Source organism: Natrix helvetica (assembly GCF_964273705.1).
Source record: "Natrix helvetica genome assembly, chromosome: 2".
NCBI lineage: Eukaryota > Metazoa > Chordata > Lepidosauria > Squamata > Natricidae > Natrix > Natrix helvetica.
Window position 1 is genome coordinate 157,559,227 of NC_138552.1, and position 287,149 is coordinate 157,846,375.

General features: G+C 40.1%; 3 protein-coding genes across 6 annotated transcripts; 2 read left to right on the plus strand and 1 right to left on the minus strand.

The window, feature by feature from the left end:
• Positions 1-22,244: 22,244 nt before the first annotated feature.
• On the plus strand, positions 22,245-217,965 carry DLGAP2 (DLG associated protein 2). The gene is made up of 13 exons (XM_081945749.1): positions 22,245-22,268; positions 81,142-81,207; positions 107,538-107,607; positions 115,066-116,138; positions 128,474-128,685; positions 144,728-144,875; positions 152,651-152,870; positions 182,049-182,398; positions 186,165-186,250; positions 187,770-188,185; positions 200,563-200,654; positions 207,629-207,781; positions 210,842-217,965. Exons 4-13 carry the CDS (start codon positions 115,137-115,139, stop codon positions 211,058-211,060), a joined length of 2,898 nt encoding a protein of 965 aa, XP_081801875.1. The 5' UTR covers positions 22,245-22,268; positions 81,142-81,207; positions 107,538-107,607; positions 115,066-115,136; the 3' UTR covers positions 211,061-217,965.
• A 27,717-nt stretch (positions 217,966-245,682) lies between these two features.
• Positions 245,683-246,819, minus strand: LOC309387404 (protein FAM200C-like; the record flags this gene model as incomplete). The annotated part of the gene is made up of 1 exon (XM_081943881.1): positions 245,683-246,819. The coding sequence occupies one exon, from the start codon at positions 246,817-246,819 to the stop codon at positions 245,683-245,685; it is 1,137 nt and encodes a 378-aa protein (XP_081800007.1).
• Positions 246,820-271,598: 24,779 nt separating this feature from the next.
• CLN8 (CLN8 transmembrane ER and ERGIC protein) lies at positions 271,599-284,186 on the plus strand. 4 transcript variants are annotated; one of them, XM_081943589.1, is made up of 4 exons: positions 271,599-271,802; positions 272,338-272,353; positions 275,141-275,790; positions 279,634-284,186. In XM_081943589.1, exons 3-4 carry the CDS (start codon positions 275,248-275,250, stop codon positions 279,955-279,957), a joined length of 867 nt encoding a protein of 288 aa, XP_081799715.1. In that variant the 5' UTR covers positions 271,599-271,802; positions 272,338-272,353; positions 275,141-275,247; the 3' UTR covers positions 279,958-284,186. The 4 variants fall into 4 exon arrangements, with proteins under 4 accessions (XP_081799715.1, XP_081799713.1, XP_081799716.1 ...); XM_081943587.1 differs by lacking the exon at positions 272,338-272,353; XM_081943590.1 differs by lacking the exons at positions 271,599-271,802; positions 272,338-272,353 and adding an exon at positions 272,020-272,252.
• Positions 284,187-287,149: the final 2,963 nt, after the last annotated feature.

Genomic DNA, 287,149 nt, shown 5'->3' on the forward strand with positions numbered 1-287,149 from the left:
TACTTCAGGCTACCTGATTATCCTACTGAAAAACAACAGCACTGTTTATTTGTTGTGTATCTGAATTTTAATCACCACAGTCAGAAAACCTCATCTCTTTGCTGCAATAGTGACTGCCTCAGTTTTTGCTGTGTAAATCTTTGTAGCCCTTGTATTTCAGAGAAACTAGTTTTAAGGCTGCATTGGCAGATGTTGCATCTTCCTGTGGAAGGTAAATCTTCCTGTGTTGGCAGAAGTATGGAGGTCTCAGAAGCTACTGGTGGTGCAATGGTTAGAGTGCAGTATTACAAGAGAGCTCTGCTCATAGCCTGGAGTTCGATCCTGATAGGGCTCAAGGTTGACTTAGCCTTCCCTCCTTCTGAGGTCAGTAAAATGAGGATCCAGACTGCTGCGGACAACATGCTGACATTACAAACCGGCCCAAAGTACTGTGGATAAGTATATAAATTTAAGTGCTATTGCTATTGCAGCTGCTTAGTAGATCTACACTAGCAATTATTTAACAAAATAATAGAAATAAACTAGGATGGGAAGACATAGGCACACATATGTTCTATCCTCATATCCCATCTCTGACTGCTTTTAAATATATTTCTGCATTTATTGCTGTAAACAAGATAAATAATGATGCTAAACATGGAGAACTGTACAGTCTACAAGGATTACAAGTACATTGGGTATAGGTTTGAATAGGTGCCTTCATATCCTACGTCTTTACACAAACACCTGCATGCAGCTAATCAAATATACATCTGTATTTTCTATATCCTAACTGTAGATATTTTCACAGGAAATAAAGCTGTCTAAATAATACACTTGGAACAAAATGTATTTTGGTTCAAACATTAGGTGAGGTAAACATTTTTTGTGTGACTTCTTTGGGTGAGGTAAACATTTTTTGTGTGCCTTCTTTGAATTACCTTCATTGTAGAATCCCCCCCCCCCCCAGTGGTTGCAGTTATTTGGCTACTATTTTTCTTAGTTTACCACAATTTAAACATTTCAAAGCCCTGTTTACTATTTACAGGACACTAGTATAAGCCAATTTGTAATTTCACTTATTAAATAGCAATTGAAAAATCTAATCCAAGAGAGAATCTATAGCAGAAAATTGAGGGTGGAAAAAAAGAGAAGAAACAGATGGATAGTTATTAATTAAATTGTGGATAATGATGGTAGGCATAAGGTGAGGATAATGAATTAAAAACATTAAAAAACGTAACATCATATGAAGAATAATAAGCATGCAGTATAGGATTAGTATTATCTGATTCAGTGTAGGAAGAAAAGACATCTTTGCATTTCTTACAAATAATGAGGAATAAAAAGAAAAGGTGTCATTTTCATTATATATTTGTTTCTGTTTTGTTTTGCTTTTCTTGGCTATTGTATTTTTATTTTTTACGACAGCACAATTTACGTTTAAATATAAGGACTGTTGAATGCAATTGGACTTAGTTATAGAAGAAAAATGAGATTTTGTACCAAGCAATCTTGTTCAAGATTGCACTGTAGAAGGAAGCCAGCAATGATTTTCCCATTGATTAAATGGTTTCTCATAACATCAGAGCCACCTAAAATAAAATAAAAATGTACAATCTCATGTAAGAGCATAGATATCTGAGAAATGAGTCTATGTCATAAAAATGTGACCTTTTAAAATGTATTAATTTTATATTTTCCCATTTTAGACTCTTTGGTTACCTAATGGGTAGGCTGGATGGTTTTCTAGTCAGCTGCCTTCTCAGCCCTGACTTGCTGGCCAGTGGAGATCATCATTTCTGATGCTAGTATAGAGACACTATATATTGTCTGTATGACTCAATCAGAGTTATGTTTAGCATGGGTTCCATATTACTTTTTTCTACAAATTTTGATTGAGATTATCTTAAAATAAGATATAAATGAAAATAAAGATAATAAAAAAACGGGGAAGGAAAAAGTGGGAATAAAGGTGTGGGATAAAGAGAAAATGGAAACAAAGAATTGACTTCCAACTTTTTTTCAGTGCAGTAAAATACAAAATAGAATTACAGCCTCAACTTTTTACTTTTACATATTTAGTAAATATCAGTCATTTCTATAACAGCAATCTAATCTAATCAACCAACCCCAAAGTTATAATTTCATTTTTTTTCCTGATTCAAGGCTAAAGTCTAGAAGTCGTTTCCAAATAGAAACAAAACTAGATATATTTGTTTCTCTGATTAAAACAGTTAATTCTGCCATCTCTTCTGGCTCCATCACTTTTTCCATCCATTCTTCCATTATGGGAATTGACATATCTTTCAGTGTAAAATTTCACTGCTTCATATTCTATGTTACTGTCAAAATCTCCCTTACTTGATTTTCCCTCACCCAAGAATAGATGTAGCATAAATTATGTGCAGATGAAGGGAAGGAATGCTGTGTTGGAGCTATTACTAAAACTGATTTCAACATAATTTTCTTCCAAGTAAAGAGAGAATTAACTAGACTGTAATCATTGCTTTCTACATTAGTAAAAGAAAAAATAAGTAAATGTTTGGGCAATAAGAATAGGCCCTTGTCATTCATGTAATAACGAGTGTGTCATCAATTTCAGTAACCATTATTTCCAAATGTAACTTATTCTTACCAATAAGAACTTAATTTAAAATATTTAAATATGAAAATACTAAGATTTGTAATATGTTGGGAAAAGCTAGTTCCCAAATTCTAAGGATAAATTGCTGTTTAGATAAATTAAGAAAACAAGTGAATTTCCTGACAAAGATATTCTTGCACAAGAAATGTTTTTATTTTTTGTGGAGATAACAGTAAAAACAATCTGTCAGTAGTTCACATAGTTGGAAATGGGAAAAACTAGAAAGTATGTTTCTATAGTTTCAAGTGATATTTATAACCTAAGCAAAATTTGTCTACAATCTTTGTATAAACTTCAAAAGATAGTTGAGGAAAGAATTTCTTCCTTTAATTTTCCCACCTACAGTAAGTGGCCATTCTTTTCAAAGAAAGAATTCTGTCGTTGACACAATTGTAAAATTGTCATTTATGAGTATGTATCAAAAGGCAAATCAACAATTGTGAGAGACAGAATTGTGTTTTCATCCATTAACCTGCTTTCTTGTGGGATTCTTGCCCATATGTCTAGGTTTTGAGTATCTCAAGTGGTTTTATACTCTCTAAATCCAAAGCAAAACTTAAAGCTTCCTCTTCAAATTCAGTGCTGTTGCTAAGGAACCAGCCTAGTCATGATCACATAACCTAGATGACAAAATCAATAAGGAAATTAGTCTTTAATATCGCTAGTTACATTTCTTCATGCATTAACAGCTATTTTGGTTAAGCCAAAACAGAACTAGCTGCAGCAGAAGCCATGCTGACACAATTCCCAAAATTGCTGGGTTGTTTTTTTTTTTAATATAGTTCGCTGTGAGAGCTGATATATATTTCTTTTCAAGCAAAAAAGTTATACAGTTTAAACAATAACAAAGTAGCTTGGCTGAAATAGCTTATGCCTCGGGATGTACTGGTTACACGAAGGCTGTTTGCTGTATGCTGAATTTATTTTATTTTAAGGCTTGTTTTTACAATGATACTATCTGAAGGCTGCACAGGCAATTTGTTAACACGCTGTGGCAATTGCTGGAATTAAAAACACAAACAGGATGTGCTGTCAAAAAATACGCAAGGAAAGAATTTTTTTTTTTTAAAAAAAATCACAGCATTGGCCCAGCACACAGCTTCTACTGGCATGAATCTCTGCAGAGGAACAAGGTATTAATCATACAAGGTAGCCCAAATTAGAAAACAAACTCTACAGGGAAAGTGTTAATATAGTAACAGGAGGTCTGCTTGTTTTTTTTTAAATTTATGCATTTATTTATGTATATTTATTTATGTATATCTATTCTTTTTTTATTAAAAAAAACTCAAGAGAGGGCATATCTAATACTTCTTCCTGTTCCTATCTTCCTCACATCAATAACCGTGCAAAATGGGTTGAATTGTGAGAGTGACTGGCCCAAAACCACCCAGCCTTAGCCTTTCATGATTAAGGTGCGTCTAGAACTCCCAGTCTCCTGGTTTCTAGCCTGGTACCTTAATCACTAGATCAGGTTTTCCCAAACTTGGCAACTTTAAGCCCTGCGGGACTTCATCTATGCTGGCTGGGGAATTCTGGGAGTTGAAGTCCACAAGTCTTAAAGTTGCCAAATTTGGAAATTTCCATTGACAAGATCAAACTGTTTTATCCCTTCTCCCCCAGTTATATAACCCAGGGACTTGTACAGATTCAATCTTTCGTATCTTACTACATCTAGTCCATGGTCTTGCCCTTGTTGTTGTTTTAGGCCATCTCTATAGGTCTGTGCAAAAATGGACAAGTGCCAAACTATGCATTCTGATTCAAACATTCCTGTTGTAAGAGCGGCAACTGGGTCATAATATCATAATGCACATTTGGATAACACTTGTGGATTCAGCAGCTAATTTGCTGATTGTCTTTCTTTGCTTCCAATTTAAAGAATAGTATCTTGGAAAGGAACAATGTAATACACCACTCTGTACTGGTAAATCTATTCAACTGCTACAAACATAAAGAAGAAAGAACACACTATGTGATGGAGGAACCTATTTAAAAAGGTCAATCTTGATATCGATTTTGAAAGAAATATTTTAATAGGCTCAAGAAAAGAACCAAGGTGGTAAAATGTATATAGTTTTTGTATTATTTGGTGACTATATGGGTCTGTCTGTCTGTCTATCTATCTATCTATCTATCTATCTATCTATCTATCTATCTATCTATCTATCTATCTATCTATCTATCTATCATCTATCTGTCTGTCTGTCTGTTTGTGTGTTGTATTTGTGCTGATAAATAAATAAAGAGAGACTAGTATAGATATATTTCAACCTATTTAGGTCTCATCAGCTAGCCATACCCTTACTGGGAATCGAACCAGGGCTGTATTGCATATTAGGCCGATGTAATTGCCACTAAGCCACAGGCTCTCTTTCTTATCAGCTAGGCCAGGGAAAAAGGTAACACAAATACATACATACCTGTATGTATGTATGTATGTATGTATGTATGTATGTATGTATGTGTGTTACAACCCCTGGTATGCCCAAATATGGGAGGAAGCTCACTAGTCCCTCTTTCTGTCCTTCGGCTCATCACAGAAAACCATCCAGGCAGAAAACCATATTTTTATTTTTAATGTTTATCAGCACAAATACAATACAACTGCTTTTATTGCAAGGCAGCATCTGAGAGAATTTATTTAATTTATTTTTTGGAAAGCATCTCTCCCCTCCTTTCCTTTCCTTTCCTTTCTAAGAAAACTAGAAACTTCCCTCACGCCTTCTGTGAGCTGAGTGACGGTTGTCTTAGTCTGTGGCTCTTCTTCCTGTCTCCTAAGGTCATTCCATACCACTATAAGGGCTCATATAAATTATTTGTTCCATCCCTAGTTCACATTCAGGTGAATTAGTTTTCTTGTGTGTCTTCCTACATTAACCTTGATACTATGAATATATTAAAATTAAAAATGATGAAAATGCCTGATATAATAGTAATTGTATCGGTACAGGTAGTCCTCAACTGACAGTAGTTCGTTTTGTGACCATTCAAAGTTACAACGACACTGACAAAAGTCACCATTTTTCACAGTTATGACCTTTGCAGCATCTCCGTGATTATGTGATAAAAATTCAGGTGCTTGGCAGCTGATTCATACTTACATTTATTTGTTTGTTTGTATCCCACCTTTATTGTTTTTTTTACAAATAACTGAAGACAGAGAACGTACCTAATACTCCTTCCTCCTCCTATTTTCCCCACAGCAACAACCCTGTGAGGTGATTTGGGCTTTGAGACAGAGTGACTGGTCACCCAGCTGGCTTTCATGCCTAAGGTGGGACTAGAACTCATGGTCTCCCACTTCTATTTGAGAGTTTTCATACTAAACTGCTTTTACACTATCACATGAAGAACAACTGTGATTTATTAAATATGTAAAGATAGTGATAAAAATAATTTAAGTGGTTTCTAAAATAAAAACCGTATATATATATATATATATATATATATATATATATATATATATATATATATATATATATATATATATATATATATATATATATATATATATATATATATATATATATATATAGGTTACCTTGTTTCATTTTTCAGCTTTTGTCTTCCTGTCTTCAACAAAATTCCACTTCTAATTTTGGAATTATAGAGCTTAATTCAATCAGCAGAGGAATGTACATTTTTATCTCATCTGAGTTTCTATTTCAGTCACAGAATTAATTAAAATGAGCAATCGGCAGTCTGTTTTAAAATAATTCACTAATTTTCTATTTTCCCAGTTAAAATTTGATGGCATCTGTAAAATCCATAATCTTTTCCTTCAAGCTGGACTGATGTTATTAGAAGGTACTGGATTTAGCAGAGATAACATCCTAAACGTCTGTAGTAGAAAACTAAGAAACAGAACACAAAATTAGTATCCCTCCCAATATATTCATCAACTTCTGCCTTTGGCAACACACTCTCAATCTCATTATCGTCATCTGCAATATGTGGAATCATACTTATAGAACAAGTTTTTATTCATTTGTTTAAAAAGTTTTGTACTTTTAAGACTGTTCACAGACAAATATCATAAAAATAATGTAAAACATAGAATAATTAACTATGTAGAACAGGGGTGTCAAACCCGATTTCATTGAGGGCCGCATCAGGGTTGTGTTTGATCTTGGGGGGCCTGGGGGGAGGCATGTCTAGGTGGGTGTGGTCAGGGTGGGCATGGGCAGCTCAATGTCAGTCATGTCTGGGGCACTATAGTGGCCGGGTGCCCCCCCCCCGGCTCCGTTTTCAGCTGGCACAGCCTCCTGTAGTGCTTTGCCAGTGAAAATGGATGTGTCCCCCCGAGCTCCGTTTTTGCTGGCAGAGGCACCACCGGCAGGTCTTTCGCTGTTTCCAAGGTGGCACCAGATCTAAGCACCCCATAGGCTGGATCCGGCCCGTGGGCCTTTAGTTTGACATCCCTGATCTAGTACAATGCTATAAGAATGAGAGTAACATAATGCTGGTGAAATGTATTGAATACTTGAAATCTCTGTATTTACTGTACTAATCTCTTTTCTTTCTCTTTCTTTCTTTTTCTTCTTTGTCTTTCTTTCGTCTCTCTTTTTTCTTTTCTTGCTTTCTCTAAAAATAAACATCACATGTCTTATGACAGTTTCCTGACAGTTAGAACAATTAATCAATGGAATACCTTGCCTCCAGAAGTTGCAAATGCTCTAACACTGGAAGTTTTTAAGAAGAGATTGGATAACCAATTGTCTGAAGTAGTGTAGGGTATCCTGCCTAAGCAGGGGGTTAGACTAGAAGACCTCCAATGTCCCTTCCAACTCTGTTATTCTATTCTATTCTTATCATCATCATTGGACAATGTGTTGAGTGGGCTACCATATGTTTTGGTCTTGGGAATAATGTAACATTTTTCAGTAAATATTTGTGTGAAGAGGTGGAAGAATGCTAATCAGATTTTCAGAGAATGCAAATTGGAATAGGAAAGCTGATACTCTAGAACAGGGGTGGCGAACACGCGGCTCGCGAGCCGCATGCGGCTCGCGGCCAAAATAAATGAGGCTCTTTGCCTCTTACCATTATTTAGTATACTGTGGCTCGGATCGCGCCCTAAACCCGGAAGTACGGTCGACGCTTGCCTGCGCTCCACCAGCTCTGAGCTGGTCGTCGCGTCGACCGTACTTCCGGGTTTATCTCAACAGCGCCCTCTGCTGTTGAGATAAACCAAAAAAATAATGCTTCAAAGTCTAGCACAGTTGCTGCAGGATTCCGGTGAGGTTCTAATGATTGCTCAAATTAATAATAATGGTTGCATATTGAAGCTCTGGGTTCAGGAGCAGCAGAGTTTTAAATAGGAGAAAACATTTAATTGAATTTCCATGGTTAGTATATTTCCCAAAATTCTACGAGTGTTTTTCTCACAGCCTGTAATTGTAATAGATATCAAAGATAATCCAAACTCATATATATATTATAATACATATATTAGGTTAAAGGAAGATAATATTAGGACCAGGCTTTACCCATGTATAGGTTGTACTCGATTTACAATCACAATCTCGTCACTGAGCAAAGCAGTCATTAAGCGAGATATGTGACTGCTTTGTTTAATGACTGCAAGTGTGGCATTCCTGGTTGTGGTCATCAAGTAATCTTGTAGGTTGTTAGGTGGACAGAGATTCCACTTATTTATGGATTTAAAAGTTATACAGCAGCTCTAATGGGTTTATAAAAATTTATAACAAAAAACACCTGACTGAGCATGTTATATTATGTGTTTAATATATTATTGTTAAAATTATATGCTTTTGGGTGAGTGTTTGTCTGTTTTGGCAGGTCACTGCGTGGTGTGGCTCTCTGACTCTCACAGTTTAAAATTTTGGCTCTTTTTGTCGAACTTGTTCGCCACCCCTGCTCTAGAACATAGAAACAACAATTATAGAATTGAATCAAAGTAACAGGTTAACATTTAAGAGAGTGAGTGTGTGAGTGTGTGAGTAAGTCTGCTCTTCACTTAGGAACAAAATAAATCAAATGAGGAAGTATAGGATGAGGAATATCTGGTTTAGAAATAATGTGTATGAAAGGGATCTTAAATTGCAGTTGTTCATAAGCTAAATGTGCGCTTGTGAGGAGGTCTACTATAGCTCTTCAGCCATGTTCTGTGTAGTTCCAGAATGCAGATCGTGCACAATGGATTCATGTTAAAGGAAAATGGATTCTGATTGAATTGAATGATAGAAAAAAATATCTCTTAATAGCAAGAGCCATTCAGGAGTGGAACCAATTACCCTGAAATGCAGTAGACTCCCTTTCACTATATGAGTTCTGGCAGAGATTGACAGCTATTCTGTTGGGGATGCACAGCCTCTGGTAACCTCCTTGAGTAAGGTTGGCTATTTTTCACTCTATGATGAAGAGATTTCTCTTCCTTAAAGATCATCTGACAACACAAGCCTAGAGCCATTCTTTCAGGGAAGGTGCCAGGTTTTGAATCTGAAGCTAAAAAGGGCTTAAGAACAGTGTGTGGGCATGCATGCCACACCTGTTTGCACCTCCTTAAATAACATTTATATTTTCTTCGGCTCACATAGTAACTGGGGTAATATCAGGAAAATAAACATTTTAATTTATCAGGACAGAGGTAGATTGCTGCTGGTTTGGTCATGGAATTCAGGCCTGGGTCACAGAACCAGCAGCGACCCAGGTCTGCCATGACCCCGACCGGTTCCCCTGCTTGGCCACTGCCATTTTGGACTTTAGTGACTGCATATGCACAGTTCACTATATATTGTTCTGTGCATGTGCACAGAACAATTTACATTGAACAGGGCGCGCACACACATACATTGTGCGCAGGTTGCGAACTGGCATTAATGCAGCAGCAACCCACCCCTGTATCAGGAGTATCCCACATGTTCTCCAAAATACTTTGTCTTATCCTAACAGCACTTTCTTAATTGAAATGTATATTTTTGTGTGTTGTAGCTACTGTGCAGTCCTAGGTTCTTTAAGGAGGCAATGACAATGTGGCATGGAGAACTATGTCCTCTTCAAACCATGTTTGCAGCATCAGATTTGAAGCACTGTATGTTCCTGTTTCATTTCCTACCTTCTGTTACTAGCTCAATATTGCCTCTTTTGATGTATGCTTTGGCCTTTGTTGTCTTTTTAGGAAGTTCTGGACAAAATATCCCTCCTAAGTGATATGAATTTCTTCTTTCAAAGTAGCTTAGATGCCCACCAGGCACCATTCATCATTACAGCAAAATTAAGAAGGACCAAAAATGATATGATATGGCCAATAGCATGTCGGTGCGATATTCAGCACCTGCTCACTATTGAGGATCTAAACCACAACTTTCCTTTATTCACCAAAAATACACTATTCAACTTCATATATGTCCTGTGTCACTCAACTAATCACATATGGGAAGAAAATTTACAGTCTTTACTGCTCTATTTTGTAAGATATATTTTCTTCAGTAAGATCACTTGTTAACTGCATCTGCTGTTTATTAATGAGAGAAGATATAAGTGCCCTTGTTGTTGACCTGACATGCTCTCTGATTCTTCCCATAGTAGCAGTATAGTAGCAGCAACCTTACATTTAGGGAAAATCTTACATTTCAAGATAAATTTGGAAATTATTTAACATTACTCATAATCAGACCATCATGTTCATCATCATCAGAGTTGGAAAGAACCTTGGAGATCTTCTAGTTCAACCCCCTGCTCAAGCAGGAGACCCTATATCATTTCAAACAAATGACTGTCCAGTCTCTTCTGGAAAGCCTCCATTGATGGAGTACCCACATCTTGCAAAAGCAAACATCACCTTCAGACATGTGGAATTGCTTTTGATGATGATTTTCCTCAAGCTCACAAAATACATGAGAGTGAGATATCCTCTTTCTTAGCTAAAGCCAAATGCATTTGGTTTTGTTTTTTTTCATCTTTCTCTCATTGCAATGTGGACGTTGGCCCCGTATTTCATACTTGTAATCTATTAAGGATATTTAATATGCTTATATATTTAGCATGTACCATATATAGAGTAAGTGTTCTTGTTTTTCTTTGCAATGTTCAAGCAACATAACTATTGCTGTTGTCTATAGTGTGAACCAGTGTCAGACCTGCCCTAGCCAGGTCCCTAGGAAAGAAAAACATTTGACTCCATTGGGCTGAGTGATAGACACTTCTACTAAGAATAATTAGTTGCAGTATAAGCAGGCTAGAACTAAAGCTTCCCATGCAGTTACAAGTTTTTCCCCTTTGTGAGTCCCCCCTCCCCTTCACCAGATTGTCAGTGTCCAATAGCATCCCAGTGCGATATTTTGGGAATCGCTTTGATGCTAGGCGCTCCTGGGCAGCTGGATGAAATGAAATGAAATGGCTGTGCATACTTTCCCAGGCTAGGTCTCCCTGGGCAGCTGGATTAAACTGGTTTTCACATGTCTGGTTTCTGGCAGTGCCAATCCCTCCCCCCTACTTCCTCCTACACTTCTTTCCCAAATGCCTCTGCAGGATGGAAACAGCTTAGCAGAGTGTACCAAGGATGGCAGAGCAGGCAGCCAGTTTGGTGTAGTAGAGATAGCAATGAGCTGGAAACAGAAATAGCATTTTTTAGAATTGTAGTCCTGGTTTAGGCATGAAGTTAGCTAGATGACATTGGACAGTCATTCTCTCCCTCTCAGCCTTAGGAAGAAATCAATGGCAAGCCACTTTTGAAAAATATTGCCAAGAAAACTTGTCAAATATTCAAGACTGACTCAAAGGCACAAATATAAATTGTCACTAATAATAGTAACTAAACATTTAATTTAAAAAATATGGACGTCTTGGCTGGAACAAAAGAAAGCAAGATTTTAGTAATTTATAAGGAAGATGTTTCCAAGAATAGTCATGCTTTGAAGCAAATTATCAAGGCAAGCAGTGAGATCCCTATCATTAGAAACTTTAAAAATGCAGTAGGTTAAACTGAGAAGAGAATAGATGTAATTGTGTTTAAATAAAAGCCCATTAGCTAACTACTGAAAGATAGCAATCATAAGTTATTCAGTGGAACATTCTTTATTTATTTATTTTATTTTATATTTTGTTGATTTTGTCAATTTATTTAACTGTACATTATCCAAATTCTAGTCTTCAAATGTAATGTTTAGACTTATAACTCACATTTAGAAGGATCATCAAACATAGGTTAAATAAAAGCAAAAAAATATATACTTACCAGATTGTAAACCAGAATAGTACTTAAAGAAAATCTATTTATTTAGCTCACTGGGACCTTACCTCTGATTTCATAGGCTTAAAGATATCTAACAAATCTAATGACAATACGGTGGTTTTAAAATCAAATGTGGGACTGGCCTATCTGTTTACCCTATAAAAGCTAAATTTATTTGTTTTTGCTTTTAATAAGTACTTCATATTCCCCTTTATATAAATAATGTTATTGAAGTTTATAACGAAAAAGATAAGAACTAATATAAATCAAAGAGTAAAAGTAAAGAAGAATCAATAAGTGCCAAAAAGAAAGAAAAAAGAAAGAAAAGAAAGAGGAATGAATATATAAAGACTTCTCCCTTCATAAGAATTATGTACAATTTTAGTAATTTATCACTTTCTCTTAAAATGTAATAAATTATATCTTCTTCTCATACCTCATCTCTTCAATAAAAAAATCTTTGAACCTTCATCATTCAGTCCTGGTCAGCAAAGTCTGTTACAGGTTACCAGAGATAGTGACATATCTGTTTTAGTCTTGAGCAACTAAACCATCTTAGGTTTAGGTTTAGGTTTATTGGACTTATATGCCGCCTTTCTCCCAAAGGACTCAGGGTGGCGTACAACATAAAGACACATATTACAAAAGTTAAAAGAAAAATAGAATATCCAAAAAACCCAATAGACATTTACAATAAGATTTAGAAATTAAATTAAAATTAACAATTAAAATTAAGAATTTATTTCATTCAGGTCAGGCCAAAATGTATCTTAACATTCCCTCTCTTTACTTTTAACAATCTGATCTTTAGTCCAATCAAATAAAGTCTTGGAACTTGATTTCTTATTCTTTTTTCTTTCTCCACAAAATTCTTCACAATATTAACATCTCTCTTTTATATGTATAAGAAAGTTATCCAAGCCACTCTTTTGATTTGGTAAAAAAAAATCATTGGATTTCATTTATATATTTATTGTAGCATCTCTTTCCACATCATTCCCATAACCAGTCATTTTTATATCTACTTTCAAATCAGAATCAGTCTCATCTGGTAAAGCTTGTTCTTTTTCCATATCATTTTCTAAACACAATTAGTAAATAATGGCAGACATTTTTCAAATTAATTTCTGAATCTAATGTTCTCAACTATCCTTTAGTGCTTCCATTGTTAAAATATGATGCGCCAATAAGTTGAAGTGTTCTTCTCCTTAAATTGTCATCTGGTTCCCTTTAGTATCCAGCCAATTACCATCTTATTTATTTACACAAACAACACACAGGCACTTCAATACAAGTAGTCCAGGGGTGGGCTTGAAAAATTGCAGCAACGGGTTCACTGCCCCATTGCTAGGTGGGCATGGCCTAGTCAGCCTCCTGCACCATAGTGGGGGAACAGGACATTTTTTCACCCTCTCCAGGCTCCGGGCTTTCCTCGAGCTTCAAGGAGTGTGAAAACTGCTTCCCCTGAACTCCGGAGGCCCCTGGAAGCCAGAAACAGGCGTGTTTCCTGACTTCCGGAACTTCTGGTAGGCCCGTTTTTCACCCTCTCTGAGCCTCTCCGCAGGTCCTGCATGGAGCTGCGTGGAGACTCCTGGGAGGGGCAGAATGGGTGTGGCCAGCCAGGGGTGGCATGTGGGGGTTCACCGAACTGGGCAGAATCCTAGCTAGAGGATCGCCCAAACCCGTCCAAACCCCCAGCAGCCCACCTCTGAAGAAGCCCTCAAGTTATGATTATTCATTCAGCAACTGTTTGAAGTTAAACAAGGGACTTACAACTGGTCCTCAGACTTTTGGCCATTTCAGTACCTGCACAGTTACGTGAACAAAATTCAAGTACTTGGCAACCAGCTTGCATTATGTGTACAGCATCCTGCGGTCATGTGATTTCCATTTGTGACTTTCCTTGCTGGCTTCCCACAAGCAAAGTCAATGGGGAAACCAGCAGGAAAGGTCTCAGTTCATTTGGGAAAGTCTTCCCCACCCCTCATTGCACACACCATACCCTTCTTTTCTCCTTTGCCCAAACTCATCCCATGACCTCCTTCACCAGCCTCCCTGCACTCACTCACACACACACACACACACACACACACACACACACACACCCTACACCCTCTTTCCCTGGTCTCCGTGGGCTTACAAACACCCCACATCCATTCTAATCCTGTATAGTGTTTACATCAGTGACCAGAAACACATATTAACCTTGTTTGTTTGTTCCTGCCAATTTGCATAGCTAAGGGGGGGAGGACAAGCTAGATTTGCATGAGATGATAATCAAAGTACTGATAGCTCCTCTTCTTCTTTCCTTGCCCATTTTATGAAGGTGACAGCCTTTTCTTAATGTTTGTCTCCAGAATCTTTCAAACAGCTGAACATGACAAATTCAATGTAACTATCACTGTATAGACTTATCATATTATTTCATTTTTATTTACTGAACTTGAAAAATAAACGGAATAACTCCAAAATTCTAACGGGAATGGTAACTAAAATAACGTAGTTAATTGCTTAGTGTGTAAAAACACCCATGATCTCCTATCTGTAGCAAAAAGCTTTAAGGAGCATGAGGTGGAATTGTGATGAAGAGGAGTGATTTTACTGCTGATTGGAATTTGGTTTGGGAATTATCTGGATAGCAAGAAGTGCTGTGGCTGCCTTCGCCAGGAAGTTTCCTTTAATGAATAATTCAGAAGCATTTCTGCAAGCTGTAAGCAACGATTTCAAAGCTTGTTTCCACATTCTGGAAGGAGTTATTTTGCTTAATGCTGGAAAATCCCTTCTTTATGGTTTCAGAACAGTTTTACTGCATGTCACTCCCCATACATTTCAGCAGTTCTATTCATGTGAGAAATTTATATTGGAGTTGGAAAGTTGTATGCATCAGTGCTGCTACAATTGATACTTTTCAACTCAACACTCTATTGAGTAACCCAGCTTATATAAGGTACGTTGCTATAGAAATATGAAGAACCATGAATTAGATATTACAAGAAAGATTAACAAGTTGGGGGGGGGGGAGTTGTCTTCAGGCTCAAGATTATTTCAAAATTGCATTTTCTTTATATATTTTTTCCTAATGTTCCAGAAAGTAATATAAAAAGGACATTTTTTTTTAATGAGGAAAAAGTTAAATAGCTATTTGTATTGACTTTTTAAAGAAACATTATGTAAAATAAGGTAGACAAGTTTCGGGATGAATCCAAAGATCAGCGAGAGCAGGACAATAATGGACTTCAAGGCGATCTTAGTCAGATGGACAAGAGAAAGAAATTCCGTCTTTTAATAACTATGTCAAACCTACTTTAAGGCTTATAGGGTAGTCCTTGGCTTACAATCATTTGTTCAGCAACCATTCAAAGTCACGACAGTGCTAAAAAATGGATTTATAACCCATGCTTAACATTATGGCTTTCGCAATGGCCTACCCCAGTCATGTGAACAAAATTGGGGCATTTAGCAACCCATCCATACTTATGGCTGTAGATCACTCCAACTCCCCTCCCCTATATACCCCAGTCTCTGCCCTTTTGGCCACCCTGAACTCCAAGATCCATGCTATCCTGTGCACCATCACCCAACTTACCTTTGCCATTTTCTTCCTCCTGCTGCTGCCAAGGCAAGGGCAATCTGTCTGCTGGGCTGGATTTTGGCTGCGGGTGGAAACAGCAAGAAATCCCCCCCCCAAAAAAAGCTGAAATCTGTCCCTAGGAGGCAGAATGCCAAAATGCCCCTTTGCAAAAAGATCATGGAGAAATCCTCCTCCTCTTTCTTTCTCTTCCTCCATTCTCCTCCTCCACCCCCATTCTCCTTCTTCCTCTATTGTTCTCCCTCCTTCATCATCATCCTCTTCCTCCATCACCCTCCTCCTCCTTCTTCCCCCTTTTCCTCCTCCCATCTTTCCTCCATGAGCTCAATGTGGCCCTTCAGTTTTATTTTTGAAACAACTATCCTGTTCTGAGCCAAAGTTACACATAGTTAAGATCAACTTGGACCTAGTTTCCCTGTTCTCGATGGACACTCCGACCACAGTGCCATTCACCATTCATATTTCATAAAATGAATTGTAAGGAGGCTGGACAGTATTGAGCCTGATGATGATCTTCTTAATTGAAAAACAGCCCTATAAAATGCAAAGCATTTGTTTAATAATAAATAGATTGCTCCTTCTTTTCTGGTTCTCAAGGGAGGCTGCTAGAATCCCTAAAGCAAACACTTGCTTTATAATCTCCCAGCTGAGGTTTCATTTTGTGGTTAACATTGGTAATTGCCTATATTGAAGTCTAGCTAGGAACTGCACCAAGCTGTACTTATCTTTATTTAAGGGGTAAAAGAACATTATTTCCAGGGCTTTCCCCGCATGGCATCAAATGATATCCTTTTTGAGTGTGTGAAAGGAAAAGAGGAAATAGCCTGATTTGTGTGTTCAATTTGCTTCACAGACTCTGCTGAGTAATCAGCTGAAGAGAATTTCAATGATGGTGGCCATCATTTTACACACACACACACCAACAAGTTAGATGTAGTATCAAGAGACAAATGCATGCGGGTGTTCACTTTAACTATGCATGCTTTAAAAACAAATTGATGCTACTTCATCTTGACACTCATTTTTGTACTACCCATTACATTAAGTCCTTAAGTGCTTCACCTCCATCATTGTTTATTCTCTCTTTGACTTAAGTGTCTGATTTTCATTTTTTAAAAAAATATTCAGCTCATTCTGATCATTTAAAGGCCACTGCTGTAGACCTGACTTAAACATAGCACTTTATGAAAAATGAACAAATTAACTGTATTAATTGGGCACGTATGTCTGGTATCTGACATATCTGACAAGTATTAATGCAGCACCATGGCCAAACTGTGGACTGACTCATTCAAACTGGTTTTGTTTTGTTTACTCGAGGCAAAGGAGCCAATTTATCAGCAAGGAAATTACAAAACCTGTTTATTCTGCACAGAAACAAAGACCTGTCCCGCGGACCCAAGTCAAAAATTGGGAGCCCCAATACACAAATTAGCATAGCTTTTATAAACTTCTATAGAACAAAAATGCATGATCCTTAACAAGCAATAGGCAACAAGCACTTCACACCCCTCCCAGTTTAGCATTACAGCCCCCTGTCCTTTCCTTGCTGGTTGATAAGATTGGCAGCTGAATATGCCAAACTTTCTAGCTAATTTATCTGCCACAAGAAAAAGGGACTTAGAATTGACTGCAGCCTGTTACAAATTATTCGATGATGACAATCTTGCATGATCCTCCCAGGAATGTACAGCCAGACCACGAGGCTCAACATGGAAACAAAAATGGAGTTTAGAAAAAAATGCAGTTCAAGCCAGCCACCCTAGTCCTGCCCATTTACTTAAAATGGTAGCCCAGATTAAATGCCCGGCGATGACAATCTTGGAAGCTTCTAAACATTATTAAAAACAAACTATTGGTGTTGCATTTATTGCACATAACAAATCAGTAATCTATTTTTCACTATATGTACAATATCTGTTTTGATAGGTATCTGTTTACAAAATTAGGACTTTCTTAGCTTTTTCAATGTAGGGTTTTTTAACAAGAGATTTCGGGGTCTGGTCATGACTTGACTTACCCATTTAATAAGGGACTATTCCATAAATGAGAGATAATTTTCTTGTATTCACAGAAATTTATCTTAGAAAGAGGAAGAAGAGTCCAGTAATTCACATTTCTACTCTTTCAGACTCTAAAAGCTTGCAGGCATAATAACTCATACGGTCTGACCATTCTTTCATTATATTAATGCCATAGTTGCTATTAGTTCCTGATACAATAATATGTAACTTGTCTACCCAGCAGAAATTTTCAGTCCTGCGGCCAGTCCTTTCATGGTTTGTTTTCATTAACCTTTTACATGTTTGAGTAGAGAGTTCACTCTTAGATATTACGAGGGAAAGGATTTTTTTCCCCCTGCAACAGCATTTATTTGAAATATCCATACAACACAACGTATCTCTTTTCTGCTTTCTAACTTGGAAAGCAGGTAGTAGTTATTTTTCAATTAGCCTGCCAGAATTTCCAGGTGCAAGAATAAGACAACACTTTCTTTCTATACAGACACCATATTTTCATATCTGTAAATTGTAGGCTACACATTTTAGAATGGTGAAATTTAAAGATAGCATATCTTAAGAATGTAGACAACAGCCATACTGCTAACCTCCTTTTAGTAGCAGCCACATCAATCAACCTCAAAGTTGTACCTAACTCCAGATAGCATTTGTAAGATACTATCTGGAAGACTTCCTGCTCTGAACTGCACATAATAAATATGCTTTTCAATATGAAGTTATCATAGGCGCCCACAGTCACCTCAGTGAGATGATTGGCCTATAAATTTAATAAATAATAAATAAATTGTAAGAAGAGTGTCAGACCACTGTTGCATGATTTACTCCTTCTGAGTTTGCAAATAAATTGGTGAGCTATTCAGTACTTCTCAATATGAGTAGCACAAAACACCATTTATGTAAATGACTGCCTTTTCCAGGATTTGCCATTTTTCTTGCTAAAGAACTCCTGTTTACTTGTTGTTGAGAACATTTATACTCTGACCTTCAAAAAAGCCTTTCTGAGAACAGTTCGCAAATGAAAACTAAAAATACAGTAATACAAAATATATTTCTGTGCAATTCCCAGGGTGCAAGTTGACAGCTGCCTTTGTGATTGTTAGCGCTGAGAAGTTAGTAATTTTATCCACATCTGATTATTGTACAAACAAGCAACAAATTGGTCTCTCAAGGCATAATTTAACATTTGACCAAATTGACAGTATTTTGACATCCTGAGTGCTGCAAACTATACTGTTGATTCTCCACTTCTCTTACTGATTCTGAAAGCATTGATGTAGTAGAATAAGAAATAAAGTGGAATATGTAGCATTTCCACTGTCCCTCAGCATTTTATAAATGTGTTCCATCTTTTTTTGGTGTTAATTAAAGTTTTCTGGAATTAAAATTGCACCTCCCCCTGCCTTCTTTGGTTCATTTACTAGCATCTAGAAAATAGTAGAGTGAATTTTTCCAACATCTAATTTTTTTAATGACTACAAGTATAAATATTTGTACAGCAACTGGAGTAGACAGAAGGCCCTTTGAAATGTTCCTAGCTTTAATTAATACATATGTATGGGACGCAATATGAAATGACATTTTCCAAGCAACATAAACAATTTTTATGTCCATATGTATGCAGGTTTGTGAGGAGGATTTGTGAGTTTTCCTTACAAAACCAACAATGAATGCACCTAAACTGTGGGCAACTTTTCTGGTCTTTTCCCAATCTTCTTTTAAAATTCAGATAACATCGAAAACAAAATCTCATCATGATTTGTATTGTGTGTGTGTGTGTGTGTGTGTGTGTGTGTGTGTGTGTGTGTGAATATGTGTGTATGTGTGTGTATTTGCCCTACAATTTTTCTCATGCAATTTATGATAAAAATTATCAATCACCATAGAATCATGTCTGAAATCAAGTGGTTAATTCTTTATACAGGATGTTCATGGTTTGATAGTTTTCTATATGTGACTTGCAAATGTAGATTTTTTTCAAGAAAGTAGTATTGTTTGGTTCTGACTTTTATAATATTAAGAACACTATTGATGCATAGTTAAGGCTCAGTAATGTTCTGTTTTTGTAGTATGAATTTAAATACATTCTGTTTGGTCATTAACATCCTCATTCAATATACAGTGATAGGTGTTTATGCTATATATATTTTCAATTAACTTGTAGAAGATTCAAAGTTTGTATCATATTAAATATTCCATTAGCTTGGGGTGCAGTAGCAGCAGTTGTTTTGTTATTAAAATGATTAAAATTCCTGATGTTTACATTAATAATCCACCATGAATTTTAAAACTAGAAATATTTTGAACTATTACTCATACCTCACTAATTAAGTTGTATAATTGGGGACATATAGGCAGTAGGACAATTCAGTTCAGTTGCTTCGTTATTATGTCAGAAAGGGTTACCTAACTGCCTGATTATTTTAAATTATTCTAATCATTTATGTCCAACGTGTCTATTAGTACATTTAAACATCTACATATTAAAATTTCCACATGTGCAAAAGAAGAAATAAAGATGGTTATTAGCAATTTGAAGCATCTGTCATTTCCAAAAGAAAAGCAAAGAAGACAAATATCTCTTTAATACAGAAGTAAAAAAAAATATTAAGTGATTTCCCCAGATGTCTGAAACAGAATTATGCAAAAATAGCTATCTTTATCTAGCTTATTATTCTAAATGGCATTATCAGTAGTGAGCTGTACATATTTTAAAATTATCCCACAATGTTTTGGCACAAAAAAGAACGTCTTCATCTTTTCTCTGCATTGGACTTCCTTAAAATCATTGCAATGGAAGTTATGGCTGCTGGATCAACTAGTAAACAGCACTATCCATAATAAGATCAGGAACCTTCCTGGCACCAAATGGAAATTAACTGTGCTTTTCCTATCACCGGACATCTGATGAGTTACAAGTGGGAGAAATGCTCTCTTACTCACTCTGTCAAAAATGCAGAGATCAGTTTGATCTCTTTCAAAAATGCATTATCAGGCTGTGGCATGACATCCAATCAGTTTGTGTGAATGTTACAATAAAGATAGAATTTCATGGTTTCTGCTTCTGATCTAGGCTGCCTTGAAGGGCTGGCATCAGATACAATACAATACAATACAATACAATACAATACAATACAATAATAGAGTTGGAAGGGACCTTGGAGGTCTTCTAGTCCAACCCACTGCCTAGGCAGGAAACCCTATACCGTTTCAGACAGATGGCTATCCAACATCTTCTTAAAGACTTCCAGTGTTGGGGCATTCACAACTTCTGGAGGCAAACTCTTCCACTGATATCTGCAGGGTTGAACTTTGGACCTCAGTTTAGATTGCATGCTCATACCTGCAACATTTTGCAAATATTTAAAGCAAGCTTGCCCGTACGTAGTGCAGGAGACGACCCTTCTGCACTTGCTTATCTCTCATAATTGATTTCAGAGAACTTCAATCAGTAGTTTAGCTGATCTTTCTTCTTTGCTGCCCAAACCTATTAAATAGCTGTCTAGAATATCCAGTCATGACTGTCAGCTCTGATCAAAAAGGTTAAACTTCCCACCCCTGTGAATCTCAGAATGCTCATTAATGTTCATCTTTTTGGGGGGGGCTTTTGATTGGGAAGGACATGAGATTCACTCTTCTCTCGTGTCTAGGTCTAACTTTAAACTGCTAGAATGAAGCCACCTTCTTAGCTTTGTCATTGGCCAAAAGTAAATCACTATCGGTACATGATCCTGGTAGTAGCCAACATACCAGCAGATGGGCCAGACTGGTGTGTCTCTCCACTTTCAGATAGCATTTTGTTATTCGCTAAGAGTCTCCAGTTGAGGAGAGTTAGGCACTCCAACTCTCAACCTAGTCAGGGTCCTCCAAGTAGTATAAGGGAGGTCAGATCCTTCAGCCATATCCTCCTTTAATGTTATTTCTTCCTCGATGGTCTCCTTCCTCTATCTTTTAATTCGATTTCATTCTTGTGTACTCTCAAGAATGAGATTCAATATATTTACAGGAATTTTAAAAAATGAGAATTACTGTGTAAATAGTATAATAAACCAAATAATAATTAATCCAAATTTAAAAATAACAGAGCCCACACGTCATGAGAGAACTTAGCAGGAGAAAGTAATGAACTAGTTCTACTCTACTAGAAACATTTGGTTAAGTTCTGGCCACAGTAAATCAGTACTGTCATGACCTTTCTATCTGGGTATTAAATCCTTGTGTTTCTCTAAAATGCAAAACATAAAGGGAGAATCTTTACAGCCTCTGAAATAAAACATTCATAGTTGATCATTTGACTGTAGCTTGTGGATTGTAGTTCATCCACATTTGGAGAGCCATAATTTCTTCATCCCCAAAGTAGATATAGTTTTATTCTACCTATAGACATTACACACTTATATACAATAAAGACAAATTTGCAAAGGAGCATCTTGTCATATTGAATCTGTTCTTGGGAAAAGTAGGGTTCAAACTCAGCTACTATCTAGACTTGTACAAATAATTATCAGATTGATTTCTTTATCAGTAACTTGGCAATATTGTGAACTATCTCAAATAAGTTTAGAACAACAAAAATTAATCAAGGATTATCATGTTTCTTTAAACCACTATGAAAGTTACATTCTAGAAAATATTTAACAAAAATCTAATTGCACTGTTTTGAAAAATAATGCTTCATTTTTTTTTCTGGATGTCTAGATAATTATCCAGTGATACAGTTAATGTTTTGTTACAGTGGAGGTGGAGGTTCAATTCAAAGTAATGCTAAAGATTTTATTTTGTTTTTTACTTCTTTAATTTCAGGTTTGGATTCTCTGACAGGGCATGCATTTGCAGGTAAAGTTACAGTTAGCCTGGAATTATGTTGTATTTATGTGGTATAACGTCCTGTTAAATGTATTTGTGTGTGAATGCAGGATTTCTTGTGTTAACGATCATATATTTTATATTGTCTATGAAGCATGTCTGAATAAATATTTTGAGCAAATAAATACTGACAAATTATCCCAAATCTTACAAAATGGAAATTGACATTTTTTACTACAAAAATTAAATTCTTACAATATAATTATTATAATATAATTTAATATTTGCATAGTGTCTAAAAGTATTTGCATTAAGACAAAAATCACACATATATTTTAAATCTAGGCCATTCTATAAGAAGCAGTACAATGTCAAATTATTTTTAAAAACCTAAAAACTTTCCAAATAGTTTGGTCATTTCACTGATTCTTGTTTTGTGTTTGCTTAAAAAGAGATCAACTTTCTTTAAAAAAAATGTTTCTATTTATTTGATTAGTATACCTATTGCTGTTTGTGATTATCTTGAGTTTGGTTTCAAACCAGATTAATAAAAGGGAAAAAATGAAACATTTGTTTTTATCTCCATCTACTTTTCTACAATATCTTCACATTAATCTGTATCTACTAGCTTTGAATTGTTATGGATAGCTAGTTATGAATAAAATAGCCCTAAATAATAAGTAGAGGACTACTTGTCAATCAATACCCCAAACCATCACTGCCGTCAAGGAATGTCCCAGGGAATGAAAGAACAGTCAAACACCAAAATAGGAAGAGAAGTAAGCTCATGAGCCCTAAACAATCAGGGATAAAGGTAAACAAGAAAGTGTTATTGTTCTGCCTTCACTGTACGTTACTCTGTATGCAGTTTGACATGCAGCTAAACCAGCGGTGGGATTCCAAATCCTTTCCTACGGGTTCTAGGAGAGAGCGCTTTGCATATGCCTGCAAACTTCACGCACGCGTGCAACACTCAAAGATCACCCTCGATGTCAGCGCTGGTGAGCTGAGCTGTTGATTACCTCAGCTGAGGCGCGGCAATCCGCTCTGCCGCACGAATCAGCTGAGCTAAATAACAAGGGAATATAGGACAGGGAATGGTGGGAAAGGGAGGTGGGGCCAACCAGAAGTGGTATTTGCCGGTTCTCTGAACTACTCAAAATTTCCACTACCAGTTCGCCAGAACCAGTCCAAACCGGCTGAATACCACCTCTGAGCTAAACCCACCTATCTTCCAATAAAACAGACCATGTGCGCTGATCTGGATACCTTATTAAAGGAACAGGGTGGGTAAAACTGGGAAAAATAGAATACATTCAATAAGAACCCAGATACAAAATAGGCAGTGTTGAGTTTCTGGTGAGCATAACAATTAACAAATACAGATAAATATAAATCTCACCGGCGATGCTGTGTGTATGGGACGTTGATTTTTGTCCTCAGATGAACATGTGCCACAGATTAGGCTGGATTCTTCCTGATGCTTCTGTTTCCTCCAAATCCCAAAGGAAGAGTCTGGCTTCATTTGGGATGCACTTGTTTTGGGAATGAGGGTTTTTGGATGGATGGCCCTTAAAGGGCCAGGTCAGCTTCCAAATAATGCAGATTGGTATTTGGCCCCGGCCACTAGAGGGGGCCAGAGAACAACAACAGTAGGTACATGAATTATATCTGGCAACATGACAGTTATGCATTTAGGAATTCAGAGTCTCATGGGAAAAAATATTTCAAATTCTTGTAAAAGAAAAATCCATTTGGATTTTGTATGCTACTTTAATGTTATACAGTAACTCCATGAAATTGGATTTTATAGCCCAGAGCAAATCCTTAAAGGAGATAATTTAAATTAAAACTTGTGGAAGTGGTCAGCTAGTTTCGCTTAGGGCAGAATATATTATTAATTGGATAACATGGGATTGAAGACAACTGATAACTTCATAAAAGTAAGGTAGAATGAATATATTTCCTAAAATAAATTTCAGGAATATATTTCCTGAATTTTTTTTATCATACCTGATTTAACATCCATAATATAAAATGAAAACTTTTTCCCCCTCTTAACCATCATTATTCATATGTGCAGTACATATACTATGGCGAAACCATCTTCTATCGTGTTAAAAGCTTGCAAATTGTTTAGAGGTTTTTTTTTAAGGGAAGTATTCCAGGTTCATGTACACCTTTCTCCATATTCCAAGCATAGTTGTTCTTGAGCATCCAAACAGGTCACATTAACACCATTTAAGTGATACGGGTTGCCCATGTGCTATCCATCTATTCAGGGGTGGTATTCACTTACCTTCTCCACCGGTTTGCAAATGTGAGCGTTCGCTCACTTCCTTCGCTCGCATGGGCCCCGTTCGCGCATGTACTCAGCCTTCCGCGCATGCGCTTTGCCTTTTAAAAAGTGCCTAAATGGGATGGCATAGAGCTGGGGCGGGCCCACCTGCGGTTTCCTCTACCAGTTCGGGTGAACCGGTCTGAATCAGCAGAATACCACCTCTGCATCTATTGTTTAACTGAAACACAGTTTGCAGCGTGTGAACATTCACGCTGAATTAAGTTTAATTAAAAATAGGTTCTGTTGTGGCCCAGCAGCGGCCAGCTGAGCTTTTGATGGACTCTTGACAGCTCAGACCATTATGGGACTGCTTTGGAGGATGAGGAAGACTCTGGAGGGTGTTTGGAGTCAGAACAGGAACTATAGAGGCCTGTTGACCACCAGGTGGAATCTGAGTCAGGGATCAGTGAGGAGGAACAGAGGGAGGTTGTCCCTGATGTGCGTATGCAAGAATTGATAGGAGAAAGGAACAGCTGTGGAGAAGACGTCATAGAAGGAAGTAAGGACAGCTGGCAAAGGGTGTGGCCCCTCCCAAAGAGTTTATAGGTGGAGCGACGGGAGGGGAATCTTTGCAGGAAACAACAGTCCATTATACGAGCCGTTGAGAAAGCATTCTGTAAGTTTAATCTTGGGTTCTTGAAGATAACTTTCTAGGCTCCTAGCCAAGGGGTGGCTTTATCTATGTAATTAGTCGTGGCAGACAGCCAAGCCTGTGTCTGCATATTCATTGGAATCATGGGACGGAACAGGTTCCAAACACTTCTGATATAAAGAAAAGAGCGAAGGACTGGAAAGTCCATTGTCTGCAGCAGTTCATTCATCACATTCATCAAAATGGTGATTTTATATGCTGTATAAACTAGGCCATTCTTTACAATCGATTCATTAAATAGCTGAATAATTTTCAGAAAGTATAGCTGTTAATATCTCTAACAGCAGTACTGTAACCTCTAGTAATATAATGATATAATACCATTTTTAAATCCTCAATATAAATTCATTTTAGGCGCTGCTTTGTTGTTTTGGTATCTTAAGCCAGAGATTTAGAAATGTGAACCACATTTAATAAGAGCTGGGTTTATAATGCACATGTAAACTAGAATCCTCTATTTTATTACTCTAAATATATTTACTAACTTTATTACGAAGGTATATTTTCAAATTATAATTTTTAATACATGTCATAAATTTTGTTCTTGGTTTTAAGAACTTTAAGAACTAAGAAACATGCTGGAACTATGGCACAGTTGCTGTAACAACCTACAAAGATAAATTAGATTTGCTAATTAATATGCTGTCTTTGATTTATGTCAGGCTATTCTGTCTATAAGGCACCTAACACAGCTAGCAATTAAAAACCATATTTTTCCCAAGCTTTGCAGAAGAAAAAAGAAAAGAAAAGGCACTGGTTTGTAAGAATGGAGTGATCATTTCAATCCTGCTAATGATAAGTCAAGGAAGCAGAGAATTGCAAAAAAAAAATCATTTGTGATTGAAAACCATTTGACTTTTAAAAGAGGTGGTGTCAAGGAGGATATATTATATTGCTGGACCCCCCCAATAAAAAAAGAACCGAAGTGGTGCAGTGGTTAGAGGGCAGTACTGCAGGCTACTTCAGCTGCCTGCTAGCTGCAGTTCAACAGTTCAAATCTCACCAGGCTCAAGGTTGACTCAGCCTTCCATCTTTCCAAGGTGGGTAAAATGGGGACCCAGATTGTTGGGGACCCAGAATATGCTGACTGTAAACCTCTTAGAGAGGGCTGTAAAAGCACTATGAAGCAGTATATAAGTCTAAGTGTGATTGCTAATTCAGAGCATATACAGTAGTTGGCAACAGGTTCTCTGTACTAGTTTAATAGCATCTTGAAATTAGCCTGGGAATAAATAACCAACTAATAATAGAAGCTAATGGTATATTATAGAAAGGCTATAGAAAGAGAGTGAAGATAATGATAGGGTGTATGCAACAATAGACAGCTGTTTCTTTTCAAAGAAGAAATGCAGTTGTCATCATAGCTGAGATTGACAGCAAGCTCTCATGGCCAGAGTCTTCTCATGTAAATCATAGATTTCACCTAAATTGAAAAAAAACTCAACATCTAGCAGACTCTCCTAGCGAAGAGGTGAACAATTCTATCACATTAGTTTATTGCAGCATTCTTTTCAAACATTCCTGTATCAGCAAAGTAGAGGAAGAAAAAGCATTAAAAGCCAATAAGTCTTAAATATGTATAGGATGATGGTGGTATTTTTATTCATCAAGGAGTAACACAGGGCAAAGAAATAACAGGGAAACATCTTTGACTATTAACTTGAGATCCATTATAATGTTCCCAGCAAGGTTTATTTTCCCCCCTAAATCCAGTTGATATATAAATCCAGTTGATCTAGTCCTCGCAAAAATGGTTTCATCTCTTTTGTTATTTTACCTACTGCACCAATTTTGCAGTTTATGCAAAATCTTTTCCACAAACTGATCTTGATCATTTGATCTCAATATTTTGTATTTTTTCCAATTCTTTTTCCTTGATTCTCCTGTCTCTACAGTAGGTATTGCTGCATGTACAAAAATTAACCTTCTTTTCAATTATCGTTATATGTAGTGATGATGAGGATTTATTGTAACAGTGGAATTTTCCAAGTACAAAACTGCTTCTTTGGAAAAGAGCTCATTTAATACTCTAAAACTCAGAGAATAGATGAACATTTTAGAAATATTATTAGAACACAGTTTGTTTTTCCTCCTGACCTAGACATAAAATTCTATATACTGTACTTGTTTCTCCTCAGAGCATTTTGAATACTTGCTTCTATCCATTGCATCTGTTTATTTATAAAATTTATAGGCCACCCATCTTATCTCAAGGTAGCTGGACAGCTTAGACTCACAAAAATAAAACTAAAGAAATTAAAAACATAAATGTTAATACACAATCCAAAACATTAAGGTGAATTAAAAGATGGAGAGGGAGGGAGCAGGATTGTTTGTTTTATTTGTTTTATTGGATTTATATGCCGCCCTTCTCCCAAAGGACTCAGGGCTGCGTACAGCATTAAAAAACACATATTACAAAAGTTAAAAGGAAATTAGAAATAACCCAAAAAACAAACCCAATTAATATAACACTAACATTTTAAAAAATTAGATAAAATTAACAGGCCAGGCCGGCTTGCTGGAAAAGCCAACTTTTTAGGGCGCGTCAGAAGGACCAGAGGTCAGGGATTATGCGAAGCTCCGGGGGCAACTCATTCCAGAGGGAAGGCACTCCCACAGAAAAGGCTCTCCCCCTGGGGGTCACTAGCTGACACTGTTTGGCCGACGGCATCCTGAGGAGGCCAACTCTGTGGGATCGCACTGGATGGTAGCAGGTGGTCTCGCAGGTACTCTGGGCCTAAGCCATGGAGCTCTTTAAAGGTCATAATTAGTACCTTGAATCGCACCCGAAAACAACCGGCAACCAGTGCAGGCCACCTAAAAGGGGTGTAACATGGGAGCACCTAGGTACCCCCATGATAACCCACGTGGCCACATTCTGGACCAGCTGAAGCCTCCGGGTGCTCTTCAAGGGCAGCCCCATGTAGAGAGCGTTGCAGTAGTCCAGGAGAGAAAGGACGAGGGCATGAGTGACTGTGCATAGAGCATCCCGATCCAAGAAGGGGCGCAACTGACGTACCAGGCGAACCTGGTAAAAGGCCCCCCTGGTCACGGCCGTCAGGTGATCTTCGAAACTAAACCGCGTGTCCAGGAGGACTCCCAGATTGCGGGCCCTCTCTGAGGGGGCTAAAATTTCTCCCCCTATCATCAAAGATGGAACAAGATGCACAAATCGGGATGATGGAAACCACAGCCACTCAGTCTTGGAGGGATTGAGCTTGAGCCTGTTCCTCCCCTCCAGGTCCGCACCACCTCCAGGCATTGGGACATCACGTCAAGGGTATTGTTTGGGTGGTTTGGGGTAGAGATGAAAAGTTGGGTATCATCAGCATATTGATGATACCGTACCCCAAAACCACGGATGATCTCGCCCAGCGGTTTCATATATATGTTGAACAGGAGGGGTGAGAGAACCGACCCCTGAGGCATCCCACAAGTGACACGCCTTGGGGTCGATCTCTGCCCTCCAGTCAACACGAACTGCGACCGATCCGACAGGTAGGAGGAGAACCACCGTTAAACGGTGCCCCCCACTCCCAACCCCCCAAGTTGTCGCAGTAGGATACCATGGTCGATGGTATCAAAAGCCGCCGAGAGGTCTAATAAGACCAGGACAGAGGAGCAGCCCCTGTCCCGGGCCCACCAGAGATCATCGATCAACGCGACCAATGCTGTCTCCGTGCTGTACCTGAGCATGAAACCTGACTGAAACAGATCCAGGTAGACAGCTTCATCCAGGTACTGAGGAAGCTGACGTGCTACCACACTCTCAACAACCTTTGCTACAAAGCGAAGGTTGGAGACTGGACGATAGTTGGCTAAAGAAGCTGGGTCCATGGATGGCTTCTTGAGGAGGGCCTCACCACCGCCTCCTTCAAGATGGTGGGAAAGAACCCCTCTCTCAATGAAGCGTTGGTAATCGCCTGGAGCCAGCCTCATGTCACCTCCCGGAAAGCCGAAACTAACCAAGAGGGACACGGGTACAGCACACAAGTGGCAGCACCGAGTCTCCCCATAATCCTGTCCATGCCCTCGGAGGTCACAGGGTCAAACTCATCCCAGATTGTCTCCACAAGATTCATCCCTGTTGACTAGCCGAAATCTACCCAGTCAGAGTCCAAGCCTGTCCAGATCTGAGCGATTTTATCCTGCAGATACTGAACAAATTCTTCAGCCCTACCCTGCCAGGGGTCTTTCCCAATTCCTTGGTTAAGTAATGAATGGGTCACCCTAAACAGGGCGGCTGGGCAGTTATCTGCGGATGCGATAAGAGCGGAAAAATGTTGCCGTTTTGCCGCTTTTATCGCCACTAAGTAGGATTTAATATGAATTCTTACTAGTGGATGTGTGAGGATTCATTTTTAATCGACTAGCCACCTCCACCCGCCAGCATGTGTGGGTTGGGCCAATCCCAGTGGAATGAGGCAATCTCTCTAGTAGCCCAGATCCATGCCATGAAGGGCTTTAAAGGTAGTTACTGATACCTTGAATTGTACCCAGAAAAAAGTTGGCAGCCAATGCAGCTTGCGGAGCAGTGCTACTACATGGGCCATTCTTGGGACTCTAGGAACTGCCCACACTGCCACGCTTCGCACCAGCTATAGCTTCCCAGTGCTCTTCAAGGGTAACCCCATGTAGACCATGTTGTAATAGTCCAATTATGAGATGATTAGGGTCTGAATGACTGAATACCGCAACAACTGATCCAAGAAAGACTGCAACTGGCACACAACCTGAAGTTGCGCAAAGGCTCTCCTACCTGTGACTGCCACCTGATCTTTGAGCAGGGGCCTTGAGTTCAGGAGAACTCCCAAGTTGTGAACTGGATCCATCTGGAGGAGTGCAACCCCATCCAGATTGAAAGATGGCAAAGTCCCAGATCTCAGTGTCCTTTGCACCCCAAACCATTTGGTCTTGCCAGGGTTCAGTCAAAGCCTGTTGTCCCCCATCCAGGCCCCGACAACCTCCAGGCACCACAGGATGGAAGCAACTGAATCACTTGGATCACCAGGAGTGGAAGTATAGAGTTGAGTATCGTCAGCATAATGCAGATACCTCAGCCCATCATGATGGAGGATCTCACCCAGCAGCTTCATATAGATGTTTAAAAAGAGTGAAGAGAGTACCAAGCCCTATGGCAGGCCACAAAAAAGCAGCCGAGTACTGGACCTCTCACTCCCAAAAATCATTGATTGGGACCAGCCATGGAGAAAGGACCTGAACTAGTGCACGATTGTGCCACCCAACCCCAGCCCTTGTAGCCACCTCAAAAGAATACCATGGTCGATGGTACTGAAAGCTGCTGAGAGGTCAAGGAGAGTGAGGACAGTTGAATTAGCCCCATCCGTCTCTTGCCAGAGATCATCAACAAGTATGACCAATGCCATTTCTAAATCCTGACTCGAAAGAGTCCAGTTAATTCATTTCACCCAGGACCCACTGAAGCTGCCAGGCTACCACCTTTTCCACAACCTTCCCTGACAAGAGGAAGTTGGAAACTGGATGAAAGTTGTCCAGGCAGGTGGGATCCAATAATGTTTTTTTTACAGATGGGGGGAGGGCAAACCAGGGTCTCCTTAAAAGCTCCTGGAAATGTCCCCTCCACCAGGGCACAAATATATCTTGTAAGATGTAGGATATTGCTAGCACATTACAAAGACCTTGATTTCACGTAGCCTATAGTTGTTACATTGCTTTTTTTAAAGATTTCAAACCATATGGCATCATTTCATAGTTATTATATTAATAAGGCATTACAGATGTGATAGATAATCTGTGAATTGTTTTTGATTACTTGCCTTTCTTCCTCTTCTTTGATTTGTGTACTAAAATACAGCTAATTGTTTTTTAGCCTTAGAAAAGTGATACTGGGCTCCTCTGCAGATCCTGGTAGCCGTGATCAGTCTGCCCTTCCTAGATCTTCCTTCTTCCTTTACTGTAGCATCAAGGTCATTGCTGCAACTGCTCAATTGATCTTCTGCCTTGTGTGTGTATGGATTTACCAAGCATGATACAATAGCTGCTATTGGAGAAGTCTGTCCGCATTAGGGAAAACCATTGGCTTCTTTTTCTGCACAGAAATTTGGCTTAATGAGGGGCCGCAGCTCTATTATGGGTCTGGGAATTAAGCGATCTCATAGCACATTAGAGCACCACTGACAGCAGAAGGCAATCATGCTCATGTACCATTTATTTTAGTGAAGGGATTCACTCAGCTGCAGTGATGCCTGGAGAATTGACTGGTTGTGAGCAGCCGCTTAGGTCTTAGTCATTACTGTTCCATGACTAGGTGATTCTTAAACAACTGTTCCACTGCTAGATGAGTTTTAAGTAACTATTCTACTACTAAGTGAGTCTTAAGCAACGGTTCCACTACTAGGTGATTTTTGGCAACTGTTCCACTACTAGATGAGTCTTAAGCAACGGTTCCACTACTAAGTGAGTCTTAAGCAATGGTTCCACTACTAGGTTATTCTTAGCAACTGTTCCACTACTAGGTGAGTTTTAAGCAACTATTCCACTACTAAGTGAGCCTTAAGCAACTGTTCCACTACTAGATGAGTTTTAAGCAACTGTTCCACTACTAGGTGATTCTTAGCAACTGTTCCACTACTAGGTGAGTCTTAAGCAACTGTTCCACTATTAGATGAGTTTTAAGCAATGGTTCCACTACTAAGTGATTCTTAGCAACTGTTCCACTACTAGATGAGTTTTAAGCAAGTATTCCACTACTAAGTGAGTCTTAAGGAACTGTTCCACTACTAGGTGATTCTTAGCAACTGTTCCACTACTAGGTGATTCTTAGCAACTATTCCACTAGTAAGTGAGCCTTAAGCAACTGTTCCACTACTAGGTGAGTTTTAAGCAACGGTTCCACTACTAGGTGATTCTTAGCAACTGTTCTACTACTAGGTGATTCTTGGGAACTGTTCCACTACTAGGTGATTCTTGGGAACTGTTCCACTATTAGGTGATTCTTAGCAACTGTTCCACTACTAGGTGAATTTTAAGTAACTGTTTCACTACTAAATGAGTTTTAAGAAACTAAGTAGGAGCCTGATCTCTAAATCAGCCACCAGTGAGGCAGTTACAATTATTCTTACTTAGAGCCATTGTTTCAAGGAATGATATTGTACTTGGATAGTACTAATTATAATCAATGCTATAATCTGACCATTTTAAAAACCAAAATGGTTTGGGCCGGGACCCCTGAAAGAATGCCTCCTTCTGAAAGATTGACAATGTTTGCTAAGTGAATTTAGGGAGGTCACCTCCAGTGTCAGCTGATTCTGACTTAGGATCAATACTTTTCTCTGGATTTCTGTGCATTTGTGAAATTCACTGGAGGAAATAAAAGTTATTTAAGAAAGCTTTCAAGTCATATCTCATTCAGTTGATCTACAATAACTTCATTGTCTAAAATAATTATCTCACCAAAATGATCCTTTCGTTCTATGTTAATATGGGATTTGTTCCTTTTTACAGGATTTCATATGCTCAAATTGTTATATTTTTGGTGTTTCTGTATACCACCTAGGGACGTGGCCTAAAATTCAATTACTTCTATAAATACAATTAAATAAATAGAGGGACAAAACCGGGCAGTTATCAAAGATATGGAAATGAGTCCCTGACAGCTGTAATGCTTTTTCCATGTGTATCCATGTGTATGATATTTGCTGCATTGCAAAAAGAACAAAAAATGGTTTCAGTGATTCCACAATTAAATGAAGATACATGGATGGCATTTGGAGCCTATAATGACTCCCAGTATTAATGTCTGTGGAGTTTAATTACACACAAAATATTTTACATATTTTTAACAGCAATAACCTTTTGAAATATAATACAGATGTTTTAATCTGTAGCATCTAGTTCTATAAATGCTAATTCCAAAGTTATGCGGTGTTTCATTCTGTTTCATATAACATCGAACAGAGTGAAATAAAGGAGAGAGATAAAGATCCCAATTTTTACGAATGGAACCAGGAAGATGCACGTACGTATATACCAGTCAGCATGACCTGTATTCTGGGCAATTTCTTATCAGCAGTTAACAGAACAAAAGAATAACAGAATAACATAGTTGGAAGGGAACTTGGATGTCTGCTACTCCAACCCCTTGCTCAAACAGGAGAGCTTATATTATTCCAGACAAGTAGTTGTCTCTTCTTAAACGCTTCCAGTGATGGAGCAACCACAACTTCTAGAGCAGAGGTGGATTGCTCCCGGTTCAGCCCAAATCAACTGAACCGGTAGAAGCAGCGGTGGGAGGCTCCGCCCGGACGCATTAATTCCTGCAACTATTCTTCATATGTTTTGGATTTCAGCCCTCTAATAATCTTGTTTTCAGAGTCTCTACATCTTTTTTATAATATGGTGACCAAAACTGGATGCAGTATTTTAAATGTGATTGAGACTTTTAAAGTCTAAGGCTCTTTAAAGTGGTACTAATATTTCACATGAACTTTATTCTAGTCTATCTTGGGAAAGGTAACAGGAACAAAAACAACCAAAGAAAAATCAGTCTGAAAAGGTTTTCCATCAAAGAAATAAATAATGATTTGGCAACCAAGGTTTGGAATAAGAGAACCTATTCTTCTAGTGAATGCTTATAAAATAGAAAGCAAAGAGTAAAGAGAAAGAGAAAATTAAAAAATAGAGTCCTTCAAGGAGCTCTGTTGGTAACAGTGCTTTTTAACTGGTTCATAAATGTTCATATGAACATTTCTGAGAATGATAAGAATGAGCTAACTAAATTTGTAGATTATTTATTTATTTATTTATTTATTTACCCCCGCCCCCACACCTTTGTTTATTTTTTTACAAGTAACTCAAGGTGGGGAACATATCTAATACACTTCCTCCTCCAATTTTCCCCACGATGACAAGGTCATTGATGATGCTGATTGGAAAGAGTTTTAAAACAGACTAAGAAAGTACTTGTTCACACAGCATAGAATTAACCTGTAAAATTCATCATTATAAATTCTGGTAGTGGTCACTATCTTAAAGGAATTTAAAAGATGAGAGGATAAATTCATGGATTAGAGGTATATGGAAGATGATTAATCATGAAAAAAGTCAATGTTAGCTTTAGGTTTGAGATAACATACAGGTAGTCCTCGACATATGTCCATAATTGAGCACAAAAATAAAAAAAAATTATTTGGGAAAAAATTGTCCAGTATAAATGTACAAATTATCTTCCATTACTATATACAATGAATAAACATTTGAAATTTCATATGATATCTCAGGGCTGCAGAATATCATATAAAGAAGAGGCTTTTTTCTTGCTTAATGGCAAGACATTTATAAAATATTGACAGAATACTGGTACTGCCTCACCTTCTTTAGAAATGTTTTATATTTTGAAACCATTATCTTTGCTAATTATAGTCCTGCTAATCTGGCATGATAAAATAGCATAATATGGGGTCAAACATTATGTGCGAAACTGAAAAGTATTATAATGATAAATTATACATGAAGTCTGATTTTTCTGATGTAAAAGTACATGATCTAAGTTCCTAGGGCTGTATAACACTTTTATTCTGCCAGGCCTTTTGCTCTTCCATAATAATTCTTACCACCTACAGCACCTTAACCCCTATTGGAACTTTGATAATAACTTATTCGAGGCTAGATTTGCTCCGCCTGCGGGAGGCCCCTCTCTCGCAGGTTTGGCCCTTGGCTCTTTCAAGGGCCCGCCTCGAGGACGGGTTCGTGGACCCCGAGAGGTGCAGGAACCGGAAGCTAAGGGGATTTTTAGTAAAATGTTTTTTATCTTTTTTAGGGGGTTCCAGGGTGGGGGGGAGGGCTATTCAGACCGGGAGGAGAGCCAGTGCCGGACAAATAGGTGAGTCTAGGAAGGACGGGGATGCGGTGGTGGTGGGGAAAGTAAAGATCATTCGAGCAGAGGGTTGTCCTATTACAACGGTCGTGGGGAGGAAGGGATGCGAGGACAGGATAAGATCTCAAGGTCGGTTGGGAGACCGTGGCTGCTGGTTACGCCCGGTCGCTTGTACCAACCCCTGCAGTCTAGGTGGACAGATGCTACAGAGCCAGGACCTGCGGCTGATGCTTTGCAACGCAAGGTCTGTTACCAACAAGGCCCCCCTCATTAATGAGTTGATCTCAGAGGGGGAGCTAGACCTTGCTGGGATAACGGAGACCTGGTTGGGCCACGAGGGTGGTTTACCCCTTGTGGAAATGTGCCCACCAGGTTTCCGGGCATTCCATCAGCCCCGGGCCCTGGGTAAGGGTGGTGGGGTGGCGGTGGTTATTCGGGAATGTTTAGAGCCGAGGGAGTTCACTGTCCCTCAGATACCCGGGTGTGAGTCCCTTGGTGTGAACTGGGGCCCAGGGAGGCAGTGGGGCTTGCTGATTGTATACTTGGCTCCTCGCTATGCATCAGCAGCCCTGCCCGAGCTCCTCGAGCTAATCTCAACGACGGCAATTGAGACTCCCAGACTTCTGGTCATGGGGGACTTCAACTTGCCGTCAACGGGAGCGGCTTCTGAGGTGGCTCGGGAGTTCATGGCTTCCATGACGGCCATGGACCTGACCCAATTAGTGCAGGGCCCCACTCACGAAGGGGGCCACACACTGGACCTCATTTTTGTATCTGAACAGTGGACGAGTGATCTGGGAATAGGGGATTTAGTCATCACGCCCCTGTCATGGTCAGACCACTCATCCCTTCGGCTGGACTTCCCTGGCGCTATCCCCCACCGCGAGGAGGCGGAACCAGACTCTATAAACTGGTACCGCCCCAGGCACCTGATGGAATCTGACAGATTCCAGACGGAGCTTGGGCCAATACCTGTAGCCTTGTCCCGCTCCCGCTCCGAGGACCTAGTGACTGCCTGGAATAGGGCGACGACTGGGGCCTTGGACCGGATTGCGCCTTTGCGACCTCTCCTGCGGCATCGACCCACCCGGGCTCCTTGGTTTACTGAGGAGCTTAGGGTGATGAAGCGCCACAGGAGACGTCTAGAGAGCAGGTGGAGGTCCTCACGCTCCGAATCTGACCGAACACAGGTAAGAGCCTATTTGCGGACTTACCTTGTGGCAATAAGAGCGGCCAAACGTAGACATTGTGCTGCCCTTATTGCGTCCGCGGATAACCGCCCTGCCGCCCTGTTTCGGGTGACCCGCTCCCTTTTATCACAGGGGGCGCGGGAGACACCCTTACAGGGTAGAGCAGAGGAGTTTGGGGAATATCTTCAGGACAAAATCGATCAGATCCGGAGCGGGTGGACCTCCGTCAGTGGACCAGACGAGCCGCCAACAGCGAGTCTTGAGAGACCATTCTGGGAGGAGTTTGACTCTGTTGCCCCCGAGGATTTGGACAGGTTGCGTGGACAGCTGCGACCCTCCACATGTTTAATGGACCCGTGCCCCTCCTGGCTGGTACTGGCAGCCTGGGTGGTGACACGAGGCTGGCTCCTGGGCCTGGTGAACGCCTCACTGGGTGAGGGATACTTACCAACCACCTTGAAAGAGGCGGTGGTGAGACCCTTGCTCAAGAGGCCTTCGCTCGACCCAATGGAGCTAGCTAATTATCGTCCAGTCTCCAACCTCCCCTTCTTGGCGAAGGTTGTTGAGAATGTGGTGGCGCAGCAATTTCCACGACACCTGGACGAATCCGACTATCTAGACCCACGCCAGTCCGGCTTCCGACCCGGGCACAGCACTGAGACAGCCTTGGTCGCGTTGGTTGATGATCTCTGGAGGGCCAGAGATAGGGGTTGTTCCTCTATCCTGGTCCTATTAGACCTCTCGGCGGCTTTTGATACCATCGACCATGGTATCCTATTGCGCCGGTTGGAGGGGATGGGAGTCGGAGGCACCGTTTTGCAGTGGTTCGGCTCCTACCTCTCCGACCGGAAGCAATGTGTGTTGACTGGGGGGCAGAGGTCGTCCCTGAGGCCACTCACTTGTGGGGTGCCACAGGGTCGGTCCTCTCGCCTCTCCTGTTCAACGCATATGTGAAGCTGCTGGGTGAGATCATCCGTGGTTTTGGGGTTGAGTACCACCTGTACGCTGATGATACTCAGCTGTACATTTCAACCCCAAACCACCCCAACGAGGCTGTCGAAGTGATGTCCTGGTGTTTGGAAGCCGTCGGGGTCTGGATGGGGGACAACAGACTCAAACTCAACCCCTCCAAGACCGAGTGGCTGTGGGTACCGGCACCTCGGTTCAGCCAGCTGACTCCATCGCTGGCCATAGGGGGCGAACAACTGTCCCCTGTGGAGCGGGCGCGCAATTTGGGCGTCCTCCTTGATGCCCGGCTGTCAATGGAGGACCATGTGGCAGCCGTGGCAAGGGGGGCGTTCCACCAGGTTCGCCTGGTGCGCCAATTGCGCCCCCTACTGGACCGGAGTGCCCTGCGCACGGTCACTCATGCGCTGGTGACGTCTCGCCTGGACTACTGCAATGCCCTCTACATGGGGCTTCCCTTGGGACGCATCCGGAGACTGCAGCTAGTTCAGAACGCAGCCGCGCGGGTTATTATGGGGAGTACACGTTACTCCCACGTAACACCTCTCCTGCGTGAGCTGCACTGGCTACCTGTGGCCTTTCGGGTGCGTTTCAAGGTATTGATCACCATCTTTAAAGCATTGATCACCATCTCCATGGCATAGGACCTAGTTATCTGCAGGATCGCATCCTACCACACACGTCCCTGCGACCTATCCGCTCACACAGGGAGGGGCTCCTCCTGGTGCCGTCCGCTAGGCAATGCCAGCGGGCGACACCTAGGAGTAGGTCCTTCTCTGTGATGGGCCCAACCCTCTGGAATGACCTCCCCCCTGACATTCGAACTACCACCGACCTCAGTTCCTTCCGTCAAAAGTTAAAGACTCACCTATTTCAATCAGCTGGCCTGGCACTTTCTTAGTTTTACCCCCGGGGATTTATTTTAATTGGGTTTGGGGTTTTAATTGGGATGTTTTTAGGTATTTATTTCTTGTACAGTCTATGTCCCCCTCTAAATGTATTTTAAATGTATTTTATTGTTATGACGGTATTTTATTTGCATTGACTGTACACCGCCCCGAGTCCCTTTTTGGGAGAGGGGGCGGTCTAAAAATCTAATAAATAAATAAATAAATAAAATAAATAATATAAACAAGCCATTTTGTAAAGATCTATCAATCTAATCTGTAAAACACAAAGTGATTGTGTTGTGATTTGATGTCAATGCCTTATTTTACTGTAACAGAGAGAGTCGGAAGTCAATGCTTTGTTTTCTCCCCCACCCCGCCCGCCTATTTTTCCTCACTTCTCTCCCCCTTCCCCCCTCACTGCTCTTCTATTTACTTTTGTATTTTGTATTTTATAATACTCTATAACTCAGGGGTGTCAAACTTGCGGCCCACATGCTTCACATGCTGGACCCACCCCTGCCCGTTTAGCAAAGAGGGGAAAAGTCCTAATATGTCACATGACGCTGCCGTGACAGCGTGAGTTTGATGCCGTGCTATAACTCAATTTTAAAAAATGCTTATAGGGATTTTTCCAGAGCCTTGAGTGCAGCCCCAGAGGTCCTCCAAAAACATCTACTGGGTTATAATTATTAAATTACTTATTAAATACATGGGAAAATCCCATTAATTGTTTATGCATTATAATTAAAGCAAATCAGAATTATTGCTTTGGTCCTATTCATTTTTGTACTCTGGTCTCATCTACTTTTTCACTAGAATCTAGCCCAGAATTTTTGTTGCTGAAAGTGAATTGTTCAGAGATCTGCCCCGTTTTCTTGCCGCAGTTGTTAAGTGAATCACTTTAGTTAAGTTAATAACGCAGTGGTTAAATATATCTGGCTTCTCCTTGACTTGAACCCCATTGAAAACACTTAGCAAACTCTTGTAAGTCGAGGACTATCTGTCTGCCCAAACATATTTTGAATTTCTGATAGGTTGCTCGATATCAATTTGCATGGTTTCTTTTCCGTTGTTTTGGATCATATTGGTGCAGTGATGGGCAAGTTTATAACATTACAGGGGTGCAAATTTACACAGTTTATTCACTTAGAAATTGAGAAAGTCAGCTGATAATATACAATTTATTTCTCCCGAAGTTAGTGTTTGTTAAGACTAGTGTTGGGAAGCAGACCCTCTCCTAACACCTTTTAGTGTACTTAATTTTGACAGAAATTGCCAGGATCAATAAAATGCAAAGGTAGAACAAATAATCAGTTGATAGGGAGAGAAACATTTTAATCGTGACATTTTTAGTGTCACATCAGCCATAATATAAACTTCTAGAACGAGGAAAGATTAATTCGGTCTATGTAGATTAGGGTGACAATGAAGCATTTAGAATCTTAGCTGAAAGAAGCTTCCTGTTTCTATGGGAACCATCATTCACAAATGTTCTATGCAAAAGCTATAGCTGAAATGGGTGTATGTGGTATTGTTTTAAATATGAACCCAATCTGAAGTGTTGGCTTCAGCAGTCAATTTTTCTCTACTTAATAGGAGGCAAATATTGAAAAACAAAATGTTTCTAAAACTATTTGTATTAGAAGTTAGATGGGAAAACTACTTTCTCTACCCAGGTAGGGTAGATTTTCTAGCCAATGAGCATTTGTTGGTGGTTTATAATCTGAACCCCGCCCCCCCATTTTTTTAAAAAAAAACTAGTAATTGTAATTGATACCAGCACAAGGAGCTACTTTTCCAGCAAAATAAACTGTGAACTAGATAAGTAGTAATATCAAGCCTTGCAACTGGTTCTGCAAACTCAGGGCTGTATTTAATAGATATGTTAAGTGCTTCAGAAGTGTAAGGGTATCATAACCACCACCACCCCCGCACCCTTTTTTAATTCGCAGAAAAAATAAACAATACAATTGTTTATACAATGTCTATCAAAACATTTCATCGTGTGCTTTATTATTGTTTTTTGGAACGAGTCTAAGCATGCTATAAGTCCTTCTGGATCAGACCGAGCAAATCTTGTTCAGCATTTTTGTTCCCATCTAGATGCTTCAAGGTGACATTTATAGTGGGCATCCTTTAATTTCCTCAACAAAACAGCACTGTAAGATAGACTTGTCTGAGACAGAATGATTAGTCCAAAATTACCAGTGAGTCCTGATTCCACTCCCCAAAACTAAGCACTATAATTCATTGTTGGGTGACAGTTATCTAATATTTAGAAGTGTTTGACTTTCAGTTCTGGTGGCAGTGTAAAACCACTTTGATTAGTAGCTGTTGAGAATCTTCTCCTCTGTGACTATTTAGTTCAGGTTGACTGTCTTCAGATAACCTCTGGTTGCTAGGCTGCATTAAGCTTGGTGAGTCACAGGTAACATTAGTCTATTCCAATTCCTATCATTTTCACATTTGTTCATTCAAAGTTTGTTTCCATTGCCGCATTACAAAAGGAAAGCATATTTTTAAATATGGGGAGGGGTTCCTCACAAAATACACACATTTACTAGAGAGGTGCATCTGATTCAGTTGCATCTCAAAGTGGTTTAGACTTGGTCTTGGTGTCTGAGGTCAAAAAACACTATTTCTGCTTATAAATGCTGTAGAAATAAAGAAGGAAGCTGACTGGAAGAAACTTCTAATCACAGTTCTTTGGGGGCACAACTGGAAAAAAAATGAGTCAGGAGTGTTGTATTATCCTTAATAAACCCAAAGGTGCTTTTTCAAAAGGCAACTGAACTTACTTTGTTTAAACAAAAAAAGTCTAGTTGCCTTTTGAAAAAGCACCTTTGGGAAAACCATGACCTGGAAGACTGAGAACCTCCATAGAGATCCTTAAGAAGCATATGCTCAGCTGAAAAGTTTCTTGAAAGGAAAGAAAAGAAAAAGAATGAATGAATGAATGAATGAATGAATGAAAGAAAGAAAGAAAGAAAGAAAGAAAGAAAGAAAGAAAGAAAGAAAGAAGCCGGAGTGATTATTCCATTTCTTATCTGTTAATAGTTTGTCAGATTTCTATCAAATAATATAAACATTACACACCAAATAATAGGACATCCAGGTTTGTAAAGACTCCTTTGTGCTATTCCATCATCCCTGATGGCCAACTATTTAAGAAGAATTGTTCCCAAAGGAGTGGCAACAATGCCGATAAGTACCATTCATAAGCCCTTTCCTTTTTTTACGTCAAAAGTGCATGTTGCAAAATCCTACAATTGTTTTTCTAAAATTGGACAGGCTTCCTTTCCTTCAAACCCTATTGTTGCTACCAAATTTCATCCCACTGTGTTTAAACATCGGTTTCAATCTTTTGGAGTGTTAGTTAATAGAAGCAGAAACTTTGAGTGTCTTACTTCTTGCTCAAGCCGTGAAACAAATTGGGCAACCTTTAATTTGGTGATTTGGGCTATTTTCTGAAATAGATGCAAATGTAAACTCGAGTTAAATCTACAAGTTCAATTTGCAAATAATTAAATGACAACTACTCCATCATAACTATTTAAAAATATTGTAGATGTTGCAATGATTTCTCTCTTGAGGAACAGACCAGCCTGTTTATAGGACATGCCCCCTCCTTCATTTTCATCTCTATGATTCATACATGGGACATGTGCCTAGTCCATGCCTATTTGAAATCCTTTAGAATTTAGAGAATTCATGGCAGAAATCTTTGTTTGCAAGGTATAAATTATTAGGGTGCAGCTTCAGTTCATAATTACCTGCTGCAAAGATTCCATGTTTGTGCTGTGATTTCAGCCCTTTTGCCTCATCTGTTTATTTATTTTTATGTTTTGTGCTTGTCTTTTTACTGGTTTGTGGGTGGCTTTCACTGTCTGAAGAGCTACGCATAAAGCATTATTTGTCCCACTCTCTCAACTTTCTTTCTCTTAAAGGATATTCCATAAGTACAAGCATGTCAAGCAGAAAGAATCATAACAATGCATTAAATTCCAGTTGAGAATATTTATTGCTCAAGGCTATACACAAGAATGTAATCAACTAAAGCTCAGCACTAAATTGGTGCTTGAACTTAGACCATTTGTGGGAACATAATGATGTAGGTTGATGACTCCTTTAACTCCGCCTTTTAGCTCTGCCCAGTCTTCTCCCACAAATAATTTGCAAAGGCAAATCACTCACCTGAAACTCAATCTTTGTCTTGGAGAAGGTCACGCAACATATTCTAGAAGAATTACCCAGGAGATCACTTCCAGTTCCTGCAGGCAACGGACGCGCTGTCCACCACTTGTCTCCTCAGTGGGCTCCGTAAGGAGCACAGGGGGCCTTGGAGGGGGTCTCCTGATGCAGGGCGGCTCGCTGGAATCCCCCGGACTCAGCGGCAGCCGGCAGGGGTGTTTTTCAGCCTCGCCCCAGGAGCCAGGGAGCGGAGGGGGGGCATGGTACAGCTTTGGGCTGTCCGCCCTTTCGCTGAATGGGCTTTGGGAGGAAGGAATTAATCCAAGGAAGAGCGGCTGAATGCTAGTGGTGGGGGAGCCATCCTGATCTCCTTAATCATCGTTAAAGGATAAGCAGCAGACTATTGTAAGTTCATGTTCAACTTATTTGAAACTGAAGATTAGAGGGGGGTGTTTCTTCTCTTTACCCCCCCCCCTCGGATTAAGCGGCATTTGAATTAGCTCTCTCTGTATTGGAATTGAGAGAGAATAAAGGCTGACTCGTCACTTGAACTAACTATGTGAGAAAGATTGCTATCACAATTGCAAAAGATGATTGCTGAGCTGTTCTTTTTAAAAAACTTTATGGAGATCTCTGTTTTTCTCCCTGTGAAAGGAGGAGCCAAGATGGCTCCCTTCCGTCTTTGTTTTTGCACTTACAAATGAAGTCTGCCTTTTGAAACTACCTTTGGGGGGGGGAATCCCTCTGGTATTGTTTTATTACCCTCTCTGAGGGAAACCTGGACCTCTCCTGTTACGTGGTCACGGTTTCGTTCCTGGACTTTTGATTATTTGACTTTCCCCTTTCTGGTGTGCCTCAGTGCCTTGGAACTGTGAAGGAGAATTAACTTTTCCTTTTTGGATTTGCCTGCCTCCCTGGACTGGCACAGCTGCGCATGCCGCTGATGCCGTTTTCTTTGTAAAAGACTTATAACATCTCTGAACGCAGACAAATGGGGCCTAAGAAACCACCAACGGGCAAGTCATTTTCGGCTCCTGCGTCTGCCACCTTCAGTCCAAGCATGCAGCAAACGAAAATTACTTCATTGTTACAACAAGAAGGGTCTGGAGAGAGCTCAAAAGAACTATCTGTTACCCAAATGTTTCAAGAAATAATGAGGGGTCAAAATGAGTTGAAAAAAAAGGTGACAGATCTTAAAGATGAACTCAGAGGTGTTCAACATCATATTTCAGAAAACAAACAGAGAATTGTGGTGTTGGAGGAGGGGGAGGCTGGGCTGGGGGAGGAGGTTAAGTCAGTCCGGAAGGGAAATGTAGACTTGGAAAACTTTATGGCAAAAATAGAATTTGAAAGAATGTCCTTTTTTCTCAGATTCCAGAACCTACCAGAGACAGAAAATGAAGACCTTAAGGATATTATGAGTACAATTTTAGCAGAATACATTAAGGGAAATAAAGAACAGTTGTGGTGGGATATGGATCTGGTTTACAGGATTAATTCAACATATGCTAGAAGTCATAATGTTCCAAGGGAGGTACATGTTAAATTTCTCAGGAGGACCACAAGAGATGAGGTGCTAGGGGCCCAAAGGGAGGGACCACTAAAATATACAGATGAAGAAATCACCATTCTTATGCAAATTCTGAAAAAGATAAGAGAAAGAAGGAGGAAGTATTCCTCCTTATCAAAGAAATTATACAATAAAGTAGTTTGGTTTAGATGATTATTGCCAAAGGGACTGTTGATTTTTTGGGAGGGAAATAGAATTAGAATTAATACAGTGCAGGAGGCTGAAGCCTTCATTTAAAAACACTTTTCTCTCCTAGAGGACGAACATAGGGTAGGTAGTGAAAAGGGTAGCAAGGTACAAGATATGAAGGAGTGGGGGCTGTGGCTCCACCTGGGGACAGGGAGGAAGGAGCAATATCGAAAAGGCTCAGGTCACAAAATCAAAAGTATTTGAAATATTTGTAATTGTTGATATACTAGAAAGTGACAAAGGAAAAGATGATTGAACACATGATTGATACAGTGTAGAATAAGATTCTGTTTTTTGCCTATCTTTTATACGTTGTTTTTAATATTGTAAAAATTGTGAGATTTGGAGGGATTTCTACCACTAGCGTGGGAGCTGCCAAAATTTTCTATGTACCCTCTTACCTTTCCCCAAAAATGATTAAAAACCAATAAAATTCTTTAAAAAAAAAGAATTACCCAGCATACAGTATACTTAAAAGTCTCCTCATAGATGTCCATCACGAGCAAGATTTTAGACGAAAAGTCTTCAAAATGTGGATTCTGAAATTCTTCAAAGTTCCCTTTTCTTTCTCCAAGCTTCCTGCAATGAGCCTGAAGTTTCTTGGGGACTTTCTTATCTCTTGTTGAGTGTGCTCAGCTTCCACACCTTTTGTTCTCTTTTGGCAGGAATATTGCCCAACAAATGGTAGTACCCTACTAAAATGCCAGCATTATTCACTAGGGTAAAATGGAGCAATAAATAAATACCAGCCTTTTCATCTCCATTTTAGCCAGTTCCCTCATTGCTGGACTTATTGATTCAGATCATCCAATCTCATTTAGCTTCCTATATATAATAAATCAACATTTAGTTCCATATTTATGACTCTGTGTGTGTGTGTTTTATTAAAAAAAAACCTGTTTGCAAAGTTAAAAATATTTATCACAAAACAATACAAATCATCTTCCTGGCAGTTATAAATCTACAGTATATTTAAAACTGTTTTTCTTCTTTAAAATTATATAATATAGTTCCCTTCTCCCCATATTTTGCTCCTATTAATCAGTATTTTTTTCATTTCCTCTTCAAAATCAGAATTCATTTTTGTAGGCAGAAAATTTGCAATAGGTCTATTTTAAGGACTTTTTCTCCAGGCCATCCAGCTGCACAGCTCAATAACTGGGAGCAAAATTCTTCCCATCTCCATTTTAAACTCAAGATTATCCCTTTGCAACTGTTCTGCATTCATAGACCACCTTTTGCTGATTTCCATTGGTTCTGTGTCTCTTTCAGGATTGATTAAGGTGGCCTCATAGCCTCAAACCTAATCACTAGTTGTACAGTTTGGGTGGCACAGATCACTGCACATATTGGAAGACTAAGATAAAACACTGGCTTTCCTTCTACATTCTTCTTGCTTTTACCAGTCAATCTTTCAGAAGACATTAATCAATAAATGCCTTCTCCATTCAAGCAGAAATGTCATTTTCATTGAATACTCATCATTCAGTTTGGAGAACAAGTACCTTGCTTTTCTTTTGAATGATTCCATTCATGTGGTCAACAGTTTTGTTGGGGTGAAATTTCAACAAACATCAGAATTCTCAAAGGCTAGTGCAAGACACCACTGGTTTGTCAATCTTTTTATGTTTATGTTCCCAGTCTTGATGAAGACAGAGAGAGGCTCTTGGGCTAAGCCAGCGGTTCTCAAATAGTGGGGCGCGCCCCCCTGGGGGGGCGCGAGGCTCCGTAAAGGGGGGCGCGAAGGCTCCCTTTCCATCTGGGTGCAACGGCGGTGGCGTGGGCGAGGCATAATATATCCCAGCTTGTAGTGGCAGCGCTGGGGACTGCTCAGAGACTCATCAGAGCCGCGGGCTGGATCTGTGCAAGAAGCCTGCTCGGGCGGGGGTGGGAGGGAGGAAAGCATGGCTGTCCCAGGCTTCCCTCCCTCCCCCCCCCCCAGCCCAAGCAGACTTTTTGCACAGCTCCAGCCCGCGGCTCTGATGAGTCTCTGAGCAGTCCCCAGCGCTGCCACTTCAAGCCGGGATACATTCTGCCATGCCCTCGGCGGCGTCTTTATGCAGGTAGCTCGCCTCCCCGCCAGCAGCTCCACCGCCAACATTCCGTCTGGAAGCGGAAGCGCAACAGCCGCTGTTGGGGAAGGGACAAAGGGGCGGCGGTCGCCCGATCTTGCCACCCCCACCCCTTCGCCCCTGGTAACGGCGACTGTTGTGCTGCTGCTTCCAGCTGGGATGCTGGAGGAGCTGCTGGCAGGGAGGGAGGGAAGAAAGGGAGGAGGGAGTAAGGATAGACAAGCAAGAGGGAAAGAGGAAAGAAGGCAAGCAGGCAGGAAGGAGGCAGAAGGAAGGAGGGAAGAATGGAACTGGAAGGGAGGCAGGGAAGGAGGGAGGGAGAAAGGAAGGATAGGAGGATAGGGAAAGAGGAAAGAAGGCAGGCAGGCAGGGGGAAAGAGGAAGGAGGGAACTGGAAGGGAGGCAGGAAGGAAGGGAAGGAGGAAGGGAGGGTGGAAGGAAGGATAGACAAGCAAGAGGGAAAGAGGAAAGAAGGCAAGCAGGCAGGAAGGAGGCAGAAGGAAGGAGGGAAGAATGGAACTGGAAGGGAGGCAGGGAAGGAGGGAGGGAGAAAGGAAGGATAGGAGGATAGGGAAAGAGGAAAGAAGGCAGGCAGGCAGGGGGAAAGAGGAAGGAGGGAACTGGAAGGGAGGCAGGAAGGAAGGGAAGGAGGAAGGGAGGGTGGAAGGAAGGATAGACAAGCAAGAGGGAAAGAGGAAAGAAGGCAAGCAGGCAGGAAGGAGGCAGAAGGAAGGAGGGAAGAATGGAACTGGAAGGAAGGCAGGGAAGGAGGGAGGGAGAAAGGAAGGATAGGAGGATAGGGAAAGAGGAAAGAAGGCAGGCAGGCAGGGGGAAAGAGGAAGGAGGGAACTGGAAGGGAGGCAGGAAGGAAGGGAAGGAGGAAGGGAGGGTGGAAGGAAGGAAGGATAGACAAGTAAGAGGGAAAGAGGAAAGAAAGCATGTGACTACGGTGGGAGTCGAGGAAAGACCGGTGTGCTATGTTATGCAGAGGTGTACTTATAACAATTTTATAGACAAATTAGACTATTTACAGTCGCGCGGGGGGGGGGGGGCGAAATGTTTTCTTCTTCCTAGGCGGGGCATGACAGAAAATAATTGAGAAGCACTGGGCTAAGCCAATTGTGAAACTTCTGCTAATAGTCGCTGAATGCAGAGTTTAGTTCCTGAAGAGTAAATATTTATAGCCATACCTGGGTCAACATCTGATATGACCACAATGTGATCTTGACAACTGTTGATCTTCCACTCCTACAACAGAGGATATGGCTTGTAGGGTGATTTTCCAAAATGGTTTCCAATATACGCACTTTAATCTATCTACTCTATTCTACTGTATCTATAATATCCCCACACACACACACACACATTTTGTTTATTCTACACTGGATGGTTTTGTTTCAGCAGAACAGCTTGGTTTCAGAAGTTCTGGGTGCTCCATCACTGGAGGTTTTTAAAAAGAGATTGGACAACCACTTGTCTGAAAGAACAATAGCACTTAGACTTATATATCACTTCACAGTGCTTTACAGCTCTCTCTAAGTGGTTTACATATTGCCACCAACAATCTGGGTCCTCATCTTACTCACCTCAGAAGGATGGGAGGCCAAGTCAATATTGAGCCAGTCAGGATCGAACTCTGGGCTGTGGGTTTGACTGCAACACTGTTCTACTCATTGCGTCCCCACAGCTTCTATGCTGGTAAATAGCACCTAATTCTGTCTAAATCTCAAAATGTTATTTGAGATCCTTTTCCTTTTTAATGTCAAAAATCCTTGTTACAGAATCCTGTAATTGTTTTTCAGAAATTGGACAGGCTTCCTTGCCTTCAAACCATATTGTTGCTGCCAAATTTTCTCCCACTCTGTTTAAACACTTATTTCAACTGACCTCAGAAGGATGGAGGGCTGAGTCAATCTTGAGCCCTATCAGGATCGAAATCGAGCCTGCAGGCAGAGTTTGCCTACAATACTGCATTCTAACCACTCAGACACCAAGAAGGGCTTGACGGGGTTGGACTAGAAGACCGCCAAGGTTCCTTCCAACTGTGTTATTCTATTATTCTGTTTATCAGTTTTGCCATTTGGTCTTGCCACAGACCTTAGATTTTTTTCTAAGTGTATGACATCTGTTGCAGCATATCTTTATCGTCAAGATATCTCATTGTATCCTTCTCTGGATAACTGGCTTTTAGTTACACCATCGTTCTTCTCATCCCAGCTGCCAAGGGATACTTCCTTTATCTGAGAAGTCTTCCCTTTTTTCCACACATTTCATTAGGGAAATAGTCAGTGTTAACAAGGGACATTCTGTTTTTCCATGGACACTTTTATGGGCAGAATATTTTCCCCAGTATGTGTCCCCCATATGGCAACCTCTATCTTGACCATTCACATCGAGTGTGCCCCTTAAAGGACTGATATCTCCCACCCTTTCCCATCTCCAGTTTGAATCTCAGATGGCTCCATTATATCAAGAGTTTTGTCCACTGCTAGCTGATTAAGATAATCACACTGGGGACGACATTGTCATACCTTCTTCTCTAATGCAGACCTTACCACCAATGTATCTTAGAGCCATGGTGGCACAGTGGTTAGAATGCAGTATTGTAGGCTAATTCAGCTCACTGCTGCAGTTCGGTCCTCATCAGCTTAAGGTTGATTCAGTCTTCCATCGTTCCAAGGTCTGTAAAAGGAGGACCCAGATAGTTGGAGGCAATATTCTGAATCTGTAAAGAGAGGGCTGTAAAATACTATGAAGTGATATATAAGTCTAACTGCTACTGCTATTGCTATCTATGTTCCGGTGTGGAACTTACCTCTCCTTTCTTTGCAATCAAGATACTTGGTTTATATACTAGAGGCATTGTGCCATTCCACCAAAGAGTTCTGAGAGTTCAAGTGCTTTTTGGAAGGTTGCTGGATCCTGAATTTAGGTCTACTACCTTTTATAGCTTAACATTAAAATAGGCACTGGTGTGTATGGTGCTCAGTACTGTACTCAGGGGTGGCTGCCACAGGTTCGCCCGGGTTCAGGAGAACCCATAAGCTAACATTATGGCCAGTTCTGAGAACTTCCAAATTCCACCCCTGGCTGGCTGCACCCATTAAGCCCTGCACCTGCCACCCCACCATGCCCCTCTGGAGTCTCCACATGACCCATTTTGGATGTGAGGTAAATGCAGGGCTCACATGGAGGCTCAGGGAGAGGGAAACACAGGCCTTCTGGAAGGCCTCTAGAGCCTTGGGGAGGCGTTTTCGCTCTCCCAGAGGCTCGAGGAAAACCTCCGGAGCCTGGGGAAGGCGAAAATGCCCCCCCCCATTATGGTGCAGGAGGCCGACATGGCCACACCCACTGAGCAACCGAGCAGAAAACCCGTTGCTGAAACTTTTGAAGCTCACCCCTGACTGTACTGTATTTCCCATAACAATCTCTATGTCCAGAAATGACCACGTGTCTTCACAGATTAGCTCAGGCATGGTTGGTTGACTATTCATTAATGGATAGCATAGCTCAGCAAAGGCTCTTGCTTGGATTGCTCCTATTGAGACAATTCCAAGATCAATCCTGGGATCCGGTTAAGGCCTAAGTTTCTGAACAGGAATATTCTGTAGACAAAAGATTCTTGGTTTTTTTGAAAACAAGAAATTCTATTAGACATTTTATCGCCTATTCTGATTTTGACCAAATCTTACTCAATTATGGTGCAATGAAGAAAAAAACCCTGAGAATTAAAGTTGTCCCCAGACACTGGAATTATTTATTATTTATAATATAGCATTGTTTATAGTAGTGCCCATCTTACACCAAACTCTGGGTTGGATCCCAATCAAGAATTAAAACAACATAAAAAACATATTAAAGTGCTTAAACTATAAACATTAAAATAATAAAAAGTTCCAACATGCAGTCAAACTTCCAACATATAGTCATCTCACATTCCATTGTTATCACATCTACTGCTCAGAAAACTTGCCTAAATAATTTTGTTATAGAAGTTACCAATGTTCACTCTCACAAAGATTATTTTTTTAGAATAATAGCTCTCTGAGACTTTCAGATATATTCTTATAATCTTGAAGACATCAGGTTGGTTTTTAAAAAATAGGCCCTCACTTAGGCTGTTCACTTTTCTTTCAGTCACCATAGAAACTGCTGTTGAGTTATTTTAGCTTTTGGAATTTTATGTATTTCAGAATGTGGACATGTGTTTAAAGATGGGAAGTCTGTGAAATCCCAATTAAATGATGTTGCCGTACGTACAGCTGGCAAGCTATAATAATGTTGTGAAATGATAAAAATATACTTCTTAAAAGAAACATATTTCCCTCCTCACTCTGTTTTGTGGTGTGGCTCTCCTCCTCCTCCTCCTCCTCCTCCTCCTCCTCCTCCTCCTCCTCCTCCTCCTCCTCCTCCTTCTCCTCCACCCTTCTCCCATGAAAGCTGTGCAATAATTTGTGATGAACAGCCTATGTGAAATTTAGTTAGTTCAGGAGTGGGGTTGGGGAAAATCCATTATGGGTATAATTATTAATTTTTCTACTTTCATCTTTTTCATTATTATTTTTTTGCTTCCTAGGATAAAGAGCTCCCATAAATATTACATGTTTGGGTTTTTCCTTGTCTAATGGCACTCCCTTCAGTCCTTTATCTTCCTGTACATCGTACAGAACCAAATCTTGATTTTTCCTGAAGTTAATTCTGAGTTCAGAGGAGGTTTCACTAACACTGTAATGGTGTGGAGCCTTTAGTATAGCATGAATGTCCTTCCAGTTAGTAACAACCAAACCATTGGGGGGGGGGGGATTGAGGAGTAAATTAATCAAAAAATATGTATATTTCTGCATGTATATTTACAATCACATTCCCACAAACTTAACTTCATTGTATGACTAAGAATGTATTCAAACAGTTCACTACATTACAATAACTTATATATATAATGCTATCAATGTTAGTTTTCGGAAAATATGAATGAATTTAAATTGGTCAGCAATTCTGGGTAAGTTTCTTAAAGCACATACAGGTGGGCTTGATTGAGAACTTGTTGTGAAAGGATGATTGATGACAAATAGCAAGGCATATAGTGAAATCATCTAAAAAAGAAAATAGGATGCAGAAAGACATTGTTACAAAAATCTCAATTTTCCGGCATTTTCAGAAACACTTCTTTGGGTGAATAGTTACAGTAGATAAGACATTGAAAGTTTCTGTTGACATTCAAAATGTTGACAATTTTTGTTGCAAGCAGTTAGAAAGTAGTTTTATGGAAAAACTACTGAGGGTTATTAGTTGGAAAATATTATCTTAAGCAATAGAAACAGTTGCTAAACACACACAATTTAGGCATAATTGAGCTACCTTAAATTTAACATTTAAAAAGTAATGACTTTTTCTCCTTTTTATAAACTCAAGCTTTTGCTATAATTCTATAGACACTAGGAAAAAAATCTTCAGCAATGCCATCAATTTCTCAAACTTATGAAATTCTCAAATATTAAGGGGAGTTATTTAGACAGCCATGAGGTGGAAGGTGGATTTTTTTTTTAGTTGATAATATTTGATTTTTATTCTATAAAACCAAGCACCATGGTTTTAGTGGAATTTAAAAAAAATGGGAACTTTGGGAGATAATCCTTAAAATTTTGTGCGATTGTGATGTGGTTCCATTATCTGATTCTCTCTGCAGGCTGAGTTCATTTTGGAGTTAGAGCAGTCAGGGCAGAGCGATTAAGAATTGGTTCCATCCAGTGCAGTCAAGCTAATAACACAAGAGGATCTTGCAGCAAATTCCGGCATAAAACCAAAATTCTTAACTGTATGTACCATTGATATCTTCTCAGAAAAATGCATAAAATGCATTACTGATTAAGTGCATTTATTAAAATAACAAATGCATTTATTAACATAGCAAATGAATAATACAATATATGGTCTTCTTTAGTTATTCATGAAACCAATAACAATATCCCTTTTTTTAAAGGATGTATAATTTTATATAGTGAGATTCACTGAAGTTAATTGATGCTTCTGGAATCTAGAGGCCAGGGATTACTCTGCTGCCATCGATATTGAATTAAATACTAATTTTCAGCTTTTAGTGAAAATAAAGTTGCATTTTTTTCCACAGAAGCCCGATTAAGAATTCCTGGTTTAGATAAAGCACAAATATTCAAAATGTTGGCACTGCAGAACACTACAGAAAAATTGGCTAGATTGTTTGATCCTTAGAAAATGAGCTATTATTTCAACAAGCTGCACTGGTCCTCTTTGCAATTCATATCTATAAACCATGGTTCATAAACCTGAAGAGTTGGAATCAAACCACATTCTAAACTGAAACTGTATAAATAATATTGCAGTTCAAAACACAATAAAATAAAGACTTAGAGTAAGATGTGAATCCAATCTCTGTTAGTCATAAAGATTAGTCTACTGAAGCATAAAATAATCCCATGTTTGCTATTTCACACAGAGTTGTGTTTTCTAGGCTGGAGTTCTTTACATGTCATAACACATTTGGAGAGCACAAGATTATGAAGCATTATAAAGGTAAAAGGGAGAGGTGGTTTGTTGCTTCCAGGTTAATAGGAAGATATGGTTTCTTTCTCAACTAAATTTCATTTACTTACATTCCAGCAACATTATGGTCTATAGATAGCCACAATACATACAGTTCTTTCTTTAACGGTATTGTATCAAAGAAAGCACATGAATATCTTATTGTAGAAAATTGTTTTTCCATAAACTGTGTTAGCGTTCCAAATACCATGCAAAAGTAAATCAGAGTCCAAGGCAGAATCATCCTTAAAGTTCCAATTTAATAATACAGGCATGTTGGCATTGTGCTATAAAATTCCAATTCTGATTTATATCCTGAGAGTTCACCCAGTTGCAAGTTCATGATCTATCCCCACACCCATAATCAATCACATGCCCCAATCCTTTTCTTCCACTCTGGCATCTCCACCCAGCTTCTTCCGGTCAAATGTCGAGGTGCGGAGACAAAAGATTACCTTGGCTTCTAGAAAAGAATCACAACAACACATTCCACAATCCTACTCCTTTCTATTCCCCCCTCCCAATTACTACACTAATGAAACAGCATAGGAAATTATAAGAAAGTGTGGCAAGCCAAAGATTCTTAAAGGAACAGGTGGCCTCTCTTCAAAAAAACCACGTTTTCTGCAAAAGAAGTAAAAGTAGAAATTACTATACACAATTAACCACCTCTGCCTCCCCCAGGGGGACCCTTTGGCTTATCAGGGAACTTCTCATGGAATTGTTTCACTAAATTATCCGCTTTCAGATCCCAACTTTTCACCCACGTAGCTTCAGACAAAGGGTACCCCTTCCAATGCACTAAATATTGTAAGCGACCCCTATACAGCCTGGAATCTAAGATTTTTTTCACCTCATAATGTGTTTCCCCTTCTACCACTACAGGAGGAGGGGGAGCTTGGGTGGATGGCCTTATGCTAGACCCCATTACTGGCTTCAATAAGCTACAATGGAATACCGGATAAATTTTCCCTAGGAGTCTGGGTAGGCTGAGTCGAACTGTAACTGGGTTAATTATCTTTTCTATTGGGAAAGGACCTAGAAATTTTGGACCTAATTTCTTACTAGGCATCCTTAATCTTATGTATTTAATAGATACAAAAACTTTGTCCCCCACTCGAAAGGGGGGTTGGAGGGAGCGATGTTTATCAGCTTGCTTCTTGTAGGCTTCTGCCGCATCTGCTTGGGCCTTTTTTGTATTTTCCCATCCCTTCTTTAGTGCCTTCAGCCATTCATTCAGAGACATGGAGGAGGGAGGTTCTTTAGGTAGTTCAGGCATGGGAACGAATTCCATGCCACTGGTAATCTGGAAAGGAGTTAATCCGGTACTGCTGTGGACCGCATTATTATATGCTTCTTCAGTGAAGGGTAGCAAGTCCGTCCAATTGTCTTGCTGATAGTCCACATAACACCGGATGTACAGTTCCACCGTCGAATTGGCCCTCTCTGCTGCCCCATTTGTTCTAGAATGAAATGCTGAGCTGAGTCCCTGTGTGGACCCGATCGATTTTAGGAATTCTCTCCAGAACTTGGCGGTGAATTGAACTCTGCGATCTGAAATGATCCTTTTTGGTACCCTATGCAGGCGATAAATGTGTTTCACAAACATTTTTGCTAATTTCTTTGCGGATGGTAGGCCTGAACAAGCGATAAAGTGTGCTTGCTTGGAAAACAAATCAATAACTGTCCAGATTACTCTATTACCACTGCTATCTGGAAGCTCGATGATGAAGTCCATTGCTATCTCTTCCCATGGTCGGCTAGGGTTGGCCACTTGGTAGTAGTCCAGGGGGCTTTCCCGGCCAGGTTTTCATCGTGGCACAAGTAGCTCAGCTTTTTACATAATCTTCCACCTCTGATCTCATCTTCAGCCACCAAAATTGATGCCTGGTGAGGTGGAGAGTTTTCAGGAATCCAAAATGACCTCCTAGTTTCGCATCATGACTCCGCTGTAGTACTTGCAGTCTCATCTCTGCAGGGACGTACAGTTTGGATCCCTTCCAGGCTATGCCATCATTCGTCGTTAGGATGTCCTTGTTGTTGAACCATGGGTCTGTCCGGAGGGCCGCTTTCAGCTCGGTTTTCAGCTTATCTTGGCTTCGAGTGGTGACTTGAGCTGCCTTTTGGTGAGAAGGAGATATGATTGAGTGTACAACTTCTTCCTTCTTACTGTCAAACTGTGGTTTTCTTAACAGCGCATCTGCAAACAAGTTCTTTCCTGCGGGGATGTGTTTAATTTCAAATTTGAACCTTTGGAAATATTGGGTCCAATGAACTTGTTTGGGGGATAACTTTCGATGGGCAAGAAGAGCTTCAAAGTTTTTATGATCAGTCCATACCTCGAACGGTATATCCCCCCCTTCCAGGAGATGTCTCCAGGTGAGCATGCTCCACCTGATCGTGAATGCCTCCTTCTCCCAAATGGCCCACCTTCTTTCCGTAGCGGTGAGTTTCTTGGAGATGTAAGCGCATGGCAAGAGGTGGCCTTCTTTACTCTTTTGCAGTAGCACCGCGGCTATCATGACATCACTGGCATCCATTTGGATTATGAAAGGTCGCTCTGGATCTTGGTGTTGCAATATGGGTTCTTGGGCAAAGAGGCGTTTTAATTTCTCAAAGGCCTTTTGACAGTCCATTGTCCATTTTAATGGTTGGTTTGTTTTCGGTTTAGTTGGGGATGGCCCTGTCTTTAATAGTTCAGTCATGGTAGGGCAATTTCAATGAATGTCGGAATAAACTGCCTATAAAATTTGCAAATCCAAGGAAGCTTTGTAATTGTTTGCGAGTGCTTGGAGGTTTCCAATCTAACACCGCTTTCACTTTTCCTGGGTCCATTTCTACTCCTTCATTGGAGATACGATACCCCAGGTAATCTAGCGAGGTCTTGTGGAACTCACACTTTGACAATTTTGCATATAGTTTGGCAGCTAGAAGTTTTTTCAGGACTTGCCGTACCAGTTTCACATGTTCTTCCAGGGTCTCAGAGAAGATCAAGATGTCATCTAAATAGACGAGTACTCCGTGGTATAGGTGGTCATGTAGCACTTCATTTATGTACTGCATGAATACTGCGGGTGCTCCTTGTAGTTCAAAAGGCATGACTCTATACTGGAAGCTACCCAGGGGAGTGTTAAAAGCAGTTTTCCACTCATCCCCTTTCCGGATTTGTATACGGTAATACGCCTCTCTCAAGTCCAGCTTGGTGAAGATCTTGCCTTTAGCCAAGTGGTTCAACATATCTTTCATGAGAGGGAGGGGACAGGTATTCTTTTCACATACCGCATTCAAAGCTCGTAAATCCACACAGAGGCGAACCCCGCCATCTTTCTTTTCTCTGAAGAGCACTGGGGCCGCTACTTTCGATTTTGCTGGTTCAATAAAACCTCTTTTCAAATTGGTGTTGATGTAGTTCCTTAATTCTATCATCTCCTTAGGAGTCATAGAGTACATTTTTGGCTTTGGTAAGGTTGCTCCAAGTTTGAAGTCTATTGCACAGTCTGTGGGGTGGTGAGGTGGAAGGTAGTTTCCGTCTTCCTCACTGAATACCTCCGCCAGATCCCAATAGATCTTTGGGACTCGTTGGATTCCCAGAGGTTTAGTGTTTGCTAAAGAGGTTTGCAGTGGTTGCTGCAGGTTCTGGATGGGTTGGGTTGTTGGGTTCAACCGTTCCTGAGTGGTCTTTTGGTTCCACCGGTGGTAACGGCCCAAACCCAATAATCACCTTTCAAATGCCGTCCTCCCACTTTATAATATTAAATATGAAGCAAATATTTCAACAATGTATTTTGATAGAAGATAACCATTTGATTTAAGGGAGTGATGTTGTGGCCTAGAGGTGGAATTCTCGCCTCACAATTAGGAGGCTGTGAGTTTGATCCTAATAGATGGATATCTCTCTCTCTCTCTCTGGGCACAATGAGAATATATCTGCTGAACAAAACTCCACATTGGTAACAGGAAGGGCATCCAACCAGTAAACCCTCTGCTAGGTCCATTCAGTTGCCCAGACTCCACCCAGCAAGGGATTATGGTGTCATTAAAAGAAGATGATAACCGCTTGATTTAAGAGCCTAAAGAAAAATAATGCCATAGCAGAAATTAGAATGCTTAGCATTCTTTACCTTTATTTTTGGCAGGTTTATGCAGAAACAAGCTACACACATTTGGATTAATTTTGAAATATATTGGATCATATATATATGATTTAAATTACATTTAAAACAATGCAATGCCGTGGAGTCGGAGTTATCGTATATTCACGAAATATATTGGATCTTCACTTCTGATTAAATTCCCTATTTTGGAAAAAAAAGTTTAAAAAAATAACCTTACTCATTAAAATTTGACCAACAAAATCTATGAGTTGCAAGCAATGTGTAGAATAAGCTCATTAAGCCTTTTGCAGTAGTTTTTCAGCAAATGATGTGTAAGACAGAAAATTGATAGCTTGTGAGTGGAATCTCTTTAAATTTATTCAGTCTTTGACTAATAAGTTGCTACTTTGTTTTGCTGACATGCATTATAACTAATCCTTTATTTTAAAAAAAACAGTTAAGAAAAATTCATTAGTGCTTGAGGAGATTCATGAAGCACCCAGAGAGGGGCAGGGGTGGGGGATCACTAATGTTTATTAGTATCACTCTTTTTATATAGTAAAGGTGAAAAATATCTTCCCAATAAGAATTTGAGCCAGAGCTTTGACTCTTATTTTTGCATATTCCTTTGTATGCAACATAGATTGAAGGTTTGGAAAGGTTTTTAGAAGACTATTTTTTTCAGGAAAATTTTCTTTAGAGATTTATTGCCCAGCTGAAATGACGAAGCAATAAGAGAATTGCTAAGTATGGGTTGTAAAAATCCAAACAAACACTAGATGTCAACAAGGAGAGTATTCTGCATCAGATTTTCTTATGCTCTACTGCCATCTAATGGTTATTCATTTCCTTATTTATTAGGCAGCTTTATACAGATGCCCATCTAATGGCGTAATTCTAGAATGCAAACAAATATCAAAATCCATTAAAAGAAAAAGCTAACATGAAAATTCTATAGCCATATATTGCACGCAGCCTTGTTGGAGCACCCTTAACATCCTAGCCCCAGAGTCTATGGGAAAGGCCAGATCTTCACAGATTTCTGGAAGACCAGCAGTGTCAGGGCAGTCCCTATCTCCAGGAGGAAGAAGTTCCATGATGGAGAAGGCATGCTTCCCAGGACCCATTAGGTGACACTGCTTCATTGAAGAGACTCAGAGGACATCCATTCTTCCATATCTGGTGGGATAGGCATAAACTATTGAGTTCTTCAGGTGAAAAGTAATCAGAGTCTTTCTATTTGTATTGGCTGCATCAATCCAGGGAGTGGGATTAGTTTATCCCTGTGTTCTTGTGGCACTGTTCAGACTGGAGGCCTTCTGCAGTTGAGTCAATTACTTTCCACTTTATCTACAGCTCCAGAGAAAATCCTGTAAAGAGGGAATGCTGTATTCCTTCAGAAGGTAGGAAGTGGGCTGTTGCCCTGAATAGGAACTCCTGCTTGTCAACATCCTAGCATCTGGAAAACATAATCATCCAGTTTCTGTCTACTTACATATTATATATTTCCCTGCCCTAAATAAATTATTAATTTATAAATTTATTATATAAATGTATAATAAATAAAATTAATATGCATGTATACATACAGTATCACCTATCCTTTTCTCAACTTGCCTTGAAGAAGTATTTTGCGAACTAGACTGGGCAAAAGATGGAATAAAAATCAATGGTGCCTATTTAAATTACTTAAGAATTGCAGATGATGTTGTATTCTTCTCACAAGACCCAGAAGAACTACAAAGACACAAGAGTTGCAGAAAGCAGAAGAAATACAAACACACAAACACACACACACACACACACACACACACACACGACATAGTAGACCGCTTGGCCAATGGATCTCAATGGAAAGTGATACACTAAAGAAAATTAAACGGCCTGTTAAATGTAGTTGGCAGGCATTCAGCAAGCTAAGCATAATTTTCAGGAACAACCTCCCCTTATGCTTGAAGAGAATAGTTTTCGATCAGTGTGTGGTACCTGCTCTAACATATGCTGGTGAAATATGGACACTAACCTCACAATCGATACAAAAGCTACAAGTGGCACAAAGAGCCACGGAAAGATTCATGCTCAGCATTACAAGAAAAGATAGAAAGTCCTGCACATGGATTACAGAACAAACAAAAGTATACAATATCACCAAGAGAGTAAAAGAACTGATATGGAAATGGGCTGGTCAAATAGCAAGAATAAACCTAAAACAAGATGGATCAATGACAAGTATTGTGGGAAAAGAAAGCTGAGGACGGAAGTATTAGTTGGAAACATGTGAAAGACGCCTTCATCCTGCAGTGGATAGACAATGGCTAAAATGGTGATATATGTTACTATTACATTGTAAAAGCTTGCCACAGACCATAATAAAAATATTTGACTTGATTTACATATATTAGACTAATGAATTACTTTGGTAAATTTACTCCCTAATCTCTGTGATGTGCCAGTTTTTTTAAGTGATGTGTGCGTGTGTGTGTGTGTGAGAGAGAGAGAGAGAGAGAATTACTGATCAGCACACAAAATTGCCAAGTTGACTGAACTGTTTGTTCTACACACACACACACACGCACACACCCCTGAGATAGGAAATATCTCTTTAAGAAATGCCAATTGCTCAGCCAAGCCTCTGGCGAAAGGAACCAAAAGCAAGCGCCTGCCTGCCTCCCAGCTGTTGATGATTAAAGAGAGAATTTGGGCCAAGCGGTTATATGGCTGAACAAGCAGCTTGCTTGCCTGAGTGCTGAAGGTGGAAAAAGGCTGGCAGGGCATCAGCTGGCGGAAGGACAGAAAGAGGGAAGTGAATGTGTGATCTTGGGAGGGGAGAGCCCTCTAGAATAATATCTTCCAGGATACAGATGTTATTCGGGAATAGAAATAGAAAACAAATACTTATTTCAATAGGGTTGCCAGCTTGTAGTAAAAGCTTTTTTCTCTGGAACAGCTCCCTGGCTACTTCCTTCAAAGTGGATTTAGTCATTGCTGCTTTGGCTGTCCTATCTAAGGGTTCTAGGCCAAGACCATCTGCCCCCAAGAACATAGTCCCCCTCCCAATTGGGAACCCCATTCCTTAAGAACTCTAGATTACTATCTACAAACTCTCTCTATGAACTCCCACCCACCTAGGATCATCTAGGCTGCTACCACCCTTGGGACCATCTCTCCACCACCCAGACCACCACTTCGACGTTTGATTACTCTTTCCCCCCCTTTTTTTTTGACTGACCACTCACCATCCACAGCACCTTGACCCCATCGTGTTTTAAGATCTTTTAAGATTATTTATTCGAGGCTAGACCTGCTCCGCCTGCAGGAGTCCCCCCTCTCGCAGGCATGGCCCTTGTCGCTTGTAAGGGCCCGCCTTGATGACGGGTTTATAGACCCCGAGAGGTGGAAGAAACAGAAGCTTAGGGGGTTTTTAAATAAATGTTTTTTATCCTTTTTAGGGGGTTCCAGGGAGGGTTTTAGGGGGGGGGGAATCTGTCCAGGAGGTGGGCCAGTGCCAGGCGAACAGGTGAGTCTAGGAGGGAAGTGAGTGTGGTGGAGGGGGGGAGGGGAAAGAACATTCCAATAGAGGGTTGTCTTATTACATCGGTCGCGGGGAGGAGGGGATGCGAGGACAGGAGAAGACCACAATGTCGGTTGGGAGACCGTGGTTGTTGGTTACACCCGGTCGTTTGTACCAACCCCCGCAATCTAGGTGGTCAGGAACTACAGAGCCAGGGCCTGAGGCTGATGCTCTGCAATGCAAGGTCCGTGACCAACAAGGCCCCCCTCATTAATGAGCTGATCTCAGAGGGGGAGCTGGACCTTGCAGGGATAACGGAGACCTGGTTGGGCCACGAGGGTGGTTTACCCCTCGTGGAAATGTGCCCACCGGGTTTCCATGCATTCCATCAGCCTCGGGCCCTGGGTAAGGGTGGTGGGGTGGCGGTAGTTATACGGGAATGTCTAGAACCGAGGGAGTTCACTGTACCTCAGATACCCGGATGTGAGTCTCTTGGTGTGAAATGGGGCCCAGGGAGGCAGTGGGGCTTGCTGATTGTATACTTGGCTCCTCGCTATGCGTCAGCAGCCCTGCCCGAGCTCCTCGAGCTGATCTCAGAGATGGCAGTTGAGACCCCCAAGCTTGTGGTTATGGGGGATTTCAACTTGCCGTCGACGGGGAAGCATCCAAGGTAGCTCGGGAGTTCATGGCTTCCATGACAGCCATGGACCTGACCCAATTAATTCAGGACCCCACACACGAAGGTGGCCACATTCTGGACCTTGTTTTTGTATCTGAACAGTGGACGAGTGATCTGGGAAGAGGGGATGTAACCATTACCCCCCTGTCATGGTCAGATCACTCATGTCTCCGGCTGGACTTCCCTGGCGCTACCCCCCACTGCGAGGAGGCGGAACCAAACTGTCCAAGTTGGTATCGCCCCAGGCGCCTGATGGAACCAGATAGGTTCCAGATGGAGCTTGGGCCATTCCCTGTAGCCCTGACCCGCTCTCACTCCGAGAACCTAGTGGCCGCCTGGAATAGGGCGGCCGCTGGGGCCCTGGACCGAGTTGCGCCTTTGCGGCCTCTCCTGCGGTGACGACCCACCCGGGCTCCTTGGTTTACCGAGGACCTGAGGGTGATGAAGCGCCATAGGAGACACCTAGAGGGCAGGTGGAGGTCCTCACGCTCCGAATCTGACCGAACACAAGTAAGAGCCTATTCACGGACTTACCTTGTGGCATTAAGAGTGGCCAAACACAGACATTGCACCACTCTTATTGCGTCCGCCGATAACCGCCCTGCCGTCCTGTTTCGGGTGACCCGCTCTCTCTTATCACAGAGGACGCGGGAAGCCCCTTTACAGGGCAGAGCAAAGGAGTTTGGGGAATATCTGCAGGACAAAATCGCTCAGATCCGGAGCGGATGGGCCCCCTTCAGTGGACCAGAGGAGCCGCCAACAGTGAGTCTTGTGAGACCATTCTGGGAGGAGTTTGATTCTGTTGCCCCCGAGGATTTGGATAGGTTGCGTGGACGGCTGCGACCGACCACATGTTTAATGGACCCGTGTCCCTCTTGGTTGGTACTGGCATCCTGGGAAGTGACACGAGGCTGGCTACTGGGCTTGGTGAACGCCTCTTTGAGCGAGGGGTCCTTGCCTGCCGCCTTGAAAGAGGCAGTGGTGAGGCCCTTACTCAAGAGGCCTTCCCTTGACCCGATGGAGCTAGCTAATTATCGTCCAGTCTCCAACCTTCCCTTTTTGGCGAAGGTTGTAGAGAATGTGGTGGCACAGCAGTTTCCACGACACCTTGAGGAATCCGAATATCTAGACCCACACCAATCCGGCTTCCGGCCCGGACACAGCACGGAGACGGCCTTGGTCGCGTTGGTCGATGATCTCTGGAGGGCCATAGATAGGGGTTGTTCCTCTATCCTGGTCCTATTAGATCTCTCGGCGGCTTTTGATACCATCGACCATGGTATCCTATTGCGCCGGCTGGGGGGGATGGGAGTTGGAGGCACCGTTCTGCAGTGGTTCGGCTCCTACCTCTCTGACCGGACGCAATGTGTGTTGGCAGGGGGGCAGAGGTCGACCCTGAGGTCACTCACTTGTGGGGTGCCTCAGGGGTCGGTCCTCTCGCCCCTTCTGTTCAATGCATATGTGAAGCCGCTGGGGGAGATCATCCGTGGTTTTGGGATGGAGTATCATCTGTACACTGATGATACGCAGCTGTACATTTCCACCCCAGACCACCCCAACGAGGCTGTCGAGGTGATGACCTGGTGTTTGGAAGCCGTCGGGGTCTGGATGGGGGACAACAGACTCAAGCTCAACCCCTCCAAGACCGAGTGGCTGTGGCTACCGGCACCCCGGTTCAGTCAGTTGATTCCATCACTGACCATAGGGGGCGAGCAATTGCCCCCTGTGGAACGGGCGCGCAATTTGGGCGTCGTCCTAGATGCCCGGCTGTCAATGGATGACCATGTGGCAGCCGTGGCAAGGGGGGCGTTCCACCAGGTTCGCCTGGTGCGCCAATTGCGCCCCCTATTGGACTGGGATGCCCTACGCACTGTCACTCATGCACTGGTGACGTCTCGGCTGGACTACTGCAATGCCCTCTACATGGGGCTTCCCTTGGGACACGCTCGAAGACTGCAGCTCGTCCAGAACACAGCCGCGCGGGCTATTATGGGGAGTACTAGGTACTCCCACGTAACACCGCTCCTGCGCGAGCTGCACTGGCTGCCTGTGGTCTTTCGAGTGCGTTTCAAGGTGTTAATTACTATCTTTAAAGCGCTCCATGGCTCAAGACCTAGGTACTTGCGGGATCGCATCCTACCACACACTTCCCTGCGACCGATTCGCTCTCACAGGGAAGGACTCCTCCGGGTGCTGTCCACTAAGCAATGCCAACGGGCGGCGCCTAGGAGTAGAGCCTTCTCTGTGATGGGCCCAACCCTCTGGAATGACCTCCCCCCCGATATCAGAACCACCACCGACTTCCGCTCCTTTCGACAAAAACTGAACACTCACCTGTTCCGTTTAGCCGGCCTGGCCCATTTATAGTTTTATTCTACCTCCTGGCAGATATTTTAATTGGGTATTTTTAGGGTATTTAAATATTGCTTTTAACTACTTTACTTCAGATATGTACAGTTTCTTATTGCCTCCTCTTTGTGTTTGTATTTTCTATTTATTGATGTGTTTTTATTTGACTGTACACCGCCCCGAGTCCCTTTGGGGAGAGGGGGCGGTATAAAAATCTAAATAAAAGTAAAGTAAAGTAAAAAGGGTTATTTGACTTGGACAGGAATTAAATCTAGATCAGTGCTAGACAGCAGCAAAATGAGAGAGAAGCAGCTCAGCTCTTGGGACATGCTTCTGCCTCATCTTACGCTCTACACTCCTTTAGGGCTGTCTTTGTTGTGTCCCACCAGTGACCAGTAGAGCTATCAGCAGAGTCGGACAGTGAGGAGGTTGGGGAGGAACTTGGGCCAGTCCTGGAGGCCGGGGAAGGCTCGGACAAGGGCTCTGCATTGAAGGCAGAGATGGGGCCAAGGCCATATGACAGTTCTCAGCTGCCTTTGGAGCTAGACAGCAGTGAGGCAGAGGAACAGCTGGAGCCTGTTCCCAGTGTGCTCATGTGCAGTGCTGCCAGAAGAAAAGAACAACTTAGAAATCAGCGTTGATTTGGGAGTAAAGACATAGGTAGATGGTGAATGGCCACTCCCATAGGAAATAAAAGAGGAGCGAAGGGGGAGTCGGCTTTTGCAGGAAACAATTCATTCATTCGTTCACTTCAGGACTGTGAAGATCCTGGAAAATATTTGGAAAATATTTATACGGCAGCTTTCCAAGATAGATCAGGTCTGTAGTCATAAATTCACCTTTGAAAGACTGTTTACCAGGCCTCTGTTGAATGTGAATGAGAGGAATTCACATTCATTTAATAAAAGTGCTCTTGTCAGGACCAGGACTCTGCCTCGTGCTTTTTGTGGAAGCCTAGGTGAGAATAGTCTTATGGCAGTTGAATGCACCCAAGCTAACTGAAGAAGCTTCTTGGATGAGAAGCAAAATGTTTTCAAGAAAGAAAGAAAAAAGCCAAGAAAGTCCAGTTGTCTTTTGAGGGGGGGAAAAAACACCTTTGGGACAGCCATGGCCTGGATTATTGAGAACCTCCATAGACATTCACCCAAGCTAAAATGCACCTTCTGCTGTATTGTAGGAACCCAATGGAGTGGAATAATTAGGTTCATCATAGCTGATATACTGGGGGACAGCATCAATATGCTGGGCGTGAAGATAGAGGACCAATATGGTTTAGAGTGAGATCAATGCAAGTTAATTATATCTCACAGCCAAAGTGGTGTTTCGGAGATAGGGAGGATCTCAACTTTGTGATCTAGTCTCCCCGCCCCCCCGCCCCCAAGCTAAACTGACTGCATGTCCTCAAGTAAGGAATGGGCTCATTATTGCCTTGACACAAAGATAAAGTGCAATAGTGCAATTACACAGCCAGTGAAAGCTGATTTCTTACAGCAAACTGGGGGGAAAGGAAAGCTGGAAGATACAGGTGGTTATGCAGAAAATGTATTTGAGATACGTCAGGGCTGCCAGATCTGGGCTAGGAAAGAGAAGAAGAAGAGGATGAGCAACAGCAAAGTGGACATAAGCAGTTATAGTGGTGGTGAGTGCACAATTGGGAGATCTGAAAGATCAGGCGAGGGATAGATTGTCATGGAAGAAATCTCTTTAAATGGTTGCTCAGAGTGACTACATGTCACGTGATCATCAATAAGATCTGGGCTACAAAAATTTGGAAGACCAATGGCTAGCAGCAAACTGATCCCAAAATCTCTTATTCTTTGCTGCCACAATCTAGATGTTGGCAATTCAGATCTAGTATTCCTAATTACTTTGTTTTGAGCTGAAAATATATTTATGGATGGATTGTGTACAATCAAGTCAGCGTAGACTGAATAGACTTTTAGGGAACAAATAGAGCTTAGGCAGCATTGTCCACAATTCATTGATAATGAATTTGATAGTGAAGCACATAACTTTGATATCTTTTAAGTTTTATATTCTAATATTTTAGTATATTTGGTGTATTCTTTTTTCTTTTTTGTAGTTGTTGTTTCATGAAGGAATGGGTGACATACAATGAACTCTTTAAATATTAATAAATTGACTATTTGTACATTGTAAAAAACTATACTATATAGTTTGTTTGCTTAAAGCTTTTGTGATGTAGGAATTACCAACATTGTAGCTTGTTTGATAAGGATTAAGATAATATCTTGGCTTCATGTATGGATGTAGAATACCTGAGTAGAAAAAAAAACCTGCTTATTGTAGTATTGCAGACTAATTCTGCCTACTGCCAGAAGTTTGATCTTCACCTGCTCAAGGTTGACTCAGCCTTCCATCCTTCTGAGGTCAGTAAAATGAGGACCCAGATTGTTGGGGGCAATAGGCTGACTCTATAAACCGCTTAGAGAGGGCTGTAAAACACTGTGAAGTGGTATATAAGTTTAAGTGCTTTTGCTATTACAAAACAAATTGACTTGGATGTCCAGGTCAGATGGGTGGGGAGGGTGATATTTCTTCAAAAACAAGCTAAATTGATTCAATATCAACATTTTACAGATCTGATTTTGTTTTCCTCTGCTTATTAGCTGAGTATAGTATTTTTAAAATGTCTTTTTTTCTTAAATGGGACTACTTTGAAATAACTAAAGTTAAGATCTTTTGGGGTTGTGTAAAGGAACGTTCTAGGACTCACATGCAAAACTGCTGTGTATTACACAAGCAGACCATAAAAGAGCCATCTCTGCCTCAGAGATTTTATTATTAGAAGCCACAATGTCGCTATGAAAAAAATCAACACAAGAAGGGAAGTTAAGATGGAAGGAGAAAGGTGTTGCAAAACAAGATGGAGACATGGGGTGGCAAGAAAGTGACCCAAACTGTATTATATTATATGTGTGTGTAAAAATGAATATAGAGACTATGATGAATTGACAAATGTTAAATAGCAATTATCTTAGAATGAATTTGAAAGGGAAAAATATTTATTTTTTATTTTTCTTGATTTGCAAAAAAAAAAAAAAAAATCACCAAAAGATGAGGTAATGGTGCAAAGCCCATGAAGAAAGTTTCAGCATATGGCAATTTTTTAGTTTATGGAAATCTTAACACCTAAAGAAGTTCCTGGTCACCAGGGGGCTTTGAAAATCCCCAATATTGGAATGCTATAGATAGATAGATAGATAGATAGATAGATAGACAGACAGACAGACAGACAGACAGACAGACAGACAGACAGACAGACAGACGATGATAGATAGATAGATAGATAGATAGATAGATAGATAGATAGATAGATAATAGATAGATAGATGATAGATAATTTAGAAGAAGCGACAATCAGCACTTGAGCTATCCCAGTAGAGAATAGATCTACTGAATAGAAAGTAGAAGAGTAGAAAGCTGTATTCCCACATCATAACAAGGCACAATGTGATTGGTTTACTTTAGATTTAGGATGATATTATTACTGTGATTTATAACACATGCAGTGGTGGGTTGCTTCCGGTTCAGCTGAGCCGGTAGTAGCGGCGGTAGTAGATGTGCATTGTGCGAGCACGTGTAGGAGTGCACTCGAACCAGTAGTAAAAATATTTGCAACCCACCACTGAATGTGTAGTTTATATTGTAGAATTATATATAAACAAGACCACTTTGGCTTTTCAACAAATTATGATTGAATTAACAAGGATTTAAAACACATAATAAGTCTACTACTAATGCCTGTAGCGATACTGACTAAATTGACTAAGCCTTGAAACATTTGGTTTTAAACAGAGTTCCCCATCACCTGACCCTTCCTTCCTCCTGCACACATATACACATTATAAATTATAAATATATAAAACAATATTTTATTTATTTATTGTGCCTTTAAAGAAAGTTATGACTTCTGGTGACTGCCTGCATTAATCTCTGCAATTCTCTTGGCAAAGTTTTCAGTAGTAGTTTGCCATGGCCTCTTTCCTAGAGCTGAGAGGGTATGGCTGGCCCAAGGACACCAGTTGTCTGTTTGCCTAAGATGGGCCTAGAATACACAATCTCCCAGGTTCTAGCCTGGTGCCTTAACCATTTCAGCAAAGTGGTTCTCAAATATGTTTAATTCTATATTACGACTGTAAATGTAAAGGCAGTACATAAATAATACCGTAAAATGTGGTGATTCCTAGAGGCCATTTCCCATAATGGAAAAGGCAATTTTGAACCACAACGTAGCTTTGTTAGTTGAAAGCCCAGCAATTTAATACTACATAACAGTTTAAGAAAGGCATTGCAACTGACATGTTGTACATCAAAGAATAGCAGCTGACACAGAACGTTATTTCTACTGCTGACACATCATTCTTTTCATCATCACCATTTAAGCAGGACCGAGAGAACTGGATTTCATTTTCTAAACAATATCTTTCTTATAGATATTGATATTATATTACAGCTAAATAAATACTGGTCTGTGTTTTGTAACTTCCAAGTGATATAATGGAGTTATAAGATTTCATATATGTGAGTTATCTGACCTAGAAATATGTGAGATTAACACAAACATGATTACTGATGCATGGTTTTAAATTACAAAAAGAGGCAGAATATATGAAAAAGTTTGCAGCTTCTTTTGAGCTTTAATTTGCAGTGTAATTTAATTAAATGTCTATTTGGCAAGAACCAATGGTAACTTTCAGGCAAAGCAGTGAGCATTGGGTATCTGCTTTAGCACATTTTGGCTTCTATCACTGTTTTCATTTCTTTAACATTATCTCAAAAGCCAATGCAATAATCTACTTTTAATAATAGGAACAATAATCTATGCAAATTATTTTTATGAATAGGGCTACCAAATGTTCATAGTTGGACTGCAGATTTAAATGCTTTTATATGTATGTATGTATGTATGTATGTATGTATGTATGTATGTATGTATTAGCATTCTAAGATGCTGTTCAGAGGTGGGTTGATACTGGTTCACACCGGTCGCCAAACTGGTAGGGATGGCACCAGTTCCCCGGTCGCCCATGCCATTGCCGGCATGTTTTTTAGTCATTTTATAATGTTTTGCGCATGCACAGAACAATTTATAGGCAATTGTGCATGCACAAGCAATGTGCGGTGCGCACAGCAAACTGGCAGTAACGCCAGCAGCAACCCACCCCTGATGCTGTTATATATATATATATATTCAATTTTAGAGTCAGGTTAGTGACAGGATTCGAAGTAATAACCCCAATGCAATCAAAACTCTGAGGCCTGGAGTTTCCTCAAAGAATATATTTATTTGGGATGTCATATTGGCACGGCTGGGGAAACCCAACTTGGAAGGACCAGAGGTGGGTGGCTCCCATTTTGGCCCAGTTAGGCCGAACCTGTAGTGGCGGCAGCAGGAGGCACTGCCCACCCGCCCGGACGCTTCTGCTCAGAAGTGTAGCGCAGAAGCATAGCATGAACACAAGCAAACCAGTAGTAAACCGGTTAGGAACCCATCACTGTGAAGAATCCAGGGTTTCCCACACCCAAATCAAAGTCCAAAGTTCTTACCATCCAGGTCATACATCTATCACATGGTCCAATCAGGTTATAGTCCCAACTCCGGATGGTTTTGGTCCACGCTCTTCCAACAACTGGTAGAGCGGCCTTTGCTCCCACGAGAAAGAATGTTATTTTGGCTACACATCCCCCAGCTATCTCTACCTTCCTCCTTACATTCCACAGCTCTACCCGGTCTCATCGTGGCAGCCCTGTAGATGTCCTCAAAATGCCTTTAGGGCTGACACAGTTAATATTAGCTACTATTTCATTAACTTCATTTTAGCAGCTATGTAGTCTTCAAACGACACTAATTTAGCAAATGAGAGCAGTACGCTGATTCTTATTTTCTCTCGAAATTGTGTATTGTGTATGTGTTTGTATGTATGAGTTTGTGTGTGTATACCTTTTATACATCCATCCATCCATCCATACATACATACATACATACATCCATACATACATACATATATATATATACATATATACATACATATATGTATATGGTGTGTGTGTATGTATATCATATATGTGTATATATTCACAAAAGTTATAAGTACAAATATACTTTAACCTCCCCTAAAGTTATATTATGACTTTCATCTTTCTATAATCTATTATATCTAATCATTAAAACCATAAGTCTTGTTTTTTTCTTTTTTATGCAAGGGGGTTCCAAACACCAATAAATGTAGATATTGCCTTTTCTCTAACCTAACAAGTCAATTTAGCCATTCAAACCATTTTTATTCCTGATACTTAAGAGAGACTAGTTAAAAAAAATGGAATACACTCTGGTAGTTTTTCTTCTGAATGTAGGTCATGCAATTCTTGTCATATGAGAACAGAACTGACCATTAATATTATTAACAAGAACGGGAGTATTAATTGTTAATAATATATACCTAGGATGCTGGCAGCAACCCGTATCAACCATTAGCACCAGTCGAGATTCGTGAGCCAGGCGTCGCGACAACACAATGTGCGGTCTCGATAGTCCGAGACCACCGTTGATTCTTTTGCCGCTGTAACGGTCCGTATGGACCTAAGCCATCCCGAAGAGACAGTGAAAGGGAGACAAATCCTTGGTGGTCACAGGGATATCGCAAAGTCCCTGTTTGACCCAAGGGAAGCTCTCCAAATCGGCGGTAAATAGACAGCCCCCGGGCTGAAAAAGTCGGAGACGGCTCCGGAGGAAAGGCAGTGAAAATGAAAGTGAGTCGATCGGGTGAGATTTTTTTTTCTTTGAGAATGACTGCCCAAGGGAAAAAACTTTTTTTTAAGATAAATTAGTCCTTTAAGCTAAGAACAAAGCGGCGAAATTTATCTTAATTGGACTGCCTTAGAAAGTTTTTCTTCTTCTTTTTCTATGTAACAACGTTTTGTGGATTGAAGTGATTGTTTGCTTCCTGTTTCTCCTCTCAAGTGAATGAATTGATTTTTTTTTCTACTTCTTGTTACTTTATTTTTTGGCTGAACTAAAACCCTTTTTTTTATCTTAACAACTCTTCCTCCTACTGTTTATTAAATTCTATTAAAGACACTTAGAGATTTTTGTTTTGTTCTTTAAGCCTGAAACAAATAAGAAAAAGTTGAATCTGCCACTCGGAAGCCAGAACTTGGTTTTTTTTCTTCTTCTGAAACAATGTATACCTTGTCTTACTTTTTTTGATTTTACTGAAGTTGGAGGGTTTGCAGCTTGTTTATGGAAACTGATAACAACTCAAGGACATGGACTGTCTCTCTACAGTGTCTGTGAGAAATATTTTGGGCAAGGAAAGGCAAAGAAAAGATAGGACCCCCCTCTTCTGAAAAAACTAGAAGAAACTTGTGCTTAAGTAAATCCAAAATAAAGGCATTTTTATACATTAAAGAGATATTGAAGGCGAGAGTGGCAGTGGAGTTTAGATCTTTTTTTCTCCTTTTGGAAATATGTATCCATATACAGATGAGAAAACCCCAAGCTTACAAGAAGTTTGGGATAGACTTCAAAATATATTGGAAGGATTCGAGAGATTTGGAAAGAAGCTGGATAAATTATTGCTATGCGCAGAAAAAGTGGAAGAGATTGGAGCTCCCAAAACTAAAGAAGAGAATAAAGATATAGAAGATATAGAAGATAACGGCAAGATAATAGATGAACTTACTAATGAAGCACCTATGAGTGAAAATGGAAAGATATGGAAAAGTGAATTTGATTATTTGGAGCTCTATCCCTCTTCTCAATATATGGATTTGATGATGGAACTAGGAGGAGACAGTGACGTGCGGTGAGGTTTATGGCTGGTGAGGCTGGTGACATCATCAGGAAGGCGGGGAATGGGACCACGTGTGCTGGAGGCTCAAGCTGCCTCAGCCTCCAGCACACGTGATCCCATTCCCCGCCGGCTCGCGCTCCGCAGTCCTGGAAAGCGACTGGGGAACAATGAGAACCTTCCTGCCTCTGCTGGACTTTGCGCGCCGACAACATTTCTGCCTCCACCCTCCGCAGCTCCCGGGCGCGGCCGGACGGATGTAGCCACAGCGACGCCGAGGCAGTCCAGACGGACGAAAGAGCGAACGAGGCAGCCTGATCCTCGGTCGCTCGCCCGCCGGACTGCCTCGGCGCCATTCTGGCTACCTCCGTCCGGGCGCGCCTGGGAGCTGCGGAGGGCGGAGGCAGAAATGTTGTCGGCGCTCCCGGATGACAAAGGCACGAAAGCGACTGTGGAACGACGAGAACCTTCCTGCCTCTGCTGGATTTCGCGCGCTCCTCACGACTGCAATATGTTAATGTCAATTCCAGTTGAAGGGCAACGAGAGTACTTGAGAGATTTTTTGAGCAAAATTAAATAAATAATTAAAAACTTAGTTAATCTTTGGTGATTAATAAGTAGGATTTTGTAGATGCTTATAGAATGTTCTTGTTCTTTTTAAAATGTTTTTCATTAACAGATAATTCATTATGATAATAATAGTGAAATAACAACTCTAATTAGTGAAAACAATTTGGATATAAACTGTAAATTGGGACCTGGGAAAAAGACTTAACAATTTTATTAATACTTTTTAGTTTGGATTCTGTTATGAAGATGTAATTCTTTCTGGGTACCTATAAATTTTACTACAATTTAGATATAAACTATAATATGGGACCTGGGGAAAAGATTCATTAATTATATTTGTTTAGATTTTGCTATAAAGATGTAATCTTTCCTGGGTACTTATAAATTCTAGTAATAAATTTTTGTCTAGATTTATTATAAAGATGTTAGATAACTACAATAATAATAATGAAATGTTAATGAATAAAATATAATAATGATAGGGAACTATTAGCAAAGCAAAAGAGATGCTTCATGAGCTAGAGATTTAAATTCTGCAACGAAAAGGATCTCTGTCCTTCTATAGATATTTACTGAACAACTTTTGTGATAGCACAAAAATAATATTGATTAAACTTAATATAGGTGAGGCCTTGAGTATTGCATGTTTCAGTTCATATTTTAGAAATTCCACTCCCAAGGCTTTAATTCTGGAAAGAATTGCAAAGAATATCTCTGAAAAAGTGAGCAGCATTTCTTCTTCTTCTTTTTTTATTACTGTGATTGCCATCTCTGATAGGCAGTTGCTTATTTGCTAGCAAGTTATACAACTCCTGTGTTCTGCAGTTCTCTGACATTCAGAGCAATATAAAGAAAACTTCATAGTTTCTCCATGGCAACCATAGCATTACTTGATACTCAGTCTACTTCCAAGGTGCTTTTGCAAGGCCTCATAGAGGAAAGACAGAATGACAGGAAAGCCTCTGAACACCACCTGAGAAATGGAAGGCTGTGGAAATATAATGAAATCTATAAAACTTTTCTAGCCTGCTACTTCACATTCCATCATTCCACCATTTTTATGGGCTTGCCATGCAAGCAAAAATAATGCAGTCCAGTTACTTTGTCTGTAAAAAGTGGTTATATATGCTTCTAGCGTGATGAGGTACATAGAGGCCTACCTAATGTTCCCCTCAAGATTGTTGAAAAAATGCCTGAAGATGACACAGAAGTCACTCATATCAGCTATTAAAGTTAAAAGAAGTATTCATCCATTTAAATATACAAACAGTATATTTCTGTATTTCTGAAAACAGTTTTAAGTTCTTTGGTATTAGAGAAAAAACTCCTTCATAGAAAATCACATCGTGTAGTTTTCTCAGAAGAGCTGCTGAAGTGCTTTTGATAAATATTAATGCATTTTCAATATGATTTGGAACATTATTTGCATCTATCTGGCGGCACAAGGATTTTTGTTATAGTTTTGTTTGTTTGGGGGGGGGGGATCTTCCCTCTTCCTCAAATGTAGGAAGTTTCATTCCAAGGCTGCTACAAGAATTGTAAGAGATTCAGAAGAGGCTCCCTTCAACATGTACCACATTTCTGGTTTAAACGCCTTTTTAAGAGTGTGATAACTTAAATGGAGGTTTGTGGACTAATACAAACAAGTTGAAATTGCATGGAGTTCCTTCCTGCATTATTATAAAGGGAGCAGTCAAATAAAATTTATAACCACCCTTTAGTTATTCTCCTATATCTTACATAATGTCTGAGTAGAACTACAAGAAAAAACACTCTGAAAATGAAAACAAGCCAAAAATCAGTGTTTGATTATCAAAAGAACGAATATGACTGAACGTTTGTATGGAACTCAATCAGTCCTACATAATATTATATGACTTTCTGTTAAAAGCTTCTTCTCCTGAATATCCTATAGTCCAATGCTTCTTTGCGTCTCTCATTTTTTCAGCTGCTTGATTTTTGTTACCAACAGTTGAATATCATCTGAATCGCAGCAGAAAGCTTTTAAACATAGTGAGAAAAAGCAAGTTATTCAATAGGAGCATTGGTGTAAGACAAACATCCATGGTTTCATACATCATTGCTGATTTTTAGTTACTGCAACAGCAACAATAAGAAAATTAGTTTTGAAATTGGATGAAATCTAATGGAAATCATTTTGTTCAGTACAAATGACATGTCATTAGATTATTTTTCAAAATAGTAATACTTTCCTGATTTTGTTAGATATAAAATAAATGGATCATTCGAATTACTTTTCCCTTACACTGTAGTAGCATACAAAGCTTCCCAGTGTGTCATAAAAGTTTGTATGAATTGAATTCAATTTGACTGGCATTTAGGAAACGAAAAGTGGTGCTTTGAAAGCTTGTGAATCCTGTTTTCAACAAATTGTGGCCTATTTAACTGTCCTTAAATAAACAGACTAAAATATATGGTAGACAGAAATTATGCTTTTATAGTAATAGCATTAAATTGCCATTGTTGACATGCTACAGGTACACAGGAATATTTACCTGCTGTGTATGTGTTCCTGCTGTATATTGTTTCCTAAATTACCATAGGTTTAGAATGCTCCTAGCAAGACAAGGAAGATGTTCAATCAGTTGTTTCTACTTTAACAGGATAAAGGCAATGATTAGCAGTAATATCTAACTTTCAGTTATACTCAGAACACGTTACTTATCTTTATATGCAGAATTTAACAGGCAATAAAATTGCATACAAGCATATTTTTCTTTGAATAAAATATTGGAAGATGAAGAAAACACACAGACACAAAGTCATACACATGTATTTATTCAGAAGTTAAATAATATCAGTTTAAGAGACTAAGAACACTTAATAGCAATATTCATCGAGAAGAACATAACCACACAAAATTGACAGTAACTAAAATGATGGACAATCATGCTGTTATTTAAAAAGTGCACCAACCATCACTTTTTCTAATCTTAATAGTACTGACAGGTTAAAATGAAATTGTCTTCTAGGGCATTTTTACATGTAACTATCGAAAGATTTGCAATAAAACTAAGGTAATTTATCTAAAAATTATGAACAAGATTTGACACGTAGTGGATGAACTTTGGCCATTGCAATAATGTGAGTTCAAGAAAGACTGATTAGGCCAGAGGGGGCAACTAAGGACTCCTTAGGACCTGGGTACTTCAATTTCCAGAATTCCTGAGCCAGCCAGGAATGTTGAAGTCCAGCTGGCTCAGGAATTCTGGTAGTTCACATTTCCTAAAGGAGCCATGAATGTATTGAACGTATTTTTTAATATCAGAAGTGCAAGTTTCCTTCCTCCTATGTAGAATAAATCTCTTTGCCAAATAGTAGGCTTGATAGGGCAAATTCCACTTCTTGAGAATCTAATTCAATATTAATTAGGGACACAAATGTAAATAGTTTTGTGGTTATTTGGAACCAGTTTCTGAACTTTCTGTGTGAAAGAGAAAAAAATGAAACTTTGACTTTGGGTTTGTGTTTTGACAATTAAGTGGGTTTATTGATATTGAAATGGCTAATTATTATTGGGCATAACTAAAAAGTCGATGTTACAACTATACTATGTATCTTACTGCATCGAAAAAGGATGGAAGTCACTTCTTTTTTATTTTTTAAATTTCTTTAAAAATTTAAAATTTTCTATTCACTCTATTACCTTTCCTTTCCTGTTCTTCCATTTATCATTATTTATTTGTCTTTATTTCTATTTGTATTTTATATTGTCTTTAATTCTATTTGCATTTTATGTTAAGGAAAAAATCTTTTAAAAAAAGAATTACTAGAATCTAATTCAACACCACATTTACATCTTTAATTTCTATATTTTCCCTAACTTTGTATTAACTGTTATAATGAATTGAAATCAAAACGGAACTGTAACTGAACAGGACCAAATCATGTGGAGCAGATAGCCCTAAATATTGTTATAGTACCAGTACAAAGAAAAAATCTAACCTTTGAAGAAATATGTTTTGAAGAGTCCACAAAACAAAATGTTCAAAGACTCCTTGATAAAATCTTGAATGCATATATGCTGATAACTGGGCATGTAGACATATTTAAACAACCTATGATTTACCTCAAGACAAATATACAGGTAAATGACTGTAATTTTCTTATAATAGTCCAGGGATATTTTTAATCCTAATGCATGCAAATTTCCCCTCTATACACACATCACACACACATCACACACACATCACACACACATCACACACACGCACTCACACACACATCACACACACACACACACACACACACACCCCAATGTAATAGTATGGCCAGAATATAAAGTACTTTGCCCTGCTTAATAAGCTTTGTACTGATATTGAATAATGATCCCAATTAGCCAAAATATTAGCATTTTTAAAAAAGCTTATATTCAGCCTTCATAACCATATGTTGTGATTGTCTAAAAAATGAAGTTAAAAGTGCTTGATGTAACTTAATGGAGAAAGATACAAATCCATGTGTGATAACTCTGGCAGCAAAATAGAAATAGGACAACTTAATCCAATATACCAAGGATATACCAAATCTTTTAAAAACCTACTTCAAAGACTTCACCTGAAAGGTGCACAAATGATTCTGGATCCTACATGGACCCCACAGTTGTTAAAAAGAAAATCTCATGTAAATTGAGACTAAATTATCTCTTAAGAACACACTATGGATCGGAGCAGGGATGAGAAGCAACTTCATTGGTGGACGTTTTAGTCAATGCATGCTTGGAGGATTCATTTTGTGAACAGGAGATCTCAGAGTTTTAAATGTCTCATTGGCTGATCATGGTTGATTAATCTAATGCAACATTTTTCCACCTGGGTAACTTTAAGGGGAGTGCTGGCTGAGGAATTGTGGGAGTGGAAGTCCACACTTCTTAACATTAAAAACACTCAAATGCAAAGTGTTTATGGAAAGTCTCAGTCATCCAGATAGTGGTTGTTGTTGTGTTTTAAATGGCAACTAGACTTTGTTGACTTTTCTTCAAGATGTTTCACGTCTCATCCAAGAAGCTTCTTCAGTTCAAAGTAAATGGCGGGGAATGGAAAGATATGAATCCCACCAGAACTGAACTGAACTGAACTGAAAAAGCTCCTTGGATGAGAAGTGAAACATATTCAAGAAAGTCCAGTTGATGTTAGGGGGGGGGGGGAAGGAAGGGGGAGGAGCTTATTTTGGGACTCAAGTGCAAAGTATTCCAAGCTCTACCCCTTAACAACTAAGAGGCACTGTTTTACCTAGTTGCTTTAGACAGGATTCCATATTATCCCTCCAGTTTCTTGTTTGCGACTCTTTTTTTTTGGTCACTTCTCTTTTCTGTCAGACTGAGATCAAAGCGTAATTTTTTAAGTCCAAAATTTCCATTGCTAAATGAGACAGTTGTTAATTGAGTTTTACCCCATTTTACAACCTTTGCCACAGTTGTTAAATGAATCACTGCAGTTGTTCAGTGAATAACACGGTTGTTAAGTGAATCTGGCTTCCCCATTTACTTTGCTTATCAGAAGTTCACAAAAGGTGATCACATGATCCTGGGACACCGCGACCATCATAAATACAGGCCAATCGACAAGTGTCCGAATTTTGATCATGTGACCATGGGGATGCTGCAAGGCAAGTGTGAAAATGGTCAAAAGTCACTTTTCCATGCCGTTTTTCATTTTGAACAGTTATTAAATGAATGGTTGTAAGTCAAGAACTAACTGTACGAATAAGATGCATTTGCACAGAAGCCTGTTAACATTCCTCTTTTTTCATGATTTTTGACCAGCTGACTTAGTCTAGTCTGCAAGAATCTGACCTTTGAATGCACTACTCATCAGACTTTCAGATGTTCTATATAATAGCAGAAAGGGGATCCTTTGTTTGATAAAATGGTAGTTCCTAAATCTGCCCTTTGGTTGAAAATCAAAGTAGATAAAAGGCCTCAGAAGGTCTTCTGAGCCTTTCCTTGCAAATCTTTTAACTTGGAACAGATTTGGAGCCTTTGGCCTGAATGAAAGCTGAACAAACCTTCCAAACGTTGAGTGCTGCCACAAAGATGAAGAATAGAAGAATGTAGCGATAGATAGCTAGAATGCTATAGATTTACTGGCATTTGAATGGAGCTATGTGACTCGATTTCTTTTTAATCTAAAGCTACATTTTTCGGCCTAATGGTTACTGTGCCGGAGTGACTAAGATGTGTGTGGATAGACTCTAGAACTGTGATGGCAAACCTATGGCACGTGTGCCACGGGTGGCACGCGGAGTCATTTGTTAGGGCACGCGAGGTGTTGTCCTGTCAGTTCCAGCACATATGCGCATGCTGGCCAGCTGACTTTGGCCTTCTTTTTTGGCCGTTTTTCACCTTCCGAGGCAAAAAACCACCCAACGTGCAAACCAGAAGTTTGGGAACGGATTCTCCCTCTCCTTATGGCACATGATCCGAAAAAGGTTAGCCATCACTGCTCTAGAAAATCCATTTGCTTGTCACAAAGGCTATTTCATGAAGATGGAGACATAGACTCATATTGTGTTTTTATTTGTCCTCTATTTTTTTTCTTGCAAAGAGACCTCTTGTTTGACTTTCTATTGAAACCGTTTCTTTAAGCTTCTAGGGGGAGGAAACCCAGCCTTTGAAAAATCAGTAGAGGGACTGCATTGGACCTGAAGCATGACTTTTTTTTTCTTTTTTGTACTGTAGTCTGTAAGGTAATTCTTGTCGTAATCAGCAAATCCAAAGCCAGGGCCTTCGTGCTTTTTCTGAGACAAAATGCGAAGGCCCCAGGGTAATGTCAGTGGGAAACTTCCATGTGTAACTCTATGTATGGATTGAAAGCCAGCCAATCTGGTTTTTTGTTGTTGCTGTTGTTGTTGTTAACAGTTGACTACAACGATGAGTTCCCTAAGGTATAATCTCAACATTTTCACTCTTTGGAAGTAAAAAAATAAAGAAACCAACTTTCTATTTTACTTTTGGGAAGTAAAGAAGCAGACAGTTATTTATAGTGGTCTCTTGAGTTAATCTGATCTTCTGTAGCAGTTAACGGGGGTGACATAGAAAAAAAAATAGTTCAGATTACAATAGCTCATTGGAGTTGTGTGGGTTTTTTCATCCTTCTGGTTTATTGTGGGCACATGATAAAAATAATCACAATAATGTCCAAATAAGAATAATAGGAAAACATTCTGGTGTGCAATGGTCTGTGAAAAGCACAATTACTGAAAAAAACCAGTAAAAATTACCCATTCCTTTTATTTAAATCTTACATTACAGCAAAGCAAACAGCTGTACTTTTTATTTCAGTGTTATGATTCTCTTTTTAAAAAATTGATTTTAATGGCTTAAGTAAAAGCTTGTATGCATTTGGGGAGCTAGCATGTACTAACCACAATCATCCATTAAATAGAATGAAATTTGATGTTTGTTGGCCAAGGGGAAACTAGGCCTATTTTTATTGCAATAAATATAAAATATGTTTTCCTTTTACCAATTGTAACTGTTAAGGAACTGTCAAATCTTCATTACATTTGTTGAAGAGGGTCCCTATTACTTTTTGTTCTCATTTTAAAAAGAGAGAAGAGAGGCTAAAATAGTCAATCCATGGCACTAGGCCGGAATCACTTTGCATTTCGACATTTTTTTTAAAAAAAATTACAACCTTATTTTTCCTTTACTTCAGTTTAGTACCATTTTAAAAGTTCACTTACTTTATGGCATTTTCTGTTATTGTTATAATTCACGTGAGGAAATAAACTTAGAGACTCTTCTCAGTTTAACATGTAGACAAGCACATGAGCTCATCTCTATGGAAACTGTCTGGTTTGTGTTTGCATTTAATTGTAATTGTCCAGAGCCTCTCCAAATAGATTTTATTTAAATACACATACCTCTCACTTCTTAGAAAATTCATTATATTTAATATGTTAGTCTGATTTCAAGGTAGTTACACAATTTATGGTGCACAGTGAAATGAATAGTTTTATATAGAAAAAGTTAAATATTTTTCTCTGAAAACTTTTCAACTTCGCAAGTTCGGCACAATCTTTCCTATTATTGCTTTCTTAAGTGTGCTAGCTGAGACCTTTAGAATAGGTTTTAGCCAGTATCAAATCTATACGAAGTAGCATTTGTTCTTGTACGTATTATTAAAAACTAGCTGCTGAAAGAAAGAAAAAAGAGATTTAGATGGGTAATCTTCCCCAATCTGATGTCTCTAGGTTGTCATGTTATTTGGAGACTATACAGCTCATAAACCAACAGATCACAAGTATGAGAATAAATTTCATTACCATGACTTGAATCTTGAATATATAATCTGTAAAAATGGAAACACTGGATCTAAATCTTATAGAAAGTTCTTTATATTTATATTTGCAGCTAAAATTATAACTGAAATAAATTATATGAAGATCATAATACTAAAATAAATTATCCCAAAGGTACTTTTTCACAAGGCAACTGGACCTTCTTTGTTTTTCCTTGAAAACATCTCACTTCTCATTCATGAAGCTTCTCTTGGATGAGAAGCAAAACATCTTCAAGGAAAAACAAAGAAAGTCCAGTTTCCTTTTGAAAAAGCACCTTTGAGGCATCCATGACCTCGATGACTAAGAATATTCATAGTCTACAATATATTGAAAAAATATGTTATCAGAGCTTTTAAAAAGGCATCTTTTTATTTTATGAAACTTATAAATGATGAAAAATCCTGGTAAAACAGACTGTTAGTTAAAATTGTTCTGTAAATAAAAGAATACCTTTTATTCTTTTAGGGAAAAATCACATGACCATAGGATGTTGCAAATGGTCTTAAAATGTAGACCAGTTGCCGAGTGCCCAAAATGCAACCATGTGACTACACTGGTGGGGACCAGCCATTGAAATATCAATTCAGATAATAAATAACTTTTTTGAGATTTGTTGTAACTTTGAACAATTGCTAAGCAGCAGTTCATAATTTGAGGACTACCTATATTAGGAAGGCAGGGGTGGGTACCGGCTTCTTCTACTGCCCACTCAGGGATACGCTTTGGGTGCTTGCGCACTTGATGTGCAGTAGGTAAAAAAATCCAATATGGCGGCGCCTATGGCGGCACCTATAGAACTGGTTCAGGGGCGTGGCTGGCCGATTTACTACCTACCTGGCCGAACCGGTCCGAACCAGTAGGAACCCACCTCTGTAAGAAAGGATATTAGGAAAACCTTCACAGTTTTAAGTAGGAAAATGAAGACTGAAACAAGAAAATACACTGTTTCGTCAATCTCAGCAACTTTAAGATGTATGGACTTCAACTCCCAGAATGCCCCGTCAAACTATTTAAGAGATACCAGGTTTTTAAAAAGTGTATTATTCCCTAATCTTGAGTTTTGAAAATATCTATATTCTTGACCTTTTTCTGTCTTTTCAGAGGAAGACGGTGGTGACCTCCTCAAGACGGGGATCAGTTTTCCTGGCACGCCAGAAGAAGAGCTAGGTACAAACAATATTTTTAAGCTGAACAAAACTTGTCTTGGTCAATCATTATATGCCACTTAATGCTTCAGCTGTTTAAAAGCAACTGTGTGATTACATCCACTTTTTGTTTTATTTCATAATTACATGGAATAGGATTTTAATTTCAGATTTATGATCAACATGTATTTCTCACCTATTTCCTATATTCATTCTACACTATCACCACTTCCAGCTTTTCTCACTGTGTGTATTGGGCATAGAAAAGCCAAAGCATTAAAAAAAAGCGCTTTAAAACAAGATGGCATATCTATAAAGGTCCAGATGAATTAAATTCATTGGGAAATCTTACGAGAGTAGTCTAACAGTCCATTTTAAGAGCTGCACTTCCTTATTTAAAATTTTTGGAAAGTATTCAGCTTGTGATCTAGGCTCTTTTCATACAAGAAAAAAAATTCCTACATTGACACAAGAAAAAATATTTTATCTCATACATACATGAGTGGTAGGTGTGTGTAAAATATATATACACACACATATATACATACATTTATATAGAGAGAAATGCATACATTTATAAATATAATATATATTATATGTATATAACATATACATATATGTATGTATATGTGTGTATATACAGTATGTGTGTGTGTACATATATAACAGACATATGTTAATTGTTTATTAATATTTTTAACATCACCACAATTTATTCAGTTTAATAATAATATTAAATATCCACAGCAATGCAGCTAAAATGTCCACAGTAAGAAGTAAAAAAAAAAAGGCCTGGTCATACAGATGAAGTGTAGTGGAACTGCACAATATCCAACACTAAACATAGATGGGATCCCATCTCTTTCCAAATGGTCTGGAAACCTTGTATTTATAATAACTTCCAGAAAAAAAACAAAAGAAGAGCAAGTCTGATCTTGATAAACCGTTTGATCTTATATGTCTTGTTAACAGAAGGCAGTTCCTGAAAGTACTTAGAATCCATGTAGAATTTAATAGATTAAGACCAAAGTCTAATTGCACTCAGAAGTCAATGAAAAGTGGATGAGAGTCCTATAGCTGGCATCAAGTATTCATGGCAATGAGTACCAGTCAGTGTGTCTCTGCCTTTTACATTAATTGTAGTATTTGAATGATCTTCTACTGCCTTGTAAGAAGATTGCAGTAATCCAAACAAGATTTTGTGAAGGAATAAATTATTCCAAGGTGCTTCTGCACCAGGTATGGCCAAAACTGAGGCAGCAGTGAGAGCTAGGCAAAGGATTCTTGGCCATAGTCTCAATTTGGTCAACCAACAGAAGATGCTTGTCCAGGAAGAACTCTGCATTCCAGACCTACTTCTGTGCCATCTCATCAAGAGATAACATTAGAGATGATGAGGCATTTTAGTGCACAAACTACAGCTCCATCTTGCTTGCTTTACCCTGTTTCATCCTACTTAGGCCTCAACATTTTTTGGACACTGGGATAGAATAGAATAGAATATTTATTTCTTAGCCGCACCCTCTCCCGAAGGACTCGGGGCGGCGTACAATAAAACATATAAAATACATATCTGGACAGGACATACATATAACAAAGACGTATATAAGACGTATACAAGGAGGAGGTAGGCTGATAGATAAAAAACAATTAAAAAATCACAATATTTAAAAACCCCAATAAATAAATTCAATTAAATTACACTAATAAAAACCCGTCAGGAGCGATATAGTTAGATCATGGTTGAGCCAGGCCAGCTACTTGGAATAGGTGGGTCTTGAGCTTAACTCGGAAGGACCGAGGTCAGACGTAGTCCTAATATCCGGAGGGAGGTCATTCCACAGGGCTGGGCCCGCCACAGAGAAGGCTCTACTCCTAGGCGCCGCCCCTCGACACTGTCTGGTGGACGGCACCTGGAGGAGTCCCTCTCCGTGCGAGCGAATTGGTCGCAGGGATGTATGGGGCAGAATACGATCCCGTAAGTAACTAGGTCCTGAGCCATGGAGTGGTTTAAAGATAGTTATCAAAACCTTGAAACGCACCCGATAGACCACAGGAAGCCAGTGCAGCTCGCGCAGGAAAGGTGTCACATGGGAGTACCTAGTACTCCCCATAATTACCCGCGCGGCTGCGTTCTGGACCAACTGTAGCCTCCGGGTGCATTTCAAGGGAAGCCCCATGTAGAGAGCGTTACAGTAGCCCAGGCGAGACGTCACCAGCGCATGAGTGACTGTGCGTAAGGCGTCCTGGTCCAGTAGGGGGCGCAATTGGCGCACCAGGCGAACCTGGTGGAACGCCCCTCTTGCCACGGCTGTCACATGGTCATCCATGGACAGCCGGGCATCCAGGAGGACGCCCAAATTGCGCGCCCGCTCCACGGGGGCAAGTTGAATGCCCCCGATGGCCAAGGATGGAATTAATTGGCTGAACCGGGGAGCCGGTACCCACAGCCACTCCGTCTTGGAGGGGTTGAGTTTGAGTCGGTTGTCATCCATCCAGACCCGTACGGCTTCCACACACCGGGACATCACTTCGACGGCCTCGTTGGGGTGGTTCGGGGTGGAAATGTACAGCTGAGTATCATCAGCGTACAGATGATATCCCACCCCAAAACCACGGATGATCTCACCCAACGGCTTCATATATGTGTTGAACAGGAGTGGCGAGAGGACCGACCCCTGTGGCACCCCACACGTAAGGGGGCTTAGGGTCGACCTCTGCTCTCCTGCCAACACATGTTGCGTCCGACCGGAAAGGTAGGAGCCGAACCACCGCAAAACGGTGCCCCGGACCCCCAGCCCCTCCAGTCGGCGCAACAGGATACCATGGTCGATGGTATCAAAAGCCGCCGAGAGGTCTAATAGGACCAGGATAGAGGAACAACCCCTATCTCTGGCCCTCCAGAGATCATCTACCAACGCGACCAAGGCCGTCTCCGTGCTGTGCCCGGGATAGAAGCCGGACTGGCGCGGATCTAGATAATCATCTTCCTCCAGATGTCATGGAAACTGATAAGCCACCACACTCTCTACAACCTTCACCAAGAAGGGAAGGTTGGAGACAGGACGATAATTGGCCAGCTCCATAGGGTCCAGGGAAGGCTTCTTGAGCAAGGGTCTCACCACCGCCTCTTTCAAAGAGGCCGGGAGAGACCCCTCACTCAGCGAAGCATTCACTAGGCCCAGGAGCCAGTCACGTGTAACCTCCCAGGATGCCAGTACAAGCCAGGAGGGGCATGGGTCCAATAAACATGTGGTGGGTCGCAGTCGTCCATGCATTCTGTCCAAATCCTCGATGGCAACCAAGTCAAACTCCTCCCAGATCAATGTCTCAAGACTCGCCACGGACGTCTCCATAGGGCCACTGACAGGGACCCAATCCTTCCGGATTTGAGCGATTTTATCCTGCAGATATTTCCCAAACTCCTCTGCCCTACCCTGTAAAGGGGCCTCCCGCGGCCTCTGAAACAAGAGGGAGCGGGACACCCGAAACAGGGCGGCAGGGCAGTTCTCTGCGGATGCAATGAGAGGGGCACAATATTGACGTTTGGCCGCTCTCAATGCCACAAGGTACGTCCTTAAATGGGCTCGTACCTGTGTTCGGTCAAATTCGGAACGGGAGGATCTCCAATGACTCTCTAGGCATCTCTTGCAGCGTTTCATCATCCTTAGCTCCTCGGTAAACCAAGGGGCCAGGGTGGATCGTTGCCGCCAGACAGGCCGCAAAGGCGCCACCCGGTTCAAGGCCCCGGTAGTCGCATTATTCCACGTGACCACCAGGTCCTCTACCCGGGGGCGGGTCAAGGTTGCAGGAGGTGGCCCAAGCTCCGTCTGGAACCTATCTGGTTCCATCAGGCGCCTGGGGCGGAACCATCTAGTGTTTTCAGGTTCCGCCTCCCCGCAGCGGGGGGTAGCACCAGGGAAGTCGAGTCGGAGGAGTGAGTGTTCTGACCATGACAGGGGAGTGATGGTTAAGTCCCCTCCTCCCAGATCACTCAACCACTGGCCAGAGACAAAAACAAGGTCCAGGGTGTGTCCTCCCTCGTGTGTCGGGCCCTGAATCAATTGAGTCAGGTCCATGGCTGTCATGGAAGCCATGAACTCCCGAACCCCCTCGGATGCTTCTCCCACCGATGGCAGGTTAAAATCCCCCATCACTAAGAGTTTGGGGGTCTCAACCGCCACCGATGCGATCAGCTCGAGGAGTTCAGGCAGGGCCGCTGATGTACAGCGAGGAGCCAGGTATACTATCAGCAGGCCCAACTGTCTCCCAGGGCCCCATTTCACAACAAGGGATTCACACCCGGACGTCTGTGGCACAGTGGACTCCCTTGGCTCTAAATCCTCCCGGATAATCGCTGCTACCCCACCACCCCTTCCCTGGGCCCAGGGCTGGTGAAATGCTAGGTAGCCTGGTGGGCACATTTCCACGAGGGGTAAACCTCCCTCGTGGCCCAGCCAGGTCTCCGTTATTCCCGCGAGGTCCGGCTCCCCCTCCAAAATTAGATCGTAGATGAGGGGGGCCTTATTAACGACGGACCTCGCATTGCATAGCAACAGCCTCAGGCCCTGGGTCTGCAGCTCCTGACCACCTAGAATGCGGGGGTTGGTACGAACGACCGGGTGTAACCAGCACCCACGGTCTTCCAACCGACTATGAGTTCTTAATCTGTCCTCGTATCTGCCCCTCCCTACGACTGTTGAAATCAGCGAGCCCTGTAGAGGAATGATATCCTCCCCCTCCTCCTCCCTTCCGCTCCATTGACATTGACAACATGACCTGCATAGGTTGGGTAGCAATTTAGATTTGAATGACATCATACTGTTGATACCATGAAACAACACAGGTTCTGTTATAACCTGTGGTGTTGCATGAAAGCAACAAAGCCAGATAACAGGTCTAACTTTCTTTTTTGCTTAAACTTTGCCCCCAATGTCTCCACATTTACTACAAGCCCTGGAGCAAAGCTCTCACATACACCTTCAACAGCCTCTGGCTGCAAGTAGTCCAGTAAGCAAGGTGAGCAAAACAGTAATCAGAGCCAGACGCTCAGTGAAGCAGGCAAACCGGGCAAGCAAAGTAATCTCCAGACATCCGCAAGTGCACATGAGGCTCCACAAATTCAATTCTTGTTCCCAACCAATGCCCCTCCCACCAGCATTTCCTTACATCTCAGTACTCAGGTGTGCCTTATGAAGGGGGCAGGGCACTTTCCTCCCTCATAGCGCTTCAGTCTATGTTGTTCTTGCCTTCTCTCTTGTCTTCATGCTCTAGAATCAGGAGGGGATGGTCCTTGCTCATCGCCTGATGTCTCTCATGTTCATCTTGCCCCTGTTCCTCCCTGTCTACAAGCTGTTCTAATCCTGAAATGCTTGGCCTGACTGGCTCTGCCCTTCCCCAGTTTCCTCCAAAGCCAACAGAACTGCCTCCTTGATCTCTGTCGACTCCTGTTCCAGCTCATCTTCCCCCGCAGATTCAGGCTCTGATAGGGCATAACAGGTTCTCCATTACCTTTCCCACCCCAACCATGGGCCCTATCGAAACCATGAACTCCAGAACTCTCCCTGATCAAGCTCCTAACACCAAAGAGCAAAGGGATTCTGGCACCAATCCAGAAATCAGATTCAGAAGTTTAGGTAGGAACCTAATAGTGCAACCAGATCATCAGAAAGATCCCTACATTGTTCATATTGCCCAGCAATGTTCCTTCTAAGCTGCGTAGCAAGTTGTCCACTTCCCACCTTGTAAGCCGGGCCTCCCACCTACACTCACCCACCCGCCCCCTGCCCTCCCTGGCGCCTCCCTCCAGGCTGATGGCCAAGTGCTTATTAAGGAGCCACCAAGCGCGGGACGCCCACAGCCTCCAATCCAGCGCCCCGCTCTCCTCCGCTTGGGAAACCACACGGCTCCAGAGGCAGTGCTTACCTTCTGCCCTCGGGAGGCTCTGGGGTCGGGAAGGGGAGTGGCCGCCACCTCCTGTCCACTTCCCCGGTGCTCTCTGCCCATTCTCCGGCTCCCTCCTCGCCCTGAAGAGCCGGCCGCGCCTCCTTTGCTTCAGGTGATTGTCCTGGAGATCTTGTCTTCAATGGATTCAATTGAAATAGAGCCTGTGTTCTGCGCAGATCAATGGGGCCACTGCTGGGAACCTCTGCCAGTTGCTTCAATGGTTTTATTCTCCTCACTATTTGTCTATCTGTCCATCTCTCAGCTCTATTAACTATGTCGGTTGGTCTGTCTGTGTCTCATCTATCTTTCATCTATTGATATAATCTTGAGGATCATATCTATTCTCCCTCCTTCCCTCTGAATGTCCAGTTCCTTCTGCTGACTCATCCATTGGTCTTTCTTGTCCTGCCCCAGTTTTGGAATTTTTCCCCCCTACGGAGGTACGGACTTTTGGTTGACTTTCTACTGGGGATTTTTTAACTTACTCCCCCCCACCAAATGGAGGCACCTGCCTTACAATGAACTTTATAAACCCTAGTTACCCAGGCTGATTATGACAAGCATCTAGCTTAGCATATGTTCCTCCAGAAATATAAAATAAAAGTGGAATTTGAAGAAAGCAATCCACATACAGCAAATTATAATAGATACCATCTGTTTAATCAAGGTGGAGAATAGTTATGTTAGTAATGTAGACATTTATAATTTTGTAATTAGGTTTATATCATAGGCTGAGAGATAAATTAGATGGGGTAGATCTACAGATAAGGTCTACAGATAGATCTAAATGAGCACAGAAATAAGTAATATAACAACACCTTTGCTTAATGGCATCCAGGATGTTGACAGAACTGATGTCGAAACATAAAGCTAATGATAAGACTGGAATAAACGTTGTTGTGAATAAAATTCAGGTGCTCAGGCATGAAAATATGCCGCTCAAACACTATACTTTTCTGCACACACTGGGAAAAAAATTAGAGGGAACATTGTTGCCCAGTTCAATATATAAGTTTTTACACCCTATATAAAGACTTGTTGTCTGGAACAAGGTCTCTAAGTTGCATAGTTTACTTTCTAACCATCACTTATGCACAATAAGGAAATCTGTCCAGCCAGTGGCAATTACTTATACAATATGCTTATATTGTATACTATGCCATTCATACCCTTTAAAGTACTTGACTAAATTAATTTTAATTATTATCCAAAATCCAAAGTACAATAGCACAAAATGATTATCTTAGCTGCCTATCTGTCACAGAAAGCGAATGACTGATTTGCTTTGGTCTTAAGCATCCTTGGCTAATTCACCTTAACTGAGTTCATCTAAATCTGAGAATATTGTCTTGTTATTAGCTGGGCCAACCTGAATTGTGAGAAGAAAAAGGAAGGTAGAAGGAGACTTATTGTACATGTGAACTTGATAAGTGAAAGGAAGGGAGGGAGGTAACTCAGCAGAACAGAAAACCGGAGCCAGGAATTTGAAAAGAAATAGAAACATGGGGGTTGGGTGGGTGGGAGAGGTAAGGAATTTCATATCTGCGACAGGTACATGTTGTCATTCAAGCAAAATCAATTTGAAATAGCCAAAAGGTTAATTGCTTCTGTTCAGACAAAGGTATCCCTATGTTTAACCTTTAACTATAATCAGTGGAATATAAAAATACCTAATCTAGGCTAGGCAAATTCCAAAGAAATGTATGATGTGTAAAATACTGCTTTTTGACCATAATTTACTCAAGCAAGGATTCTAGTTAACACCTTCTGTCATCTTTGTCACTCATTGTGTAGATATTTGGGGGGGAAGAGAGTAGGTGGAAGAGAATCATGTGGCGTTAACTGTCTTCACCTTCAACCTTGTGTTCATGGAAAATATGCAGTTAAGGCAATAGTGACTATTAAGCTTCCTGGCCAATCATGTTTCAGTTTCATAGAAGCTGATAAATGTGTTGAATTGGATAGTTATATCCTTAAGTGAACATTTACACTGGGTCTTCTGCTTTGAATGAATAATGAGGACAAATAATTTCACACTGATTCTGTTTTATTCTCCTTCCTCTTTGTTCTTTTACAGTTAGAAGCCTGTAAGAAAAGTAAACTGTTCCAGGTGTTTTCCATTTTATAACAAGTTGCGAAATAATTATAGAACGCTGCATAAATTTAGCACTTTTATATTCACAAACATGTTAGTTTAACCTGCACCGCAATGTAAACATTATTTAAAACAAAACGATTGAATTTCTGATATAACATATGATGATTAAATTTACATGTTAATTTATTTAAAGCATTTGTATATTCTTTCCATCACAAATATTTTTCACAAAGGGATTTGCAATGCAAATTAAAAGTACCTACTCTCACATACTTATTTCTACCAAAACTAATTGTGCAAAATGTTTTGATTTTTTCTAACATTCAGATAATTTAAAGATCTTGCACAGAACCTGCCAATATGAATAACTTAATTAGCAGACTTTCCTATTTATTCTAACAAAATTAAATTCTAACAAATTGCCTTAGGCCAGTGGTCGGCAAGCCGCGGCTCGCGAGCCACAAGCGGCTCTTTACACATTTTAATGCGGCTCTTCTGTGTGCCGGATTATTATCCTCCCTAATCATTGTGGATCGAAAAGAAAAAAGGGAAAGGGGCGCTTGTTTTGAAGTGCCCGCTCCCCTCCCTCCTCTTGGGCACTTCAAAATAAGCGCCCCTTTCCCTTTTTTCTTTTCGACCCACAATGATTAGGGAGGATCCTGAAGTCGGGCGGGGACCAGCAAAAATCTAACCGGGGAGCCGGGCAGTAGCAAATTAGCCAATCATGTGAGGAAAGCGAGGTCTGACCGGGTGGGCAGCGAAACTCCAGGGCTCTCTGTTCTAATTCCCCGTGAAAACTGTTGCCTCTGAAGCGTTTGCTCTACTGTTTGAACCTTTAAGCGTCCCTTTCCCTTTTTTCTTTTCAACCCACAATGATTAGGGAGGATCCTGAAGTCGGGCGGGGACGAGAAGCGAGGAGGCAGTTTAGCCTTTTCTGCCTCCTCGCTTCTCGTCCCCGCCCGACTTCAGGATCCTCCCTAATCATTGTGGGTTGAAAAGAAAAAAGGAAAAGGGACGCTTAAAGGTTCAAACAGTAGAGCAAACGCTTCAGAGGCAACAGTTTTCACGGGGAATTAGAACAGAGAGCCCTGGAGTTTCACTGCCCACCCGGTCAGACCTCGCTTTCCTCGCATGATTGGCTAATTTGCTACTGCCCAGCTCCCCGGTTAGATTTTTGCTGGGGGGGGCGGGGGAGAAGCTCCTTGGCCTCCGTCTCTTTTTCTCCCTCCTCGCTTCTTGGGGCTCCACCAATGGGGGAGCAAGGCCCAGCACCAGGCTTTGGGCTAACACAGGGGTCTGCAAAGTTGGGTGTTTTAAGACTGGTGGACTTCAATTCTCAGAATTCTGGGAATTGAAGTCCACCAGTCTTAAGAGCCAATTTTGCAGATCCCTGGGCTAATATGATTGATGCCCTTGGTGGACTTCAATTCTCAGAATTCTGGGAGTTGAAGTCCACAAGTCTTCAAGCTGTCAGGTTTGAAGACCCCTGGGTTTTTTTTTTCTAAAGGGTTAGGGGTCCAAGGATCTTGTAACTTGACAGCTTTAAGACTTGCGTGCTTCAAATGCCAGAGTTTATTGAAACTAAAAACAGTGTACCATCCTATGTATTTTCGGTTTTAAAAATGTGGCTCTCAAAATAAATTTCAATCGTGGTTTTGGCGAGATTTGGCTCAGTTGAAAAAAAAGGTTGCCCACCACTGCCTTAGGCTAATGGGAAGGAAAGAAGAGAAAATGTATGTGTCTATATCAGCAAGAACAAGAGATTTTGATTTATTTTAACTATTGTAAAAATAGGAGGAGGAGTAAGCATTGTAAAAACTATATTGGATGGATTAGCAACTCAGCATCTTAATTTTAAATGATTATTTGTAGGATTATTTTGAAGACAAATAACTAAAGCCAAAAGGAAAAAGCTGTAGGTGTGATTAATTATGTGCGATCTAGTTGGTGTTGACTCTTAGCAACCACATAGACTTTCTCTAGCCTCCTTCAGGTCCCCAAATGGTGCACCCTTCACCATTGATTGTAATTGAGCCCATTAATTTTGCTGCTGATCTTTTCTTTTTTCCTTTCCACCTTTCTCAACAGGTGGACTTTTCAAGAGAACAAGTGTATGTGAAATATTATTTCTGCCTCTAGTGAGAACTCTAGGTTGATTTATTCTATGATCCATTTGCTTGTTTCCTTTGCTATCCATGGTATTTTCAAGAATCTTCTCCAGTACCATAATCCAAACATGTTGGTACCCTTTCTATTCTTCTCCTTCAAGGTCCAACTTTCACTTCTATAATGTGTCATAGGAAAAACTGTTTTCTGCATGATTCTTATCTTTGCAAGCACAGACATATCATGGCATCTGAATATATTTTTCAAGGTCTTTATGGCTAGTCCACCAAGTTTTGGTCTATGGCATATTTCTTGACTTGTTGGTTTCTTTATCATTAATAGTCCCCCCAAAACAGAATCTATCAACCACTTAAGTGTCTTTGTTATCAATCCTGAGACTGGTTTATGTATATATTGTCACTTATTTAGTCTTTTTTATATCTGTATGTAAGTTTAGGTCAATTTTTTTTTCAATTTCATTACTACAGCTTGCTGATCATTTACAATTTTAGCTATCAGAGTACTATTACCTGTATCAATATTTCACAACTTATTGGTATTTCTTCATCCAGTTTTAAAACCACATTCATCTTTTTCCAGTGCAGTCTCCCTCAATCTGTCTATATACTACTGAATTTCTCATGTCTGTAACCGTTGACTGAGTGAAACAGTGCATCAGAAGGAAAACGTTATAATCAACAAATGTACCTTAAATGGACTGACTGGGATCCTGGAATCCATTATTCCCAAGGAAATGGAATTTGGGAAAGTTTTAACTGCTTCAGTATCACCAGATCACGTTATTCTCATTTTTGGCTCTGACTATTTCCCTTACATACAGGAAGGGAAGGGAAGGGAAGGACAGCACAAGGTTCTGACATCACAAGCCAGCAGGAAATCAGATGTGATTGCTGCACAAAATGATGTTTTGCCAATCCTTGACCATTCAGTTTCTTTCTTTAGGTAAGAGTAAATAGGGAATATATTCGAAGGTATCTTGTATGTTGACACCCTTTACAAGAAATACAAGGAGGAGGAGGAGGAGGAGGAGGAGGAGGAGGAGGAGGAGGAGGAGGAGGAGGAGGAGGAGGAGGAGGAGGAGGAGGAGGAGGAGGAGGAGGAGAAGAAGAAGAAGAAGAAGAAGAAGAAGAAGAAGAAGAAGAAGAAGAAGAAGAAGAAGAAGAAGAAAAAGAAAGAGTAGTGTAGATTTCAGAACAGAAGAAAAAGAACTGGAGAAAATCACAAAATACAAAGACCTCCAAATAGAAATAGAACAATTGTGGGAAAAGAAAGTACAGATAGTAACCATTAGTAATAGGCATCCTGGGTGCAATCCTAAAACAACTGGAACACCACTTGAACACCATCGATATTGATAAAATCACCACCAGTCAATTGCAAAAGGCAGTTTTACTAAGAACAGATTACATCCTGTGTTGATGCCTTTAACACCTGCAGACAGCATCAACCTATCCCAGTAAACATCAGGCTGACTGTGGACAAACCATAATGATATTTCTATTTCTAATTTACAGCCAAAAGACTTGAAAATACTGTATAGAATTTAAGCATACTCTGCCCAGTTCTGCTTGATCTTTGAATCAATTACTTTTGTCCATTGGCATCTGTTAGCATACTAATTCAAGACTAATTGGCATCTGTTAGCATGCTAATTCCTCCTGAGTTCAGAGATCTTTCCAGCAAAATAAAACAATCTTTTAAGTATGGTTTATGCATGAAAGATCCAGAGTTTTTTCACATATTGATAAATTCCAAATCTTTGGTATCTCATTCAACATTACCCAAACATGTCCAATATTTATGCCCTATTCAATCTTACCTTTCTAATAAATGGAATTTGTTAGCCACCCTTATCAAATATCCTTTTAGCATCTAAGATGAAGTGCATCTAAAATTAAAATTTGAATCTTTAACATGATTTCAATGCCTAAGCATTTAATACAAAGTATTCCAACACTTTATTCCATATGTTTTATAAATTAGCAAGTTGTAATGTACAAGCTTTAATTTAGCTTTAGGACTATCTATGGAAGACGATTTGAAAAATCGTTATCATGATTGTCATGACAAATGCAGAATATGTGCTTGTATTATACTATAGATCTCGGGAGACTGCAATAATGGGATTAGGTTTTTGAGCTAAATAAAAACAGAAACCCATAAAATAAGCAGCTTCAGTGTCAAATTTATCCTCTAGCTCCAGGAATAAAAGCTCACATATAATTTTAAGCTGACTTTCCTTAGTGTTGCAGGGAATGTTTTAAAAAATGTACATTATTTATATGAATAATTAAATATGTGGGTCATCTCATCCTGATTATTTTTGTTTACTTTAAAACTTATGTCACATCAGTTTTACACATCACTAATACAAATTGTTATTAATGTTTTCCCGATGAAAAATGGTTCTTGTGTGTGAATTAATTACCAGACTTTTCAGCACTGCCATTTTTTTAATATGTACAAATACTTCTTTACTGATTTATATCGTCAGGTTTCTAAATCAAAATGTCAACTTCATCTGCAAATTATCAATTGCATCAGGGAAGAGAGCTTTTGAAGTTGTGGGTAACTCAGTTTGGTTTTCTTGCTCTTCATTTAAGTGCTGCCTAAATTGAGCCAAAACCTTTTTATTAGCTACCTAGTAAACTGCTCTTCCTCTATTTAGAAAGCATATTTTCTTTTCCTCTGTTTTCCTAGTTTCCTAGACCCACATTAAAGGAGGCTTTACATAGAACCTGCAATCTTTCCTATTCACAAAATTAAATTCCAACAAATTACCTTACACTAATGGGAAGGAAAGAAGACAAAATCTACAAGGATGTGTAAACAAGTACAAGAAATTTTGATTTATTTTAATTGTAAAACAATTGAGGATTAGTAGTAGACAACATAAAAATGCATTGAATGGATTAGCATAGCAACAACTTGATTTTAAAGGATCATTTGTAGGATTCTTTTGAAGGCAAATAACTAAAGCCTAGGAGAAAAGGCGATAGACATGATGTGTCACCAAGTTGGTGTTGACTCTTAACAACCATACAGATACAATTTCTGCAGCCTTCAGGTCCCCAAATGATGTATCCATCACCATTGTCATTGAAAGTATTCATTTTGCTGCTGAGAATCCTTTTCTTCTTTTCTTGCTACCTTTCTCTGCAAATGGACTTTTCAAGAGAACTGAGCCTTCACAAATGTGTCCAAAATATTATTTGGGCCTCCAGCGGGAACTTATTTATTTATTTATTTATTTATTAGATTTTTAGACCGCCCCCTCTCCCAACAAGGGACTCGGGGCGGTGTACAGTCAATGCAAATAAAATACAATCATAACAATGAAATACATTTAAAATACATTTGGAGGGGGAGATAGACTGTACAAGAAATAAATTATTCTAAAACCCTAAAAACATCCCAATTAAAACCCGAAACCCAATTAAAATAAATCCCCGGGAGGTAAAACTAAGAAAGTGCCAGGCCAGCTGATTGAAATAGGTGAGTCTTTAACTTTTGACGGAAGGAGCGGAGGTCGGTGGTAGTTCGAATGTCAGAGGGGAGGTCGTTCCAGAGGGTTGGGCCCATCACAGAGAAGGACCTACTCCTAGGTGTCGCCCGTTGGCATTGCCTAGCGGACGGCACCAGGAGGAGCCCCTCCCTGTGTGAGCGGATAGGTCGCAGGGACGTGTGTGGTAGGATGCGATCCTGCAGATAACTAGGTCCTATGCCATGGAGCACTTTAAAGATGGTGATCAATACCTTGAAACGCACCCGAAAGGCCACAGGTAGCCAGTGCAGCTCACGCAGGAGAGGTGTTACGTGGGAGTAACGTGTACTCCCCATAATAACCCGCGCGGCTGCGTTCTGAACTAGCTGCAGTCTCCGGATGCGTCCCAAGGGAAGCCCCATGTAGAGGGCATTGCAGTAGTCCAGGCGAGACGTCACCAGCGCATGAGTGACCGTGCGCAGGACACTCCGGTCCAGTAGGGGGCGCAATTGGCGCACCAGGCGAACCTGGTGGAACGCCCCCCTTGCCACGGCTGCCACATGGTCCTCCATTGACAGCCGGGCATCAAGGAGGACGCCCAAATTGCGCGCCCGCTCCACAGGGGACAGTTGTTCGCCCCCTATGGCCAGCGATGGAGTCAGCTGGCTGAACCGAGGTGCCGGCACCCACAGCCACTCGGTCTTGGAGGGGTTGAGTTTGAGTCTGTTGTCCCCCATCCAGACCCCGACGGCTTCCAAACACCGGGACATCACTTCGACAGCCTCGTTGGGGTGGTTTGGGGTTGAGATGTACAGCTGAGTATCATCAGCGTACAGGTGGTACTCAACCCCAAAACCACGGATGATCTCGCCCAGCGGCTTCACATATGCGTTGAACAGGAGAGGCGAGAGGACTGACCCCTGTGGCACCCCACAGGTGAGTGGCCTCAGGGACGACCTCTGCCCCCCTGTCAACACACATTGCTTCCAGTCGGAGAGGTAGGAGCCGAACCACCGCAAAACGGTGCCTCCGACTCCCATCCCCTCCAACCGGCGCAATAGGATACCATGGTCGATGGTATCAAAAGCCGCCGAGAGGTCTAATAGGACCAGGATAGAGGAACAACCCCTATCTCTGGCCCTCCAGAGATCATCAACCAACGCGACCAAGGCTGTCTCAGTGCTGTGCCCGGGTCGGAAGCCGGACTGGCGTGGGTCTAGATAGTCGGATTCGTCCAGGTGTCGTGGAAATTGCTGCGCCACCACATTCTCCACAACCTTCGCCAAGAGGGGGAGGTTGGAGACTGGACGATAATTAGCTAGTTCCATTGGGTCGAGCGAAGGTCTCTTGAGCAAGGGTCTCACCACCGCCTCTTTCAAGGCAGTTGGTAAGTATCCCTCACCCAGTGAGGCGTTCACCAGGCCCAGGAGCCAGCCTCGTGTCACCTCCCAGGCTGCCAGTACCAGCCAGGAGGGGCACGGGTCCATTAAACATGTGGTGGGTCGCAGCCGTCCACGCAACCTGTCCAAATCCTCGGGGGCAACAGAGTCAAACTCCTCCCAGAATGGTCTCTCAAGACTCGCTGTTGGCGGCTCGTCTGGTCCACTGACGGAGGTCCACCCGCTCCGGATCTGATCGATTTTGTCCTGAAGATATTCCCCAAATTCCTCTGCTCTACCCTTTAAGGGTGTCTCCCGCGCCCCCTGAGATAAAAGGGAGCGGGTCACCCGAAACAGGGCGGCAGGGCGGTTATCCGCGGACGCAATAAGGGCAGCACAATGTCTACGTTTGGCCGCTCTTATTGCCACAAGGTAAGTCCGCAAATAGGCTCTTACCTGTGTTCGGTCAGATTCGGAGCGTGAGGACCTCCACCTGCTCTCTAGACGTCTCCTGTGGCGCTTCATCACCCTAAGCTCCTCAGTAAACCAAGGAGCCCGGGTGGGTCGATGCCGCAGGAGAGGTCGCAAAGGCGCAACCCGGTCCAAGGCCCCAGTCGTCGCCCTATTCCAGGCAGTCACTAGGTCCTTGGAGCAGGAGCGGGACAAGGCTACAGGTATTGGCCCAAGCTCCGTCTGGAATCTATCCGATTCCATCAGGTGCCTGGGGCGGTACCAGTTTATAGGGTCTGGTTCCGCCTCCTCGCGGTGGGGGATAGCGCCAGGGAAGTCCAGCCGGAGGGATGAGTGGTCTGACCATGACAGGGGCATGATGACTAAATCCCCTATTCCCAGATCACTCGTCCACTGTTCAGATACAAAAATGAGGTCCAGTGTGTGGCCCCCTTCGTGAGTGGAGTCCTGCACTAATTGGGTCAGGTCCATGGCCGTCATGGAAGCCATGAACTCCCGAGCCACCTCAGAAGCCGCTCCCGTTGACGGCAAGTTGAAGTCCCCCATGACCAGAAGTCTGGGAGTCTCAATTGCCGTCGTTGAGATTAGCTCGAGGAGCTCGGGCAGGGCTGCTGATGCATAGCGAGGAGCCAAGTATACAATCAGCAAGCCCCACTGCCTCCCTGGGCCCCAGTTCACACCAAGGGACTCACACCCGGGTATCTGAGGGACAGTGAACTCCCTCGGCTCTGTAGATTGATTGGTTTGGTCATTCATTTGCTTGTTTCCTTAAAAGATAAGCAATAAGGCAGTGATAGCGAACCTATGGCACGCATGCCACAGATGGCACGCGGAGCCATTTGTCAGGGCATGCGAGGCGCTGCCCTGTCAGCTGGCCAGCATGCATGCGCGTGCTGTCCAGCTGAGTTCACCCTTTTTTAAAGCCATTTTTCGCCCTCCCCAGGTTCCAAAAGCTTTATAGGAGCCTGGGGAGGGCGAAAAGAGCCTCCCTGCCCACCCCGGAGGCCCTCCGGAGGCTTCATGAGCTTCCCTGACGCCTTCAGAGCGCTCAACATGACCCTCCGAGCAAACCAGAAGTCCTGTTTGCTCGGAGGATCGTTTTGAGCGCTCCGAAGGTGTCAAGGAAGCCTCCGGACGGTCCCTGAAGCCATCAGAACACTTAAAACGACCCTCCGAGCAAACCAGAAGTCACTTCCGGTTTTCTCACAGGGTCGTTTTGAGCGCTCTGAAGGCTTCAGGGACCGTCCAGAGGCTTCCCTGACTCCTCCGGAGGGCATCTGGCGGTCCGGGGAGGCTGTTTTCGCCCTCCCCAGGCTTCTACAAAGCCTCTGAAGCCTGGGGAGGGCGAAAAAAGCATATAAAAATGGGGGGGAGCACCTGTAGTGCGCGCATGCATACTGAGGGGGTTGCGCATTGCATTATGGGTGCGGCACGCCCGCACACAACCCCCCTGCGCTCCCCCCACTTATGGCACTTGAGCCAAAAACGGTTCGCCATCACTGCAATAAGGCATTCCAAAGAAAAGACAATTACCACTTAACTCAGGAGTTATCCAAATCCATAGTTCAGGATGTTGCCTGAAGTATTCCTTATAACATTATCCATAGATACCTTAAGCAACTAGACACCTTTGTCTTGCTTCCTGCTCAATGGTAACCATTTACAAAGCATTCAGTTTATTCTTATGCATGCTTTATGGTATAATATCATTTGTATCACCTTTGTCAACCAGACCTCAGCTCTATATTGTGTAAAACATTATAATTCATTGTAGTTTCTTCAGTCTTTTCATGCAGAATGTTGCCAGACACTTGCTAGTATTCTTAATAAACCAATCCTCCATGTTCTCCTTTGCTCAGGGGGAACAATAAACACATTCTTCCAACAACCAGGTATAAGTGCACTGTGTGTTCAAGAAGCTAAACAGTCACACTGCCTTTCCATCAGCAAACCACATCCAGTTTTTCATATCCCTCTGGTTACACTATTTGAGCCTTTTCAAGCTGCTCTTCAATTTCTTCTTGGATACTAAAGTTTATGCCATTTGTTGCAATACTACCTTTTGACATATTATTATCATTTCCATACACATTTCTGTTATACTCTTTCCAAGACTCCCTCGCTTCAGTTTTATCACAAATCACTCCATTGTTTTTAACTCCATTCATTCTGGTGGAGACTCTTTGTTTCAGTCACTTCGCCCACTTACAAAACAATATTTTTATTACTTCCATTAAAATAACATTGTACGTTCGCTGCCTTTTTTGTTTTACAGTATTCATTTTTCATTCATTATGTTAAAAAATATTTTTTACCATACAGGTTTTAAAGTTTCTCTTTTTCTTTCATAGTTTTTTTTTCTATTATTGTTTTTTACAAGATACTCTCCTGATATTACCAAAAAACAGTCTTTCTCTTTTTAAGAACTGAACTTTGTATCCTTCACTAATTCTCTCAATCTTCCATTATCATCCAGTCATGATTGCAAGTTTATATTCATTCCTTTGCAGAAATATATGTAAACGTAAACTACTTTTTTTAAAATGCTTTTTTCTAAGCAGGTATTTTCTAAACTATTTATAATTCTTATTCATTCTTCAGTCTCCAAAAGGCTCAGTCACTTAACCCCTCATCTCATTCTTGTCTGTTCATTCATGTTATGGAATGGAGTTTATTCCCCAGCTCTCATTAAGTCAGAATGTTGCACAATTTTCCCTGAAACCTATCTCTATCTCTTAACACAATTTACTGGAGCCATAACATGCAGTTACCACACACTTATAGGAATCTGCTATCAGATGCATGCAGAGCAGTCTTTAGATCGTATCTTTTCCATATAACTTAGTTCTTTAGTTCATAATTAAATGTATACATCCAGGGCTCTAATTCATTAGCTCTTAACCCACAAGATCAACATGTTCATTAAGATCTATTCTGTCTTCCTTTCTCTTAGTTTTACAGGCACACAATTTAAATACGGTACCTTTCCCATTCACTTCATTTAATTAATTCATACTGTTTATCATTGACTTGCCTTACATTCCAAACCATTATCCGTCAAATAAACAAATGGATTGGCCCTAGCAATTATACCTCCACCATGCCTCATATTCTATTAAGGTTTAATAACATGTTTGTTAGTAAGATAGAGAACAAGGAAACCAGGTTCTCGGTTTAGTCATACTAATGACACATGTAGCATTTCTCTCCTAATGGTAAGGTCAATTACCAGTCATTTAAGGCACATTTTGAACAGTATGCCATAAGTCCAAGCAAAGACTAGTTTACACCCTCAAAATCCTCTTATTATACTTTGCAAGCTAGGATCTCTAATTCTTCTTGAAAACAAGCCAACATTACCTCCCCTCAAAACAAAGGACACATGGTGAATCCATACATTAAAGTTGCAGACTGATCTGGAAATTTCTCTTACACACATGACTTTGATCTAATTATATGCAGTTTTAATGGTTTCAAGCAGCAGACGGAGTACTTTCCAGTTATAAATTAAATAGACTTAGAATCTCATAGGGAATCAGTGCCATTGGGAATAAAGGCTGATAATTCCACCATAGGTATCACATGTTCAACTGTTATGGTTGTGGAATTCCTGGATAGGCACATTTACAGCTGAGAATATTTTTGTAAATGAAGACGATCATAATGGTTCTGGTTCTGTTTAGGAACATGCCAGCTTTCCATATTTTATTGAAAATTTAAATGATCATTTAATAAATGAAGCTGGGGGGTCAGGAAAAATGACAGGGATTCTCTTGGGCTTCAAGATAGAGCCTGTTGACATCATACTGCCTAGTCTTTATTTAATTTGCCTTTTGCCCTGAAAGTATGTATGCATAACTGTGAAAGGAACTTAGAAGATATATTTAAATTAAGAATCTTTGTCTAGTACATCTTTTCTAAAGAAAAACAGTGTTATGTTTTTGAGACTGGTAACATACTGAGCATATTTAGCATATCTAGGCAAATTGGACATACTTTCCTTAAATCTTTTGTGGCTTTTGACAGATGTTACGTTTATCTAAATGCCTTCTACTGAAAGAGGCATATTGCTTGTCAAAGAGACAGATATTGGAGTTAGAAATTCTATGTCTGTGTATATAGAAAATGTAGCTGAATTGACTGTTGATTTTTAAATTGCCATTGTTTCGGTTAGGATTTTTACCCCTTTTCTGGTTGAAATTTTCATGTTACTGTTTTTTGAGCAGGTAAAACCCTGCGTGTGACTGAGGAATATCAGAAACCGACAGCAGTCATCCGTTTCCTTTGAAAATAGAAATATGTGCCTATACTACTAAAGTAATGCTTTAGGTCTATAAATAACTGATTCAAATAATGGTTAGTTCTGCAGTGAGTAGGTGAGAAAGTTTCTGGAATCATTTAAGGCAAATTGAAATAATAATTTAACTGTTTGTTGTACCATCTATATGGAAGTCTGATCTCAAAAGAAGACTTGTTGTTAAAGCTTGGAACATAACAATTAAATATGTGCTTTACTATTAGATAAGAAGTAGCTCATCATTCCCAATTTGAATATCTAAAAAGGTTCTTTTGGAAAGAACTAAATTCACCAAAAGGGACAGCAAATGATTATATACATAATATTGCGTATGAAATAAGTAATAATACTGTCACTTCTTGAGATGGCAGCTATAGAAATCAAAAATTAAAAACCATTTTGGCATGCTTAAGCCCAGTAAAATTAAGCAAGTATTGTGGTGTTCTGTTTATGCTTATCGGTTAAATAAGTATGAAATGCTGTACAGTATTTATGGAAGTGGGAATTTTTCAGCCTCTGCACAAAATCTACTTTTGTGGCTAGGTACAGCAATTCCTTGACAAAACAATTTTCTGTGGAGTGAATTACTGACATTTAGAATCAGTCAACATCTGATAAGGAAGTGTATGGTTGGGCACTGAAGGCATGGTTTCTTTGAGAAATAGCGTGGAAGCTAGATAGCAATCCAACTGGCCTACTAGCCTAGATAGAGCAGAGTAGGGCTTCTCTTTAATTCTTGTGAGGTAGCGTGGCCATTTATTCTATTCTCTCCATGGTTTAAAATTGGGTTTTACTCCCTGGAAGATTTGTAGACAGTAGTTCAGAGTTGGGCAACTCAAGGTCCCAAGGATGCATCCAAATCTCTTTGACTTTCAGGCTTCAGAGCCCTTCTGCCCATGTTAGAAATATACCATTTTTAACACATAAGAACTGCACTGTAAACTCACAGTTATGCCTAATTAGTAATTGAGTTGAAAAGGATTTAGCTTTAATAATGAAATGCAAATATAAACCAGAAAGGCACCCTCCCTAAAAAATAGTAAAAATATACATTTTACTTGGCCATCAACTGACTGCAGCTTTTTCACTTTCCTATGGATGTCCTTGCCTTTTCGAAAATGGGAGGAGAGGGAAGTATGCCCTGTTGTCTCCAAAAATTTTCAAAATTTTCAAGTTGTAAAACCAGAATTTTGATTTCCTTGTGGAAGTTAATCTTATTACAGACTTCTTTTATCCAGATTTACACTCCCCTCCCCTAATTTGTGACTACAAAAGTAGATTGTCAGAGTTAATAAAGGAAGACCTTGTAGCTATTATTTGTTGTAATCTGTATGTTTGGATATGGACGTTTTCTTTAAGAATAAAATGTGCATTATTATGTTGGATATTGTAGTTCAGCACTTAGATCACAGGACAGAAAGATAATTTTACATATCTACAAAGGGATTAATCAATTAACTTTTTTCCCAATAACTACAGATAAAAGAGAAAGAAACTTACATGCATAAGTATCCAAGCTCTATAATCTTTGGGTCATATTGTAAGTCCAGTATTATTTATAAAAAGTATGATGCCCATGAAACATAACACTATAACATACTGAGTTCCACACAATATATTATATGCTATTTGAAGGTGTGTTTTTTTAAAGTATACATATATAATTATTCTCAATTTCTGTTTAGTCATCCTCAGAATAACAGGTTTATATGAACTGGAATGACGACTATTTGTGATCAAATTTAATAAAGGATTGGGTTCTGCAGTTGTTTAGTGGGGGGACCTTTTGAGGTCTATGCTTCTGGGCTGTCATCCAATCTACTTGTCCTTGAATAATGCAATATCTGGTCAGAATCCTTTAAATAACTTTAGAAGAGATTATTAATGGGCACAAACCACCAGGGACAACCCCTACAAGGTTTCTGGAAATGGAAGTGGAGCACAATTGGACAATTAAATTCATTTCATTGGAATCTGTGCGGGAAGTGTTCCAGCTGATCAATTCATGTAAATCTAAGCATTTCACATGCAACAAAGTCCATGTTCTACTCAGGATGCATAAATTATTGGTGTGAAGTGTTCATGTGTTTCTACATTAGATAATAGCTTAATTAATTATTTAGTTATAATTTAAATAAAAAATAGATAGAAAAATGGCATATGAAAAAAAATGCTTGTAATAGAAATCATTCTTCTAACAGCCAACTCATGTGGCGACTGCTGACTGAACAGGTCTCCTGGGAAACAAAAGAGAGATACCAGAATGATTTCCAAAACAACCCAACTTAAATAAGAAAACTTCAGGGTATCTGCCCCCTCAAATCAAATAATGTCTAATAAAAACTGAGCATTCTAAAAAGCCACAGAATTTAAAAAGTGAAAAATTATGCCAGTATTCTAGGAACGGGAGTTGAAGAAAAGAGAAAAGCTATGTTTTAGAATCCTATCAAGAAAGCTTTGGTGTAGTGATTAAGGCAGCAGTCTAGAAACCAGGTGACTGTAAGTTCTAGTCCCATCTTAGGCACAAAGCCAGCTGTGTGATTTTTTGAGCCAGTCATTCTCTCTTAGCCTTAGAAATAAGGAAGCAATGGAAAACTGATTTTTTGCCAAGAAAACTGTATGAACTAGCCAAGGAAATCGCCAGGCATTAACAGTGGCTGAAAGGTACACATACATAAACACAGACACACACATGCACACACAAACCTACACCAGGGGTTGGTTCCTGCCAGTTCTAACCTCTTCTATAGAAGAGGTTCCACAAATCTACTGTGCCGTTTAGAACTGGTTCCAGCTCCCTCCCCCCGCCCGTTGCACTCTTGCCCCACCCGCCACTCACTGATTTGCTGGCTCACCAATCACCCCACCTGCCTCTAAGAGTCCTATGTAAACCTTAAAGTCTTAAAGTTGTCAAGTTTGAACACCTGTGGGGTTTCTTTTTCTAAAGGGTTAAGGGTGCAAGGGTCTTGTAACTTGACAGCTTTAAGACTTGCATGCTTCAAATGCCAGAGTTCCTCAGTCAACATGACTGGAGGGGGAATTCTGGGAGTTGAAGTCCACAAGTCTTAAAGCTGTCAAGTTTAAACACCCCTGGGTTTTTTTTTCTAAAGGGTTAGGAGTGCAAGGGTCTTGTAACTTGACAGCTTTAAGACTTGTGTACTTCAAATGCCAGAGTTTCTGAGCCAACATTTTGGTTGCTAAGCAAGAGTGTTGTTAAGTGAATTTCACCACATTTTACAAGTTGGCCACGCCCACCCAGTCACATGGCTGGCAAGCCACTCCACCCAGTCACATGGCCGGCAAGCCACTCCCACCCAGTCACATGGCCTGCAAGCCACTCCCACAAAGCAGGCCACACCTACAGAAGAAGTTCTAAAACATTTTGAAACCCACCACTGACCTACACCTACAAAAACAGGGGGGGGGAGAGAGATTGTACAATTTAATAAACTTCAGGGAAGATTTCCCCCCCTGTTAAATATGTTTAGGATTAAGTTTTTTTTCCTGTGTTTTATATTATAAGTAAAGAGCGATCAGTATCACTGAAGTGATCTTGCCCTTCCCACTAGTAAAATTGGTATGAACATAGATATTCTACATCATTTGGAACTAACTGAACTTTGTAGCTCACTCCAATGATTTGTGTTGTGTTGTGTTTGTTTTTTAAGATAAACTTCATCCATGCTATCTTCACTGTGTTGTCGTGTCAGTCTTGTTCATGAGTACCATGCTATTAAGAACTATTACTTATCCTGTACTAAGTTGTTGGTTGCTTTTACAGTGGAACAGCAGGCTGTTTTACAGTGAAATTTCAATATTCCTGTTTGTGGATGCCTTGACTTAATTTAATTTTCTTCTTCTTAAAACTGTAGTTTTTATAAATTTGTAGAATTTCTTTCTCTGGACAGAAACACTGCTACTTAACAATTTGTGAGGTTGTATTGGTCAGTACAGAGTTCACCTCCACCCAGAATTCATTTTCTGTTAGCATTGGGCTCATTTTCATATTCTGCTTGCTGCGGCACAATGGCATTTTAATAATCAGAAGGTCCATAGATACATCAGCTAGGATTTCTTATGTATCTGTTTGTGTGTCTGTGTTCACATGTGCTGAGGCAGATCATGAGATGGGGAAAGTCTCTCTTCCTCACCTTCCTCCCCTCCCTCTCTGTCTCTCTCTTAGATGCATGTGGGATTGTGAGAGGGAGAGGAAAAAGACCATTTGTCTAATCAACAGTAATTCATAGAGGAGCTTGTGTTCACAGGGGAGAAAGAGAACGCTCCAAAGTATTACAACATTAAGAGCACTATAATTTAGGATTCTCTGTTTGCTTTTTAAATTTTCTCTTCCAATTGTTCAGGCGGGAGACGAATAGTCTTATGAAATGATTTCATAGATCCTGCCACCGAGAGGTCATTCAGATTAATCAAGAGATTGACAGTCCTATCAGAAGAAGCACACAGTAAAATGTAGAGTCTCTAAATCAATAATACAATTTACAGATTGAATTCCTACCCACCCGTGTGCTCAGGAAAACAGGAGTGATGATCTTTCCAGTAGGTGGCATGAGTGGGAGGGGAAAGCCCATTGTGGAACTCATCAATTGCTCTCCTAAAATTACTCTGCATTAAATTGCAGAGTAGTTTTGCAGGTTAGGTTTATAACACTGCCCAGTCTCATTTTTGAAAGTGTGGCAAATGCTGGCTATATGGCAGTGCAGTTCCTCTCATCTTAGGAACTGGGCAAAAGCACATGGAAACTAATCAAGGAGAGCTCTAACCTAGAACTAAGAAGAAATTTCCTGACAACAATTAATCGGTGGAATGATTTGCCTCCAGACGTTTTGGGTGCTCCAATACTGAAAGTTTTTAAGAAGAGTTTGGAGAATCATTTGTCTGGCATGTCATAATACTTGCTGTTTGAGCAGGGGCTTGGATTACAAGACTTCCAAGGTCCCTTCCGACTTTGTTATTCTAGAAGTTAAGCAATAGCATGCATACACCTCGTTCACTCCTGTGAATTAAAGCATCCCTAAAGTTGTCCTGCATGGAGGCCAGTTTGTGCATGCACAAAAAGGCTAACTCAGTACCCCATGATTAAATCAGCAATGGTCTAGTTTGGTGTGTTAACCACACACAGCCATTTAAACCAACCTTTAATTGTTCCATTATTTGGATTGTCACATTCTGTATTTATTTTTAGACATTTTCTGCTTGTTTTTTTGTATTTCTTTCACTCAATAGCATGTTTTATATATTATAAACCTAACTGGATCTGATCCCATTCTTAGCATAAGAAGGTTTTCCAAATAAGGCATCTGAAGCTTTCCTAGGAATAGCATGTTGTAACTGTATTAGCATTCATAACAGGACAGAACTGCCAACGAAACTGCCCATGATATAGCCAACATCAGAAATCAAATTAATTGAAATATCACAGCATTTATGAATGGGGCTTGTCCATTCATAAAACTGCTGTTGTTCAAGTAACAATTATCAGGATTTCACACAAAGGCTGTACAATTTTCAGTTACTATGTTCTTGTGAAAACAAACAAAGCATGAAGCTGTATCCAGCAAATTGGCAATTATATCAAAATATTATATTAAAAATTGAACATATTCAGCACCCCCACCTGAGTTTTCAGAAGGTTTCTGTAAAATAATTCTGAAGGAAAGACATTTTCTCCTTCTTGTATTTGGAAATAACACATCTTTGAAACATTTGGGAATGCCACTATTAGGACAACAAACAGTCAAACACGGGTTTCCTCATCTGATAATACCCAGATTTATTGGAATCATAAGTTCCAAATTATCCAGACAACAGAGCTTGCCATTTCCATGCTGCCTGGGACCATCTAGAGGAGTCAGGTTGGAGGCTGAAGACTACAGAACAGAATTATTTTTATTTAATTGTTAGATATACTAAGATTAAATTATTTGCTACAGAGAACATCAAAAGTCTTGCACAATTTTGCTTCTGACATCCAATAATTCAGTTTTTCCTTAACATTTTTGTACTAGTTCAGACATAATTATAAACTGTTGCTTTGGCTTGTACATTCTCCCCTAGCTTGTGGGGGACATTAGAAGCCCTTACATCTAATTTTATATCAATGAGTACTGGTAAAAAAAATGTCTGTTTCCAGAATCTGGTGAACTAGGTGGCATTTTTTTTATTTATAAAAATAATAAGTAGAATTTAATTTTGGAATTAAGTAAACCTGGAATTTTGGTTTGATGTTGGCAAATTTACAAAATCCATAATTTAAAAAATGAATTCTGGGTGACCAGAATTGCTTACTTACAATATTTTTTTAAATTTCCTTCACCTCCACACATCAGAGGAAAGGATAATGTGTATAGCCTAAATATTCAACTATAGTTTAATGTTATATCCGAGCCAGACAACAATGAGGAAAAAACCATCCACTCTCCTTTTCTTAGTGTTGAAATATAAATTAATGAAATGTTTAGATGTAGTGTGTTAAAAATTGCTAGTCAATATCTAAAGCGCCAAGCATTAAGTATTATTATTACTTTCACAGATTTTGTTGTATTCTATGGAATCCAATTTTTCATGTAAAAATGGAGTTTGGGGGCCTCCTGTTTGAAAAGGTAACATTTCTTCTGTAGTTAAATGTATCCTAGCATTAAGTGCAGTTAGCTTTGTAGACTAATGCCTAGTAACTTTATCATTTGAAGGTAGCATTTTGTATTTTTTTTTGTATGCCAACTTCCTGTAGACTACAGTGCAAATTGCATCTTTCAGATTCATAATCATCACGTGTCGATTGTTGGATTTCAAAACAGAACATAAAATATGGAGACTATGAATCTCCACTTAATTCCTGAATCTGATAGTCCATGCAGAAGTTTTTAAAAAAACCTTTACTCAAATTTCTTTTTTTTTTCCTGATATATTCACACTTACAATTTGAAATAGGGAAGTCACCTAGCCAGAGCAAGGATTATGTATGATCTTGTTACATTTCATACCAGCTTTACTAAACTCAGGGAAATTGAGAACTGTAAAAGCATGTGCTCTTCTACTGATACTTTTTCACATTGTCAGTGAGATGGGTGGCATATAAATTTAATACATTTAACAAATAAATATGAAACTACCAAACATTTAACACTTAGGGACTGAATAACCTGCACCAAGTGCACTGTCTTTTGAGTTATCTTGGCTACCATAGATATTTGCGAAGAAGTTATTTAATACTTTTGGGAACATTGATATGCAGATCAGAGGTGGGTTGCTCCCAGTTCAGCCCAGATCGGGCGAACCGGTAGTAGCAGTGGCGGGAGGCTCTGCTCACCCGCCCAGATGCTTCTGTGCATGCGCAGAAGTGTCACAGCTGCCTGAACTGGTAGAAAAAAAAATTGGGAACCCACCACTGATGCAAATCACAATTTATTTTTTGGTATGGAAGGGCCATTTTGCTGTAGTGTTTAAGGCAGTAGGCTAAAAAAAACAGCTGGGTGACCTTGGGCTAGTTAATTTATCTCAGTCCTAGGAAGGAGTCATTGAAAATTTTTACCAAGAAACCTGCAGGGATTTGTCCAAGCAGGCTCTGAAAATGTGATATGATTGAACGGAACAAAACAAAAATAGAAAGGATGACCAGGCAGGTTTTTTATGTGGTAGATTGCTGGCATTGAAACTTGGTAAAAAATATTTGAGGTGCAAATGAGAGTTGCTTGTTAAAGAACACATGTCTCTATAAATAAAATGTATGATATACCAGTAAAAATGTGCCCTTGCTATCATTTGAGGATATGTATTTACATCGGGAGAAATATATAATTTCCATCATAATTCCACCTCTCACAAAAAGGAGAGATTTTTTAAACAGGCATTCAAAACATGCTCCTTCTCTGTAAAGTGAAGGACTTGTTTTCTTTCATCTATAGCACGGCTATTTTTAGGCCTTAGTGTCATTCTCTATCTGAGAGCACCCTGTATAAAGATGTAGATGAGTTAAATTACAGAATAAACTGTCTAGTATGGACATAAGGCTTGCACAGCATATATTGCAAAGAGAAAATGATTGCCTCGCTTTCTTAATGTGAAAGTCAATGGGAGGAGAAAACAGTTTGAGCCATTTGATCATAAGGAAGGTCCTTCTACAGGGTCCTTGTGGCTGTGAGCTTGGCTTCATTATTTGGTTGAAGGGGTGGGTGAGGAGATAGTTTGGTAAAGGCCTATAGAGATCTGGATAATAGGTAAAAGCTGAGGACTGGTGGGTATAAATAGGGAAAAATTCATTCATTCAAGTGTTGGATTGGTTTCCATTTCAAAACTGCTCCCAAATTAAAACCATGTAAAGGGTTATGGGGGAATTTCTGTAATAATTCCCTTGCTACTTTTTTTTTATAGCAGTGAACTCATAATTAAAGAACTATTCTTTTGTCATTCATCAGTTGAAATACTAGATACGTATGATTTGCCAGGTTGCGTTGGCATCCAATACGTTCGTAATCAAGATTACAGTTATTCTGAAAATATTTAACATATGGGTATATTAAATAAGAATACTTCATTCAGTCCCTGGGGGTGCAATACTATAAAAGAAAGATTTTAGAGTGGAAATACTGGCGTTTTAATGAGAAGCACTGGGAGCAGCTTGTGTTGCCTTTCTAGAAACATTTCTTGCTCTTTCAAATATGTGTCACAAGAATCAACGTAACATAATTTGCAGAAAAGAATATCAATAAACAACACATTAAAACTAGCACTTTAAAAACTTGCAAGACATCATCAACAGGTCAAAGGATGTGATCCAAATATAAATGCAAAACTGGAAGATCACATTCTGGGATCTTTGTTAAGGAAGGCATGGTATGTATGCCTGAGAGATTGTATATGTCTTGAATTCCATCCAACCATCTTGATTTTACGAACAGATTAAAACGAGCATTCTTGGACCTTTCCAAGTAACCCTGGATATGATATAACCTATATTATTTATAGAAGGAGGGCATTGTCCATGTGTGAATTTTAATATTCGTACCTGAAGGAACTACCAATCTCTGAAGGTCAAATTGGAGACTGCTAAGGTATATGGGCAGAGATGTCCACAGAGATGTTCAACATTCATTTTTGGACATTTTCTGCCTTCCAGAGGCTTCCCTGAAGCCTCCGGAGGGCAAAAAACAAAGTTCGGGAATGGACTTCCAGTTTGTGCGTTGTGCTGTTTTTCTCCCTCTGGAGGCTTCAGGGAAGCCTCCTGAAGCCTCCGGAGGGCCTCCGGGTGGAGGGGAAGCTGTTTTCGCCCTTCCCAGGCCCCTAGAAAGCCTCTGGAGCCTGAGGAGGGCGAAAAATGGGTCCATCACGTGTCAAAAGTGGGGGGGAAGGCGGGGTCATGTGCACATGCATGCGGGGGGGTCATGCGCATAGAATTATGGGTGCTCAAGCCATGCACAACCCCCCTGCGCTCCCCTCGCTTTTGGCACACAATGGCAAAAAGGTTAGCCCTCACTGATCTAGGGTAATGGTTCCCTTTACTGGATATGTTTAAATAGGGACCAAGCAGCCATCTTTCAAGGAAGCTTTAGTTCAGATCCCTGTACTGGACAGGGATTTGCCCATCGGCTTAAAACTTTGCCCATTGGCTTAAAAGTTTCCTTCTATGTATACGATGCTAGAAAAGCTCTTAATTGGAAAATCTTTCTGAAAGGAATTGAATACTCCATCTCCAAGGCAGACACCCTGGTGCCCTTCAGTTGTTTTGGAATAAAGCATCAACACAATTGGCCATACAATTATGTATCTGATATTCCAAAAATATCTGGAAAGCACAAGGCTGGGCATCCCTGACATAAGCAAAATAAATATAATGTCCTATGCAATCAGAACAGATATACTGCATTCTCTGTCTGATAATTTGTTATATATAATATATAGGATAGTCTTCATGCTTCCAATTTATTTATTAGCTGGCTTAGGAGCAGGAAGAAAATGTGCTAAATGTTAAGCATTCAGCAGCCAAGCTGTGGCCTCCAATGCAGAGCATGCCAGTGTGAAGATATGGTGGTTGAAAAGGCAATAACAAAAAGGGAGTTTTGGAGACAATCAACATTAGCAGCATAGCTTTGGCTGGAGCTAATCCTATGAGCGTGAGTCAGATTGCATGTACATAGGAAGCCAGAAATGAGACTGAAATAAAAAAATATTCCTTTTACATAGGAATTTGCTACTTACTAAAAATAAGTTTCATCACCTGTTTCTAAGTAATTTAAATATCTAAGTTTGGTTCCCTTTTGTGGCTATTTTAATGTGATGATGCTTTTATTATGTGTTCATGTGTTCATGTTTGACTGCATGTTAGTTCATGACACTAGGTTGTGCTTTGTCCAGAAAGTCAGGCTACAAATATTTTAAATAATAAAAACCAAATTTTAAAAAGTTGTTGGCTCAGCAGAAAACTCCCTTTTTCTCCCCCACATACCAGTCAAGAAGTTCACTGCTGCTGCTCCTCATATTCCCATAGATCTTCTCACTATACTCTCATGAGAAACCAGTGTGTGTTGCAGGCTTGGAAAAAGGAAAGTTGAAATAGTAGTTGTTCCTTGAAAGGAGAAGCAATAGGAAGACAGCGGGAGGAACATAATTCTTCTGGAGGGTGGGAGATTCAAATGCCTCCATGGTCCTTTAAGGTATATGGGTGAAGGAAGGGGAGCCTTTTTCAGCATTATATTTAATGGCATTTCTTTTCTGAATTAAGGGTACAACTAAACCAGAGGAATCAAGTTATCATTCTTTTAAAAAGAACTCACATCGTCATCGTTTTCATTTCAACCAAAGTCCCTACATTTATGAAAAGCTCAAGTTGTAATTTTGCTTTGCTCAAGGAAAGACACCTGAAAGACTCCTGTTCTGCTTGTTGTCATTGCACTATCTAGAGCTCCTTCCAAACTCAAACTTGTGAAAAGGATCCAATTGCAGTTTAGCAACTTATGTCCTCTTTGAATGGCTTCCAAAGTTGGTTGGCATTTCCTCTGTAGCTCAGCAGCTGGCACCATCTTTCATATCAAATTCTATGCATTCGGTCAGAAGATATTTCAACATCAAACCATTGACATGATAAAACGACAAAGACAGCATTACAGGGCTTCAATTTCCCTTGAAATTGAGTACTCATTTGTATTGTGCATGAGTGGTAACTTTCAATAACTACATTTCCCAAAGCAAATGTTTCAAAAAAAATTTTTTAAAGGAAACTGGCATAAAGCATAATTACTGTAATGTACTGCTGATCCTGAAAAGAGCTTCTCTTAACCGCTCAGATGCTCATCTCCTTTTGAAAAGTGGTAAACTGAATTTGAGGGTTCTGAATACCTAAATCAAACTCTTCTCTTCTATTTCTTTGATTTGTTTGCAAAAATTTCCCAGCTGCAAGGGCTTCAATAACATTGAGTAAAAAATTCATCAAGCTATTAACACAATGGTGTTCTATAAGACACTTAATTTGAATCCCCTTCTTTGTTTATTAGACATAATTTAGCATGAAAACCATGAAGAAATTTAGCAGAAACTGCAGCTCTGGCAGTATATTTCTGCCTTAACGAGCAAGAGTGCAAGAATAGATATAATAGATATACAACATCCTAGAACTATCCTATTTCATTGAGCTCAACGTGGATAATAACTGTTGATAGTAATAACATTGCTACCTAACCGTAATTGATAAGAAGCTGGATAGTTGCTGTGTAATGATAGAAATACCTTTCAGGACTTGAGCAGACTCCAATTTCTTCTCTTCCTCCTTCTCCTCCTCAGGAATCTTTCGGAGAAAGTATCGACATTTAAATAGTTGATTGATTCATCTTTATGTTTTTAAAAAGAACTGACATCAATAGCACTAATTAAATTAGAGAAATGAATGAAATTCATCAGAGTCTAATCCTTTAAAGATTTGAGATTGTGGTTTATGAAGTTCTAGTTCTTCCTCTATCTCGTTTCCTCCTCCTCCTCCTTCTCCTCCTCCTTCTCCTCCTCCTCCTCCTCCTCCTCCTCCTCCTCCTCCTCCTCCTCCTCCTCCTCCTCTTCTTTATTATTTGCCATGAATGTGGGGTCAACTCTTAGCAACTATGCAGATTATCTTCATGACTATCTGTCCCTAACCAGTTTGTTAGATCTTCCGATGTTCTTTTTTCCCAATAGGTGAAAACAAAAGTAACACACATGACATTGTAGATGTAGTCCTCAACTTGTGACCACAATTGAGCCTAACATATCTGTTGCTAAGCAAGACAATGGTTAAGTGAGGTTTGTCCCATTTGGTGACCCATTTGATAACCATTCTTCCCACAGTTGTCAAGTAAATCACTGCAGTTGTTAGTACCATGGTTAAATGAATGTGATCTGGCTTCCCCATTGACTTTGTTTGTCAGGAAATTGCAAAAGGTGAACCTGCTCTGGGACACTGCAACTGTCATAAATACATGCTAATTGCCATGTGTCTGAAATTTGACCCCAGGGTTGCTGCAATGGTCGTAAGTGTAAGAAATGGTCATAAGTCACTTTTTTCAATGCTGTTGTAACTTCAAATGTTCACTAAACAATTGTTGTAAATTGATGATCACTTCTATAGCAATATACACAGAGTACTCAGGAATGAGCCATTTATTTGTTTGTTTATATATTAGACTTCTAGAACTGCCTATCTCATGTCACTATGGTGCTGGGCTACTTTACAAAGAATCACAAAAGTTTCTGGTGCCCCCACCCCACAAAGCAGCACATCCCCAAACACATTTACTGGACTCCTCTCTCACTCAACCCCAACCAGCCAGATATTCAAGGTTTCTGAATAGAAAAGAAAGTATTACTATATAAGTATATGTTCAAGAACGAGATATAGAGTAAAAGAATAATAGTTAGGATATCATAGTGAAGAAAAGGGAATAGAAAGGATAAGCATAAAATTATAACAGGGTTTGTTGGAATACCATCCTGAAAATACACCAGATGAGAGTTGAAAAGAGATAACCACAACAATAAAAAAGGAAAAGGAAGAGAGGAGGAAAGGAGAAGAGAGGAAAGGGGAGAGAAGGAAGAAAGAGGGAAGGAGAGGAAGGAGGGAAGGGAGAGAAAGAGAAGGAGAGAGGGTAGTAGGGGGAAGAGGAAGAGAAAAGTAAGGGAGAAGCAAGGGAAGGAGGAAAGGGAAAGGAGAGGAGGAAGGAAGGAAGTAGAGAAGGGAGGGAAGGTGAAAAGAAAAGAAAAATTAGGGTGTGATAATACAAAATAAGTGTATGGGATGGTAAGCAAAGCAAACCAGGATGTATATTTTAACCTTTTAGATGGAAAAACAAATATGTAAAAGTGATAAAGATAAATAATAATAATAGCTATTTGAATGTATACTTGTAACTATATACAAGATGATAAAAATAAAAAAAACTTTTTTAAAAAAGGTTTCTGGAAGGCTAAGGAGCTAGGAGCCTGCCAGATCTCAGGGGGAAAGGTGTCCCATCTTTTGATAGCCTCCCGAGATTTTCTCCCATACAGAATGAAACAAAAACATATAAACTGTTTGAAGCAATTATCCAGACGAAATCTAATTGTAGATTAAAATATTGAATATTTGGCAAAAAGACCAAATGAATGAATGTGAGAAAGATCCTATGAATCAGATGAAAGGAGGACATAAACACAGTTATGCCATCCTGCTTACACTACCCAGCAACTGTGGTTTTTCTTTTTCTTCTTTGACACATTGAAATGATTTTGTCTGGGCATACATACCCCTTTTTATTATTATTTTTCTATTTTAACTATGTAAGCGCCCCAGAGTAATTTTAGTTAAATAGCCATCTAAATCAAAAACATTAAATAATAAACGTAGGCGCTAATATTTAACTATCACAACATTAAAGGATTCTAGCACTAATATTAAATCACCATAATCATATGGTTAAATAACCATTATCATAATATTTAACCATCAATGAAATATTTGTATTATGTGTTTAGAGCTATTGTTAAACTTTAGTTTCTATTATTCGTTGAAATATATGTTATGCTTGTCCTAGCTGACTGATATATCTCTATCCATCCCCTAACAGATCAGCCGTACTCATGGTCTCCAACTCAGCAGTCCTTCAGTGAGGAAAGATATTCTCCTGTTTCAAGGAACATGAAAGGATTATCTGGCAGTCGTAATCAATCACAATTATGTTCTGAGCATACTTGTGGTTTAGCATCCCCTGAAGATTGTGAACACAGCCACGATCATCTTCATCATGGCCAGGAGTCCAGGCAATCATATCTTCTCAGCCCAACTGAGAGTTGTCCAGTGGATCACCATCGCTGCTCACCACGAAGCTCCATCCATTCAGAATGTATGATGATGCCCATGGTTATGGGTGATCATATGTCCAGTAGCACTTTCCCCAGAATGCACTACACCTCACATTACGAAACTAGGGACGATTGCGCCATGTCTCACGCAAACCCTAAGATTAACCGGATCCCGGCAAATTTGCTGGATCAATTTGAGAAGCAACTTCCTCTCCATAGGGATGGCTTTCACACTCTGCAGTACCAAAGGACATCAACAGCAGCTGAACAACGCAGTGAAAGCCCAGGTAGAATACGTCACCTCGTTCATTCAGTCCAAAAACTGTTCACAAAATCACATTCTTTGGAAGGATCTTCCAAGAGCAATGTAAATGGGGCCAAGGGAGATGGGCGAGGTGATGACCATCACCATGGACACCATTCTAAACATAGCAAAAGAAGTAAAAGTAAAGAGCGAAAGCCTGAAAGTAAGCATAAAACTGGAATGAGCAGCTGGTGGAGCTCTGATGACAACTTGGACAGTGATAGCACTTACCGAACACCTAGTGTGGTAAACAGGCATCATGTGGACCATATCTCTCATTGCTATCCTGAAGCTCTTCAGGGACATTTTGGGGATCTCTCATTAAAGACTTCAAAAAGTAACAATGATGTGAAATGTTCAGCTTGCGAAGGTCTTGCAATCACCCCCGATGGCAAGTACATGAAAAGGAGCTCTTGGTCTACCCTCACAGTAAGCCAAGCTAAAGAAGCTTATCGGAAGTCGTCTCTTAATCTAGACAAGCCTCTAGTGCATCAGGAAATAAAGCCCTCCCTAAGACCATGCCATTACCTTCAGGTAAGTGTGAAATGTGACTAATAGCATTAATTGAGGAGCAATATACCTTTTTTAAACATTTGCAAGGCAGTTTTCTAACAGGCGTTCTTTCCCATACTTTTTTGGTTAAAATCCTCTATTTTGTCACCAAGGTTCATCTACACCTAGAAATAAAATACGAAGCAGAGCTCACAAACTGGTTTTATTTGAGTTATCCATAACAAACTCTAGGTGAAAGTAAAACATAACCATCATAATCCCATCAATCTTCTTTGGCCTTAACCTCTTCTCAGAAGTAGCTCAGATACGTTTCACTGAGCTTCCTCGGGGTTTTTTTTTCTCATTAACAACACTTGCATAAGATAGCAGTGATGGTGGCCATGGATCCTATTCCTGGTCTTTAATTACATGCTAACCAAATGGGACACAAATGTTCTCCTTTTCACTGAGGACTCTGAATGGAGCCAGAGTACCCTCAGGCATTGTGTGTGTATTTTCTTTCACCTATGGCCACCAATCATGTAGAGCTAACTTTGAAATATACTGATTGGCTTCACCTCATTCATGCAATGCACGTATAACCAATAATACTGTACTATTTCTTAAAAAAAGAGAAAGCAACAATCTTGAGATTGGAAAAAAACTACTTTCAACTTTTTTCCTGTTTTTCTATTTTTTTTTTTTTAGATAAAAAATAAAAATAGAAAGATAAAAGATAAATGTACTGATTGCAGTAGAGATTAGGAGAGAATGAGTAACAGAGACTTTGGAATCAGAGCTCAAGTTGCAATTTGTTTTTGACTTAGCGTGAAGTATGAACCAGTGGCTCATACTTTAACTGACACTTGCAGCAGATAACCTGGAGTAAAAAGGCTTCATTTTCCCCTTGGCAGCTACTTCAGACAGCCACCATTCCTAATTCTTGTTCTCATCAGCTGATAGCTAGCTTATTTTCCAATAAGTTCCCAAAATGCTCTCTGCCTCCATCTGATGGGAAAGCATCATGGGGTAGTAGCTGCTGCAGGTCTTGAAAGACTTTTGAATTGGCATGTATCAACTCTAAGAGCTCTTGCAGAAGGATGAATCTGGATGTTAATGCTTTGCTTTGCAGCATACAAGCTCCCTTTATTTAATTAATTTAGGTACTATCCAACTCCAAAATAATTCTGGGAGGCTCACAATATAAAACAAACAATATAAAAACTAGACAAGATTATATAAGTAAACAAAATAATGCCCACCCAGACAATGGAATCCATCCATCCTCTATCTATCTATCTATCTATCTATCTATCTATCTATCTATCTATCTATCTATCTATCTATCTATCATCTGTCTATCTATCTATCTATCTTTCTTTCTATCTATCTATATGTCTATCTATCTACTTACTTACCTACCTACCTACCAGTGGTGGGTTCCGGATCCCGTTCCAACCAGTACGTGCGCTGTAACTGCCAGCAACGCTTCCGCAAGCCTCCGTGATGCTTCAACTGCTCAGTGGAGCGTTGCGCAGGTGCTGTATATGCCATGAGTCTGAGCGGAAGCGCTGAAGGCTTTAAAGAACAGGTAAGGAGCTTGGGTGGGCGGGCCCTCCGGAGCACCGTACCGGAACAGTACCCGGTGCTCTGGGCAGGCTCCGGTACGCCCGTACTGGGGCGTACCCACCTGCAACCCACCACTGCTACCTACCTATCATCCATCCATCCATCCATCCATCCATCTATCTATCTAAATACATGTAACGGGGGGGGGGGAGTGTATTCACTCTAACTCAAGACCAGGGAAAACAACCAGGTTTGCAAGGCTTTCTGGAATGACAAGAAGCAAGCAAAATTATTTGAGTACACCACCTAGAGATATTTTGCTTGGTTGGGTGGCTTTTCAAGTCTAATTGAGAAAGAAAAAGAAGAGAAACTTGATTGTTTACCAAACAAATTAGCAAGATCAGAGACCTGTTGTGGGGAAATTGGGGATAGGATAACATGCAGTCTCCCATGGTCTTTAAACACATTTCCATACCTTGTTGGGAACATGGTGACTGAAATCCTTGTGAAGAAACAAAAACTATTTTCCTAGAGTTCTTCTCAATGTCGTTTGCTTCTTAACAGAATCAAAAATTTTGAACACAGGGTGAATGCATATTGCATGAAAATGTAGAATTAATGTATACAGAGATGGCATGCACACATAAATTGCCTATAGAATACAACTGGTAATTAGCCCTACACTTGCAAATAAAGAATGCAACCATACTGATTCAGGTAAATCTTCTGCCAGGCTCTAAATTTAGAATATAAAAATTGCTTGATGCATTAAGCAATGTGTGTACAAGGATTAACTATCTAATTCAAGAAAAAGCTTCTAAAAAATATCAACATTTATAATAAGGCATTAGAGTACTGACTCTGAGCAGATACAAACTCTACAGATGGAAAATTCAGGGTTCAGTAACTATTTGAACAAGCAGCAAAAGCATTTTGACAATTTTCTGTGCGTATATATGGGGCTTTACTACCAATTGAAATGACACAGAGAAATAAATCCAGATTGCATCTGTCTTTACACAAAGGGATAAAACAGTCCAACCTATCAAAAACAGCACCACAAAAATCAGATTAGGAACACAAATTGAAATAGGGAAGAAAATGGTAAGTGAGCACCTGTCTACCCTAGATGAGTTCAAATCACCAGGACTGGACGGATTACACCCCAGAGTTCTGAAGGAACTGGCGGATGAGATCTCAGAACCACCGAACTATATTTTTCAGAGATCCTGGAGCACCGGGGAACTACCAGAAGACTGGAAAAGAGCTGATGTGGTTACCTCTTCCAAAAATGAAAAAAATAGATCCAGGAAACTATAGACCTATCAGCCTGATCTCAATACCAGGAAAGATTCTGGAAAAGATAATCAAGCAACAAATTACAAGTTACACCCGGTCGTTTGTACCAACCCCCGCAACCTAGGTGGTCAGGAACTACAGAGCCAAGGCCTGAGGCTGATGCTCTGCAATGCAAGGTCCGTGACCAACAAGGCCCCCCTCATTAATGAGTTGATCTCAGAGGGGGAGCTGGACCTTGCAGGGATAACGGAGACCTGGTTGGGCCACGAGGGTGGTTTACCCCTTGTGGAAATGTGCCCGCCGGGTTTCCGTGCATTTCATCAGCCTCGAGCCTTGGGTAAGGGTGGTGGGGTGGCGGTAGTGATACGGGAATGTCTAGAGCCGAGAGAGCTCACTGTACCTCAGATACCCGGATGTGAGTCCCTTGGTGTGAAATGGGGCCCAGGGAGGCAGTGGGGCTTGCTGATTGTATACTTGGCTCCTCGCTATACGTCAGCAGCCCTGCCCGAGCTCCTCGAGCTGATCTCAGAGACGGCAGTTGAGACCCCCAAGCTTGTGGTTATGGGGGATTTCAACTTGCCGTCGACGGGGGAAGCATCTGAGGTAGCTCGGGAGTTCATGGCTTCCATGACAGCCATGGACCTGACCCAATTAATTCAGGGCCCCACACACGAAGGTGGCCACACTCTGGACCTTGTTTTTGTATCTGAACAGTGGGCGAGTGATCTGTGAAGAGGGGATGTAACCATTACTCCCCTGTCATGGTCAGATCACTCATGTCTCCGGCTGGACTTCCCTGGCGCTACCCCCCACCGCGAGGAGGCAGAACCAAACTGTCCAAGTTGGTACCGCCCCAGGCGCCTGATGGAACCGGATAGGTTCCAGACGGAGCTTGGGCCATTCCCTGTAGCCCTGACCCGCGCTCGCTTCAAGAACCTAGTGGCCGCCTGGAATAGGGCGGCTGCTGGGGCCCTGGACCGAGTTGCGCCTTTGCGGCCTCTCCTGCGGCGACGACCCACCCGGGCTCCTTGGTTCACCGAGGACCTGAGGGTGATGAAGCACCATAGGAGATGCCTAGAGGACAGATGGAGGTCTTCACGCTCCGAATCTGACCGAACACAAGTAAGGGCCTATTTACGGACTTACCTTGTGGCATTAAGAGTGGCCAAACGCAGACATTGTGCCACTCTTATTGCGTCCGCCGATAACCGCCCTGCCGCCCTGTTTCGGGTGACCCGCTCTCTCTTATCACAGAGGATGCGGGAAGCCCCTCAAAAGGGCAGAGCAGAGGAGTTTGGGGAATATCTGCAGGACAAAATCGCTCAGATCCGGAGCGGATGGACCCCCTTCAGTGGACCAGAAGAGCCGCCAACAGTGAGTCTTGTGAGACCACTCTGGGAGGAGTTTGCGTCTGTTGCCCCCGAGGATTTGGATAGGTTGCGTGGACGGCTGCGACCGACCACATGTTTAATGGACCCGTGTCCCTCCTGGTTGGTACTGGCATCCTGGGAAGTGACACGAGGCTGGCTACTGGGCTTGGTGAACGCCTCTTTGAGCGAGGGGTCCTTGCCTGCCGCCTTGAAAGAGGCTGTGGTGAGGCCCTTACTCAAGAGGCCTTCCCTTGACCCGATGGAGCTAGCTAATTATCGTCCAGTCTCCAACCTTCCCTTTTTAGCGAAGGTTGTAGAGAATGTGGTGGCACAGCAGTTTCCACGACACCTTGAGGAATCCGAATATCTAGACCCACGCCAGTCCGGCTTCCGGCCCGGACACAGCACGGAGACGGCCTTGGTCGCGTTGGTCGATGATCTCTGGAGGGCCAGAGATAGAGGTTGTTCCTCTATCCTGGTCCTATTAGATCTCTCGGAGGCTTTTGATACCATCGACCATGGTATCCTATTGCGCCGACTGGGGGGGATGGGAGTTGGAGGCACCGTTTTGCGGTGGTTCGGCTCCTACCTCTCCGACCGGACGCAATGTGTGTTGGCAGGGGGGCAGAGGTCGACTCCAAGGCCACTCACTTGTGGGGTGCCTCAGGGGTCGGTCCTCTCGCCCCTTCTGTTCAACGCATATGTGAAGCCACTGGGGGAGATCATCCGTGGTTTTGGGGTGGAGTATCATCTGTATGCTGACGATACGCAGCTGTACATTTCCACCCCAGACCACCCCAACGAGGCTGTCGAGGTGATGACCCGGTGTTTGGAAGCCGTCGGGGTCTGGATGGGGGACAACAGACTCAAGCTCAACCCCTCCAAGACTGAGTGGCTGTGGCTACCGGCAACCCGGTTCAGTCAGTTGATTCCATCACTGACCATAGGGGGCAAGCAATTGCCCCCTGTGGAACGGGCGCGCAATTTGGGCGTCCTCCTAGATGCCCAGCTGTCAATGGATGACCATGTGGCAGCCGTGGCAAGGGGGGAGTTCCACCAGGTTCGCCTGGTGCGCCAATTGCGCCCCCTACTGGACCGGGATGCCCTACGCACGGTCACTCATGCACTGGTGACGTCTCGGCTGGACTACTGCAATGCCCTCTACATGGGGCTTCCCTTGGGACGCGCTCGAAGACTGCAGCTAGTCCAGAACGCACCCGCGCGGGCTATTTTTGGGAGTACTAGGTACTCCCACGTAACACCGCTCCTGCGCGAGCTGCACTGGCTGCCTGTGGTCTTTCGGGTGCGTTTCAAGGTGTTAATCACCATCTTTAAAGAGCTCCATGGCTCAGGACCTAGGTATTTGCGGGATCGCATCCTACCACACACTTCCCTGCGACCGATTCGCTCTCACAGGGAGGGGCTCCTCCGGGTGCCGTCCACTAGGCAGTGCCAACGGGCGACACCTAGGAGTAGAGCCTTCTCTGTGATGGGCCCAACCCTCTGGGATGACGTCCCCCCCGATATCAGAACCACCACCGACTTTCTCTCCTTTCGACGAAAACTGAAGACTCACCTGTTCCATTTAGCCGGCCTGGACCATTCATAACCTCATTATACCTCTTGGCAGATATATTTTTAACTGGGTAATTTTAATTGGGTATTTTTTAGGATTGTTTATATACTGTTTTTTATCTGCTTTACCTGTACAGTGTTGTATTGCCTCCTCTTCTATGTTTTTATGTTTCCATGTTTGTAGTCTATTTTATCTATTTCACTTGACTGTACACCGCCCCGAGTCCGTTTGGGGAGAGGGGGCGGTATAAAAATCGAAATAAAAGGTAAAAGGTAAAGGTAAATTAGCGAACACCTAGAAGTAAACAAAGTAATAGCCAAAAGCCAACATGGGTTTGTCAAAAACAGATCATCCCAGACTAATCATATTGCATTCTTTGATAAAGTGACAAAGTTGGTGGACCAGAGGAATGCCATCGATATAGCTTACTTGGACTTCAGTAAGGCATTTGATAAGGTAGACCATAACCTACTACTAGATAAAGTAGAAGAATGTGGATTGGACAGCATCACCACCAGATGGATTCGTAACTGGCTGACCAACCACACTCAATGTGAAGTCTTCAATGGAACTGCATCTACATGAAGGGAAGTATGCAGTGAAGTACCCCAAGGCTCTGTTTTAGGCCCAGTACTCTTCAACATCTTCATCAATGATTTGGATGAGGGAATAAATGGGGAACTCATCAAATTTGCAGATGATACCAAGCTGGTAGGAATAGCCAACACTCCAGAAGACAGGCTTAAAATACAGAAGGATCTTGACAAACTTGAACATTGGGCACTATCTAATAAAATGAAATTCAATGGTGAAAAGAGTAAAGTTCTACATTTAGGCAAGAAAAATGAAATGCACAGGTACAGTATAGGTGGTACCTTGCTCAATAGTAGTAACTGTGAGAGGGATCTTGGAATCCTAGTGGACAACCATTTAAATATGAGCCAGCAGTGTGCAGCAGCTGCCAAAAAAGCCAACACAGTTCTAGGCTACATAAACTCAAGATCAAGTGAAGTGTTAATACCACTTTATAATGCCTTGGTAAGGCCACACGTGGAATACTGCATTCAGTTTTGGTCGCCACAATGTAGAAAAGATGTGGAGACTCTAGAAAAAGTGCAGAAAAGAGCAACAAAGATGATTAGGGGACTGGAGACTAAAACATATGAAGAATGGTTGCAGGAACTGGGTATGTCTAGTTTAATTAAAAGAAGGACTAGGGGAGACATGATAGCAGTCTTCCAATATCTCAGTGGTTGCCACAAAGAAGAGGGAGACAAACTATTCTCCAAGACACCCGAGGGTAGAACAATAAGCAATGGGTGGAAACTAATCAAGGAGACAAGCAACTTAGAACTGAGGAGAAATTTCCTGACAGTTAGAACAATTAATCAGTGGAACAGCTTGCCTCCAGAAATTGTGAATGCCCCAACACTGAAAGTCTTTAAGAAGATGTTGGATAGCCATTTGTCTGGAACGGTATAGGGTTTCCTGCCTAGGCAGAGGGTTGGACTAGAAGACCTCCAAGGTCCCTTCCAATTCTGCTATTGTATTGTGTTTCCCCGAAAATAAGACAGGGTCTTATTTTATTTTGCCCCACAAAATATGGCCTTGGGCTTATTATAGGGGAGGGATTATTATTTTCTGGAGCAGGTGGGAAGTGAGGCGTGCCTTTTACCTTTCCAGTTGCATCGCGTTCCTCGCCATTGTGCTCAGGGAAGCGGTTGGTAAAAAAAAAACCTTCTTGCGAGTTCAATCAAACTTCTTGAAATCATGAGAAGGTGTTTTTTTTTTACCAGGGGCTTCCTTGAACACAATGGCAAGGAACGCGATGGAGCTGGAAAAGTAAGAGGCATTCCTTGCGGCCCAACACCGCCAACCTCACCCCAATGGTAAAGGCAGCCTGCCTGGTTCCCTTCCCCGCCATCCCTTTAGCGAGGGGTGGCAGGTGGGGGGGAAGTGAGGTGCGCCTCTTACCTTTCCAGGTCCATTGCGTTCCTTGCCGTTTCACCCATTGAATCCCCTTGTAAAAAACCGTCATGAGCAGAGCTGTCAGTCTCTGGTAGCTCTAGGACGCGCGTTTTGCTTCTCCCCCCCACCTGCCACCCCTCACTAAAGGGACGGCAGGGAAGGGAACCAGGCAGGCTGCCTTTACCATTGGGGCGAGGTGGGTGGTATTGGGCCGCGAGGTGCGCCTCTTACCTTTCCAGGTCTGTTGCATTCCTCACCCTTTCGCCCATTGAATCCCTTTGTAAAAAAAACTCGCAAGTTGAACTCATGAGGTTTTTTTTTTACAAGGGGATTCAATGGGTAAAAGGGCGAGGAAAGCAACGGAGCTGGAAAGGTAAGAGGCACGCCTCACTTCTTCCCCTCCCCCTACCTGCCACCCCTTGCTAAAGGGACGGCGGGGAAGGGAACCAGGCAGGATGCCTTTACCATTGGGGTGGGCGGTGTTTTTTTGCGCGAGGAGGAACAGGCAGGAGGGGGTGATCGCATTGCTGGCCTGCCGCTGTTTTGGGGGCAGGCTCTTTTTGCGCAGGAGGGAAGGGCGGGGTGTGGAAGTACTTTGCTTCGCCTGTCACTGTTTTTGTGGCAAGTCCTCTTTTTGCCCCGCAAGCTGTACTGGTAGGTGGTACAGTGGTAATGGCGGGGACCGGTTGCGCATGCACTTAAATAATGGGGGGCAGCTGATTTTCGCGGGAGGGCTTATTATGACGCATGCTCTGAAAAGCCCAATTGGGCTTATTAGCAGGGCATGTCTTGTTTTCGGGGAACAATGGTACTGTATTGTATTGTATTGTATTGCATTGCATTGCATTGCATTGCATTGCATTGTATTGTATTGTATTGTATTGTATTGTATTGTATTGTATGAAAATGCTTCCCTGTGCAACTGATTATATGAAACAAAGAACCAGGATTTGAGAGAAGCTGTGATTTTTATTTCCGTTTCTGGAACAAGTTATCAGAATTAAGCTATAGAGGAAAAGCTACAAACTAAAATGATACATCTTTAAGAGCCAAATTGAAATTTCACTTTAAAGAATTCTTTTTCATGCTTTCCAAATGAAAGATCTGCAGAAAGCAAGCTCCTCTTCCCCCATTAGGCCTTTATGGCATTTCCTCTGTATTTTTTCCACTTTCGGTTTAACATTCAAAGCAGACTCTGATCAGCTTTTAATCAGGTTGTAAGAAGCCTATTCTACATATCACTCTATTAGTATAAGATGTTACTTAAGCTTGCGGCAATTTTTGTTGTTGTTTTAATTGGATAAGCTCCCCCCTCCCTTTGTATCTTGTCAAAACAAATAGAGACAGACTTTCTGCATCTGTTCACCTCTGTTCTGAGATAAGCAGGATAACGTGATGATGTGATTTGTTTTGCAAACTGGCAAATTTTCTTCACCTGTACACGTTAACTCAGAATTCTGTCATTTTATGTAACATTGCTTTTTGATTCAGGAGATTGCACGCTAAAAATCAATGAGTTTCTAAATATATCAGTACAGCTGTATTTTAACCATCTTTATCATGTGCCAGAGTCCACAGACAGCCGCTGCAATATATAATTATCAAGAACAGAAACCAGTAAAATCAGTGGAAGCCATAACATTTAATTTAGTGAAATGCAGGCCACATCTGGAATTCTTGTTTTATCAAACACTCAATGTACATGTCAAGCAATTCACACTTTTTAAAGCTATTCCATTTCTTTCTCATCATCTTCTTCCACCCCCCGCCCGCCCCTCTTCAGGCAATCCTTCCAGTAAGAGTCTTATAAAACACAGTGCTGAATGTTTCTTATGAGGATTCCATAAAATAATGATTGGTGAAATGGTTTCTCTGACATTTTTGTATTATTTTGCTTTTTTCCTCCATGTACAGGTAGTTCTTGACTTACAACCATTCGTTCAAAGTTGCAAAGGCATTGAAAAAAGTGACTTGTGTCTGTTTTTTCAAACGTATCAGTGTTGCAACCTCCCCATGGGCATGTGGTCAAAATCCAGGCACTTAGCAACTGCCTGTTTTTATGACGATTGCAGTGTTGCCTGGTCACATGATCACCTTTTGAGAATTTCGGACAAGCAAAGTCGAAGGGGAATCCAGATTCACTTTACAATCACGTTACTAACTTAACATCTGCAGTGACTGTGGTCCTAAAATGGGGCAAAACTCACTTAACAACTGCCATACTTAGCAATGGAAATCTTGGATTCACTTGTGGTCGTAAGTCAAGGACTACCTATATGTATCTTCTCATGGATAGAACAATTGACCTAGGAAAAGAAAACTCTCAAAGGGGAAATGGTTCCAGCAGAGAGCAATTAGAGAGTAAAGGCTTTGTAGAAAGGCCACTTTAAGGAAGATCAAGGGAAGCTATGGTTTTTAGAGGGAGTCTTTATAGAAAAGTAGGATGCTATAAAATAATTGTCTCAATTAATTTGCAGCATCGATCCTGCTTCTTCTGCCTTGCTTCCTTTTCAGCTGTTTTGTTTGCTTCCATCACAATAATATCTTGTCAAGTGATATTGTAAGGTTATGACCATGTTGTAACTTGGGTTTTTTCTGCAAGCTCTGGGAAAGGATCTAATGTATGGTAGGTTAAATGCCTTGCATTTCGTTATTTTTGCTCTCAGTGGCCTTAGGTTCTTTCTTAATAACTTTTTCATTACTAGTTCTCAGTGTAGGTTTTTTTTAATTATGCTATTTTTGAATTTTATCTCTTTAATTACCAGAAGGGTATATAAAATGTTCTGCGTATAAGCCCCAATAAACAAACAAACAGACATCATTGTATATAACTATTTTTTTCCGGACAGGAGTGTTTGCTTCTAGTCCCTGTTGACTCCTGGTGACTATTATGATGAGTCCCAGCAGTTTTCTTGGCAAAGTTCCCCCCCCCCCCAGAAGTAGTTTACCATTGCCTCCTTCCTAGGGCCAAGAGAGTGACTGGCCTAAAGTAACCTGCCTGGCTTCATGCCTAAGGTGGGACTAGAAAAGTCTCCCGAAGTCCAGCCTTGACCATTACCCCAAGTTGCCTCTTATATCTCATTTACAACAGGAAATATTTAATACGCTGAGGAAAGGGGAAATTAGGCTCATTTACCCAAACTTACAACATTCAACTTGTGCAGTGCAAACACAGCCTCTGAAAGCATAAAGTGAAGATGTTTCTGAGCTTCGTTCTTTATTAAAAATCAAAAATACAAAATTTTCAACAGCGACTACAAAAGTTTTATGTGTATGGTTTTTATTGCATGTGTATGTTATACATATATCCAAGACTGAATGTGAGCCTTCTCCTCTACGTTACATGTCCAAAACATCCTAGTTATGAATTAAACAGTAAGACAGGACAAAGATTATGATTAAGAAACAATAGCACTGAAGGCTGAATAATATAAAGCCATGTAAAGATTTTTTTTTTGATTTTGTCTTTTTTGTCACTTTTCACTGTTCTCCTGAATCTAGGAATATATTGTTATTCATACTAATATTGTAACTGCCTTCATAATTCTATAGCTGGGTTTTGTAACCACCGATTTTAGTAATAGTTACATAACTTTCTAACATGCATGTGTGTGTGGGGGGGGGGGGTTATGCATGTTAGAAAACAGCAAGCAAGAACAAGTGTTTAACTGAGGCCAGAAGCAGTTAGAGACTACAACTAAGTATGGATTAAGGACTTGCCAAAATTCAGAGTCAAAAGCTAACTTGGAACAATTGCTCCAAGTTAGCTTTTGACTCTGAATTTTGGCAAGTCCTTAAACATTAGTTATATGCATGGACAAAGTATTGTATATAACAATATAGGTCCATGGTATATTTAACAATGTTTGATATTCTGTTGTAAAACTTCAATTTATATGGAGGTGCTATTATATGAATGATATAAATGTTTTCATTTGATTACCAAGTTGCAAATTTAGATTTCCAGAGCTAATAAATCAGGCTTATTTGGGTTTCTGCTAAATCAGTCAGGCGTTTCAGAAGTTTCTATCACAAGTTGGTCTTCTTTTCTCAGCCTGTTGTGTAGAACTAACATCATACCCCATTCTTTAGCAAGTACTTCTAGTTATCAAATGATTTTAAGATAGATATATAAGAACAGTTGTCTATCTCAGTTTCAATTTGATCAGAAATCGTCCTCTTTTAAGACATTTGAAGAATCAGGGTGATAGTTTTTCCTCATTCACTTTGACTGTATCTTTGATTTTGATTTGTGTTGGGTGAACCTAGTAATTGCTCTTTATAAATCAAGGTTTATATCTTGTGGCTAATTGTACTTTCATTACTAAATATTAAACAAACAGTGGTACACCACAAAGTGCAAAGCAAGCAATATAGATTACCGTACCATACCACATCATGATTTGGTAAACAATCTTCTGCATTTTACTCCATCAAATATCACTGGAATTTTGTACTTAGTTAATAGCTGAAGTAAAACCTAACCTTTTGGCAATGCCAAGTATTTAGTTGTTATCTGTAACAGATTGTTTAAAGGGCCCCACAGCAATGTCAGATTTATTACTGTTTTGTGCTTGTTGTAATACCTGTCCCAGGTACCTCAAGATGAATGGGGAGGTTACCCTGCTGGTGGTAAAGATGAGGAGATTCCCTGCAGAAGGATGAGAAGTGGAAGTTATATTAAAGCCATGGGAGATGAGGAAAGTGGAGATTCTGACACTAGTCCCAAAACATCACCAAAGATAGCAGTCCATCCGGAATCATTGTTAAAATCTATTGGACAAAGAGCCCTTGGTGACCACCAGAAGTAAGCCTCTCAAAGCTTTTTTCCTATTTTATTTTTGTGGGTTTCGTTTATTTCTACTATTTCTTCATCTTCTACTTCAGCTGATAATGTTCTAAAAATAATATTGGTTGGATATACACTTTCTCAGATTAAGCTGATGCTTTTTATTGCTGGCGAGAAAATAATTTCTTACTCCATAACAACTAGCCATTGCATTCCTAAGACAAAGGATGAATGTCTAGTTACTATTCAAAGTATAAAATACCTGTATGTTGATCAATTAGTTTGGAGTACTTTAAAAAATATAAAGAGATGAGGGCATAGCTACCTGACTATGTTAAAATACTATCTACTGTTCTTTGAATTGGCAGAAAAGTGTGACAGCCTTACTGCCAAACCCTATTCTGTCTCAATAATGAGGCCAGTGACCAGTGCTGTCCATGCTGTCTTAATTCAGAACGAGTTACAGAAAGTGAGTGATTGATTCCCTATCTTGTTCATTCTTCTTAAAGGGATATAAAGTGTGGATGGATCCTTAGTGTTTAGGCACCTTTCAGTTGCCTAATTATAGGTTGCAACCATAGAGACACTCCATGCTTGGGTTCCATCAGTTGGGAATTTTCTGAAAACAGGTGTCCAAAAATAGATTGGCTGACAGGGCATAAGACCGTAAGAGGGGCCAAGAGTGAAGTACTAGAGAGTGATCAGTAATGAAGCTAAGAGTCCTGAGAGACAGAATCTTTCACATCAAGTGTCTATGCACTAATGTATCTAACCATAGATATGGGGTTCACAAGGAATCTTTTGTTGCTTTGAAACCCCATATCATCATCAGCTTCTTGCTCACATCATAGAGAACAGTCCTTTGACAAGGAGAGTTTTAAGCCTCTCCCAAGGCCCTGACTGAACATCCTGTCTTCGTCTTGGAATAGAGTCAGAATATTTATTCTGTAAGACATTTGAAAGTTAGATGAAGCAACAAACCCAATTAAGTTGGTCAACCGGTTGCTGAGAATGCAAGTGAAGGAAATCCTCTCTTTGTTATGAGGGTTTCCTTGACTAGGAGAAGAGAAAATATACAATCTTAATACGTTTCTTAAGCTTTCATCATTGTTTTTCCACTTCAGTTGAAAGGCAAAGTAGACATGGTATATATATTTTACAAGGCGAAATGGAGAGATGGCTCTCCAGTTACAATTTTTTTCCCTCAGTTAATCGCACCTTTTAAATGGAAGGCAAATGTGGTCTGTCTCATAGTGTGCAGACTGATACAACTTTGTGTCTTTTAAGAAGTAAAAATCAAGAATGTATTTACAAGTCCAGCCTTCCCACAAAGAAGCTTGCCAAATACTTAGAGATTCTTCTTTTAGCTTTGCCTTGGAAAGGTCCTTCCATTTCTTAGCTGCTCATTGGGGAATACCATCAAAAGCCTTCTGATCTCTGCCTTTCATAGCCCAGGAAGCTCCTGTCAGCCACTGTATTTCTGTATCATTCATGACATTTAAAAACCATAGACTTTACTGAAGAGATAAAGTTATTCATTGTTCAAGGAGAAGCTGGGATGAATGGAAGGTATTCATACATCCACTGAAATCAACTTCTGAGGCAATTTTTTTTTGAAGACTGCCATTTTAAACGAAACAAATATTAGTCAAATTAGGCAATGCTGTTAGTCTGCTAATGAGGAAAAAACCTGTCTGTTTGGAGAAGATAAATTGTGCAGTTTCTTTGAACATCCAAGACAAGGTCGTCAACAGGAAAAATAATTACCAATTTGAAAATTGTGAATCAATTTACCACAAAGAAGTCCGATATTCATGTAACAATAGCATCAAAGAAGCTCAGTCAACTTCAGGGAAGAAGTGCATTACAGATTTGCAGTTTTAAGTTTTACAAAAGTCAAAATATTAACAGGAAAAAGGAAAAGTGTCTGAATTGATGTAATATCCCATGTGTGGCATTTTGAGAATTACATTACCTAGCACAGCAAGTAAGTTATCATAGTCTAAGAAATCAGATTACCGCTGCTACACTAAAATATTACGTTGTCTGAAAAGTGCCAGGCTTTGCTACATTGCTTCTTAAGCTATATTCTTGAATCAAGTTTTTGCTATTTGACTGTGTCTTTTACATGTGTGTGTAGAACTCCACAGAAATGTAGGACAAGCTGTAAATCTCCTGATCATGAGCTGGTGGCAGACAAGTGGTTTAGGAACTATGTCTGTTACTTGCAATCCTCACATTTATCTTTTAAACCCCTTATTTTCATTTTTAATGAAGAGGAACTTTAGGGAGTTGACCAGGTAATTGGTGAAGGAGCATTAAATTCAGGAGAAAGGATGAAGGGAAATGAGGTCCTCAACCATGTGTTTTCAGGAGGTGGGAATTATCGGCCACTCTTTATAAATAATGTTACATTTTTTGATGCTGAAGAAATCTGAATCCAATTATCAAGCATCACCTTCCCACCTATTGCCTCTAAGGCAGCTGGCTGGGGAAATCACGAATAGCCCATTTCTATGCACCCCTCAGCATAAATTGATCATCTGCTCATTGGCCACCAGCCACATTCCTCCAGAATGGATGTTAATGAAGTCTTCCATGGCCTTGGTCTGTGCCAGTCTTTTTTTCAGCTCCTCATCTTCACAAGTACCTTTACAATGTCTTTCCAATGCCTCAAATCCTTGTATTGGCCAAAACAATTGTGGCAAAAAGTAATCCTTATAAGAAATGCATGAATTGACATTGGTCCCTTCAGGGAAGAGTGTTGTGGAGAAGAATGAGCTAACTTGTGGAAAAAGCTTAGCATATTTTTCTGTTCCAAATTATTATTGTCTCCAAATACCTTGGGGAATAAAATTGGCACAGAATGCATTAATTAATACATCCTTCCTTACAAAACAAAATGCGAAGATGCTTAATTTTTCAAAATTATTATTTATACATTTTACCTTGAAAATTTGTATTAATCATTTGATCTCTAAAGAGACATTGGTACAATGAAAAGAGTTGTAATTCTTTGAAAAATAGAAATGTCAATAAAGTAAACACAGAGCAAATTTAAATGTACTCTTTTAACCAAGTCTCAATGTACGGTATTCAGTTGTTTGCATGCCTCTCTGTTAAACGTTTCATTAATTTTAAGGAAAATAAGTGATACATCTGTGTTAATCTAATAGTTCATTTTATTGGACTCAAAATCTGACCGACTATATTAGCCCAAAATTGCAAAACTTCAGATGGTCACAAGAGTGCATTGACTAGCTAGGATTTTCAATAGCTCTTTCAATAGTTGTTGTTATCCCGGATATTTACAATTCAGGTCTAGGTGGCCTAGTAAAATAGCAACTTGAGCCAACATCTTCATACCTTAAATTTTAATGAGTCAGTACTCTTCATGCAGCTGCTCTGATAGATAGTTTGTAAAATGGAGAATGTAGGAACTTTCATTCTGATGGGAACACTTGAGTTGAATCTGCTTTGCAGCATTCTAGTTGCAGTCCATAATAGCAGTTATGATAACTCATAATTCTTAGTACTGTATTTGGCTTTGAAATGTTAAAGACCAGATGCTTCTCTGAGACTGGTCAAGTCTGTTCTCTTGAGATTATATTATTGATTTTTCCATCTACAAAGGAAAAGGCTATGCAGAGAAGTATTCTCAGTCACTGCTTTTCAGCTGTAGATTTCCCTTCCAAACTATTTCTTGTTGTGTTCTTATGTTTCTCTAGAAAAGGCCAGACCTGATAGTAAATGTGTATGTATGTATGTGTGTTGTGTATGTATGTACGTTTTTGTGCTGTTATTTATCTTTTATGTTTTATGCTCCATTGTACGCCGCCCCGAGTCCTACTCGGAAAGGGAGCGGCTAATAAATCCAAATTTATTATTATTATTATTATTATTATAAATGAAGAAAGAACCAAACATTAATGGCATCTGCTGGATTGTATGATTCTTTCTTTCTATGTGACATTCTCTTTGATCTTCCTAAGATCTGTACGTATGCATGCGTGTGCCATAGAGAAAAAGTAGCAATCCTAAAGTTTTCCAGAGATAGCTGAAGAGTCAGGTGGTGCTAAAGATTGCATGAAATTAGGTTTCCAGTCCAGGGTAAATGACTTCAGTCTGGCAATCAGAGCACACTTCAGTTGCAGAGACACTGCCAAATGATAGGTCCATAAGTGGAACACTGTGGATAATATCTTGTGGTTTTACAGGCCTTAGGTTAAACAGAGACTACAATAGAACTTGAACAAGAGTTAGTAAAGGGCAAAGGGGACCCAACGGTGATAGGAGCCACTCGACGCTACGACTTCTACTCTGGTGAGTGGCTCCAACAGCTCCCAAGGACAATATCAGAGCTTTCTGTCCAGAAGCGTGCAGTGCTAGGATATTGCACAAATCCTGCAAACTCCCAAGCCTCTGATACAGGACCCGAGATTGAGGGAGACGTATAACATTCATAGGGGTAAGAAGGGATTTTGTTTGAGGAGGGTTGGTTTTTTTAAAAAAAAATCATAGTTCGCATATAGCAGATAGCTCATGTATAGTTCATTAAGTACAGAGCACCTGAAGAGTTAAAGATCACTTTCCTCTCAGCTCCTTACATTTCCTTTACTTTGGCCAGTTTGAAAATCTAAGCTTCTTGCCTTGTTAATAAATTTTTTATAACAGAAATTTTCACTGTCTGCAATCCAAGAAGAGAGCCAGAAAATATAGAATAAGAAAAGAAAACAGGGTAAAATCATTATGTTAACCGAAGGTATTCTCTCAAGCAAAGATAACTTTAATCTTTGCCATTTAATGATTTTTTTTTTGCTTGCTTCAAGAGTGGATTGTAATTTCTACAAACTAATTGACTCCCTTCTTTTATCATATAATATCCTGGAAATTTAAGTGAAGATTATTTGAGCTGTATTTCTGAGAAAGCCAGAATTTTAAGCTTTGGATTGAATAGCATGGCTGTGCAGAAAAGAGATGGCTTATTTTTCTTACATTCAAACCCAAAGTAGTTTTGAATGAATTTGAAAGAATTAAATCGTTCCAATACAGTTTACATGAATTAGAAAATGCTTAAGGTGAACAGCTTTTCTTTGTGATGTACATTTTTCCACCTATCCCTTTCTTTGTAGATGAAAACAGATCACCTCTGCCACACAATGGTTGTAAAATAGATACGGCAAGGGAAATAGCATGATCTTTTGTCTTTTTTTAAGAACAGTTCTTTCTGAATTAGTGTACACCCAAGTGTGACCTGTGTATTTTCACATCATTTTTTTAAAGATACAAGTAAAAGCTAGTGGTGGGTTCCTTCCAGTTTGGACCGGTTCAGCATGCGCAGAACAATTTATTGCACTGCACATACGGTTGCAGTGTGCATCAAGCGCGAACATCAGCAAACTGGCAGTAGTGCTGGCCGGAACCCACCCCTGGTAAAAGCTCCATCAAAGCACAGTCTTCCTGGAACCGTGGACCTCCTTTCTAAACTAAACTAGCAAATGCTTTATGAATGTTTAAAATCAAAAGGGAAGCCCGATTTGTAAAAGTTCATTTAAAAAAATCTGCTGTGTGTTTTACAAGCATGAAGATCTATTCAGACCTATTCAGTAACAATATAATTATTAAATAGAATTAACCATACAAGATAGAAGGTTGATATCCCGATTCTACAATCCTGTAGCTTGATAGGAGAATAGGAACTCAATTCTCTCATGGCCTTAAGAAATATTATTAATTAAAATAATTGCTAAACCTCTGAGATCACTTTCCCAATGAGAACCTATTAAAAAGAACAAGAAAAGGAGTGAAACTATATTTCAAACAGTAAGTAAGTGCTTATAAGTGTGTCCATCAAGCTAGGTGATTTTTCCATTCTTAACATGCTTCTAAAATTACACATGTTCAATGATATGAAAGGCATTTAAATTCCAGTGGAAAATTTAAGTGTTTTTTAATTTGATTTTGTTGACAAAATTGCTAATGTTTACACAATCAGGTGCATTTAAATATATAAATCAGGAGGCTGTACCTTCTTTAGTCTAAATTTGAATTCTAAGAGATATTAAAGAAACCTAGATATTAAATTCTAAGAGATATTGAAGAAATTTACTTCCAGAGCTTGAAATTCAGCCCTGCCTATAAAATCCTTTGACATATATTAGTTCTACTGCCATTATATTTATGAAGAGAAGGTGAATCCTTAAAAAATTTCCCTCCTTGTTTCTCCTAGCTTGATTAGCATTTATAGACTCAAAAGCCCTTTTATGGCAGCCTTACCAGAGCTGGGTTCCTACCGGTTCAGCCTGGTTCGGCCAAACTGGCAGTGGCATGTCAGCCTGGGTGGCAGAACCGGCAGTGACCCAGGCTGGACATGCCTCCAAACCGATTCCCCAGTCGCCGCTGTCACTGCCATCACCACCGCCATCTTTTTTTTTTTTTTTTGAGTTCTGCCCCTGCGCAGAACAATTTTTATTGAATTGCGCATGCATGCACACAAGCGAGGCAGCAGTAACGCTGGCCAGAACCCACCTCTAAGCCTTACCTTATATACCTTGATGAGACACACAGTGTCTCTTACATCAAGGCAAGGCTACGAACTAGGTTTTCATATTAAAACACCTAAATATCTCTTTTTACTCTCTCTCAACAGTCCCTGACTATAAATTTTTTTAAAATGTTCACCTGCCACATAAATAATATGGTTAATTCACCTCCAATATTAACCATCTTATTCCTTTAAAAAAAGAAGCAGCAAAAAATTTAAATATTAATCTTACATTAAGACCTATGTCTATTAATTTTTTTTAAAAGATGTATTTTCTCACTCTGGGATGCATTGTTTCCAAATATAAATCAAATTAGAATCATGAGAAAACTGATTAGATTTATTTGTACCTTATTCTGAAAGCAGGGTCATCTTTGATACACTTTTGGGAAGATTATACCATTTAAAGACTCCTTCCACAATAATGTGCCTCTTTTTAAATTATTTGATTTTCCAAGTATAGATGCTGTAAAACTAATAAATCCCATCTCTATATTTGGGGTATAAGAATTTGTTAGAATAACATTCATAGAACAGATTTAGAATGGAATGGAATGGAATGGAATGGAATGGAATGGAATGGAATGGAATGGAATGGAATAGAATAGAATAGAATAGAATAGAATAGAATAGAATAGAATAGAATAGAATAGAATAGAATTCTTTATTGGCCAAGTGTGATTGGACACACAAGGAATTTATCTTTGGTATATATGCTCTCAATGTACATAAAAGAAAAGATACATCCGTCAAGAATCATAAGGTACAACACTTAATGATAGTCATAGGGTACAAATAAGCAAACAGGAAACTATCAATATCAATATAAATCGTAAGAATACAAGCAACAAAGTTACAGTCATGCAGTCATAAGTGGGAGGAGATGGGTGATAGGTATGATGAGAAGATAATAGTGATAGTAATGCAGCCCTAGTGAATAGTGTGACAGTGTTGAGGGAATTACTGGAAGTACTGGAACCTCTAAGAAATGTATAAAATGTTTCAGGGTTGCCCATAAGCTTTTCCATTGTTGTTTATTAAGTTCCCAACATTGTCCTCTTACAAATATGTGAACAAAAATGTTATTAATTAACAGAAGCCAAAGAACTAGCTATACTTCATCTACTGTTGACATTAAAAACACAAATCAGTAGTGCATCATTTGGAAAATTCTATTATGAAATGCTTGATGTTTTAGGGAGATGGTATTTAACAAGCCCAAATGTATTTGACAGCTAGGTTGGTTATCCATAAATCCATTTTTTTTCTGACAATGGTTGCTCAACAATGACTCTTTGAAGTTGCATTCCATGCTGTTCCTTGAAGAAGCAAAAGGCTTCTTGTCCAATTATTTCTGTCCCAATTGGCAAGCTCCTTCATAGCGTTGTCAGTCTCTTTTTCTTGGTTGGTTGACAACATCACTTTTAGATTGGCTTTCCAGGTAAGGGCAGTTTCCAAAGTGGATTTGTCTTTCAGCAGAGAGACATTTTACATTCTTCGCTTTCAGTGATACAGATGTTCAGAATATATCATCTATACTAAGGCTTTGGGAAGCAAAAAGCCAGCTGTAGCACTGTTAAGCATGAATGTAAACTGAAGCCCAGAAATACTCGATAATATTTCTGCTTATTCTTCCTCCCCTTGACAAAGAGTCAAACGTGTTTTCAGATTCATTTTAAATATTGTGGTAGGCTATGATGTTGGAATCTATGATTCGAATTCTGAAAATCACGTAAACAGCCCCAGACAGAGTTTGAGAATATTATATATAAAAAACGGCGTGTGAATGTATCTTAATTTAGGATGCTTTTGGTGAAAAGAGAAGCTAAAATAAGATGCTGTAGTTACGGTTAGCAATCCGTCTTAGTGAGGAATGTCTACTACTGACTTACATTTTGCATAAACAGAATAAACTAGATAGGACACAATATATTGAAAGTGATCGAGATGTTTTTAGAGACATTGAGGAAAAAGCCGTGAGATTAGGTTAGCATGAGGTTAGCATTGACCTTTAAACCACAGTTAGTGTCAGCTCTCTACAATTCCTAACATTCAATCTTAACTGCATTATCCAAACATAGCCGCCAAATTTATTCTCTATTGTTTCATCGGTTTATCAAATGTTGATGATTATTTTAGAGATCTGGATTTGCAGAACAGAGAACTCCCAATTTTTGGGCTTTCATAGCATTGCTTTAAAAAAAAAGATCGTATGAGTGCATTTAGTAATTAGAGAAAAGCAAATCATTGTTTATATTTCTTAAAATTCTCCATTTGTTCTTGTATTTACATACTGCACTTTTTTGTGCGTGCGCTTCCAAGTAAGTGTTGACTTCTGATGACTACCTGCAGCAGCCTCTGTTATTTGATACTTTGATACTAATGAAACTAATGGAACTAATTTGGAATAAAAAGAATATTCTAAACTATAAAAGATATTTTTAAAAAACATAAGTCAATTGAGAATTAATCTGTCTTTTTGAGATGAACCTTGGAATCTAAACAGAAACCCACCTTCTATCAGATGGCTCTAAATGCCTAAATCATTCGTCCTTCGTCTTCCAATAGTACAAATGTTTCCCAGAGAGTAATCTAGTGATTCTGATCATATTAACATAGCTTATTCACTTAAAGCTGAACCTGGTACATCTGGGAATGCAAATGACCTGAGAGTACGTCCTATTACAAACATAAGGAAGTATAAAAATGAAAGATTAGTTAAGTTTGATATCTTGTTGCAATGTTAGCAAGAAACTTCATGATGAAGATATCGTTGTTGATGAGATGACATAGATATAAAGTTTATATCTTACCTTTTCTCCATCAGTTCAAGGTATCTTAATTGGGACTATTCCTTCATTTTATACTCATAACAACTACCCTGTCAGGAAGGGTGACCTAAGAATGACTCACCTAAAATCTTCCAATGAGTTTCCATGGCAGAAAGTTGACTGTAATATTCCTATCTTAATCAGGTTACTGCAGTGACTCTCATATGCCTATGCAGGTGGTATTGAGAGACATAATGCTTTTAATATATAGCCATTAAGTCTGTTAATGATTGGTAGCCTAATCCCATTTGATAACATAATAGTTGGTGGTAATAAGAGCAGTAAAAATTTTTATTTAACTATGTGCTAATTAAATAAATGCTCCCTTTTTATATCTCTTCCATCACTCAGTTTCATTGATGAGTCTAGTTATCAGAGGAGGAGGAAAAAAGAATTCTAATTGTGTTTTGTCCATATGATGGGTAATTTTATACATCTCTTATCATATCCACCCCACTGAATTGTATTTTCTGAATGAAAAGGCACAAAATATCATGGAATCACAATGCATTACAAGATTGGCAGTTTTATTTTCAGTTTCTTTCCTAAAAGTCACATCAAGATATTGGGCTTCATCATAATGATACAGATGGGCTGGTATTCTCATTAAGCTTTCCATGACAACTCTACAATTCTATTTTAGTCAGTCCATTATCATCCCCGATCCCATCAGCCTGTAGGTGGAGGTAGAATATTTTGTCCCCATATGCATTATCCTGACTCATCTTCTTAATATCTGTTCTCTCTGTTTGAATATGTCCACTTGGAATTCATTATTGTTCCTTTTTTTATTCCAACCACCCTGAATAATTTAGCAACTTGGTCATCTCAGTGCTCACTTCTGACTCCAGATCATGTATGAAAAACATCAACAGCACTAATCCCAATATTGATCTTTGCATCTCAGATTGAGAGAAACATCCATTTATTCCTACTCTCTGCTTTTTGTTCTTTAACCAGTTACCGATCCATAAGAGAGCTTCTTATCACATGACTGCTAACTTTGCTCAGGAGTCTTTGGTGAGGGGTTTTGTCAAAGCCTATTGAAAGTTCAAGTAAGCTATATCTTCTGGATCATCCCTATCTACATGCTTGTTGACACTGACAAAGAACTCTTAAAGGTTAGTGAGAATAGGATTTATCTTTGCAAAAGCTCTTCTTTAGCAAGATTTGTTCTAAATGCATATATTTCTTTTGTGCAGGTGTGCTTCCTTTTTATTGTCATCCTTTGCTGAGAAAACTTTCTTTTCAGTTATAACTTCCATGATAAGGCTCGTTAACTGTGCTGGTAACCACTTAGATTTGGTAGTATCTTTCCAAACTGCAGCACATATTCCAACAGAGCGTTTATTATTGTATATTTGAGAAAACTCAAAGATTATAGAAAGCACTTCTAAACTAAACTCAAATTTTATTTAACTTTTAATTTCTTTTTAAAATTTATCTCATTTACTTTCCTCTCTGAAAACAAATGTTAGTAATTTTCTACTTCACAATGTTCTATTTATATATAAGTGGCTTCTTTAAAGTGTTGTCAATAAATGCAACATACATGCCAGAGCCCCTGGAAGCACATTTCTGGCATTTCCTCTAAAGTGCTGCACATCCCTAATTTTCACCTTTATCTTTTTGGTATGTTTTTTTCTGAAAGATGCTCCTTAGTATTCCCCAGAATTCAGTTTAGCAGTGGCACATGTATGTGTTTGAATACTAATATTCTAGGCTCTTTAGGTTAAAACAGAGCTTATTCTCTATTCATTCATTCATTCATTTATACATTCGATTTCAAGGCTATCCAACTCCAAAATATTCTGAGCAGCTTATAATTTTAAAAGAATATTGTACATAATATAAAAACATCATCACCCAAACCTAAAAATAACCAAAAATCACCAGTGTCTTCACAAGTACTTTAACCCCAGGCCTGGCAACAGAGTCAAATCTTCACAGACCTAAAAAACATTTAAAGGGTGAGAACCATATGTATCTCTAAGGGGGTTGCTATTCCAGAGGGTGGCAGCATCAGCAGAGAAAGTATACCTCCTCTGTCCTACAGTATGATAATATTTCATTTTTTAAAAACCCTCTAGAACGTACTATTCTGTCCAATTGTCCTGTAGTAAGAAACATCCATTACTATCTGCACCTCTGCTTTTGGCCCCTGTTGTAGCTCCCGTTTGATCTTCAAGGATAACCCCATGTGGATCACATTGCAATAGTCCAGTTATGAGGTGACTGGGGTGTGAGTGACCTTCTGAAGAACCTCCAAGCTGCAGAAAAGGCACAACTGCATATGAGGAGGCCTGTGCAAAAGCCTTCCTAGCCAAGCTGCAATTTACTCTTCAAGAAATAATTACAGATTCAGGAGAACCCTTAAATTATAAACTAGTCTAAAATAGGGAAGTGCAATCCCTTCCAATCTCAGGTTTAAGCCTGATTCTGTTTTTCTCCATCCTTATCCAAATAGCCTTCGGACATCACATTAGTGCATTGATAGGTTCACGTGCACAGTCTGAAGTTTTATACAATTGAGTATCATCAACTGGACCCCAAATTGACAGATCTCACCTAGTAGTTGGATGTAGTTGTTAAACAAGAGGAGTGAGAAAGTCTAGTTCTGAGATACTACCCCCCCTCCAATGGAGGACTGTAGGTTTTACTTCATCTCCATCCTTAGCAACACTGATCAGAACCAATCAGGAGAAGAAGGCCAAACATTTAGCACAATACCCGCAACTCCTGAGCTCTGCATCAAGTCTACAAGGATACCATAGTTGATGGTATTGGAAAATATTGAGATCAATAAACACAATGTTGGATGCATCATCTCCATCCCAGCTCCATCAAAGGTAATTAACAATGCTATTTTGATATTGTATCCTGGCCCAAGATCTGTTTGGAATGGATCCAGATAATCCATCTTCTCCAAAACCTTTGGCAGCTGCTGTTAAACTACTTTCCCTTCGACTATAAAGGGAAATCCAGGATGAAAGGGTCTAGTGATGGCCTCTTGAAAAGGGATCATACCACTTTCTCCTTCAAGGCCAGAGGAACTCTTTTCAAGAAGCTCAATCACAACCCAATCACAGGCCATTTCTTGAGTTGCCTTGACCACCTAGAAGGAGCATGGTAGGAACAAACAAACAGATAGCCAGAGTCACGGTTCAGAGGACCATATCCATGTGATCAGGATTTACAGAATCAAACTCAGTCCCGAGAACATCATAGGACTGATGTCCCAGGCATGTGTACTTACTCAGACTCCAAGATCGTTTTTTGTCAGAAAGCATGACTATTCCACACCACTGCTCTACAGATGCTCCTCCTATCTATCTGTCTCTCCTATATACAAATGCAATAAAGCCTGAGAAATGATGTTTGCTAAGCCTCGCTTGTCCCAAATATCTCCCAGGACTTAATAGATATAAATCCCTTCTTCTCATGCTACCATTTGCTTCAGTATCTTGAGATGTCTCGTTTCTTCTTTCTAGTGTGCAGAACAATTAGCATTTCAAAGAAAGCTGAATTTTAGCATTGAAACATTTATGAAAGCTTAATTTGGTTCCCAGAAGTTAATGGCAACATGCTTAAATCATTGTTAGGATGTGCATAATCATATGTTCCAATTTAGCATCATTGTACTTTGATGACTAAGAAATGACTAAGTAAATGACCAAATAAATGAATAAATGACTAAGATTTTGATGATCCTTATACTACTGGAGCCATATTGATTCACCTCTTATAAAAATGAGCCCTTTGCTCCAAATATTATTACAACCCACATAATAAAAGAGACGGAAGGGAAATTGGAGGTCTTCTAGTCCAAGTCCCTACTCAAGCAGGAGATCCTATACCATTTTAGACAAATGGTTCTCCAGTCACTTCTTAAAAGTATTGGAGTATACCCACAACTTCTGAAGGCAAGCCGTTCTACTGATTCATTTTTCTTACTGTCAGAAAATTTCTCCTTAGTTCTAGGTTGCTTTTCTCTTAGTTTCCATCCATTGCTTCTTGTCCTGCCTTCTATTGCTTTGGAGAATAGGTTGACCCCGTTCCAGTATTGGAACACTGCTATCATGTCACCCTCTTTTAGACATAAAGGGGTGACTGTTTATCCCTTTGCAATAGGTGACTTCTAAACAAGTTTCTCTGTTCTTTGCTGATTGTCCTGTTTGTAGCCTTCATTATCCTTCTGGAAACATTACATTATTTACCAAATCCTTTGTGTTTCTTTAGGTAAGAGTCATTTAAGTATCTGGCAAGAGTTTTTTCTTATAAAACCCAAGCTCTATGTTTATTGTTTTTACCACTTCACTATGTACTATGCTAAGTGACTCCCTGGTAGCTTCCTTTCCCAGTAAAGCATCTTTCCTATTTACGTTTTCATATAGTTCTATGCATATTGCAACAGTCCACTAACTCCTGTATCTTATCTTGAGTAGATCAGATTGCACTTTATTTATGTTGCGAATTTAAGCCCAAAGAAGACTTATTTACTATTCAAGTTTTTGCCAACCTACCAAATGAATGGATATAATGAGAGTATAATCTAAGCTAACATTAATAATGTTAGGATAAACTGAGACAATTTAATTTTATTTGAATAATTCATAGTAATGTTTAATTCAGCATGCATTAGCGGTAGCACTACAATAGGTGTTAAGTGTACATTATAAAAATAAATAATTTTATCAAGACATGTTGCCTTGGTAAACGTATTGCAGCTCTCACTTTACATGACTAGCATGTGGTATGTTTCAATGCCAGATTTGGTAATTTGTTTCTCTGACATATTTAACAGGAGATTGCTATTTTTTTTTCTACCAAATTCCATTCAATATAGAATTCAGCGATACGCCATTAGTTTCTCTTTCATTCTTATTCCTATTATATGCCGAAGGGAATGTATGATTTTAATAGGGTTCAACTTTTCATTAGATCCAGGCAAATTTATTTCAGTCCTGAAAGTTGTTTTAAGTATAATATATTGAATTTCAGAGACATTTTCCATAAATATTTGCAGCACACATCATATGCTTTAGTAATGAATTAAACATGGAAATGCTAGGATTAAATAAAAGAGTAGAAAGTTATAAAACCATTTGTTGTAGTTGTCATTTGGTTGTATGTGTTACTTAAGTATTTTTCTTTTTCCCAATGTTCTTTAAAATTTTCTAGGTGTCTAAAGGCATTTTTAACTGAACATGTTTAGTATATACCATTCAAAGGAAAAGGTCTTTTACACTGACTGCTGACATTCAAAAAATGCAATAAGAAGTACTGCAAAAGTTTAACAGTTTTAGGTCAGATGGATGTCAGCAGGAAAGCCAGAAGTATTTTGACACTTAATTCTTCCATTGACAAGAATGCCCTCTAAAAGATTATTAGACCTTAGGAGGGGTCTTTTACTCTTTTGTTCTCCAATTAGCTTTTGCTAAGTTTGCTATTTTTACTGGTAAGTTTCTGTGTGAACTGGGCCCTCTACATTTTTTATGAAATTAAGAATAATAATTACCAGGCAATTTCCTAATAAATACTGGTACATTTACGTAATTATTTCCTAGAATTATTTAGTATCGAGGTTCGATACTAATATTTAGTAGGGAATGTATTTACTTATTGGCTTACTCACTTACATGCTGCTTCAGATGCAAATGTTCTCAATATATTGTTTTTCTATTATGCAAGAGATGTGTTCATTAAAGCCAGAGTTACATGCTAGCCATTAAGGGTGGCAAAAGTTAAAAGTTAACTTTTCAAGCACAGCAAATCTATATTGGATTTAAAGTATGTGCTGTTTAAATTAGTTTACAGGAAGCCATCCTTTGGGATTGCTGTAAGCATCAGCCCTGGGCCTGAGACATCTTTCTTAATGAAATGGGCAGCACAACCATCCCAGGGGATTCCACTGCAAATGAATGAGAGGGCTGAGCACAAATTAAACAGTGTTTTCAATGTAGCGGAGGCTCTACTGCACACAAAATGATCAACGCTTTTTGAAATGGAGTATAATACGAAGCCGAGAGAAAACAAGTATCTCAAATGCTAAGCATAAAGAAAGAAGGACCTAACTGGCAGATCATATTTTGGAGGGAGCTGTTCGTGTTATCTGGCTTGCAGAATAAATTTGAATTACCAGCAAGGGGCCATATATACCATTATCAGTTATTGCTGTTATAGGTTATTGTTGCAGAATTGTTGAATTATTTAACATAAACTGAATGTTATGTACTTCAAAAAACACATAGGGGAAATGATCTTTGGGGCTGTTAAGCTTTGGGGAAGATTTGTTCTAAGCCTAAAGTTTGAGTATTCCCTGACGTAGATGTCAGCAGGTTTCAAAAGAGCTTCACTGATCTGACTGTTTCAGAATTCTTAAGTCCTTGTTATGCTATTAGAGTTTATAGTAGAATTTAGGTAGGGCTGATCTAATACATGTCCTATTTTGACCAGATGGTTATTACTGACAGGGCCAAAATTTTACCTAGCAACAAAAGAGGCCAAATCCGTCAAATGTTCTTTTTCCATTGGGACAATTGTCAATGCCATGTCTACAAATACCCATTATGCAGAAATCATTTATTTTCTTTATTAAGATACGTTATATAGAACACTTTTCAGCTCTTTCAGGAATGTTTCTGTCATAGTTTTTTCCAACTTTGTTTCTATCTTTCTTTAATAGTCAGAGCTATCTGCAAGCTACAAGTGAAGTGCCTGGTGGCCATACCCTGGATCCTTCGGCAAACTACAATTCCCCTAAGTTTCGATCAAGGAATCAGAGCTATATGAGAGCAGTAAGCACACTCAGTCAGGCCAGCTGCGTTAGCCAGGTTGGATTCTTTTTCCTGTTATGCGTTTTACAATAATATTAATAATTATAGGGTTTTTTAAAGAACAAATTCAGGAGTTCGACCATGTATCCCTGGCTTATAATCAATAATTTCTACTGGTTATTTTCCTAAACTGAAAGCTTTGTTTATGTGCAATTTAATAAGATTTTGTAATGGAAACCAGAAGAGTCTCGGGCTGCTTACACACTGAAGTTTGTAAATAGTAGTTTTCAATGGTTTTACGCATACATCTAACAAGAACAGTTCATAAGTGAAAAAGTAATTCATAGATACTAATTATCTGCTCCCTTATTGTATATTGTATGGCAAATACTTTCGTTCTTTGATACTATATATGCAAAATAGCCCACTGAGTTAATACATCCTTAAGTCAGTGCTTGCATTGCACTAATAGTAATATATTATTGCAATATATTATAAGTATAAATAATTAGATTGCACTCATTGATACCTGCACTTATTTCTACAAAGTCACAAATAAATAAACAGGGTTTTTTTTGTTAACTATAAGAAAAAGCTGAATTGGAAACTTAAAGGGAATGATAGGCCTCTGGGCCCCAGTTTTGCAACCATGTTGTCTAAAATCTACCCCAATATTGGGTAGATAATTTTTGGAAATAATCCATATAGTTTCAATGGTGTAATTTTTCACTTTTTAAAGGAAACCACACATTAAAGTGGATTCATCATACCTTTGCAGGCATAAACCACATCCATTGACTTTGTTCCTAGATCCATAAGGCATTAGAAAGATCTTTCTCATCCAGGGATGCCAGCCATATTCCTCCAGTCCTTGTTTGGCTTTCAAGAGAATCGTGTTCTATAGGACAGGTCTCTGCAATCCAAAGCCACTTAATGTTAACTTTTTATGCATGTGGTTTTGGTATCCCTTTCATATTTAGGTACAAAAAGTAAATCGGAGCAAGAATTTTCCTTTTTTTCAGGGGGCGTGTTGGCCTAGTGGTTAAGACACTGGGCTGTTGACCAGAAGGTTATCAGTTCGAGATCCAGGTACACATAACTGAGTGAGTTCCAATTCTTGCCCCAGCTCCTACCAACCTAGAGTTCTAAAGCATGCAAACGCGAGTAGATAAATAGGTACCACTTCAGTGGGAAAGTAACAGCAGTCTGTTTGCCTTGGCTTATAGTCATGCTGGCCAGTTGATCTCAGAAAGATCTTTGGACAATGTTGGCTCCCTTGGTTAAGAAACGGAGATGACCACCGCCCCCCTGCAGACAGACATAACTGGACAGGAGAAACCTCTATCTTTTACCTTTTAAAAATATTTTTCAATTCATTCAATCACTTTCTTAGGAGCTGTTATAGCTGAATTCCAGCAGTGAATTCCAACAGGTCCAGTTGTGATCGCCCACCATTACTGTAGCAGGCTTAATAGTTGAAATAGATATAGTTAGGAAAATCTGAGCAGCATGGCAGAGAAGGATTCTTACTAACCTTATGCCACTCTTGTACAAGAGTCCCAGCAGCTACTGATGGTATAGAGATTATAGTTTTCATTGCTGCAAATATATTCAGAGCTGGTTTGCAGAGCCATAAAATAACAGAGCGGACTGGCTGCTGGCAATCCAGCATCACCTCTTCCTCCTTTCTTTTGCAAGGCTAAACAGAAAATGTAGCCAGCACCGTTCTAAAATCTTATGCTGCATAGAGGGACTACTTCCTTCTGCCCTCCATTTATTTATCCAAGATTTATCCAAGATTTGTTCACCCCCATCCTGGCCCTGTTTAAAGAAGCTCTTGAAACCTGGCCATTTCCCCCCAGGATGTAGGTAAGATAGACTGGGATGTTTCAGGTTTTTTTTTACTTATTTTCTCTAGGTTCTCTTTTGCTCTTATTTTGATGCTTTGATTGTACTTTGTAAGACAGAGTCATAAGAAATTGGAGCAGAAATCGATTGATGAATCACAAGTGCTCTTGAGTTATATGACCTCAGAACAATTTGGTATTATTAAATATCAGAGGAAAAGGAAGAACAGCCTGATCATTCATTTTCTATAATATTTCAATTATAGCCACTCCCACTGGCTATAATCTACATTCCCCACTTGGTCATGGTTCTGTTTTAAAAACAAGGCTAGTGTCGGATCTACAATGTAGACCAGATTAGGAAACCAAGACCCTATAGATCAGGACTACTTTGATTGTAACAACTATAGTAATAGAATCTTGCAAGTCTGAATGTAGTTTCCCCTCCCTCACTGTGTCTTCATGAGAACTAGACACGGGTTTGTCTGAGAGGTTTTCTCAAGGTATTTTCTTAGCCACTGCTCAAGCCGTACGTATCTGACTATTGCCTTGGTAGCGACTCTTCCTCCTGTGCTTCAAGGCCGTTCCCAATACCCTCTGGTATGACAAGAGAAATGCTATCTTCACATGGCATTTGGAATTTGCTAGGTATATCTTCTACCATTTCTGCAGAAGACCAAAGGAAAATACAAGCTGAGGCTAATGCAGGTTTGATAGAAACCTTCCTCAGATGTTCTCCATCTTATGCATTCTTTGTACCTCTGTAATAAAACATGCATCTATAATGCAGGAAAGGGTATTATGCCATTTTTGCTCTCCCCTTCAACAGAAAACAAAGATCCTTTCTGCTAGCAAATTGGGTTTGCAAATAAGGAAATAAGGCATTCCTCTTTACTTATAATTGTGCAAGTCCATCTTTCTTCCTTAATAAATCTTTCTTTGTTTATATCAAACAATTCAAAATAAGAATGTTTGTCTTTCCAGAGTGCCTTTAATACGATTAGAATTTATTTATTTATCAAATTTTTATGCCGCCTGAGTCCCTATGGGAGAATTGAAATAATAATTGCAAGCACTGAAAATATTTTTTTTCAGACCAAATTCATTGTGGAGGTGTCCTTATGGAGCATGACTATGTACATATTCTGTGGGGATAGACACACCTCACTGAAATTATTTAATTAACAATACAATACATGTTTGGTATCCCTCGTTCTCCATATTGGCATTGTTCTAGCAATATTACTGGGGTGAGGAGCAAAGTGTCAGCAGCTAGAACTGCTGATGGGCATAGCTGCCATTTGGGCTATGGTCAGGAAAAGAAGTGGGAGATTCAAATCTATTTAGATGTTGCTCAATTTTACATCCAGCAGTCCTATTTGATGGAAATGTTGCTCAAAATATCTAGGTTATCACAAGTGCCCTGCCCTGGTCTAGGATTTCCCTGAAAGAGGCATTTCTTGAAATATATAATAATAATAATAATAATAATAATAATAATAATAATAATAATAATAATAATAATAATAATAATAATAATAATAATAATAATAATAATAATAGATCAAGACACACCTAAAGGCATTGTAGTAGAACTCCCAGAAGAAGCTGTCGGGGAGAAAATAACAACACTATCACCAGAACCAGTTATCACTGAACCAACTGATGAACTAACTCAGAAACAAAAAGAATTGAAGGACAAGATCATGGAGCATTTTCTGCTTAATAAGGAACGGCAACGTTTACCATCATTAAAAACTGTGCCTAAGAAAATTTTGGCCCCTATCATGAAAATGGTTAATGCAGTGCTTTCAACAATTGAATCGGGATCCATCTTGGAAACGAACCAGTTAATGTACAGCGCAGCCGCAATAGTCACTAATGAACTAGGCATTAAAATCAAAGCACCTAGTTACACAACAGAAAAAGCATCAAAGCCAAAGTGGGAAATCCGATTGGAACAAAAAGTCAAAAAATTAAGGGCAGATGCTAGCAATTTGAAGAACATGCGTGAGCAACGACTTAGAAACAACAAAATTATAGATCAGCTAATCAGAAGGTATAGATTGGATACAAGAAACATCAATGAAGCTGTAGAGATTGTAAAACAGCAGATAACAGCAACAGCTAGGAAAATTGAAAGATATGAGGCACGAATCATCCAGTATAAACAAAATCAGCAATTTCGATCAGACCAACGGCGTTTTTATCAAAGTCTTAATGTGAATGATGACACCAAAAGTCAAAAACCAGAAAAGCAGGCCACAGTTGAATTCTGGAAAGAATTGTGGGAAAATGCAAAGGACTACAATAAGGAAGCAAAATGGATACATGACTTTGAGAAAAGCATTGGCAACAAACAAATGCAAGTATTAGAAATAACAACTGAGATGGTCAAAAATCGAGTAAAAAAAGTAAAGAATTGGACATCACCTGGAAAGGACCAATTACATGGTTTCTGGCTCAAATATCTGACCAGTTTACATGCAATATTGGCCAGGCAACTGAATGAGATTTTACAAAATGGCCAAATTGATGAATGGTTGACAACTGGAAAAACATACTTGATTCAGAAAGATGCAACTAAAGGAACAATACCTGAAAACTACAGACCAATAACATGCTTGCCAACAACCTTCAAATTACTCACAGGCATTATTGCAGATAACATTATGGATTATTTGGAAACAAACAACATCTTGCCAGTAGAGCAGAAAGGCAACAAAAGAAGGAGCAGGGGCACAAAAGATCAGCTCCTAATTGATAAAATGATATTAGAAAATTGTAAGAACAGAAAAACGAACTTGAATATGGTCTGGATTGATTACAAAAAGGCATTTGACTCATTGCCACATAGTTGGATCATAAAATGCTTAAAAACAACTGGCATTAGCAAAAATATTACATCCTTTACTGAAAAGGTGATGAAACAATGGAGAACCGAGTTGGCAGTAGGGAATGAGAACTACGGAATGGTTAATATCAAGCGAGGAATTTTCCAGGGTGATTCACTTTCACCTCTTCTCTTCATCATCGCGATGATCCCACTATCAGTAATCTTAAAAAAAATGAAATTAGGCTACCAAACAGCCAAAGAAGCCGAAAAAATTTCGCATTTATTATATATGGATGATTTGAAACTCTATGGAAAGTCAGAAATAGAAATCCAATCATTGACAAACACAGTCCGAGTGTTCAGCACCAATATTTCAATGAAGTTTGGCATGGAAAAATGTGCCACTGTATCCATAAAAAGGGGCAAAATCACTGCATGTGAGGGAATTGAAATGCCCAATGGCCAACTAATTAAATGCAACGAAAATGAAGCCTACAAATACTTACGCATTCTGCAGTTGGATAACATCAAGCATGGAGAAGTAAAAACTTTGTCAGGGGAGAGTACACCAACAGAGTTAGGAAAATTTTGAAATCTAAATTGAATGGTGGAAATACAATCAAGGCCATAAACACCTGGGCAATACCAGTTATAAGATACACAGCTGGTATAGTTAACTGGACACAAGCTGATTTGGACATTTTAGACCGAAAAACCAGGAAACTAATGACAATGCACTACAGTTTACATCCACGTGGTGATATTGATAGACTATACCTACCCCGGAAATCAGGTGGCAGAGGATTATTACAAGTGAAGCAAATAGTTGAAGAAGAAAAACATGCACTGGCTGATTATTTAAAAGAAAGTCAAGAACATCTATTAATCGAAGTAAAGAACAAAAATCTATTGAAGGCCCAACAGACGAAACAAGAATACAAAAAAGATGTGATAACATTAAGAATGGAGAGTTGGCAGAACAAAGCATTGCATGGCCAATTTCTGGAAAAAATAAAAGATAAAGTGGACAGTGAAAAAACTTGGTTATGGTTAACAGCAGGTACATTAAAGAAAGAAACAGAGTCACTAATCCTGGCTGCGCAAGAACAAGCTATCCGCACAAATGCCATTAAGACCAAAATCGAAAAATCCTCTGATGATGCCAAATGTAGACTTTGCAAAGAGGCTGATGAAACTGTTGACCACATACTCAGCTGCTGTAAAAAAATCGCGCAGACTGACTATAAAATGCGGCACAATTCAGTGGCACAAATGATCCACTGGAATTTGTGCAAAAATTATAACATTAAAACAGCAACAAACTGGTGGGAACATAAGCCTGAAAAAGTCGTCGAGGGTCAGATGGTCAAGATCTTGTGGGATTTTCGCATGCAAACGGATAAAATACTGGCGCATAATACACCAGACATCACACTGGTTGAGAAAAAGAAAGTTACAATCATAGACATCGCAATACCAGGTGATAGCAGGGTTGAGGAGAAGGAACATGAAAAAGTCACGAAATACCAGGACTTAAAAATTGAAATCCAACGATTATGGCACAAACCAGCAGTGGTAATTCCAGTGGTAATCGGCACACTGGGTGCTATTCCAAAAGCACTGGAATTACATTTAAAACAGTTAAAACTTGACAAAATCACCATCAGTCAAATGCAAAAAGCTGCACTGCTTGGATCTGCATGTATATTACGAAAATACGTTACGACGTCCTAGGCCCCTGGGTGGGGCCCGACTAGTAATCAATGCCAAATCCGGCGAATCAACTGGCCGCTGTGATACAATCGTATAGTAGTAGTAGTAATAATAATAATAGAAAAGCAGTATGCTTTGGTTCTCCTCATATTTCTCCCTACCTGACCTTACTGACATCGTTAAATGCAGTACCAAGAGAGAACCTACATGGCATGGGAGGAATTTCTGTTGTACTAATTCTTACTTCTTGTAGTTCCTCCTTTTGCACTTTGCATCTGATGTTGTAACATGTACTGCTCTCCAAGAAGTAGGATGCAATTCAATCCGAACTCTTAAAAGGGGCTTATTTTAAATTCATTTCTAGAAAAGTCTGGCTCCATCAGATGGTTCTCCATGATGGTCAGCTTTGCTGATGTCTAACGTTGCTCCTTAGATATATTTGAGTTTCACTCCCATTTACACCTGTAAGGTACAGAATAAACCGCATTTATTGGATTGACCATTGAACTATCTGAAAGAAATGACAGCTGGAATACATACTTTCCTGGTCATTTTCCATTTATGGTCTGGGGAAACTTCACTTAGTCATCGTTGTCCCTTATCTCTTCTGTACCAAGGAATAAAATCTCACTGTGTAGTTTAAAATACAGAATAATTTCCTATTATATCCAAATTTGAGGAAATGATTAGCCCAACCACACAAAGATCAAATTGGTTCCAGGTCAGAGTTAGCTAACTAATTATAGTTTGAACAAATTAGTGGCCTGTTTGGGGACTTAGCCTATTCAGCTTTCCTAGTTCACACAATGAACTAAAGGAAGGAAGGGCAAACTAAATGAAGCAAGCCCATGAACCAGAACTCACTGCTGTGTTGTCACAAGAATGGTAACTTGTTGCTGTAACTTATAAATATGAAGAGTTGAGGAATTATTTTGTCATTTTTCCTAAAACTGTTTACTCATTTAAGATTTGAGAAAGGGGTATTTTAGTTATATTTCTGGTTTATTTTCAGGATGGTTCCTTGAGAAAAGCAATATAGCGGCAAAGGGAATATAGGTGAACAAAAATTAAGACAACAATTAGAATGCCTCAGCTTTAGGACGTTCTTCCTGCTTGTTTAATTTAATGTAATGTAATGTAATGCAATTAAAAACCAATGTCTGAAAATGTTCTTTCAGGCTAACACCGAAATTAAAAGATAGTCTATTTAGCTCTCAGATTATAGCAAAGGAAAGCTAATTTCAATTAGGTTGATGTCTACTGCTGCATTATAAACAATCTTGAGGAGGGAGTGGAGGGGGTAAATGGGGTTGTTGCATTAATTATATTGAAATAAAGTCTTTTTGAGCTCTGATAGTGTATTGAAGCTTAATGCATTTCTGCAAAGCCAGTGGGGAAAAAAATCCACACCAAATGCAATGTTGTTGTTTATCTAGATGAGTGAAGCAGAGGTCAATGGGCAATTTGAATCTGTTTGTGAATCAGTGTTTAGTGAAGTTGAAGCTCAGGCCATGGATGCCCTTGGCTTGCCAGGTTGCTTCCGAACCAGAAGTCACAGTTACCTGCGTGCCATTCAAGCTGGTTACTCTCAAGATGATGAATGTCTCCCTTCAATGGCATCTTCTAACATCACCTCAACAATCAGGTCAACAACGGGTGAGTATTCTTGTTTATATATTTAATATAAGAGTCTGGATGGTGCAGTAGTTAGAATGCAGCATTGCAGGCTAATTCTGCTGACTGCCAACTGCCAGCATTTCGGCAGTTCAATTCTGACCAGCTCAAGGTTGACTCAGCCTTCCATCCTCCCGAGGTTGGTAAAATGAGGACCCAGATTGTTGGGGGCAAAGGCTGATTCTGAAAACCACTTAGAGAGGGCTGTAAAGCATTGTGAAGCTTTACAGCCCTCTGTGAAGTCTAGGTGCTCTTGCTATACTTTGTAATCAAAAGTCTTACATCTAAAATGATGGCAATTCAAAAGTGGATGGATGAATTAATTGAAAGCTGCATGTGCATCTCAACCCAGTGATGAGCAAAAATAAATTATTTTAGTTCTGATATGATTTTATATTTTGCATACTTTTATGGTATTGTTTTTACGTTGTATGTTGATTGAGGTTGGCATTCTGATTTTATAAATCAATTTATATTTAATTTTAGATAGTTGGGACTGTGTATGATCTTTTAAGCCTGAGCTTTCTCAGCTCCATGGCAGGTTTCAAACCTGCTCATGTCTTTTATCCCTGAAACTGTAATAACCTAGGTGTCCGGATGACACTGAAATGATACCAGTTGCTTTGCTGTCTCATGATTCATAAGACTGCTTAGATATTGAGGAGAAAGTGGCAGAAGGAGTGGAAGGGAAGGACGGAAAGGAAGAGAACACAATTCCTGTTCTAAGCCAAGAACATCTAATAAAATAAAATTCAATGGTGAAAAAAGTAAGGTTCTACATTTAGGCAAGAAGAATGAAATACACAGGTACAGTATAGGTGGTACCTTGTTCAATAGTAGTAACTGTGAGAGGGATCTTGGAGTCCTAGTGGACAACCATTTAAATAGGAGCCAGCCGTGTGCAGCAGCTGCCAAAAAAGCCAACACAGTTCTAGGCTGCATAAACAGAGGGATAGAATCAAGATCACGTGAAGTGTTAATACCACTTTATAATGCCTTGGTAAGGCCACACTTGGAATACTGCATTCAGTTTTGGTCACCACGATGTAAAAAAGATGTGGAGACTCTAGAAAGAGTGCAGAGAAGAGCAACAACAATGATTAGGGGACTGGAGGCTAAAACATATGAGGAACGGTTGCAGGAACTGGGTATGTCTAGTTTAATGAAGAGAAAGACTGGGGGAGACATGATAGCAGTGTTCCAATATCTCAGGGGTTGCTACAAAGAAGAGGGAGTCAAACTATTCTCCAAAGCACCTGAGGGCAGAACAAGAAGCAATAGGTGGAAACTAATCAAGGAGAGAAGCAACTTAGAACTGAGGAGAAATTTCCTGACAGTTAGAACAATTAATCAGTGGAACAGCTTGCCCCCAGAAGTTGTGAATGCCCCAACACTGGAAGTCTTTAAGAAGATGTTGGATAGCCATTTGTCTGGAATGGTATAGGGTTTCCTGCCTAGGCAGGGGGTTGGACTAGAAGACCTCCAAGGTCCCTTCCAACTCTGCTATTGTATTGTAACACAAAGAAACTTGAAAGCACTCTGAAGAAGAGGAAATACATATATAATCGTGGTCATGACATTTATATTAAGAATTTGGCATATGTTTATAGCTTATTAATTATTTTTAAAGAGAATTGTGTTATGCTCAAGCTTAGAGCCCAGGTGAATCTCAGCATTCTCCCTCCCTCCCCTCCTCTCTCTCTCCCTCTCTCTCCATTCTGATTACTCACCAGGGGATTCTGCAGGGACATAATTTTTCATTGTTTAATCCCTCTGATGCACCATGCAGTAATCTTGGATATAATGTGCACACAATTACAAGACAATTGCAGACATCATAAATGCTGCTATACCACTCATTTTTCAGCAGCTTTGGGAGCTCTGGGTTTCTGAAGGCTTCCCCTAGGAGATCGTCTCGACTCCTTCAGTCCAAAGCCTGCCAAACCTGCCAGAGTCAAAAGTTGTTTCCTAACAGTTTGGTTAAAGGATCACTAAAGCCTTTAAAATGCCATTTACTCTGTTAATCAAAAATGGCCAGGCTGCAGACATCCAGATCAAGCTACAGGCTGGTGAAGGGTAAATGTGTTTTTACTTAAAACAATGTTAACTTAAAATACTGATAAGACTTGATATCCAGATCAGCTAGCCTGAATTAACCTTCTTCTTTATTTAATTCAAGCCAGAGGATTTGTATATTTCCAGAGCAATGGTTTCTAAACTGCATAGTTATTCTCAATTGCAACAATTTTTCCTTTGAGGACTGTTGACCTTTATTTGGAGCTTATCAATTTTCCTTATCATAGGACTTCTACGATCAGGCTCATGTGAAGTGGGCAAGTCAATAAAGGGAAGTAGAAGCTTCAGGGGCAAGCATTAACAGGGAGGAGAAAGTAGTACCAATTTTTCTTCAAAGTCGCTTATCTTCCCCTTTCACCTTTTCCTTGAATCTCAGTGTATTACAGCTCTTAGATTCACTCCTCTCAATGGTCTTTTCTATAAATGAATACAAATAGTATTTCAAAAGTTTTTATTTCTAGAGTTTAAAGTTTTCTTTCTCGTTTTGCTGTTCCTGCACGATTCATGTTTTGATCATATTTCTTAGTGACCTTTGGAAATTATAGTTCAGTCTATATGACTGTTGTTTCTTAAAATTAATTAGCACCCGAATACTTCCCAAGGCTTTATCTGTGATGGGGAAAATTAGAGGATATGTACACTACACACCATTATTTTAAAGTATTGATTCTCCATGTTCTAATTGCTTCTAATTTGACCTACAGCATGTTCTACTATAAGACACGTTTGTAGAGACAACATGGCAGATGCTCTCTCTGGATGTATTGGGTATACCTCCCATAATCCCCAGTTAGCTGGACCATGCTGATTGCATTTATGGGAGCTGTATTCCAATATAGTTCCAAGGCGTAAAAATAAAAAGTGTTTGTACCTGATTATATGAATAATAAAGACTTTGAGCTCAAAATTCTTGGAAGATACTGGTAGAACAGGTGAAGCCAAATCCTAATACCTATATCAGAACTTTTTCTACTTAAGGATGAAGTTGGAATATAATTTTCTAGTACCTAATGAATAATTTATATGGAAATTCTGACTAGCTTCAGATATTGGAGACCTTTACATATGGTAATTCATATAAACTCTATTCAATTGTTTTACTTCGTTAGCCTCGCCTCGCCTCTCCTTCTCTCCTCCTCTCCTTTCTTCTCCTCTCCTCTCCTTCTCCTCTCTCCTCTTCTCTTCTCTTCTCCTCTCCTCTCCTTTCTTCTCCTCTCCTTCTCCTCTCTCCTCTCCTCTTTTCTTCTCCTCTCCTCTCCTAGAACAGAATTTTGCAAAACATTGTTTCCAGATTCAGCCTTTGGTCCTTGCAGGAGGCTTACTTCAAGCCAGTGTAGATAACTTTGTTACAACTTTCCATATTCTAAAGCTGTGCTTCATATTTTTATTGTATGGAAGCAATAAGGTCAGTATCAATCACTTTTGAAAACTATAATTGGATCAAATTAGAATCTTTACTTTTAGTTCAATAGATTCGATAGTTGTTTGACATATTCACCCTCCCTTCCCTAAATCCTGAGGTGCTGCCTCATGAGGGTGGGGGAGGGGGTGTCCCTGAGAGAGTTGAGCAATGAACATCAAGAGAGGATGCCAAGGGAATATTCCAGCAGGATCACTCAAGTGTGTTCCTCCCAGCTGCTGAGCAGAGCAAACAGCCATCTATAATGGGAAACAGTGATATAGGAAGATGCCAGAGGCAGATGATCATTTAGTAATCACAACAATCAATTCATACTGTATGGCAGAAGGCAATGGTTAGACACTCTGTATTTTTTTACCAAGAAAACCACATTAGTCAAAAATATAAAATGATTGATGTTATAGTGTTGGATGATGGGCCCTTCAGGTCAGATGATACTCAACATGCTACTGAGGAAGAGCTGGGGAATCTATCAGAGTACAAATGATGTTTATGTTGTAACTAAATAAAAGCCTTTGTGGGTCTAGTTGGTGATGTTGCCATACAGAAAAAGAAAATTCAAAGCTGCAAAGATAGGATTATGGTAGAAATATGGAGCGTAAGAAGCATGAACACTGGAAAGGTTAACACAGTGAAAGATGAAATGACTGCAAATTGATATGTTAGGCATCAGCAAGTTGAGATGCAGTGGGATCAGAAGATTACACTATTTATTACTCACAACATGAAAAACAAAGAAGGAATGGTGTTGCTTTTATAATTAGGAAAACTATATCAAGAAGAGTACTTGCTACAATGCAAGTTGTAATCTAATACCCAAATAATATTGATTATATTTCATGGACACATCTTTAATATGATAGATCATTCAGGTTTATGTTCCAACCACTGATGCAGAAGAAGAGAAGGTTGTTGGTTTCAAGTTACATTTGAAATTGATAGAACATGGAAGATGAACTGCTTTTGATTGGAGACTGGAATACCAAAATTGGAAACATGAGGGTGGAAAATGTAATTGGCTTGTACGAAATGAAGCAAGGAACCGACATATCAATTTCTGCCACTCCAATGATTTCTTATTGGCTAACACTCTTCAAGCGACCAAAATGATGCCTTTATGTATGGGCATCACCAGATGGAGTATACAGAAATCATATTGACTATATTATTGCTAAGATGAGGTGGAGAAGCTCAATTATAGTATTAAAGGCATGGCCAGATGCTGACTATGGAACAGATGAAAAATTGCTCATGTTCAAGTTCCATGGTGTGCTAAAAAAAAGAAGTAGAAAGCAGGTCAATTTCCACAATATGATCTTGAACATATAACCACCATTTTCAAGGATAACATCTAGAATCACTTTGAAATCCTGCATTGTGTTGATAGAGAACCAGACGAATTATGGAATGAGCTTTAAAAAGTTGTTAAGGTAAAAACATCTGCCAAAAATTAACCAAAAAACCCCCCAAATGGGTATCCCAACGAATGGTGGAAATTGCCAAGAAAAAAAAAGCCAAAGGGAAGAAAGCTAAAAATTTCAAAAAGAATTTAACAAAGAGTTTTGGAGAATTGTTAGAAGATACAAGAAGCAATATTACAACAACATCTATAAAATTGAAAACAGAAGGCATAACAAGGGAAGTCTTCCAAAAGATAAAGCAGACTGGTTCAAGGTTAGCAAAGGTGTGAGACAAGACTATATTCTCTCCTTCTATTTATTGAACCTATATGCTGAATATATATTAAGGGAAGTTGATTAGAAGATGAACATGGTTTGGAGGAACCGTTGGAGGAAGAAACATCAATAACCTGCACTATGCTGGTGACACTACTCTGATAACTGGAAAAACAAAGGATCTGCAAGCCCTACTAAAAAAATTCACCTGTCACGATGTGTCTATACCTACAAAGGTCAGAATCATGCAAGCCATGGAACTCTATGGAAGCAAAATGTGGACTTTAAAGAAGCAAGGTAGGAAAAGCATTGATGCTTGAGACTTCTGAGAATACCATTCATAGCCAAGAAAATAAACTAATGGATCATCGAATGAATCAACCAAGAGTTCTTACCTGACAAATGGCCAGGCTCAAATTATCCTACTTCAGACACATTATGCAAAGACCTCCTGTAGGTCTTCAGGGAAGGCACTGGTGCTAGGAAAGGTGGAAGGAAAGAGAAGAAGAGGATGACAAACAGTTACAGTAGCCACAAGTGCACATTGGAAGAGCTGAAGGACTAGGTTAGGGATAGGCCATCATGGAGAAAACAGTGACTAGCACTGATGATGTTATCTGGTTTGGTAATGAAACATCTGCAAGAAAACGACTAAGTTCAGAGAGCATGAAGGACTCCACAGAAAATCTATACATGTGGCACTAAGAGTTGGCAACAATTTCATGGCATGTAATCAATCCATCATCTGACATATTTAGGTATATATAAGACTACTTTTTTTCTGAATCCTACCAGTAGCTCTCTATAGCTTCAGATGAGAAGACAGACTTGTTTCTGAACCCAAGACTATTGAGCATAAAATCTTTCATAATACAGATACAGTACTGTAGAATGTTAGATGAGCAAATGCTTTTTATTTTAAAGCAGGACGCAAATAATTAGCATATAAGAGACAGTGAAGCAAAAACACTAAATCAAACCACTTTCCATGTACAGATTTACAGTATATATTTTCCTATGGAAGTGAATTGTTTACATTCAGTATTATAGTTCAGACAGGTTTACTAGTCATCCGTTATTTGTAAGTACAGACCTGTGACTCTGCATGCACAACTTTCAGAAATGTAGTCAAATAGCTGAAACACTGTGTGGCATAATGAAGTTTAGGACAATTTTGAAGGTCAAGTTACCTCCTACAATATCAACAAACAATTCTCTGCTGGCTCCTGAACTATGAATTCTCTTCCTCAACCAAGTTCCCTGACTCCTTCATTATGCACTTCTAAAGCCTATGCTCTTCTCTTTAATTAACTAAAGAGTTCAGTTTTGTTGTCTTTGTTGTTTACCCTATAAACATGATAAACATGCTGTTCGAATTAGCTTTGTTAGTTTATATTGTTGATATTTGATGATAATTATTTTATAAGCTTTCTCTGAAAATGCATACGTTGTGTAACCTATGAATAGGTATTGTTTTCTTTCATTCCAATTTTCACATAATTTCTCTCCACATTCTAAGAATTTACACAGCTTCTCCCCAATATGGATCATCAACAATCAATTTATAAATGTTAATTTCATGAATTGATCACCTGAGTGATTTAGAAAACACTCTATTCAGATCATCAATTCAGATGAATTGATCACCTGAGTGATCAATTCATCTGAATTGATGATCTGAATAGAGCATTTTGTTATAGTGTTTATTAGTGGCCTTTTCCTCTTCGCAAATAAATAATAATTTAAAACCTTCTAAATCCAGTCATGCAATTAAAGCATGGCACACTACTTCATACCAATGAAACATGAATCTTATTTGTATTTATAATATTAAAAAGAACTGCAATGTATTGAGGGGGTGTCAGCAGGGAGAGTCAGCAGGGAGAGGCCAAAAATCAAGATTGCCGCTATAACCATGTAAGTCTCTCACAACACATTTTTAAAAGGATCAAGACTTTGATTGCATGGTTGTAGGTGTAGTGTAGTGATTGTAAATTGTCGGTGTAGTGATTGCCAATGTCTGATGACAGATATGGCACAAGAAGAAGAAGAAGGTATAGTGTTGATTTTTTGACCCCATGTGAACAATTTTGAATCTGTTCTAAGACAAAAAGATCTCAGATGACAGTTGTTTATCTTAATGTGGAATGTCAAGCATAGATATTGGGCTGCCTTGTGTTGGTAGACCAGGCAGGAAACATGGCCAAATGAGCTAATTTTACTTTATAGTAAGATTATATGAACAGCATCTTGCAAATCTGTAAGTACATTTCTCCCTCCCATTCCCCACCTTTTTACCACCTAGGAAAGTAGAGAAGGTCTTTTCTGAGCCTCTTGCCCCATCCAAATTCCTGCTGGGCACCCAGCTGCCTTTTATCTCCCATTCCTTTGTCTGTATCTCTTCATTCTGTCTCCTAAGGTCATTCCACATCCCATTATGTGGGCTGCCAATGAATTCACCTATGACTTAACACACTCATTTTTAGACATACCCCCCCCCCCAAATGCAATATTCATTCATTTCCCCAATAATGTCATCCATATATGGTTCTAAAGACTTTTTTAAAAACAAAAGAGAGATGTGGCTTTCAACGAAAAAATGTTGCCCATTGTTATACAAAGGAATATTTGTTTGTTTGTTTGTTTATATTTCACAGTTTTTAACCACCCATATCCCTCAGAGAGGGGCCCTGAGCAGTGTACAATTAATCAATAAAATTAAGCATTAAAAATAGAATAATTTAAGGTTATTAATTTTTAAAAAATCTAAAACAACATTATGGAATTTTACAAGATGGAGTAATATGTTCCCAATGTGATCTTATCTTGTCCTAAGATCATCTTAGTTATTTTTTACTTTGTTTATGTTATCATAACACCCAGTGCTAACCTCAAAACAAATTTAGTTTGGAATCTTTAAGACTCTCACTTTATACATTCAATGTAAAGCAGATCATCATGTTAATCAGGAATGATTTCAGAAAGACAGGAGTAATACGTATCATTGTTATCGTAACCCAGAGTTGGTGTCACGTCCTCAGAGTTACGACCGGCGCCAGGCAGGAAGCTTTGGGTCTGTTCTGATTGGCTGCAACGCACCTGTTGGCAGGGGCGGGAATTGCAGAATTGGGTTATCTGACTGATAGCCAAGGAATCCATCCGACACCTGCTAAAGTGGATGCTATTTTAGCTGCCCCAGTTCCTAAGTCTAAGGCTGACCTGCAGGACTTCCTGGGACTGCTTAACTTTTATTCCGTGTTCCAGCCTCATAAAGCAACCGTCGCAGAACCTCTTCATCGTTTAATGGACAGCGGAGCTCCATGGGTTTGGACAAGCCGCGAAGCTCATGCATTCACAGCTGTCAAATAGTTGCTGACGTCATCCACTGTGCTGGTACAGTACAGTGAACGCCTCCGATTGGTACTGGCGTGTGATGCCTCCCCTTTCGGTGTCGGAGCTGTGTTAAGCCATGTCCTACGTAACGGTCTGGAAGCTCCTGTCGCGTATTACTCCCGCACTTTATTGAAGGCTGAACGCAATTACAACCAACTCGATAAAGAGGCTTTGGCAGCTGTTGCAGAAGCATTTCCACCATTACCTTTATGGCCGGTCATTCCACTTAGTGACCGATCATAAACCATTGCTCGGCATATTGGTGGGGGATCGACCAACCTCACAAATTCTGTCCCCGCGCATGTTGCGATGGACAGAATTTCTAGCTTCCTACTCTTACTCACTTTCTTACCGGCTAGGGAAGGAGATTGGGCATGCGGATGCTCTCAGCCGCTGCCCTCTACCCGCGTTGGTATCTGACCCAGCTCCAGTGTCTCAGGTTCTCCTTGTGGATGACTTAGAACTACCTCTGTCGGCCACTGATATTGCCCAGGGTTCTAAAAGAGACAGCATCCTGTCCCAGGTTTTAGATTGGGTCTGAAGGGGATGGCCACAAGGGCGGATTGCTCAGGAATTCCTTCCCTATCTCAGATGCCATTTAGAACTCTCCAAGCTTCAAGAATGCCTGCTATGGGGAACTAGAGTCGTAGTTCCATTGGAACTACGCCATGCTGTATCTGCCCGCCTCCATTAGGACCACCCTGGCATAGTCCAAATGAAGGCATTAGGACGTGGCTATGCCTGGTGGCCTAACATGGATGGTGACATTACTAATTGGGTTCAACAATGCCGTTCTTGTCAACAGTCCCGGCCTGCTCCTCCAGCAGTTCCAGTACAAGATTGGGACATTCCTAGGAGCCCTTGGTCATGGATCCATTGGATTTCGCTGGACCAATAGGGGCACACACTTATTTAGTGATGGTGGATGCACTATGCAAATGGATAGAAGTTTTCCCTATGTCATCCACCACTGCTGAAGCCACTGTGTGGGTGCTGACTAGATTGTTTACCACATATGGTCTACCAGATACGGTGGTATCCGATAATGGCCCTCAATTTGCCTCCCCCATTTTCCAAACCTACCTTGTCTCTCTGGGCATCAGGCAGATCCTTACCACCCTGCGGGGAACGGGTTAGTGGAATGGGCCGTGCGCTCAGTAAAAGAGGCGTTCAGACGGCTGGACCAGGGTAGTTGGCCTGCCTGGATTGCTACTTTCCTTCTTGCACAACACACTAAGACATGGGCAAAAGTCCGGCTGAAATTCTAATGGGCCGACAGCTTCGCACTCTCTTAGATAGATTACACCCTCATTATGCTGCAGACAACCCCCAAGGGGCTTCCAGGGTGTCCAGGTCTTTCCATGTTGGGGACCGGGTTTTTGCACAGAGTTTTATGGGCGACGCTAAGTGCCTACTGGGTTGGATGACACAAGTAACTGGACCCTGTTCCTATAGGGTCCAGCTCGACGACAATGGCGGCAGCATGTAAATCATTAATGCCGCTGCGCTCCTGAGGGCGACCATGGTTTACCAGCCCGAGAGGACGCCAAGCTGTTACCTGACGCTGCTTGCCAGCAACACTTGTCCTCACAGACAGCTATACCTCCACTAATGCCCGAACCGATATTGACGGCACACTTACCTGCGGGGGGAAGCCAGGCCTCGGGGCAGAGTCTCCAATTGAAGTTCGGCCCAACCAGTTTGTTCAGGCGCTGGCAAGCAGCGACACTACTCCGATGACAACAACCACTCCAGAACTGCGCAAGTCTGGGCAGGTCTGCCATCGCCCCGCCTATCTATCAGACTATGTGTGCGCAATCCGGGGGGAACACATCTGAAGGCCATGCAGTTAGAGGGGGGGGGGGAATCAACCTGAAAGGTTCTTAATTCCCAGTATAGACCACAGAAATTTCAACCTAAATCAAAAATAAATTGCACTATTGAGCTCAATACGAAAGCAGCATAAATTCCAAGGAGCTCTTCTTCACAGAAAATAAAATAAATAATGCCATATAGTACAGCCTAAAAATCGCCAAAGAGCTCCTGGCAGGTTGTGAAAAGGAATGAGTCCCAAAGGAAAATCTCCAAGTGAAAAAAATCAGCTTCTGATCCGTTCAGTTTGACCCTGGGAATGATAGCAAGAGCCTGAGACTTGGCATTGGGTGGATTCATGGAATAGGGCCGTGATGGTGAACCTATGCCACATGTGCCACAAGTGGCCTGCAGAGCCCTTTCTGTGGGTACGTGAGCCGTCGACCCAGCTCAGCTCTACCCCGCATGTGTGCACGCCTTCCCTGACCAGCTGATTTTGGGGTCTCTGCCGCACATGTGCAGGTGGCGGGGCGCATGCAGGAGCTGAACACACATGCACAGGGGGAGTGCACACACATGTGCGGGGGAGCACATGGCTGGGTTTGCTCCCAGAAGGATGCAGGGAGGCCTACTAGGCCCAAAATTGGAAACGGGGTGTGTGGTGTGGCCCACCCATGCCCAATTTTTGCTCCCAGGAGGCTGCAGGGAAACCTACTACCCAAATCGGGGTGGGGGAGGTCACGTGTGCATGCACGGGGGGCGGGGGGAGTGTGGGGGGGTACAGATGCGCAGGTATCGCACGGGGGTCGTGCATTGAATTATGGGTGCACTTTAGGCATGCGACAACAAAAAGGCTAGCCATCACTGGAATAGGGCTTGGAGGCCATTTTTTAAAGGGAGGTGCCTTGGCAATTCTGGCTGTAGCTAAAGGGGAGAAAGCCCTTTCTGCCCTTGAGGTTGATCAAGAGATCAAGTCTGCGACAGACTTTGGGAAACTAATTAAGGTCATGTTCTGTTGAAGTTACGCAGATTGGTCTTAATCAGCCATCTTGCCGATCCCATAACACCAGCAGTGAGGAGGCTACATCGCTGGGAAAGTTATATTGATATAACTACAGGGGAATGAGTGGCAAAGAACAGCTTTAAACGTCTGAGCTAGACTTAGCTCACGGACAGCAGCTCTCAACACATTTCTATGAATATAATTACAAGTTCCGCTCACATTTTAAAATTCAATTGATTCAAAAATGATCACACAGCAGGAAGAAATATAGTACCGTGCCGATAATAAAATCTACTCGTGTTAACTTCAGAATTATTTGAGATGCAAATTATAGCACGTTGCCAAGGCATCAGCGATAACAGCGTATCTTCATGAGGTCACAAAAAATAATTGGAGCAGTATGGTGTAGAATCTTGACAAATTCCCATCTATGATTTATTAGTGTGATGATATGGAATGTGCTGATTATCTGGCACTTACACCCTAAATATTGTCAACATTCAAATGCAGTCACTCTCAACTTACAGTTTTTCAATCTGTCCTATTTGCTAATAGAAATAATTATGTAGTGCTCATCTGTACGTCTTGAAATTTATGAAGTGCAAGTAGTCCTCGGCTTACAACTAGAATTGAGCCCAAAATATATGTTGCTAAGTGAGACATGTGTTAAGTGCCCCGTTTTATAACTTTGCTTGTCAAAGTTGTTAAGTGAATCATTGCAAAAACTTAATTGTTAAATGAATCTGGCTTCCCCATTGATTACGCTTGCCAAAAAGTTGCAAAAGGGGATCGCATGACCTTGGTACACAGCAACGGTCATAAATATGAACCAGTTGCCAAGCATCCAAATTTTGATCACATGACCTTGTAGATGCTGCAACAGCAGAGGTGGGTCCCTATTGGTTTGGACCGGTTCGGCTGACTAGGTAGTAACTCAGCCTGCCATGCCCCTGAATCGGTTCTATCGGTGGCACCATAGGCACTGCCATCTTGCTTTTTGCTTCTGTGCATGCACAGAAGCATTTTTCCAGTACTGTGCATGCACATGTACTGTGCATGCACATGTACTGTGCATGCACATGTACTGTGCATCAGGCAAGCATGGCGCATCCCTGAGCAAACTGGCAGTGGCAGCAGCCAGAACCCACCTCTGTGCAACAGTCATAGATGTGAAAAACGGGCATAAGTCACTGTTTTCAGTGCTGTTGTAACTTTGAACAGTCACTAAACAACCTGTTGTAAGTTGAGGGCTTCCTGTACATAACTGATGCAACTTAAGCCCCTCCCCCCTTTTAGAGGAGGTATACGTCACTTTCAGTTTTAAAATGCAAATCAAATAGATTTTTACAAGTATGGTCTGTCTGATTGCTGTTAGTATGGAGAACAAATTAACCCAGTTGGGTAGGACTAAAGATCCCATGAATAAAACAGGGTGGGTGAGGAAGGAGGGAGTAATTTTAAAAATCTTATCAAGATGCATCTCTTTTATCAGACTTTTAATGGTTCGTCAAGTATTAAGTTGCCAGGCTCACGTGAGACACTTCTAATAGACTGGTAAGTAAACAGAGAGAAATTTAAGAAACTCAGCTTCTCGCTGGTAGGGATTGCAACCTCAAAAACAATTGCTTTTGACTTGGGGTAGGGTTCTTTTTTGGGGGGGGGGAATTTAATATGCCGAGACTGGTTTAGCAGGGAGAAGTCCAAGCATCACAAACGTGCTTAAGGAGTGTATATTTCCTTTTATTCCATAATCTGTGGGTAGGAAAGCAGGCACAGAAGTATGCCAATGCCCACGTTTTGGAATTAGCGGTATTGATGCAACAATCTACCCAGTTCATATCAGTGACTTGAAGTCATATGACCTAGGCCTGCATGGTCACCATTTGCAGCCTAAATACTCAAATATGATTTCTAACAGCTGCAGTTTTGATCATTTATTTTCAAAAGATAGCCTCGGTATCTTCAGTGGAGATACTCTTTGGTGTTTTTAGGGTTGTATTTCCAGGGAACTTTTAAAATAGGTCTGCTGTTTGAAAATCAATCCCATTAAGCATGATCAAAGCAACCTACACTTTGACCTCCATTTCAGGTGCACAGATTCTTATTGATACATGAATGGACTTGCTGTTTGCTGCTAAGATTCTCTAAAGATATTTACAGTGATAATTTCCAAATAGATCCTTCAATGGTCATTTGTCATCTCCATATCAGTTTACCTCAGGTTTCTGTAAGAAATTAATTCAATCTTGTATCACTGTTTAGCATTTATATGGAAGCATTAAGTACATCTGATTTTAAAAGACTCAATTTCCTGATTTTTGTTTTACTGGAGTAAGAGTAAACCATAGCATTATGATGCTGGCTAAATCTCCAAGTTTTGCACCTGGCTAGCAAGAGAAATTGGATCTATGAGGAAGGGTTAAAAGAAGTACTTTGGAGGAAAAGGGGAGCATATCTTAATATCTAGTAAATTTACTTAAGCCAGCATAACAAAATGAGGCTATTCTATCTAAGCTGCAAAATGTACACAACCATAGATGCCAACACAATTCTCCAAATGATTTTTACAGACCAAATCTCCCCCCCCCCTCACAAACACACCTGCTTACGGGTGGCAGCTTTGAGTTGGTTTTTAACTCCTGGAGACTGGAATGGGACAACTTGCTATGGCCAACACAGCACAGACTACTTGCCATGGGACAATTTGCCACAATTCAGCAAATACAAAAGTTAAATGAATTTCAACAGAACCATCACCAATAATAATAAAATAAAGAAAGTCAAGCCAGAAGTACAAGAGTTACAATAATTTCAGTGAAAATGTATAATAAAAGCAACTGACTGAAATGATTAATACAGTGGTGAATTGTCCCATGACGAGTTGGCTGTGGTGATTGGCCATGGCAAGTTATCCTGGAGTCTGCTTGGACAAGTCCCTGAAGTTTTCTTGCCAAGATTTCAAGTGTGGTTTGCCTTTGCTTGCTTCCTAGGGTTGAGAGAATGAATGGTCCCAATTGGTTTGCTACCTCAGGTGGGACTAGAATTCAGGATCTCCTGATTTCTAGCCTGGCAAAATAAAAAGTAAAATAAACCTAATAGCCTTAATAAAACTCCATCTCTTAATAAGCAATCCAAAGCCCAAAGAAGCAGTAAATAGAAACCAGCAAATAGAGAAAACTTTAAAAAGAGAAGAGCTAGACATATAAGATTTCTCTGAGTCAGCTCATCTATTTCTATTGGAGTTGTACTCTCATTAGAAATTATTAAAAGTGTGGTGTAAAGAAGTTTTTGGAGGAGTGGGAGCCTGTTAACAAGATAGAAATACAGGAGGTGGAATATGTGTTAATTGGTGCTACCTTGACATCCTCCTTTCTCAGTACATTTATCAAAACTGCTCTGGCAACACAATTAATATCTTTTTATGAAGACAATAATTATTTTTGAGAATCCTTACAGTAGAAGACAAGGACATAAGTTGAGGCTTGTTAATTATGTATATTCATGCTTATATCATCCGTTACCTGTGCATATGTCTATGGCACAATGGCATAGTGGTTGGAATGTAGCATTGCAGGCTGACTGTGCCCACTGTCATGAGTTCGATCCTGACTGGCTCAAGGTTGACTCAGTCTTCCATCCTTCAGAGGTTAGTAAAATGAGAAGCCAGATTGTGGGGGGCAATAGTAAAATGAGAAGCCAGATTGTGGGGGGCTTAGATAGGGCTGTAAAGCACTGTGGAGCGATATACAAGTTTAAGTGTGATTCTTATTGCTATTATTGTTTTATCCTCCTTTCCTGAAATATAGATATGAGTGCCATTCATATATATATATATATATATATATATATATATATATATATATATATGTGTGTGTGTGTGTGTGTGTGTGTGTGTGTGTGTGTGTGTGTGTGTGTGTGTATGTGTATGTGTATGTGTATGTGTATGTGTATATGTATATATGTATGTATGTATGTATGTATGTATGTATGTATGTATGTATGTATTAGTGTTACAACCCCTGGTATGCCTAAATATGGGAGGAAGGTCACTACTCCCTCTTTCTGTCCTTCGGCTTCATCACAGAAGACCATGCAGGCAGAAAACCATATTTTTATTTTTAATGTTGCCTTTTATATTTGTGTTATATTTGTACTGATAAATAAATAAAGGGAGACTAGTATAGATCTATTTCGAGCTAATTAGCTCTCATCAGCTAGCCATACCCTTTCAAGTCCCAGTAAGGGTATGGCTAGCTGATGAGAGCTAATTAGCTCGAAATAGATCTATACTAGTCTCCCTTTATTTATTTATCAGTACAAATATAACACACACACACACACACACACACACACACACACACACACACATATATATATATATATATATATATATATATATATATATATATATATATATATTGCCGCCATCTTACTTTTTTTTTTTTTAGAACATATTATTTCAACATCCCAAATGCTGAAGATGCATTTGGCAGTTTGTCATTTATCTGGCAGGCTTTACATGTGAAGCATGCTGTTGCAAATCAAATACTGTTATAATTACACATTATCAAATTTGTCAGATTAAAAATACTATTATGTGTAAAATTTTAAATTACTGTTAAGCCTTAAGTATTATTCTCTGGCAACTTCAAATATGAGTGATAGATTAAACTGCCTACCTTCCAATGCCCTGGAAGCTTCTCAAGGATCCTTTCATAGTCTTTATGGAGAGCTGTCCCTGAATGAAGAATATGTACTGCTACTGATCATCCCCTGCCATATATGTAGCAACAAGGATGAATGGAGCATGGATCCATAATCCTTTGCAATCCACAGGCTTCCATGACACACAAGGAAAAGCTTTATGGCAGGCATATAAATGAATGTGGAAAACGTTTTTGAAGGCCAAGTGGATGAAAATCACTATGATGTATGATTAGTGTCAGCTTTCAGTGTTCTCAAATGCTAATCTGTAGCACGCTATCAAATACTGTCCAATATTAACTGCTATATATCTGATACTGCAATTAGTTGCTAGTTACTAATATTTTAATATTTGACAAGCAAATGAACATTCAGAATGCACGAGGAATATCCACTATTTAAATGCTGATTTTTAATGTATGGGAACTTGTGCATTTCTTCTCTACTTTTGAAAATAACATTCACATGCCTCCCACTAGAAAGCATTGTTACTTAATAGGTGGAATTAATACATGGCTTTATTTTGTTGTAAATGCACACACACACACACACACAATCTTAACTGGATAGCTGCTATTAAAATTGCTCACATCATGATGATTACCCTGAATAAATACTTCAATGATACAAACATTAATAAAATGAATACAAGCCTTGACCTCTGCTATTATGACTCACATTTGAAGTCTGCTTAATTACAGGAACGCTGCCAGGGCTCTGACACTTCAGCCCCTGCAAAAATGCAGAAAGTATAAATGGCACAATGTTTACGGATGCTTAAATTGTTCCAGTTTTTAGTGCACTGGACACTAAATTCTGCTTCCTATCTGACAGCAGGAAAGATTGTCTAGAAAATGGGAGAAAGCAAGCTGCTGTCAGTACTTCACTGTCTTCAAGACTTCAACTACTTGATACACTATAATTTATTGTTAATTAACAAACGAAAATAGAACCTTTTGTGTGTCATCCATTGGCCTCTGTGCAGCTCAAAGCTTTCTAGATGTAATGCAAGTGTTCAAGTGGAGGTTTGCATGACGTGTGGCTTTTGCAAAAGGACACTGATTACGCTGGGATATGGAACGTTCTTTAGGGGTGGCTTAGGACAGCCACTACTTTACATTATTAAGATTAGGATGGGAGGAGAAAGAAAATAGAGGATGCCTCAGAGTAGCACTACCAGTGATGGAGAAAATAGGAGCTACCTGATTTCTGCCCTCATCCATTCCATAAAAGTTAAAACGGTGCAAATAAAAGTGCCTTCAGTCTTAATTCCATTTGCCTGGAACAGCAAACTGACGTGGCCTGCTTCACTTATCAGCCATCCTGCCTCCTCTCCTCTTCCCTTCTCTTTGGATCACGTAGAGGAACTGGATATGTCTGATTTAATGAGAAGAAGGATTAGAGGTGACATGATACCGTAGTAGTGTTCCAATATCTAAAGGGCTGCCACAAAGAAGAGGGAGACAACCTATTCTCCGAAGCAGCTGAAGGCAGGACAAGAGCCAATGGATGGAAACTAATGAAGGACAAATCCAAGCAAGAAATGAGAAATTTCCTGACAATTAGAACAATTAACCAGTGGAACAGCTTGCCTCCAGAAGTTGTAGGCGCTCCGACAGTAGAAGTTTTTAAGAAGAGATTGGACAACCACTTGTTTGGAATGTTATTGTGTCTCCTGCTTGAGCAGAGGATTGGACTAGAAGGCCTCCAAGGTCCCTTCTAACTCTGGTATTCTGTTATTCTAAGAGTGCATTAAAATGTTACGGCTATAAGAAAAAATCTCTTTTGGCCCCGGTGGCTCAGAAGAGGTCCACTTATGAGAACATTGCGAAGTTTCCTTTCCCATTTCTATTTCTAACTCTTCTTGTTTTCCCATCTCTTATACCTTCTGCTGTATTTTCAATTCACTCCGTATCCCAGTCATGTCTTCTTGCATTGGTCACCCTGTCTCCTGTGGCAGTTACAGAGTAAGACAAATGAGATGAGCTGACCACTGAAGGAGACCATCAAGTTACGGCAAATCCCTGAGCTTTTCAAATGTCATGGTGCGTTTTATAAAACCAGTGAGTGACTCAACAGTGAAATATTTACCAGGAGCAAAAAATGATCTGGTCTTCAACATAGAAGCATTTTTCTTTCCCTTTGGAATGAGTGGAGTATTTAGTTTTAGTTCAGTGAACAATACTACTTTCAAGGAAAATTGTGAATAAACAATGCAACAATGCTGTTCTTATTCAACACAGTTGAATCTATTTAAAGAAAAATAAATTACAAGGAATTAAACATGTATTCATATTGTGGATAATTTATGCTGGTATAATTTAAATTATCCAGATAGATTGTTGATTTCTATTCAATAGAATGAAGCAAAGACACATATACTATAGTTCTACCTAAGGTGCAGTTGGGAGGTTTATAGGGATGGCTAGAATTAGTCATATTTTGGACATGTATATTAAAAAATACAAATGGAAATCAAAAGCCTCATATTCTCTATTACCATGGTAATCCTGATGGTAATTTGACCTTGTTATCAGCAATTAAGTGGCTGAACAGTCCCTCATTTCCCCTCTCTAATTATATATTTACTTTTTCAATTAGCCGGTGATTTATTGGCAAAGAACAGCATTGCAGTGATATCGTAAGGCCCTGTTCCCTCAACAAATTGCATCTCATCTTTCAAATTAAATTATCAATTACCATATAGCTGGTTGAATTTCACATACTCTTCCCATCCCACCCCAAGTTGTGCTTAGCATGTGAGACAAAATTATTTCCCTGTACTGTAGTAATCAGTCGTGTACAAATTCCTTTTGGCTCAATTCAGTTTCTTCTTGACTAAAATTAGTTGGGTTGGTGCCTCTGCAATCCCAATTTGTCATTTGAATCATATCCAAAATCTGCCAAGAGAAGCTTGGGCATGCTAAACTGCTAAATGGCTGCTGAACTGAGTAGCCTGGGCTTGCTTCTCTTTTTCTAACTTGCTTAATCAAGCCTCTCCTTCTGATAGGTTTGCAGAAAGAGCACTCCATGGGCTGTAAGGAACGTCCCTTTTGTTATTCTTACACACACACACACACACCACCTTACTAGGGGAAAAAGGCTGGGAAATGTGCCTGTTTGAGGGTAGTTGGAGCAGGGGGGGGAGGGTATAATATGATTCTAAGGGGCAAAATGCTTTGCAAAGTTTTCAGATGCTGTCTTACCACCACACCCAAAATAGATTATTAGAAAATACAGTGGAGTCTCTAGCTAGACTGGAGGAAGATGTAAAGAGATCAGGTGTAGAGTCCTTGCATTGGAGAAAGCGACAGAACCTGACCTCCTCTAGAAATCTTGAGACCTCATCTGACCATACTCAAGGGAATATAGCCAGTCTGGCAAGATTCTTGTAACATAGGTTACAAGGCTAACAATAAAGTTTCTGTTTGAGACTCTTCACAAGTGATGGTTGCTTGTGCCTGACAAAATTCTGGTTCAATCTAAGGCAGGTTTCCCAAAGAGAATAGGAAAATTTCTTGAAGCAGAGGTGAAGTTTATTCAACAGAAAAATAGTCAGTTAATCATCAAAGGTGCCCACGAATTGAAAAGAAAAACTGGTTTCTTTTATAGAAAGATCTGTCTTTTGTCCCTAGAAAGTGAGCAAATGTAGCTAGGGATTACCAGAAAACACTTCAGATCCATTGGAGAGGAGATGTGGCTTCCTGCCCTTCAGGGTTTTGCAGTTGTCATCTTTTGTAAGTTAAGGTGGTGACCTCAAGGTGATGGGTTTGAGTAGAGAAGCCAATTGTGGGTCTGAGGAATTTTCATATCTGCTTTTGGTCTTGCCCATATTCCAACTACATTCTTATTGCACAAAGCCTGTTGCAGCTCTCAAGCATTTGTACAGATTCTTTTCTACAGCATTGCCTCTTGTGTTGAAAAAATGTATATTGTGAATTGAAAACTAGTTTTTAACAAATAACAATGGACTGCAAGCTCTGTGAGAAACTGGCTGAGGAACATGGAGCTTGTCCCATCATCATTCACTGATAGCTGAAACTGTAGAGATGCTGCAGACCACAGGGAATGAGAAGCCCAGTTGCTAGGAAGAAGGAAAAACATATTTTATGGTCCTCCTACCCTTTTCATTCTGTTAATAAACATCAGATTGTGAAGGTCAATGACTGCTGCATTTTTATTTAAAAATTGAAATGTCTCAATGGAACATGACAATAAGACAACCCCAACCCAATTCTTAAATAGGGCTATTATTTAACTTAGAAAATGAAATATGAAATTAAACTGTCATAATTCAAAATTGATTATAATTTTTAAAGAAAAGAGGTAAATTTAGAGCATGGAATGTCCTAAATCTGTTCTAAACAAAACACATTTAGTGATGTAAATCCTATTTACTCCAACTGTCAAAAAATGTTCCCATCATTTTTTCTTCCAGAATGCACTGAATTCTATAATTGATTAAATGATGGTAGCAACTCAGCCTTTTATTGAGTTTGGACTTGATTTTCTTACTCCTTTATTTTTGTGAAAAGTAATAAACTTATATAGTGTCTTTGAAGATATATATTCCAAGATGCTATGAACTTTTCCATGGGTCTTTCACTTTTCATTCATACTTGCTAAGAAAATGAAGAGTTAATTTAAAATTGGTTGTTGATGGTATCTTGAGTACAGGAAAAATATGTTCTGGCTGACATACAGAGATCTTTAGATCAGATCTTGCCTCATGAAGGATACTTCCTTTATTTCTTCTATCACAGGGCTGTAATATTTTGAAGGCAAGGCACGAGTGCATCTTTGATGAATGAGATTTGTTACACAGAAAATGCAATATGTTTTCATGTCTTTCCAGCAATGGAGAATAAGTGAAATTCAAGTGAAATTTTATCTCCTTCAGCCTAGATATTTTCCACTTAGGCTAGTGTTATATTGATTCATAGGTAGCTCATATTTTCAAACGAGATGGAATTTATGGAAGGATCCTGCATTGTGTGCCTTCGACACTTTCATGAATGTGACCTTCACATGACTAACATTCCAATTAAAAGTGCTGTCCCAGAGATTTTCCATATCATCCATATGCTCTTCAATATATTCAATGTACTATAATTCCTAGTTTAAAGAATATATGCATAAAACTTGAGACAAGTATTCTAATTCTTTCCACATCAGCTTTACCAAACAGAAATTAAACACAGGGAAAATATTTATGCTGTATGCTACAAGTACAAGAATAGTCTATCAGATTTTGTGGCCCCATAACATGGTGTGGAAAAGTTAAAAGGACTCCTGCAAATGATTCTTAGTGCATATTACATTTACTTTCGGAATTATCACTACTGTAATACAAACATTATTTGGAAAGTATGGTATTCTTGGTCTTCTGCAGCCCTTCAACCTAATCCTGCAAAGTTGGATGAAGGGACATTACACCACTGACACCTAGGTGTTCTAACTTACATTATCTCCAGCAAGCAGGGTCAATGGCTATGTGGTCCGTCTTCTATGGGACCTGTAATACAATGCCAGAGAGCACTGGACTGGAAGTGGCCACTTCTGAAGCTGTTCTCCCCCATCGAACATATTAGAAGTGAGCTACACCTGTTTAGGATCTGCCAGATATTCTTTAATATCAAATTATCCAGCTTCTATTTCAGTTGCCTGAACTAGCTAGTTCCAGTCCAGAAAGAAGATTGTTGTCAGCATAGTGGACACCTCTCAAGAGTCACTGTAAGTATTATTTTTTTTCTGACCTTACACAACTGTAGCACAATAGATTACATGAATTCATCTAAGGTGAACCCATGTTGAACTCAACATGATTACGTAATATAATTCTTTTAAACTGAACATTTGGTAGCTTACTTAACCAAATTTTGTATCTTAAGCTAACTTAAAATTGGCAAGCTTTTATTTGAATGTTCTTCACTCCTTCATACACATTGTATTAAAACAATTGTGTCTAGGTAAATAACTGTGCTTTTTGTTCCTTCCTAGAATTTCAACAAAGGAGCTGGGATATTCAAGACAGCAACAGAGAAGGCTATAGCATTGTTCCTACAAAGAAAATTTATATGTATAAAAAATGCACTGTTTAAAAACTGAATAAAACTGAACTCTGTGGTTGTTTGAAGTAGATGCATATTGATTCAGACTGGTTTTTTTAATGAAAGAAAAATAGTTATTTTGTGGATAGATTGTGTTAGTTGAGTGACCAAGAAGTACGTTGGACCTATTTGAAGGTCTTCAGGCAACATGCAAAGGTTTCAGATTCCTATTGATCCTCCATATCTTTCATAGCTGAAATTCAAAAAAGAGGTTAGCAAGAATAACTGTTCCTCAGATACCCGGGTGTGAGTCCCTTGGTGTGAACTGGGGCCCAGGGAGGCAGTGGGGCTTGCTGATTGTATACTTGGCTCCTCGCTATGCATCAGCAGCCCTGCCCGAGCTCCTCGAGCTAATCTCTGCGACGGCAGTTGAGACTCCCAGACTCTTGGTCATGGGGGACTTCAACTTGCCGTCAATGGGAGCGGCTTCCGAGGCGGCTCGGGAGTTCATGGCTTCCATGACGGCCATGGACCTGACCCAATTAGTGCAGGGCCCCACTCACGAAGGGGGCCACACACTGGACCTCATTTTTGTATCTGAACAGTGGACGAGTGATCTGGGAATAGGGGATTTAGTCATCACGCCCCTGTCATGGTCAGACCACTCATCCCTCCGGCTGGACTTCCCTGGCGCTATCCCCCACCGCGAGGAGGCGGAACCAGACCCTATAAACTGGTACCGCCCCAGGCACCTGATGGAATCTGATAGATTCCAGATGGAGCTTGGGCCAATTCCTGTAGCCTTGTCCCGCTCCCGCTCCGAGGACCTAGTGACCGCCTGGAATAGGGCGACGACTGGGGCCTTGGACCGGGTTGCGCCTTTGCGACCTCTCCTGCGGCATCGACCCACCCGGGCTCCTTGGTTTACTGAGGAGCTTAGGGTGATGAAGCGCCACAGGAGACGTCTAGAGAGCAGGTGGAGGTCCTCACGCTCCGAATCTGACCGAACACAGGTAAGAGCCTATTTGCGGACTTACCTTGTGGCAATAAGAGCGGCCAAACGTAGACATTGTGCTGCTCTTATTGCGTCCGCGGATAACCGCCCTGCCGCCCTGTTTAGGGTGACTCGCTCCCTTCTATCGCAGAGGGTGCGGGAGACACCCTTACAGGGTAGAGCAGAGGAGTTTGGGGAATATCTTCAGGACAAAATCGATCAGATCCGGAGCGGGTGGACCTCCGTCAGTGGACCAGACGAGCCGCCAACAGCGAGTCTTGAGAGACCACTCTGGGAGGAGTTTGACTCTGTTGCCCCCGAGGATTTGGACAGGTTGCGTGGACGGCTGCGACCCACCACTTGTTTAACGGACCCGTGCCCCTCCTGGCTGGTACTGGCAGCCTGGGAGGTGACACGAGGCTGGCTCCTGGGCCTGGTGAGCGCATCATTGGGTGAGGGTTACTTACCAACCGCCTTGAAAGAGGCGGTGGTGAGACCCTTGCTCAAGGGGCCTTCACTCGACCCAATGGAGCTAGCTAACTATCGTCCAGTCTCCAACCTTCCCTTCGTGGCGAAGGTTGTTGAGAATGTGGTGGCGCAGCAGCTCCCGCGACACCTAGACGAATCCGATTATCTAGACCCACGCCAGTCCGGCTTCCGACCCGGGCACAGCACCGAGACAGCCTTGGTCGCGTTGGTCGATGATCTCTGGAGGGCCAGAGATAGGGGTTGCTCCTCTATCCTGGTCCTATTAGACCTCTCGGCGGCTTTTGATACCATCGACCATGGTATCCTATTGCGCCGGTTGGAGGGGATGGGAGTCGGAGGCACCGTTTTGCGGTGGTTCGGCTCCTACCTCTCTGACCGGAAGCAATGTGTGTTGACAGGGGGACAGAGGTCGTCCCTGAGGCCACTCACTTGTGGGGTGCCACAGGGGTCGGTCCTCTCGCCTCTCCTGTTCAACGCATATGTGAAGCCGCTGGGTGAGATCATCCGTGGTTTTGGGGTTGAATACCACCTCTACGCTGATGATACTCAGCTGTATATTTCAACCCCAAACCACCCCAACGAGGCTGTCGAAGTGATGTCCCGGTGTTTGGAGGCCGTCGGGGTCTGGATGGGGGACAACAGACTCAAACTCAACCCCTCCAAGACCGAGTGGCTGTGGTTGCCGGCACCTCGGTTCAGCCAGCTGACTCCATCGCTGGCCATAGGGGGCGAACAGTTGTCCCCTGTGGAGCGGGCGCGCAATTTGGGTGTCCTCCTTGATGCCCGGCTGTCAATGGAGGACCATGTGACAGCCGTGGCAAGGGGGGCATTCCACCAGGTTCGCCTGGTGCGCCAATTGCGCCCCCTACTGGACCGGAGTGCCCTGCGCACGGTCACTCATGCGCTGGTGACGTCTCGCCTGGACTACTGCAATGCCCTCTACATGGGGCTTCCCTTGGGACGCATCCGGAGACTGCAGCTAGTTCAGAACGCAGCCGCGCGGGTTATTATGGGAAGTACTCGTTACTCCCACGTAACACCTCTCCTGCGCGAGCTGCACTGGCTACCTGTAGCCTTTCGGGTGCGTTTCAAGGTATTGATTACCATCTTTAAAGCGCTCCATGGCAGAGGACCTAGTTATCTGCAGGATCGCATCCTACCACACACGTCCCTGCGACCTATCCGCTCACACAGGGAGGGGCTCCTCCTGGTGCCGTCTGCTAGGCAATGCCAGCGGGCGACACCTAGGAGTAGATCCTTCTCTGTGATGGGCCCAACCCTCTGGAATGACCTCCCCCCAGACATTCGAACCACCACCGACCTCCGCTCCTTCCGGCAAAAGTTAAAGACTCACCTATTTCAATCAGCTGGCCTGGCACTGTCTTAGTTTTACCTCCCGGGATTTATTTAATTGGGTTTTAAGGGTTTTATAGGCTTTTAACGTATTATATTTATTATTCGATTACAGTCTCATAACCTCCTTCACCAGTATTAATTTAATTGTTTATGTATGTATTTTATAATGTATTTTAGTGACTGTACACCGCCCCGAGTCCTCTCCGGGAGAGGGGGCGGTCTATAAGTGTGAATAATAATAATAATAATAATAATAATAATAATAATAATAATAATAATAATAATAATAATGGATGAAATGTTCTTTCTTTTGATTCTGCTATTTTCATTTATGGTTCCCAAAAGCAGAAGTGGAGCAAAATGAAGCCACACAATTTTTGAAATTACAGAATGTGTATTATCTTTATTCAAGTGAAAATTCAAGGAGTCTAATCCAGATTGGGGACCCATGCAGTGAGAGGGAGAATCTTTCCACCAAACATTTGCCTGTTAAAAATAATAATTTGTATCAATGTTGAAGAAAAAAGTCACACATTCTGATTTGTGTTGAATAAATAGAAGTAGAGATAGAAACTATAATAATATATAATAATATAATAATCTAGAAAGAGTGCAGAAAAGAGCAACAAAGATGATTAGGGGACTGGAGACTAAAACATGACGAACGGTTACAGGAACTGGGTATGTCTAGTTTAATAGAAAGAAGGACTAGGGGAGACATGATAGCAGTGTTCCAATATCTCAGGGGTTGCCACAAAGAAGAGGGAGTCAAATTATTCTCCAAGGCACCTGAGGGAAGAACAAGAAGCAATGGGTGGAAACTAATCAAGGAGAGAAGCAACTTAGAACTGAGGAGAAACTTCCTGACAGTTAGAACAATTAATCAGTGGAACAGCTTGCCTCCAGAAGTTGTGAAAGCCCCAACACTGGAAGTCTTTAAGAAGATGTTGGATAGCCATTTGTCTGGAACGGTATAGGGTTTCCTGCCTAGGCAGGGGGTTGGACTAGAAGACCTCCAAGGTCCCTTCCAACTCTGCTATTGTATTGTATTAAATATATGATAATAATTACATATATGAAGCTTAGAGCAACAATGATTATATAAAATATTATTTCCAATTGCTGAATCCAAAAGTTGTAGCTTCACACTTTTTTTGAAATGGAAGAGGATAAGGGGAGGGGACAACAACCAAGCAAAATTCTAATGCAGTTGCACAGTTTTGGTGTCACATAGGAAGAATCCCTTTTGATGAATATAAAGAAGTGGGCTTATTCATGTGGGAATTCAAAAAAGACCTTCTCTTACAGAAATTAACGTCTGTGTAAGATCATGACACTACTAGTCCCTCTGATAGCCTGAAAGGTTAAAATTGAAAATTGGACATAATAAATAGCCTGTTCCAATCTTTTATTCTAGTATAATGTAATTGTAGTATATTGGTTGGGCCATCACAAGAAAAACATAATTTTCTAATTCCATGTTCAGCTCCTTGCTTGTTGAAAAAGCCTGATTTCTGCCACCCTTAGAGTACCATTCACAAGATTAAGAAGAGGTCAGAAACATGCTCCAACTACTTAGTACTCTTTAATTCAGAATACTACTTAATGGCTACATTCACCTATTGTTAATATACCTATAGATAAGCTGTCTTGTAAGCACAGCCACTCTCTTGCAATAACAATAGATACGTATTCTTAGTAAATCATTTAAGTAATCAAAGGCAATGTCTCTCCTCACCTTTGAAAGGAAATTAGATGAGTTATCATTATATTGTTTTCCACGTGGAACACCACTGTAGTTTTTTCTGAGGTTCCCCTTCCTTCTCCTAAGAGTTTTCTTTGGTGAGAAAGAGCAGCTTCACGGAAATTTTTAATAATAGAAATCTTTATTGAAATCAGTAGTCTGCTGCATTTTCATCCTGGATTATCTTGTAATACTATAAACTACGTAAAGGCTCATTCAGATAGAGCTCAACTCCTGAAGACTTCATAGGCAGAGCCATTCTCTAGCATCTAAACAGCCATTAACAACAGTGGAACCGGTTCATAGCATGCCAAAAACTGGTCCACATAAACAATCCCATCTGTGGGATGCAGGCAACACACAAAAGCACACACCCTCCAGTCCATGGAAAAACCTATTTCTACGGAACTGGTTCCTGGTGCCAAAAGATTGGGGACCACTGATTAACAATGTCTGAAATAATTCTATATCACTCGCTTCCATTTTGCTCCTAATTTTGTTTAGGTACAATTCCATTTTGTGCAGGTAAAACGGGAACATGCAGGTTCTGTCTGTCGTACCATAGAAGACCTTTTCTTGAAGAGGCATTTATAGCTTATTTTTCCCCCTTCAATATCAGAATAACTGGCTTGAAAAACTATGCATTTGACTACTGTAGGGGTCAATTCTTCCTGCCAGCTAATGGGGGGAAAGGTACATTAGCCCCATTTTGCCCTGTAACTTTCGGTTTTCAAGATGGAGTCCTGAATTTATGAATATTGGTTTATTGACTGTTTGGCACTGAAAAAAAGTGACTTATGACCAGTCCTTGTATTTAACAACTATCATTAGCATCCCCACAGTCACATGATCAAAATTGGGGTCCTTGGCAACCAACTATGTTTTTTCAATGGTGGCAATGTTCAAGGGGTCGCATGATTGCCCTTTGTGATCTTCTCAACCAGCTTCCAACAAGCAAAATCAATGGAGGGAGATGGGTTCACTTAACAACCCTGTGACTCGCTTAATGATAGCAGTGATTTGCTTAAAATAAAATCATAAAAATCTGTTGTGACTCATTTAACTACCGCCGCACTTAGCAATAGAAGTTCGGGTCCAAATTATGGTCATAATTTGAAGACTATCTGCATTATAATAAACTCTGGTTTATTGGTTAAGATATTTAAATTTAGTAGCTGGTTGTATGATGAGCCAGAACACATAGTTATGGCTGATTGGTTAGAGAGTGCTGGCTCCTGCCTGAGGCAATCTGTGCTGTGATTGGTTGCTGCAGATGTGGAGAAAAAGGGGGAGTTTCCCTTTTTTCCCACCTTTTTCTTCTTGCCCTGTGTGCTGAGATTCACCTCATGATGCTCCTGTTTGCCTGACTCTCTTGCTTGCTGTAATGTAGATGTAAATATATATTTATTTCTATAAAACTACATATTCGTGTCAGCGTCTCTCTGACTTCATTTGGACACCTCTTGCGCAATTCCCTGACATTATTTCCCCTCAATAAAGCTACAGTCAGAAGTCTTCTTCTGGGTTATCGATTAGGCAATATACTATTATGACTCGGTTGGAAGGAAAGGGCAACAGGCCAGTTCTGAATAAAGACAATAGCAATAGATATGCGTTATTAGTTTTTTTAAAGATGGTAGCACTTGACTAACCCTATTTGGCAAGTCCAAAAATCCCAAAAGGGTTCAACTGCCAGCTACCTCTATATTCATGTGACACAGCTGCATGCCTTTGCAGTTAATAGGAATTCCTAGAAAGTGCAAATTCCTCTCTGAGGGGGGAAACCACCACCACCACCCCATTGCTTTGCAGCTCTGCATAACCAGCCTTCATCAGACCCATCAGCTGGCTGTTAGGGAATCCTTGTAAACTTTGTGAGGGGAAGAGAAATTAGTAGACCTGAGGGAGAAAATTGACTTTAACTTTCTTTCTTTTTTCTTGCAAAAAGAGAAATGTTACTGGAGCTGTGCAAGATTTGACTGTAATCATTGTATGATTTCCTACAATCTTTTACAGCCACCTTATTTTGCCTAAATGGGATAATTAAAACAGGGAAGGGTCCTGAAACTGGCTTCTTTACTAGGACAGCAGATCATTTCATAGCATAAGAAGAAATGCTGCCTCAGCCATTAACAAGTTAAAGGAGATTACCCCATCCCCCCATGCCTAGGCTATGGGTGGGGGGATCTCCTTTAACTTGTTAATGGATGAGGATGCTCTCCACCATTGTTATTTGGGGTTTAAAATGCAATGAATGTGTTGCTATAGCAACCTGTTTTTTATTCGAGGGAAATTTTATGCTAATTCTGAGGAGACCCATGGATGCATATATTAAAGAAGGGCCTCTGGTTTTTAGGTAGTAGAGTCAAGTTTGACGCCTTCATTTTCTCACAATGCCTTTTACTAACCCTGTTTTCTCTCCTTTTCTGCATTCCTTTCTCAGCTGTAACTTACACAAGTTACAAAAAGACCCCTCCACCTGTACCCCCACGAACCACCTCAAAGCCACTCATTTCGGTTACAGCACAGAGCAGCACAGAATCCACCCAGGATGCCTATCAGGATAGCCGGACTCAGGGGATTTCCCCATGGCCTCAGGATGGCCTCAGGATGTACAACTCCACGGACAGTTTGGATAGCAACAAGGCTATGAATCTGGCCATGGAAACGGCAGCTGCACAACGCCACAAGTCGGACAGTCAAATCAGCTCTGTGAGAACGAGCGACAAGGCCATCCTCGTGACAAAGGCTGAGGAGTTCTTGAAGAGTCGGCGCTCCTCTATAGGGATCCAGGTAGCCTGTCTTTAACAACTGTTCTGGGATGAGCTGCTCACCTGAGCTCCATAAAGAACATCAGATGAGTCACTCAGCCCAGAGGCCCCTAATAACTTGAACAACAATCCCTGTGTGCGGCGATTATCATTAATTACAATTCACATCCTGGCTACATGACCATGCAGAGCAGAGTTGAGCCAGTGTGCAGTGCCCGGAAATAAAATGAATGAATATATCTCTGAGCAGGGTAGCTGCCACTAATGCTGCAGATGAAAATTATCCTGCTCAGTCACAAGTGAACAGCATGTTCATCTTTCTCTCTTTCCCTGGAGAGAGCATGAAATTACGGCTGTGCAACTGTCAAACTGGGAACTGTAGTCAGATATTTCTTTTTTCCTCCCTTCTGCTATGTGCTACCCTATTTTTCCTTCATGGCTGTGTTTTAATTACATATCAATGGAGACTAATATATAAAAGTGAGTTTGATGCTCTAAGACAGTGTTTCTCAAACTTGGTGACTTTAAGTCCTGTGGACTTCAACTCCCAGAATTCCCCAGCCAGCTATGCTGGCTGGGGGATTCTGGGAGTTGAAGTCCACAGGACTTAAAGTCGCCAAGTTTGAGAAACACTGCTCTAAGAAAACCAGCTTATAAAGAATATAGAACTAGTAACAGTTTTTCCTTTGGTGTTCCTTTGATGTTATGCCACTAGTGGAACAAGAAGTATTTCTAAGCACATACTACAACAGAAATTATTAATAAAAGCTAAAGGGTGCCTATAAGTCTGACCTGCAACACAACTTTTACAAATCTTGAGGTTCCACAGAACCTGCCTATACTTCTATTTTAGCAACACACGGGTATCTCTAAAATCACCTTTACATTTGGTGATAAGAAATAGAAAGAAGAATTCCTGGTAATAAACACCATGGAAGAGATGCTTCATTGGTCAGAATAATCAGTTTTAAGCTAGTTATAAAGTCCACTGCTTCAACTAACCCATTTATAGGAACAGCACTGTTTATTTTTATTTTAATAAAAAAAAATCATTGTATCTAAGGAGATATGTTAATTCATGAAACCAAGGGGTTTCCATGGATATGGGAGTCCCAAAATGCCGAGATAGTGTGCAAGTCTTCATAGTTTCAAGCCTTGCCACTTTTCTAGATATGTGCTGTGCATCAAAGAGGGTGGAGCTTTGATCACACCTGCCATCTTAACTTTTCTGACACCGCACTCCATTGACACTCCTGTTAATGCTTCACAATAATAGCTGGATTGATCCATAACGTTTGTTGCACATAAAATCATAGTACTAGGCTGTAATGAGTAAGTTCATACATCATAATAAACTAACCACATCAGCCTAGAATGGCTGCTTGAATTGGTTTGGTTTGGTTTGGTTTGGTTTGGTTTAGTTGGATTTGTTTATATGGTTGTCAGGTTTCCATTCTCTGATGCTGAAAAGCTCTTGGAAGGACCAACAATTAATTTAAATTTAATTTAGATTCTATTTAAGGGATGAGGATTCTCAGAAGCAGTTAAAGGTAATCATGGATGTTGTGTAGGCATCCTCCCTAATTAGGTTCAGTTCTATTGCATTTTTCACCTTTTCCTTCCTGGCAATATGGCAGCAGGGTGGAATTACTGTTCCCTTTAAATAAAAACTATTCTATTCATAATAATGCTGAATTAAATAGATACCATGAAGCGTTTCTTAATTAGATATGTCTCATTTAAAAGAACTCTTCCAAAATTATTTCTGCAGCTATGAGCAATTAGACTCAAAGGCCTATGCCTATGAAATGCCATGGGGCTTGGATAAAAATCCATCTATTTCCTTCTGTCCAATGGCTTCGCTACAGTCTAATGGAAAGGATGCAGTTTAGCATAAATGCAAAATGTTCAGGTCATCTATTCCCTATAGGCTTACGCAGTAATTAAACACAGGGGTGAAATAATTCACACTGCAGTATACTGCAGTGAGGTTTTTCTTGTTCTCGTAAGGATGCGCATGCAGCTTTAGTAAATGATAATGAAAGGCTTAGAAGATTGTCCACTAGTTTGGGTTTCTAAGTACCACTTTCCTATTGAATCTATTCCTCAGAAAGTGTGAAGGGCTTTTTTTCATCTATTATGTGTAGAGCTTGTGACTGGGTCCAAAGCTGTGATCATATCAAATGCTTTGATTCATCTATTTTCTGTACAATTAATCATAATATTCTTGTTCCATCATTCAAATATCTCTTTTCCTTGTTCCCTTTAATGCCCTTTTTCGAGAACAGTATCTTTTTATTCACTGATTTGGAATTGTGTAGGTACAGAATCCTATCATATATTTGCCTAACAATTTACACAGACACTCAACAAATCTCTATAGCAACAAGGCATTTGGCATTCATTCTTTATTCTTTTACTTTCAAGTGCAGTAAATGACAAACATTATTTGTCAAAGGTACAGTCTCCTTTAAAAAAAATTAAGCTGAGTAAGATAAAAGACTTCCTGCAGCCATTTCTTCAGCAAATCCCACTGAGGCTATAGCCCATAAAACTAGAAGCACAAAATCAGCCAAATTTATTTGTTTACAAGTAAATCATTTATGTGGCCACTGGCAAACCCTCAGCAGTAGTGCAATCTGTGGAAGAAAAGATAGAACAGTTATGGCTGCCAAAAATACAAGTAGCAGGATCTTGTTTACAATGCACAAATCATGCGTTTCATAAACCTTTTTTGGTTTTCTAGTCAAACCTGCATTTAGAACATCTGAGAATTTTATTTCCATATTGACTTGATTAAAGACACAGCAAGCACGCTTATTAGATGACTATGCACTAATTTTGCAGTACATCCATATTTTCATTCACAGTGGGATTGTTTATTTTAGACGTTATTTGATTTATAAAGCAGTTTTATATAATTTGTAAACCAGCAGTAATATGGAGGAATGCAGCTTAATGTAAACCAATAAGCCAGTATGTCATTCTTCATTTTAGACTTTTTGACATCAGCAGGTTTAAAATCAACTGCTATCTTTTAACAGATTGGCTTAGCTAAGCTATTGTCATCATCAGTATTTGGAATCAAAATATTATTTCACTTTTAAATATTTCCCTTGACCAGAAATATCTGGAACGCTATAATTCAGATGATTTTCCCTTCATCAAATATTAATTTTAGTTTAATGTTGCATTTTGTTTAAAGCCCACTTCATACTTAGCACATGGATGCCAGATTCTGTTACTGTTTTCCACAATGGGCACATAAAATATAAAGAGGGCCAAACATTTTGGATCACATGGGAAAAAGATACACGCATTCTGAAATCCTTGGGATTTATTACTTAATGGCTGCATATCTTTCCGTATCCTTTATGTGTTTATTACAGAAATCATTGCTATGGATGTTAGCCAAATGTTTTAGTTTGTTTGCAATTATGGTCTCTGCCTAAAATATTTCATAAAATGCCAAATGTATCCTGTTTATAGTGTTTGTATAGCAATTTGCTTTGTGCACGTTGCAAAAACATTCTCAGAGGCCTCATCTCTGTTCTGCCACAAATGCTCTGGTTGCTGCTCTTCCCCATACAAAAGATATATGACTAAACACTAACATTGATAATTCTCCTGCACTGCCATGCCTTTCCTGGAAAGGCAAAGGCAAAGGGATGGGCTAGCCATTAGGTTTTGTTTTTTCCCCATCAGCATAGCCATACAATCATAATCACTGTGGGTAGAAATGATCTCCAACTGTCACTTCAAAAAATTTCTCCTTTGACTTGAACTAGGTGGAAGCAGCAACTGATTCAGATAACGATAGCAAAAGCTTACGGGAGTATCATTCGGTTGGAGTGCAAGTGGAAGATGATAAACGGTAGGTTGGGCCATTTCTGTATATGTTTTTGTCTGCTCAATGTATAGTATAGATGTCAGACTCAAAACCAAGAATGGCACATGGTAATTCTTCCAAGCGGAGCTCTTTATTGTTCCACACTTGTAGACAAAATTCTTATCAGATGTGCTGCCCTGCTTCCTACACACATAGACATGTACATGTGGCAAGAGTTATATAGGTATTATTCAACCACCAGCCCCAAACAAGTCCTTGGAAAGCAGCCCTGTTGTGCGGGTCTGGATTCCAAGTCAGCACAGCAAGAGTCACTGGATAACTGAGTCCAAAGGGCACACACAAAGTCCAGGAAAGCAATCCAGGAATCAAACTTGCTAGGATATATGGCACGAGCACACAAGGCACAGAACTGGGCATGTTGCTCCAGCAGCATTCAAGTCTTCAGGACGGGGTTAAGTAGACCATGCCGATGCAGCCAATACATGAGAGGCAAAGTTGACTGGTGTTATGCCTGTCTCTTCTCTGCTCTACATGTTCCTGGATCAGGAGCAAGTGTGGACTCCACCTCCTCTTCGTTGCTAAGGGGCGACAGCTGCTCTCGGTCCTCACCTGGAGCCTCCTGGCTAATTTGCTGCAGCTAAGGTTCACCTCTCTCAGCCTCAGCCTGTCGCTAGTCTGATCAACCCAACTGAGGCTGCTCCATCAGGATAGTCTTCTCTGAGCCCCAATCCTGACCAATATTCAGCTCGACGCTTTCCTCTGCAGACTCAAACTCACCTCCTCTGAACTTGCCTCTGGAGAGGGGTCTGGGAGTGGATCTATGACACCAGACTGAGAACTCATCTACAATATACTCTAGGAAGAGCTGTCTTCTCCCTCTTTCTCTCACACATAATATCTAGGATGAATTGCTTCTTACTCCCCTGGAATTCACCCCCTCCCTCCCTCCTGGGAATTCATCTCCTCACTACATTACATCTCATAAGATCAGAATTTCTCAGCCGTGGCAACTTGAAGATCTGTGGATTTCAACTTCATGCTGGAAATTCTGAGAATTGAAGTCCACATATCTTCAAGTTGTCAAAGTTGAGAAACACACAAATATAGTCATGTGTTCACAGATACCTATTGTTTACAAATAACAATGACAATCTTTTCTCAAACCCACATCATCTGCACCCTATGTTTTAAACTTCATGGTTTTTAACTCATTTATTTCTGTTGAGTTTAGTGATAATGCGTCACTGTAGCATTTACAAAACACTTCTAGCATCTACTGAGAGAATAAATCAACATTTGCTTTCCAAGTGAAGTTTGAGTAATATTGATTTGTATCTTGTTTTGGGTCATTAATAACCATTTATCCTATAAAGACTGCAGTCTATTCATGTTGTGTGTTTCAATCTTTATATTCATTGTTATTAATATTTCTAAAGCTTTTCTTAAAACCCTGAAAATAGTAGAATGTAGATGGTGCTTTCTTTTTATAAACAAAATATTGTCAATATTTGGATCAGTGTGTTGTTTTTCCATTTTTCTCCAGCCATGGACGATTTAAGCGCTCAAACAGTGTAACGGCAGCTGTTCAAGCCGATTTAGAACTCGAAGGATTTCCTGGACACATAACAATGGAGGACAAGGGACTTCAGTTCGGTGGCTCTTTCCAGCGACATTCAGAGCCAAGTACTCCTACTCAGTATGGTGCAGTAAGAACTGTGCGGACACAAGGTCTCTTTAGTTATAGAGAAGATTATAGGACCCAGGTTGACACCTCCAATCTCCCACCACCTGAACCTTGGTTGGATCCATCCATGGACACCATTGAAACAGGACGAATGTCTCCATGTCGACGGGATGGGTCATGGTTTATGAAGCTGCTACATACTGAAACTAAAAGGATGGAAGGATGGTGTAAAGAGATGGAGAGAGAAGCAGAAGAAAATGATCTTTCTGAAGAAAGTAAGAACATATCTTTCAGTGCTTATTTTTATCTTATAGTTTTTAATCGATTCACTTCTGTACTGTGGCTGTTATCACATTGTATTTTGGAGTTGGACAAAATAGGGAAATTTTGAAGGACCATGCACTATGCCACTGCACTGCAGAGTGACTTCCCCAGTGTACTTCCTTTGCTTGTAAAAGCTGAAACTTCTACATTTCTATATAAAATCACATGAATATATTTCCTTGTGAGTACCGACTTCCAGGTATGAAAGAGAATTCAGATGGGATTCCAAACATAAAACACAATACACGAAGCTTTTGGAGAGAGGAAGAATTAGATTAGGAAGTATTTGACTCTTGCCTTCATTATATATTGCTGGCTTTAAAGAAAAATAGATCAAATTAATACCAAAAGCCCAGTAGAAATATATATTGTTTCAAAGCTTAACATATTTTATGGATTCTATTATTTCTATGTTCTTGGCTTACTAGCTTTTCGTACACTGCTTAATAGTAATTCTGAATAAAATTGTTGTCCACCAATCACAATTTTGCCATCCAGATAAGTTACTCATGCGCTGATCACCTCATGATTGCATTAGTGCAATGTGCCCTCAAAGACCACCTAGAAGCTGTGGCTTGTTCAGAAAGCAGATGTGCAAGCAGTAACAGATGCCTCTTGGTGTGCCCATGTGTCACCACTGCTAAGCCAGCTGCATTGGCTGCCAGTCAGCTTCAGAGTGGAATTCAAGGTGCTGATTTTTACCTATAAAGCTCTGTTTGGCTTATGACCTGGATATCTAAGATACATTTGAGTCTCCGATCGTTTCTGCCCACCCCCTACATTCTGGCAGAATGGGTGTGGTCCAGGTCCCCAGTATAAAATGCTATCTTGAGGGACTGTGGAAGTGAATCTTCCACTCTGCGGCTGATGCTCTGCAATGCAAGGTCCGTGACCAACAAGGCCCCCCTCATTAATGAGTTGATCTCTGAGGGGGAGCTGGACCTTGCAGGGATAACGGAGACCTGGTTGGGACACGAGGGTGGTTTACCCCTCGTGGAAATGTGCCCACCGGGTTTCCGTGCATTCCATCAGCCTCGGGCCTTGGGTAAGGGTGGTGGGGTGGCGGTAGTTGTACGGGAAGGTCTAGAGCCGAGGGAGTTCACTGTTCCTCAGATACCCGGGTGTGAGTCCCTTGGTGTGAAATGGGGCCCAGGGAGGCAGTGGGGTTTGCTGATTGTATACTTGGCTCCTCGCTATACATCAGCGGCCCTGCCCGAGCTTCTCGAGCTGATCTCGGAGACGGCGGTTGAGATCCCCAAGCTTTTGGTTATGGGGGATTTCAACCTGCCATCAACGGGAGCAGCATCCGAGGTAGCTCGGGAGTTCATGGCTTCCATGACAGCCATGGACCTGACCCAATTAATTCAGGGCCCCACACACGAAGGAGGCCACACACTGGACCTTGTTTTCGTATCTGAGCAGTGGACGAGTGATCTGGGAATAGGGGATTTAGTTGTTACTCCCCTGTCATGGTCAGATCACTCATGTCTCCGGCTGGACTTCCCTGGCGCTACCCCCCACCACGAGGAGGCGGGACCAGACTGTCCAAGCTGGTACCGCCCCAAGCACCTGATGGAGCCGGACAGGTTCCAGACGGAGCTTGGGCCGTTACCTGTAGCCCTGACCCGCGCTCGGTCGGAGGACCTAGCGGCTGCCTGGAATAGGGCGGCGGCTGGAGCCTTAGACCGGGTTGCGCCTTTGCGATCTCTCCTGCGGCAGCGACCCACCCGAGCTCCTTGGTATACCGAGGAGTTGAGGGTGATGAAGCCCATAGGAGACATCTAGAGAGCAGGTGGAGGTCCTCACGCTCCGAATCTGACCGAACACAGGTAAGAGCCTATTTACGGACCTACCTTGTGGCATTGAGAGCGGCCAAACGTAGATATTGTGCCGCTCTTATTGCGTCTGCTGATAACCGCCCTGCCGCCCTGTTTAGGGTGACCCGCTCCCTCTTATCGCAGAGGACGCGGGAAGCGCCCTTGCAGGGTAGAGCAGAGGAGTTTGGGGAGTATCTGCAGGACAAAGTCGCTCAGATCCGGAGCGGATGGGCCCCCCTCAGTGGACCGGACGGGCCGTCAACAGTGAGTCTTGTGAGACCATTCTGGGAGGAGTTTGATTCTGTTGCCCCCGAGGATTTGGACAGGTTGCGTGGACGGCTGCGACCCACCACATGTTTAATGGACCCGTGTCCCTCCTGGTTGGTACTGGCAACTTGGGAGGTGACTCGAGGCTGGCTTCTGGGCCTGGTGAATGCCTCATTGAGTGAGGGATCCTTACCAACTGCCTTGAAGGAGGCGGTGGTGAGGCCCTTACTTAAGAGGCCTTCACTCGACCCAACGGAGCTAGCTAATTATCGTCCAGTCTCCAACCTTCCCTTTTTAGCGAAGGTTGTTGAGAATGTGGTGACGCAGCAGTTTCCACGACACCTTGACGAATCCGATTATCTAGACCAGTGTTTCTCAAACTTGGCGACTTTAAGTCCTGTGGACTTCAACTCCCAGAATCCCCCAGCCAGCATAGCTGGCTGGGGAATTCTGGGAGTTGAAGTCCACAGGACTTAAAGTCGCCAAGTTTGAGAAACACTGATCTAGACCCACGCCAGTCCGGCTTCCGACCTGGGCACAGCACGGAGACAGCCTTGGTCGCGTTGGTCGATGGTCTCTGGAGGGCCAGAGATAGAGGTTGTTCCTCTATCCTGGTCCTATTAGACCTCTCGGCGGCTTTTGATACCATCGACCATGGTATCCTACTGCACCGGCTGGAGGGGATGGGAGTCGGAGGCACCGTTTTGCGGTGGTTTGGCTCCTACCTCTCCGACCGGACGCAATGTGTGTTGACAGGGGGGCCGAGGTCGACTCTGAGGCCACTCACTTGTGGGGTGCCACAGGGGTCGGTCCTCTCGCCTCTCCTGTTCAACGCATATGTGAAGCCGCTGGGTGAGATCATCCGTGGTTTTGGGGTTGAGTATCATCTGTACGCTGATGATACCCAGCTGTACATTTCAACCCCAAACCACCCCAACGAGGCTGTCGAAGTGATGTCCCGATGTTTGGAAGCCGTCGGGGTCTGGATGGGGGACAACAGACTCAAACTCAACCCCTCCAAGACTGAGTGGCTGTGGCTACCGGCACCTCGGTTTAGCCAGCTGATTCCATCGCTGGCCATAGGGGGTGAACAATTGCCCCCTGTGGAGCGGGTGCTCAATTTGGGCGTCCTCCTTGATGCCCGGCTGTCAATGGATGACCATGTGGCAGCCGTGACAAGGGGGGCGTTCCACCAGGTTCTCCTGGTGCGCCAATTGCGCCCCCTACTGGACCGGGATGCCCTGCGCACGGTCACTCACGCACTGGTGACGTCCCGCCTGGACTACTGCAACGCTCTCTACATGGGGCTGCCCTTGGGACGCGCCCGAAGACTGCAGTTAGTCCAGAACACAGCCGCGCGGGCTGTGATGGGGAGTACTAGGTACTCCCACGTAACACCTCTCCTGCGCGAGCTGCACTGGCTGCCTGTGGTTTTTCGGGTGCGTTTCAAGGTCTTGATTACCATCTTTAAAGCGCTCCATGGCACAGGACCTAGTTACTTGCGGGATCGCATCCTCCCACACACATCCCTGCGGCCAATTCGCTCTCACAGGGAGGGGCTTCTCCTGGTGCCGTCCACTAGGCAGTGCCAGCGGGCGACACCGAGGAGTAGGGCCTTCTCTGTGATGGGCCCAACCCTCTGGAATGACCTCCCCCCCGACATTAGAACCACCACCGACTTCCGCTCCTTCCGGCAAAAATTGAAGACTCACCTGTTCCGATTAGCAGGCCTGGCATAATTACAACTATTCCTCCTGGTAGACGTATTATTAACTGGTTATTTTAGGGGAATTGCTTTTAAGTTAATCTGTGTTATATTTTTAGGGGTTTTAAAATTGTATTTATATATACTGTTTAGCTGTACAGTTCTTTTAACTCTAATTTTAACCTCCTCCATATTTAACTTTGCATATTTAATTTTATCTATTTTCTATATTGTGATGTATTCTCTACTTGGACTGTACACCGCCCCGAGTCCCTTTTGGGAGAGGGGGCGGTCTAGAAGCACAGTAAATAAATAAATAAACAGCATTGCCACGTGAGACAAGGAAGGCACCCTGTTTTCTGAGTTCCTGAAAGCTTCGGAAACCTCGCTTTGGTCCCAGGCTCAAGGTTGATATTTATTGTTAGTTCAATGGTCCCTGTTTTGTTTTGTTTGATTTAGCTCTGTATATGATTATTTTAATCTGGACTGTCCCTCTGATACCATGTTTTTATTTTATTTGATATTTTTTTCTAGTTTTGTATACTGTCCAGATTCCATTGGAATTGGGCAGATAGTAAATAGATAAATATAAATAGTTTAGTACAATGTTACTAAAATATGAGCAAAGCATGTTATGTAAATCATACTTAGAACTAGTATCGATAGTAGAAGTGATTGATTGACTGACATATTTCCAGTTCTGATCAGTACACACGTTTTTAGAAATTGGAAAAACTGTTTTAGAAACTGGTGTTTTATCAGTTATATTAGAAAAGTAAGCATACTATATTCTATTTTAGTTATTGTATATTATTTTCTATAGGTAAGGACTTGTCTGTCTTTCATTCAGTTATCAACAACAGTCCAAACTCCTGTCAATAGAAACAAACATTGAATAGGAAGATTGAGGAAAGAAATGTTTCAATTTGCCCTACAATAAGAGTAACACATTTTCTAATAGGTACAAGTTACAAGGGAGATATATTGTGTTTCGTGCTAAGACATTGACTTTGGGAAGCTACAATATAAATTGCCCTCCACTCTTTCCATGTAAAACATAAACAGGCAGCAGGACAGAAAGAGTTGTAGAATTTTTGCTCTACTCCTGAATACAAAAATAAACACGTCTTCCTCTATATTAGAAATAATATCCAGAAAAACTTCATCAATCAAGAAGCAAGCAAGTAAATGAAGGGATGGTTTTTCGACAGAAGTTCTTCCATGCTAGCCCATTCATTAGCTAGCAATCTTAGTTGAATTCTATATCAGATAAAATAGACTTCCATTTTAAACCAAAATATACATTTTCAAAGCTAAACATTTATTAAACCCCTTTTAATGTTGCACAAATAGAAATTATATAAATGATGCTTTGTTTCCTGAAAGGACTGAATTTCTTCAAACATGTTTTTAATGTAATTAAACAAACAGTAATATATATTTCTCTTTTTCGTTCTAACATGAAATCAATTGAACTATTAGCATTCCAAATTCTTTGAAGATAAACAAAAACGCGTCCGTAAAACAGCTATATAAATCTCCATAAATCTGTTCATCTTAATCTACTTAGAATACAAGTTTTGTTTTATTCCAATATACAAAAATATAATAATTCTGCAATACAAAAAAAGAAAACCTTGTCATGAGTAGTTACAGTACTTCAAGAGAGCATGCAAGAAATAACCAGCTAAGATACAAATTCTTTTCTTTTTTTGCAATGCTATCCGATGCATAAGTATTACTGAATATTGAACACTATTATGTTCAGTTGGGCTCATTACCAACTGTAGCCTAAATATAATGTACATATAAAAATATGCTTAAAGAAATGGGGATCACTTCAGCAAGGAAAGACATTGGGGCAGTGTGTCAACCCATGTAAGCTTATTCAATTTTCCAGTGAACACTCTCTTCCATGCTTTTTCATCACACTTAATGTGTATATTTGTGGTAGGGTAGGGTAATAACATTATGTGAAATAACAAAGATTTTTGTTGGCATCTTTTGTTGGCTAGTGCCAACATTGTTGTTCTGTTTATTTGCTATGACAGATTTTGGAATTTGTCACAAATTGAAAAGCATGTCAATCAACAGATGAACAAGGTGAATGCACCTTCAGAAGCAGATGTTATAACCTTCAGACAACTCAAGGCAGATGCCATTATATGGTGAAATTGGGTGCTTAGTAGATTTTGTAGGAAAATTTGTGCATTTGAAATGTCCGTACTTGTGTGTCTGTTAATTTAGTTCTTAGATATAACTGGATGGCATTTCGCTACCTCAGAATTACAGGGTTCTACATGCATCGTGACCATTTGCTGGGAAAAGTGTCTTAAACATTTGAAAAATTGTACTGGTTACCCCATTGTACATAGAAGGAAAACTTTTGGTATGTGAGACTACCAACAAATAATGCATGAAAGAAAAAAAATGAGGCCGATGGTGACTCATCTTGGGGTCATACAGGAGGCTCCAAATATCAGATAGACCCTTGTCACACTAAGTTTCACCATAAAAATGAGAATTACAAAGTTCAATAATTTTTTTTGAAAAAAGCACTGAATTCAACTTGATATTAACTCAAATTTGTTTTTATTACCATAAAATGCTTGTAAATTACTATTTGAAGGTTCAGCATTAAATGTAAGAATGTAAATGCATGCCTTAGTACCGAGAATTACTATTTAATGAAAGTTTTGCATAACGGTTTCTTCAAAATGGTGCAGTAATCGTCATTATTGACTTTAGGCATCCATTTGATGTCATCTTGTTTTGCTTTAGATACTGCTTGTACCTGTAATTCTGTCTTAGGCACAGGAAATGTAACAGATGCGGCAAACAGTGTTGGGGGAAGCAGGTTTCCCGCAAACACTTCTCGTCTTCTTTTCAAAGGCACGGATGATGACCGTGTTCCAATCTTCCACAGCGAAGGTCGTCTTGAACCTTACTGTTGAATGGACCCGGATGAATTTTAGTTGTGATACTGTAGCATACGGCACATCACTGTACTGAAACTGCTTTCAACACATGGAGTAATTTTTAAAATGTGCGCGCTTCATCTGTATGATTTTGAACGGCTGGCGTCGCTTGGCTTTTTCAGCAATCTTAGGAAAGAAACTGGTGAAAAGAATCCTGCTGGTAGCGTAGCACGTTCAATTATGCTATGCATATTATCCACTTCTTGAATGCAAGAGTGGCGGTACAGACAACTTCATTTCAATGCTCTCAATGTTTGGGTGATTCCAAAGAAAATCTGTTATTGCAAAAGACATGCGAGAGTTCCTATTTTGTGGAATGCAGCTGTCACTACCTAATGTTGGATGCACTGCATGTGGTTGATCTTGCACTACATTTTCCAAAATTTGTACCATGGCACTAGCTATATTGTTTCCAGCACGTCCCCCCATTAATTCCGTCCAAATGGCACAGTACCCTTGTCCTGTATATGATGTGTGAGTAGTCATATTGTACAAGTTAAGTTTATACTTGTAAAAAAAACTGCTTGTACCAGATTTTGGCAAAGAGATGACATTCTCCATGTCAAAACATATTACCAGCCTAGTTTTGTCTCCTCTTTCTTCCTGTCTGTGATCTCTCATTAAATTCTTCTGTTGGATATGCAAATCATATTTCTTTTGTAGCATCTCTTCTACCTGCCCAATTGAAGAGGCAATTTTATGTTCCTCGTAAAGGTCACAGAGATCATTTTGGGGTACGTGGAATGCCAGGTTAAATTCATTGTTGAATACAGTTTGATAGTGTTTGACTGGTTCAGTTCCTGTTCCGCTATTTTTTTCTTTATACAGCTCATATGTTCATTCAATGAAGATTCGAGGTATTCTTTTTTAGTTCTAGCACGACAATAATGTGACTCCACCCTCAGAAATGAATTAATATGCTCAATTACGGTTTGTCTGGCTGTAGCAAAGAATTGCTTATGAGGATGCTTCACCCTCTTGTCTGTAGGCGGGATATCTGTTACTAAATATTTCTGGCTATGGTAGTTGTACACTGGCTTTTGACTGATTGCCAATGTTCCTAGATAAAAATCCTTGCAAACGCGAATTGCTGCATTTCCTATGTACATATGGTAGAAAAACTGAATTTGCACCTAGATTTTGTTTTTGGTGTGGGACGATGCACTGATTCCCTGCGTGTAGTTTTGCCTATGTAATGTAACTTTCATTAAGGCTCATAGCATTGTATGCTCTAAATATTGCTTCACGTTTCTCAGTTGTCACTGTTGTAAAGCAAGCAAATTTGCAACTCTGCATATTTCTCAGTCCTTGCATGACTTAATTTTTTTAGCAGGTAGAGTTTTCCCATGTCTGTTTACATCTTCTTCCCCCCTTTGACATTTTTCCCCCTAATATTGGCTGTCCAAGTTCTGGGTCATCTCTGGCTCTTCCTCATAACTTTTTTCAATGTTACTACTGGTGCGTCAGTGTTTACTTGATCCTCAGTAGATGTAGGAGGATTGGCAACATCATCCATTTCTTGCCTAGAATAAAATAAAATATTTACTTATTGAAGTCAACTTAAATCACACCATCTTACTTTTGCATTTTTGACATTTAACACCAAACAAAATTTAAGAACCTTTATTTACATTTCTTATATGGCGGCTATCCATTTAAAGTGGCATTACCAAAAAGCAACGTTTCTCACACAGTGCCCCTTTAAGGCCTCAGCCTCCCTTACACAATGGGCCTTTAAAGCCTAGGCCTCTATTCTACCAATCTCCTTCCTCCACATCTTCCTCACTAAAGGCTTATGCCTGCTTAGGCTAATATGCTGGAACCTACATACAGCCATTCTTTTATATTTATATTATATTTATATTATATTTATTTGAGTGTGACTCATAGCCACAATTATTACTAGGATCAAAACGCAGGGTTCCGGGCTTGCATTGCAATAGCGTTAGTGAATGGTATAGTCTTAAAGCACAGACTACTCACTCATTTTCAATTAAAAGTTCCATATCCGATTGGTCATCTTCAGTTTCTGGAAAATACTCGGATCCACTCGATTCATATACGTATGAACTTACTTCCATATCGTGGAAAAGAGACATTATTTTGGTATTCACATGTCCAGAAACAGAGGCAACGCTAGGCGCTGCAGGCTCCATCCTTGCTCTGTCACATAGGTGCAGCCAAGCACAGCTATTGGCTGCTGCAAATAGAACCCTGTAGTTCTGAGTTTTCATGCGATAGCACAAATAGAACCTTGTAATTTTGCTATTTGTGGCGAATTTATTTAGAAATTTTACGAAATAAGTTGTTAAAAAATTAAGTCATGGTATATAGAACCTTGTCACACTCTTAACTTATTTTCAACAAAAATGTCAGATAGAACCCTGTAATTCTGAGGTAGTGATTTATCAAATACTGTAGTTCAGTTGTGCTTCTTGTTCTTCTCTGTGATTTTTTTCCTCCCGATAAACATTTGCAGTAGTCAAAGCAGAGATGCATCTTGAAAGTCAGAAGTTTTTTGTGAGTGCAAATTTCATTAAGATCCATGCCAGTGGGATTCCAGGACTTGTGACCATGTATCCCTATTAATTATACATCTGCAATGTGCAGTTAATTAACTTTTTCATGTGTGCGGTTTCAAGAGAATACTTTTGAAGCTGATGCTTATATATAGCCCACTACAATACTGCTTCATTATTCCCCACTGCAGATTCAATGGATGTGTCAGGTTGCTTTTACAGAGTATGGCCAACCTGTAGTCCCTTGATTAAAAGTTGTGTGCTTGTAATGTATACCTGGGATAGTGAAAATACCAGTCTCAAAGCATCAGCAATTCATACCTTCGGACCAACAATCTTACTGATTGTGTTGATGGTGCTGGTAAAGTATCCTTTTTACACCATGAAAGGAGGTGTTAGATTTTCACAGACATGATGGCGATTGTCACCCTATAATGCTCTTTGGATAATATGTAATTTTGTCAAAGTTATGGGATCACTCTTCTCTTAATAATGTGTGATCAGAGAAGACATATATGAAATATGAAATATGAAATGAAATGAAATGAATCAGAGAAGACATATATGAAAAGTTTGTGTCACCAGTAGTATATTTTTGTAATTCATTCTCTGGAGCGGTTACATAGAAATGTGATACTGATTATTGCACAAGGAGAGCTTTGAAACGTTGCCCCCCCAAAAAGAAAACACCCCACATCTTCATAGTACAGTATCATTAGTTGTTACTCAGCTATATGTGACAGGAAACATTATTTTACAGTGTAGGGTTCCCAATGGCATGGAGAAAATTTAGGTTCCAAATAGAAATTGTTTAACCTTTGCTGAATATGGTTTTCTTTACCAACCTGTGGCAAAAGTAAAAAGGAATGGGAGAAGAAGGGTTGTTATTGGTTGAAGAACAATGGTCTTCCCTTGCTTTGGTGATTGTTGTACAGTTTGCAAAACTATTATAAATTTGAGATTATTTTTTTGTCCATAATTGATATTGAAGCTAGGTGCTCAGCAATAAAGAATGGCGTATTCTACATACATGTGTATCTGTGTGCACCCACATAACTCAAACATCGTCTATTGCATAAGTCATCTTTCAAAATTAATTATATGTTAATTTTAACATATAATTAATTAATTTAATTAGATTTGGACAAACATATCTTTTTAAAAAACACTTCTGAGAATAATACTTTTGAAAATAAGCGATAAATTGAATATATAACAAGATCTCAAAATGTGGCATAAGAATAGGAAAAATGGATTCTCAATGTTCTTCTCCTGTGCAACTGTGCAACAGTCATCCCAGTGGATCCATTTTGCAGTTTGTTTCAGTAATCATTTGACATCCAAGTATCACGTCCAGTGATGAACAGATAAGAAATCACTGAAATGCAAAGCCATAAACAGTCCTGTAAAATGTCAGTGTAAGTTTTAAACCTTTAATCACCTTCTCCTCTCCCCTGTCACTTTACTAATTTCTGACATATTTAATTATCTGTTTTGCTTTTTAATTAATAAGAAAAAAAAAGAGAAAACCCAGATATAATGGGGATGGTAATATACTGAATATATAAAAGTGTTTTAACAAAAAAATGAAAGATGACTAAGAACAAAGAAAATATATGTCATTGTAATAATAGTTAAAATTCTATATATACTTGCCTAACAAAAATATTATTCAAGTATGTATATATTTCTAATACATAACATAAATATATTTGTTTTTAACCTACTGTATTCTATATTCATTATATCTATGTATACAAAGTCTAAGTATATAGTCAATCAGGTCAGAAGAGGCAAATGCTATCAGGTCTTTTAATAAGTGGGGCAATACATTTATCTTTCCAATGGTGTAATATCAATCTTTTGGCCATAATAAAGGCATGGAGAATCCAATTACTATGTCCAATTGTGTAATTTAATGTACTGGGTATATAATTTAAAGGAATATTATCCTCTGAAAATTTTACCTTTTGTCTCACATTTATATTTATATAGTCCACTGTTTTCTCCCAAAATGTGATAAGTATGAGACATTGTAGAAACATGTTTTTTAAAAAGGGTTATTCCTATTGCCTCTCCAACAAAATGCTGTTTCTGACAGTCCTTTTTATATATATATAAAAACATAATGGAGTCCAATGAATTCTAATTCTAAATATTTTTTGTTGTTGTATAAATTATAATTTTAGGTCCATCGGCAAGTTTGCTATAAAAATTAAGACATTCCCCCCCTTTTCTAGACAATATGCAAACTCTAATTCATTATTCCACTCTTTTCTTAATATCTGCGTATTAAATTGATGTATAAATAACAATTATCTAGAAAAATTCAGCAGGTTTTCTTTGTTTTAAAGACTAGTTTCTGTAATATAAAAATGTGGTCCATACTATCCCTGCAAATGTTTAAACTACTTCAAGCTAGATATCCTGTATGTGATACAACAAGTAGAATCCACTGGGCTAAAACAAATCTAGGAACCTATTAAGGATCCAGTGCATCAGAGTTAGGAGGAAAGCTGTTAATGACTTTGGTAGACTTTTGCCCATCCTTCTCTCTACACTGGGACTGGAATTGCAGTTATATTTTGCATGTAGTTTTTTTTTTTAAATCAACACAAAACATGAATATCTGGTAAACACTGAACTTGACAGGTTAGTGACAGAAACACCTGGATGTTCCATAGAAAACAAATCTGCAGAGAATAGGGATTCTAGTAATACAGCCAGGATTTTTACATTATTTTCTGAGGGGATGAAACAGTATACAGTAAGATTTGATCATATGCTTTCACCTTGATTCCTTTGCAACTTGAGAAAATAATTTCTTTTCTCAAGCTTCTCATGTGGCTTTTTCCAATATTGTTTAAGGTGAGCTGATTTTCTTTCTTGAATACAGTTTGAAAAGCCTGCACACTTAATTGAATTGAATTGAACCAAAGCAAGAATAATGTTTTTTTTCCCCTAGATTAAGCCTTGGTTATACAAATATATTGGTTGTTTCCTAGCTTCAGATCTAAATTAATATTCACCCTTCATCTTCAGTTCTAGGTAAGATTCGAAGTGCTGTAGGAAGTGCACAGTTGCTAATGTCGCAAAAATTCCAGCAATTCTATTGGCTTTGTCAACAGAATTTGGTAAGTTCGCATTTTTAAACATTGCATAGTATAACTGAAGTTAGTTATTATTTTTCTTCAAACTTTAAATGCTACTATTTTATTATTCATCTGGAGATTAATTTCCATCAGAGGATATTTAATTCCACATCTGCTAAGCAGACAATTGCTCACATAACTTGTGCATAGAAGCTTCATTATTTGTTTATCTTGTTGTGCAGTACCTATTGCCGGAGCTTTAAAGAGGAAGGCTCCAGTTCTCCGATGAGCATTTCAAAATCATCTGGGAATTCATTGCAACTCAGCATGATCTGCATTAATGCCTTGGTCTGGGCATAAAGTCAGAAGGATTGCGATAAGATTGCATTGAAATAATGTTTGGCATCTTTTTTATATTTGATAATATACATTTTTATATTAGAAATCACCTTGTGAGGGCACGACTTAGAAACTGGTCTTAAAAAAGCACTCCATTATTTTATAAATGCATTAATAATGTTTGAAAATGTGTTCTATCAAAATAAAAGGAATCAGGAATTTTACCCTGGATGATGGAGCATGAATCTTCAGTACATTGAATAAATCATAATTTATCCAAAACCATTTAAGGACTCAGGGGGCATCAAAGATTATTTTATAAAGCTCTATCAATTTTTGTCTTGCAATACAGTCAACCCAAAACAGATTGTTTTGGTCTATAAAATATTAAAAATAGTAATCTATCTTATTCATCTAGCCATCCTGCAATAGATTCCCCATTCTTTCCAGCGCAAGGACTATACAGGGGAATATACTGGACCAAGGGGATTTTGAAAGTTATTGTTCAAATCAGAGGAACAAGAATTCCCATTCCTTGACCATTCCTTGTCCTTGTATATAAAGTCTGCTTTTGCCTCCCTTTGAAGCTCTGGAAATCCATTGCTGTTGTTTTAAACTTTAGTCAAAGGCAATAACTTTGTAGTTAAAAACTGTAAGCAAAGAATGAGATCTCAAGGGATATTAGCAGGTGGGTAAATGCACTTCTACAATAATTTTATTGTATGTTTATTATATTGTAATTTTATATTGTATTATGTTGTTGATGATATCACTAATTATTTTAATAACCAAAATCATTTTGGAAATGAGAACTAGTGGTGCATTCTCTTGGCTTCAATCAGTAACTGTATTCCCCTCGCATAAATCCCAAATTCCCATGGACTATGTTAATCAGGAGCCAAAACTGCTAATCTAAAAGGCTGACAGACTACAAGAATTAATCAAATGTTCTATTGTCCAAACTAAATATCCACAATACTTTTTATAATTAGCTTTGTTTCATTGCTAAATTAGATATGAGGAAGGCTTCTGCTGGTCAATATTGCCAGCAAAGAACAACGTTACTGTTACATTGGTTTTTTCTAGAACTAAATAAAATTTTGAGGGGGTATTAGAGGATGTGACCTACAAGTCTGTCTTATTTAAAATCAATCATTCAGTAATATTTGCAATTTAACCTTTACCAGCATGAGAAAGCGTTTTTTTCTGTCTATGTCTATTTGAAATTTGCTATCCAGTAAGATTAAACCTAACCAAGGTTTCAAGAAAACATATCTATAAAATGGAACTGGGCATAGTCTTTAGTTACAATTGCTGGATTTTGATTCATAGAATTAACATTATCGGCACCCGTGCCAGATTGTTCTTGTCGTTGTGTCTCCTTCTCATCCTTCTTTTCTCCCACACCTGTGGGTGGGGAGAAGTAATGGCAATAGCACTTAGACTTATATACCTCTCCACATTGCTTTACAGCCCTCTCTAAGCAGTTTACAGAGTCAGCATATTGCCTCCAACAACCTGTGTCCACAAGTAATTATATGTGCCTCATAATGGCAGAACATAAGCCCTGTGTCCAAAGTCAGGATACAAGGGCAATTGGGTGGCTTTAGGGCATGTTGAAATCATACCTGATTTCACTTTTTCCTAATTATAGCTCCTTGTAGCTGCTAAGGTTTAGGTTATGCCAGAGAGTTCCACCACATCCATTGCGAGTATCAAAATATCCGGCCCATACAATTAGAGGCACTTTTTATGAAAGCAAAGCTTCTACTGGATTTAACCCTTTCTTTTTACTTCTCCACATTTTTTCTGTACACGTTCTTCACTACTGACCTAAAATGACCAGTGAAAACTGTAAGTTTTCCATACACATTAGAATTGTAAAGTGCTTTGAACCGCATGCCTACCAACACTGGCAGGGCACGGTACTGCATACAAAAAGGGAGTAAATCCCACACTTAGTAGCACTGATAAAGTTATCTGGTTGGGTAATGAAATGTCTGCAAGCTTGTCCAGTGTTGTTAAGTCACGTAGTAGTAGTAGTAGTAGTAGTAGTAGTAGTAGTAGTAACCCAACTCACTGAGTTGACTGAGCCAATTACTCTTTTTCAGTTCAACAGACCTCACAAGATTCTTGGTGTTCAGAAAAAAATAGTGGAGGAAGCCGTGTGAAGGCAACCTTGAGCTCCTAAATAAAAGGAGTAGGATTAGCATTCAAAAACAACAACAGAAAGGGTGGAAATGCACAAGGTGATCATTTTGGGTAATGAGATGTTGTTGTGAGTTGTGCTATCTCCCCCAGTGGCACAGTGGTTAAAGTTCAGTATTGCAGGCAAACTATGCCAAGAGCCTGGGGTTCGATCTTGACGGGCTCGAGGTTGACTTGGCCTTACATCCTTCCGAGGTCAGTAAAATGAGGACCTAGTTTGAAATGAGCGCCCAAAAGATGCTGTATATAAGTTTAAATGCTATTGCTGTTGCTAAATGCTTCTGCTATCTAAGGCTGGTAATTGCCAACAGGAGTCTCAGATGGCGGATGTGAAGATACATCATGATAACATGATGCATTTATCTTTAAAACACAGAAAAGGCCCAGTGCTGCCACACAACTGGGTCAACTACTATTCACAAATTCAAGGAGTTAAGGAAAATGTAAATGATAGAAGTTATTTGTCCAGATTGTTATAGACAGTCAACATAAACATTTCAACTCCTTTTAAGTAGATGATGAATCATTCTTGAATAAGCTGAGGCACGCATGTTTCATTTAACCATAATTTCCTTGAAACCAGACCTTTGAAAAAAGAAACACAGAAGCCAACTTTTTTAAACTTGTCCAAAGGAAGAGAGTGTGGGACACAGTCCAAGTTGTAGAGTCTGAATACAATTTGCCTGTGAATTCATATGAAGGGTGTTCTATAAATCTCTAGGCAATTCCAAACATGGTATCTTTAGCCCATTTAATAGAATTATAGAACATATTATTCTGAATTACATTCATAGAACAAGACCAAAAAAATAATAAATGTAGCTAATAAATTTAATTAATAAATAAAGGAATCCCAGCCAACCAAAACTGATCAAACCTGATTCGTATATTAAACAGCAGCACTGTATATTAAATGCCTGTTATGAATCTGGGGGAGGTTCTAAAAGAATCCAGAGCAAATTAAGAAAACAAAAACAAAAAAAGACCCAAATGCAGACCAATGGCCAAACTTTGTTCTTTAAGAAATCAAAAAGGAGGGGCGGGGCTGAAGTCGCGAAGACACAACGTGCGATCTCAATGCTCAGAGATCGCAGTCGACACTTTTGTCATTGGAGGAGTCCAAACGGATCTAAACTGTCCCGAAGAGATAGTGAACAGGAAGAATACGTCTTGCTGATCTCGGGGATATCGCAAAATCCTCGAAAGAAACAAGAGAAATTTCTTCAAGCCGGTTACAAAAAATCCAGTCAAGGCTGATGAAGTCAGGGTGGCCCCAAAACGGAAGGAATGGAAAGTGAAAGTGTTTCCATTCCTTCCATGCTGGTGAGGAACCTTTATTGTTTTAAAAGAGAGACTGCCTATAAAAACTTAAAAATTGATTTAAATTGAAGAATAGAAGAATCAAGCAGTGAAATTAAACCTGTAACGGTTCTGGACAGTGGCTATCCCATTTTTTTATATGCTATCTTCATGGATGGAATCTTTACAAGCTTTTTAAAATGGACGGATTAAGTCTTCTTTTTCTACCTTTTTTTTCTGTGACTCTCTGTGATTTATAGACCAAAGCTTTCCTCTTTCATCGCTGTATTTTTTAAAATTCATTTAAAGATTGGACCTCTTTTTCTAATTTGAAATACAAAATAGATATAAAAAAGAAATATCTTAAAAGCGCTATGTGCTGGGAGGTTTTGTTGATTGGAGCTTTGTGCAAGCAGAACTTTTCCCTTTCTTCACAGCTTGTTTTGACAGTTCGTTACAGAGCGATAGGGGTAATCCAAATGTCCCTTTGAAGCGTGCTTTCAACCAGAGAAGAGGGGGGGAAACTGCCTTTGTGAATCCATGTTTTAACTTTAAAAAATCTTCCAAGCGAGAGCACTTTTGTTTAAGATGGCAGAATGTCAAGAAAACATAGAGATTGTAAGCTTGCAGACAATATTTTCAGCATTACTAAAACTAACAAATACATATGAGAGAATTGAACAAAAACTGGAATATTTGGAACAGCTAACAGAAAAATGTGATGAAAAATTTGATGATGTTCACCAAATGCAAAATGAGGGGATTAAAATCCAAAGAATTGAAGTGGAAAATGAATATAAAGCAATTAAATTTGCTGATATCTATGGCAATTGGTTTGTTTTTGAAAATGCAAAGAATGGAATATTGAAAGAGGAAATAAATGGAGAGGAAATCTATTTCAAAGAGCAAGATATAGAAGAAGAAAAAAGTGAAGAATTTATGGACTATGAAACTTTATCAGCAAAAATATGGATAACATTGCTGACAATTAAAGACAAGTGGAATAACGAAACAGAAAGAGGGCATCAGGATTATATGAGAGATCTTACAAGCAAGGAGTTTTACGAGTAGTCCATACAAAGCTGATCATGAAGCTTAGAAGATTGATACCACAAATGGCAGAGGACATAAGATTGTTTTGTTACTGGAAAGATACAGGTTGATAGATGGAAGAGTATAATTTAAAATTACTAGCTAAACCTAGTGAAATTTAGTGATAATAAGTATAGTTAAATAAAAAATTGATAATGATAATACTGTATACAATGTGTAGTGTTATAATAAGCAATAATTGGATATGAATATTGAATGATATCCGTGAAGGGAAGGCTAGAAATCCTTTTGGATTATATATAAAGGTCAATAATAATAATAACAATTTAAAAATAGAACTAAATTAGACACAGTTAAGTTTTGATCATTAGGGGGAAAATGTTATGATATAGGATATAGCCAAATAAAGAAAGGATAATGATAATAATCTATATATATGTATGGGTATAATATAAGGAAACTGGATGTAAATTGTAAACAGTGATTTGGAAAGGAGGATTATAAAACTTTGTTATTAAATATTATGGATATTTAGCTAGAATAGGATATAAGGATTTAATGTTAATGGAGGATTTTATAAATAAGTAAATGAAATGCCAGTATGTGGTTATGTACTAAATCTTGCTATATTTTATGATGAAGGATGTTTAAACAATTATAGTCAAATAAAAGTGGAGGTATGATAGTGGTAATATGTATAAACATTTGAGTTAATATACTAGAGTTAATATGAATTATACTTGATGACGGTAGAAGAGATGCCCAAAAACCTTTTGTAACCAACTGATACACTTTCTACAGTATGTAAAGAAGGAGGATTTTTATGTTTGTTTTGAAAATTAAAAATAAATAAAAAAGTTTTTGAAAAAAAAAAGAAATCAAAAACTGGTAAAACCTAACGCTTACATTAATTACCATCTACTAATGTCAATGCTAAGTTAATGATAAATTGCCGAACCTCCTTTCATTCACAAATTTGTAATGCTAGCACAGATATATGTTCACACGCAAATGCATATCTGACATACCTCTGAAGCGGTGTCTCCCTACCTGATGACCTTTAGGCATGTGCAAATCCCATTGTTTGAGTGACAAGTGATGTCTTTGAAATCCATTATGCCTTGAGGTTGCTGGGTAGGGAAAGATGGACTTAAGAGCCTTTTATATCACATTTTGCCGAAACAAGATTTTTCTACATGTGCCAAGCTACTAGAGATTAATGCTGCCATTGTAATGAGATCCGAGCTCAAAGCACTGTGTAAGTCAATACAGATGTGCTAATGTGATCCAGGCTCTTTCTGTTAGCTGTCTTCCTCTGGACATAATCCGTTTATTTAGGTCTGCTGCAATTATTATTATTATTTTAAGATACATAACTTCCTGAGTAAGATTACATTTAAGGATGCCTCAAGATGAAGCATCTCTCTTATTATGTATGCCTTTTGAGAAAATTGTATTAGTCTGGAGCCATACATGTTGTTAGAGATACATTCAGTTCAGCAGCACGAGACTGTTCTCTTGTGGACAAAAGCAGATAGAGCAAGCTTCATTTAAGGAAACAACTAGGCTGAAAAATTAGGTATTGTGCTACAGATTGTTTCAACAAAATACCAGACCTTTGTTCCGAAATAGCCAAACTTAGCGGTCGTAAATAGAGGACTTATGTACCTTCTAACTGATAGGTGCGTAAACTTATTTAAGGCAGGCAATCATCAATGGGTGGTGAAGTGACGTTCAGAAGAAATTCATCAATCGCTTTCCTTACCTTGATAAAGGTTATGACAGTTCTAACAACCCAAGGTCACAGAATAATGGATTTAAGATAACATTTGTAGAACAAACTTTGTAATGTTAAGACTAATTCAACAGCCAAACTAATTACCAAGTGAAGTTGAGAGAAGTCCCCCTTTCCTGGATGTTTTCAAGCAAAAAATAAAGTATTTGGTATGTTTTAATCTGAACTTCTGCATTCAGCAAGGAGCCGAACTTCAATGGCTTGAGTCTTCCATCTAACATATGACCATTTATATAATGCCAAATATGTTCTACACCCGAGTTTTCAAACAAATGACATTTGGGTTTTTTTTGTTTGTTTGTTTGTTCGTTGAATATGGCAGGATCCCAGTGCTATGCCCCGACCAACTTCACAGGACCTGGCAGGATTCTGGGACTTGTTACAACTCTCAATTGAAGACGTCAGTATGAAGTTTGATGAACTGCATCAGATGAAACTGAATGAATGGAAAATAATAGAATCGCCCGAAAAAAAGGTAAGCACAAACTAGTTGCTTGTGGTGCATTTCTTAGATTTTTAAGCCTGAAATTATTTTTCTTGTGAAATCATTATTGGACAAGACTCTCCAAAAGTGCAGGGAACACAGCAAGGACCATGGCAGGTATTTCTTGGCATGCTGGCATACATAATGCCATAGTGAAGTCCTTCCTTCCTTCCTTCCTTCCTTCCTTCCTTCCTTCCTTCCTTCCTTCCTTCCTTCCTTCCTTCCTTCCTTCCTCTAGAATTTATGTACTACTCAGACCAAAGCAGCTTAGAAAATAATTTTTAAAACCATATTAAAATACAACTATTAAAAAAACAATAGAGACACACATACCCTTTCAACTCAGTATTTCAAGGAACGACTTTAACAATCGAACCCACAGGCAGGTTCTTCTCATGGCTTAACTATTTCCCAAGGCAAATTAATCCCAATTTTCTGGCACTGAGATAAGACTTCACCTCATCTCCTCTTTAGCCCAGGAACGACATATACAACTATTATCTGTATACTGATGATACTTGACCTTTTGACAGAGGGTGACCTTACACAAAAGCTTACCATAGGTATGAAATAATTGTCAACCTTGGGCCACCCTGTAATAGAGAGGACTAGGGCACTACTATTGACTGGAACTTCTCTTTCAAAAAGCAGGCAAGTGACTGCACAACAATGCCCCCAACTCCAAATCCCAAGAAATGGTTCTGTAAAATAATATAATTGGTAATATCAAAAGTTCCAGCTAGTGAGAGTTCCAGCAAGATCAGATCAGCTGTAGTCCCACTCACCTGCGGTTGCCACGGGTTGCCCAAAGGAGTGATCATTGATAATTTTGCTGACCGCCAGCAGTTTGGCCGTTTGATTCTCATCAGCTCACAGTTGACTCAGCCTTCCATCCTTCCAAGATCAGTAAAATAAGGGCTCAGATTATTGGGGACAATAGGCTGACTCTGTAAACTGCTTAGAGAGGGCGGTAAAGCACTGTGAAGTAGTATATAATCTGCTATTGCTATTGGATAGAATATTTGGATTTTCTGAGACCAAGATTAGAAATATATTGTGAAAATTAAATACTAAGGATTAACCATATCTTTGGTAAAATTACCTGGTCCAATTATGCCCTGAGATCCCACAAAACTGCAAAATTTTCATGAGTTCTTATATTGTCATCTTGACTTCATGTTAAGATGCATATTTTTCAGAACCATCTCATAAGATCTTGGCTAATGTTTGATGATTTTGCAACATTTTGACAATTACTGTAATTTAATTTGGATAATTGTCAGCTCGTTGTTAGTTTAAGTTAAAACAATCTCCCTATACTAAGCAAAATGAATCCTGAATATTAAAAAGAACACAATCTTATTAGCTCCTTTTAGAATACTTGCTCAGTCAATAGCCTGGCCAGGATTTTAGTAAAGAAGGAGCACAGAAATGTTCACACAGCTGCTACCTCATTTATAGTGAAGAAAAACATTAGTATATAAAACTTGTCTTTATATGGTTTTCACCTCACCTCTAAGGCTGAGAATTCTTAATAAAGCCAGTTAAATATTAGCCATGTTGACTTCAGTGTGAGAGTTTAAAATTTAGTTTTCTCTTCCATGAAAGTTAAATACTTCAAATTTGTACTTCTAGCTGCATCCACTCTGCTCAGATGGATTTAGTTATTTTGGTGGGGCTAAATAAAAAGTGCTCAGGACATTAGTGCTTCATTCTGTTCACTATAGGGAGTACAAGGAGACCACATGTTTCTTTATCTCTACTGGTCCTAGATCTAGTAGAAACAGCATGATACAAATTCATTCCCAGAAACAACGGCACCTAATGGGAAGTGTGCCAATTCTGTTGTAGCATCTGCTCTATGGAATAGTGTTTCACCTACATGAAGGGAGGGAGGGAGGGAGGAAGAAAGAAAGGAAAAAATATAGAGATGATAGATAGATATGACTGACTGACTGACACAGACAGACAGACAGATGCGGGGGGGAGGGGGGGAGAGATTAATAAAATTCTTTTCTGAACTTCCATTACTACCATTAATTAATTAATGGTCCATTAATACCTAATGCAGTGGTGGCTAACCTTTTTCTTGTTGTGTGCCAAAAGTAAGTGCGTACGCACACACGAAAACACCTGCATGCCAGCACCCATAATGCAATATGCAGCCCCTGCACATGGGTGCACCCCCACGAACCTCCCCAAGTGCATGTGCACGCCTACCATGCATGCGCCCCCTCCCCCATTTTGGACCAACCTTTACCGGCACAAATGCCCTGTCTTTGCAGAGGCAGAGGCAGCTCCCCAGGCAGCCTCGCACTCCGGGCAGTGTCCAACCAGCCAGCCATGCCAGCCAGCAGAACTGCGGATGAGTGAGCCACCCAGCCTGCTGCTGCTGGCATGCTGCCCTTACAGCAACACTCCGCTCTGCCCGCGCAGCACCCGAACTTCCAGTTGGCCCGTGAGGGCCATTTTCCATTCTTCCCAAGCTCTTCGGAGGCTGGGGAGGGTAAAAATTGCCTCCCCTGGCCCTCCGGAAATGTGAAAAACCAGCTGGCCGATGTGTGCATGTGCGCCAGAGCTGACAGCTGGCGTGCCACCCAATATGGCTCCCCATGCCACCTGTGAGACGCATGCCATAGGTTCTCCATCACAGACCTAATGCATATTTGGAACAGAAATAAGAAGACATATGTGATTGTTGCAAATAAAAGAGAGAATGCTCCAACCTGTAGGGCAGTGCAGACCAAAAAACCATGATAATATCAAAATGATGAAACAGAGACCATGACTGGTCTCATCATTGCACGTAAATACATGGGGGGGGGGGAGCAGAACCTGTGTGGCAATGCACATTTTTGTCCCTCGTCCTCATGAACTCAGCTAACATTGGTCAGTGGCTACCGTGCTTGGGACAGTCACTACCGTCATGGATGCCTCACAGGGATGCACCTGGAGCTTCCAGGGAACGTCAATGAATGAGGCCCACACTGTACCTTCTTTAGGCTCCCTTCCTTTCCTGCTTCATTTCTTTTTTCCTCCCCTGCATCTTAGGAAGAGAGAAAGGTTCCTCCGCCTGTACCAAAGAAGCCCCCTAAAGGAAAATTCCCCATCACCCGAGAGAAGTCTTTGGATCTGCCCGACCGACAGCGCCAAGAAGCTCGAAGACGCCTCATGGCTGCTAAGCGGGCAGCCTCTTTCCGGCAAAACTCTGCTACGGAGCGTGCAGACAGCATTGAGATCTATATTCCAGAAGCCCAAACGAGGCTTTAAAAAGACCCAGATGCTGCATCGTTGCTTCCTCTTTTTTAAACAAACGACGGAACCAAGCAAGTGCTTGTACAGCTGGTCTCCTCTTCCCTGCTCTTTTTTTCCTCCCTGTTCCTGGCCCCCTCCCTGCCCTGTTGTTGTCTCCTTTGTGCCAGACACACAACAGAATGCTGTTTATGTCCTCAGAATTTGCTGAGCCCGTTGCAAGAATCCTCCCTGCTCTTTTCTTTTTTGTATTATTAGGATCGGACTACACCAGTCAGCTCCAACGCATAGGGCTTGTTGAGACCTTACTTATAAAAATTACGTTCTCAGAGGACAACAGGAAACACCTCTTGAGATGGAACCCAGCTTACTTTTTTGGTTATTTATATTTTTATAAATGATGCGATAACTAGGAATAAGACAACAAAAACACAAACTTTGAATTGGGTGCATCTCTCCATTCACCAGAGGCATTAGCTAATTCAAGTAGAAGGTGCTACAAATGTAAAGTGCAAGAAAAGAAGGAATCCATTTCTCTCCTCCTTTCCCTTCCCTTCCCTTCCCTTCCCGCTTCAGTTTCTTTGCCTTGAACCCGATTAGATTTTCTGCCCACGTGCTCGGCAATTCTGCTTCTCTTGGTTACTGCAGACTCGCACCAGGTCTCTCCTCACCTCTCACACTTGAGTTTTTGGAGATGAACAGAAATATCCAGCCATGAAAACTCCAACATTCATCCCGAACAGAGAAGCATAGGAATCATTTCCCATTGGGAAAAATCTGTCCCTGAAAGAAATCCGAAGGAAAAATGCAAAGGAACTTGAAGAAAGAGGAACAAAGGAAAGCCTTAAGAATTTCGATCATCTGTAGCAAGATGTGAAAGCTCTATTTACTCTTTGAGAACATTCATTACATTTTAAACAGTTCTTTTATGTTGTACTTCTTTCATTTGTGAACACTCTTTTTTTTACTTAAATTTGAAAAGCGATGCTACGCGTAATATTTGAAGTTTCAAAATGCTAGATCAATTGAGTTTCCAGGGTATCCTTTCAAACAAAAAACAAAACACAAAAAAAGTTTGCTTGTTTAAAATACCAGTTGTGATGTTGTAACCAGTTTAAGAAATATGAATGTGAGTGGTAAGTATATCTCAGTTTCAATGGTAATCTTAAGGTAAAAAAAAAAGGTGAACTGTGGTTTACATTTGTATTTTTTTTCCAGAATTCTTTTTTCCTATGCAGTATGAATTAAAGATAAGAAAAGGTTTCTTGATTGTTTCAGACATAAAGAACTTGTTTTAAAAGACATGTGGCTTCTAACAGTAGAATGTAAGAAAGGTAGCATGTTTCTAAGTTCTTGATCAACATCACAGCAAAAGCTAGAAATTACACAGAAGTTTAACAAATTCTGAGAACAATGTGTTATTGTTTTTGCCTTCTCAAAGGCTGTGATCCAAGTTTTTGAATCTTTTCAGATGAAGATACAAGAAAACATATCCCACCACTATTGAAGTCAGAATTCTGAGTCATACAAAATATTAGAACAGAGTCAAGTTTCTGTTATCAGTCTGTTAAGCAAAATGTATTTAGCCATAGACAGAACCGCTATTTAAACTAGCCTACAGCACTTTGATTCTTCACCTTGATGAGCACTTTAAGTATGTACTTTGCGAGCCTTCAGCTTGTCACATGACTGAAAAATGCAAGACATTTTAACAGCAATCTCCAACCAGGTGCCCTCCATAGATGTTGAACTACAGCTCCCATCATGCTAGTTTGCATGAACAATAGCAGTGTTATATAAGAATTGTACAAACGATGGGGAAGTTTAGTCCTAATGTATCTCAAGTGCACATGTTGGAGATTGCTGTTGTAGGAAGTAAAGAAGACATTAGGGTTTCCATCCCTCATCCCCCTTTCTTCCAATATATTTTGTTAAGCATGCATTCTGTTTTAGGGCAAAGCTGATATAAGCATGTTTAGCTTCAAGATACGAATCTTTAGAGTTGAATGTTTGAGAAGGAGGGAACAGTGTAAATTGAACCTGATCTCTTATGTAGAATTTACCAAATAGCCTTAAATTGCATTTGGAAGCAAAAAAAACAAATAAAAACCCATGAGGAATGTACAGCAGAAAGAAAGAAAGAAAAAAAGAAAGAAAGTAAGAAAGAAAGATGATGACACGATGATAACAATAATAATGAAATATTAATATTCCTGAACTATTAGTCTGTGATGATTAAGATATTCCCATCCACCGAGTATTCAAAGAATTTCTGCACTTGGAAATAAATTGATTTTGGGGTAGTGTACAATATTAATGCTGCTTATAGTTTTGTTTTAAATGCAAGAATATCTGCAGGGATAAGGCATCTTTAAAGGTAACTTTATTTCAAATGGAGCTGTTAATTAGAAATAACTACATGGAAATAAATGAATAAAATATGCATTTCTTTGAGACAGCAGATTTGAAATATATCTTTCTCTCCTTCTGCTACATCCCTATTATGCTGCTATGTTTTTATTTCATTTTATTTTATTTTAAAAATATTGCCAAATCACATGTGCTTTTCTTCCTTCCTTCCCTTATGTAGATAAGGGACTGATGGTGATAAAATGATCTGCATTTGATTCGCAACCATAGCATACCCAGAGACAAAAAAAAAAAAAGTTCCTAGCTATGAAATTGAAAGCTTAGAACAGTTAACCATATTTGCACATCAATGCCCTCCAATATTGTTTGCACAAAAATTTCATTAAATTTTAAACTGTTTTTGCTGGAGCTGTAATTAGTGATTGCACAGTTAGGTGCTTCTGTATTCAATATTCGGTTTCTCCTATTTGCCATGCATGTTAGTATACCAGCAATGACAACAACAACAAAAATATATGCTAGATTGAAAAAGCACATATAAACACCCACAGCTCCAGCAAATATACAATTTTTTTTTTTGAAAAAAAAGGTGTATATCCAATTTACATACAATTAATATAATATATAGTTTTATCCTTTCCCTAAAAAATTAAGAGAGGTTCCCAAAGGAAAAATGCACTTCCGGGACAAACAAAATGTTATTCAAAATAGTCTAAAGTTCTTTGTTTTTTTTTTTCATAAAATCATTTTTTAAAAGCATACTCTCATTGAAAAGGAAGGCAAAATATACGAAGGGTAAATTTGGCTCTTTTGAAAGTTCTACGCTAAATTGTATGTTGCTCAGGCAGTGATGGGAATATGTTGAAGGAATGCCTTTGCCACTGTATGTCCCCGTTTGTTCCACTTCTGTTCCAAAGAAAAATCTTTAAAATGTAAACCAGATGCCTTCTGCCCATTCCAATGAAATGTTACCTGTTCACAAGTTGAGTTTTTAAGTGCAATATATTTAATCTCTTTTATATAGGAAAGATTAAAACAATAATGGCAAATAATAAGCCATGCTTCTTATGTATTATATTTTTAATTTGGGAGAGGGAGATAAAAATTAGTGTTTCTATTACGTGTGTCACAAGTCATTCGGCCCTGTCTAGGATGAATGTGAAAAGTAGTATATTTGAGAATGACTTGCAGTGCTTTTGATTTAAAGACTCTTTCAACAGTATAAAATACAACTGTATATTGCAGGACCATTGAAAACTAATTACTTCCATTTCAAATATGACTATATTCCTGTTTCAAGACACAGCAGCGTTAACGAGTTTGGGAAATAAAATGCTCTAATTCTAATAACAATAGACAAAATAATAGGCAATTACAATAAAATATTTTGTATGTACATTGTGATTTTACTACATAATTTATTCGAAAGGACTTTCTTGGAATAATATGCAAGGATGAAAATATCATTATGGGTAAAACCAAAATGGTATTTGGTAGCTTTTAGCTTCTTATCAATTTACTTACAGCACATATATGTTGAATTCAGAAAAAAGACGTGGTTTTTATATAAAACATTCCTCAAAAGCATTTTGAAAGACAGAAAATTGCTTTGTTATTATACACACTGTCACACACAAGCACTTAAGATTGGTATCAAATGTATTCCAGAAGGCATACATCTATTCAAAGATTTCCCTCTTCTAGAAAGTTCTAAACTATAAAATGGAAGCTTAGGGAAAAAACTAATTAAGGGAGAAAGTATTGCACTGACAAAAGCCACAAAGATAAACTTAGCTCCTTTTTGCTTTATTTTCTGCATCCTTTTCCTAATCATGTTTTTTTTAAGATGGCTGATACAATAGATGTGTGAGTAATATAAAAGCTGGAAAGCTTTTCATAGAATGTAAAGGAGCCTTCAAAGTGAGCATGATGCCACATCCTGCAGTTTTCTTAAGAACAATGCAAAAACTGTTTGCTACTCTGTCTTTCTACAAGACTTTCCAGTTTAACCTAGAGCTCTGCTTCTCTGCAGGAGTTCCCCCTAACTGCTAACTAGGGTGGACCCTGCTGGGCTTCCATGCCCAAACATGCTCAGTTGTATGTTGTCATCAGCTAAAAATTCTGAAACCCTGAAAATATGTCCGTTTCTTAGAAGCAAACTGATGCATGCTTTATGTTATTCTGACTCATTTCTTCCCCTGTCCAGAGCTCTCCTTCCTGCAGAATTGTTAGTCCCTGCACAAATGGATATTGACAGTGGATATTCAAAACAAGTTGAGATAAGATTGGCTTAGAGTATATCTCCCCCCCCCTTTTAGAAAATAATAATGGTATCTTTCCTCAATCTTTCCTTAATTTCTTAGTTTTAACAAACTATTTAATCTGGGCTGTAAAAGTACAGATGACCACTAAATTCTTACTTTGCTACCCTCTAGTGGATCTCCTGCTCCAGGCAGCCTTCCTTCTCCACTGGCCAAGCAAGCAGCAGGAGATATAACTCAGATGCTGTCTTTGACCGTTGCTTCCTGTACTATTAGGGCTTGTCAGTGAGTCTACTCCCCTCCACTGTTACATCCTTCTGTCTCGTTTTCATCAGAAGATTAGTTAGGCAAAATGGGCCAATTGGTGGGATAAAGATGATATATGATATAACCAATCACGTGAGGTTTAACCTTGAAGAAGACAAAATATTGTTGGTATTTCCATAACCCAACAACAGCCCTCCCTCCTGATCCAGTTAAGATGCCGGAGGAATAGGACTGTTGTGACTTCCATTTCTCTAAAAAAATGTTTTGCACTTGTTTTACATTTTCACAATTGCAACTGGAGTCTCTTAGCACCTAGGAATTATATCATCATGCAGGTTTCTCTGTTTAATTAGCAGTGCCTCATGTACTTTACTAATATTTGTATCATTTATATATTAATTCCATTTCTCACATTCATTCCTTTTGTACATTTTAATTATGGGACAGCCCTAGAAGTCTGTGCTCCATTTACTCGCAAGGGCTTCTATGGAAGATTTATCAGCTAGATGATGTAATCAGAAAAAGAAATTAGAGTATCCGTTCCATGCATAGTTCTCTTTCTGAATAAGATATGGAGTTCTGAAATGTTGATCACATTTTGCTTGCATCTTCCTGGCCCTGTACAATGCATGAATATTTATATAAAATTAAGTTCTAAACTATAAAATGGAAGCTTAGGGAAAAAACTAATTAAGGGAGAAAGTATTGCACTGACAAAAGCCACAAAGATAAACTTAGCTCCTTTTTGCTTTATTTTCTGCATCCTTTTCCTAATCATGTTTTTTTTTAAGATGGCTGATACAATAGATGTGTGAGTAATATAAAAGCTGGAAAGCTTTTCATAATCAAGTGGCTTCATACTGAGTATGAAATAAAAAAAGAAAGAAAGAAATCAGCCAAGACTAGCTAAGAGTCTATCACAGCCATTTTTTTTTTCTTCCAACCAAACTATAATCACAGCAGGGTTGAATGTCTGAATATAAATTTGGATCTATAAAAACTGCTCTTTTTTAACAGAGCGTTTTCCCTGTTCTGCAAAATGTACTCAATACTTAATGGCAAATGTGGATGAAGTCCTTATTGAAATTCTGCATTCTCTGTCCTATCCATCTTTCTGCCCTTTCCCAATGTACAATTATCTGTGAGATGTACATTCACATCTGCAAATTAATTTACCACTGAACTTTGGTTATTTGTCACCCTTTCACTTTCAAAGAGCTCAAGATATATGCATGATCTCCTCCGTTATATGCATTTATTACTTTTTTTTTTTAAAAAAAAAGGATCACAGTGGATTGCTTTCAAAAGAACTCTCTAAAATCCATGCAAATACTACTACACTGGAACTGTTCTTTCCTATAAAGCAAAAAGTCACTGTTATTATAGTGCAGCTTCTGCTGTGCAGGAATAAACAGAGGTTCACTTAGTGAGTGATGCACCAAAATATCCAATGTGGCCTGGCAATTAAATCAAATCAAATCAAATCAAATTCCTCTTATAGAATTTCAAGGAATGTTAGAAACAGGAAAATAGTTATTTAATTTATGGTTAAAAATTTATACACACACACGACCTTATGCTAACAATGAGAACAAACTGAGTGCCAAATATTTGTCATCTGTATAAATCTACACTACTAGAGAAACTATTTTATGTAATTCTCTTTTCCCATGCTTTTATTGTTCTTCTGAGCAGTTCTGTTTGGTAGCATGCAGGATATCTATACAGAATATACAGTGCAATGTTTCATTACAATAATTTCTTGCTGCTCTGTAATATCTCATTTAACAAAAAAATGTTGTTTATTTGAAACTTCATTGCCAATTGTTTTATTCCTGGGTTTTTTTTTTTTTTTTCATTATCTTTTCTCAGCTAATTGTAAGAAGAAGAAGAAGAAAAAAACAACAGATGTGCTTCAACTACTTCCCCATTCTCCCATGGCTCTTTTATGAAGCTGCCTCTTTTAATTGGTTCCTGTATTGTTTATGACCATATTCTGTAAATAATTCTGCAATTAAATTTTTTGACATAACTGGCTTTTTCCATCATTAACATAGCCTGAGGTCATTGAGAATCAGTGACGTGCGGTGAGGTTTATGGCTGGTGAGGCTGGTGACGTCATCAGCGCGAGCCGCAGTCCCCTTCATGTTGACTCAGGAAGGCAGGGAATGGGACCACGTGTGCAGGAGGCTTAAGCTGCCTCAGCCTCCTGCACACGTGGTCCTATTCCCCTCCTTCCTTACTCCTGAGTCAACATGAAGGGGACCACGGAGCGCGCTCCACGGGACCACGGCTCACGCTCTGCGGTCCCCTTCATGTTGACTCAGGAAGGTGGGGAATGGGACCACATGTGCAGGAGGGAGGCTGAGGCTAGAGGAGCCTCCTGCACACATTCCCGGACCATGTGTGCAGAAGGCTCCTCAGCGCCTTTTCCCTTTTCCCTTTTTTTTTTATTTTCATGATGAGAGCGGTGAGGCTCTGCCTCCCCTGCCTCCCCTGACCGCACGTCCCTGTTGAGAATACATCAGAATCGGAACATCATAAGGAGTAATCATACCGAGGCTGCAGTATACCAGATCACCAGTAGATGGCAGAACACAGGTAGTTCTCACCAACAACACTTGCTAAACAATGTAGTCAAAGGAAACATCATGTAACCAGGCCTGATTTATTGCTTTATTTATTTTTAATCTCACTTTAATTACTCTTGTAACAACTTCAAGGTGTTGAACATAATCTAGTATTCCTTCCTCCCATTTCCCCCACAAGACAACCCTGTGAAGTGGGTTGGGTTGGGAGAGAGTCACTGCCTCCAAGTCACCCAGCCAGCTTTCATGCCTAAAGTGAGACTAGAACTCATAGATTTATGATATCAGTTCCACTTCAGGTATTAAACACCACTGTTCATTAAGGGCAACATCACATGATTGTGATTTCCCATAGGCTTCCCCATTGACTGCTTGTTGGAAGCTGGCTACGAGGGTCAATGCGTGATCACTTGACCACAGGACACCGCAACTGTCATAAAAGCACACCTGGTTGCCAAGTGGCAATCATATGATCCTGGAGAGGCTACAGCAGCCATAGCTTGGAAGAAATGTTATTAAATCTCCTTTTAGTTTCATCAAAACTTCAAACAGTTGTTGAATGAGCGGACAGTAAGTGAAGACCATGTGAATTGCCATCTCGTGGTCATCTAGATTTTCATTGCCCAGGTATGGTAGTCCGAGGAAACCCTGAGATACATAACTGCTTATCTAACAAAGCTAAAATCTATGTGGATTGTGATTTACAGGTAGTCCTCAACTTACAACAGTTCATTTAGTGACCGTTCAAAGTTACAACGGCACTGGAAAAACTGACCTATGACCATTGCAGCACTTCTGCGGCACCTCTCCGGTTGTCATTCGGATGCTTGACAACTGATCCATATGTATGATGGCTGCCGTGTTCTGAGATCATGTGATCACCTTTTGCGATCTTTCTGACAAGCAAAGTCAATGGGGAAGTCACTTAATGATCATGTTACTAACGTTAACACCTGCAGTGGTTCACTTAACAAATATTAAGCTGGAAAGCCTTCAAATGGGGCAAAGCTCACTTAACAAATGACTCACTTAGCAACATAAATTTTGGGCTCAATTATGGTCGTAAGTCGAGGACTGTACATATATGTGTAAACTTTTGTTTAATTTGCTTGTGGGTTCCTTCTAGGTTAAGAAAGACTGCTTTTACACTGGAAAATTTCCCGTAGAGTAAAACTTCCTAAACTTTTTGGAACTTAAATTTAGGCTTCCTAAACTTTTGGTTTTGGGGCAATTAAAGTACTGTAGGAACTCTCAAAAAACATCTGTCAAGAGAGCTGGACATTGACAAAAGTGGCCACACAAGCAGTTAACTAAGAAGTGATTTTATGTGCCGAAACTTTATTTGCTCAACCTCTTGTCTCACAGGACACCCTTAGTATCCCTACCTATCATTTTCTTTTGGACAGACAAGGACACAACAAAATAGTTGTATTCTTGTAAGCAAAAAGATGCTGGAGCCTATGGTTTAATATGATTGTAGATAATTTTATAGTATAATTACATGGGAGATACAGGCTTTTTATTTTTATGGTAGCAGGCTAAAAAGCAGTTTGCAGGAGGAATTTCTGAGAAGACACGCTGCTTTTCCGTCAGATGGGTGATGCAAGCTTTTGAAACAATTTAATACCTTTATTACGTTTGCAAAGACGAATTTTGGTCACTTGACCATGGGGATGCCGCAATGGGCATAAGTGAGGATGCAAGTCACTTTTTTCAGTGCCCTTGTCACTTTGAAAGGTCATTAAACAAATACAAGTCAAGACATAGCTGCATAACCTCACCAAAAGGACCCATCAAAGAAATTGGCAATACCTAAATACAATACCTATAATCAATTTAGCGATTTCATTCAGTGGAACAACAATATCTCACTAGAGCATGGAACAAACCACTTTGTACTGTGCTTCTTTAGCAAAGAGCACAGTCAGGCCATTTAACATACATTTGAACACAAATAGAAAATAAAGCAGACTTAGTCACCACCACACAAAACTGTTAACATTTCATCAGTTGTATTTGCGGAAATTCAGAGAAAATTAACTGTGCAAGCCCACACAGGCAGACACTGCTGTAAACGGTTTCCATAGTAGCCAAATATATGTAAGGGGGGGGGGGGAAATGTACAGTAGCTGCTTCAACAGTTTGAAAAGAGGTGCTTCGCAAATGCTCCTGCACATTCACAACCTCTCTGGTGGACTGAAACACTCTTATTGTGCATACACAAAGGGAGGTACATGATTTATACAACTTATGTGTCAAATATGAGTGAGGGAGAAGGATATCTGTAGCCCATTAATTATGGACATTTTTCTTTGATCAATAACCACGTTCATTATTATTGTCTTACTAACCGATAACCCAACGTTGCCTGGGTATTATGGGGGACATTGTCTGGACCAAACGTAATTTCTAATGTTGGATTTTCGCCCTTACCCTGTGGAGTACTGTGAAGCCATTACTATGGCAATTCCACTGTGCTGTACAGGTGAAGCCAGTATGGCATTATGGCACAACAGATTGTATCTTAACAGAACACACACCGCGAGGGGTGTTAGGGGTGTCTTACCGCCACAGTATTTTTCTCTAGAGGGTAAGTCATCTGTGTGTGGGTATATATATATATATATATATATATATATATAGTCTTGAAACTCTACACTATTAAATTGGAGAGATGACCCACTTCTGCCAGCTACCCCAAAGTTGCCCACTCTGCCATGAGTTAACTTCAGGCACGCTTAGCTGCTCCTACGAGCAGTTTGTACTATGGGGTAAATTACTGGACAATTCTAGAGCAACTGAACTCCAGATGTAGTTGTGATGGTGGTTGTGCAGACCTATCTCAGCCTCATCTGATAAAGCAGCTGCACCCAATCCTAGACAAAGTCCATGGGGCAAGGGGCGGCCCCTCACCCTCAGGAATTGTGGGACAGACCAGAGGTTGCAATTAGCTGGGAATGTGGTGATGTCTGAGATTGTCCATATCTAGAAACAGCTAAACTACTGGTAATCCTTGTTTAACCACAGTTGGGACATTCAGCTTGGTCATTAAGCAAAGCAAAGGTTTCTAAATGAAACTGCAATGGCGCTTATGTGCTAACTTCAGCTTTCTTTTGCTTTACAGACTGCAAAGGTTATAAATATGAAGATAGGTCACAAAATTACTCTATTGTAACTGCTAAATTAGACAGTTGCTAAACAAGGACTACCTGTTATGAGTCACCGTGTGGGTAAAAAGTTATCTGACTTAGGCCTTTATGATGTATAAGATGGATAGATTCACACAATCTAAGCTGCACTCTTAGATCCAGTAAGTCCCCCTCACAGAAATACTTAAAATCAATAGTTAATTATTCTGCCATTGGCAAGGACAAGCTCAAAATGGCCTCCTTCTACTTCTATTTTAAATGCGAGTTTAAAACATTTCTTTTGACCCTGCTCTTTTAACATTTCTTAACTAGGTTTTACCATATACAAATATTTGTATGCTATCTACAACAACACATAGGAAAGTGTCAGGCTCCAAAACCAAGAAAAACACATTGAGTTACTCCAAAGCGTTGTGTTCCTGACCTATAGACAGAAATCTTGCTGAAGTGAAACAAACTACTAGCATCAATAAAGAAATATCCCAAGAACTTCTAGGGCAGTGTTGGTGAACTTTTTCGGCACCGAGTGCCGAAACGGAAGCATGGGGGCATCGGCGGGGCAGCACCAGAAACCAGAAGAGCAGCTCCCTTGCGCAAGCACACAGGAGTGCCAGAAACTGGAAGAGCAGTTCCCCAGCTGAGCTTCCAGTTTCCAGCATGCGCATGCACGTTGGTCACCTAGTTCTCCAGTTTCTGGCATGCATGTGTACATGAAGGCCAGCTGGCCAGAGAGCATTTGCGTGCCAGAAACCAGAAGCTTAATTTCCTGGCGTGCACATACGCGCCAGGGAGCTGCTCTTCCGGTTTTCAGCGCTCTTGCATGCATGAAGATCAGCTGGCTGACATGCATGTGCACGGCAGAACCCGGAAAAGCAACAGTCAACAGCTGGCGTGCCTGGAGAGATGGCTCTGTGTGCCACTTCGGCACACATGCCATAGGTTGGCCATCACGATTCTAGGGGCTGTTTTGAGCCTCTTTTAAACTTTGCTGTATCTTGCTCCTCTGGAACACTGCCTCACCCTCCTGGGGATCCAGACTACATTCCACCACAGTAAGGAAAGTAGGAAGGGGAAGAAAATTATGTTGGTTTTATGATATACTTTTACCGTTGAAACATTTTTAGTTAAACCTTTAAGGTTTGGGGTTGTTGTTTTGTAAAATAAAGTTTCTTGTTTGAATAGCCTTTATCCTTTAGTCAGCTGAACAAAAGCTGTCATTAAGTTACAAATTTTCCAGGCATGGAGTTATTTCTGAATAGACCCAGGGCATTCCCTCACTCTAATTCAGCACCATGGAGAGCTCTTCTTGGCTTGAAAAGCAGCAGTTGTCCTGGACAGTTCTTGGGGGGGAGGGTGTTAATACCGTCTGGTCTCACTTCTTGCCTTCCCTCTACCTTTGATGAGCGCAATGAGTGGTTTATGTACAAGGCTGTAGGCTAATGGCTGATCAGAACAACATATTTCAGGCAATTTCTTATGCAAATGCACTGGGGCCCTGCTCTAAATGGCAAAGTACAGTTTGGACGATTGTTTTAAAAGGGGGGCAAGGAATACACCGCAAAAATCTTTTACGACATGTAATGACTGGTTTAAAATTGTCACATTATCATAGTAATTCCCCAGAGCCTTTAAACTAAAATAGCCTGTCTAGCAAAGTATTAGTCTTATTGAGGCTTTTCACTGAGAGGTAGTTTTAGGACCACAGCCTAACACCCCTATTTCATTTCAAAGATAGATTACCCACAGGCATTAAAACGAGGCATGAAACACTTTTTTTTCATAACAATGTCCCTGGTAGCGTTGGAAGGAAAATTAGGTCCATTCCCACCTAGTTTGAGGGGGGGGGGAACCAAGCAATTGTTTAAAACAGAGGAAAAATATATTTCTGAGGGCATCATAGCTTGGCGGCCAAGCTGTTTGAAGGACCACTCCAGAGGTGGTATTCTGCCAGTTCTCCTCGGTTCGGGTGAACCAGTCGTAGTGGTGGCAGGAGGCTCCGCCCACCTGCCCAGACATCATCACAAATGCTCTGCGCATGTGCAGAAGTTCTGCGCACGAGCACTCCCAGTTCCAAACCGGTAGCAAAGGTAAGAGGATTTCATATCTGGACCACTCCTCCCTTATTACATTCATTCGGGCCATCAGAATAAGAAGGCAGGGCACGTTATAGATTGCAAAAATTAAGGATTGTTACCTGATGGGACCACAAAAAAGGGCCTTGTCAGTGGTGGCCCCTTCTTAAAGGAAAAAAAAAATCACCCTCCCCCCCACCAACAAATGGCTGGCTCCTGCCCTGTTGCTTTTCTGAAAGGTCCTAAAAGCAGGGTTTGGGAGTCCTCCTGGCTACGCGGCTTAGTTTAAAAGAACACCTGATGGCTGTGACCAGGGGGGCCTTTTACCAGGTTCGCCTAGTACATCAGTTGCGCCCCTTCCTGGATCGGGATACTCTGTACACAGTCATTCATGCCCTCGTCCTTTCTCGCCTGGACTACTGCAACACTCTCTACATGGGGCTGCCCTTGAAGAGCACCCGGAGGCTTCAGCTGGTTCAGAATGCGGCCGCGCGGGTTATGGGGGTACCTAGGTGCTCCCATGTTACACCCCTTTTAGCAGCCTGCACTGGTTGCCGGTTGTTTTCCGGGTGCGATTCAAAGTACTAATTATGACCTTTAAAGCGCGCCATGGCTTAGGCCCAGGGTACCTGCGAGACCACCTACCGCCACCAGTAGCCTCCCACCGTCCAGTGCGATCCCACAGAGTTGGCCTCCTCAGGGTGCTGTCAGCCGGACAGTGTCGGCTAGCAACCCCCAGGGGGAGAGCCTTCTCTGTGGGAGTGCCTTCCCTCTGGAATGAGCTGCCCCTGGAGCTTCGCATAATCCCTGACCTCCGGTCCTTCTGACACGCCCTAAAAAGTTGGCTTTTCCAGCAAGCCAGCCTGGCCTGAACAAAATAAAACAAGTGATTGATTTAATTGTTAATTTTAATCTAATTTTTAAAATGTTATTGTTAATATTAATTGGGTTTGTTTTTGGATACTCTACCTAATTTTCTTTTTAACTTTTGTAATATGTGTTTTTTTAAATATTGTACGCCGCCCTGAGTCCTTTGGGAGAAGGGCGGCATATAAATCCAATAAACAAAGAAAGAAAGAAACAAACAAACAAACAAACAGGGTTTTATCAAAAGACCTGGGGACCACGAATAGAGACCGAGCTGATTGAGGGGCTGATATGATTTTGTTGTTCTTGTGGGGGGAGATGGACTTTTTAAAATGTTTTTCTTTTATTGTATGGTGGAATTTAAAAATTTTTGTAGGCCATCTGAAGCCATATAAGTGCACGTTGGGCAGCTATAGACATTTGTTTAACAAATAAACAAACTAACGATCCAAGTCTAAACTCAGCTGATCAGAGAAAATCAGCTGATCACCCTGAGTTCTCCCCTGCAAGACCCTTACATGGTAAAGCCTTACCTTGCAATTGCCCTGCTGATCCATGGTTTAGTGTTTATTGATTGAAAGTGGTGGCTCTATTTATTTATTTTTTGATCAAAGAAATCTCAGGAAAGAGGATCCAGGAAAGAGACACCATTACATCTGGTGTTTCCCATTGCACTTTGATTTTTGTCCAAAGCCCATTGCAGTTTGTGATTTTCAATGACAAGAGGAAGAATGTGTGAGGTAAATTCTTTGGCTCACATCTCCCTAACTGGCCCAAACAAACCCCATGAACAGTTGCCATTTTTATCTGACACATCTCATGAAATTGCCTTTGTCTTTGCATCCCCAGACCAATTTGAGAAATGGACATGATGTAGCAAACTTCGCCTGCCCAATTTCTTTAAGGTGTTGCAGATATTCCTCCTCCTCCTCCCCCTCCTCCTCCTCCTCCTCCTCCTCAATTTATTTATTTGATTTATAGACTGCCCCCTCTCTCCAAGGGACTCCTCCTCCTCCTCCTCCTCCTCCTCCTCCTCCTCCTCCTCCTCCTCCTCCTCCTCCTCCTCCTCCTCCTCCTCCTCCTCCTGGCCGCAGATTTGATAGTGAGGAAGTTGAGAAGGAACATGGGCCAGTCCTGGAGTCTGGAAAAGGCTCTGATGAGGGCTCTGTGTCAGAGGCACAGATGGAGCAAGGGCTGTCCGACAGTTATCAGCTGCATTCAGAGTCAGACATCAGTGAGGCAGACGAACAGCTGGAGCCTGTTCCCTGGGTGTGCATGCACAGAGTTGCCAGATGAAAGGAACAGCTAAGGAACAAGGGTCAACTTGGGAGTAAGGCCACAGGTGGATGACGAATGGCCCCTCCTAGAGGAAATAAAAGAGGAGCGAAAGGGGAGTGGAGTTAGCAGGAGACAGTTCGCTTAATTGGTTCATGACTCTCTGAGACTCCTTGCCAAGTTTTGCAGATATCGGCCTGTCAGCTCTCCAAACCAGATAAGGTCTGTGACTGTAAATCTTCTCTTGGAAGACTTTGCTGGATGTGAATGAGCAGAATTCACAGTAAATTAATAAAAGGGGTTTTTGTCAGAACAAGGAATTTGCTTCATGCTCTTGGGAAGTCTGGCTCAGAACATCCTCTTCCTCTTCCTCTTCCTCCTCCATTTATTACATAATAGGGAATATTATGAATCCAGATATCTAGCTCAGCAAATCCTCCTTTTTTCTCTATATAGTAAAACCATTCAGGCAATCCGTTTGGAAAATATATAGGTTTTCCTACTGCAGTTTCTTCGGCAATGCATATTTTAGCTCTGAGAGCATTCCAGATAGCAAAACAGCTGAGTCACAAGAAAACACCATCAAACAAAAAGCACTACTAGGATCCAAAATGATATCCATAAAATTGTGGATGGTGTAATAGTTAAAATGATATTGCTACCATTATAAAGTAAGCCGTGCTTATAGTGCCTGCGTGTTTTCCAATTTGTAGCCATCTGCAGAGAGAAAATGTGCATAAATCAGCTTTTTGCTTGGAAACCATTTTTATTTTTAAAAAGCAGATACGCTGCAGGCTCCAACCTCAAGTGCAAAGCAGCAACCACCAGAGGGAGCTCCTGAAATACAGATGGGTTTTAATTTGCCCGCTTTTCGGAAAGATCCTAAAGGGTTAGGATAGGGAAAAATCTGGTAAATACAAAGCAGGTTATGCTGGCAAGGAGACACACGCAGACCAGGGGTAAAATCCAGCAGGTAATGACAGGTTCTGGAGAACCGGTAGCAGAAATTTTGACTAGTTCAGAGAACCAACAAATGCCACCTCTGGCTGGCCCCAGAGCATGGTGGGGATGGGGATTGTGCAGTATCCTTCCTCTGCCATGCCCACCAAGCCACGCCCACCAAGCCACACCATGCCCATCAAGCCACGCCCATAGAACAGGTAGTAAAATAATTTGCATTTCACCACTGACGCAGATCCACTTTTTTTTTTATTGTCCAAATTTTATTGATTTTAAAAGTTTTACAGGGAAAAAGGGGTTAGAAGGTTATAGAACATTTTGACAGCTACATCGTGCGGGGGGGGGGGGAGAAGCCCTCCTAGGTCTCGCAACTTTTACAAAAAAATAGAAAATTATCAACATTTACATAGATATTAGCAGTTTTAAGTTTAACACAAAATCATCAGTATGTTTCAATCATTTTGCTTTTTATCACTTCCATAAAGGTACATTGTAACAACAATTGCAATAATGTTTCAAAGCACTTTTGTGATCTGAGTCTTCTAGTTGTCACATCTTCCCCCCCGTCCACTGGCAGAGCCTCAGCCCCTCCCTCCTTTGTTTCTTGTGTAACATCCCCCATGTCACCTAAGAGAGCACTGTGTTTTTTAGTGAAAACCTCTGCTTCCGCAACTGTGTTAATTCTAATTCTACTGCCCTCCCAAAAAATCAACATGCCTTCTGGTAACAACCACCTAAACCAAACCCCATTATTGTATAATATTTTTGCTAAGAAGGAATATTTCCTTCTCTTATATCTTACTTTCTTTGGGATCTGCTTACGAATGGTTATTTCTTTATTCTTATATTTTAATGGTCCTCCCCTTTGAGCTCCTAGAACCTCATCTCTTGTGGTTTTTCTAAGAAATTTAACATGAACTTCCCTTGGAACATTATGTGTTCTTGCATAGGCTGAATTTATCCTATAGATCAGGTCAATATCCCACCAAAGCTGTTGTTTGTCTCTGTTAATATATTCTGCTAACATTGTGGTCATAATCTCCTTAAGATCTTCATTCTCAACTTCTGGCAAGTTTTGGAACCTAAGGAAAAAAGACATCCTTTCAAATTCCATTTTTATCACATGATTCTCAAATTCCACATTCCCCCTTTGGATTGTCTTCAGGTCATCTCTCATCCCAACCGCACCCTCCTCCAGTACACCTATCCTCTGCTCATTCCATGTGATTTGTTGTTGCGTCTCTCTGAGCTGGTCATTTAAGTCCTGCAGTTGTTTTTTTATTTCGCCCTGTCCCTTTAAGATGGATTGAAGCATCTGATGAATGGACAAATCCTTTGAACTCTCTTCAGGGGCTTTAGGTTGTAAAAAGATCCCAGTTGTGACTGGTGAGCAATGGGGCTGGACGTAGAAGATGTCGGGCTGATGAGGCCTTCCCAGGCGGTAACTTCTTAGGACCCATCATGAAGCTCAGAGATAGTTATTGTTCTGTACAGAGAAATGGTGTCCACAGGAAAGCACAGGTGGTAGAGATCACCAGACAGGCAGGTCCAAAGGATAATAAATCGTTTAATACAAAACTAGAGCAGATAGGTGGATCAAGATATTCCAAATCCAGGGGGAAAACTTATTTGAAGAGGCTCCTGGAGGTCTCTGGGGTGGAAATTAGTTCAAAGCCATAAAATTTTTCAAGGGAGGAGTCTCATGCACAAAGACAAAGAAGAAGGAGGAAGTTGGCCATATTGGCTCAGCCAGTACAGGTGATCAGGAAACAACAAAATCAAAGTTCCCATACATAGTTTAGAGAAGAATCAGTTCAGCCATCCTTTCTCTCGCAGTTGTGGTCAAAAGAGAAAAAAGAGATTTTCCTCCCCATTATTTTAGGGAAGTGAAAGTAGATTTTAAACTTTTTCTCTCTCCAAGTGCGAGGGAGAGATTTTCCAAGTGCCGCTTTTCCAAGGGGGGTGGAAATTCCCCCCCTCCAATCTTAACTCCTCCAAGGGTTGAAACAAAGTCCCCCAAAAAACCTGCAGATCAGTCAATAGAGTAATAAACTCTAAAAGACCTGGGGAGACCCCCCACCTCACCACGCTTCAGCTGTTGCATTCAAATTAATCATTTCCTTCCAGGCTGCGTTCGGTGAAGTGCACGGTGGCATTCCGCACGCTCCCTACGCTCTCCGGCTCCTGGGGCAAAGCTGGAGACCCCCCCACAGCTGCCCCCGCTCCAGGGGTCCCAGCAAGCCGCCGCTACAGCAGGGCGCCCCTCCAAGGCACCCTGTGCTCCCCCTAGGGTTCAGGGGAGCCCACCGAAGCAGCGAGAAGGCGGACGCACGCAACCGTCGCCTTCGGCTGCCAGAAGTCGTCTCACGCATACCCACTTTTTGTTCAACGAGAATAGTAGGGAAGTGTCAAAGAAAATCTTCTGTGTGTTTGTTGATTCAGAAAAAGCTTCCAATAAAGCCATTAGATTTGAATAGAATTGTGGAATTGGTTCTACTCATATGGTTGAAATGTGTTGCTGAGTGTGTAAATAACAGCATATAATTGAAGTAAATGATGGGGGGAAGTATTTGTGAACACAGGATGTTTCACAAATGTGCAAGAAGAAATAAAGAATGTCCCTATGCCTGCCCACTGTATTTATGGCTGAAAACAATTTGTGGTGATGTGGTGGTGTCTCGGATGGGGACATGAATATGCATTTACAGATACTTCTTGCTTAATAATGGCAATGAGGGCTGTAATTTCCATCATTAAGCAATGTGGTGGTAACATATGATGTCACATTATCAGGCCACTTATCAACAGCACTTCCAGCAGTCCCCAGTTACCATTGATGGTGGGAAACTGGCAGGGAAGCTCTCAAAGGGCGATTATATGACCGCAGGGCACCTGATGGATGGGACTTCGAGAACCAATCAGAACTACCACTCATTCAGTGCCATTGCAAGTTTGAATGATCACCTAATGGTCATTAAAGGAGGAATACCTGTTCTTTGGGGTGACGTGATGCTGTGATGTTGACTGTGAACTTGAATGATTCCACAAAATGTTAGGTAGATTGTATGATGTGATTTCCCCAAAAGGGAAATGAATCCAGGACCAAGATAGGAAAAATTGAGTGAACTATTGGAAGTTATACATAAATGGCAGGCAAATAGTTAAATTTGCATATCTATTTGTCTACCATATTTATCTATATGTCTACCTTATTTATCTATTTATGTATCTATTCATCTATTTATCTATTTATTTATCTATCTATTTATTTATTTATCTATCTATTTATTCCTTCCACTCCCTCTCCGCTCCTCTCTCTCTCCCTACCTACCTACCTACCTTCCTACCTATTTTACACTTATTTGCCATCTATTTCACTTCTGGGTGGCTTACAAACATTACAAGTCAATAAAACTTTGCAACCAATAATACTCACATATCTCTTTAGAATGTTTACTGAAGAGGGGGAAGTGGATGGAGAAATTTTAAAATGTACAATTACCAGTAGAAAGATATCAGTAAAAGGTCTGCAATGGTGAATGAATGCTGAACACCATGAAAAAAATTAGCTTGGAATAACAGCATCATTTATTTACTCATATGCCTTTGAGCCATTGTGGACTCCTGACGACTGCCTGGGTGAGTCCCTGCAATTTTCTTGGCAAGATTTTGGAAGTGATTTGCCATTGCCTCCTTCCTAGGGCCCAGACAGAGTGACAGGACCAAGATCACCCAGATGGCTTTCTGCCTTGGATGGGGTCGGAACTCAGGGCCTCTCAGTTACAAGCCTGAGAGTTCAGCATCGCAAGAAAGCATAAAAGTCAATCGACTGCATTGGGGATGACTCACTTCAGAAGTAAGTACAGTAGCACATGAGTAGAGAATGAATAGGTAAGGAATACCATACGGACTGAAGACAAACATGGTTGTGGAGAGGGTCCTAAAAAGAGAATAAACATCAAATTGCAAAGCAAGTAGAATATAGGGAAGAAATGTAAATAAATAGTAGTAACTGTGAAAGGGATCTTGGAGTCCTAGTGGACAACCATTTAAATATGAGCCAGCAGTGTGCAGCAGCTGCCAAAAAAGCCAACACAGTTCTAGGCTGCATCAACAGAGGGATAGAATCAAGATCACGTGAAGTGTTAATACCACTTTATAATGCCTTGGTAAGGCCACACTTGGAATACTGCATTCAGTTCTGGTCGCCACGATGTAAAAAAGATGTGGAGACTCTAGAAAGAGTGCAGAGAAGAGCAACAAAGATGATTAGGGGACTGGAGACTAAAACATATGAAGAACGGTTGCAGGAACTGGGTATGTTTAGCTTAAGAGAAAGAAGGACTAGGGGAGACATGATAGCATTATTCCAATATCTCAGAGGTTGCCACAAAGAAGAGGGAGTCAAACTATTCTCCAAAGCACCTGAGGGTAGAACAAGAAGCAATGGGTGGAAACTAATCAAGGAGAGAAGCAACTTAGAACTGAGGAGAAATTTCCTGACAGTGAGAACAATTAATCAGTGGAACAGCTTGCCTCCAGAAGTTGTGAATGCCCCAACACTGGAAGTCTTTAAGAAGATGTTGGATAGCTATTTGTCTGAAACGGTATAGGGTTTCCTGCCTAGGCAGGGGGTTGGACTAGAAGACCTCCAAGGTCCCTTCCAACTCTACTATTGTATTGTATTGTATTGTATTGTATTGTATTAAATCGAGAGGAAAGGGAAAACCAAGAAAAGTGGTCAGTAGGCTTTGATGAAAAAGAGGGAGAGAGGGAGGGAGGGAGGGAGGGAGAACATCAATAACAAAAGGCACAATGAATCTGATCATGGCCAAAAACAAGAACAGTTTGTAAGCATACAAAGGTAAGAGAGATGTGGGGAAAGGTATTGTTATAAATTAGCTTGGCTATATTTTATTTATTTTCTTATAATATCTTATCCTGTTTCAGTATGATGCACCATTTACTTACCTGCAAAGGAAACTGTATGATGGCTGGACATGTATTATGCAGAGCTTTACCAAAGAGCTCTCCTGCTTTTTCCCTAAACGGAAGTTACATCTGGTTTATTTATAAGAGAATATGAGGCTTTACAATCCCACTCATTTGAAAACTTTCCCAAGTCTTAGTCATGACATATTCTGGATTTTTTAAAAAATCTAAATTATTACGGTATATTTCCAGAGATGTGGGGGAAAGGAATGAGCCTATTAAGGCCACATCTAATTTTAAATAATTTAAATTGTTCTTGGGGATTAATCCTACCTTTCCCCCAACTTGATTTACTGTCTTTTTAGCACTTGATTCTCATTCTGTGTGGAGAGAAGTAATCAGGCCCCGATGGACAGCAGGAACAGTAGATTACGGACTTTATATGCCATCAGTCATGTCAAAAGAATGCCAGCCAAAGCTACTTAAAGTTCTTGTTGTGCATCAAGTATACAAGAACTCATTGCGTCTTGGAGACAATTACAAATACTACAGATCACTTATTTGTTCTTGGGGAAACTTCAAGAGCTGTTTTTAGATTTTTGCAGAGACATTTGTCAGATTTTTTAAATTATTCAAGTAATTTATAGTCACAAGCCTAGCAGAGACACTCTGGGCTCAATTACTCTACAAACGTGAGAAATGATCAAAACAAACATTCCATTGTGTACATACATGGTTAGGCAACAATCAGCAAGCTCATTAAGCCTATGTTCAGGGGAAGGGTAGCAAAAGCAGATGAAATTAATCCTTATTAAGTAGAGATAATTGCTATTGTAGTGAAACAACACGATTAGTCATTTCATTAAAAAAAGAAGAAGTAAGGAACAGGCCTATAGATAGGGTTACTACAACAGGTTGCAGGTAGTTCTCAACTTACAACAGTTCGTTTAGCGATTGTTTGAAGTTACAACTGCACTGAAAAAAGTACCGTATTTTTCAGAATGTAAGACGTACCTTTTTCCCTCCAAAAAGAGGGTGAAAATCTGTGTGTATCTTATACACTGAATACAGCATTTTTGGCCTCCCGAAACCCCGCCCCTTTGCAAAAAGGGCCATGCATAGCCTTTAGGAGGCTTCCAGAGTGCTCCTGGGGGCTGGGGAGGGCATAAATGAGCAAAAAATGGGCTGTTTATTGCTCGGTTTTGCGCCCACGAGCCCCCAAGAGCATTCTATAAACCTCCTAAAGGCTATGCATGCCCTTTTTTGGAAAAAAAAAACCTGGGCCCATTTTTGTGAAAAACGGGCCATTTTGGGGAGGTCTGCAAAGTGCAAACACTTTTTTTTTTTAATTTGCCTCTTCAAAATCTTGATGCGTCTTATACTCTGAAAAATACGGTAACGTATGACCATTTTTCACACTTACAACCATTGCAGCCTCTCCATGGCCCTGTAATCAAACTTCTGACGCTTGGCAACTGACTCATATTTATAACGTCCATTGTCGTGATTGCCTTTTCTGACCTTCTGGCCAGCAAAGTCGATGGGGAAGCCAGATTCATTGAACACCCACGTTACTGGAGTGATTCATTTCACTGTGGCAAGAGAAGTCGTAAAATGGGGCAAAATTCGCTTAACGAGTGTCTCACTTAGCAACAGAAATTTTGGGCTCAACTGTGGTTGTAAGTTGAGGACTACCTGTATAGAAACCTCTAACCTCTTGTTGCCACCTAGTGAACATCTGGATTTTTGCAGCATCACTTCCGCTGTAGAATTATTCTAATAAGAAAAAGATAAACAAATGCAAAATTCCACCCAGAATCAAATCCCACTCTCATTTTTTGCATAAGTGTTGAAATTATTTTCACCCCTCTGCCCTACCAGGCCAACAGTCAGCATCAGAGACCCCCCAAATCAGCCTTTTTTAAATAATAAAGTTATTTATTTTTTCATTTTCATACAATAACCACATGTATACCGTTACATAACCTACACTGTCTTGTATTATTAAATATTATGTCAAATCATCTTACCATCAACCCCCAAGAACTATTATTAGCTCTTCTGCTCTCCAGATACCATATTTTTACCCTATCCATCTCTTTCTTCTCCCTCTCTCATCTTCCTCCCTATCTCCTTTCTTCCCTCTGTCATCCTTCTCTTCTCTACTTCCCCTTCCTCTCTCCTTCTCCTCCCTCCCCTTTCCACTCCTTCTTTCTCCCCTTCTCTTCCACACCCGCCCTCTCTTCTAACCCTCTCTTCTTCCTCTTGCCTCTCTCCTCTCTTCCACACTCTTCATCTCATTGACTTGGTGTAGCGGGCTCCATTTTATATTGATGATATTGATGATATTAGTAATTTCATTTCAATAAACATCTTTAACTTTAACATATAGCCTCATTTAAAAAAAACAGAGAAGTATACATATATAGCAAGTTTAAAAAAAACCAACTTATTTTTGGCCTAAATGTAGACCAGATTACAATTTCCAGCCATTCTCATCATAATATTGTATAGTAATACATCATTACATGCCTCAAATTTTTTAGTTCAGCTTTTTTCAAGAGGAGAATCCAGAAGTAGTTCTAAGCATAAAATTCTATTCGGGATCCCACCCTGCTGACCGTAGACAAATGATTCACAAACCACTGTCTACGGACAAGCTGGTTTGGCTAGAAAATCCTTCATTGCTGTTACCACAATAAACTCTTTGTTTTCTTATTAACCAGAGTGGTTTAAATGGGTGGGTTTGATACCATCACTGCATCCAAGCGGAAGACAAATAAAATGTGTTTAGGGAATAATTAACACATGGAAATGTTTGTTATTTGGAAAGCTGAAGTAATGTGTTTTTTTTTATTAAATATGTTTCATTTTGGTTACTAGTGTTTACTCCCCACTGGCTAATCATTCAATGCTTTCACCTTCAAGGAATTTGAGTCACCCACAGCCCAGTCTAAGGAATTTCTTAATGCTTGAAAACCACATTTTCTTGTAGTCTTCCTCGGTTGTAACTCTTCTACCTCACTTTGGCTTCAAAGACGAATGCCTGGTTGAACCCTTTTTTGCAGCAGAGCTTCTACCATGTTATGAAACTCTGCTTTGACTAAAAGCTTTCGCTGGACCTTTGAGGAGATCTGAGTTTTGGCACTGTAAGCCAAATGTTGTGACTAACAGAAAATAGAACAGTAAACATATGTTGTGAGTAAGGGTAGAGAGAAAAGGAAGACTAGGGGAGAATAGGATTACAAGACTGCCAAGGCAGTGGTGAAATTCAATTTTTTTTTACTACCGGTTCTATGGGCATGGCTTGGTGGACGTGGCAGGGGAAGGATACTGCAAAATCCCCATTCCCTCCCCACTCCAGGGGAAGATTACTGTAAAATCTCCATTTCCTCCCCACTCCAGGGGAAGATTACTGTAAAATCTCCATTTCCTCCCCCCACTCCAGGGGAAGGATACTGCAAAATCTCTATTCCCTCCCCCCACTCCAGGGGAAGGATACTGCAAAAACCCCATTCCCAGCCCACTCCAGGGGAAGGATATTGACAAATCCCCATTTCCACCCCACTCTGGGACCAGCCAGAGGTGGTATTTGCCGGTTCCCTGAACTACTCATAATTTCTGCTACTGGTTCTCAGAACCTGTCAGAACCTGCTGAATTCCACCCCTGCTCCAAGGTCCCTTCCAGCTCTCTTATTCTGTATCTTTTCTGTCTTTCTCAAATGCCAAGGTTCCAAATGACGAATCCAAGCAAGCAAGTACCATTGAGATGATCCGATCTCTTAATGCAAAACTTTATTGAGTATATCATTTCAGCACAGAATGAAAGCAAAACCAGGTCTGGGGACTTCCCAGGCAATTCAGTATAATTAAAGTATAGAATTTCCCCCCCCCCTCCATTAGTATAGGTCACATTGCCCAATTAGGTTTTCACGTGTTGTTGTGGAAAGATTTGGTGAACACTGATTAAAATGTCCTTGGTACCCATGAGACCGTTTCTTTTTTATCATCTGGAATACACATTCCGATCTCTGCCTCCCTTCCCCCCCACCCCCTCCGGCCTGTTGGCAAGCTGCAAAGCTTGATAGCAAGTGGCTGCTGCTGAACCAACTTAGAGTAAGTTGAAGTTTTAGGACACAGTTCTACTGTATCTATAACACAGAGACATAGTGGCTCAGTAGCTAAGACACTGAACTTGTCAATCAGAAGATCAGCAGTTTGGCAGTTCGAATCCCTAGTGCTGCGTAACGGACTGAGCTCCCGTTACTTGTCCCAGCTTCTGCCAACCTAGCAGTTTGAAAGCATGTAAAAATGCAAGTAGAAAAATAGGGACCACCTTTGGTGGGAAGGTAACAGCGTTCCGTGAGCCTCTGGCATTTAGTCATATCGGCTTCATGACCACGGAGACATCTTTGGACAACGCTGGCTCTTTGGCTTTGAAATAGAGATGAGTACTGACCCCTAGAGTCAGGAACGACTAGCACATATGTGCGAGGGGAACCTTTACTTTTATCTAAAACACAAAATTTCACTTTAGCACCCTGAGGAATTCTCGCTGGTATGCTTTCCATGGATCAGTTGCATTGCACACTTTGTGGATGGGCCACTAATTAGGCTTCTTCTGTATCCCACTGCTGACACCAGTGTAGCAAAGTCCCTTGTAGACAGAGAGATGAGAAGCTGACTAATGAGCAACAACAAACAATTACTGAACCCCAAAGTTGTAGAAAACGTTGCAGTTTATTCTTCCCAGACACTTAAGTTTCAGGGTTGAAAGCCAAGCAGCCTCCTTGGAGAATAAGCATCCAAAACAAAGAGTACAAAAGAAAAATTCTCCAACAGAAAATATTCAAATTTAGGGAGAAAAATGGGACATGCAGCAGGAATTTGAGGCTTGATAGCTTTGACACACCGGCAGCCCAATGGGCTCCCAGCTTCAGCTAAACAGGCAAACTGGCCATGCCTTGTTTTGTGAAGACTCTGGCCCTTTCTAGACTCTGCAGTTCCACAAATGAGAGCAAATATACGCATCCCAGGATAGTGTTGCAGGAACCAATCGGGGTCGGTCCCCGGGATCAGAGATTTAGTCTTCTGAACTTCCAAACTCATGTTGGAGCCCATCTTCAGGGAACTTCTCTCTCATCCAGAATGTGTCTGGAATTCCACTCTATTTAAGGTAAAGATAAAGGTTCTCCGCACACATATGTGCTAGTAGTTCCCGACTCTAGGGGGCAGTGTTCATTTACGTTTCAAAGCTGAAGAGCCAGCGCTGTCCGAAGACTTCTCCATGGTCATGTGGCAGGCATGACTAAACGGCGAAGGTGCATGGAATGCTGTTACCTTCCCACTAAGGTGATCCCTATTTTTCTACTTGCATTTTTATGTGCTTTCGAACTGCTAGGTTGGCATAAGCTGGGACAAGTAATGGGAGCTCACTCTATTACACATCACTAGGGATTCGAACTGCCGAGCTCAGCAACTTAGCCACTGAGCCACCGTGTCAGTGGTGCTCTATTTAGTGCCTGACAAATGGCCTGGCGACTGGGTATACAGGTAGGGGAGTCTGTTCATACAGTTGGTCTGGAAATTCTCTTCGTTTGTCCCAAAGGTGGTTTTTCAAACGGCAACTGGACTTTATTTTCCTTGAAGACATTTTGCTTCTCATCCAAGAAGTTTCTTAAGCTCTGACTCTTCAGAGCTCTTTCTACTCTGGTATCTGCCATCTTCTCCAACTTCCACACCTGCCTCTTCAGCAGAACAGCCCTTGAACTAAGCTATTCTTTTGCCTGCAGGCACTTATGCTCAGGAGTTGTAGCTTACTCATGAGGAAGCTGGGGTTTTCCTTTGGCCATACACCTCCTATAATCACTGTAACTAAAACAGCCACAATCAACTGAAGCCACAATTGTTGGACAAACATCCATAAGAGGGGATTCCAGTTCTACCCCATTTGCGACCTACGATTTTTCTTTTCCTTGTCAAGATGAGTTGCATTGCATACACTATTCAAACTACATAAATGGGTACTTCCTTGTCCAAACACTTTGTTATGGGTTTGCAAAGTCAGGACAGACACACATGGACTTGCTCTATACGATTTCACAGGTCAGAGCTTAATACCAAGGAAACAAGCCATATTTATAATCAAACCACAAGGAAATACTAGCTTATGTACACAAGGTTATACATGTGATTGGTTACAAATCCATTATAAAAGGACAAAACGTAAAATAGAAGTGACTTGCTAACTTGTAGTCACTTAATGTGAAACCACAGTTGCAGCTGCCTTCTGTTGCCCTGCCCAACTTCCTCTTGAAGCCTAACCACAAATACAATATTGAAAATATTCTTAGGTGCCAACTTGCTTCTAGCGCTCACTAAATATTTGCTGCTCTCTGCTAAAACGTCTATTAATATTCTCTAAAGGTTTAAAGTCTTCCCTACCTACCCAAGAACACATTGATTTCAATATCACCAGGGGACCAAGTACACACCTTGTTAAGCCATGGCTGATTGAATTGTGGCCTGCCACATAAGTTACGTTCGGCTAGATCCACATAGGTTCTACATATTCCACAGATTATAGCTTAGCATGATGCAGGACCCTAGTCACTCAAACTTAGGAGTTGTGGAGATCTCCCAACCGGTGCGTGGACAAAGAGTAAGGATTTCCCAATCTCGGCAACTTCAAGACCTCTGGATTTCAACTCCTAGAATTTCCCATGCTGCCTCGAAAATTCTATCAGGTTTAGGGGTTTTAGGTCTAGGGCAGGGGTGTCCAAACTTGGCAACTTTAAGACTTGTGGACTTCAACTCCCAGAATTCCCCAGCCAGCAGAGCTGGCTGGGGAATTCTGAGAGTTGAAGTCCACAAGTCTTAAAGTTGCCAAGTTTGGACACCCCTGGTCTAGGGGTTTTGAAGTTTCCAACGTTGGGAATCCTGACCTAAGAAAAGCTGCTTCACAAGCTCCTTTGCTTCTAAGAGTGAAGGCAAGTGGCCCATTGCCTTTTCTAGCATTTGCAAAATTTGGAAGAAGTTTCGGTGCCTACTCTCCTGGCTATCCCACCCCAGAGGAAACTGCAAGACCACATGGAGAGCCTTTTTCCCTACACAATGCCCTGCACCTTTTTCCCTACACAATGCCCTGCACAGCATAAAGGGCTTCAGGGAGACACATCAAAGCCCTTTGCATAGGCCCAATGAATACGACAGAACCCAGACTTAAATAAATTTCAACCCAAGCCCAATCCACAATATTTTTGCAGAATGCCACCATATATGTCCCTTGTCTGACCGAGGCATCCCAAGAGTATGAAGCAAATGCCTGGTCCTGACAAAAACACCTTTTATTAATTTACTATGAAATCTGCTCATTCACATCGAGCAAAGTCTTTCAAGGGAGGAATTACAGTCACAGATCTTATCTAGCTTGGAGAGCTGCCAGGCCGATAATCTGCAAAACTTGGCAAGGAGTCAAGGAGAGTCACAGGCCAATTAATCAAACTAATTGTCTCCTGCAAACTCCACTCCCCTTTCGCTCCTTTTTTATTTCCTCTGGGAGGGGCCATTCATTGTCCACCTGTGGCCTTACTCCCAAGTTGACCCTTGTTCCTTAGCTCTTCCCTTCGCCTGGCAACTCTGCACATGCGCACACTGGGAACAGGCTCCAGCTGTTTGTCTGCCTCACTGATGTCTGAAGGCAGCTGATAACTGGCATACAGCTTTGGCCCGATCTCTGCCTCTGACCCAGAGCCCTCATCAGAGCCTTCCCCAGACTCCAGGACTGGCCCATGTTCCTTCCCAATCTCCCCTCTGTCCAAATGGTAGGCCACAGCAGTCCCGTCCTGGAATCCAGGGAAGGGAAGAGAAGACAAAATAGCCAAAACTGACTCACACAATACTCACTCCGCCAACTGTTGGTCTATAGAACCATCACCCTATGAGGGAGGTTGTATTGAGGGGGAAAATAACTAGCCCAACGTTATCCAGGGAGCTTTTATTACATTAATAAATAATGCATTGTGAAAGACTAGTCTCTCTCTCTCTCTCTCTCTCTCTCTCTCTCTCTCTCTCTCTCTCTCTCTCTGTCTCTCTCTCTTTCCCTCTTTCCCTCCCTCCCTCCCTCCCTCCTGTTAACAATAACAATAAAAAATAAAATAAAACTGCTAGCAAAGACTTTCTGCAGTCTCAGTTCAGTGAGCCATTTCTATTGCATTCTAAGTATTCATGCATTCATTCATTCATATCCAGTCTTTATTATTTTTACAAGTAAGTTAAGTCACCAAAGTTACCCAACACTCCTTTCTCCTCCTACTTTTCCTACAATAACAACCCTGTGAGGTGGGTTGAGCTGAAAGATAGCCCAACGTCACCCATTCAGCTTTCATGGCTAAGGCAGGACTAGAACTCCCAGTCACCTGGTTTCTACCAGACTCCAGGCCATTAAAAAAAATGAATGCCAACACCCTTAATTACACCCGAAAACAAACCAGCACCAATGTATCCCCTGCCATATTGCTGCTATGTATGTAACAATATCAGGATGTCTTGGTTGAGATGCATGCAGCTCTATTTAGGGCTCCTTGTGATTTCTGGAGTTGTCTCGTGCACAGGTATTTGATTTACTATGCTGTGCAATGGCAAGCACAAGAGTAACTGCAGCAATGCTTTTCACTCCAGGTCGAGAACTTCGTGGCCACTGAACCTGTGAAGAATGGGGACTACAATTCCCAACCCTTGGAGCTGATAGTATCAAAGGCTATTGTCAGAATAATAATTTGGGGTTCCAACTGGAGCTGGGGCTGCATAAGAATAAAAATCAAATGCAGACAGCTGTGAAGAAAGAATATTTACTCCTTAAAGCAAAACTTAGGGGCAGGCAGTACAGAAATGAGGTTTTGCAGCAGATTTGTATAAGGGGAGCTTGTCTGGGGCGAAGAGTCTACGTGCTGATTCTAGGGTGACACTTCAGGGGCATGTATGTGTGTGCGTAGGTATGTTTATTCTTGTGAACGCGCAGTTCCTCTGGGAGGCCTAGTTTAATTGACTCTTTGTGTTTGCAGACCTTATCCTTTGATATGCAGATTAGATCTGGGTAACCTATGTGGAGGTTTGAGATAGTTTGCTAATTTTAGTTGATTAACTTAGTTTCGATTTGACTCTCAATTATGTAGTGGAGATCTTGATTCTCAGACCATTGTGGACTCTGCTCATATTTTAAGGGAAGATGGAAACAGTATAGGTAGTCCTCGACTTATGATCACAATTGAACCCAAAATTTCTGTTGTTAAGTGAGACATTTGTTCAGTGAGCTTTGCCCCATTTTACAACCTTTCCTGCCACAATTGCCAAGTGACTCACTGCGGTTGAGAAGTTAGTACTACAGTTGTTAAGTGAATTTGGCTTCCCCTTCCTTGTCAGAAGGTTGCAAAAGGGGAAATCTCATGGCCCATAGGACAGTGCAACTGTCATAAATATGAACCAGTGGCCAAGCATATGAATTTTGAGCACATGAACATGGGGCTGCTATGAAGGTGGTAAGTGTGAAAAATTGCCATACATCATCTTTTTTAAGTTCCGCTATAACTTTGAACAGTCACTAAATGAATTGTTGTAAATCAAGGACTACCTGTATAAAAAATACAATATATTTGTTTTTTATATATTTGTATATTTGAGTTTCTTATTTTACCCATAACTATTATTTTTGGATTTTGTTACATTCCTTCATTGATTCTTGTTTCTTTCCTCCATCCACCTATACCATTTATCCCATATCTGATAGAATTCTGATTCTTCTTTTCCCTGGATTTCTTTAGTTAGTTTGTTCATTTCAGCACAGTCCATAACCTTTCTTATTATTTCATCTTCACTTGGAGTTAGCTTGTTTTTCCATTTCTGGGCATAGGCAATCCTTGCCGCCGTTATTATATGTAGTATTAAATACTGGATTTCTTTTTTGTATTTCGCAGGCAATATTCCTAATAAGAAGATTTCCGGTTTCCATTCTATTTTAACTCCCAGTTTTTGATCTTTTTCCAAAACTTTTTAGCCTCCTCAGAGGTCCACCATAAGTGGTAATACATTCTGTGTATCGATTCGCATTTCCAACATTTTGGGGAGGTATTTGACGATATTTTAGCTAACCTTGTTGGTGCCAGGTACCATCTATAAAACATTTTATACTGGTTTTCCTTATATGCAACTGAGAGTGTCATTTTTAAGTTTGTTCCCCAAAAGTTTTCCCATTTGTCTAATTCAATATTATATCCAAAGTTCTGTGCCCATTTTATCATTTGTTCTTTCACAATTTCCTCTTCCATTTTATATTTCAGGAGAAATGTATATATTCTCCCTATCATTTTTCTATCTGGGCTTTGAATGATTTTATCCAATTCGTGTGATTCTGTTTCAATGACATATAATTTGGTATCATTATTGTATTTAGTTTTGATTTGAAGGTAAGTTAACCAGTCCACTTTCATGTTCTGTTCTGCCAATTCTTCAATTGTTTTTAAGTTTCCCTGTCTATCAATTAAGTCTCTATATCTTAGCATTTTGTTCCAATCTATAAAATTTGGGTGAGTCGTCCTTTCTGTCAGTGATAGCCAATTCGGGATTTTCACGTAATGGATTTTTTTTATTTTGAGCCATTTTTGCAATAACGCTCTTCTAATTAAATGTTTTTGAAAGTATTTGTGCGTTTTATTTTTATCATCCCATAGGAATGTGTGCCAGCCTGCTTGCAAATCATGGCCTTCCAGGGTCAAAATTCTTTTATTCTTTAGCTCTATCCAATCCTTCACCCATGTTATTGATACTGCCGATGCGTATAAATCCCAATTTGGTAATGCTAAACCTCCCCTCTCTTTGCTGTCTTGCAAGGACTTTAGTTTAATCCTCGCTTTTCGTCCCTGCCAAATAAACCTAGCGGTTATGTTATTTAATTCTTGAAAGAATTTTTTACCTGGATTAATAGGTGTGGCTTGCAACAGGAATAAGATTCTTGATAAAATATTCATTTTAATTGTCGCAATACGTCCCATGAGTGATAGTTGAATATTTTTCAAATTTTCTAATTCTTTCTTTATTTGTATCACTAATTTGTTATAGTTATCATCTTTAATTGTGGAACATTTTGCCGACACCCAGATCCCCAAGTATTTCACTTTCTTAGTTATTTGCATATTGGTTATTATTTCCAGTTCCTCTTCTTGCTTTTTTGTCATGTTCTTGGTTATCATTTTTGTTTTGTTTTTATTGATCTTTAATCCTGCCACTTCACCATATTCTTCTAATTTTTGAATTAATTTCTGACTGGATTCTAATGGGTCCTCTAGTACAAATACTAAGTCATCGGCATAGACTTGGGCCTTATATTCTTCATTAAACCTTTTAAGGTCTTAAACCTTTTATTCTCTGGTCTTTCCGAATTTCATTTAATAAAATTTCCAAAGTCAATATAAACAGCAAAGGAGAGAGGGGGTATCCCTGTCTGACTCCCTTTTTTATTTCGATCTTCTCTGTTAATTCTCCATTCATCAGAACTTTGGCTGTCTGATTGTTATAAAATCCTTCTATCATTTTTGTAAATTTTTCACCGAATTTCATCTCATCCAATATTGTTATTATAAATTTCCAAATTACATTGTCAAATGCTTTTTGTGCATCAAGGAAAACCAGTACCATTTGTTTTTCTGGGTGCGCCTCATAGTACTCTATTATGTCTAGGATGATTCTCGTATTATTCCTAATGTGTCTGTGGGGTAAAAATCCATTTTGGTCTGGGTGTATTCGTTCATTTAAAACCTGTTTGATTCTTCCTGCCATAATTGCTGCAAATATTTTATAATCAGAGTTTAGTAATGAAATTGGCCTGTAGTTTTGAATTCTTGTAGGCTGGTTTCTTCTTTTGGGATTAGCGATATTATTGCTTCTGTCCATGATTCCGGTATCTTGGCTTTTCGTAAAATTTCATTGAACATATCCACCCCTAACTCTTCCAATATTATTTTATTATATTTGTATAGCTCCACCGGTATTCCATCTGATCCTGGTGTTTTATTACTTTTCTGGTTTTTCAGGACTGATTCCACTTTGGCTAACGTTATTGGCCTATTTATCGCCTCCCTTTGCTCTTTTGAGATTGGTGTTATCTTTGCTGTGTTTAAATAATGCTTTATTTTATTTTCCTCCATACTGTCTTGTGCGTATAATTTTGTGAATAAAATAAAAAATTAGTTAATTCTAGGTGATAAATAAGTAGAATGTGGTAGCTCTTATAGAATGTTGTCGGTTTTAAAATGTTTATTCGTTGGCAGTTAACCCATTATGACATTTATTATAATATAAATAGGAATGATTCTAGATAAAAGTACTTTCAAACAAATATAGTTAAATGAGAATGTTGGTATATTGACGGTATAAAGATTTTTGATTTAAAATGTACAATTCAATTTGAATGAAATATAAAGAATGATTGTAGTAATGCACGGAATTTAATTGTAACCAATCAACATGCTTGCTGGAAGATGTATTGAAGAGTGTTTTTTGTGTGTGTTTTCTGTTTAATTAAAACAAAAAAAAATACAATATATTTGTAGATAAAACTTATCACTCTTTCAAAATCACTAGAAGGGCAACACTTCTCCAATCTCAGCCCTATCTCATAGGACAGTAAGAAAGAGCAGAGCAATTTCCATCTCATGACTGGAAGTAAAGCCTCATTGAAGGATCCAGATTATCTGATCCTTCCAGATTATCTGGATCCTTCCATTTGCTACTGCATGCTTGCTACCTTCTCAACCACTTTCCTTGGAAAGGGTAGGTTAGAGACTGGGCTACAATTATCCAATAGCTTGCTAAAATTCTAAAGATTGTTTATGCCACACATCATCATTTCAACAAGTTTCATTAAACTGAAAATCCAGATTATCCTCCCAATGTTTTGAGACTTTCAGGAGAATTTAGGAAAATAACTTTAAAAACATTGGTACAAAACATTTTGTACTAAGTCAGTGGTTCTCAACCTTCCTAATGCTGTGACCCTTTAATACAATTCCACATGTTGTGGTGACCCCCCCCAACCATAAAAATTTTTTTGTTGCTACTCTATAACTGTACTTTTGCTACTGTTATGAATCGCAATGTAAATATCTGATATGCAGATATTGTTATAAATTGTTATAAATTGAACATAATTAAAGCATAGTGATTAATCACAAAAATGATATGTAATTATATATTGTGAAATATTTATTTCTAATTACAAATAAATGACATTTTGCCTTGAAGCATGGTGTAGCATGGGGAACAGTCTTAATATAAGAACAGTAAACTACATTGCTACATTTCGCAACAGTATGCATAAAAAGCCAACGTCAGCGTGAAGGTTGAGATTGCTTCTTTCTCACCAGATCAGAAATTCTCGGGGCAGTCTTTGCAAGAGCACAACGAAGATCATCTTCCACAACAAGTCTACTTCTGTATTTAGACTTGATAACCAACAAGCTGGAAAACCCTGTTTCACAAAGATATGTTGTTGGAAATGGAAGAAGGCGGCGCAACACAGTCTCAGACAGAACAGGATATGACTGCAAACACCTGATCCAGAATTTTGTAACTGCCATTGTAGAGAAATCCGTTCTCGCTGCAACACTGTTAATAAGTTCAATGAACTCCTCTTGTGCTGTCTCAGGAACGTCTTCAACCTTGATTGTGAATGGGCTTCTGGCAAGTGCAAATGGGGTGCCAGGTAGATTTGGAAAGTACGATGAAATTTCGTCTGCAAGCATGTGCAAGTGTTCTTTCACGGAAATTATCATCGTAATCCTTTTGTCTGGTTCAATGTCATGTTCCTCAAAGAAAGCAGATAGGGTAGGCAACATGTAAATTTTATTTTCATCCCATTTTTTTTTGCCAAAGCTGAAGTTTCATTTGGAATGATCGGCTCTTTTCAGACAAATCGAGGCAAGTTGCATTTGGTCCTTGCAGTGATACATTTAACTCATTCAAGATGGCAAAGATGTCAACCAAGTAAGCTATTTTCTGCAGTTCACTTTTATCGCTGAAAAGTGCTTCGAACTGAGGTCTTGCTTTCTGATTGAAAAACGTTTTGAGTTCATCACGAAGCTCAAAAACACCTTTTAAAACTTTTCCTCTTGATAACCCTCTCACTTCAGTGTAAAATAGCAGAGCATTGTTTGGCACATCCAACTCATTGCACAGGTGCGAAAACAGTCGACTGTTTAAACTGCTCGCCTTTACAAAATTTACACAACTTATGACGCTTTTCATTACTTCTTGTAACTCTTGTGACAGCGTCTTCGTTGCTAATATTTGCCGATGAATCATACAGTGAGTTCCGATGACTTTTGGTGATTCATTCAGTACCAAACGTTGAAATCCAGATCGACATCCTAGCATAGCCTGAGCACCATCTGTGCAAACACCACAAACCTTTTCCCAAGAGATCTTATGCGCTTTCAGAAATGAACCAGCTGTGTCAAATACATCACATGCAGGAGTTGCTGTTTCAAGAGGTTTGCAAAAAAGAAACTCATCTTTAAAGTCACCATCATTAATATACTTCGCGTAAACCAGTAACTGTGAACAGTTTGCAACGTCTGTAGATTCATCAAGCTGGATACTAAATATTGGAAGTGGAGCAGATTTAATTTCCTGGATTACCTGATCAAGAATATCAGCAGGCATGTCATCTATTCTTCTGCGGACAGTGTCGTTCGATAAGGAAATTGCACTCAATTTCATAACAAATTCATCTCCGATCATAACTCGAGCCATGTCTGGCAACAGCAAATCCTCAGCAATGGTGTGAGGTTTCATAGCTCTGGCGATTCTTTGTGCCACCAAATATGAAGCTTCAACGGCTGCTACATTTTGTTTGTGGTACTTGCCACCAGGGTCAAATCTGGCTTTCTTGAATCCATCAGCTTTGCTTCTAAAATAGTTGGTATCCTTTCTGGCAAAGCTCGGATGCTTGCTATCAAAATGGCATTTTAGTTTGTTCGGCTTCATAGATTCGGCTGATAGAACTTCACAACAAATAACACATTGCGGTTTCTCAATTCCTGCTGTAATTATTGAGGTAAAACCATACTGTAAAAAATCCTCACTATATTTTCTTTTCCGGACGTTTTTCTCTACACACGATCCACTGTCATGGGATGGTTTGCTAATGAAAATAATATATAACAATAGCTTTAATAATACAAAAGATGATACATGGCATAGTTCAGTCAATACAGTTCATTAAAGTTTCTTATGATTTACCATTCTCTGCATTTTTTTTACATACCTGTTACTATCACAAGGGGGAAGTATTCACATCAACCACAGCTGAATATAAAAAGACTGACCCTCAACTTTGCCAGTCAGTCGTCGTCCCCTTACTTAAGGCAAGACTCCACTTAAGGCTTCCGGCTCTCAGTGGAAAGAGTGCCTTTCTTTTAAAAAGAAAAAAAGGAAAGAAAAAACAAAACAGCAGCCAATTCTTCCTTCCTTTCTCTTTCTCTCTCTTTCTGTCTCTCTCTCCCTCCCTCCTTCCATCTCTTACTCTGTGTGTGTGTGTGTGTGTGTGTGTGTGTGTATGTGTGTCTCACTCACTCTCTCACTCACTCTGTCTCTCACTCACTCACTTAATCACTCATTCTGGTATAGAGTGGGGTTAGTACCTCCCTTCATCTTGATTGTATCCCTCTGTTAATGCAGTTTAGGATTGCATTAGCTTTTTTGGCTGCCACTGCACACTACTGGTTTGACCCAGTCTATATTTGTACTTTTGGTTTTTCTTGCCTAAGTGTTAAGACTTTACTTTACTTCTAGTCCCCTCTTCTTTGGGGCAGCCCCTCAGATATTGGAAGACTGCTATAATATGACCCTTAAGTCCTTCTTTTCATTCAACCAGACATACTCAGTTCCTGCAACTGTTCTTCATATGTTTGCGCTTCCAGTCCCCTAATCCTCTTGGTTGCTCTTCTTTGCTCTTTTTCTAGACTAGAGTCTCCACATCTTTTTTATAGAGGCGGCCAACATCTTGTCTGCTCCTGAATTTTGGGTCTGAGAAAAATCACATTCTGGAGGCTGGACAACCTCCGCTGCTATACAATCATACACACACATACACAGAGACACACAGTGGCTTTATTCCCACAGCCTCCTTAACTAAATTGCCTGCAGCTGCATTCACAAACTTGCTTACCCTGCCTGGATGGATCTTCAACCTGGTTTGGGGTTATTTGCAGGAGTGCTCTTAACCTTAGTGGTGGTGGTAAGCTGAATGTTAATTTATTGGGCAAATGTTGTGCATTGCTTATTTTTATTTTTATTTTAAAAAGTTTTTTATTTTCTCTTTCAAGTTCATTCACAAATATACACTCTTATATTTACCATTAATTATATCATTAACATTAATCATTTATCGTTATTTTCATATAAATATATAGAATAGTTTGAGTCGTTTTCTTGCCACCTCATTTTATTTTGCAACAACCTTGCTCCTTCTATCTTCTCTACCTCTCTTCTCTGTCTTCTTCTTTCCTGCTCTCCTTCCTCCCTTCTTCTTTCCCTTTCTTTCCGCCCCTCCTCCTCTTTTCTTCTCCTTCTTACCCTTTCTTCCTTTCCCTCCTCATCTTTCCTCCTTTCCATTGTTGCCCTTGCTTATTTACTTTCTCTGATGGGTTCTCGGGGTGGCATTTCAGGAAACCCAACTGTATATTTTCATACATATCATTTTCTCTGTTACATTTTATTTCTAATAATAATTCCACTTGTATCATTTTTTAAATTGTTTACTTGCATTTTTTTTGCTCTTTTCCTTTGTGAATGGTTTATGGTACTTTTAGCAAGCACGTTTTCATTGTGTGAATGGGGCCAATTCGGGCTCCTGATCTTGGCTCTTGATGACAGGTCTGGTTGTGGATTTAGACATAGTTAAAAGTACCTGGCAGCGGTGTGGAAAACATAGCCGCTCGCACGCCACACACAATTACAGCCCGGAGCAGGACCTAAGCCCCTTCCTCCCTCGCAGGAACACTTTCCCTCCATTACGAAGTCTCTGAGGCTAATTGTACGGGGTGTGCGTGCGCACCTATGTTTTTTACAGCGTGGAGCCGCGGCGATGCTCTACGCGGCCACTTTGGAGCCCATCCGCTGGGATTTCAAGGAACGCGAGGTGGAGTTTAAACTTTAGAGTTGCGCTGGTCTCAGTGACCCCTGTGAAATGGTCATTCGACCCCAAAAGGGGTCGCGACCCACAGGTTGAGAACTGCTGTACTAAGTGAACTAGATATACATTAGGTTTGATATGACCTAAACATATTACAATTAATGACTGGACTGACTAAGAATTAGGTCAATACTTATGACTACATCTTTTGCTTTCATAAATCCCTGACAGATATACTACGGTTGAACATTATGCAAAGGTGGCAAGTAGGCTATCATTACATGCAAAAGTACAATGTATGTATAAGATGTAATGTTCCTACTTACACACATCATGTGTTCATGGAGGATTTAAATGAAAATGAAAACATCCTCAAAGTATAGATGCAAAACCAGATCCCTAAACATGTTTGTCAAGTTTTCATTTCATGAGTTAAGATGAGTAGATTTAGATCACTTTCACATAATACCCAGAAGCGTGGATCGTGAAACATCATAGCTGGAAAGCTTCTAATTGTGGTGTGTCAGAAACTGCATGGATTTGAGCCGGTTGCACCAGCGATAATTCATTGTGTACCAAGATCTCTGACTGGATATTATAATTGTAACAGGGGTGATTTGATCAGGGTGTGGAACAGGACATTGCATGCTTTAGTGTGGCAAGTCAGCTGAAGACGTTTTCTATAAGTTCCTACAGACCAGGACAACTGGCAAGATGTCTTCCCCACTACCATCCCTGTGCTGCTAAAGAGGTGGGGGGGGGGTTATAGCATTGGATTAACACTTAGGTTCCGTTTGCATTTATGCAATATGCTTCCTCAAGTCAATTGAACCATAGTTTTCTCAACTGACTCAATGTTGTATTCCACAATGAGCAGTCAGGAATTCAAAGTCTTCCTCCATAGTTACTGTAAATAGAACAGGACAGAATAACAATTGGAAGAGATCTTGGAAGTTTTCTAGTCAAACCCCCTGCTCAAGAGGGAGATCCTGTACCAGGGGTGGGTTCCTGCCGGTTCTAACCGGTTCGCTAGAATAGGTTACACAAATCTAGCGTGCAGTTTAGAGCCAGTTCTAGTGGTGGAACGCCCCCTCGCTTGCTCACCCCCAGGCCCCGTCCATCTGGTCACCGCTCGTCCGCTCACTCCCCCCACCCATCCGCACCATGCCTCTAAGAGTTCTGCTACCTGCCGAGGAGGTAAGTAAGCTCTTTGCTGGCGCAGCAGCTTTTGGGGCTAATGGGGCTTGGGTTTCCAGCCCGACAGCCCCCACCGCTTCTGGACATCTATTGCAGTCGCGAGGAGCTGAGAAGAGTGCGGAGAAGAGCGTGAAGGTTCTTGGTGCTCTGGGAAGCCGCAAAAGTGGCTGGGAGAGGCGCGTGGCTTGGTTTAGCCTCCCTGGACTTCGCAGCAGCAGCCCCAAGCATGCCAATCTCGAGAAACACCGAAAATCTTCGTGCTCTCCTTGGCTCCTCGCAACTGCAATAGAAGTCCAGAAGCGGCGGGGGGCTGTTGGGCTGGAAACCCAAGCCCCATTAGCCCCCAAAGCCGCTTCTTGATGCCTCAGAAGCCTAAGCAAAGGAGGGCTGGGCAGAGGAAGAGGGAAACCCTAGCGAGGGCTGCTGGAGCTGCATTGCCCCACTGGGTTCAGGGACTTCTGCCCTTCATGCTGTGCTTTGCAGCCATTGCAGCCCCACACAGACCTCTTCAGGGTGCTGGGCAAATTGGTTCTTGGGATTTCCCCTGCCCAAAAAAAGACTGACCGTGCTGCTGCCGAGGACGGACACCGGACGGGATGCCGGTGGCACTGGGAGCCAGGTTGTGCATGGAGGAGCCCATAGCCGGGAGGCCTGAAGCAGCGCCAGCCAGCATGTCCCACAAGAAGAGCCCCAAGGGCAAGGGTGGCAGCACTGCACCCTCCTCCTCCCTGCCCGATGCCCAGCAACGTGCCGCTGCCAATGCTGCATTCTCCGTCTGCCTCACGAAACAAGATAGCCTAGCTGAGGCTCCCCCGCTGCCATCGCGCAGCAGCAGCAGCAGCAGCTCTTGCTCGCAGAACCGAGGCGGGGAAGAAGATCTTGAGATGTGGAGCCACAGACTCTCATTCTCAATTTCAATGGTGAGCCTAAATATTATATGTGTGAGTTTTCCTGAAACCTGCCTTTTAAAAAAGTAATTTATTCGTGTATTTTAAACTATTCATCTTTTTCATCACTGAAACAATACCAAAATATGTTTTTAGCTCGTAGGAGCCAGGATTATTTATTCATTTTTATTTATACTCTGTCCTACCTCGTCAGAATACTCAAGGTGTTTTCTAACAATCAAATGAAAATTAAATTAGAGTTAACTCTACCATTTTAATGTTTAATTAAAAAGAAAACAGTTCTAAAAAATATTACAACTCAATTTAATATTCACTTTCAATAAAGTATAGAAAATATTTGTGTGTCTGTGTGTGTGTGTGTGCGTTTTTAGTTTCACAATGTGAGTTAAGGCCTTCCCTTCTGTTTGACCTCTTTGTTGCACTTTTTTCCCACTGTAAGTGGACTATTTTCAAAAGATGGAAAAAAAGCTTGCCCAGTTCTGAGGAGAATCTTTTTAAAAGAAGCTGTTGGCTCCATGTCATCAGGAATATGAGAACTAGCAGGAGGTTATTTTTATTTGTCTACTTGGTATAACCAAATGTATATTTAGATTGATAATAGACTTAATATACATTGCCATGAAGAGTAAGATTACTATTTCCCTCCCACTATCCATAAATTAAAGCACATTGTTTTATTAATATTATATCTATTTGGATAGATAAATAGGTCATGAGAGGTTTGATTGCTATAAAAAATTAATTCCCACAGTTTTTTCCATTATGCTATCTATTATATTGTTACAAGTGTATATCAACCATTGCATGTTTACAAGAATTTTGTAAAGAAGAGTGAGAAACTGCTCTGCAAATTCATATTTCACTTTTTAGTCCTTTGTTTACTGTATGGTTGAAGTGTTCTTACATTTGCTATCTAAATATTTTAGAGTGTGTTTTAAGTAATTAAATTATTTAAAAAAATAAAAAATTGGAAAAGAACATACCCTCACACACAAATGCAAAACAGTTTCAACTGGCACAGAGAAGAACATATATGTGTAGAGTAGACCTAGGAGCATATATGGGAACATGGAGGTAATCTAGTCCAACCCCTTCCCAAGGCAGGAGTCCTTCCTTCTCTTTGAGAGTTGTCAGTGGCAGACATGAGGGAAATTGTGTGTGTGAGAGAGAGAGAGGGGGGGGGGAGAGAGAAAGAATGAGAAAGAGAAAGAAAGTTGGAGAGAGAGAGAGATAAGAAAGAAAGAAGGAAGGAAGGAAGGAAGGAAGGAAGGAAGGAAGGAAGGAAGGAAGGAAGGAAGGAAGGAAAAGAAAATAAGTGGGGGAGAGAGACACAAGATGGAAGAAAGGAAGGAAGGAAGGAAGGGAAGGAGGGAGGGAGGGAGGAAAGAAGAAAGAAAGAAAGAAAGAAAGAAAGAAAGAAAGAAAGAAAGAGAACTTATGATCACAATTGAGCCCAAAATTTTGGTTGCTAAGCAAGAGCGTAGTTAAGTGAGTTTCACCACATTTTCCAGGCCCACCCGGTCACATGGCCGGCAAGCCACTCCCACAAAGCAGGCCACACCTACAGAAGAGGTTCTTTAAAAATTTGAAACCCACCACTGCCCTGTACCACTTCAGACACATAGTTATCCAATCTCTTCTTTAAAACGTCCAGTGTTGTAGCACCCACAACTCCTAGAGGCAAGTTGTTCCACTGATTAATTGTTCTGTCAGGAAATTTCTCCTTAGTTCTAGGTTGGATCTTTTCCTTGATCAGTTTCCATCCATGGCTTCTTGTGCTGTCTTCAGGTGATGGGAACTCCCTGTTCAGATAGCAATGGAACCATCATAAGACAGTGGCCCTTATCTCCAAGCCCTGAGTGGTCCAGGGGCAAGGGATCGTAGTCAATGCTGCTGAGAGCATTAAAGAACTAGGGGGGGGGCTGCATTTCCCCACTCAGGTTCCAATGAAGCTCAGAGTGACCAATGTAGTTTTTTTTTTCATTTGAGTCTGACTGAAAATAATCCAGGTCACCTGCTTCACTTTAGATTCTCTGCCATTCTTTTCCTCTGTTACCTTTGCCAAAATCTTTCCTCCCAAGAAGTGGTAGAACTTGGAAAGTGGTAAAACCTGTCCAATGAGGTTAGATAAAAAGGTAGTCATTTAGGAGCAGGCACACCACTGCCTCCTTCAAGGTGGTGTTACCCATTGCATCAGAGAAACATTAATTAAATTCTCTTTCGCACAAATTTACTCTCTCCCTAAAGACACACAGAGCTTAAAGGAGCCAAATAAGTCAGGGAACTGGCTCACGGGGAGCAGACCTCATTCAGCAAAATTCAGACAGTTCTTGACTTATGACCACAATTCAGTCCAACATTTCTGTTAATAGGTGAGCTGTGTGAACAACAATCATAAGTCACCTTTTTCAATGCCATTGTAATTTTAAATAGTCATTAAATGAACTGTTTAAATGTGTTTTATGCACCTTCTTAAACTCTAGTGAATCCCATCTGCCTTTGCAAAATGTTCTCCCGGTCATCTCACTATAGCAGGGGTGTCAAACTCAAGGCCCGTGCTTAAATCCAGTCCACGGGGCAGGCCTGGAACTGCTGGCCAAAATAGGCTGGGGGCACCCCTCCCCCCATGGCCTGTTTTCCCTCCCCCCTCAGCCTCCTGCAGCTCTCTGCTGGTCAAAAACTCTGCTGGAGGCTGAAAACGGGCCATCTCTCCCTCTGTTCTCCATCCCCGCCATCCCGCAGTGGAGAACTACAATGCTGATCCGGCCTTCGAAGAAATCCAGTTTGACACCCCTGTTCTAGTGCTTCCTTTCCCAGAGCTCCTGGGTGAATTCAGGAAGAGAAATAGGCTACTCATCCAGTGTTCTTCCCATCTCTCAATCCCAGAGTTTAACAAAGTATAGGACAGACTTGACTGCCAGATTGCTGAAAACTATCCCTAAGGTCAGGGGAGGGCTGCTGGGGGTTCGCATGGATTCAGGTGATCCTCTAGCTAGGATTCTGCCCAGTTCAGCGAACCCCCAAATGCCACCCCTGGCTGGCGACACCCACCCCACCCTGCTCCTCCCAGGAGTCTCCACACGGCCCATTTATCATGTCAGGTAAGTGCAAGGCCTGCACGGAGACTCGTGGAGGGGGAGAAACGGGCCTAACGGAGGTTCTGGAAGTCCAGAAACATGCCTGTTTCCGGCTTACGGAGCCTGGGGGAAGCAGTTTTTGCCCTCCTAGAGGCTCAAAGAAAGCCTCCAGAGCCTGGGGGGGGGGGGGTGAAAAACGCCATGGTGCAGGAGGCCAACTAGGCCATGCCCACCATGGCCACGGCCACCCAGCAACGGGGCAGCAAACCTGTTGCTGCAATTTTTGCAGCCTACCCCTGCCTAAAGTATCTGGAAGGCCATTCTAATTGGTCTTCAGGTCCAGCGACCTTATGAACGGAATATTTTTATTCTTATTTTATCCCACTTTTGTTTCCCACATACCACTCAGTAATAAATATAAAGTACTGTACTCCTGCCTCTTCCTGTTTTCCCCCAAACAACCCTTTGAAGTAGGTTGGGATGAGAGTGACTGGCCCAAAGTCATCCAGCCGGCTTTCATGCCGAAAACAGATCCATTCTCCTGTTTTTTAGGCCAGCTTCTTAACCACTACATCATACTGGCTCTAATATCTGACCATACAAAGAATTAATTACAATAGACCCCATCATCAGGAAACATGTCATCTGCTCCTCAGAGAAATTAAAAAAATATTATTTGCTGACTTCTATGAGGCAGGTTATAAAACACTTGAGACAAGGGCATGATTTATCATAGAGGCCCTGAATTCCTGAATCCCGTAATGAGATTTAGGAGCTTAGGATCTTTTGTGATCACCTTTTGCGATCTTCTGATAGGCAAAGTCAATGGGGAAGCTAGAGTCACTTAACAACCGTGCTTCTAACTTGGCTGCAGTGATTCACTTAACAACTGTGGCAAGAAAGGTAATAAAATGGGCCGGCACTCATTTAACAAACTGTTTTGCTTGAAACTTTTGGGCTCAATTGTGGTCGTACGTTGAGGACTACCTGTCAGTAAGCTTTCTTTGTAACCTGTTGCTGTGGTCAATGATGCATTAAACTCTTTTAAGAAAATCTTTGTAGTGGCCAGCATTTTAGTTTTTCAAACATTTCAGACAGCGCTGCTTTCCCCTTGCTTGCGTAAGAACTAATGTGAAAATAGTAGATCACTAAAAATGTTTATCAGAAAAGAAAAAAATTTTAAACCATGAGATGATTTTGGGGTGGGGTGGGGGCAAAAGTTTGAAGGAACGTGTTTAAAATACCTAGTTCTGGACTGTGTTTATGAACAACTGTGGTCTAGGAATAATTCAAATTGCCTGAGTGGAGTCAATGACTCACTTGCTAGGAATTTTATCCATGCTTCGCCTTGATAAAATCTTTCTGCTGAATAAACTCAGTACCACCCAAACCTTGGGGAAAGCAAAGCTGATAAATAGTTAGAAACATTGTGATTCTGGCTTTAGAGATGTTGGAAATTCTGATTCCTGACTATTGATTTTCTGGACAGGGCTCAGGAGTCCACAAGTCAACAACATCTGGAGTTCTTCTGATTTTATGCTCCTTGGAGACCTTCCCACGTTGACCTTTCCTGGTACATTTTGCTGTTCTTCCATCATCCTTTATTAATGAATTGTTGTCTTTTTTTGAAAATAAGCATAGTGAAGAAATGATAAGGGTAAAAAAGGTTTTTAAAAGACAATGAGAAACATTTTTGTAAATAACCGAGACTGTGGCAGACTTCTTGTGCAATAAATGCCTCATTCAGAGGCATCCCTAGAAATAGAAACTGTTTATTACGAGAATATTTTCAGCCTAACAATTTCCAGAATCTGTGGAATTACCGTGGCAATGAATCAACCACACAAATAAATGTTACTATTTCCATAGAGACAGCAGGATAACCACTAGTATGGAAAGTTCCCATAGACTAAATCACAAACTCTTTGGACTAAATCTTGCCTCCAAAATAAATTTTCTACAACTTGAATGTATTCTCTAGGCAACCTCAGATTGCCCTTCCCCAATGGCAATTTTGGGGAATAGTGTACTAACATGGACTTAGAGAAGCATTATAAATATAGTTAAATTATTAACTGGAAAGAACCTTGGAGGTCTTCTAGTCCAAGCAGGAGACCCTCTACCCGTGATGGCAAATCTATGACACAAGTCCCAGAGATGGCAGGCAGTACCCTCTGTGGGCACGCGAGCCGTCACCCCAGCTCAGTTCTGCCGTGCATGCCCACATGCCTCCCACTGGCCAGCTGGTCTTTGGGTCTCTGCCACGAATGCACAGGGGGCGGGGAGAATGGGGGGGGGCATGAGATGGAAGAAAGTTAGGAAGGAAGGGAAACAAGAAGGAAGCCATGCTGGCGCAGTGCTTAGAATGTAGCATTGCAAGCTGACTCTACCGACTGCCAGGAGTTCAATCTTGAATGGCTCAAGACCGACTTCGGAAGTCCATAAATTGAGGGGGCACGACACTGACTCTGTAAATCACTTAGAGAGGGCTGCAAATCACTGTGAAGTGGCATAAATTGACAACTATTTGTAGACTCATCAAGCAAGAGGAAGACTCTATTATATTTGTTTGAGTTACATTTATCAACATTCAGCCAGAGTAGAGGCTGCATGTTGAGTGTTAATTGGGTATCTGTTATATTCACCTCTTTTTCTTTTTTACCCAGTATTGTTAATTTTTTCCGTCTTCTTTATAGTTGTTATTCTTTGCTCTTGGCATTGTTTACAGTATTTTTATTTTGCATTTTATCTTACCTTTTGACATCAATCTTTTTAAAATTGTTTAAAAGTGTTAACTGGTCTCTGACTGTAAGTGGCTAAATACACAAATGAATATAAATGGCTTGAAATATCTGAAAATAATGGGGAAAAAACCCTTTATTCGATGTGTTCTCTTTTCAAGACACTGAAAATCTAAAATGGATTTGGAGCAATTTGGTGCCTGAAATGTTGTGAAGCTTTCAGAGATCACATCAACAGACTCTGCCAATAAAATTAAATTGCTAAGCCATGGAAACTTAATTTCCTGCAATGTTTTAATGGAAAACAAAAGGAAAAAAAAGGAAGACCATTAAAGAGAGATTCAACATAGAACTAAGAAGAAATGTCCCAACATTGAGAACAATTAATCAGTGAAATGCTCCTCTTGAGAAGTTGTAGGAGCTCCAACAATGGACGTTTTTAAGAAGAGATTGGTCTGAAATGGTATAGACAGGGGGTTGAACTAGGTCTGCCGTAGGCAGGGAGTTATATTAGAAGACCTATAAGGTGTCTTCTTAACCCTATTACCCTATCTAGGTGCTTCACACATCTAAACACATAAAACAACAATTATGACAGCAACAATTTTGCCCCCAAATCCCAACCCCTCCCAGATTGCTCCCAGGCTGCTGAATACTGCGCCACCATGGCTCTTATATATAAAAGTTAGTTCAGAATGAATTTACTATCTACATCACTGTCCCTGAGAAAATGGGATGGACATAACATTCCCATTTAAATCAATATTTCCTAACTTGGGTTACCCAGGTGTGTCAGATTACAGGTAGTCCTCAACCCATGACCACAATTGGCACCAGAAGTTCCATTGCTAAGCAAGGCTGTTGTTAAGTGAGTTGTATCCACTTTTACAACCTATTTTGCCAGAGTTATTAAGCAAATCATTGTTGTTTAGTGAATCATGCAGTTGTTAAGTGAATTCAGCTTCTCTCGTTCACTTTATTTGTGAAGGTCGCAAATTGTGATCCCACGCCTCCACGATGCTGCAACCATCTTAAATACATACTGGTTGCCAAGCACCCAAATTATGTGATTGTGGGATACTGCAACACTTTTAAGTGGGAGGAGTGGTTACAAGTCACTTTGTTTTTTTAGTGTAGCTGAGAAATAGCTGAGAACAATCACTCAGCATATCATGTCAGTTCAGGACAGCCCGTATTAACTTGCAGAATTCCCAATCAGAAACAAAAGCATATTTTGGATTTCTTATCCCGTTTTTCCTCAAGACATAACTGTTGTTTTTTATTGTTATATTGGTATCCTACTGTTTCACCAAGAATGTTCAAGACACATAGATATCTGATAAGTTAAATTACTGCACTGCTTTTTGTAAATGCTTTAGCAAGTCTGATTACTAAGTGTTGTTTAAATAAGAAATATTTTTCCATCACTAAATCTGAACAAAAGAACATCACAGAGGACAAAGTATGTATTATGGGGTGCTTGGTGCTCTCTGAGCTTGGTTGTTTCCTTGCCAACATTCCCTTGCCGAACTAGGTAACAGCATCAGTGCTAGCAGGGAGTGGGATTTGCTCTCTGTTTATATACAAGTGGCTCGCCCCATCATTGTTGGTGGGAATGGTCTTGGTGGTTCCTTGATTAGGCTGTTGTTGACTGTTAAATGATTTGCTGATTCATGTAGCTATGCTTTTATTTGCAGCTGAATATTCTGCCAGTGTACGGCTTAACAACGCCCACATCCAAATGGTCAATGTCCTACTCCGTCAGAGAATTTGTGTCATCTCTGGCACATTGCATCACATTCCTGTGATACTAGTACTCATACTAGTATCATCATACTTCCCCACATTAGAAGATAACAAGCTCTCGCTCAGCTATGGTCAAGGATGCTGAACAACAAGACCTTCCATAGTCACCAGAATAATGTACAGTCCATCACACCATTGAAATCCCGTGGGCCAGCATGAAAAACAGCAGTTCCCTTAGTGTTCGTCTGTCCCCAGTTTAACCCCAGAAAATGCCTGGAGAGAGGAATGGTCCAAGGAAGATCTGACCATTAAATGATCACTCTCCCAAACCACTTGGTTTTAATCTGCCTCGCTCTGTCTGGACAAAACTGAGCCGAATTAGATGGGATACTGGAAGAAGTGCATCTGCCTTGTATCAATGGGGCTGGAAAGATTCCTCTTGTTGTGACAATGGTGCTGATACGCAAACTATTAATGATATTGTGCAAGACTGCTGATGTGCGTCCTCTGGGTCCTTAGAAGATCTGCATGAAGCAATGCCAGAGGTCATGGCCTGGAGAGCTGAACTAGACCTCTAGTAGAAGTTTGCCACATAATTATGTGGATTGTGTGCATATGTTTACGTCTTTTGTCATGTTTTCAACATACACTAAGTAATAATCCATCCCATAAATAAAGATAATAATTTCATTGGGATTAAGATTATACCAGTTTCACATTAATATTGATCATTTTGATAAATATTATTTTATATATTCAATAAAGCAATGACAGGACAGTGTGTCGCATTTATTTATTTATATTCCAGCTATTATTTTTATAAGTAACTCAAAGAGGAGAACATACCTAATATTCCTTCCTCCTCCTATTTTTCCCCACAACAACCACCCTATGAGGCAGGTTGGGCTGAGAGAGAGGGACTGGCCCAAAGTCACTCAACCTTTTGTGCCTAAGGCAGGACTAAAACTCATGGCCTCCTGGTTTCTAGGCCAGCACTCTATGTTACAACTTTATAAACTTCACTAATTTGCACGTACACTTCAACATATGACCGTAATAGCGCCTGCCCATTGCATTCATATGTCATAATGATTATAAAAATGGGTCAGTCACGTGACGGCCCAAATTTTTTCACCTCTTCTGCAAGAGTCATTAAGCAAATCACTGCAGTTATTAAGCAAATAATGGAGGGGCCAGCGGCTGACTGGCCACAAGATAGTTGCTAGGCAACTGGTTTTAAGTTGAGGACTGCCTGTATTGTAGATTTCTAGACACTCCAAAGAATATGGATACACTGTGGCAAACCATGTTGGCAAAGATACCAGAAGCTCAGAAATATTTCTGAGCTACCTCATGCAACCTAACTATCTATAGCTAGCATCAACTCATCATCAGTAGCTGCTCCTAATTTGCTACATGATCAATAGGTGTAAATGTGCTTGATAGAAATTGCAGCTCTGACCACTTCTAGCACATTAAAATTCCGAATCAATGGAATATATTAAAAATGTGAGATTCACTCTAACCCAAGTCCTTTCTCTTCCAAGAGGATCTGCAATTTGAGAACCTGATTTAATTCATACAGATTATTGCTCAAAGTAAAACATTCTGCAAACAGTGATTTGGTTTGGGAAGAAGTTTATCACCTTAAAGCATCTCTCGAGTTACCACAATGGATGATATGTTAATTAGGAAGCGAAGGACAAAATGTGAAAAGTACATGGTTACATTTCACCGAGATGTTCCTATCATATTATGCAATTTCTGAATTAAATCTGAAGGATTTAGATCTTCAGATTCTGAAGAATCTGAAGGCTGGAGGACAAACCTTATTATGCGGTAACCTGAAGCTCCTGCTGTTTTTCTTGTGGTGGCAGGCTGAGAATGATCCTATCTTAGCACATGAGCTTTAACTTATTACTTGGCAATTATGAGACACTGTGTACGTGAATAGATACTTTAATAACAATGAATAGACCTAGATCGTGAAACGTGTTTCAAACGTGACACACCACCATTCTCCCACACCAACAACTATTCTCGAAAGTGGACGTTCTGTCAATTTTCAGAGGCTGAAAGAGAATGGGGTGTGCTCTTGTACAGCCTCCGAGCCCTCTGAAAATGAGTTTGGTTTTCTCGCATTTCATTTTTGTAATTATTTGACATTTCTTTATATAATACATAGCACCACACATGACTGGACTGTATTTTTAAAATAAATATGCAAAGAATTGCTCCTCTTTGGGGTGGGGGTGACACACCAGCTCAATCAAGTTAGGATTTTCCAAATTTTTGATACACCAAGCCAGTGGTGGGATTCAATTTTTTTTACTACCAGTTCTGTGGGCATGGCTTGGTGGATGTGGCATTGCTTGGTGGACGTGGCTGGGTGGGCGTGGCATCTCCATTCCCTCCCCACTCCAGGGGAAAGTTACTGCAAAATCCCAATTCCCTCCCGATCAGCTGGGACTCGGGAGGCAGAGAATAGCTGTGGGTGAAGCCAGTCAGAGGTGGTATTTACTGGTTGTCCAAACTACTCAAAATTTCCGCTACCAGTTCTCCAGAATTGGTCAGAACCTGCTGAATATCATCTCTGGACCAAGCCCAAAAGGCTTACCATCACTGTCCTAGATACTTTAACTCTATGTGTGAATCAGCTCTTTACCATTTTCACTATGTACTGTAGAATTTATGACTTATAGCTGTCTTGTTTCATAGAACAAGAGCAAGTTTTTCCAATGTTGGAGGGGGGGGGGACACACACATTTTTTTCCTATTAATATTTACATGTTTCCACACAGAGGCATTATAGAATTTTGCCAAAAAATTTGTGAGTAAAGAGATTAGGATAAAACTGCTGTTGACATCAGATGAAAATAGTTGCAACTACTTTTTTACTGAATTATTATTAAGTTAATACGTTTCTTATCTCACTATGATCTTAAGTATTTTGAAATAATCTCAGAAGGCCGTTTAAGTAATGCATTCTTTAAATAAGTATGTAGTGTTTATCAAGAGAGAATGCAATAAACAACATGTCAATTTTTTTTTAAATTATGGGTGGATTTTTTAAAAACTTTTGGTAGAATTTAGCTATTACAACCTGGTTTGCAACATTAAAAGAGCATGTTCTTTATGTGATATTTGAACCAACAGCAGATATTAGTATCTGCTACAACAGAATCATAGATACTAGCATCAGAACTACAGTCATAACCACTTAGAAATAAGCCACCAATTTCACCAAGGCTTATATACAGATAAGTATATTTGGGGAATACATGCAGATGCATCAAGCTGTTCCGTTTTGCGTTAGCAACATTGTGCAAAACATAGAAAAGGAATATGAAATAGCAAACCAAAGAAATTAAAGACAGGCCTGAGATTAAGTATAGGAAACATTGCTAAATACAATTCCCCAAATACTCAATTTTGTATTCGTTCTATAGTTGCTCTAGATAGCAATAGGGGTAGCAATTACATTTAATAAATATAAGTGCATAAAATTCAACACTTCTTTATTTCTCTTTGCTTTTATTTACTTGTATCCCACCTTTATAATTTAAATAAATAACTCAAGGTGGTGAACACACCTAATTCCTTCCTCCTCCTATCTTCCCTACAACAACAACCCAGTGAGGTACAGAGGTGGTATTCAACAGGTTCTGACCAGTTCTGGAGAACTGGTAAATACCACCTGACTGGCTCCGCCCCCATCTATTCTCTGCCTCCTGAGTCCCAGCTGATCGGGAGGGAATGGAGATTTTACAGTATCCTTCCCCTGCCACACCCACCAAGCCATGCCTTACCACGCCAACCAAGCCACACCAACAGAACCGGTAATACAAAAAATTGAATCCCACTCCTGGAGAGATAGTTGGGCTAAAAGAGAGTGACTTGTTCAAGGTCACTCACCTGGCTTGCAAGGGTAAGATGGGACTTGAACTCATGCTCCCCCAGTTTCTAGCCTGGTGCCTTAACCAGTAGACCAAATTGATTGTCTACCATATACATATCTGAAATATCCCATTCCTATTGCATCCAATTGCTGTTTCTACTAATATACCTAAATTGGGCAAGCATGCTGTCCTCTACTTGTTCCAATTTTTCCCCCTTTCCTTGTCTAGGTGACTTGCAGTAGTTTGCTCTATTCTTTGATACATCTCTTTTCCATACACTTTATTTTATCATTCTGGATATCATTCAAGTTCTCAGCCCACATCACCCATTGGAAAGAACATGTATATTCACACCCACAACCAATTCACATCTCTATCACCCCCACAAATATCTCTTACCAGATATTCCATGACCTATTGCCGTGATGGCAAACCCTTTTTATCGTTGTGTGCCTAATGTGTGTGTTTGTGTGTGCAAGCGTGTCAGTGCCCCCACACGCATAATGGAATGTGTGAGTGCTCCCGGTGCTCGTGCCCCCTGCACATGAGTGTGCAACCTGTACATGTGCATGCGACCCCACCCCACGTTCCTCGCCCCCACACACATGTGCCCCGCCCGCCCATTTTTGGCTTCCAGGTTGGTGCAGGAGACTTTCCAGGCCCAAAATGGAAATGGGGTGGGGTCTGATGCGGTGCCCTTGTGTCCCGTTTTGGGCCCTGGAAGGCTTCCTGCACCAACCTGGAAGCCAAAACGTGGTGTGGGGACACTGCGCAAGCCCCCAAAATGCAATGCAAGTGCCCGCCCCGTGCATGCGCCCCCCGCACATGTGCACACATGTCCCCCACATGTGCTCTGACCCCACACATGTGCAGCAGAGACTCAAAGACCAGCTGGTTAGTGGGAGGTGCACATACATGATGCGGCGATGGCTGGCGTGCCTGAAGAGAGGACTCTGCTTGCCACCTGTGGCATGCAAGCCATAGGTTAGCCATCACTGACTTATTGCGTCATCCTTTCAGATATATTTCCTTAACCTAAAAAGGGGAAAAAAACAGAATGACCACAGGCAGGCAAAGGAGAAGTGGGAGTAAAAGTGACTTCCAACTTCATCATTTCCTGAGTTAAGAAATTTCAAATATTGACCTCACTTCCAAAGCAACCAATCACGATTTGCCCTTTGAGCCTTGCTGCCAACTAGTAGCGTGCAAGGGCCAGAGCAAGGAAGGAAAAAGGGTGAAGATACACCCCTTCCATCTTCTCTGACATTAGTGGTGCTCAACCTGTGGTCCGCAGACCCCTGCCCCCCCCCAATGTTGTTACAGGGGGACCGTGAAATCTTGAAGAAATGTTATGATTTAAATATTGAGATAAGTCTTTGGGGATCTGTGGCCATGGTCCATAGCCACAAAAGGTATTTAAAGGGGGTCCGTGGCAGTGGTGGGATTCAAATTTTTTTTACTACAGGTTCTCTGAGCATGGCTTGGTGGGCGTGGGCTGGCTTTGTGAGCAGGGCAGGGGAAGGATACTGCAAAATCCCCATCCCCCCCACAACCTGCTTTCCAACTCCGTTCTCCTCTGCAGAGCATCAAAAGAAGATCAGCTGGGAGGCTGGGAGACAGCGGGGGCGGGGCCAGTCTTTTTGCCGGTTCTCCGAACTACTCAAAATCTTCACTACTTGTTCTCCAGAACTGGCTGAATATCACCTCTGGTCCATGGTGAAGAAAAGGTTGAGAACCACTGCCTTACACCTAGAAAGTGTTTTTTTCTAGAAAGTGTAGTTGGATGGAGCTTCACCACGGCTTGACCCAATTTCAATCCCACTGGAGTAATGGGGGCCAGATTTTGTCCACATTCTTTAAATTAGTCCATTTGAGATATATTGATTCAAAACTTGTTGCACCATGATGCATTGTTTAGCCTAATTGAAGATTACAAACAAACACTGAGAGCTTCAGTAGTATATATAGGTATAAACTTTGGTTGTTGTACACAATTATACAATATATAAATCTATTGAACAACCAAAGGGACATTACAGACAATTGTCCTATTCCCTACTCAGTACTGAGCCTTTTTCCTTTTTTTCTCTCAAGCATGCAGATCCCCCCTGTGTATTTACCTTCACTCTTGCTGTCTTTCCCTTTCCAACATCTTTTCAACCCTCCGGCACCAATGTAGGCTTCACACACTCATTAGCACACTTCAAAAGCAAACTCTATAATTACTCCTCCTTCTTGGGACCCAATACATCAGTCACATGGAATCTTCTTTTTCTAAATCCCAGTCCAGATTGCAATGGAGTGAAAAATAGGGCTGTCTTGGTGTTCAGCCTGGACAAAGACCAATGTCTACCCTAATTGTTCCTACTTCTTGCCCTTTGCATCCACCCAGAAGAGTCTAGGACAGTGATGGCTAATCTTTTTGTTGTTGCATGCATGCATGTGTGTGCAAGAAAGAAAGAGGGAGGGAGGGAGGTAAGGGAGAAAGAAAGAGAAAGGAAGGAAGGAAGGAAGGAAGGAAGAGGGTGGGAAGGGAGAAAGAAGAAAGAAAGAAAGAAAGAAAGAAAGAGAGAGAGAAAGAAAGAAAGAAAGAAAGAGGGGAGGGAGGGAGGGGAGAGAGAAAGGAAGGAAGGAAGAGGGTGGGAAGGGAGAAAGAAGAAAGAAAGAAAGAAAGAAAGAAAGAAAGAAAGAAAGAAAGAGGGGAGGGAGGGAGGGGAGAGAGAAAGGAAGGAAGGAAGAGGGTGGGAAGGGAGAAAGAAGAAAGAAAGAAAGAAAGAAAGAAAGAAAGAAAGAAAGAAAGAGAAAGAAAGAAAGAGGGGAGGGAGGGGAGGGGAGGGAGAAAGGAAGGAAGGAAGAGGGGGAAGGGAGAAAGAAAGAGGGAGGGAGGTAATGGTCAAAGAAAGAGAAAGGAAGAAAGGAAGAGAAAGGAAGGAAGGAAGAGGGTGGGAAGGGAGAAAGAAAGAAAGAAAGAAAGAAAGAAAGAAAGAAAGAAAGAAAGAAAGAAAGAAAGAGGGGAGGGAAGGAGGGGAGAGAGAAAGGAAGGAAGGAAGAGGGTGGGAAGGGAGAAAGAAGAAAGAAAGAAAGAAAGAAAGAAAGAAAGAAAGAAAGAAAGAAAGAAAGAAAGAAAGAGGGGAGGGAGGGAGGGGAGAGAGAAAGGAAGGAAGGAAGAGGGTGGGAAGGGAGAAAGAAGAAAGAAAGAAAGAAAGAAAGAAAGAAAGAAAGAAAGAAAGAGAAAGAAAGAAAGAAAGAAAGAAAGAAAGAAAGAAAGAAAGAAAGAGGGGAGGGAGGGGAGGGAGAAAGGAAGGAAGGAAGGAAGAGGGGGAACGGAGAAAGTAAGAGGGAGGGAGGTAATGGACAAAGAAAGAGAAAGGAAGAAAGGAAGAGAAAGAAAGGAAGGAAAGAAGAGGGTGGGAAGGGAGAAAGAAAGGAAGAAAGGAGGGAGGGAGGGGAGGGGGAAGGGAGAAAGGAAGGGAGAAAGGACGGCAGGGAAGGGAAAGTGAATGTGATATGGATGGATGGATGGATAGAGGGAGGGAGAGAAAAAGGAGAGGAAGGAAGGACCACAAACCCTAACACTAGACGCTGCTTTAGAGGATACTTTGAAACAGCACAGCAATCCAGGGCTGGAAGGGACCTCGGAGGTCATCTAATCTAACCCCCTGCTCCAGCAGGAGACCTTATATCATCTTGGTTGTTTTGGTGCCTCAAACATATAGGAGAAATTCCCAGAAAAGGGAAGGTGTTTACTAGGCAAGACTGTCATGCAGAGGAAGGCAGAAATAGTCCTTCACTTACGACAACAATTGAGCCCAAAATTTTGATTGCTAAGCAAGAACATTGTTAAAGTGAGTTTTGACGCATTTTACTCAATCCATCCTCCAACAGTGGACATCAATCACTGTGGGCCAGATTGAGAATTTGAGAGTAAAGGCCTGCCAGGTTATCGGTGATTGACACACTCATAAGGGAAGGCTAAGGGTACCCTTTGACTTGCTGTATGTCCACCATTGAGCCTTGAATCTCCATTGCAAAGCGAGACAGCTGTTCAGTGAGCTTTCACCCACTTTAAAACCTTTCTTGCCACTGTTGTTAAGCGAGTAGTTGCAGCTCTTAAGTAAGTCACATGGTCGTTAAGTGAATCCGCCTTCCCCATGGACTTTGTTGGGCAGGTCGCAAAAGGGGATTGCATGACTCTGGGACACTGAGACCATCATAAGTAAGAGTCAGTTGCCAAGCATCCGAATTTGGATCACCTGACTATGGGGATGCTGCAACGGTCATTAAGTGTGAAAAACAGTCATAAATCCCTCTTTCCAGTGCTGTTGTAACTTGAACGGTTGCTAAGTCAGTCACACAGTTGCTAAGTGAAACTGGCTCCTCCGAATCTCCGTTGCTAAGAGAGACAGCTGTTCAGTGAGCTTTCACCCACTTTACAACCTTTCTTACCACTGCTGTGGAGATGTCCCAGTGGATAAGAGGAACCCTGAGCAGAGGTGGGTTCACTCGTGCTTGTGCTCGCGCACAGAAGTATCTGGGAGGGTGGGCGGGGCCTCCCATTGCAGCCACTACCCGTTTGCCCAATCTGGGCCGAACCGGGAGCAACCCACCTCTGCAATCCGGCTTGGAAATGGGAAACTGGTAGCAAAATGGCATCCAGTTGAGCGGCGACAGAGTTGCCAAAAGGGAAGCTGCCCAAATATATGCCAGTGGATTGTATTTTGCCTAATTTTGAGATACTAGGAGGATTAGATATAGGGATCAAAGGCAGACTTTTCTCATTATTGTATGTCTGTCTGGCCTCAACTTCCCTTGGACAATCCAGGTGATTTTTGGCCGTTTCAGGGACCTCATAATATGGGGCAAATTGTGCAATTAAAAGCAATATTGCAGAAACAAAAGTGACAGAGAGAGATACAATATTTGGGTTTATTTGTGAAACTTGTTAATGGTCCATTTTTGTTAGAGGAGTGTGGAAATAGTGCATATGTGTTTCTATGTTGTGTCATTTCCAAGACATTGGAGAGGAGCAAAACCCTCTAATAAACAATACACAAAAAGGCCTTATTATTATTATTTATTTGTATTATTACCTTTATTATTTTACTTTTATTATTTAAAAAAAGGATTTGGAATAATGGAGCTCATTGGCTTGTGAAAGCTCCCTAAAATAATGATAATAATAAATGATTTGCCTGGAGAAAGTATGAAAGGAGATATTTGTATGTGCATTTTTTTTATGCAAGCAGTTTGAATGGAGGATAAATGTGTAAGTATGCTGATGTGTAAATGCCTGTGTGTTGACTCCCTATCCCCAGACTGTGAAAGAAGTTGATTATTTTGATTCCCTTTCTTATAAAGAAACCCACTGTTCCTCCAGTTATACTGGAGGACTCTGAGACTGGTCTGCCACCCCCTACTTACTCATGGAATGGGACGCCCCAGACAAGGAGGTCCCAGAAGAGGGTGGAGGCTGAAGAATAACGTAATCAAACAGTGAGTAACTCTTGTGACATCCAATCTTGTTCAAAACTGAAACCAGAGTTGCAGGCTCCACTCAGAGAAAATATAGTGGTAGGAGGAGGAAATAGATTCTGTTGACTGCTGGTTTACATTTTCTACTTCAGGCCTTTATAACTGGAAGCAACAAAATGCCAGTTATAGGGAAGACCCAGAGAGAATGCACTCTCTGTTCTTATCTATTATAAGGACACATAACCCCTCTTGGGCAGACATTCAGACATAGCTAGATGTCCTTTTAACACCAGAGGAACAAAGACTGGTGATGAGGAAAACGGAGCAGCAGTTTAAAAAAAAAAGAGCATGAGAATGACAACCACTGGGAATGGCCCCTCATGGAGCCAGAATGGGATCTGAATGATGATGGGAACAATATGAGACTACAGAATTCTCAATCTTTAGTCTTGTATGGAATCCAAAATGGGGTCCCCAAAATTAAAAATCTTGCAAAAGAATATGAAATAAGGCAAAAGAAAGATGAGAGCCCTGAGGACTTTTCTTGAAGAAATATACCAGGCTTTCATGCAATACACTGATTTAGATCCTGAAGCCTCGGACAATCAGAAAATGATAAACATGATTTTTATAGGGCAGTCAGCAGAGGATATTAGAAGAAAGTTACAGAAAGTAGAAGGAGGTCGGTGGAAAGACATTTCAGAATTGGTTGAGATAGCTTATAAAGTTTTTTTTTTACTATCAGAAGGTAAGAAGAAAAGAAGAAAGAAATTCAGAAGGCTTGCTGAAACACTATCTTCCCAGCAGATGCCCTTAGGCAGGGAAAGAGAGGAGGAAGGGGAAACAATCCGGAAGAGGATGGTAAGGAGGTGGAGTTTAGAGAATCTGAAGTAGTATGGGCATGGAAAAGGAAAGGTTCCCTTGGGACCAACCAGTGTGCTATATGCAGAAAAGAAGGCTATTGGAAGAGTGGATGCCTCTGATGGCTATAGCCATGCAGGCAGAAAAAGAAGAGTGAAGAGGCCAGGGGCAGGGAGCTATTGCCCCCCCCCCAAAAAAACCCTGGTGAAAGTCCAAATTGGGGAATCTAAACATAAGATGTTAATAGACAAAGGAGCCAGTAGATTTGTCCTTAACAGACCTATTGCTCCTCGGGATTACCAATGAGATATCTTTTGTTAGGGCTTCAGGAAAGGCTATAATGTGCCTGAAACAACAAAAGCCCAAATTGCACAGCAGGAGGTTAAAAACTTAAGAGTATGGCATCTCTGTAGGACAGCTGAGACTGTTAGCCTAAGGAGGGAAGCAATATATTAAAGCCCTCTGTTAATAGAAAACAACTGGGATTCTTTGGGATGGCTGGTTTTTGTAGAATTTGAATTCTTAATTTTTGATTAATTGTCAAGCCTCTTTACGAGGCTGTTAAAGAGGGGGATGGGAAAATACTTGAATGGATTAGATAATTCAAACAAACATTCACACAAATAGAGAGTGAGTTTATGGGGGCACTGACACTGGGGCTTCCAGACTCCACTACACCTTTTACTCTATATGAATGGAAAGACATTGCAATGCAAGTTCTCACTCAGAAATTAGGTTCCTGGCAAAGACCTGTGGGCATTGGGATGGCTTGAATAGTGGCAGCATCAGCCCTGCTAGTTGACGAAGCTCTACAGTTAACACTATCACTTTATCTCTTTTATCTAAAAGTCCCAAACAGGGTTCAAGAGATTATGGAAGTAAAGGGAGCATTTTGGATGACTGGAGGCCGCCAAGCCAAGTATCAGACCCTCTTGCTTGACTCCCCAGCCATACAATTAGAGATATTCAATCCAGCTACACTCTTGCCCCAGGTGAATTGCATCATGATTGTGTAAAGGTGATGGATTCAGTCTATGCCAATAGACCCAATCTTTGGGATCAGTCTATCCCAAATGTTGACTATGAATGTTAGTAGCTTTATGGTAGAAGGCCAGAGAAATGCAGGATATGCAGTGGTCACACCATGGGAAGTTGTAGAAGTCAGCTCATTACCAGTAAACATTTCTGCCCAACTAGCTGAACAGGTCACTCTACTAGAGCCTTACAGCTGGCTGTGGGATAAACTTTAATAGCAAATATGCCTTTTGGATTCTTGCATGTCCATGGAGCCTTATAAAAGGAAAGGAAAGGGGATTGCTATGTATGATATATGATTTGCTATGTAACTGTGCTCCTCCCATCCACCAATATTATACCCACTTTATCTGAAAGAAAGATTAGAAACCATAGGGACCTTGAACAATCCAGAAAGTACCTGATGAACTACCAATCCCTTACTTTATTCGGTGGGCTCTGGTTCCTCAATAATGTCATGCATTTTATACAGGCGGTGGAGGAAATCCTAGCTAGTGAGACTGGGGAGTTTTTTTTTTATTGCTGCGGCAAAAAAAACCAAGAAGCCATTTGGAAAATGACAGTTCACAATAGGATGGCTCTAGATATGGTATTGGCATCCTAAAGAGGTATGTGTACACTACTTGAACAACAATGCTGTGTGCATATTCTGGACAAATCAGAGGAATTCCTCAGCTGAACTACACACATTGCAAACATAGCTGCAAACACCCCCCACCCCACATGGATGAATAGAAAGGCTGGTGGCATTGGCTGACAGGAAGGTTGTCTGATTTCAACTGGTTAATAACCTAATAATGACCCTGGCAGGCATAGACAGTGTTCTCTTAATCACCCATTGTGCATTACAATGCCTTTTGCTTTGCTTTTCCAAGTGTAAGCAAACTGGGTCTCCCAGTACACTGATATTGATGTTGGATGAATCTTGGAAAGTTAAATCATTTTCAAGTTCAAAAGGAGTGTGTGTGAGATGGGCTGTCTGCTAAAGTAAAGAAAAGTCATAACACATACTTGAAAGTAAATCAGTAAGCCTGTTATTGTGGAGTCTGTCTGGCAAAAACAAAGACTGCTTATTCACAAGAAATATGCAGGTGTTTAAGCTTGTAACAATTCTGGGTAGTTAGAAAGCTGACAAAAAGCAACAAAGTATTAGGCAACTTGCAAAAATCAGCTAAAAGTTAGGAGCAGAGATGGCTGCAGCAAATAAACCGTGTATTAGATAACTCCTGGGGCATTTATTAAGCAAGGCTTAGGAATAGGGACAGTTACAGACCAATAGAACAAATTGTAGAATTATTACTAAAATGTTTATTAGGTACACCAGCGTGCCTAACGTCCCTGTCCTACTGTCTCCGTTTATTTGTACCCATTTCCTGTGTTCTTATTCATGTTTATTCTTATTCCTGTTACCTTGTACGTGAGTGACAAACTAAACAAATGATAAATGATTAACATTAATCACACCCAAATTGGGGACACCACCACCACCCTCATTTTTCCTCAGAAATTTCCCTCACGGCGCTCCCTCTTGCCTCCCCTCTCCGAGCGACCAAATGGTTTGCCCCAGCCTCTCCGCCTGACTGATGAACGGAAAAAGGGAAACGAGGGCGGATGCGAGGCCCAGCGCACAAGCACGCAGGGCGGCCTCGGCTGCAAGCGTTGGTTTGGACCCGGCTGACCGGGAGGAGGGAGGAGGGGGGAGGGGGGAGTTGTTAAGCGCGTGACGGGAAGAAGACGACGTTTATTGAAGAAAAAAAAAAACCCAAGCCAAACCAAAACTTCCACAGAAACGAAGTCAGAAGTCAGACGGGGTAGTTGCAAAAGGGGAAGGGAAGCCGATCGACTGAGGTTGCAAAAGGGGAAGGGAAGCCGACAGACCGAGGCCTTGGCGTCAACCGGTAAGGACCGCTTCTGAATAGAAGCGCGGAATTAGGGAGAGCCTTGAGGAGAGAGAAGAAAATACGGCTCCCTTTTGCAAGTGGTGGGTTTCTCCTCTCTCACTGTGGCAGGCTCTGCCCATGGGATGGGGGATGGGGGGGGGGGAAGGGAGGGCTTCTGGATTTTTATTTTACTTCTTTTTACTTGGAGGTTGGAGGTTATATGTCTTTATAATCTGAAGGTGCATCTGACATGAATAAAGAAGGCTGTGGTAGTCCATTTAAGTGTGCGCGCGTGTGTACACGTACGTGGGAAGAAGGGAGGAAGAATAAACACAACCCTTCTCGGTTGCCAACGTTGTTTTAAGGGTGAAGTTGGGACAGGGACGTATACCTCAGAAGCCCCGAAGAGCCCCAGTTTCCCTTTGCCACCCGCTATGGACGAAGGCAGCTCGTTGCTCTCCACGTTAGGTGGTGGTTTTTCTTTCTTACTTTTACAATTCCGGGAGACTCTTTTAAGCAGAAGTGAAGCTAATTCGGATTCCTCTTTTTTTAGAACAAGAGAGACGATGGTGAGGAGGTCTGAGGGAAGTACAGGTAGTCCTCGACTTACAACAGTTAATTTAGTGACCAAAGTTACAACGGCGCTGTGAAACAGTGACTTATGACCGTTTTTCACACTTACGACCCTGGCAGCATCCCTGTGGTCTTGTGATCAAAAATTTGAACGCTTGGCACAACAGACTCATATTTATGCTAGTTGCAGTACACCGGGCTCATGTGGTCACCTTTTGTGACTTTTTGACAAGCAAAGTCAACAGGGAAGCCAGATTCAGTTAACAGCCGTGTTACTAACTCAACAACTGTAGTGCACGGCTGTGGCAAGGAAGGTCATAAAATGGAGCAAAATTCACTTGGCAAATGTTTCCCTTAGCAACAGAAATGTTGGGCTCAATTGTGGTTGTAAGTCGAGGACTATAAGAGCAACAAAGATGATTAGGGACCTGGAGACTAAAACATATGAAGAACGGTTGCAGGAACTGGGTATGTTTAGCTTAAGAGAAAGAAGGACTAGGGGAGACATGATAGCAGTGTTCCAATATCTCAGAGGTTGCCACAAAGAAGAGGGAGTCAAACTATTCTCCAAGGCACCTGAGGGTAGAACAAGAAGCAATGGGTGGAAACTAATCAAGGAGAGAAGTGACTTAGAACTGAGGAGAAATTTCCTGACAGTTAGAACAATGAATCAGTGGAACAGCTTGCCTCCAGAAGTTGTGAATGCCCCAACACTGGAAGTCTTTAAGAAGATGTTGGATAGCTATTTGTCTGAAACGGTATGGGGTTTCCTGCCTAGGCAGGAGGTTGGACTAGAAGACCTCCAAGGTCCCTTCCAACTCTACTATTGTATTGTATAACTGGAAGTGTAATTTTAAGGGTATGGTATTACTTTTTCCTGTCCATCAGTGTTTCTTCAGAGTTGTTAGGGCAGCCACACTTCCGTAAAAATAGTTTTATTTTCCTATTGGTTTTAAGCGTTTAATGAGGGTGTCACAAAGCTTTACTTATATTAAATCTGTTGCTAGGCAAGAATTAATCTGAGGAGCCTTGGGCATTTGGGATGGCTTGGTTGTCTGCATTACCAAGAAAGGTATTCTTAAGCATTGAGGTGTACAGAGAAAGGACTCAGGAAGACAGGATTTTGGAAGACGGTCATCAGGAAAATACCTTATATGAAATTACTAGCAATATATGGTGAGCATCTAGTGACAGTGGCTTTACTTTCCTTTTTGTATCTCCAAGTTAAAAAGATCACGCTGCAGAAATTTATTTTAAAAATATCTTTGGGTAGGACGGATAATGTTGAATTAGCTGTTGCTTCTGTCCTATGTTGGAGTTCCACTTTCACTTTCATCATCCTCAACCAGCATGGAATTGGGAATTCAACTCTGAATTAGGCATTCCTGATTTTGTGTAAATGGGAGACAGTCTGTCAACTGAGTGCCTGTCAAGTCTAGGGGGGGAAATGCAATTCTGTCTTTGGTAATCAAACAACTACAACCATTATTGTAGAAAGTCATCAGAGAAATATATATTAATTTTTAAAAAATAAAGTCAGAAGTCAGGAACAATTGCTAAAACTATTTGATAGGATATTATCAAGTACAGCATATTCTTTTATGGTTGTCTCTGCGTTTGTGTGTCTTTATTTCCAGTTAAGGGTTAATTATTATGACCCAGACCTGAATCATAATGTATAATATGCTTATAATGTATAATGGCTAGGAATGAAATATGCATCTGGAACTTAGTGCTTACTTAAGTCCATCTGCAAGGCATAATGGAAGAAAGCTTGAAAACATCCCTTCCCTGCTAATGACTAGGCAGTCGTGCACCTGTGAAACTGCCTGCAAAATACAGCAGTTACATATTATTAGTGTTCCCTAAGTAGCCTCAAGGTTGTGTGTGCAACTTCATTTTCCTGACAGTGTGGAATACAACCCAGTAAGGGTAAGAACACAGTGAAAGAAGCCATAGTTGGCTATAACCACTGATTATGTTTTTGTTTAACTCATGAGTCTGTCCTTGCTTACTCATGGTTTAGTTAACCATGTTTACCTGAATTGACCTGGGTGTTTAGATTCACACAACATATGTACTGATGTAACCATGTACTGATTACACTGATTGGATTTATATAATATATTGTGTCACAAATTAGCCAACCATAATTTTGTCTAAGCTGTTCTGCAGGGCCATTTTATAAGTTCAGTCCTTGTGGGGGGCACTAAATCAAGGAATGCAACTATAGCTATCTTGCCAGCCAGCTATCCCCCATGCCATCTTTAGTTTTCTCCTCAGAAAGCACTTTTCATAGTTAGGTGTGTGCAACTCTTAATGTTTTTTTAAAAAAACATAGCTAAATAAGTTTACTACAACAAGTATATCTTTACACATTTAATTGCCATCACAGACATGACTTGTTTCTATAGGTCAGTGTTTGGATTCAGAGCCACACTAATATGGCCGGTGATAGGTACTAAGAAGCAATGTGTGATGCTTTATCTCAGTGTTAATTGCAGAAGTTCAGTATATGCAAGAAACCCAAGCAACCTTTGAACTGCTACTAATAATGCATAAGTTGGACTCTCATTTGATGTTTACTTAATCAGTTTGTTGAATAATTATTATTGGATTACACAACATTCTGAGCCATTTTGGTTATACAAAAAGTTTTACACAAACTAAAGGACCTCTTAGTGCAGTGTGTAAACTGAGTCTGTACAACTTCTTAGAACTATGTGTAATGTATGTATTTCTATACTGTATAGAGCATTTTGTTTTATTATTATTTTCTACAGATGACTATGAGAATTTGGTTGCTGCTGACTACATGGGCAAAAGTTCAAGATTTTTAAGTGGACCTTAAGTGGATGCTCCCCAAACGATCTCAACATAAGTAGAAGACATGAATCTTCAAACTGATGAGGCAACATCTAGATCCATATTTGCCTGGAATTATGTTCTGTGGGAAGTTCGTTTGGCACTAGTGGCCATTGGCTTCTTTTTCTACTTGGGAATATTTTGTTTTTCACATTTTTTGTCTTCATGGTTGAGTATAACTTACCGCTCATTGTCAGCGAAGGAGAAAGTCTTTTGGAATCTGGCTGCTACACGAGGCGTGTTCGGCATTCAGAGCTGTGTGGCTGGCTTCTGGGCTTTACTTATAGATCCAGTTTTTCAAGCTGACAAGGTTTATTCCCAGCAGGACTGGAGTTGGTTCAGTTGCCTCATAGCCTCTGGCTTCTTTTTGCTGGAAAATGTAGCCGTTCATGTCTCTAATTTTATCTTTAAAACATTTGATTTATTTGTAGTTGCTCACCATTTTTTTGCCTTTGGTGGTTTTTTGGGTCTGATAACCAACATAAAATCTGGACATTATATACCTTTGATGGGAATGCTACTTGAGATGAGTACACCTTTCACTTGCATGTCTTGGATACTTTTAAAGGTGAGAGAGAAGTGAGCAAAGAAGAGCTATGGTTGCTACATAAAATTACATATTTTGTCTAGACTAGTTCCCAGTGGAAGTCCATATGGCAAAACAGGCTAGAATTGCAGCAATTCTGAGAGCATTTTATTTCTCAAAGTTCAGGCTACAATTCTCACTCTTCACTTTTTTCTTGCTGAATCTCCTATCTAGAATCTAATCCTCCATCTCTTCTCTGTTATTGTATGCATTTCCAGAGTCTCTGACTGATCAAGCCTAGACCCATGTCTGAGTACATAGCTGCTTGGAGGTCCTCACTGCTAGTGTTCTTCATCTACCAACAGATGTAACTGTTACAGAAGAGTGTCATAATAAATGCTCACTTGAAAAGATTAGCTGATTCTCAGATCTAGAACATTAAGTGGTAGAGCAACAGCTAGGAGTAACCCGATTGAATAATTAATTTTAATAGGTCATGAATCTTGAGTGAGCTTTTGCAGATGAAATATTAAATCTATTAATTCAATATTGTGTGTATTAAATTTACTACTTTAAATTTAAATGTAACTTTAAATGTTATTTTAAATTTAGCTTAGGAATGTGTTTTAGAATACAAATGCATCCAAAACACTTGTGCTGGAAAAATATTGTAGAATCAATAAATCTGGTTGGGATAAACAACATTCTGTACTTGTCCCCAGCCAGTTTGGGGACGATGGGAAATATCACTGGAAGGATGATGAAGCATTTGAGACTCAAAATAATGCTGGTAGAAATTAGCCATGTAGTTTTCAATTCCATTCAATCGTCCTATTGTGTGTGTGTGTGTGTGTCTGTCTATGAGAGCTCTGTCCTTTTCCTTTGTAGCTAATAAGAATGTTGAGTTACATGAATTGTAATCTGACCTAAAACAGTTCATGTTGATAGTGTGCATTCCAATGAAGAATTAAAGTTGCATTAAGAATTTCAATCCATGATAGGTTTGGCACATGGGGGAGATCCACCACATCAAATGTAACACTACTGTTATCTGTGAGGTTGTTTTAAGTAATTAAATAAGATTGGATTCTATATGAAATACATATAGTGTCCCATTTTATAATATTGTGAACTACGTACATAATTGGATTTTTTTCCTGTGACATGGAACCATAGATTAAGATGCTATTTTTGTGGATTGCTTATTGACTGCCCCACAATACCACCAATCCAAGAAAATAATCTTGAGCTCTGTTTGGAGAATGTTTATTTCTTGCAACTACATTCTGATATCAACAAAAGTTCATAACTTTTGAGGAAGTTATGTAAGACCTTGTATGTGAGGTCATGACATAATATAACATCTTCTCTTTTTCTAAAACCATAAGGGGAAGTTAACTATATGTGTCATTAGGATAGATAAGGGAAATGACAGCAAATGCAATCCATGTACACTTTGGCTTCCTTCATTTGGAGGTGGCAGAGAAAGCAATAAGGAGAGTTGTATATGCAACAGTTCAGAAGCTCTCCCATAAAGCTGCTTTATTGGGATAGTGTGTTTTACAATCTTTTGAATATGCCACTTTGAGTCACTTGTGGTCATTCAGCTTTATTAATAGACTATATGAATAGTATTCCTTTAAAGCAATAGAATTCTCTATACAGCATACATGATACTATAGACTATACTTTAGACTGCAAATTTAAAACAGCATTGTAATGTAAACATTTATGAGAGAAATGCAAACAATTTAGACTATTTCAGCCTGTGGCTGGGGGTGATGGGAGCTTTGTTTAAACATTGGGAAGACCATAAGCTTGCCAACCCCAACTCAGTATAGTTTCCCAAGTAATAAGTAGGACAAGAGAGCAAAAAGAAAAAATAGATGGTTCCAAATGGTGGTTGGTTCGTACATTATTCTGAGCCATAATATAGTTAGTTTGAGCCCAACCATTGTAATATGTAAAGGACAATTGGTCTCTGGCCATAAGATGTACATCATCATCATCATCATTATTATTATTATTATTATTATTATTATTATTATTATTATTATTATTATTATTATTATTATTATTATTATTTTAATCCCTGGGAATTGGCAGAAGTATAGCAGTGGCAGAATTATGTTAGTAGAGGAGGTAAAAGGGATACTGGTGCCTGTCATTCTAGGTTATACTTTTACAATCTAGGCTGAATATATTATGTGAGCCCAACCAGCCTCTTCTAGATTAAAATAACTATGGAAAACAAAATAGTAAATTATATGAACCCAACCAGTCCTTTCTAGATTTGATTATTAAAAGTAAAAGAGAGTAGGTACATCAGTTATGGTTAATGACACCTTTGATTTATAAAGATTGAAAATCTGGATAATCACTTGTGAAAATATTCTTATTAATATTTTGAACCTAATTGTAAGTAACATCAATTGAAAAACATTTGGGTATACTTTTCATTATATTTGATTAGTTATAAACTATCCACTATTACATATTAGATGAAGAACTGCTTTGTCAGACTATGGTCTTTCCAAGCAGATATGATCGCCAGGATTTCTTTCAAAATATTAAGGAACAATTAAATTCATAGGAACAACTGAGCAATTTAAACACTGTGGGTTATTATGCTTCAATATGAATGTCAAGATCAAGTAGGTATCATTTACTTTGATTTTGCCGAGTTGTGCTAGGAGGTTTCTGACCATCTGTTTATGTTTAGGTGAAATAATCATAGCAGTTTTGGAACCTGACTCAAAATTCAAATGTTTCCTTTGAGATACTGCTGGAATTGAACATACTGTACTGGTATAATTTTAACTGAGTTCACATAAAACATGATTTATATTGCTAAGTAATGCCCTGAGTAAGTAAAAGAAAGGAGAGGTTAGAAATTTTCAGATTTCCCCTGCCTTAGGATTCAAGCTATTCTCTAGACTAGAGATATTGGGATAGGTGGGAGACATTGCATGTTATAGTAAGTTTATATCAGAATACTGAAGCCTCCAATTTAATATTACCCTTGTTAGAAGAGTACTTTGAACACCATAAAGATGTTTAGTAAGATGGGTTTAGAATAGTAAAGGACAAATTCATGTATATGTTGCCTTTATTATTTTTACAAATAGAGGAGACACTTTTCTCCTATTTTCTCCAAAACAATATCCCCATGAGGTGGGTTGGGCTGAGAGTGTGATTGGCCCATGGACACCCAGCTGGCTTTTATGGCTAAGGTAGAACTCACAGTCTCCCGCTTTCTAACATGTTACCTTAATTACTAGATTAAACTGGCTCTTTTTTCTCAATTGAAATCTACTTCCTAGTAATACAGCCTGGGATAATATGGCAGGAAACATCCCTCTTTTTATTTAAATTAAGAGGTAGCCAGTACTATTTTCTACGGATTTGACAAAATTCCACAGATGAAATCTAGATCTGTTGTGGAATAAGTCTGTTTTTGGAGCAGTCTTCTAACATTTACTGGTATATGTTGGGACATTTTCTCCTGCATTTTCCAGTTCTGTAGCTGATGTAGGGCATGGATTATAAAGCAAAAGGTTATTTTTCCTTTGACCTTTTCAGTCATGAGACAAAAAGGCATGAATTTGCTCGAATTGGAAGAACTGAAGCATACTTCCTAATAGTTGTTCTTGCTGACATTCCATTTTGTCCTCCAAAAGGTTATCCAGATGTTTAATCAAGTTCTTACTCACAAGCTAGTTTTGTTTCAGATTCCCTGCTTCTTTCATAACTTTCAACAAATTTGGAAGTAGTAACATTCTATAATGCTTTAACTTTGCAAGTATGGTTCTTGTTTCATGTGAAATACGTTTAAATTCTATCTTATTTGGTATTTTAACTTGGTTTTTTTTTTTTCCCCTCTAGACTGGCCGGGCTAATACTTTCTTTTGGAAGGCAAGTCAGTGGATAATGATCCACATGTTTCACTGCCGCATGATGCTTACCTACCATATGTGGTGGGTGTGTCTTTCCAATTGGAATGCTGTGATGGAAAATCTGGGACTTTTATATTTTACTGTTTTATTAACAGGATTGAGCGCTGTTACCTTCATACTTAATCCCTACTGGACACATAAAAAGACTCTTCAACTTTCTTCTCCTGTTGACTGGAATTTTAGTGGTACAACAATGAAAAATGGTTCATCTATGAAAGTAAATGGAGAAACGTTCCAGAAGAAAGGGCTCTGAAACTGACTTGGATCTCTACGGGTAACCGTAAAATCTGGTCAGAAATAGACAACTGGGAATATGAAGCTGTGCCTATCAAGGGATCTAAATTACTAGTTTCTAGTAATGTTATCTAATTGGGAATATTATTAACCTCATTTAATAAATGTTGCAGGTGCGTCCTAAATGTCGGGCATTCTTAGTCACATGTGGGAATATTCTATAAACCTGCAAAGTGCAGGAAACAAACTGCCTTGTCTGTCCATCTTTAGAACCTACATTGCTGCTTCCAGGACTTGCTATTTTGAACATGTCAGCTGAAGGACAGATTACAGTCTAGAAAGGATTCTAGGTCTTGTCTCAAAGAATGTCCAGTACAGGGGTTACTTTCCCATTGGATTAATCAATCTAAAATTACACTTATCTTCCTGGAATTCCTTTTCATTTATATATAAATCAGTTTCTATGTAAAGTGTGCTACCTTATCTAATGAATGCCAAATGCCAAACCAGTTTAGTATCTAATATGAGAAGGGAGGGGTAACATTACATTTTTCCTTGAAAAGCACCAAAATGTTTAACATCAATGCTAGAAATTTATGAAATATAGTTTACATTTGAAGAGTAGTTCGACATTGAAAATATGGTCATAACTTGGGTTTAACATTTTTGAAAAATATTTCTCTTTGACATGCAATATTCTATAGTGGCTAGTAGAAAAGCTTGTATACCTTAAAGATTATTTCCAATAAGTAACAAATTCAATTTTTGATATGGCACTTTAGGGAAGCTGCTGTTTTGCTGTTTCATTATGAGAGATATTGAAGTTGATTGAGCTTCCAATTTTTTGCATCCCCACCTTTAGATTTTAAAATTCTATTAAGTTCTGTTCTATCTGTTAATCCCAGGCCCTAAAATCCAAAATCAACGTATAAATCTTAAATTTTATTTGTTCCACTATTTAATTACTGTATAACAATTGCTGAAACTAATCCTTAACCTAATACTGTATTTCAGTGGAAAGTTGCTGAACACTGCCATCTAATGGCAGCTGCGACATACAAGTACCTATCTTATTTTAAACAAACATGCTATAAAATTATCTGGAATATACAACTACTCTAAAAGATAATGCATTGAGTTTGGTATATATTCTTTTAGTATAAATAATATAGAATGCATGATAATCTGAGATTAATGCTGTTATATTCAAGCTCAGTACGGAAATATGTAAATGACATACTTTGAAATATCTCTTTCTCTTCCCATCCTAGTAAAATTAGTGAAAGGCAAGTGGTAAGATTGCACAAAATGTTGAAGTCTAAAGTTTTTTCCAATTTCTATCTTTTCCCTGTTTAGGAAACAGTATTAAATTTGTGAAAGTTAGACATACCAGAAGTATTAAACATTTACTCTAGTCATTATTTGGAAAGAATAATAGTTCAGAGAGGCAAATTTTTGCATAATCTAAATGCATGTATAGAAACCTGGCTTGAATCTGTGTAGTTAATTTATCAATAAAATCTGAATGACCAGCATAATAATTAATCCAAGTTAAGGTAGTTATCTTAAATCATCTTCAATACTCTTCATTCTTGATATTTTGAATTATGCCATATTTCTAGCTAAAATGTTGTTGGGAATAACGCAACTAATGTATTTTTCTTGACTAACTTACATTTTCTGAGTAGTAGCCACAATATGAGATGGAAAATTGAAAATTTGCATTCTGAAGATGGTTGTGACCATGTTTACAGTCCTCTGTCAAAGACAGATCCCTCCCCCCCCCCCCCCCGGCAAAGGCTAAATGTCATTAATGAAGATGGGATTGGGATCAAAATCCAATCAGGGACATTTTAGAATGATTAGAATGTTCTCATTGATACATCATTTCGGAAGATAACAACCTGCCCATTGTTATTTTCTGTGAAAAAATCACAGAAATATTCTGTTTAATTGCATTTTCCCTGGGGTATATGCAAAATGACTCCCTCAATTGCAGTTTATTTTGTGACCAAGACACTGTATCTCTTTCTAGATAGCAGAAGTTTACCAGTTTGCTTGTTTTTAATCAAAGTAGCAAAGTAGTTGCAGTTTGCACAACAAAAATTTTTTATTAAACATTTGCACCTTGCAAAAATGGAAGCAATCAAATGGTAGATTGCCTATTGGTCACTGAAAAAGTTGCATACATGTAGTATATATTATTTTCCTATGTTTCTGTGGGTGAGAAATTGCACTATGTATGGAATAATGTCTAATGCTTGATCTATAATCAGGAGTAGTTAGTAAACAATTTCAGATATATATTGATGTATAACCCATAACTTAGTTGCATGTGCAGTATTGGTTGTTGGTTTTTTAAATGAGTTTAATTTTTCTAGTTCACTTGCTAATATATAGCTTTGGACCTTTGAGGTTTTATTTATCTCAGTTGCCTACAATAATTCAGAGTTTAGTCTATATTTTTCCCCTGAATCAGTACTGTGATTTAGATGGGAATGCTGCTGCTAATGATTATTTTGATTAGAATTCCTCTCACTCCTGATTATATGTCATTTCTGTTCTGTTCTAAAAGAAGTCAGGCCACACCTCCATTAAATTTGATTTAATTTTTTTATTCCTTATGTATATATAAGATGAATATGTGTAATAGTTTATCCTGCTGTCATATTCGGTATTTGGTGGCAGCCTTAGTGACCACAGGCACCACACCAAGAAATGGATGGCTAGAACTTGTGCAGTCATGCATTACTACATAATACTGTGATTGCAGGTTATGCGTTCTGACTAAAATGTAAAAGAGCTCTGTTAAAAGGTTCTTTGTTGCTTAGCACCAAAATAAAAAGTAGGTCCAAATAATAGAAATGGGAATTTTGCTGGGGCAGTTGGTCAAATTTGCAACAGAAATAAGACTTTTTTCTCTCTCAAGAGTATTTTTTAAAAAGTAGAATTGTTGGGATACAGTACACTTTTCTAAAAAATGTAGAATAGCTGAGTAGAGTATTTTTTAAAGATGAATAGTGGGTGTTAGGCATCTGTAGTAGTCTAATAATTAATGAAATCACATGTTTAGATAGAATTTCATTTTTTATACAAATGTGAGAGCTGAACTAGATATATGAGAAATTTGGGTGTCTCAGCTATGCTTTGTTCTTAATTGCAAGCTAGTTTTGGGTATTTGCATTTTGTAAATATTTCTTAGCAGCTCCAAGTTCTTTTTCATGCAAGTGATCTTTAAAATATGTTTCGGTTTGAAGAAAAGTCAACATATGCACTTTGTAATGAAGAAAAGTAGGAGTGGGAGGGAATTAAGCACCTTTCTCTTTTCCTACTTGCCCTATGAGGTATTACAAAATGTGGTTTACGACTTTCCTACTTAAATAATACTGATAAAGTTGAACATGAGATAGTTATTTGTACTCTTTACTATTGAGTTGTCATGCTTTTATTCTCTCCTACATCCCCTTGCGGTGGACAACCACAAATTATGTGTTTTATATTGATTACCATCCCCAGTTATATATTATCTGCTAATGGAGGATAGCTACTTCCTAAAAATAAGAACTTTATTTTTAAAGTATTTTATGCAGCAAATATATTTGTTATATTGTTTTTTTCTTGCTCCTTAGTAATTACTAATAAATGTATTGCTTTCTTTCCTTTTTATTATTGATTATTTAATAAGCTTCACGGGTTTTTTGCTTGCAGTTAAAATAATGGGCAGTGAAATGTGCTTTCTTGTCAGTAAAAAAAAATCTTTTCTAGCATTTTTATTTTAATATTTTTTCCCCTAATATATTGAAATGCAATTACCAGTACCCAGAAGTTTATCTAGTTTCATTTTCTGTCACAGATAGCCACTCAGATACTTCTAGATATCTGTATGTGGAATAAAAAAAGGCATGGACTTCTTTGTGGTGTTACTTGGAGGTGTTGATTGTGTATTCCCAAATATTCTAATAGCTGTGAAGTTTGGAAATTAAGTGTATCTGGAGGGCACCATGATGGGGAAGTCTATTATATTCAATCTGAAACAGCATTCAGTACTGCCTAAATCAGTACTTAGCCATTAATGGTCTTGTCCTCCATGATTTTAAAAATGCCTAAGCCAGTAGCAACTCTGCCTTTTTGTAAGAAACTATTTTTTTTTTGTCTATTCTGAACTAGTTCCAGATGATTTCATATTACCTGAAGTCTAGGGAGCTGTTTGTTGTTTATTGTGCTTAATAAACATTTATCATATCTCCATTTAGTCTTTCCCTCTCTTGGTAAATTATAGAGTACAATATTTTTGCCCATTTGTGGAAAGGAAAAACTAGAATCAATGTCATGTAATCTTCAAATTCTACATCTTTTTTGGAATGGTACCATGCCATCCGAATTGCATCCTTCATTTCAAATGTGGTTTACTATATCTTTACATCAATATGTTAGTTGTTCAGCTTAGTCTTGCTCACAATTATACAAGGAAGGAATTGTCTCTCATTGTTGCTGAACGTTATTTCTATTTCATTATACTATCTACGTATCACTAACATTTTCCAAATCTACCAGTTTACTTATTCTGTGAATCTATTTATGATAGCCTTACTAACTTGCTGTGGTCCAGTTGTGATTATAAAAATCAAGCCACGAGGTCAGAGTACAAACACTGAACCCACATTGGACTGTTTGGGGAATACAAGCAGTAAAGTTTCCAGTTCACCATAGAAGGAGCTACAGTTCTTTTTAACTGTTTCTTCTGACAGGAGAGCCAGCTATCAAATTCAAACCAAAATTTGGGGACTTAATTGGCTTATAATAAAGATATGGCATGCAAGAATGGCATATTAAAGTGGGTGGGATTGCAACCCATTAGGGGAAGGGGCTTAGAGGTTTTAAGAAAAAAATTTCTGTTTAACACTCCTTCACCATCTAAATGGCCAAAATATTTTACATCGCCCATGTGGTAAGGTTTTGAGAATTGCAAAATGGATGCTGAGTTCATGTGTCTCACAACAGTGTTCATGCTCTTACTTAGTTTATAAGGCAGTATGTGAATGCACTCATTGTGTCCAGAGGAGCTTCTTTCTCATAGAAACTCAGTTTGGCACCTATTTTAATTTTCAGTATTATGCAAATATTTTTTTTTGTTTATTTCTCCAGAAGGTTTTCATTATTAGAACTGCATTAAACATTAAAATCCATATTACTTTCTATTTTAAATATAATTATTTCTGATAAGTGTCATATCTGTGTATTTAAAAAGTATAATTGCTGTAAACCTCTAAATCTCTGGTTTAAAATTATTTATTTTGATTTCATAATTCAGCATTTTGCTTTACTCAATTGTTCAACTGAAATTGATTTTTAAAACATCACAGTATTAGATAGTGCCATCTAAGATGTATATGTGTCAAAGGTGACATGTCACATTTTAGGTGACACACCAGTGTTCACCAACACTCAAGAATAACTATTCTCGAAAGTACGCCTTGTTCTTGTGCAGTTTGCAGTGGCTTGCAAAGGAGCTTTCTCAAAACCTGCTTCAAGAAAGAAGGCTTCATGTGACATGGAGCAACCTCAGGTAGGCTGCAGGGGCCTGTCAATAGAAAGAGAACACCACCTGAAGGTAAGTGATCTTGGGGAGTACTAGACCACCGGGGCAATTGTACCACTCCCCAGGGCTTGCACACTTGAGGAATAATGTGAGGTAGCCTTTTTGAGTGGAAGTGGTAGAACTTGGGCTGAAGGTGAAGCCCAGATGCTACTGTTCAGGGTGGCCTAGATGTGTGGATGTGTATGAGGGGGAAGATAGGATAGAGAATTTGTTATTTCTTACTCAGAGTCTGTGGGTGACATGCCAGCAGAGTCAGGTTAGGCATTTTGTGAACATTTGCCTCACCAAGCCCAAAAGGTTCTCCATCACGGATCTAATACTATGCCAAACCTGTCAGACCTAATGAGATGGGCAAAACTGATCAAAGAGAGATGGTTCTGCAAATAATCTGGCCCCAGGCCATTAAGAGATAGGTGACCACATTTTTTATTGAACATTATGGTCAGAAGGAGCCACGGCACCTTGCCAAGCTATGATGGAGGATAAATTGAGCTGTAAACAATTGCCTGCATCACCCCAGTTGCAGCTTCAGAATAATATTTAAGGGCAGCCCTACATAAAGCGCATTGCAGCAGTCTACTTTGAGGGAACCAAGATGTGACTGAGCAATGCTCCCAAACAAAGAAAAAGGTGCAGTTGGTGCACAAAGTGGATTTGTGCAAAAGCACTCCTGGTCCTGGTTGACACCTAGAGTTGTGAGTGCAAGATACCCTCTCCTCCATGGTTTGTTATGCCCTGGTCCTATCTGGTGCAGTGCAATCCCATTGAGAACTAAAGGAGGTTCTCATCTAGGAGGGCCTAGAACACAGTATAAAGGGTTAAGTTGAAAACAATTTTTCATTTGGATCCCTCCACAGCAAAAGTATTCCAAAAATATAACTGGGTCAGCCTGGGAGAGAGACTTAAACAGGAGTATCATCTGCATACTGATATTAATTCTATTTAAAAATCAGTCAGGGGAAAAAAAGATATAAAAGCTTAAATGTACACCGGATTGATATACATAAATATTAGAAGATTAAGTAAAAATATTCAAAGTAACATTTAGTATTAATAAATCAAGATTAAAAATTACAATAATTTCTATCTCATCTGAAAAGCTCCCTGTATTTAGCAAATCAAATGCAAACTTAAATGTTAAAAGCTTATGTTTGAAGAAATCCAAATGTTGGCTGCTGTAGAGGACCATATGTGGAAGTGTAATCCAAGAATAGCTTCCACATAGAACTGAATTTTATATCTTATTTGTTTTTTCAAATATAAGGCTACTTTTAACTTTCATGCAGACTCCCACAACTTAAATTTGTTATTCTTCTACAGAAGGATTGTGTGATGTAATTACCAATGCAAGGCAAAAAATCCTGGGAGCTGTTGTTACTGTGTACAAAATAGTAATAGTATAGCACTTAGTATACTGCTTCATAGTGCTTTTACAGCACTGTCTAAGCAATTTGCAAAATCAGCATATTGCCCCCAACAATCTGGATCCTCATTTTGCCAACCTCAGAAAGATGGAAAGCTGAGTCAAACTTGAGCCTGGTGAAATTTGAATTCTAGCAGTGAGCCGTGAGCTAGCCTCAATACTGTATTCTAATCACTGTGCCACCATGGC

Bases quoted from the DNA above. Each gene is read 5' to 3' on its own strand.
- DLGAP2 (XM_081945749.1), top strand. From the start codon at position 115,137: ATGAAAGGATTATCTGGCAGTCGTAATCAATCACAATTATGTTCTGAG. The intron at 144,876-152,650 runs GTTGGATTCTTT...TTGTTTATCTAG, and splicing joins AGGCCAGCTGCGTTAGCCAG to ATGAGTGAAGCAGAGGTCAA. The intron at 207,782-210,841 runs GTAAGCACAAAC...CCTGCATCTTAG, and splicing joins TAGAATCGCCCGAAAAAAAG to GAAGAGAGAAAGGTTCCTCC.
- CLN8 (XM_081943589.1), top strand. From the start codon at position 275,248: ATGAATCTTCAAACTGATGAGGCAACATCTAGATCCATATTTGCCTGG. The intron at 275,791-279,633 runs GTGAGAGAGAAG...TTTCCCCTCTAG, and splicing joins TGTCTTGGATACTTTTAAAG to ACTGGCCGGGCTAATACTTT.